The sequence below is a fragment of the Aulostomus chinensis genome, chromosome 13, assembly GCF_037954235.1.
Source record: "Aulostomus chinensis isolate RoL2024-O1b breed Wild chromosome 13, RoL_Achi_v1.0, whole genome shotgun sequence".
In the NCBI taxonomy this organism is placed as follows: Eukaryota; Metazoa; Chordata; class Actinopteri; order Syngnathiformes; family Aulostomidae; genus Aulostomus; species Aulostomus chinensis.
In genome coordinates this window covers 18125502-18408706 of record NC_141332.1, presented here as the reverse complement: position 1 = coordinate 18408706, position 283205 = coordinate 18125502, and the positions used below count along the sequence as shown (strand labels likewise).

Genomic DNA, 283205 nt, shown 5'->3' with positions numbered 1-283205 from the left:
AGCTCAGTGCTCGCAGCCAGCTAATGAGAGCATTCTTAATGAGACAGTCCAGGTGGTTTCATACATCATCCCTCTGCTCCTGAGCAACAACTGTTTTTATGCGCCTATGACAAATTGTTATGCATTCAAAATTGTTGGAGGTCTTCCCTTTTTTTAACCACACTAAAGAGCCCATGTTGTACTTCATTAATTTGTATAATCAATTATCTGATATGTGATATTACTGGATGTGTAAAGGAGATCTGAGATTAACCATCTGCTCCCAGGGTCATTAATCAAACCAAGGATTCACTGAATCATGGCACCACTAACTGAGATTTCCAGTTATTGTCTAGTGAAACAAGGGGACAGGCTCCAGTATCTTTTAGACTCCTTCTGCCAAAGGTTCAGTAGTATTTCCACCTTGACCTCTCAGGGCCCAGAAAGGATCAAGTATGGAAGTTATGACTGGTAATGGATATACTGGCAATCGGCTTTGTCCCAGTGATTTTATTTAGCTAATTCAGTTGTAGTTAACCTGTAAAAACACTTTTCGAAGCATGCAGGAATGAGAACTGGCTGTTTGAATTGGGCCTGATTGTGCAGATTCTACTATCAGTTCATACATCATATTTGAGAACTACCATAAACGTTTTTGCAGTTGTGCAGCTTGGTAATTTAATAGTGTAGTGTGTTGTCCCCACTCCTGTATTTATTTCTAAGCGGAGGCATTGTTCATTTTAATTTAATTCTCAATGCCTCCACATTGGTAGAAGCCATGATTGGGAGCTTTTTGTTATCAGGGTGTCTGTCTGTCTCATTGGCTTGACTGTGATACCTCAGGAATGATTTGATTAGATGTCAGAGGTCAAGCACTCCACCTGAATTAAACACCTTTGAGGTCGTTAACATACTATCTCTAACAAAATTCACATAAATTTCTAATAGCAGGGCACCATGTTGCAGTGATATTTGCTGTTCCATTTTGCTAAATTCTAACTTAAAACTGCTAGTATAAACATGCAGCAAATACAGTATTTATGGTCTTTTCCAAATGTTTTTGAAAAAATGTAAACATTTCTTTCAAATTCACATTTTTTCCATGTATTTTTCAGTTTGTATAAAATAAGGGTATCAGAAACTTGTTTCTATATGGGTAATATCAGCATCTGTAACTATTGATTATCCAGTAGCATTCCCCCTGGTTTCTTCTGTGTTTATTAAAGTGGCAAATCATTTCATTTAGGTCCTTTGACTTGTTGGTTGTGTTTTATGAAAATTTTCCCAAGTTTGAAAATTTATATTCTCTCATTCATGGGGAGCAGGGGTTCCCCTGCATGCCAGGCACTCTTTCCAAACAAACAACATATTGGTAATCGATGGTTGCTGAGCTGACAGTGGGTGGTTGGAAAATAAACATTAGCTAACCTGAGTGTATGCTTAAGATTTGTGTCCTTGTTTGTTTCAGAGTATAGTCGTTTTGAGTCCAAGATCCACGACCTGAGGGAGCAGATGATGAACAGCAGCATGAGCTCAGGGTCAGGCTCCCTGCGCACCAGTGAGAAACGCTCCCTCTATGTCAGGTAAAGCTCCGACACACACATATGCACCTCTTGTACTCATAACACCAACTTCTGTGTGTGTAGTCATAATAAACTCTTGCATAATAAGCTTTTACCTGCCTGTGGGGGAGAATAAAGCCTGGAAGCCGTCAGAGAGCACAACAGCATGACATGGATTAAGTGATAAAACATGACTCTACTCTCCAATCTGTTTGTAGGATAACATTCAATTCTGGACAATGGGTCGAAACATTTAAATTCTAGATGATGAATTATTTTAAATACAAAACAAGTGTTTTGTATGGTATTTATCAAGTAATTTTATTCCAAAACAGTTGAAATATTTGAGGATAGAAATAGTAATCAAAGAGCATGCTTGTTTTAGAGGTGCAGCATTTCAGCAAGCTGAAGGTTTGCTTTTTCGCTGTGATTTCTGGCTCACAATTTAAGCTAGGTTTGTCTGTCAAGAGGAAGAAAAACATCTTTCACAAATGACAAAAAAATGTAGAGACACACTGAGCTGAAATTAATAAATGAAAGAAAGGAATTATTTAAAAGTGGTTGCTACAGCATTTTTCTTTCATTTATAGGCCATTCCACTTGTGCTCTTGTCTTGGAACCGAAAAAAAAATTGTTGCTTGTCCTTTCAAATTGAACCTTGGCTTGTGTTGGGGTAAGAAAAGCAAGAGGACTTAAATGACAAATCAGTACCGTGGTCCCACTTTATATCTAACATAAAGGCTCTGAAGGCAGGTATCTTAAGCTTCTACTAGCACATAAGTGCTGCATACTTGTGGTGGGTAACCTGTCCAACTGAACCCGAGGACCCAAAATCTGACCCAGGACCTGTCTGGATCATGTTCTATTACCCCAGGTTCCAGTAGATCTGGAAAGACCCAGCCATGAATAGACAGCATGGATGCTGCTGCTCAGGAAGGTCATAGGTCAGACTCTGATGAAAACAGATTATAGCAGATTAGAAACGGTAATTTTTGCAGCCATAGCAATGAACAAGCAATCATTTAAGTTCAAAAGGTCAAGCAGGCAAAGTTTATCTATAGATTCAACAAAGCTGCTTCTAAATGAGTCACGTTTGTCATCACTCATGCATTCGTAGATCTTTTATTGTCTCTTCATACCTTTCATCACTATCAAAAAGTTGACATACAGGCATTACATGTTGTTTGGTTTCAGTCCATACACAATGAGACTGTGTAATGTAGATTGACACAGGAGCTTGTTGGAGTGACCTGTAGTGTGACATGCTTGGTAGGTTGCCAATAGGAATGGCGGCTCATTTAGGAATTAAAACAGGTGGTGTCTTTGTGTTCACATTATGTAGCGGGTCACAGGACAAGATCAAGGTTACAGTGTTGGGTGATGTAACAGCAGGCCAAGGGCTTCATCATATTTCTGCAACAGCCCTACTGTGGTTGACCACACCCAAGCTTAATGGCTACATTACTTGATTGGTGTGGCTTAAGTTCAACAGGAAGGACTGCACCAGGAAATATTGAAAGTATTAAGTTGTTAACTCATTGGGTGCCTGGTAGTGCGAACTCTTTGCCAGTCTGGATGCCTCTTTTTTACACCGCCCCCCTATGAGGCATGTAGAGCCTAGCCTGCTCCTGAGTGGATGACTAAGCCCGCAGTAATGTTGTAAAAGCTGTCTACTTTGACGGCTGATACAGCCGCCATGTCCTCCCAGCCCAGCCTCAGGAATGTGGAGGCGTTAAGCTTGGAAGGTGAGCTTAAAAAAACAGTGTCACATGTACTTTAACACTGTTTAGACTATGACTGTGATGATCACTTGTCAGCCCATGTCAAAAGAGAATTTATTTCCCAGTAAAGAGCTGTAGGAGATAAGCTTCCAACAGATTTCATCAAGAGTTACGCTTTCTTTCTTTACTTATTGCCAGCTGCAGTTTCAGTCAGCAGGGCCCTTTAGCCATTTTTTCCCTCTGTTTTTGTGGGTTGATGGCTGATTGGATAGCTGCTGCAAAGAGACGGGAGACATGGCTAGAGAGGGTTGAGCAGGCTGCAAGTAGAGCAGACGATGTTGCTGTTCAGTGTTTGAGCAGTACTTTTTTGTGTAGAGACCAGAGCAGCTATTTGACCAAAGCATCTGTGTCTGCTGCACCATGGTACAGAATACAACCTGTAGACATAGAGTTGTAGATTAAGTTTGCTTCAAACCTGAAAAGCAGGTACCTTAAGACATCACTGTGTTTTTCCTGTCTTACTAGATAGTGACAGACAGTAAATACTGTATGTTTGTGGTGAGAGAGTATGTGGTAATAACAATTAGAAATGCCAAGTGGCACACCATGGTACGGGAATAGTATTCATCTTTTTCCAGGATATGTTCTGACACATTTTCTCTTTTATTGAGCTGGTCTAATGTGATGCGTCTGTGTCAGGTTCATATTTGCATTTAAATGTTCACATATTCTGAGTAGAAGTTTAGTCACTTCCCTATATGACAGCAACTTTAAGTGTAACAAAAATAGATGACGTGATGCAGGAGAGCCATACCTGGCCTTCTCTGTAGCATGACCCAACCAAGCTAACTGCCTTAAGTAGCACACTTTAAGGCTGCGTTACGTTGAATGTGCTGCTCACCAATGGAAGTTCATTCAGTTCCTACAAGGAAATGCATTAGCACTCTGCCATCGCATTACCATTGTGGTGTCGATGCAATGGGCTATGATAGTGGTACCAGGAGGAGGAGAAGCAGTAGAGAGCAGTAAAACCTTGGTCGATATCAGCAAAGACAAGAATCATAAAATTGGAACAGGCTGGTACTGCAGTTATGATAGACTCCTCAATTTTTTTCATACGTGCATCGGTTAACTTCGAACATTGCCAGCTGTGGAGCCCCTGTATTGCATTGTGCCAAAGCAAAACAATGCATTCAACACAGCCAGTGCAACCACAGGTTAAGACCCACCACTGATGAGTATACACTGGTGTTACACAGTGGTGGATGAAGCCTATCAAACTATGACAGAGCATAGACCCTGTGATCAAGTTACACCATGACACTTGTGATCTTATAACCAGAGAAGTGATGGTCAGGGCTAGCTTGAAATTAGATGCTGCTAACTGATCTACTTACTCTTTCACCCAAATAGTATTTCACATTCACACAGACAGTTTTCACTTGTCTAGCCAGCTGTGATCTCCACTTGAAACAGAAGGCTGTCGGGGACACGCCACAGTAGAATAGTGCCAACTAAAGCATTGGACTTTGATCAGCTTTATTAGAGCTGATATCAACCTATGAACATGTACCAGGATCTGCCCAGAAACTGATCTGCAGGATCGTCTTCAAACATCTCTGTTTTTATTTGATGTCCTTGCATGTGGAACACACAAATCCAAGATTGTAACCAAAGCGCGCGCGCGTGTGTGTGTAGAGCTTTGTTTGACTACGACCGGACGAGGGACAGCTGCCTGCCCAGCCAAGGCCTGAGTTTCTCTTACGGGGATATCCTCCATGTCATCAATGCGTCTGACGATGAGTGGTGGCAGGCGAGGCTGGTTACGCCACATGGAGAGAGTGAGCAGATTGGGGTCATTCCAAGCAAGAAAAGGTACAATTGCTGTTCATTTATAGGCTAATGCCACTGTTAAGACACACAATCTTCTCTCTTGTGTAAACTCAATTAATTTTTGTTCCCTTTTCTTCAGAGTGGAGAAGAAGGAGCGGGCCAGGTTAAAAACAGTCAAGTTCCATGCCAGGACAGGCATGATTGAGTCTAATAGGGTAAGTGTAGAGGGCCAGCGGTGCTCTGCCCTGGTGCCAGAGAGGCTGTCTTCATAGCTGCTGCTGGGCTCCCAGGGAGACGGCCTACTTCCCCCTGAGTGTGGGAAAGGGTCCAGCACCTGCTCACTGAAGCGAGCACAAAAAGTGCTCATATTACTGTATAGATTACACAGAAGCTCCGTGGAGACGAGAGGTCTCTGTAGCCTCCACTCTTAGAGAATGTCCACACATTTGTCAGAGACGTATCTGTCTGAAGTATAAATCAGCTGTAATGTAATCTGTATCTATAATGCATCGAGATTCACTTTATTGAAAGCGGTGTATGTTTAAATTGGTTTCCTTCACATTGATACGCCATTCATTTTCACCCATTACATGCTTCTCATTTTCATTATTTAATGAGTATTGTTTGTTTACATTTCATTTGTTTTTTGCATGGGTGTAGAGTACCGTCATTGAAACCCATTATGTTTTTGTTTTCACCCTCTCATCCCCCCTCCCCCCCTCTCACCCACACATCAACAAGCAGCCAGTCAAAGTAAAGCGCAAAAAAAGCTTCAACCTCTCACGCAAGTTCCCGTTTTACAAGAGCAAGGAGAATATTGTGCAGGAGTTGGTGGAGTCTGAACGTGAGTACCAGCCGTGTGATTGTGGTTATGGTGGGGCGGGGGGTGTTAGGGTTAGTCCTTTCCCCTTCATGCTTCAGTTCTGTCTCTCAGCTCTCATCTCTCCATTCACCTCCAGGGATGGCGTGTGTGATGGCACCACTCTCATCCCTTTCTCACTGTCCCAGAGAAACTCCACATGCTGAGCCAGCACCAAGCTGGAGATGTGGGGGTCTCTCTGGTGTGTCTGTGCGCCTGTCTACGGGCTCCAGAGGAGTGTCCAGCTGTGTGTATGTGTGCTGCCAGCTGTGTGTGTTGTCTGCATTAACACACAGGCATTCTAACACTGTGATGCTCCTCCTTGTAGAAGTCCTGGTCAGTCAGGGCTTCAGTCAGGCATTGACCCACAAGAAGAAGAATCTGGTTGTCTGGACTCAACACTTCACAGGTCCAAATCCCACATAAATGGGATTGGGCCGGCGTCTTTAAAAGACTACGGCTTACTTTGAATGTTTGATGAGGACAGCACAGTGGGCCTGGCGAGCACTACACACCTCTCCTCTCCCTCTCTGCCCCAACTATCACTAACCTCTTCTTCTTCCTGTCTGCTCTCTTCTCTTGGTTTCTGCTCTCACCTGTCGGGACACCTAGGACTTCCCAGGGTTAAGCGATGACTTTTATGGATCAAAGAGTTTGAGTAAGTGTGTGGTTGTACTGTGTCAAGCAGCTGTCCCCTGACCTCAGAGAGAAAAAAAAATGCCTTGTCACTGCAGACCCAGCTGGGAATGTTAAGCCACACACATTTAAGGGACACATACACACACACACACACACACACACACACACACAGGCCTACCTAGATTCGCAGTACATAAATATACATTCCCAAGGGAGAGTGAGCCAGTTACTTAATTTTGTCTGTCTCAAGGGGTCATTACACAAAATGTTTGTAGAGTGTTGTCAGATAATGTGACAGAGCTGGAATATGCCTGTCACCAGACCCGGTTGTTGCTATGGTTGGTTGGAAACACTCTTTCCCTCCAGTTCCTCAGAGTCAGCCAGCACACGTCCCCCTCCTGTGGACCCTCTTGTGCCTGTATGTTTTCTTTGTCTTTTCCGATATGAGATCTAACCATAGGAAACATTAGAAAGGGAGTTGTGGGTCATTTGGGATGTTGCCGCAGGAAACACTTAATTTCCTATTGCTTGCACCTAAAACCACTTCCCTAATATTGTGAAAGCATGGCTGCTGCACAAAGCAGGAATTCTGCTTTCTCTCTGCTTCTTTTTCAGAGGCAGAGATTTTGAGAGATGGGGATCTTTTCCCTATGCCTCTTTGGGCAGAGGAAAATAATATCTGTCTATTAAAAAAAGTACAATCTTAATAGGACCTTAGCTGGGGTTATTTTTGAGATAATCTTTAACTTGTGCTCTTATCCTTTCCAGAATGCCTGACGTCCAACACAAGTGACAGCGAAAGCAGTTCGAGTGAGTCACCTTCATCACTTCTGTTCTTGTTTGGTTTGTTTTACACCTCGTTACAGTCAGGCAGAAGATAAATGCGGATGCTGCACACTTGGAATCAGGTGTAACATTGTGTAAGACCTTGACAGAGAAAACTGAAGTAAAACAAAAGCACACGAGTGCTGCGGATTTCGATACCAATGCTTGCAATAATTGATTCTGTTTCTGTTCAAAATATCATCGGTGCAGTTTGTCACTCAAAGATTTTCTTCATTTTGAAAAATTTAACTCACGTAAATTTTCCTTGTCATGTAGCTAATGTATCGATAGCCTTGTCGCAGCTACTGAGAGCTCACTATCTGTCAGTATTAACAGTAATCAGCTGTACCTCTGTCCTCGTGAGCTAAATTTCTAACAGCTTGTCTGTCACTTTACTGTTCTGACTTCAACAGGAACAGAAGCACATTAGCTGGGGGTCAACATGTTGGCTGTCTCTGTTGTGATGTGAAGCCTTTGCTGGGAAAGGGGAATGTTGCTAAATGGGATCCATCACAAGTCCGGTTCTCTGACAGCTCTTGTTTTTTGTTTTGTTTTTTTGTCTTACAGAGGGACAGGAAGATACGATTCTCTCCTATGAGCCTGTCATTCGACAAGAAAGTGAGTGATTTTTTTTTATAGAGGAGGGAATACAATCTAGAATCTCGACATAATCCTATCTGTGAGTGTGTACATGCAACCTGACCTGCTTCCCTCATCTCAACTCCAGTCCACTACACAAGACCTGTGATCATATTGGGCCCGATGAAAGACAGAGTAAATGATGACCTCATCTCCGAGTTTCCTCACAAGTTTGGCTCCTGTGTACCCCGTGAGTCGCCAGCACCACAGATCCAGACACGGCCGTAAATATAACAACGGTGACCAAAATAAACTTGTTCCGTTCCCCTCTCCAGATACGACTCGTCCGAGGCGAGAGAATGAGATGGATGGCCAGGACTACCACTTTGTGGCCTCGCGGGAGCAAATGGAGAAAGACATTCAAGATAATAAATTCATTGAGGCAGGCCAGTTCAATGAGAACCTCTATGGGACGAGCATCTTGTCTGTCAGAACTGTGGCCGAAAGGGTAAGAATGGCAGCATTTAACCTTCTTGGTCAGGTTGGGGGATTTCAGAGGTATATTGGTACAGCTGTTAATGGAAAGCAGATATTTGCCAAGTGTCTTAAGAAAAATCCTTAGGGAATCTTTCTGTGGTGTCAGCAGGGGAAACACTGCATCCTGGACGTTTCTGGGAATGCCATCAAACGACTGCAGCAAGCACAACTTTATCCGATCGCCATCTTTATTAAACCAAAATCCATTGAAGCCCTAATGTAAGTTCTATAAATATTGTTAACCAGATAACAGCAGTGTGTCAGATGATGTGTGATAGTAACCAAAACGTGTCTCTACCAGGGAAATGAATAAGAGGCAGACATACGAGCAGGCTAATAAGGTCTTTGACAAGGCGGTTAAGCTGGAGCAAGACTTTGGAGAGTATTTCACAGGTAGGTCCCACAGTGTAATGGTTATAACATGTATTAAGTGTTAAAACTGGAGTATGGCATGTTTGTCTCCATCTTCTGGCTGTGACGGTTATTACAAACAACCGTTAACAAAAAGAAACACACAGGGTGCAAAATTAACTATTGCCCACCAGCCAGATGATGAGTGAATGTTCAAATTTTAGCAGCTACTCGGTAGATGGGCACTGTTTGCACCAGTATTTGACTGGTGCCAATTGTGTGACCTGGCTGCACTGCTAGATGACTTATCCACATAGATGTTAGCCAGCAGAGGGCTAGCTAGAATAGTAATCCAGGTAGTATATCCATTTAAGTCTATGGCGCATTATGCAAGCGCAGGAATGTCCCCACATGCATGACTCCATGTACAGTGAGATGGAGAGATTTACCTGGCGGCGATGAGCTTAATGAGCACTGTGAGAACCTGTCTGGTGAGGGCTTGAATGGAAGAGGCAATGACGTAAAGGACAATATGATGCACTTTGACTACAATTCAGTTTAAAGTTGTCATCGAGTCTTGACAGCCCCAATTTTTTTTTTTGTTTGCCTTGTTTTTGCTAACAATCCACAATTATTTTGGATGTTAAATTGATGATAAAATGCTGAAAATCTGCTCGCATTTTGCTGCAACTGAGTCATCTGTGTGTGTGTGTGTGTGTGTCTTCAGCTATTGTACAGGGTGACTCACTAGAGGAGATCTACAACAAAATCAAGCTAATCATCGAGGAGCAGTCTGGCCCCTACATCTGGATCCCCTCCTCAGAGAAGCTCTGAGCTCCCTGCCAGCCCCTCTGCACCGGCGCAGAGCTCCCCTCCTGCCTCCCAGAGACCCCACCCATGCCTAAATAGCCCCCCCTCTTCACCTCCTTTTTGCAGATATGTTTCATATCAAGTTTTAGTGTCATCATTATGTTACTCTCTAAATGAAAAAGAAGTCTTATCACCATTACTGTGACTGTGCACACCCCTGCATGAGTTTCTCAACAAATCCATTCAAGACTGGAAATGCCATTCCGAAGGAATTCATTTGTCAATTGAAAACAAAAGGGAAAAGGAATAAATCCTTTTGTGAGCTGGGACTGACTGAAGATCAGAATGTTTCACAGAAACCCGGAGAGAGGAGTTGGGACTGGAACGAAGTTGCAGGGGAACAGGGACGAATCATACCAAGTTGGAGGAACACTTTGTAAATGTTCATCGAATCACATTTAAAAAGACACACAATGAGAAGTGAAGACCCATTCTGGATAATTTTTTTTTTCTAAAGTGACTGGATAAAATCGAGCCCTGCTGATGGTACTGTTCAAGGAGTCATCTCTCTTGTTTATAATGACTGCGGGAATTAGTGGATGAGTCTACAAACTGGTGATCTATTTATCACAAAGCAGCTTGCTGTTTGGTCGTCTGCCAGTTGTCTGTGCTGCAGCTGATAAAGACATCCCTGGAGGCCGATCAAGAGGAAGAAATGCATTGTGAATCTATACATTTATATTATGAAATCACAAGATAAATGATAAAATCCTACCGAGATTTTACTACATATTAAAAACTACAGTTTTACACTTCACTAGAGTTGTCCATTTGGAGGGCTGTTAGAGTTCACCTTTCTTTTAAATTTCTTTGTGGGATTTTTTGCTTGTGGTTTTTAGCTGCTCTGTGTAAAGGACGGGGGTAGAGAAGTGTAACTGGGCTCTCTGCAAAACACCAAACTGCCTTACATCAAATACAAATTCTGTTTTGTGACTACCTGTTGTCTGTGAGTGAGGCTGCACGCAATTAAGGTGAAGAGACAAAACATTCTCATATTTACTTCGTTTTTGTGTCCTCCAAATGCCAGGAGGCCTAATTTGAGTGCAATAGTTACAACAAAGTCTCACCTTTGTGGACGCCTTTCCTCCCCCCGTACTGATGAATTCAGCCATTGGATCGGTTTGAACACCCAAAGCCTCCAAACGCATGTTGAGCAGCAGACCACCCTATTACACTCTCTGCCTTCCAAGAGGATTTTCTTCTGATTGAATGGTCACATGGTACTGTCCTATCTGCCGCCACGATGGTGGCCTTATAACGGGTAGAACAAGACAATAATTGTATTGGATGTCGTAACAATTAAAGAGTCAATATAACCTGTTTTGGATTGTCCACCCCCCCCCCCCCCCCCACAAAAAACACTAAAATGGAGTTAAATTAAAGCGATATGCTTTGTGTATCTATAAATGTATGAATTATTCATCTGTTGTCGGCAGATGCTGGTCCACTGTGTTGCGCTGGTAGTGTGTCTGGGGTGAGCTCCGCCAGCTCAGGAATCTAAACGTACAGATACCATTTCCCCTGCGACTGAGAGGCAACGTTCGGGCGATGACACTTGATAGCAGTCAAATGTGAAAGAGCAAGTACTCATGGTACAGGTTCTCAGCTGAACAATGTGACCAGGTTGTATTCTCTGTTGTCTCTTTTTGTGAGGTGGGGAGCTTGTTGAAGGCCATCGGTGTGGTTAACCCTTGAGGTTTGGTGTCACCAGGACTGACATGACCTGCTCCGCTCTCCCATGCAGATCTCGCAGCTGTATGTCGATGCGTGCATGTCTGACGAAGGAGTTCTACGGCCCCCTGATCCTGTGAACGTTCTCGCTTTCTTCCTCAACTTTTTGTGTGTGCAAAGGGAGATCTTTTTTTTTTTTTTTAATCCCTTTCTTTCTCCTTCTCAGAGAGACAAACCCAACATGAAGTGATAACTCAGACCTCTGGGTCCCCTGCTCTCTCCCACCCACAGAGCACCTGTACCGGCAGGCATTTTCGAACAGGTGTGGCCACCTGCCATGCACCACTGCTAAACCAGCTGTCATTAAGTGTGTCAAAACCAGAGTTCAGGGAAAAAAACCGAAGGGAACAGAGCCATTTATAAACTGCTTGCAGACTGTTTCAAAGGGTGTGGTAGCTGTACAATGTAAATACGCCCCCAGCAGATCCCCCCTCACCTGTGCTTCATGCATGTGTGAATCAAACTGGGACAAATATGTTTTATAGACCACAAATGTCAGGTAAGTAAAGTTTGAGCTACTCTTGAGATATAATTTCCATACAAATGTGCTGTATTGTTGGTATTTCTCTTCAAATGCCTATTGGAACACTTAACTAGTCAGTTGGGGAAGTCAATTCCCTCAAGTAGGGCCTGTCTACATGTGATTTCTTGTGGAACGTGTCTGGGTGTATAGATTTAAAAATATATATTGTAAAATAATTGAAAAGAAATGCAGGCAGATAACCTACGCTATATCACAGAAACCAGGAGCGTTGATCAGTACGTCATTTAGAAGCTTAGAGTCGATCCTCTCTGGTGTTCAGTTGAAACACAGCTGACTGTTAATGATGTGTGCGGTATTCATACCTCGGTCAGCCATGTCAAAGCCCAAAGAACTTGATTTCATTTTACTCTTTCCATTGAGGTTGTGATACATAACAAGATGGAACCTGAATGCCTCTGTGTGTGTATACTTGAGGGTCTCTGTTCTGATGAGAGAAATGATGACATATATACTTTTTATTTTTTGGGTGGGAGGGGGCCAGGGTTCTTGTTTGTACTTTTGGGTGATGATGTTTATGTTCTAGCACATCTGTGCAGTAAGTGCTTGCAAACATGAACCCTTTGATTGTACAGTAGTTTCCTTCCTGTCACTGCAGGTGGTACAGCCTATCAGGACACTCGGCCTCATGGTCTTCCCTGTCCTAGTCATGAGGGAACACAGTCCTGATACTTTTGTTTGGGTTTTATTTTGGGACTTGACAAGAGTTTATTTGTTTGAAAATAAAATATGTGACTCAGTTATGATTTTGATGTGCTTGTTATTCCACTTGAGCTAATTGGCTTAGAAATTCAAACATTTGTAGTTAATTCTTTTTAAAGTTTATTTCGTAGGAGAAGACAGGGGATGCGGAATCCAACCAGAGTCCCTGATCAGAACCGAACTGGCGTACTCAACAGTCACAAAAGGCCAAAGCTATTAAGGTGTGAAATATGATGAACATTTAACAATGGAATGAGTCACGCCTGACTGAACTGAAGTGTGTCAGAGGCAAAGTGGGTTCACACTGAGAACATGTTACCAGGACTAGACTGAAAACTGGCCCAGCTCGGTTATTCCTCCATCATAAGGCTCCTCTTGGCTTTGTCCAGGCGGTCCAGGACTTCACTGTAGAGGCTGGACATCTGTGAGTAGACAAGTGTTGAGCTATAAATGTCCCCTTGCTTTGGCTATACTGTATATTGTTTGTCCAACCTGGGTACATCCTTGGCTGGAAGCCTGTGTCACGTTTACCTAACTTGCTGGACCGTCCCTGCTGTCACACTCTATTAGTAAAACCAAACCCATCTGTTCTCTTCCTCCCCTCCACCTGCCTGTGGCCCCCGTGTTCTACCTGCATCTTGTAGCTCTCTTGCAGTGATCCCAGGTGGCGGATGAAACTCATGGCGAGCCCGCACCACTTCTCAGCCTCCGGGTACTGAGCCAGGCTGTACAGCAGTATCCCTGTGTTCCACGCACGAGTCAGTAACCACAGGATCTCCATCTCTGGGAAGTCATTGGGCTACAAAAAAAGATTTCAAAAGGCGTTTTAATGGAGGCCACCTGGGTTACTCATTGGAGCCAAACACATTGAAGGAAATCTGATTTTTTTTTTTTTTTTTTTTTTTTTTTTAGGAAGAAACGGCTCCAACTAACAAGCTCACTTTCATCCAATCCTGTTCTGCTGCTGTGTTAACGCTTGGAGGGCTCAAACAAACTGGAAGGTCTATCATTTTGAACGTTTTATTTGTTTTTCTCTCTCCTTTAATGTTGGGCTTTCACTTGATTGACACAGAATTCCTCAGCTTTCGAGTAATCACTCATGAAATGAGAGGGGAAATAGGCAATGCCTCCAAAGCAGGAAAATGTCTCAATAATTTGATGCCTCTTTCAGAGCTGTAGCTCACCGGCAGTGTGATGACTTGTACAGCACATTGACATTCAAATTGGCAGGAAGGGGATGGTGAATGGAAGCATCTGCTAATTGAAGTGCGGCTGAAAGCCCATTGATAAAGAGAGGCTTCTAGAAAAGCAGGCTGGCATGGAGTGGAAGAGAGGGGGTTACTTGTATGTGGAGAGCAGTTGGTTGGAGGTGGCGATGGCAGAATGTGATTGGGGCTGACTCACTGCCACTGCGATGATGGACAGGGCCTCCTCATAGTAGTCCCACACCTCCTCCAGCACATGGGCCTCCACATCTGACACACCGCTCGGGAGGGACAGCTTGATCAGGCTGTGAACGCACTTGCTAAGACGGAGGCAGATAAACAGTTCCAGAATGAGAAAGCGGTTCATCCTAATAAGCGCTTTGTGGAGACGGATGAAATGCCTGGCGTGTTTTCATGCCTGCAGTGCGCCAGGTCATTCTGTGGTTGTTTCTTATGCAGGGAGAGAGCAACCCTCAAGGCCTTCTTGCACAGCAGAGGGAAGTGGGCTGGAGGCTCCATGGCTAAAGCTGCACGAGAAAACAAGCATCCTCCTCATATGGGGGTGACTTTGGGGATGTCAGCCCATGTGAGATCAACAACGCAGCGCTAACTTGTTTTGTTTTCTTATTTTACCTGCTATGGTTTCTAGCACTTTGCTCTCAACATGTTCAAGCTCCAGCACAGACTCCAGTACCGTCTCCACCCTGGAGTCATTCAGCTTAGCACGAGCCTCAAACTCGTACAGCAACAGAAGAGTGTCTGTCGGGTCCGTTGGAAAGTTTCCTGTCAATATGTTTGCAAAATATTTAAACTCCATCTAGAAACCTAGAAAGATAACCAAGTCCTGTAGTGTTGCTTCTTCTAAAGATGTTGATCACAATCTGTGCTTGCTTGGTTTTTTCAGTGTGCAAATGAATAAACAGCAGTTATTCACATAGCTAAGGTAGCTACTACGACTGCTAACACTACTAGATTAACAGGAAGGTACCTGATGCTTTTAGAGTTTTCCATATCTCCGAACACATCTGAATGTGCTCCAGAGCCTGGATAAGATCTTGACTCTGCAAATCAGAAGGAGTCACATAATCATTCTAGACTCATCGTCTCCATCTAGTGTTCACTTATTCTTAAAAAGTAGAAGGATTCATTCCAAATTCTACCATTGTTCTTTTGCTCTCCATCAACATTTCTATCCATTTGGATGGAGAGTGAGGTAAATGTAGGAGGAGTGGGTGGCAAACCTGGGAACAGTGAGGAGATTTCCTGCTGAGCTCCAGCGAGGCAGCAGCAGCCATTAGCAGACACGTCTTCTGGCCCATGAGTAGCGTGCGATCAGAACGGCACAGCTGGGAGAGCTTTACATGCATACACACACACACACACACACACACTAAAACTTGAGTGGTACTATAGCCTCTCATAAAGTGGCGCAAAAGGGGTGTTGGCTATGGGGAATTAAAAATTCTCCTCACGCAACAGCAATTTTCGATCAAGTTTCCGAAAGATAGCAACCTAACATTCAATAGCAAAGTGCTAATAGCACCGGGTTGTTTCAAAGAATGATGCTGTGTCAAAAGCACAAAGTACTGAAGTAATGAAGCTAATAAACATAACCATACAGATGAGGTTTGATGCCAGGTGTCCTGGTCAAGGTAGCTATCATGATAGGAGCGCTGTGTAACATACATCGATGTATGCCAACATACTGAATACACAGACTAATATGTGCACGTGCCTGGTAAGAGAGCACAAAGAAATCCCTCATCCTGTCAGGGCTGCTCTCACACTGCAGTGCTGAGTTCCAAGCTGAAAGAAACACACACACGACCCCGACGCACATTAAGGTGCTGCACGTTTTAAGTCCAATTTTAAGTGAAAAGCAGAGAAAGTTGTACCAATCTTCCTGAACCAGTTTGCTTCCTCGGTGCACTGCTCAACAGTCACGCACGACTGGTGTGAAATTTTCTGCAGAGCTGCGAAGGTGGTGAAGGAAACATTTGTGTGTTACAGACGTTATAGTTAAATCTCTTCTGCCGTAAACTCTTCATCCTCAGATGCACATACCCATTCTTAAATATGGCAGCAGGACATCCAGGTTTACGTTCCTGCACAGAATGATGCAGGCTTATTACAGGTCAAAGGTTATGAAAGAGGAGCGTGTCATGAAGTTACTGCCTCCTCACCTCATCTCATCACTTGATTTCTCTATTGTGGAGAGCACAAGTCGAACTAAGCACCTATAAAAAGATGAATGGAGAAACTGGTGTTGACCTCCTTTCTTTCACCTACTAACTGCATTATACAGAGACACACTTTCGGTGGGGAAGCGAGGGAATATAGGTCAGTGGATCATAGAGGTGTATGGAGAGCTAACAGACTTGCCACAGCCTCTTAGCACATAAGCCATATCTGCTAAATGTTGTCACTTCATGTGTGAAACCACCATCATGTTTTGTTATCACAGTGGCAACACATGAACACTGAATGAAATATTTCCTCCTCACCCAAACTGAATTGCACAGATAAAGAGGGGTGGTGTGTTAGAAAAACAAGCTTGATTAGGTTTGAGATAATCGGATGATTATGTGACATGACTCCCCGTAGCTTTAAAATGAACGCTGCCCATATATATCCAAGCCGGTGTGATGTTTTGAAGTCATGCAATGTTGTTTATTTTATTCTATATTCTCACAGACCTGAGCGAAGTCAGAACCAGGGCTTCGTCCTTGGAGTTCTCACACAAAGTCTCCAGTGCCTTCATGGCGGTGTCCTGCTGGCCATTCTATCACCGGGGAAGAGACGTCCTCATCAGCACTGACACCCCCACTTCCATCCTTTACCATCATGAACAGTCCCACAGCCCATTCTGACATGCAGTAGCAGGACAGAACCAGGGGGTCCCTGCTCCATTTAGGCAGGCCAGGGCTTTGGTAGCGTGCGCGCTGGCTCACACTAAATACAGCAGGACCGTTCACACCTGCTGCTATTCCATGTCAACACTGCTGCTAAGAAAAGGATCTATTGTTATAAACAGAGCAATTGCGCCCGTTGATAAGGGATTTGAGGTCATGCATCATCACCACCAGAGCCTGGTGTCTGTGGCTATGGATGGACAGAAGCTCACGAGCCCTGTGATCAATCTTACCTCCAAAGCAATCTGAGCAGCCAGACTGAGGAGGCTGGAGGCTGCGTTCTCAGACACCAGTAGCCTGTCCTCGCTGGTCGTCAGTCTCTTGGACAGAAGTCCCATTGCGTTCACTGCCTTTGCAGCTAGAAACACATAATGGTTGATAGGCTCATCGCCAGTGTGAGAGTGTGTGTGGACTGTATTAATGAACCACCCCCTTGATGTTTTTGAATACCTTTCTCCACATTGTTCTCCTGCATCGCAATCTTGTAAATACTGAACTGTGTGAAGATGCAGTCAGGATCACATCTCTCAGCTTCTTTAATTGCTTCCTTGGCCTGGTGAACACAAATAAAAATGTATCTGGAGTGCTCACCACTTCAGCTGGTGAGATGAGCAACTGCACGAGAAGTCAAACACTCCGACTTGCTGCGGAGGCTCAAGTTGATTTACCTTCTCCAGCTGCTTCAGATGCAGCAAACAGGAAGCTCTGTTCCTCTGCAGTTTGGCCAAGTCAGAGTCCATCTGTCCTGCCTTGAAGAAACTCAAGGAGTAGTTATACCACTGTAGAGCCTCCGTGTAGTTTTTGGCCTGGGGAAGAAGATAAATCGTGAAAAAAAAAATTTGGCTTGATGAATCCCTGTCTGCAAATCCATCTTTTTTGCATTTAACCTACACCAAGAACTTAGGCCAGGAGTGCTCAAAAAACTGAAATGTTACAGTGGGTAGCAGGTCAAAAGATAACACATAAAAAGTTGTTAAAATGGGGGAAAAAAATCCCACCTTCCCTTATAAAAGATGGATATTAAACATGAATAATTAAGTATTATTCATGCATTTAGCATAGGAGCTGAACACTACATGTTTCAGTGACAATAAAATGTATTTTTGAAAGGTGTATCCATTACTCTTAAACACACACACTTAAACATTCAGAACCATGAGAACTCGAACACAGTGCAACACAAGAAATGAATGCTTCACTTCAGGCATCCTGTGGATGAGCGTCTATTGGGGTCCTTTAAATATACGGAGCATTTTTACCTCACAAAACACAAGACAGCAATTTAGTTAAATTTGAAAAATTACGTCTATTTTTCTTTTTTTAATTATTAGGCCTGTTATGAGCAGGAGTTGTCTGCGGTGCAGTGATCAGGAACTAACTCTGGAACTGAGGATTTGTCAAGGAACAAGACAATGCTTGGAGCTTTCCTAACACCTGACCTGCTGACCTTTGACATGCAGGATATTAAAGCAGAGAACAAGGAGAACCTGCACACAGGGAAGTGTGCCAGGCAGCCTCGAGCTCATCCCTTACCTTTGACCCCCAAGTGTTCAAAACCAATGGATTTTAAAGTAAACAGCCCTACCTCAAAGTATTGAGATGCTTTATGCCACAGTATGACGTGCAGGGTTGTGAGGGCCTGTGGTGTCAGTTGTTTCCCTGCGTGCTGGCCTGAGTGTGTATCCAAAAAAAACAAAAAACATTTCATTTTATGAGGATATTTTCTTTAAAATGAGGCATGGAATTTGATTGCTAAACAATACAATACCGGTGATTATATCTTCTATCTTCTGTTTGCCCAACAGCTCCTTGCCTCTCTGTAACAGGAGCTCAATGTGCAACACAAGAGCAGTTCCCAGGTCAGGGGACGACTCAAAGTGCTGACCCACTCGTTTCAAATACTCAAACGCCAGCACTTCCCTAGAACAATCCAAACACATGTCACCGACAGCTAAATCCTGTATATCTTGTGTGAGCTTGAGCATTCCTACAAAGAAGACACGTCAGATTTTACCTGTCTTCACAAATGAGAAGTTTCACTGTGCTGAGACAAACTTCAAGAATAGCCTCAGAGTCCATCATCTCATTCAGTCCTGAAATCACATTTTTTTGAGTAACTTTAGTTCTGCTTTAGTCACCAACCAACAGACATTAGAATTTATGGCCAGGGTATTTGACTATAAGTCATCTTGGGAAGCCAACGTGACTTGTTCCAATCAAAGTTTAGGTTTCTGTAACTGCTTCAGAGATCCACAGAGATCCAGGTTGACTTCTTTAAACCCTCAGCCACTGAAGCCCTACCGCTGGCTGCTTATGTTAATCAAATCTGGTATAAATAATTAATCGAGGTCTGGTAATAATAACTGACCTGCTCTGACGTGATCATCCGAGGCGCCGCATTTCAAGAGTATTCGGATCTTTAAGTACAGCCCAGACGCGCTCACACATTCCTGTCAAATCACACAGTATTACAGAGCATCTGAGATATATTTTTGTCATGCTACTAAATAAATATATATGTCACTGCGAAAAATGATTTTTCAGATCCCACCTTGTTAGCTAAGCTGACAGCATTAAGAGCCTTCTCGTGATACCTCTGACAGTCCCACTCAAAATAAACAGTGGCAAGGAGCCGCAGAACCTTCGCCTGACGGGAGGAAAATTAATGACACTCAGTATAATATTGTACACTTAGAATGCACAGCTTTGTACTCGATATACTGCACCATCTGACCTGGACCCCAGACTCAGGAGAGTATTTTGCATTCATCTTCCCAATGTCATAGCTTTGGCTGAAATATACAGACATAAATTCAAAAAAAAAAAATCTTCCCTCAACATTGTTTCTCTGCACTCCACACCACTGAAATTAAACTATGTACCTCAGCCAGAATGAACTGTCCTCAAATTTTCTCAGCTTGTAAGTGTCGACTCCAAAGTTGTAGCACATGAGGGAAAGGTACAGGGTCTGCATGAAAGTATAACAGAATAGCATTCTTTTAAATAACAAAGTAAAAATAATAAAAGAAGGAGCTGTTAAAGAGAGAGAAGAGAATTTTCTTCACTTCTTTTGGGAGTCGCAGCAGCATGTCTTTACAGCGCTGCATACACACCACCGCCTCCTGGTTATTTCCTTGACTTATGGCCTGCAAAGAAGAAGACAACACTTTAACTTCTTAATGAAATGTTTTGATATTCCCCTCTCATTGTTTCTCAGATCACTTTTTTTTTTTTTTTTTGCCGTCTCACACATCAAGCCGCAAGTCTGTCAGAACAACACTTCCTCAGCTGCCAAATATCACAAGAACAAATATTCACGTGGAAGGTGTTGAGCATCACATGCTCACCGATTCTGCCCGGCAGGAGAGAATTCGAAAAAGATCCTTCTCCACATCCACTTTACTGATGTCAGCTGCCTCTTCGCTTCTGGAGGTTAGCAGGTTATAGAGGTCCTCCAGGCTCTAGAAATTAGGAGACGTATGAAACAACCAGATCATAGTTCTACTAGCTCTCTAAATCTGACTGGGTATTATTCTCTTCAACCTTGACAGCAAGCTTCAGAAAATGATCTGCCATCTGGGGATTTCTGCAGTCCAGCCAGGTTCTTCCTGTTCTGCTGGCCATCTGTTAAGAATAGAGATTGACAAATTGGCCTTAAAACTCTTGAAATGTTCAGCAGCACACACAGAGGACTCTCTCGTAGAGCTCACCAGGATCTGCATGCGGATGATGCCCTCTGTTGGATTCTCAGGCTCACAGCAGTACAGAAGCCTGCATGCGACATGGCGTACTGCGCAGACAGAAGGTTGATGAGACATGAGACAATCCCCACTTGTATTCCTTCAGCGTGTTAGTATACTGAACGATATAGTCAAGTATTTTCAAGACCATCAGTATTATTATGCTACCTTTGGCTTTCTGAATTTGACTTATGGTGGTGCCCACATTCTTAGTCACTGCCCAGTTCCACAGCTGGATGGCACACTCCTCGAGCTGTAAGGAATAAAAATTAAAATACCAGTTGATAATTTAGTCAGTTAGATGATATATTTCAGTATATTGGAAAGTTGCTTTGACTCTGAGGTAGCGGTGCAGAACACCAAGTGTATTTGCGAGAACATCCATCCAAATCCATTCACAAGACTGTAGGCTGATAAGTGAGTGGCACACTTGTGTCTACCTGTAAATCTCTGATTTTGGTGGTGTCCTCTAGGCCAGAGACCTCGGAGAAGATCCGCTCTATCAGTTCGCTGTAATCTGTCTGCTGTTTCTGGAGCAGGCTCTCCGTGATGCCTGCATGAGAGTAAACACTATTCAGGTAACAGCAAACATGATATCCTCCAAAGTATTGTGCCATCTCGAACATTACTGTGAGACACACAACTGCACATCAAAAAATATCACTGACATCAACATGGTTCACTATGGGAGACAAAGAACTCTTGCCCATTGCAGCTGTGACCTCTGCTTGAATGCACAACAGACACTGATCCAATTGTTTGTTTGTTTTTTAATACAAAATAATATGATCGCAACCTGATAAAGCAAATTAATCATGGAAGTCCTCTAATATAGGAGATAGTGTGTGCATGGCACAAATGCTCATACAACCCCCAGTTGAAACATACCAACCTCAGATGTCAATATTTTTAATGAGGACATTTTTAACACTAATAAGAGAACTGTAACTCCAAAAGGCTTTGAAACAGAAAGGAAAAACTAATTTGTATACATGAGAGCAAGAATAGAGAATAGCTGGTTTTTCACTTTTCCTAATTGATGTAATTAACAGGTATCCATGCTAGTTTGGAATATTTAAGTAGAATCTGATTGATTCCTGAAGCCTTAAAGGTAATTTGATAATTATATTGTTTGCTATGTGCATAAAACATGGAAAATGCTTACTGCTGCATTAGCGTATCACAATAGTTTAAATTAATTTGAATCTTGTCTGTGCTAAGGAGGAAAAATGATGAATCTGAGAAAGACAAAGTGATAAAGTTTAAGTTAGCCTATATAAACCTGCCAGCCTAGCTGGTTAGCGCTAAATACATACTAGCTAGACAGAAATGAAGCTACTAAGCATCACACAAATGTAATATGTTGCCAAAACCACCTTGGTTAAACAAACATACGTTTTTCCGAGTGAAATAGACATACTTTTCACAAGTGGAATAAAGTGTTCCATGCTCCAGGGCACCCCGCTGCAGAGATTTCCTCGGAAACAGACGACTTCAGCCGTAGTGTCTTCTTTGATTGACAGCTGTCACAAACAGCGTTAGCTTCGTCCAGGACGACTTCGAAGCCAAGAAAATCAAACTCTGCTGATGGGACTGGTTAAAACATTTAAGAATTCTGTTCATTACAACATCCTGCTTTTTTAAAAAAAAAAAAAAAAAAAAAAAAGCAACAGGTATGTGACAATCCGATATTTAGTTGATTTTATTGTTAGAGAGCATGAAACGCTCGTGCGTTAGCTACCAACAGCTAACAAAACAAAAGCTATGCTAATGCTAGAGACAAGAGAGTAGCTGCTGCTAATTCAGATGTCCTTTCAGGTGGCAAAGGCCAAATATGCTCACACACTAGAAAAGAACTGTTTTATTTTTTGTATTTTCAAGTGTTACAGTTTAGATATTAGACTTAATTTCTATATAAAAACAGAAGAATTTAGTGTTCAATTCTAATAAGTTACAACATCTTTGGCAGAGCAACATGAGGGTCACTTAACATTTCATTGGAGCACTCCAAACCTAAGCAAACCACTACTCCGTTATTATTGAACCGACATCAGCCCGTGATAACCAGATAGTTAGATCAGCGTGACTAAACCTCTCTAGAGTCATAAAACAAAGTAATTAGGGCATGACTGGAAATTTAAGAGAGAGAGAGCTGTGTTGTGTTAAAAAAAAAAAAAGCATCCCTAAACAGAACATCTTAAAACTTTTTACTGATTATAAAACTTGAGTAAATGAGGGAGTGTCCATCTTTTCAGGTGGACTATGCCTCATGTTTCAGGACATCAAACATAGACTGCAGATTGCAATATTCTCAGTAGTCTAGACGGCTTTGATCAGAGACTCTATTTTGTATCTTAGATCTGACTTTGGTGTTTAGTCAGAGGATCCAAAGCATGCTGTGAGTGACAAACCAGTTCAAGGTCCAAAATCAGAAACTAAAATAAAATACTTTAAAGCCACCCATCTCAGCTAGCAACTTCCAGCAATTGTTTGTCGTATGTCTTATCTGCTGCCCTCCTGGCTCACTGGGAATGTAAACGCACAGTAAGAAACTTGTTGAAGACATGAAATGTGCTTTTATTGGTTCAGTAACAGACAAAGTTGTACGTGTACCTTTTTTTTCCCTCCCGCTCTTTGACTGTATTGTTAAATAGCCCTGCGTAGACCATGTTGGCTTCATTCCTAAATATATCTAGTATTTTTTGATTCACCGACTCAGTGTGAGCAGTGACGACTCAAGCTTAGGCATTGTGCCAGATGAAAACACATTTTTGTGATTTCACGTGTTCATAATTTACAGTTACAGACAACTAAAATACTTGTAACACGCATGTGTTGGAAATGATTGAATTCCCGAAATGCGACTGTATTTGCGTATCATAAATCTCACGACTCTCCCACGCATGTTGTGTTGTAATCTCTTATCCCATCTTGTCGTGTGCTCTGTCTCCCTGCTACAGGAATGGAAGTTGCGCTCATGACATTTCACCACTTGTGCTGCCGAGCCTCACCCAGTACACCGAATCACATCCCCCCCGAGATGGCAGCTGTGGATTTGTGGCGGAAAGGTGAGGGCAGGATGTTCTTATTTACAGTACCTGCTACTGTGACCTACGGTAGCAAAGTAATTGTTGAGGTAATAAAAGAAAACAGTCTGCAGCACATCCACACACTGCAGGGTAGAGCTGGACAAAAGAGGGTTATTTACATTAATATAAAAAGCTGCGCATCCTGTTTCTGAAGTTAAAAATAAACTCAGAGGCAGATGGATTCTATCTGATCACAATGATTGTTTACATTTTATTCTTTTCCCTCTTTAGACAAGATAACTGCTGTTACCTTTAGCCTCAGTTAGGCTGATTTTATCAGCGCTAACGTGACACACAATGGCCAGTTAAAACAAATCTAGCAACACGAAGGCTAAAACTTTGGCGATGTTGATTAAACATATGTGACTCATTAGTTACAGTGAACGGCAACCAAAGGAAGGTCCGCGCACTGCGCCTCACTTATCAGAATTAGATTTGAGTGGCAATATTGATCCGTCAAGCTTCACACTCTTCCTCAGACTTCGGACTCTGAAAGGGGCGTTGTAGTGTACAGACCTTCCTGTTTTTGTTCTGTACTGCTTCTTTAGACGTTTTTAGGTGCGTGCACCCGCTGTCTTTTTTCTGTATGAATGAGCTTAATGTATGATTTTGGTTGGTTTGTTTCATTTAGGCACGTATTTAAAAAAAAAAAAAACTTTTCAAGGTTAATGGAATTTTGAAAATAGCAATTTCTAGCCCTGGAATAGTCTCAAAAAAGCATAAAAAATGGCAACTGGACTAATCTTGCGTGAGTAGAAGACGTTTCACCTCTCATCCAAGAGGCTTCTTCAGTTCTGAATCCTGGTGGGGAATATCAGCTATATATCTACCAGGAGGGTGGTGGCAAAAAACGAAAAACAACTGGTCGTACGACCCAAAACCAATGACTGGTTAGGTGTTAATGGGTGTCGTTGGCCTGACGACCAACGTGAAACCAATGTGAGAGTCGCTGGCCTGGCTGGGCTGTCGTTACCTCTCGGGAGGGTCGTTGGGGTCACCTGGCTGCAGGTGAGAACGACGGCTGCTCCTCCTTGGGAGGGATCTAAGCACAGCATTGTAAGTGGGAGACAAGTGATGTCTGAGGCCTCCTCCTCTATTCAAAGATGGCCGTTCTAGTTTGACATGAATGGCTTCCTTCACACCTCTCTCAAACCACCTGTCTTCTCTGGCAAGAACGCGTACCTTGTGGTCATCAAAGGAGTGCCCCTTCTCCTTGAGATGGAGGTGGACCGCTGAGTCCTGGCCTGTGGTGGTGGCCCTTCTGTGTTGTGCCATGCGTTTGTGTAGTGGCTGTTTAGTTTCCCCAATGTACAAGTCAGAGCATTCCTCATTGCACTGCACTGAGTACACTACGTTGCTTTGTTTCTCCCTCGGAATTTTGTCCTTGGGATGCACAGGCTTCTGCCTCTGAGTGTTGCTGGGCTTGAAATGTACTGGGATCTGGTGGGTGTTAAAGATCCTCCTGAGTTTCTCTGAGACTCCTGCCACATAGGGGATGACAATATTGTTTCTCTTCCTGTGGCCCTCGTCTTTCTTATCTCCCCTGGGCTTTCTAGCTGTTTTGATAAAAGCCCAGTTAGGATAACCACAAGTTTGAAGAGCAGAGTGAATATGTTTGTGTTCCCTTTGTTTCCCATTCGTCTCAGATGGGATGTTCTGCGCTCTGTGGTTTAGAGTACGGATGACCCCCAGTTTGTGTTCCAGCGGGTGGTGTGAATCAAACAGGAGGTACTGATCCGTGTGGGTGGGTTTCCTGTAGACACCAATGTTGGGTTCCCCATTAGTTTCAATGCTTACTGTGATTCACATCAGTCATCAGAACTGCTGATCACAGAGCTCTGTGGTTTAGAGTACTGATGACTGATGTGACACAAACTGGGGGCAGTTGCCATTTTTCATGCTTTTTTGAGACTTACCATGACCTGGATGGCTGAGAATATCCACAGATATAGCCCTGGAATACTTTTTTGAAAAATATATAAAGCCAGGAAAATTTGTCCTGGAAATCTGTTCTTCAACTACTTACATTATTATTTTGAAAATGTTGTTGTGTATTTAAGTGTGTGTGTGTAGTTTAGTTAACATCTCTTTTTGGCGACACCGATTGACATTGATACAAGTTTATGCTGTATCAAACTGTATCGCTTGTCAACAATTAAAATTAAACATACGCAGGTACATTTTGACGGGGGTTTACGGAAGGTCTGATCAGCATATCAAAATTTGATCAAAATCACAATGTGGCCTGGTGTAATATCCAAATCCAACGAAGTACCACGGTGGAGTAGAGAAGGGCGGCATGGCTCAGTGGCAGAGTGGCCGTTCAAACCCCACTCCCCCCAGTGACCGTGTCCAAGTGTCCTTGAGCAAGATACTGAACCCCTAATTGCTCCTGATGGCCCGGCGATGGACTGGTGATCCATCCAGGGTGAACCCTGCACTGAGGGTTTTTTAATTTTTTTTTATCAAAAACAAATCTTTATTGCCACTGCAGTCTGTTTGTTTTGGTGGTACGGCTCTGTTGTTGGACCTCTGTGGCCCCACATGTGGAAAGCCGAGAGCAGGGAGAGCAGCAGCAGAGACTCACCAACAGAGTCCACATCAGTGACAACAGAGGGAAGAGTGGGTGGAACAAATAGTTCTCCTTTTTCAGTATAGTTTTTCTTGTAAAACATGAGTCATGACACAATGATTATTCATTCTAATAATGTCACAAATCGCAATATATAAACATTTTCAATTTGATTTTTTTTTTCCCGGAAAGTTGTGAGAAAGTTATGTAATAGTAGAAATCTGGGGCGGAGAGATTTAGTAAAAAAAACCATCAAATTGACTGACACTGAAATTCACATATTACAAGGAATCAACACTCTTATGTCATTCTAAACTTTGTGAGACAAATCAAATTGAAACTGTATTTTTGCTGAGATCTGTACGAAACTAGGATGTTCTCTTTAGTCAGTAGAACACGGTCAGCAGGCTGGAATGTCCCAGCACCATAATACCTCATTTAGAATGGTGTTTTGACGCACATTTGGCCTGTAAATACTGCATTTCCTGGGATAAGGATATTAACACTGGCAAAGATCTCTCAGCCCTTATGAACCCTGTCTTACTCCTACTTACCCTGCACTTGTTGTCCAAAATGTGACGACAGAATTATAATAGTTAATCATTACTTCTCTAAGAATGATCTCAGTAGCCTGGAGGGAAGAGTTTGTCCCCCCTGAAGAAGTGACGTTGCGCGCTTCCTCCGTGTCTCCATAAAACGTGCCTCACTCGTGCACGGAGGCACAAGGAGGAGAACTTGTTCCAGGCGCGCACGAACGCGGAGGCTGATTGATCTCGCTTTTGAGCGCTTTACCACACAGTAGTAACTCATCCACCTCGCCGGGAGCGTGTTTTTTTTCCTCACCATTTCGTTTGAAAATCTCATTGATCAAACGTATATGTTTTAGAGCACCTGTCCCCGAGGATACAGCGGAACATCCGTCCCCTCATTGCGGGATCGGGAGTCGGACTATCCAGCTGCGCAGGAGAGCTCCCCTGCGAAACGCGTCATGGGATCCGAAGGAACCGTTGCTGCTTTCTGCACGTACACCTGAGGCTTTTGTTTAAAACCTTCGTGCTTTTTTTTTCCTTTTCAGAAAAGAAATCGTCGATTTACTAACAAACTTAAAGTTTTACACGATCATACGGATTTTCAAGATCTATCCAGGGACTCTATTCCTTCATTTCCCACCCACGGTGTTGAATTGGAAGACTGACAGGATGGTCCCGTTCTGCATCAAGCTGGCAATCATCTCTTATTGTGCCTCACTCTCTCAAGGTAAGCGCTCACTCATTTCTGTCGGGTTTTATTAGTTTTGCACACCAGACTTTTAACGCCGGATCTCTTTCATCTGTAGAAATGTTGTTTAAACGGACGTTTCACCACAGCGAGGAAAGTAATGAGTCTCTTGCAGAAAACACAATATTATATTGATAATGTACCATATTTTCCACGTGCTGAATAATATGTAAAGGCACGGTGAGAGCAGGGTAGTTTCTGTGGAGCTCTTGAAATTGTGTATAAATATGAGACAGTGGTTCGGGTGTTAGGAAAAATATGGGTTAACAGGTAAGCGACAATTTACCTGCAGTTCTTACTTAGTCCACCAGAGGTAGTCTTGTGCTGTTGCAGTTAGGCGCTTATTAAGTGAATAAAATGTGGTGACAGGTATGAGTAATTCTAATAAACCAACTTAATCGTTTAATATCAGAGTTATTTTATCAATGGAATAAATGATTTAAGCTGGCTTATTTGTTATGAATGTGTTCTAGATCCGCCTGTTTTCAAATATTTGGGGAAAAAAAATGTTTGCTCCAACAATTGTTATAAGCGGCTAAAGAAGATTAAACATCTTGAGTGACAAATGCGTGTTTCTGTCTGATGGCACAATCAAGGTCATTGTCTCAGTGTCACGCCACAAAAAAAAATTGGAGTGTAAAAGGTGGATGTCCCTCCACCTTGTGCCAGGTCTGGTGTGCCACTGAGGTACACCTTCCTCTCCACAGAAACAGCCTATCCAAACAAAGGAAATACTGGTCATGATCACACCCCCGCCCCCACCACAACACTCATACACACTCTCTGTAGCTTTGTCTACAATGTTTTTAAGTAGATTTCCTTCACTGTCCACACACAAAGCGTGGGAAAGACACAAGGAGGAAACGGATGTGGGGGCAAAAGGCAGCCTGGAATTGTTCTGGTTTGTAAAGGTCACAGATTTGTGACATGCTACCTGAGCAAAGAATTCCTCCTGAAGTTCCTTGTGCTACTATAGAGCCATGTTAAAATCATCGTCGAAACAATAGCAAGGAGGAAAGGAGAGCATTGTCTCACCAAAGTAGGCGCTGACTGTTAGAGCAATTAGTTTGTAATGGAGCATCAGTCTGGTTCCATTTATGCTGAGGTGCGTTACAGTTTTACCCATCCACCAATTTGAAAATCCAAACTGCTTCCTGTCATGATATTCAAATTATGATTCCATCCTATTTGCAGTTTTGGATAATTTAAATGGTATTTTTGCATTTTCATTCAAGGTTCTTTCATCAGTGAGTGGGAGTAAAAGGTAATTTCTCTGTCTAAAAAAGTGTGGCCTGTCCAATTAGTTAATATTTAACTCGGATCAGCTTTTGTTCTGAAATGAGCACGGGTCAAGTGTGTTGTTTTCATGGCCTTTTGACATTCGGCATCCTGAGGCAGACTGAGGGCGAGAACCTCTCTGGAGCTCTCGGCGCCATTATACCCACATTTCCATATTCTGTGTTAATGCCTGTCAAAAGCCACTTCCTTTGAAGTGGAACTGAATTTGTTCTGCTGAACTGCAACTGCGAACTCCAATGATTTCATTCTGTATCCAAGTAGCTCACGAAAATAATGTCTCTTGTTATACCAGTACATTTGTCATAGAATTATTATCCACAATCGAAAGAAGTTTATAGAAGCTAAGATGAGATAAGGTAATGGTTTATTTGTCTCATAAAGGAGGAGAGCACAAGTAGAGCACAGAAATGTAATAGATAGTAAATACTGGGAGATTAACAGTGGTGCTTTATGACGTAAAATTATAAATCAAAGAGATAAAAAGTTACTGTTGCAATTTGAAGACTTTTTGCCTGTTTGTTTTCCTTCAGTCATAGTGGTCACAGTTCTTTCATGCACAAATTTATCAAGAAATTTCCTTTCCTTTAATCACGCCTGCCGAGAAGAAGGATTTGATTCTGTGACCAATTTGTTTTGGAGCTATTTTGTCTTTCCTCCTTGGACACTTTAGATGGAGTGGAAAATGGGAGTAATGAGAGGTCAACTAAGTGCAGTAGGGTTCTTGTTTCTCTCTGGCGGGATGTCTAGAGTCCATACAGAAGAAAAAACACACCGGCTCACCTGGATTGGGAGACTTAACAGCAGTGCAGTGAAAGTCACATCCATACACGGGAATATTTAACTGAACAAATTGCTTTGAGTAGCTGTTCTTATGGGATATAGAAGCATCTGGTCCATACTTGGCATACCCACTCTGAGCCTGTAATATATTTTCTTTAAATCCTGCATGAGATTTTAATTTCAAGGAGCTTCTCGCTACCTATGAGCCTTAATTACACATTATGGAGCAGGAATCCTTTAGGGTTACCATGTAAGAATGTCATGCAGGGGATTCTTGTTTATTGGCTCTTCTCATCTTTATATAACCTAGAATGGCCACCCATCATGGCCAGATGTTCCTTTATTTTGCTTTTTTAAGGGGAGACTTGGGCATTTTGCCTGTAGACCTCTAACAGCTAATACACGGCTAATAAAAAAAGGCACTCTCTCTAACTGTTGTCTTAACCTTAGAGTTGGCAAAGTGGAGGGGTTTCAGAAGGGCTCCACAAGAGAGGAAAGTCCTAGACACATAGACAGTGCAGCAACAGGTAGCGACTCCTTATTTTGGCAGGTGGTCTGGCAGGCTTGTCAAAAATGTGCGCCTCATGTTATAAATCTGCCACCAGAGTTCAGGGAATTTTTTTTTCTGAGATAGTCTCTGTTTATCTTGAAAAATCTCAATCCAAACACAACTTGCCATCTCGTTGTTTTACGGCCGTGAAGCCGGGACACTGAGATTTTAGCAAGATTTTAACTTGCTAAGCTCCTCAAACTTTGTTTTCCAATCAGCTGCCTCATCCAGGAGCAGACTAGTGCTACATCCATTTTAAACTGTATAGCGATGCACAGCGTATTCCATGTCTTACGAGTCCTGCATGCTGTTACTATACAGACAAGAAGCTCTGTAGTTCCACGGTGCTACTGCCATGGTCAAAGTTTTGACTCTACACCACCTTTCACTCTTTTGTTCAGCAGGTCAGTTCAGTTGACTCTCCACCTCTTCTATCTCTTTTGTTGTCTCCAAACTACAAAAAAATGTTGAGCCGTCGTTAAAGCAAAGGAGTCATTAAACGACATTGTTACTTTTGACTGGAAAACACCAAAAAAGGTTCCTCTCCTAAATCTCTACACACGTGGCGTTGTTTCATGACTGGACGGGAAGCACGGTCAGATGAAGTGTACAGAAGAGATGGGAATTCCGCACATTATTCCTTGCACTTGAAGGGTTGTGACTAGGGGTTTCCTGTCCAGTTTAGTGAGTGTACAGTCATACAGCAATAGTGTTTTTTTATTATGCAACAGTAACCATGATTTCAAGTGATGCCGCTGACAAGTTGCCACTGGTTTATGCCAACTCAGTGTGTCCTTTCCTGTTGTTTTCTCTCAGCTTCCTGATTGTTCACTTATTATTCTCCTCATACATGTTAAGATACTTTGTGGCATCATAACTCCATGCAGTGGTTGTTATATTAAAATGGCTGCATATCAATCCAGAGTTAGTAGAAAGTATCCAACATTGAGGATATCATTAAAAACACATTCAGAAATGACAGAGGACATACTTGACGTGACCCATAAGCCTTAAAACAACAGTTGGTCAAATAAATTAGATTAGCGTTGCAACACTGAAACTCTCACTGTCGCTGACTTGGATTAATTGAAAAACTCTCTGTCATTGTTTGACTCATGTTTCAGACTAAATATTTTAATTGCATTGGGGCTGCAAACATTTCATAATAGTGTATAGTAGATCTTGAAATCCAACACTGTTTGACTTTTAAGCCTTTTTTCCCCCTCACTGGTAGTAAACCAACCACAAATATTTACATCCTGTGGTGCTTCTCTCAGTCAGTGCCATCTGAGGACAAAGATACACAGATCTGACTCTGCTCTAATCTAAGTTAAATTGTAATTTTGTCAATAATCTGTTTGATGCTGTGTGACTGAACCAAGAACCCATCAGCAGTAGACAGAAACTGAACTAGAGGTCAGTTCTCCCTCCCTCCCTCCGTACGTTGTTCCATGCCTGTCCTCTTGCTAATGGCTCCTAATGAGAACCAGCTTCAGGGCTCTGAACCAGCACAATAAGCACTATTTCTGGCATTTTTCAAGCGATCTGCTGGAGGAATGCAGCGCACAGCTGTTGCAGGGGGCTCAGGGTGTCTGGATGCTTGCTGAGGTCAGCGCTGGGCAGGTTCTCGTGCAGGTTGGAGTTTTGAGGGTGTGGGTGTTGAAAGACAAGGGTTTTTTTTTCTTTCTTTTTAAGTGGGCTGCTGGGGGCCCCTGCTGATTCATCCATCTGTACTGTGTTACTGAGGAGAATGGGTCAGTTTTAAGAAATGAGCTACCTGCCAGTGCAATTCAAGGTCAGAATAAAGTTTTTGGATTTGTTTTTTGTGTTAGGCCAACATTCATGCGCTTGTAACACAAACAACTGTCATGTTGCAGTTCTCAGTCTTATAGACAAACAGTACTACTTTAATTTTACTGCTACTTTTTTCTATGTCTAATTACCAGTCCCATATGTCAACTTATAATTGATTCACTATTGTAGAGTCATTTTCTAGTAATTCAAATTCATTAAATTGAAGGCAATGTGCAGATGTGAGTTAAGACACACTCACTCACTGGAAATTTATCTCACAGCAAAAGAGAAATCAACACCACAGTGTTATTAACCTGTCAACTGTATATTCTCTTGTGTGAAGGTCAAAAACCTTGATTCTTATGCTATTATCCAGCTGAAAGCCTGAGATATTGTAGCATAAAAGAGCTTGAGCCACATCCCTTCCCCTTTGTGTACCCTTGAACAATAAAATAATGATGTTATAATATTGCAAGAGGAAATCAGCATTGAGTTCCACCACAACCTCTGGCACTGTCAGCGCAGTCTTAGAGCAACATCTGTTTTGAATAACGGACGAGTACAAGCCAATCGTGTGTGTTTGCATTTGCAGGTGTGTGTCTGTGTTGCCTTCCATGTATGTGTGCAGGTGTATGCATCAGACACCTAACAGATCAGTCTGTTAGTGTGGCAGTCAGTCAGTCAGCAGCTATATTTTTTTTGTTTGATGCTTGATATGAAGCGTTTTTTTCTTCACGTTTTCATGTTTGGAGGGTCGGCTGACTTAATAATCTTGTTTTCTGACCGCAAAGAGGGAAATCACAGGCAGGAGCAGGACACCTCCTGGTCAACAGGGATGGTAGCAGGGTTCTCTTAGTTGAACGCTATAAAGCAGATCCAGCAAGATGGCAATTATGGCTTTAGAAGTGTTCCTTTATGGAGATCTAACCAGCACCACCTGTTGATAAATGCTTTTTTCTCTCTCTGATTTGTATAGAAGCACTTTAGCCGTGGGGTCACTTGTAACGTTCTGTTGCTATGTCACACAGCAGAAGTCCCCCAATTCCTCCCTAGCTCATCCATCGTCCAGCGACCCAATTGTCACGGTGCGGTGGGGGGGGGGCAAGATTGTGGTTGCCAAAAATTCAAAGGCCAGTATAGTTTGAAGTGGCGGGGTCTTTAGAGATAAAAAAAAGTCTTCAACTTTACCCTGCACGTCCCAGGCATCACGTCAAACCGGCTCTGTTTTTGTTGGTTGTAGCTGCAAAAGAGATTTCTGTGAGGTTTTTAGCCGAGAATACTCCATAGACTCCTGTTCTCAAGTATTTTTCTACAGACAATATCAGGTTCACTACGTGCATACTGATAATCTTAACCACAAGTGCATTGATACACAGGGACGGGACTTATTTATTTTAATGTGTAATGAAAAAAAACAAAAAAAAACAACCTGCAGTATTCTGCCGCTGCCTTGCATTCAACTCAGTTCAACTTTCTTTATTGGTCCCTGAAGGGCAATTGGGTTCTGCAGCAAGAGGAACAATACATGAATCCAAGAAGAACAAAGACATCCAGTATAGTAGGATGAGGGGCAATGGTGGAAGGGAGGCAAATGTACAACATCTGTACCACAAACTTGAAGTTAACATGAAACAAATACATGATAATTAGCAGCATATGCAATAGATAAGCAAATTCACCTCAAGGACATCAATATATCAACAATGTCTTATTACAGCACTGTTGCAAACCCCATGATACAAAAAGATCATCATGATGTGCTACACTCGGTCAAATGTGTAGCCCAATGACCGCAACTCACCAACTCGTCCTCTGGCCTGCACTCAGGAGAGGAACGGCTGAGGGGGTTTCTGTTCGTTGCCTCGTATACGTTGGGGTATTTATTTTAATCAGTAGTAAACACAATGGGCTCATTTTAACTCAGTCCTATGGAGGTTACATGCTTAGAGGGCTGCTCTCCCCCGTACACAAGCAAACAGCTCCCGTGGTCAATGTGGCAGCTTCAGTTGATTATAATTGAAGCATTCGGCTACCAAAGACTTGCCAACGTGCGTCATGTGAAATCACTTCAGTGTTTCATTCCAGATGATTGTACATCAATCCAAACATAGTTGTGAAAATTATTCTCCGTTTCTCCCGGCCGTTCATGTTAAATACTTTATGTCAGATCCTTGATAGAGACCTAAAAAGACAAAGTAATGACGATATTGTGTGTTTCTAATGTGTCTATGTTCACCAGGTTATTTGGAGGGAGAGAACCTGCCTAAAATTCTGCCTTCTGAAAATCCTGTCCTTCATCAGAAGGGGGATACTCTCAATCTCGTGTGCAGGTAAGTTACACAACAGCAGTCAATGGCAAGAAAAACCAAAAACACTTTTATAAGATATAATCAGTTATTGCAACACACAGCCATGAGTTTTAGTTTCTGGCAGAGTGACAAGGAGAAAGGGATTTGATTGTCATTTAGAAATTCCTCAGTGAAAGCTTTTTTTTTTTTTTTTCATTATTCAAACATGTTTACGATGCTTGTCACTCAGGAGTTGGGATCTACATATCCAGGCAGTGTGCTGTTTATTAACTGTCACAGCAACTAGAAAGTTTAGATTCCAGTGTCATTTCTTGACAGAAAGGCCAAAGGGAAAATATACAAAATGGGTGAGCCTTAGGACACTTGCTGGCCTCTATGATGCTGGGACTAATCGTGATAGGAGCCAATGGGGGTCCACAGTTGTCACTGCACTGCTATTTCCTTTTGGGATGCTGGGAATAAATGTGCACCATTCACATTCCCAACATTTGTTAAGAATTTAGCGTCATTTTCTTGGCCTGCATGGAATGTTCAAGAACTCACATCTATCTAATGCAGTGCTTCCCTATAAGGCTGTATGCTAAGACCCTGGCCCATATTGTCTGGTTTTCTGTCACCAGATGAGAGCTGGAGGTTATTTGACCCAAAATTCTGCAGGCTAAGGCCGTGGTATGCAAGACATGTTTGATGTTCCTCTGGGATGTCTTTAATGAGAGGTTCAAACTGAATACTGTGTGGAAAGAATGTGTTAGCTGAGCATATTTGAGAGACGCATGTTCCCATGTGAAGGTTCACATTATCAGATGACTCAAGATTAGCTCTACATAAACCCAAAAATGAACATTAAGTCAGAAAGGGCCCAAAGGGCCAAGCAGACAATATCATCCTGGAATAAAACTCGTTTGAGTTTACTGCCAGCCTTGACTCTTCTCCGATAGATCCAGGTTGTGCAGCAGTTCTTTTCCACAGACCAAGTCAGAGGTCATGTTGATGTGTCAAATCCCAAAAGACATGTTTATTTCCTTTGGACAAATTAGCCTCAGTAATCAAAACCTAAGCCAGGTGGATGTAGGAGATATTGTCTGCTAGTTTACCTTACCCCGTGTGTTTCTTTCTTCCATCAGAGGTCATGGCAAGCTGCAATGGACAGTTCCATTGCGAGTTGATCCACACCAATCTCTTTCATCAGAGGGGATGAAGGTGCAGACATGTGATTCCAGACGCAACTCCTACTCTCACTGCAGCAAACTGTCAATCACACATTTGATTGCCAACCACACGGGGATGTACCGTTGTACATCCATCAATTCCTTGAACCACACCACCAACACCACTACCACAGCTACTACCTATGTCTACGTCAAAGGTGAGAGCCACCAAACACTCCATGCTCCTCCTTCTACTGGGAGAGTAAAAGCTCAGTTAGTTAACCAGTTTTAAGAACCAAATAGAAACCCTGACATTATTTCCACATTCCACTAAATGTTAATTCATTTGCAAGCTGGAGAAGGAAAAAAACAAACAAAACCGAGCATAATGTTGTTTTGAAATCCAAGTCCAGTCCATAAACTGTGGCATAGATAAGAAACCGCTTTTGAATTTAATTGTTTTTTTCTTCGCTCTATGATTGCGCTGTTTGTTTTTGAGAAAGTCATATAAGACGCCTGATAAAAGAAAGGTTTTCACAAGATGATTGTTATCTGCTGACGCCAGCATAGCAGTGCAGGGTTGAACGGAGCCCTAAAAACTGTGTTGCTGGAATTAATTTGTCAATGAGCGGTCATATATTTGCGAGAAGGTATAGTATAAAGAGTGGGGAAAAAAAGAGGAAGCGAGCAAAATACTGCAATTGTTTGTAGGGTTACAGTTATCAATTAAATGAAGGAAGCGTACTATAATCTACAGAATTTAGTGAGCCGCTTTTCCTCTCAGAGAGATGGAGTGGTTCCTTTGATTCAGTGGTTTCTTCTGAAGGTGAAAGAGGGAGCGTGCTTGCACCGGAAGCCCTGCTCATTGTCTGTGGTTTCCTGCTCTGGCTACTGTTTTCCTTGAAATGTCACATGGCACCAGTTATAGTTAAAGTATTATTGAAATGAAACGTACGCTAGACAGAATAAGAAGAGCAAATATTGTCAGCCTCACCTCCCTTTTCTTGGATTTGTTTAGTTGTGACACAGAAAAAATTAAAAGTACAGTCATGTGATTAGAGTAAAGTTTTTAATTGTTGTAGACAATGCAGACTAAACAAACTAGATGCACTTTTTGTCTTCTCCTTCTGATCTTTGAATGTGGTTCCCAGTTCGCCTGGTGTGCCTGTGTTTAGTCTAACGCACTACTCTCACAGCCTTTCAGCTGTTTATTAGATCATTTTACATGCTTACTTTTCAAATAACCATTCTTTTATCACAGCGCTACTGCTTGACCTCACACCAATCGCACACTATTTGTATTGCCCTCAAGTTCCCACAGTGGTGTGATGCCTGAACACTGAATGATCTCCCTTTATTTGCTCTCCTCTGCTTATCTCTGTATTTGATCTCTGTGCTGGATACCTTGATGTTGTCCTTATTCAGTTGCACTGCTGCGCTCAGATTTTTCATTATCCCAAAGGAGAGGCCGCATCTGTGTTGAAATGTAGGTTTTTTTTTTGTTGTTGTTGTTTTTTTGTCTGACCTGTTTTTTACTTTTTTGTTATGTCTTTTTTTTTTTGTCCTTCAGATCCTGAGCAACCATTTGTGGAGCCCTATCCTCGTTCTCCTCATGGGCTGAGCATCTTTAGACATGAGACCAGCCTCATCATCCCCTGTTATACATCCTCTCCTGATTTTGTTGTATCAGTGAAAGCGGTAAGGCTTCGTGTAGTCTATAACATCAGGCTTCGTGTATATGCCTTTACACTCCATGGGTATATACCTTAGTTGGGGTCTTTAAAAAAAAAATCATGTGTTCTTCTCTCTGCTTAAGGCACTCACTTGTTCTCACACCCTTTGTTAAATCACTGTAGTTGAAACAGACTTGTGGCATGTCTGAGGGAAGCTCAGGCGGCGAAAGGGAGTCGTTCTGTCTGCTTCCTGTGAGAGCAGGAAGGTGCTCCAAGAGTCTGTTTACTGAGAATAGATTTCTCAAACTAAATTTAGCACCCCCACCCCCTTACAAACCTTTGGCAATGCGTACAAAAACCCAGGAAACAACAGGTAACTTATTCTCATCCTTATAACAACTGATACTTGAAGAGTTCACTTTGTGAAGGTGGTTTTCATCTTTCAGTCGAACTTATGAACCGAATTGTGGTCATAAAAAAACTGCAGCATGAAATTTTACCACTCAAGTCGCAACACTGTGTGCATTTTGTCATATTTATTGCACTGATATATGACTGTGTGACATGTAGCATCCACGATGGACAAACAGTCTGACTCAGATGGAACAGATAGTGGTTCTGTGACCTTCCTGCTATTGGTAAACCCATAGTGCTCCTCCTTCCTGCTCCCTTCCTTCCTTCCTTCGCTTGACTTGCCTCCTCTCCCATCCCAACCACTGCCTTGAGAACAAACAACAGCACGCATGTACATCCTTTTCCAAGTCCACTATGTTTTATGCTCCATTTCATAAACGAATGCAGGAGTCGCACTCCTCTAACAAAATGAATGAAACTGATTAGACCTCCACTCTAACAGATGTCTGTCCCCAGCTGTAGCCAGTAGAGCATAACTTACACGTGAAATGAAGTTGGGTTCATTACACTGCAGTTTGCCTGGTTTACTGATCTTTAGTGTCACTAATATATATCAGATAAAACATCTCTGCTTTTTCAATTGCAGAACCCAGCATTTTCAGAGAAGGTTCTTAAAGAAATTGAATGGAATCCAAAGGTGGGCTTCAAGATTCCCTACGGTCCCACCACTATGTACTACCTATTCCACTGTACCACCGTGGTCAATGGTAGTGAGTTCAGCTCGTTGTACATACCTAATAGACAGAGTGAGTGTATTGTATCTATGGCATACAAATTAAGGCCAGTAGTAATTAAGAGGTTTGGCAAGTATTTCACTGAATCTTTTTATCTGTCTCCTTTTTAAAGCTTTTGTTCTAAAAAATGTGAGGATCACCAAAGAGCGTGTCAATGTGTTGGTTAGAGACACCCTCAAAATCAACTGTACTGGAGAGACTACCTATAATGGAGGAATCGACTTCACTTGGGATTTTCCAAAGAAGAAAGTAAGTTCAAGAATTACTGTCCACACTAGCATACAAAAATTGTCCGTCATAGATTGTGGCAGAAGAATTTATATATCATTTGTCCTCAGGAAACTTACCATTATTCAGAAAAGACTAAGGAAAAGCCTGCTGCTCTTTTTGGGATGAGCGATACTTTGGTGTTGCCCAACGTTACGATGGAGCATAAGGGCATATATCACTGTAAAGCAGAGATTCAACCTACAAAACACAAAATTGCCTCAGTAAAAGTGTTTGTTTTTGGTGAGTATTCATTGACTGAACCGTTTGATGTAAACGTCTTGTCTGTTTTCATGAATTCTAATTCATTCATATTTTGTTCCAGACCATCCATTCCTCAACATCTCCTACAAGCACAACCGGTCTGGTACAGTGGTTGTCAAAGAAGGTAAGAAGAGGCTTGTGTTGGAGCCGAAGATCCATGCTCTGCCATCTACATACAGCATATCATGGTAAGGGAGGTTGCATGGTCATCATAACAACTGTAGATTATTCAGAGCGAAGATAGGAGTGGCTTCATCCTGAGAACTCTGAAAAGTGTCTTTGAAAGTCAACTGTTTTCTTTGCATTCATCAACATTGTTAGCATTTTGAAAAATTGTCCTTGCCTCCAATTTCCAGGTATAAAGATGGAGTTCTGATCCGTAAGGACTCCACCTGTTACAACATATCTGAGTCCAACTTGATCATCACAGACTTGCAGACAAAACACGCTGGGGTTTTCACCATAGGTGTTAAAAACCAAGAAAGGGGCCTGTACAAGAATCTGAGCTACACTCTGGTAGTCGAAGGTAAGCTGTAATGACCCCTGATCTTTGGGAAATAATGCACTGTCTTGGCTTTGGACCGAGGCTTCCCCAGCACCATGTTCTGCTTCAGTCCAGTTCACTGGACGGCAGGTAGCAGCTTTAGTATGAGAGGAATTTGGGGGCTTGTTGATTCCAGGGCTGGATTGACGTAGCAGGGGCAGCTGTTGTTGATTATTGGGGCTCTTTTGAAGGGGCTTGGCGCAGTGTGTAAATTGCCTGGGCTCTATTCTGCACGCAGACTCCAGCCGTTCCAGATCCCCCCTTGACCAGACCATTTATTTGCATCCTCACCATGTGTATTTACAGTGCAGCTCATATAAACAACATGTTCTGTACAATATGTATACAGCTTGATGAAGACAAGGGTTAACCATGTAAGGCAGTGTTGTGATGGCTTTGCAAAGAATACTGATAAATGGTAACACCATAGGCTTTTGTGTTTTGATAATGTGGGTGTAAGAGAAAACAGAGAAATACATGTTAGCCACTTCTAACAAGCCATGTTACAGATGGGGTGGGAAAGCCATAGCATGCTAGAAAGAGGAGAAGTCAGACCCCAACCACTTTATATAAGCTTTAGCCATGCTGCTTGACTGTCCCGTCATGTCACATAACTTACATTTATTGGGGTAACAAAAATAAAACACTCAGATACAAACAAATAAGAGAGATTCCTGGAATCAATTAGGGGGCTATTTTTGTTCATCTGTTGTTTAGAGCTTTCAGAGTGCTCCAGATCTGTGTGTGTGTGTGTGTGTGTGTGTGTGTGTGTGTGTGTGTGTGTGTGTGTGTGTGTGTGTGTGTGTGTGTGCGTGCGTGCGCGTAGTGGCATGCTGGTTTTGTGGTTTGCCAAGCAATGGTTTTGAGAAGCTCTAATTCAGCTGTTCAAGCTGTGAGAATGGCCTTCTGAGGTGGCACAGGGAACTTTGTCTGTTGTTGATTATAGACGGTGGTTCAATCACTGTCCTGGGCATGGGCCACAGTGGGGTCACGCTTTGACCTACAGCCCCAGGCTTGGCAATCATGCCACCATTCTTCACCTACACAGTGTCTTAAGGACAACTGGTGTCAATGGCACCTTTTTAATGGTTATCCATCATGAGTGTCACCCCTCATTATAAAGACATCATGAGATTCCACAGTTGAGATCCGTATGTTCTGTTGCCTGTCTTACTCTGTGTGTGTGTGTGTGTGTGTGTGTGTGTGTGTGCGTGCATGTGTGTGTGTGTGTGTTCTCTCTCACAGTGAAGCCAACTATCTCAGAGTCAGAGCTTGCTACCGTGGACATACAGCCCTACATGTTTGGCAAACAGCACCAGCTAACCTGCACTGCATATGGGTTTCCTTTGCCAAACATCACTTGGTCCTGGCAGCCCTGTCTCACCAACCCAATGTATAGAAAGTGAGTCTGCACTCATACTTAATCAACTTTTGGAAGCATTTCAAAGGGCAAATCTGTGTTATTCATGTTTTTTTTTCTTTTTTTTTGCATCTTCTCTTTGCTTTACATAATTTAACATGTAAAAGGACGGAAGTTATGAATCCATAGTGTAATGTGACTCAGTTTCAGCTAAATGCTACAAGCTACTCTACAGTAGTGCTGCATGTAAACTGGTGTTCTCCTCAGTCACTTGTTATGTGTGAGCTCAATTGTCACATTTACAGATGTGGAGATTATTTTCTGGTTTCTCGAGAAGCATGTAGTGACAAAGTTCCAGACTTAAGCCACCACTATTTGCCAATAAGAGTTAATAGTTCAGATGCCGACTTGAAAATATTATATTTAATTATATCTCAATACATCTATAATGAAATTATTTGCTTACTATTGTCCAAAATGATTCATTGTGTGTATCACTTCCAATAAGTTTTACATACAGAATTGAAATTAATTATTTCTGTCATGCAATGTTAAGATGAGTACAGTTAAGAACTGTTTGCCTCGAAACAATTGACAACACCTGTGCTTGTTGGCATGAACTTAGATATTCTCTGGCTAGCTTCAGCATTTACCATACACCCCCCTAGTGCTTGGAGGCATATTACTCAAACATAAATCAAAAACATGGCTCCCACGCAGCGTAAACAGATTTTATTATCTGTCAGGCTCAGCAGTTTGACATGTACGTTTGCATGCAAATGTGTCTACCGCTGTAAATATGAATACATCTTTTTAAAACGTGGACAGCTACGTAACTCAAGTGCCGCTACAGTTGTGAAACAGCATCACAGTCTTAACAATAGATACAGCATGTGTAGAGCCACCACTCCAGCCTGGGGATCCCACTGAAAAACAGCTCGACATGGATGGAATTGACTCTGGCCTGGGGCATGGCACATTAATCAAAGAGAGTCAGCCCCTGAGAACCATTCTTTCATATGTGGTCAGTGACTTTCTCTGCTGAAGCGAAAACAGAGAGGAGATATATTAATCTCGGATTCCCCGAGCTGCCTAATAGAACTGACTAAGAGTGAATGTGCGTGAATACCGGCCTGGTAGTGAACCCACAAACACGATGAACATTCCCCGGGATCCTGCCTTGTCAGTGACAGCAGGAGACATGCAAGTCGTAAGATCAAGAAAACAATGGGCCCATTACCCTTGGGTTATCAGGCCCTAGCACTGTTTAAAAAAAAAAAAAAAAACATTGTGAATTGCTGCACTTGAGACTAAATTATGTTACACGGTGATGCTTCAGTTATCCAGAGCATTGAATTATTTAAAAACACGCTTTTTATGCAGCATTCATGATGAATAATAGCAGAGGGTTAGTAGGGTCAAAATAACTCTTCCTGCTGGCCCAAAGATAATCAAGGCTGGCACTTGGAACAGTGGCTGAGCTGTGGCAGGCAGCTAATGAGCGGAAGGAGCAGTTATCGCCTGGTGAGAGGCCAGTCGTGCAAAATGTTTGTTTTATACAGACCTTACCCCGCACAAAAATTCAACCTACAGCCCTTCAGGATCGTGTCTCTCCTAAATCTTTGAGGGTTTGTGAATCAGGGCAAATGTTGGGTCTTAGGAGGGTTTGAGGTGAGGGAAAGTTGCCACAATGTCAAGTCAAGTCAATTTTATTTGTGGAGCTCCAAATCACAACAAAAGTTATCTCATGACACTTTACAAGTAGAGCAGGTCCAGCACTACACTCCTTCAATGAATTTACACCCAACAATTCTCCATGAGCAAGCACATCCTGCAACAGTGGCGACGAAAACCTACCTTTAACAGGTAGGAACGTAGAGCAGATCCAGGCTCAATGGGGACGGCCTTCTGCTTTGACCAGTTGGGGGAAAGAGAGCAGGAGAGCAGGGCAGAGACAAAGACCGGTAATGGAGGAAGACATATACAGTACAGGAGGAAAGAGAGGGACAGAGATCAAGAGGGAGAGAAAGGGAAGAGACTGATGGACAGACGGGGACGTGAGCAGGTGGAGCTACGGGTGGCCGCTTGAGCCTCTTCAGGTCTGTAGCCTCCTCCAGCAGCACCCGAGATCTGGGTTGTGGGGAAGCCCAAAGGCTCCAGAGAAGAAGCTGAGTTAGTAACACATATGAGTATGATTTATGTGTAACACATACAGGAGGACAGAGAGGGAAAAGAGGAGGAGAGAGAAGCCCAGTGCACCATGGGAGATCCCCCGGCAGTCTAAGCCTATAGCCGCATATCTAAGGGCTAGCCTAAGCCAGACCTAACCATAAGCTTCATCAAAAAGGAAGGTCTTAAGTCTGCTCTTAAACATAGAGAGAGTGTCTGCACCGCAGACTGAAACTGGGAGACGGTTCCACTGGAGAGTAGCCCGATAATAAACTCTCTGACTCCCATTCTACTTTTACAAATTCTAGGGACCACAAGGAACCCTGCATCCTGGGAGCGAAGGGTTCTAGCTGGATAGTAGGGGACTATGAGCTCTGTCAGATATGAAGGTGTCTGATTGTTGAGGACTTTGTATGTTTGAAGAAGAATTTTGAATTCTATTCTGAATTTGACAGGGAGCCAATTCAGAGAAGCCAGTACAGGAGAGACATGGTCTCCTGTGGCAGTGTTTTGGACCAGCTGGAGAGTCTTTAGGGACTTATTGGTGTAGCCTGATAGGAGTAGTGCAGCCTGAGGCGTACAAGTATGGTGGTGTCTTTATCACCAGGTTGAGAAGTTATCAGCTGTCACTTGTTGACCGCCAAGGTCTTAGGATCAACCTTATCTACTCTGGCCAGAACGTGTGGGAGTTTCCTGTACGAGGTGACACACCGCACAGCCCTTCCTGTCCCTGTTGCCTTTTCCTCCTCAGCCTCTCAACTCATCAGGCTGATTGTTCCCTACTACAGGCGGTGAAGGGTCTGGGGGTGGGGATCAAATCAAGGCTTTCTTTAGGTTCTGTTACTGACACAACCTGGTCTAGACCTGTCCTATCCAGATCAGCCATAATGGTCTTTCAAATCTATCAATATTTGTGCCATTAGAGTTAGATTAGAAACACGATTCACACATTCCAAATAAACAAAATAAGAGGTCCTAGACGTCAGTATTTGTTTGTGCCCTGGAAATATTAGGACACATTTTCTTACATTTTCTCTCTCCTGTAGTTGCATTGTGGACGTGGAGACATTTAAGGTCATCGTTGCTGACAAGGGAAATTCACACAACTGGACCATAAACGTCAAGCCTGAACTGGTTAAAGGAAAAAACAAGGTAAGCGGTCGAAACCAGTGCTTCAGGTTTCCATGTGTTTTAAAGGTATGCATTTGTAGCATGTCTTGTTCACAATGAAATGTGTTGGGGTATAGCAGTGACCGACCCAACAGCAGGATTATGAGAAGTGGACCTAGAGATCTGATGAAAAGCCAATAGGAAGGTTGGATTCAAGTGGAAATCAGGGCTTGAAAATCATATGCAACATCTGAGACCTATAAATGCCTGCAAGTTTTCTGCTATTGGCAGTGCAGTAGTACTTGTCTGCATTAGTTTGGACTTATGTAACTGTGACCAAATCCCATGAAAAGGCCCACAGCCATGCAGTTCGAAAAACAGTTCATTTTTCGTACCTGGACTCGGTAAGACACGATTTATAGTTTAAATAATTAGCCAGGAAAATATGAGGGACATTACACTAAACCTGAAAAGGAAGCTGCTTCTTTGCAACATGAATTTACAAACTAACATACCAACTCAAGTGCACTGGTTTTCCTCTTGTGCAAGAGACGTTTCTGCCCCTTGAGGCCCACATTTCTAAAGTGCTGGACCCGTTACACAGTTCATTTCCCTGGCTGGAGTGAAATGCTGCTTCCGTTTCACAGTTTCTTCAGTATGAGGCAGGTGTGTAAATGAAGTTGCTGTAACATCACCCTGGGCCATCTCTGATTTTAACATTAGCCTTCTCAGCTGTTGAGACACTCAAAGTTAAACTATATGGCAAGTGTAAAAGCTGCATGGTCAAGAACCTAAAACAACTTGTGATAAGTTTATTCTGTAACCTAATAAACCCCAAAACCAGAACTCACATGAGCCACTGTAGGACTGGAATTGGGATTTTGTTATGTAAGCACATATTGTATGTGTAATTATAGAAGCAAAGTTGGATCCTGCATCAAAGGCGATAGATATAAGCTGTCACTGCCACGCCATGAACCAGATTTAATTGTCTCACAAATAAAATATGAGTGTGTTCAACCTATACAAGAGCATCTGTATTTTAATCACTGTTGCAATTCCATCTGTTTTTCTCAGTAAAAATCAAACACATTTTGTCCATATAAAAAAAGTCCTACACGATGAGGAAACTGTAGACAACACCACGCGCGTCCTGTGGGATTCTGTTAGTAAGATTGTTGACCCCACACATAATTAAGAGCAGGCCTCAACTGCCTTGTTGGAGTTGGTCTATAAGATTAGGGTGAAGGAACCCCTTACAGCAGGCTGGGTCAGATTAGGCATAAATTCATTGGCATAGTATTAAATTCATTTAAACTTTAAATAAATCTAAGAAGATTTATTGTCTCGTGGTCACCAACTCAAGTTGTATTCATTTCAGAATAATTTCATTTTTTTGCTTACAATATCGTAAAGGAGTGATGCTGGAGGACTCATCTGCTGACTCCTAGACAAAGGTTTTAAAATCTCAGACTTTATGCGGTCCTGGGTTGGTACATAGATAACCCATCAGGACAGGGAACAGTACCGAATCAGCAGGAAAAAACTGCTGGACAAAGACGAAGCGACACAGACGTAAAGACACATCTTAAATACACTGAGGAGGGAGGACAACGAGACTGATGCAGCGTAATACTGCAGGGCCAGGTAATCACATAGGAGAGCAGGAAGCGGGGGATCCGAAATGAGACAGCAGGTGGGAACCAAAATAAAAGCAAAAGACAGGAAACATGAGGAATGAATGAAAAAAACAAAACATAACCTAAGCAGCAGAGTCAGATGTCAGACTTTGCATGATAAAGGCTTGAAAGTCATATTCATCATCTGAGATCTAAAAATGTGTGCACAAATTTGCTGGCGTACAAGTATAAAACAATCGTTGCCCATCGTTTTAACAAGTGTTCCCAAAACATAACAAGGAAGATTTATTGACCCTGGCACTTTCTTGGTATGAAGAAAAAATTCAGAATCCATCCATTTTTCCCCATGTAATTGTAAATTGTGTCATTTTCACAGTGAATCAGTTCGAATACATGTCTGTCATAAATAGGGAGGCACCACTTATTTACAAGTACTTGTGGCCAAACGCTGTTGCTTTATGAGGGTCAGGACTAAGGGTCAATGATAACAAGCAGCAGTAGAAGAGGGATTTGTTGGAGGTGAATTCCTCTCTGTCACCCCACATAAATCCTGTAGGCCCATGAATAAGAACATAGTGGAGGCCAGGCGTACGCGTTGCTCCCCAGAAGGCCCAGTAGAAAGAAACATAAGGGAAAAGACAGGGGCTAGACATTGGCACAGAGGTCACTGTGCGTCTGGTCAGGTCACCTCTCAGAGACTGAGCAGTCATTTAAATGATTGTTTTAGCTTGGGTTACATCATAGTGACTAATAGCTGTAACATAATACAATAAGGCCACTCCACTGTGTTTGGGTAAATGTGGGCAATATGATGTAGCCTTTTAACGTCGTCTATTCTTTTACTCTGGTGTGCAGTCAAACTGCAGGGATGCCGTGATTGTTTCACGGCTACAGCTGTTTCTCTGAGATTCAACACAATAGCTCCTACAAGCCCAGGAAGTTTTAGGCGAACACACACCCAATCACTTTGATGTGGCTGCCCCTAAAATTCAGATCTCACAATGGAAGAAAAACACAATGTCATGCAGTCTGGCCTTGTCACAAGTTTCACTTGTCACATTGTCTATTTAAACCATTAAAATCTGGTTTGATGGCAACACTGAGTGAGGCATTAGCGACACTATCCAGGAAATCACCTAGAATGTGTGCTCTAAATCTGCAGCGCTGGTCTGAAGGAGACTGAGTAGGTTTTAAAACTCCAGATGTATCCTTTCATTAATGTGAAGTACTGGAGAGTATAAAACAGACCAGGTTTGGTCCAGACCTCTTACTTGCTCGCCTGTAAACTGATGGTGATAGAAACCCCAGGAATAAACCAGGCTTCAAGTCCCAGTGATGATCAGTACGATAATATTTAAAAAGTGTCAACATGCCATGTTCTGCTTTGAATAATCTTTAATAATCACCATATTGATCCCATTTAGACTGTGAGCACTCTGGTGATAAGAGAAGCAAACATGTCGGGAAGGTTCTCCTGCGTGGCCCAGAATAAGGAAGGCATCAGCACAATGACTGTGCCGTTTTACGTTGACGGTAAGTGAATACAACATGAAAGGAAAATATAAGCATTTCAAATGTAACCACAGGGCTGGAGATTGTGTGCAGAAACATTCTATACTGTGCTCTGAATTCTTTAAAATGATCTTCACATACAGTACACACTGTAATGAATTGCAAGACCGAGGAAGGAATGTGCAGATTGTATTGTGCAATAAAGAGACCAGAAGGGGGCATTAATTGAAACCATGCTCCCCTGTCGCTGAACGGCTTCAGGGCGGAAGAGAGGCAAACATGTCCTGAGCCATATGGAGTGCTATAACGGCACACGTTTAAAAACAGCTATGAATAACTGCATTCCTTCCAGTGCCAGCAGGTCATCCCTCTTTCATTGCGAGCCTTCTGGTATGAGAATTGACTTTTTTTTTATGTGCATCTGAGAATTTCCAAATGCTCCCAAATTAAATATCCATTGACATAGTTATGTAATGTCACTTCACATAAGCAGAGTTCAATCACATTCCTTTAAAGGTTATTCGATTCACATCTGAAAAATCAAGGGGTGAATGATTACTTTTGGAGATGGATGGAAGTAGGGGAAGATATAAATTGATCAAAGCAATGTCGAGTTCCAAAAATTAGGCTCTCATGGTGGGAGAGGAATCTTACGCGCTTCCAGAGGTGGGCAAGACGTAGGATGATGGAATGCTGCTTAAAAAGAGGACAGAATTGTAATAACAGCTGTCTTCTCTTACGGAACACAGAATGCTTTCCAGCGATCTGAATAAACAAGCACAGTCTGGCTCCCCTGGGGCCCTGACTCAGCTTCACTCCAATTGGATGACTGCAGGAGCGCCATCAGCAATGCTGTCCACCAGCAACATGCTTCCAATTAACAGTGATGAAACAGGAAATAACTGCAAATTTGACATTCCTGGGCTTGCGACGAGCAGCTTTGTGTCCAAAACGATTGTAGAAAAATAGGATCTGTGTTCAAGAGGATACGTGTCTCCATTTTTAGATTTAAAAACAGATGAGTGCAGAGTCATATTCAGTTGATGACACCAGTCGTCATATACTTTTTTCTGCTTGTCACTGTAGATCACCCAGAGGCCATTGACATCTCACCTCAGTCTGCCATTGAGGGGTTTGACATCACTCTGTCCTGTCGGGCCTGTCGCTACCTCTACACAGACCTGCAGTGGCTGGATGCCAGGAATCAAACAATCACTACGAATGTATCCAGTCTTCAGATCACCAACTACTCGATTTCTCTATCCCTCCATGCTCATAATGTGTCCAGAAACAGCATCGCGGGTTACAAGTGCCTGGCATATAAACTCAACAATAAAGTTGAACTCAAGATGGCTACAGTTAATATACGGGGTAAGTAAGTGGTCTCTATCATCAGATGATTAGCTGATTAGTCACACTAATCCCCCTCTAGAGATTGTGCTCATATTGGCATGTCTCTGCAGGTTTGCACCACTGGGGAAAAAAAAAACCCTGTCTCAGCAGTAATAGAAGAAACCTCTTTGTATTCTTTGGTCTATGCAGTGAGAAAACGCCCCTGGCTGAGTCAAAATCTGACTAATCAGAATGTCAACAGTAGCAGCACCCTGATGCTGCCATGCTCTGCTGTGGGAGTTCCCCGTCCAGACATCACATGGTACAAAAATGGTGTTCCAGTAAAAGAAGGCCCAGGTAACTGATGAACATCTTCACTGTGTTGTGTAAGAGGAAGAAAACATAGTTAGCTGTGTAGAACTACATTATCAGCAGGTGGCTCTTTGGCACCAGCCAGGCCAGAATCTCCTCTGTTTTCCAGTGGGAGACCCATATCCTACGTGTGTCAGAATGCAGAAAGCATCCTGTCTTAAACTGAATTCATATTTTCACGAAGCTGAGGTCATTTTTTGTGTATTTTAAATGCAGAAGGCCAGTTTAGAAATCGATTTTGAAATGACATCACACCTGTATAGTGTGCAACTCTAGCTTACATCTGTACAAATATTTCAAACCTTCCAATGTGAACTTGTATCTCACAGGTATCACCCTCAGAGAGGACGGCCTCCTGACCATCGAGAGGGTGAAGAAAGACGATGAGGGTCTGTACGAGTGTGTAGCAAGCAACATTGATGGTTTTGCGAAATCCAGTGCTGTCGTCACTGTTATCGGTAAGTCGCTCCTTGCTGTGCCTTGACAAACCACCCAGCTCACTGTTCAGTTTGAACTGGAGTGGTTTCAGTCATTCTGGCAGCATATCACTCACATCCAATACACTAATTATTAGTTCATTGTGTAAAGCATGTCCAGTTAAAACGACTCAGCGGTCCTTTCGCTAATGTTTTCTTGTCACAACTACAAACAGCTCTGGTCTCACTTCAGTAAGAAAAGTCTCCCCTGACAGAAAATCTGTGGCTGCCCGGAATGCCAAGTGAATTCTTTCTTAAGTTTTACGACCAAGGCTCTGACTGAGGGTCCTTACACTGAGGACATGACCTCTGCAAAGTGTTAAGAGGTCCCCTAATGACTGCAATGAGCCTGGCTGCATTGACAGCTAAGGGACTGAAAACACTCAGGAGATTATCCGGGGAGATCTGTCCGTTTGTGTGCGTTGCATCAACGTATAAACTAAGTTACACATTGACATGTAAATGTTTCGATTTCGAAAGGGAAGTCATGCGACCACATTGTCCATCTGTAGGCAATAAATATATTGTATTCAGTTGTAATTCAATTTCAATTGAACGTCATTGAACATTCCATCATCTTCGCAAAGCAGAAATATGTGCACACGTTCTGCTTTCACTTTTTAGTGAAGAAAACCACAAGAAACTGCAGATTCAAGGTATACGAGCTGAGAGTGTCAACATGGATTATTGGAAAAACAGTTTGAAAGAAAACACAGCACTACAAGTGTGGAATGCATATCCCATACAAACCAGACACAAACACCAAAGTGTGTTTCCACTTGCTGTTTTTGTAAAATTTCTCTCAAAGAAAAGTTTAAAAAAAATATAAAACATGAAAGAAAAGTTTTCAGCACCTTAAGTCAAACACCAGACTCTGTACATTTGCAAATTGGTAACTAAATACTTTCTTGTGATTATAATTGTCCACTTATCCCTGATCATAACGAAATTAACATTTTTGAGACCAGGAAAGGTATCAATGGATGCTCTTCTCTTTTCAGGAGATGAAGGGAAGTCAAATATTGAGGTAATAATTCTGGTGTCCACGGGAGCTGCAGCTACGTTCCTCTGGCTCATGCTCATCCTCTTCATCCGCAAGCTCAGGAAGGTAAGACATCACTCTGCAAATGTTGCAGAACAAATTTGCTGAGATGAAATTGTCCTTTGTATTTTGTTTTTCATTAAGTTGATGTCAGCCAGTGAATTTATGAAAGTGACTCTTGTGAAATACGTTCCGGTGGAGGGATAAATTTACCCAGTGTTTATGATTCCCACATGTCCTGATTGTGATATTGATATTTATTACCTGTCCTCAAAAGAGAAGTTAAAGTGCTAAAAAAAAAAAAGAGAGAGAGAGAGAGAGATTTTGTCATTTTACCATTTACACAACTTGGTGTGAACTTGAAATTAAACAGAACCTTAAAACTCTTGCGTGTCAATTGTCAAAAACCCCTGGTGAAATCTACATTTTCCTTTCACCCCTGCAGCAGCCAGCGCACTTTAAGATGGGTCCATCTATCATCATTGACCCTGACGAGTGTCCCCTGGAGGAGCAGAACGACCTTCTCCAGTACGACAGCAGCAAGTGGGAGTTTCCCCGTGATCGCCTGCGACTAGGTACGTACTTCGTTATCCTATTATGGAGAATTTTACATTTTAAGTGTGAACCACATAAAATAACTTTTGACTCTAGTTTGTCGCTGGACCTCTAAATTTGGAGGATTAGAGTGCATTTAGCCAGGGGCAGCGATCCAGACAGAAAAGTGAAAAATGATGCCCTTTTTTGATATTGTTATGGAGAACAATTGCTCCTTAGATATGTCCCATCTCCTCTAGTCCAGTTGATGTGCATCAGGTAAGGTTCACAAACCCTTGAACTGTAAAGCTCACAGCCCCGTTGAGGAAAGGGAAATGTGTCACAATTTGTGCTGCTTGAACGTACGTATGTTACTTACCTAGAGTTTCAAGTAAGATCAACAACAAGTCAAATATGTCTTATTAAAAACAGCCTGTTGATCAGAACCCCAGTGTGTTGCTTAATTAAATGCTCACAGCCCCACTGACAGGGAAACCTGAATCCCACAATGCCACTAATTAAATATTTTCTTCCTTCACCAGGCAAAACTCTTGGCCACGGAGCTTTTGGAAAAGTGGTGGAGGCCTCTGCCTTCGGAATCGACAAGCTCTCAACCTGCAAGACTGTTGCTGTCAAAATGTTGAAAGGTACAGTTTGAAAACCCACATTCATTTGCATTCTATAACCATACTAGACAAAATAAGGCCAAAAAATGTAACTCTTATTGACATAACTGCCTCTCATGACCCAGCTGGTTCATCCTGAGTCCACCACTCTGGAAAAACTGGCTGCATCACTGCTGCGTGGGAAGCAGATGATTAACAGCTCTCTGTCATTGCAGCAGAACAGTTATTTCTTGTGCACAATACTCGCACCACATGTGACAGCAATTCCTTTTTGTACATAGTGTGAGTTCAAAGTGCTCAGAGTCTGTTCTGCAGAAAGTGCAGTTAGAGGTAACAGCAGAGAGTTCGAACCTTGTTCTTGATGGAGAGATTGAGAGTCTGCAGCTCTGACAGCTCAGGTTGGACTGTCCAAGAGCTGCAGGCCATGAAGGGTTCACAAGTGTAAGATAAGAATACAAAATGAGCAATAAAAATATATTCATACTCGGCGCATTGTAGAGGTTCTGTCACTTGGATACTATCCCCGATATCCAACCTTCATTTTGAAGGACTTGTTTAGAATCTCATTCCGACATCTTTCCAAATGTTCAGAAACAACAATAGAGTTGGATCACATCAAATTTTTAATCATTAAATCTTATTTCAGTTGTTCCTTCCCCCACTTAATTTGGGAATGACGTCTAACTTTTGGATAACTTTCCTCAGCAGCACAAGATATAGACTACCTACCCGTGACTGGTGATGAGGGGATGATGTATGAGCAAGGATGAAAAACAAGGCTGTTGGTTTGGCTATCTTGGTCACTGATGTAGCATTAATCCTGTTTAAGTATAAATCACTCACTTTCAGAGAGGAAAATCTCTCAGGCTGTTGTTGGTTGTAGGTCAAACTTAATGGAAAGCAGCAGGTCTCCTCCAGTTGACTGTGGTTGACTTTGAGACTCCCTTGCTACTTTAGCTTCTCGCTCATAAATATCTGGTGGGTCAAAGCAGCATAAAACAAACTCTAAATCTTGATTTTCACAGTCATCATAATTCAAGATGAGAACATTATTTCATTCGGAGATGTGAGCTCAACCATTTTTATTTCTCTAAATTTGTCATTTCTGACAAAAGCAGTCTCAGATCACTCGCGTTAACACAACAATGAATGAACCAATAAATGAAAAATGAACTCCGAAATTAAATTCCAAGGTATACATGAGAAGCACATGTGGAAGGTCGGCACAATATAAATCCTCTTTGATTTTTACAGTAGATTTAATATTTGAAAATGTTAGTCATATTGTATCATCTTCATCCGCTAAGGATGATTGACAGGTAGTGTAGTACTGTAGATGTGGAGTACTTTATGGATGTCTCACCCATGTTGAATTAAAAAACAACACAGCCATCCAGGACTGGCTTTAGCCTTCCTCAACCCATGAGGACTATTCAACATAGCAAAAGAAAGTTGTCTTCCATCTTTACTTCATAAAAATTTAAAACTCTTCCTTATTTTGCAGCATGGATTTCAAGCATACATTGTCGGAGAAAACAAAACAAAATTAAAGGACTTCAAGGCAAATCTGATCTGTTGTGAATATGTTGTGTTTTTGTGGGGATGTTTGATGTAACCAAAAAGTTCTACATGTGTCACGACAGGAGGCGCTACATCAAACGAAAGAAAAGCGCTGATGTCAGAGCTAAAGATCCTGATCCATATTGGGCATCACCTTAATGTGGTCAACCTACTGGGAGCTTGTACGAAGCCTGGAGGTGAGCTCCAGCAACCAGGGGGTTATACGATAAGAACAGGACACACGAATTGCCTTTTGAATAGCTGTCATATTTAATCCAGATTGTAGACTTTGATATGTTGCAGGAATGGAATAATCCTGTGTGTATACGTTATTAACAGGCCCACTGATGATGATCGTGGAGTTCTGCAAATACGGCAATCTGTCCAACTATTTGAGGAGCAAGCGGGAGGACTTTATCGTGTACAAGGTGAGCGCCGTGAAACAGCACATCATTCTAGCTACAAGCTTGTCAGCAGCGGCAGCTTTTAACATGATATGCTGAATGTGTTCTGATCAGAACCAGGACGGTAAGGTGGTGTCATCAGGGACCGGCTGCGAGCTGAGCGAGCTGATGAAGCGCCGCCTGGAGAGTGTGGCCAGCACCGGAAGCTCAGCTAGCTCCGGCTTCATCGAAGATAAGAGCTATTGCGACTCAGAGGAAGAGGAAGAAGGTAAAGGCCAAACTCTCCTCCAACCCCACAACCCCTCCCTTCTCTGTTTGCACCCCACCCCCACCCCCCCAACAGGGAACACAAGCTCCCCTCAGATTGTTCTCTGCTCTGAGAGTCTGATGGGACGTTTCCTCCTCCTGTTCAGCAGTACAATCAGTGCAGCAGGAGCCACTGTCACCCTACTGAGTCTGGGGAGGCGTCTGTTTATTTCCTGTCCTGACCTGCACATTGCTCTGCTCTCAGACTCTGGCTCGTCACGTCGGCCATGTTGTTCCTGATTGTTATTTCTGGTTTGATTAGTTGTTTACTCAGGTGGGCCAGTGGAAGGACTTCTCGAGTTCCTTTCTCAGACCCTCGACCTGCACCCCGGCCCACAACCATGCATTTCACCTGACATCTGAAAAATTGGAGGGATTGTAGTTTAACCCTTATCAGAAAAAGGATGTTTTTAAGGCAGCGTGTGTAGGAGGATACACAGTGTGAGGATGTGTTAGAGTCATGTGTTGCACTGTACTCATAAGAACCATATCTGACTCCTTATAAATCACCCTTAAACACAGCTAGATTAGTCAGTGAGGCCTTACACATCCAGAGGGAAAAATTATTTTCACTGGAAAGAGTTTGTGTTCTTTTGTTTCACAGAATCGGAGGATTTATACAAGCGGGTTCTGACATTGGAAGATTTAATCTGCTACAGTTTCCAAGTTGCTAAAGGCATGGAGTTCTTGGCCTCACGCAAGGTATTCTTCAAACAAGTCACTTTAAATAATGTATTTTTATGATTCAACTACGGTCTATAAATACAATTACATTCATGATGGATTTGTTGTCTTTTTTAGACAGGAGATGTTGTTTTGTGATTTATGCCACACTGCATACACTTGATCTCACTTCTCTAAACGACGAGAAGCATGATCCCATTCCCTAAATCCAGACTCATTCATAAGTCAGGGTAAAGCGGATGGGACTGATTAGAGAATGAAGCCATTGTTGTAAATAACCTGCTACGGAGACCATTTTTGAGACTGGATATGGAACACATCATCTCCCATTGTAATATCACTGATGACTTCACCATGTGTTCCTCTGCAAGCTGATATGCATCATGGCAAGCACCAAACTTGACCTTGCACATGAGACCTTGCATCCAATAAGATTTCTTTTGTTTCTGTCTTCCATCAGTGCATCCATCGCGATTTGGCTGCACGAAACATCCTTCTCTCCGAGAATAATGTTGTGAAGATTTGTGACTTCGGGCTTGCGAGAGACATCTACAAAGATCCAGATTATGTGCGCAAAGGAGATGTAAGTTTGTCACAGCAACATCTATCTATTAAGAATGTTTTTGCTCAGGAGCATTTTTATGAACTCTTTAACATGCTCGTCAGTCAGCTACTTGACAGAATAAAAGACTGTAAATGTCTACAAAAGCTTAGCAAAATCCAAAGCGGCACCTGCTCACACAATTTAAACATACTGATTCTCCACTGGATTATAAGGCACAAAATGATCTCTTATCTTAATATCTGTGTACAGGCTCGACTGCCACTCAAGTGGATGGCGCCTGAGGCCATTTTTGACAAGATCTACACCACCCAGAGTGATGTGTGGTCCTTTGGTGTTCTCATGTGGGAGATCTTCTCTCTGGGTAAGTGTCCCGACTCACTGCTGTTCTATGACAAGATGGAGAAACGGAACCTCACTAAAAAGAAAACAATCACGCACCTAAACAGGCCTTCTCATGTGTCTTCTGCAAACATTAAAAATGCAAAGCTAACCTGTACAAACACTTAATTACTTGATGCAAAAAGAGGTTTCGGGTACTTGTAGTTTGAGTATCTCCCCCCCGCAACCCCGAATGGGTAAGCGGTATAGAAAATGAATGGATGGGATGGGCTTCTTAATGCATTTGGACACAGTTGTCAAGTAACTTTCATTTTCATTGCCACCCGACGTCAAACAACAACAGTCCTTTGGTGTCTTCATCACAGTTCACTATCAAACTTCCTGTTCAGGTCGAACTGTGTTCTTGTTCCTTAGCACCACCTGCTCACGTCCCCGTCTGTCCATCAGTCTCCTCCCTTTCTCTCCCTCTTGATCTCTGTCCCTCTCTTTCCTTCTGTATATCTGTCCTCCTCCATTACCTGTCTTTGTCTCTGCCCTGCTCTCCTGCTCTCTTTCCCCCAACCAGTCAAAGCAGAAGGCCGTCCCCATTGAGCCTGGATCTGCTCCACGTTCCTGCCTCTTAAAGGAAGGTTTTCGTCGCCACTGTTGCAGGATGTGCTTGCTCATGGAGAATTGTTGGGTGTAAATTCATTGAAGGAGTGTAGTGCCGGACCTGCTCTACTTGTGAAGTGTCATGAGATAACTTTTGTTGTGATTTGGAGCTCCACAAATAAAATTGACCTGATTTGTGCTGATTGTGTAATAGAGTCATAATTTCCAACCAATCAGTGAAAATGGAGAATTAAAAAAGGTTGCAAGTAAATCAAAGGCAATCAAGTGAAAAAAGTCTCAGTGAAACATTGTGTTTGATATCAGCAACACTCCGTGACTCCTGACTGCACAGTCTGGCCAGATGTACAGGTTAATAGCTGTCCTCCTCCACTATGGGGCTGAGCTTTGGGAGAAAGGCTCTGGACTTGCCTTGTCAGCCTGAGAAAGTCATGCCAGTCACACGAAACCATTAGTGAAGTGGCTGTGACTTTTAGTGTAGGCATGGGACATTAAAACACCTTCCATTGAAGCGATCTGCTTCCCAGCCGGCAACACAAACTCCCAGTTACCAAGCAGCCAGCTGACAGAGTAAATGTGCGTCCCTGCTGTGAAACCGCTGCAGCCTTTAAGAGAGAATTGTGAGACAGTCCGTGACTGCCTACCCACCGTGGCACAGAGCTCACCTCACGTTTCTATAGCAAGACTGGGCTTGAAATGTTGTATGTTTAAATGTCACCGTGGGAACCAAGGGAAACGTGTACGAAAGCAGAGAGACTCAAATGAATGTATCGCTCCACTGTACTCAGGACGGTGCCGCTTTTGAAACACTGCCATACAGAGTTATTACCCAAAGTGTGTCAAATTGCATACTCTTTAAATGTAAAGCGCACTGACGTCACTGTGACACATTCACCTTTTCTTTTCTTTTTTCTGGGCAGTCTCTTTCTCCCTCTTTTGTCGTTATCTCACCATTTTTTTCTGTTTAAAAAAAAAAAACTCTTAAACATCTGGGGAGTGTTAGCAGGATCTCAGAAAAATAAATCTTTGAAACAATGATACAAAATGACCAAAAAAAAAGAAGATGACAAAGAAGTGAGCTTTGCAACCTGATAATGTTCAGAGGTCAAAGTGTGTTTTCTGAAGCCCTCTGGGAACCAGAAAGGGTTCAGCTGCCTTTTGTTTCTTTAAATTTCTGTTCCTCAAGCATTAATGGCAGATTATAAACCAGGTCAACATAGTGTTGGTCGTACTTGACGGATATCGTGAACAATATTAATGATGGAACCTTCAGTTTCACAATAAGATGACGTTAAAGCGTTGTGCAACTTCTATTTTTCCGTGGGACCTTCATACACAGATCATTATGTTCTTTTTTATGTATATTTATGGAATATATTGCTTTTAGTTCTCGTTATTTCGAAACTTCGGCTGCAGTGAGTTCCAAAGAAGATGAAATTCACTTCACTGTATGTGACAAGGATCATTTAAGGCTCAATTGGTGCTCAGCATGTTTATGCGGTAGGGTAACTGGAATATGAACTGTGACGGGAGAATAAAAGAGGCTATTTAAATGTTTGGATGGTGTCTTTTATTGTTTTGAAAGCCTTTTCTTCTTTCTTTAAGCTCACCGCTAAAATGAATCAGTGGTTTCCCAGTACACTGGCAAAGCCACAGAGATGGTGGTCTTTATTGTGTCTCAGGATTCAAGCAGGCATACAAAAATATTGTTTAATGAACCAGCAATTTTAGTTCATAGACTAGAGAGTGTTTCCAAAACCAACACAATGTGATATTTGATACTGAAGGATACTAGAGCGCTTCATGTGGAATTGCGAAAGAAGACGGGTTCAGGAATTACGTTTTAACAGCAAAGAAAACAAACACGGTGGTGATTCCCTCTCGGCTCGTGAGACATTCAACACATTCATCACTCAACAGTTGCATTGATGGATTGACACAGTTGATGTTATTCAGTCAACAAGATGTTTCACTGGGCTGACAAGGAAATCCTCCTTGGGGAATCAGTTCAACAGGTGGCTTTTAGTGGGTAATAATCTCACGATGCATTAATCGCTCCCAGTAAACGAAGCCATAAACGTAATTAGGGCCAAACTGAAGCAGATTTGAAACAGTGAGTCAACTGGTCCATCTCTGTCTGCTGTTTCGTGTTGGGATGTTGAACTTCGCTGCAGATCGTCAGTTTAATTCAGGATATTTTGCTGCATTTTATGTGAACATGAGCTGGACTTCCCTTTGTTTTCTTGTCATTTTAAGTCCTCTGATTTACTATAGAATTTTACAAAATGAATCCCTCACAATCGACTCCATTCTTTACCTTCTTTCAACTCTGCACACATTTGAGAAAAAAATATGGGTGGAAATATCAATCCTTTACCTCTCATGTTCCATATTAATGAAAATGTATGCATTTCAACCTCCACGTTGACCGTTTCTCTCCCTTCTCTCTCAGGTGCTTCACCCTACCCCGGTGTCCAAATTGACGAGGAATTTTTCTGCAGACTGAAAGAAGGGACCAGAATGAGAGCTCCAGAATACTCTTCCTCTGAAATGTGAGAATTAACAAGAACAATACTTTGAAAGGACATTTTTTCTTTGACATGTTCCTTGCCGCACTGTCCATATCCATTAAGTCAGTCGCAGTAGTAGCAGATAAAGACAGAGGACCCTTCTTTATCCAGCCAGTCTGCCGTATCAGCTGCCAGGAGGCAGAGTTTCTCTTTTTCTTTGTGGTTGCACCAGAAGGTCAGAGGTGACTGATAAGCATCATGGGTAATCCTGTTTTGAATGTTGAAGAAGGAAACATTAGCTGCTGATTAGCTTTGCGGCGGCGCGCTTGAAGCTCTGACAGTGGTGTGGTGGTAACTGAGCACCACTTTTAAAGTCAGTGTCTGTAGTGAGGACCCTGAGAAGGGTGGATATCTGTGAGAGAACAGTCTTTGGTATCAGCTCTGAGTGTGTGTGTGTCTGGTTTTCATTTCAAATGACTGATACAGTAAAACTCCTCAAATCCTATTTATTTTGAAAGCATAATGCACCACTTTTGCTTAATAATGATGTGGTATCAAAAGGTCTAGCAATCTTGTGCCAAGTAAAGCAAACTGAATGAATTTATCAGCAATACAAAGAAGAGAGTGGTTGGAAATGATACTTGAAATTTAATCCAGACCCAATGGTTTCATTCAGAACAGAAGATCTGTAGATGTAGACCCAACGGTGCCAAGAATCCCTTGTACATTCCTTCCTTATTCAGACAACCCGTTGACAAAAATAGATTACCAGATTATATATTTTGCAATCTTATGACTGTGGAGCCTCGAATATGAAGCCAAGATAAAAACCTACTGATGTTGGTTTAAGTGGGATGCAGAGTAATGCACTTAGAGTCAGTAGGGTAAATTCCACTGATCCCCTCAAGAGGTCTGCAGTTGATCACATGAGTCTGAAATCTAGGGTTTGACATCTTGACCCTGACCCCACAACACTCATCCCATATGAGGGTTGAAGCGAGGCGCTCCAGTCTGCACGGGGTGCTCGGCGTTTAATCTGTGCCACTGCAGCAGTGGCTACATTAACACGGACATGGACGTACTCCTTAATGGCACTATCCTGTGAGTCTGACTACCATATGACCTTTCGCAGCATTTTTTGTGACACGTACAGCAGACGAACCAGTTTTTAACGCATGGTCCAGCTTCTAGCGAGTGCAACAGACCCGACTCTAACCACAACGTTTTGAATTATTTGCAAGAAAATACTCAAAGTATACCACGGTCACAACATGGCGGAAATTCTTCAAGGAACACAGAAAACATATGGAAGTAATGTAGGCGTGCAACTTCAGTCATTAGTCGAACTTTGCTCTATATCATGAAAATAGGATTATAAATTGAATCGTCTATAAGAAACTGTTGTAAAGACTTTATTTGTAGTTTAGTCTTGTGTAGCCTGCGGTCAGTATTGGGATTTTTGTGGTCCGCAGTCACTGAATCATCAGGAACGTCTGTTTGTAAAATCCCCTGTGATGATGCATTGCTGAGGAATTTAGCGGATGCTTTCTTGAGAGTACAATAAAAAAGGATGCTCACTTCCCATCACTTCCCATCCTACAACACATGCCCAACCAGACCCAAAAACTTGCAGGGGCATACTATTCATTCTCATCAGGAACCAGGCAGGAAATGTGGTTTAAAAATTGTGTAGTCAATACAATGTTTCTACATCTTCCCTCAATAATACGCATTAAAGTTGAGATTCTAATCTCCACATCCTGTCACCATGAGGGGGGCTGCCACCTGTTAATACGCCTTCATTAACATTGGAATCATAACCTCTCGCTTGATTTTAGCGTGAGCACAGAAAAAGAGGAAGGGGGCTCTATTCAACGCACCAGGTCGCGTGCTTTTACAGCCAAACCTGAGATTGACTAAATAGGAAGCCAGAAGGGAATTATAATGGCTACATTTACATAAAACATACGATTTCTGTAAACTCCTCTGTGAAATGAGACAAGCCAGTGTGATGGAGACTCGCATTAAGGCTGTGAGTCTTCCCACATGGCCAGAGATGTTGACAGCTTGTCAGAGACCTGACAGAAGCTCTGTGCTCTCATCGGTCTTTACACCCAAGACCCAGAGAGAATCCGATACGGGCCTGCAGGGTTCGTATCACTTGAAAATAAAGAACAGGGTAATGATCAGGATGACAGCCCCGTGTGGTCCAAAGGTTGGGTCTATCTCAAGACAAAGGCGCCAAACGACAACCAGCTCTGTTTTTACTCTAAGGTGCAAAGTATTTTTGGCACAAATCAGGTTCCACTTTACATTACCTCAACCCAAATGCATGTTGTTCTTGGCATTGACATGAATTCAGTTTGTTGAAGGTTTATGTCGCAGCTTTGGCTCAGTGGTGTGTTCTTTGTCTGCAGATATCAGACCATGTTGGACTGCTGGCAGGGGCAGCCACAGCAGCGGCCGACCTTTACGGAGCTGGTGGAAAGGCTAGGAGACCTCCTTCAGGCCAGCGTGCAACAGGTATTACACAAACAATGGGCCACATATGAAAGTAATGACACCCCCCCCCCCGAAAATTCAGCCAGCGTCGTCGGCTTATCAGGGTGGTTATTATTAACAGCTGGTTAAAGTTTTATGGAAGATATTTTCCCACCAACTTACAAGCTGTGAAAATATGTTTGTACTCATCCCATGACATTCTGCCCATATTGTTGAATCACACAACATGATACAAAAGAATAAGTCACTGGCTCCTCAGAACAGGCCATCCAGTAAATGGCATCCCTGATCAACCCTAAAATAGACGTGGGGGGGGGCTCCACAGAGCTGGGAGGGGATGTAGCGCTCAATAATAAACAGTTGGCTTTGCTGGAAACGGCACCATAAGACTTGTAAAAAAAAAAAAAAAAAAAAAAACAAGCTTGAAAGAAGATGTTAGTTAATTAGCGTGACCACATCGTTGTCTGGTGTCTCGTGAATCTGCAACCCAAAACATTTACAGACATTGTACGAATTTTTACCAAACACCGGTTTGCTCCCATCAGGTAAACAAATGTGCAACAAATTCACTGGAAAAACTACAGTATTGAGGGCTCATCCAATCAGCTTTAACTGGAATATTTACATGTGTCCACCAGGCACAGTCCAATGGAGCGAGCCCACAAGGCACAGCTAACCAGGTCCTGATTTTGGCCAGGTCCAAATCACTGTTGATTCACTCTAATTGGATCTAAATGTCTTGCTCTATGTCTCTTGTGTCAAGAAACTCCTGTTTTCGACAAAACTGACATCTATGACTGCTCTTCCATCGCTCACACACCAGTGTATTGTCTCCATTGTGTCTGTTCAGGTCAGCATCATTATCTTCGAATTAATTTAATTGATTACAAAGCACTGCTGCCTGTCCAGCTCAGATTCTCTCTCTATTCCCCTCTTCTATTCACTTCACTTAGGAAACAAAGTCAGGACGCCAGTACTCGCCTACAATTGCAATTGATTTCATTTATTTAGCACTTTATCACTCACTGATGATAGAAATTTGACCTCAACATGACGAGAGCAGTTGGTTTTCAGTCGTGGGGATGGAGAAGATGCACAGAGTCAGCTTCTTCCTTCCACCCGGTGAAGAAGGGCAGCCCTCTCATCCAGAAATCACTGCCCACAGGAACCGATAAAGAAACAGAAATCCTTTTTACTGCCTTACTGGTTCTTGTCCAGTGAACTAAATGGACAAAAAGACAAACCCAGACTTCACTTCACATAAAAGCATGATGCGTTACAAATTAGTGTGTGACAGCAGTCCTCGTGAGAAATAAGAGTGGACGGACAGAACCGAGGGGGGCGCGGGCTCTCATTAATAAGGCTTTTGTTACAGCGCACGAAGGCCAGTCATGGGCTCTGCTGTCTCCACCAAAAAATCATGAACACTGTATTAGATTTATTAGGCATGACCTTAGTTTCTTTGGCTGCTCGCCACGACCTGTAGCCGTGGGTGTTTGTATAACATTCACACCGCATGGCTCATGAATCTGCTGAAGCCCTCATTGCTATGTATTTGCATCACGCATGTCAGAGGCTGTGCTGATAGATGTTTTGTATCTGTGTGGATGATTTAGGAGGGGAAGCACTACATACCCATCAACACAGCTCTGCTGGCAAAAGTTGGAGACCTGACTGCTACCAAGCTGCCGGAGGAGACGCCAACACGGCCCGTCTCACACCGCCAGTCAGGGGGCACCTGGTGAGCATGTGGATCTTTGTTCAGGATAGTTTACATGGAACAGACTCCTGAAACTGCTAAGTTAGCTCTGTGCAAACTGAAACATTTCAACACCTATCAGATGGATGCCTTCATACAGATACTCCTGACTAGATCCCCTGACTGTTCGTCATACATGTCTGACTGGTCCAGGTTTCACTTAGGAATATTACACGCATTTGTGCAATACTTGGTGAAGAAGGAAATAAATCCTTCTGACTTTTGGGGATCCCCTGACTACTCCTTTATTACCACCATCAGCTGGACAACTATTATATGCATCGCCTTGAAATTTTCTAAAGATTTTCCTGTTTTCCAGATACTTTGTCAGTAACACTTTGTGAACCTCCCGCATGTTCCTCAGCATCACTGACCGGTCAGAGTTTCAATTATTCAGTGAAATATTTCAACACTACATAGATAAGTTGTCCAAGAGACCTTCCTTATTCTCAGAAAATGGCCCATCCTCTGTTGACTCCATGGGCTTGACAACCCTTCTATGACATCCCATGAATTTTCGGGGCAATCTCAAATATGGGATGAGGCCACATCCTCTAAACACCACAGTGCAAGGTGATGGTGCGTCATGCAATCTGATTAGGAGGGTCTCTTTTCATGATGGCCCCGCCTTTCTGTTTCCTTATCACACATGATGTTTTGTGGTTACTGTGACTGTGACACAACAAATTCTGAATAAGGAGTTAGGTTGGGTTGGTGGTTGATAACGACGGACAGCAAGCAGCAGAAAAATTTTCATGTCACGACGTTAATGAACCACGATGTTTCCACTTAATCATGTCTTTTCCAGCTTCAGCCTAACCACAGAAAACATGAAATGACTACAGCGGATGTCCTCTCAACAGTCACTGCTGTCAATGAATACTGATAAAATCAAGTTTTCTGAACGACAGAATAGCATTAGTCATAGTCGGGAGTGCCATGTCGCTAAACCAGGGAATTAATATTTCCACCATTAAACAAGGATCCCAATTGACTGTACAACCGTGGTGCTGGCGTGTCATTTTAACAGCCGTTGTACCACCAAGTTATACTGTGTATTGTGTGATGTCGCTAATTTTAGCAGACCTACAACATAAACTGATATTAACTCGTTAACGCAAGCATTTTAACATCGTCATGGGGGGTCAGTTATCATACTGATAAGGCATTTTGTTCAAATATCCCCCCTTCAGTCACACATAGCTGCTAGCATGGCAAAGCTGTTGAACACTCAATGAAATTGTAAAGACAACTGAAGGAGAAAAATCACCTGATCATAAAACCACATAAAACTAACATCAGTTTGTCCAAGGTCCAACATGTTTTGCAAAGGAAACAGCTAAGTCATTGTCCTTCTTTGTTGTTGCTGCACTACTCAGACTAAACTTTACCGGAACATTCAGGTCTGAGCTGAAGACACTGACGGACCAGATTGGCACTTGATAACAAACATACACATGGCTGCTCGACGATCCCAAAGCTTTTTGCCGTTCACTGTTTTGGACATTTTTCCTCAAAACCAAAAATCCCACTTCTAGATTTATATCCAACTAAAAATAATGTTGGTTTGAGCACAGATCCTCCAAGTGGGTTTATTAGGGAGGTGTTGAAAAGCAATAATGACATTTGCCCCTTGAGTTAGTCATTTTAACTTCAGTGTTGAAAAGTAAAGTCAACACATCGTCTGTGCACTGTCGTAGATGCGGCACGCAGTTTATGAAAGGGGTTTCATTTCTGTGGTTTTGTTGCTTAACTCTGCTTGTTTGAGTCTAGCGTTTTCAAAGGAATCATTAAACAGACACTGAATATTTGAAGGTATTTTGGAGGCTTATTCCAGAAATATTCCTTTACCAGGAACGTTAAGATCCGTCCTGCGAGTGTGAAAACCTTCGATGAGGTCACCATGGAGAGCGGGACAAATGAGGGTCACGGGGTGAGTAATTCCTTCTGAAGATAAAACAGGACCAGACACACAAAATGTGCTTTTAATTTCCTGATTGAAGAGACATCAGACATTGAACAGGAAAATCCCTCTTGCACCATGAATCTTAAGTGTTACAGTAGCTTAATTGAACTCTATGAGAGGTTGCATTATTCATTTTAATGAGTTTTTGACAACATATTGGTCCTAACTGTAAGAAAGTGTTTAGAGGTGCTCCTGGAAGCTTTTCTTACTCTTGCTCCATCATCCATTCTTCCAAGACTACTTTGATTTTGTTTATGCGCTAACATTTTGTTTGCGCCTGCCTTATGATGGTGTCGCTTCAACACCATCCTGGCACTCTTTCATCTCAATAATCTGGGTTTCCTGCTGCCTCATTAGAGTCAAAGGTTAGTCTTCAGCTCTCTGCAGCTGAATTGTCATATATCTGAACTTTCAGTAATTGACTCTGATCTGATTTCAAACAGAACCGCTTCCCACCTTGCAAAGCTCCCAGTTAATTTAAAGAACCAGTGTGAAGTATCTAGTGACACCTAATGGTGAGGCTTAGTATTACAAACCTTCAACTCATACCTCCCTTTCCAAGCTTGCCGACACGAGCCAGAGTCCAGAAGCATTATGTTTTCGTGCTGTCCATTCATCCGTCCCATTCTCTCGGAAGTGATATCTGTGTAACATCCTGAGGGAATTTCTTCCAACTTCCCACAAACAGCCAGCGGAATTCAAGGATGACAATAAAATAAACATTTTGCTGGTCAGAGGTCAAGGTCACAGTTACAGGTACACATCTCGGAGTCATACAACCATGATGCAGCTACATTTACAGAAATAGATCGAAGCTAAGCGTCACACACAGTTACCAGATGAGCAGCAGATGTATCGTAAGAATGTAGCCTCATGGCTAACAGCTCTATGTTGGGGAGGCAAAAATACTCCAAGGAGGCACCAGCTGTTCGTACTCAAAGCAACAAGCCTGATGCCTGTTTTCCTTCCGCCCTCTGATTTATTCCTGTCCAGTCGTTGATGGTAGCGATGGAGTCCGGAGAATCTTCCTGTAGCAGCATCTCTGTTAAACACATAACGCTTCAGTCATGGAAGTCCCCCTAATTCCTTACAGACTCTTCCATCATCCAGTGATCTCACACTGACCATAATAATACAGACGAGACGCCGGATGAATCTTTTCTTCTCCATCAGTCTCAGTTGTTGGTTCCTGGTGTAAACCAGTACAGCCATGGAGCTGCTCTACAAAGACATTCAGCTGAGTGGAAAAAAGTAACATCACCATCCAAAAAACAGAGCACTCTCTTCTAGATGGTTTAGAGAGAGCACATTTCAAATAAGTTGCTCTTAAAACAAATAATAGAATCAGCTGAAGTTGTGGCGCTAAAAACGCCATTCTTGGGCTGCTGTAGATGCAACTGTGCAGAAGAGAGGCTGCGCCTACGTGGATATGAAGAGCTCATTCTTAGCTAATGAAATACTGTGAATCTTGGTTTCAGGTGATTATATACAGGTGAAAATATTATGAGTGTCATAGTGAATTTCTATCAATAACCTGTGCTAAATTCTGCACACTGGACATTTAAACGGTTAAACTAAAAGCAAGGAAGTGTTTTTGATCCATGATTTAACTTTAACAACCATATTTCAAGTCAAACCCGACACACTGCCAAACATCGTTACACAGAGGTGCAGCCTTCCCAGAAATGACTTCCTCTTGACTGAAGTGCTGCGCTTTGATTGCTATTTATCTCAGTGATGCAGAAAATTGTGTAAAATTGTTCAAGCCTTCACACACACACACACACACACACACACACACACACACACACACACACACACACACACACACACAAACACACACACCAGATACAGAAGTACTGTGGCTACCTGTTTGTTTTAGAATTTAGTTTAAGATTTTTTTGGGATTGCTTTTAAAGCCTGTCATGGTTTGGAACCGCCGTGTATTTCTGACCTTCTACTCTGTATCAAGAGGTTTCCTGGTTCAGGCTCCAGATACAGGGGGATCAGACTTTTGCTGTGATCGATACACATGCTCCGTATAAACCCAGAATCAGATCAGCATGTGTCACACTTCATGCTCATAAAAATAAACCTGCCATTTTCATTACTTGTGATTCATACACTCACAATTTTCTTCGTCTTTCGGTTACTCTTCTACCATTTCAAGGAATGACTTCATTTTCTCGTAGTCTGTTAACTTACTAACTTTTTGTCATGTTTCCACCTCAGATGGTATAAATGAGAGTAGCAGCTGGAGTTTTAACTGTCTCTCATGGTCGACAGGGTGGACAGTCAGACAGTGGGATGGGTCTCTCCTCCGACAACATGAAGGCTCTGCAGAGATTGGAGTCGCTCGCTGGCCGACCTCTCAGCATAATAGCTCTGGCGTACGTACCCTCAAGCAACCCTCCACATGTTCTGCCACACACACATACACACACACACACACACACACACTGGAAGACCCAATACCTGCCTGGAAACCTCCCTGATGTGCTGGAATGTAGATGCAGTAACTGTCGTATACACACACACACACACGTACAAAGAAGGCAATGGCTTGTTTTCTCTTTTGTATGAAGGAACCATGCATGAGGGACAGTGGCACAAAGGAGACCGGGGGGGGGTGAAGCTTGAACGTGACTTGCTGAAGGACTTGGCACAAGGGTGGAGTGGATGGGTCACTTGAGATTGGGCTGTTTAAAGACTCAACACTAAAACTTCTTTGTTTTTACCTCAAGAACCCTGAGCGAGGCCCCTCCCACAATGATTTAACACAGGAGTCATGGCTGTATGCTGTATTTCAATCAATGCAGGGTTACACATGATCTCAAAAACATGACATAGGACTAGACTATATTCTCTGAAACCCTGTAGATCATTTTGATGATTCTAAGATGTGGATCCTGCAAGGGCAAGTATGTAAAACTGTCAAAAAGAGAGAAAAACACGAAGTGAAACAATATGTTCTCACTTAGGAGGTTATTTGAGGATGAAGTCTAATCTGAGTACATTTATGTAAACCTTTTTTCTCATGAGAGCCGTACTTTGGAGGTTTCAGGCAGCCAGTTGTGGCTTATGTGAACAATCCAAGCAGGATGGCCACCATTAATAAGCCTCCATAGTTGTAGTTTTTACTTAAAAATGTAAGAATTAAGTCAACCAGTGAATTTTATTCATAAAGCCTGAACTCACAAGCTTGCCTCAAGGAGCTTTACTATCTTTACAAAGCCTTTTAAAATGGCAGAAACCTCAAGAAGAACCACGGGGGGCAGATAGTCAACAGACGCAGCGTGCAAACAGCAAATTTTAATAATAATCGAAGTCCCAAAGCAAATATCTGTTAAAGGATAATTCTGGTATTATTCCACCTGTTGTCACTTGTGTTGACGATTGAAGTGCCTGCTAAAAACTCACATGATTGAAATTCTACCAGTATTGAAGTCTAAAAACTGATGCTGCTAGCATGGAGTGCAGCCGTCTGCTAAAAGAGCACGTTTTCTTTTTCCAGCTGACAGATTGACACAGTTAGAGTCTGAGAACATCATTGAAGGGATCCCTCAGAGATACCCATGTTTCCAACTTGTAACTGATGTCTCATACTTGAAACATACTTGACTCGATTGATAGGTTCCCATCATTCCTCTCATCTCGGCTCTCTGTTCCCGTTTAATTTGGAAACATGAAAGAACGTCTGAGTACGTCGCAGAGGTTAAGGTCAGAGGAGTGAAATCGTCGGATGGGTCAGGTTCCAGCTCCCCCAACACCACCACCCGTTTCCTGAGCACCGCGGCTTCACATTTCAAACTCCCTCCTCGGTTTCTCCCCCGTCCCTGCTCAAGTAAACTCTGGCTCAAATCCCTACTGACAGCCATCACATTCAAATGCCTCAGACACATCAAAATCAGCTTAATATTTCACGAGTGTCTTTTAAATAATTTGTAGCAATTCCTCTATGTTGCGGGCACCTCACTTTTTCGGTGTGACGCTGTAACATGCATGTAGCAGTACAGAGCGTGAAAATGGAACCTAAACTATAGAGCACCGTCCCCAAGGTGACCTCAACCAAACCAAATGTGAAAAAGATTCATTTCTTTACTTTTTTTGACAGATATTTCCCAAAATGTCTTGGGTTCTTCCTTGGCCTGTGCTACACCCCTCCACCAGATTTGATGAAATTTGGCCTCATTGTTTTTGCGGATTCCTGCTGACAGATAAGCAAACGGCATCGACAGCATGAAGTGAAAGTAACAAACTAAGCTCGTCAATGGTAAAATAAGATAACGACCAAAAAAAGAAATCACATAGTTTGACAACAATACGCTGCAGCAGTTTTGATTGGAACAATTCCAGTCATCATGGTCCCTGGTGATCATTTCAACCCAAACCCACATGAGAAAACAGGGCGAAGGGTTGAGGGTTGAAAAATATCCCAGTACTCCTTTTAGAAATGGAATCACGTAAAGCAGCTCATCAAACTCCAACATTCTCACATTCTTTCATCGTGTCTGTTTGATTTCCAAACTTGGAGTCAGGCTGCTGGTGTCATCATGGTCTTGTCATTGAGCGTGGAATCAGTGCGTGCATGCTGGGGGGGTGGAGGGGGTGGGGGTGGACCTCCTCGCTGGGCAACCGCTCAATCTCTACCACCTTTGAACCGAGGAGCATTTATGAGGGCCCCTGTTAGCTGCGGCTCTTTTTTGTTTCCTCAGAGTCCACCTGTTGCTCACTCAGCCTCCTGCCTGCCCTCTCCGTCTCTACCTGCCAGCCTGACATTTTCTTGTGTGCCAGCGCTCTGTGCCTGGTTCTAATATCCACTATTTTGGACGCCTTGCTTACCAGGTAGTTAGAAAGCATTCCAGTACATGTACCCCTGCTGAGCTCTGACCCTTTGCCCTCCAGAGAGGAGCTCTGGAAAACCATAGCAACCTCCAAAGACAATGGTGGGCAATTACTCATATTCTGAGCATCAAATGAAGCAGAAAAGCTCAGGATGATTGATTATATAATATAAGAGTGGGGGGAGGCCCGTGTGATTGTAAAGCTTCACAAGGGGTCACTCTCAAAGCCGAGAATATTAAAGCAGCTCTCGGATAAAAATTGATGAAGTTGTTTTTGAAGAAAACCAACTCCGGCTTTTAGTTTGGACGGTTCCGACTGTCACCCTAAATCAGTCATTGCTGTTTTCTGTACGCGGAAAAGGGGCCGTGTCTCAGGAACGTTGGGTGCCGGCGTGAGAATACAAGAGCGTATTGTGAGAAAAGTCTTGCGGCACATTTGGCTTCAGGGTAAACTCTCAAGTCAGGATGTCGTCTGGTCATTCCGTTGCGCCACACTGATTTGTTGTGTCTGCTGAGCAGTGCTTGTTTTTCAAGCAGTGGTTTGTGTCATCGTATGTATTTTTTTTAACCCTCCTTACAATAGAGACACTTCCTTATTGGAGTGAGCTAATAGCGTGTTCGTCTCACTTTTACGCTGTCAGGACAAGCTGGGCTTTACTTTACTGGATATATTCTAAAACTGAGAGAACAACAAACATCTTTCTGCACCGGGAAACAAATATAATCCAATGGTTTTATATTTAAATACATCGATTTATGTTGTTATGTCTGTGTGCGTATTCCAGGATGAAGGCAGCCAGCAAGAGTAAAGAGTCGGTTCTGACTGACACAGAAAAGGAGAAATACCCACCGACCGTTCCCTCACTGGAGTTCAGTCTGGACGATTCGGCCCTGGACGCCGACCTGGAGTGTCACAGCCCGCCACCTGACTACAACTCAGTGGTGCGCTACTCTACTCCACCTGTGTAACCTCCCGCTCCATCACTGGAGAGTCTGACTGACAGCCTGGAGGCCTTTTGTTAAAATCTCCTCTGGTTTGACTCTAATCCTTGGACGCTTCAACAACATTTGAGAGAGTCTTATGAATCAACTTCCAACTTTGCAAGGCAGCCACCGTGCAACAAAAGGAAACCTGTAATCAGTTGGTTCTTTTCTGACGCGGGCCGCCGTTAACGCTGCTGGTCCATTCCACATTCACTGTGACAAGTCAAACAGCTGAAAGCAGGCTCAGGTATTCCAGTCAGGTATTTCTCTGATCTACTGTGAAAACAAACCACGAAGAGAACAACTTCACCAACATCCGGCAAGGAGAGGCCTTTTAAATTCATATATTTCTTTAAATGGTTTCATGACATTATAAACTTGGAGGAATTTTCTTGATGAAGTTAAGGAGATGTCATTCTGTGGGGGCATCCATCTGTAGGAGGACTGGCTGTGATGGATGACTTGATACCATTAATGATTCATGGTGACAGGTCTTTCGTTGGAGGTGTCATAGTGTGTTTCCAGTAACTCAGGTTGACCCAGGGAGACAGCGGCGAGGGTTACTTTGAAACAGGTCAGAGACGACCACACGTTAAAGTTGCGCCAGAGAAACTCCAGCTTTAACCTTTCAGCTCAACCATGAGGGCATTTAAAGGAACACAACAGCATTTAGGGAAATGAGTTTATTGTCCGTTCTCCCCAGAGCCATTCAAGAGGACAGAAACGGGCTAGTTAGCTTAGCACAATGAATGGGAGTGGATGGGAAGTGTTAGCATGACTCCATCATCAAGTCTTTAAATGCGCTTTTCTCCAAAACAGTCTTTGCCTCCATGAATAGAACTGGAATTGTGTATGAAGTTCATGATGAAATGAGACATTGTAATTTTTCAATCAGAAACATAGTCAGAATTACTTTCCGTAGCCTGCAGGGTGCCGTGATTGGGTGCAGCGCCTCAAGAGCTCCATCAACAAAACAAAATATTTGTTGACCACTTCTCCTCCAACATGGACCGTCCCTGTGAACGAGGATGAGGAGGATTATTTCTGGATGACTCAAGTTCCTGAACCTTATTTACTGGATGATGTTTGACTGAGTTGCGCTAACACCATCCAACCACTCCCATTCGTTGTGCTAAGTCATCTCACTCTCAGTGGGTCTCCTCAGCTCCCAGCACAAAGGAGATGGAGGGTGTCTGTCTTCCTATCTGGCGCTGGGAACGATGACAAATAATCGAACTTTCAAAAAAAAAGATGTTCCTAAAAATACATTCCAATTCCTCCTCTTGCCCCATCTGGTAATGAAGAACCTCAAATGTTGTGTATTTTTGTTTGGTCAAACTGAAAAGAACATGATAAGGAAACCAGAGAGCCTCATGAATATATGAAAACAATTTCTTCAAAAAGTAAACTATGTATTTATTTCCATTGTGAACACTGTCACCATATTTAAAAGTTAACTAAAAGATTTACCAGCTAAGTTGACAACACCCCATAAGTTCAGTCCAGATGTATATGCTGATTGTGCTGCTGTATTCACTGATATGACTCAGCTGAGGGACACACGTGCGCGTGTGTGTATGTTTGTGTGTGTGTGTGTGTGTTTATATGGGTTGGGGGGGGGGGGGTTCTCCGTCCATCATCTTGTGTTCAGAGTTAATAAAGCTTGCAGGGCAGGCTACAGAAACTCTACCTGTGTATGAAGTTAGCACCTGTGTGTTGCGTTCAGTCCGGACTCATTGAAAGTACCGTGGTCTGAACGCGCGTGCTAACGTATGCGTACCCTGTAGCATTGATGCTAGCTTGTTCTCTCTGACGTCTGAAAAACAAACCAGTATTTTAAAGGTAGCACAGTAAGAAGTGACTGTTTTGAACTCCTGTGTATTTCTCTATGATGTGTTGTCTGTGGACCCTTGGGAATTATTATGCACTGATACTTTATATCAAATGTAATGTTTTTGTATTCTGAAGGTATATTATTATTATTGTTATTATTATTATTATTATTATTATTATCCTTGGGCAGTGTTGAGGGTCACATGTATTTAACTCCAGTAGCTCCCATAGCAAACTAACGTTTACACTATATGTCATATTATTTCATTTCAGCCTAACATCCATTTCATATTTCACGTTTATCTTTCACACTTGTCAAGCTTCAGCTCTCACAATAGAATTTCAACATAAATACAAAGTTTATTTGATGGCATTTCTGGGAAGAACCATGATTATGACCTGTAGCAGTTCAGGCTTTTTGTTCATGAAGTCCACAAGTCAGTTGTAATGAAAATATTGTTCCCCAGCACTGTTAATTGAGCATATGAAGTAAAGAAATGAATAAAGATCTATATATTTATACATTACCTGCTGTCTTTCTCATAATTGCTTAATAATCTTAATGAAGAAATATATATATATATATATATATATATATATATATATACACATGTATATATACACACACACACACACACACACATATATATATATACATATATATATATATATATATATACATATATATACTCTAGTCACTATTAGACTGTATCAGGTTTACCAGGTAGTTAGTAGTACCGGTGTTGTTCCATGAAACTCCAAGCACCGGTCTGCTCATGTTTCTGGGAAATTTTTTGCTAAAACGACTCAAATGGAACTGCTAAAAGCTGTTATGTGAGAAAAAAAAAAAAAAAAAAAAAAGGTCCACATGAGCGATGGTGTCGATTCACATCGCGCTGATTCTTGGAAGCGTGGAAAGAAAGGGAAGTTCTGATTTTGCAACACTTACCGTATAATCACCACAAATCTCTTAGGATTCAGATGTGTGACATCCTCACTGCTCACTTGCCGTGTGGAGGGATCGGCGCGTCTCCCACTTCCTTCATGGGATTTTCGTGATGTGCTGCCAGTGTTTTTTTCAAATGCAGTTTTATTCACAATGTGACCCTGAGAAACGCTGCGTCACTGGCAGGTCAAACAAAGACAGAAATTCCCTTTTTCAACGTATTATTATTAAAAATAAAAAAAACAAGCATTGAGAAAAGGTGCATGAAAGGTGTATGAGGCTATGATATCACGTGACCTCTCGCCCGATCCTGACCCTCAGAGGCCTAAAACTCTCCTGTTGATTCACACAACCTAATTCTCCAGGCTTATTCCCATTTGAATAATTAAAACACTCATGAAAAGTATATTTAGTGTGGAATGTGCCATCGTTGTTGCTCCTTGGACAGTCAGAGACTCACTTCCTGGTTAGGACAAGTTGTCGGCAGCATGTCTGTTCACCGGGACAATGCTCCTCCGAGCGGAAAAGGAAGGAACTCTTAATCACTGGGCTCAGGACTGGAGGACGCCACACACAAGACTTCCTCTGGGAGCGTGGTACCTCCGGTGACTGGCACAGGGTGTGTCTGAGGGGAAAAACACCAGAGGACAGGTAGGACCCTTGACCATCCTCAAGGGCCCGATTGTCCTCCCAGGATTTACTGTTTACGAGGAGGTGCGCGCCCCCACCGTGACACTTAAACGCCGATCGGCGACCTCCAGCGTGGACTATTTCCAGAATATACAAACAAACAGGGGAAGGATGTTGGGGGTGGTGGTAGTGTTGGGGGAGGGGGTCCTGTACTGTCTTTTATTACGGTAACAAACATTTCTTAACACTTCTCAAAGTGTTTTTCCAGAGGCGTGAGTTGTGTCTTTTACTTGTCCTCTCTTTAATCACCTCAAGGCCTCACGTTACTAACTATTAGTCATTTCCAAAAGTCTACCGATGCCAGTCGGGACAACAACAACAACAAAAAAACCTCTTTGCATTATTAATATCTGCTCATGGACAACAACAGTTTCAATTCAGACGACAACACAACAGTCACTTTTCTCACATACTTTAATTTTATTTGATCAAATCTGAATTTTACTTGCATTGCCATTGTTAGTCAGTGGCAGAAACAAGCATGATTGGCCTATCAAACGCAGAACCACATTGGTCCTTCCTTTTGTCAATCAACCATCAAATTTATTACAAATGCAACGTGTGAAAGCATAAATCTGTCACCAGAACGAGAAAACAGGTGAAACTTTTCCATTCTCAAAACATCTCCTGATTTGCCCGCTCAGTTTTTAACCGTGTTGGACGAAATCCTAACATCGCATGTCGGCTCAACAGTCCCCAGACCCCCAGTGTGAGTGAAAAAACTCAACTTTAACAGGAAAGAGCCACTTCCACAGTCCCTTCCCAAAGCAAACAGAGTCGAAAAACACTCCATAGAAAAGGAGGCGTGAATCAAGTCGGGAACTTTTGAATCTCCACCTATAAAAACATCAATGATCCAACTGTGCACCTTGAAATCCCATCATACACCGGTTGGGGGCCGTCAACCCGACAGTACAATGTATTCCCAGACCCCTGCCCAAGAAGGTGAATGGAGGGCTGGCCACATCTGAGCCGCTCACCTAAATACGGAACAATAAGCCGGATAAGACTGAACTTCAGCCCACATTTTACAAGCTAAGAAAGAAAAAAACAAAACAGGTCAACAACAGCTAAATAAAGACGTTTCTGTCCACGTTCTCGAGATGAACTGCCGCGTTTAGGAGATGCGTAAATATCCAGATCATGAAGATGATAAATTGAATGATTCCAAAAATAAAAATCCTTTTAACATAAACAGGAAATATCAAGGCAAAAACATATCTACAAAGGTTTGTTTGTTTTTTGTTTTTTTTAGCGGCTCTGTGTAGCTGCTTTCAGGTGAAAGAAACATAAACATGTTAGCTTGCATGCTAACAATAGCATTCACCTCAAAGTTCAGCTGGGGCTGATGAAAAGGAAAGTTGTGTTGGGATTTGTTATCTTTGTTTTTACATTTTCAAAAGCTTCCATGTCATGTGATCCAGCAACCCCAAACAAATACCAGTTACTGGTACCAGCCAAGGAATATAAGACACATGTCTTTGTAGTGCATCTTTAATGCAACAAATCAAACAAATCAGTGACAGTTAAGAGAAAAAGAGAGGAAAACCTTGTTTTTTTTCCCCCCCATTTTTCACAGTTGTTCAAGGGCCTTTAGTCCCTTCAGCGATCAGCCTGGCTCCTGGGAGAGGTGGAAGCTGCCTCCATTAGGATCTCAAGCTGCACAGTTGGGTTAAACGGTCTGGATTACCATGCAGAACCATGTCACCAACAAGACTGCCAAACCAATACTAGAACAAAACAGGCGCAATGAAGTTAAAAGTTGAAAAGTCCCAATTTACTCTGAGGGCGCCAAGAATGTGTGGACCAAATTTCATGACAACCCATCCCATGATTTTAGGAACACCAAACCATGTATTTGAACCTCACATCTGGCAACATCTGTGGATAATCAGAGTCTACTAGACGATTTTGAAACAAACTATATTAGATGGAAGTTGATACAGACAACAGAAACCCCTTTCGTTCTGTGGGAAAAAACAAAAAAACATCAGATGTTTTTGATGTAGCTTTGACTACAAATGTTACTGAATCATCCGGCGGGATTGATTCATTCGTGCCTCCTTCATTTGTCCACCAGAGCAGCAGCAGCAAGCAACGGAGGCAGAAGACACGGACACATACGAAATAAAACATGCATCCAAGCTGTGAAGCAGTAATTACACCGATGTAGACACGGGTTTTTGTTTTGTTTTGGTTTTTTTTTCCCTAGGGCCTCCTGGAGTAGGAGCACTCTATACAGCCTTCACCTCCCCACCAGAGAGGAAAAACAATGAGGGCGAGCCACATGGTGTCCCTGCACTTCCACCTTTGAAGGGCGCTAATGGAAACAAAGGCTGCCACAAACTGCAGTCCAAAAAAAAAAATCTGATAGAAGTTCTTGGCATTACTTGATGAAACGAGGCGATCAGAAGCTGTCGGCTGCGGCGGAGGACGACAGTGAATAAAGCAACTCCTGGGAAATGTCTCTTTTTGTTTCTTTCTTCACATGAACCCCAGGCAAGGGTTTATTTTAATATCTTGAGAGGAGAGTCAGGATTTCGCAGCTCTTGAATTGATCGCACTAACGACCAGCACATGTTTATCACCCACAAAATGACACTTTATAAATTCCTGAAATCAGCCTTAACCATAAATTTGTGAATCATTTCCTCTTTTCCTTGAAGCACAGGTGGAGTCAGCAGATGTTAGTTTCTCATTCACTAAAAAAAAAAATTTTCGAGCCAGAAATAAAAAAAAAAATTCAAAAATCAGCTAGCAGAGAACAAGTTTAGCTACTATTACTCACAGTTTCTAATGATGTCTTGGAGAAAATGTTTTAGGTTTAAAGGTATTTGTCATTTTACAGTAACTTAAAATAAATGTAAATACATTGTACTGTTATAAATGTTGGTTTAAATGGTTTGTAAGTGGTTCATTCGGCCATTTTGGATCTTCGCACCCATTCGCTGGATCTTCGTTTTCCGCTCTTTTCTTTGACCATCTATCTGGATCTTTCTCAGTCTGAGGTTTACACCATGAGTGGGATTTTATTATTGGTTAAGATTAAAAAAAAAATTACTTTATAATTCAATTATAAATACAATCTGGCATCATGAGGGTAGAGATTTGTAATTCTGACATCAACTAGCAAGCTAGCACTTTTTTGTGCGCAAGGGTAGCTAGCTAACAGCAGCCCACAAAATATTTCAGCTTTAATTTCATGTAGTATTGTTACACACAATGACAAATATATTTGGGTGTGTTCTTTTTCATGTTCTTAATTTTGGTGGCTGTGAATTTCTGGTTTTGCTTCTTTTCATTCTACCTGAGAGAATTTAGGTGAACATAACACTTTCACGAGCTTACATAGCTAGTTAGCATAGCATTGCTAGCTGGGTACCCAGGGACAAAAACTGGACAAAACTGCACACAAATTTGGCGTTAAAAAGATTTATTGTACGGATATAGTTTAACAGTGTGATACATTAGCTGTGTGGTTCAGATTTATATGAGCGGTGACTTATGGTTTGAGTCCACGCGGCTTGGACCAGTTGGATTCAAATCTTGGAATAACAACCAGCTTAAAACACTGCAGGAAAATGAACACGGGTTCCATCATAATATTCTAACAAAACAAAACAAAAAAAACACCTGGGAAACTACCATGTCTGTTCAAATATTGACTAACATGAGCAAAGGACTCTGTCTGTGTAAACACTGCAGCAAATAAAAACTGAACTTCCTGTGTAAATGTCAAATCCAGGTGTTGAAGCATCAAATGACGACGATGCTCTCATCTTCCTCACATTCATGACTGAGTGAAAATTGACAAAAGGTCCCTGTGTTCTCCTCCAGGGTGTTTGGCCTCAGCCGTACCTCCCACAAGCAAACACAAACAACTCGCTAAGCAGAAACATCTCCATCTCTCCAAAACATCTATTTCTGTTGTACTCGGAATTGATTAATCATGATTTTGTTTTTGCAGATTCTTACATGTGCTTTATGTTACAGAAGACAACTAAGGTGGCTGCGTTGGAAGACATGCAGGCGGATTCTCTAAAAATAGCAGCAGATGGTACTGTTTTACCTCGTTCCTGCAGAGAAACGATGCAGCCACTTCAATAACACCGACGCAGTTATGCAACTAAATGAATTCCTGGGCTGCTTCACCGCTGACTGTCACTGATTGGAACTATCGACAGACCACCGGGGGCAATGGGGGGGGGGGGGGGGCAGAGGGGCTCATTTTAATGAGGAGCTGGTGTGAATTAGTGATTTCATTGTCCACATGAATGTGAATTTGTCCTCACATTTCCTAAAAAAATACAAGGTTTTCAATCGATTATTTGGCCTCTTTTGTGTTTTTCCTCTAATTTGTGCAAAAACTAAACTAAATAACGTTGAAACATACCTGATCCCTCTGGGTTGTAAAGGTCAGAGGTCACCGAGGGCCGTAGAACATAGCCCATTCTGTTAATAGGCTTTCATACATGTGTTAGCTCGTTTCACTGAATTAAGTCATGAACAGTAAATATTAATAAATTTGTAGAATAGAAAAAATGGGTGGCACGGTGGTGCAGTGGTCAGCACTGTCGCCTCACAGCAAGAAAGTTGTGGGTTCGAGTCCCGGTTTGGGCAGGGGATCTTTCTGTGTGAGTCTCCATGTTCTCCCTTTTCCTGTGTGGGTTCTCTCTGGTACTCCAGCTTCGTCCCATGGATGGACTGGTGACCTGTCCAGGGTGAAACCCGCCTCTTGCTCAAAGGCTGCTGAGATAGGCTCCAGACACCCTTAACAGGATAAGCGGTAGAAAATGGATGGATGGATGTTGTTGATGTGTAGTTATGTTCATTTGCTGCGACTTGGCTCATAAACATGAACATCCATGACACAAGAAATGTAAATTATGTCTTCCTCACAATCAGACACAGTAAAAACATCTGATCTTTTGTGTTTCTCCATTTTTCATCCTTTACGTTTAGTCAGGTCAGTTTTATTTGTGGAGCTCCAAATCACAACAAAAGTTATCTCATGACACTTCACAAGTAGAGCAGGTCCAGCACTACACTCCTTCAATGAATTTACACCCAACAAGTCTCCATGAGCAAGCACATCCTGCAACAGTGGCGACGAAAACCTTCCTTTAAGAGGTAGGAACGTAGAGCAGATCCAGGCTCAATGGGGACGGCCTTCTGCTTTGACCAGTTGGGGGAAAGAGAGCAGGAGAGCAGGGCAGAGACAAAGACAGGTAATGGAGGAAGACATATACAGTACAGGAGGAAAGAGAGGGACAGAGATCAAGAGGGAGAGAAAGGGAAGAGACTGATGGACAGACGGGGACGTGAGCAGGATGTTTTGAGGTGATGTTCTGAATTTTCATGAGCTGTGTGTAAAATATCCATCCATCCGTCGTCTTCCACTTGTTCCTATTAAGGGTCGTGGGGGGGCTGGAGACTATCTCAGCAGCCTTTGGGTGAGAGGCAGGGTTCACCCTGGACAGGTCACCAGCTCATCACAGGACCAACACATAGAGACAGACAACCATTCACACTCACACCTACGGTCAATTTAGAGTATCAATCAGCCTCGTCCCCTCTTACTGTCTTTGGACTGAGGGAGGAAGCTGGAGTACCAGAGAGAACCCACACAGGAACAGGGAGAACATGCAGACTCCACACAGCAAAATCCCTTGCCCAAGCCAGGAGTCAAACCCTGAACCTTCTTGCTGTGAGGCCACAGCGCTGACCACTGCACCACCGTGCCACGTGTGTGTAAAATAGATAATTATAATTTTCATTTGTGACCAGGATTCTTCCTGCTTGGGGGGTCAACAGCACAGGAAAGATTCCCTTTATGTGTTCAAACAAGCAAAGTGTGTGTGTGTGTGTGTGTGTGTGTGTGTGTGTGTGTGTGTGTGTGTGTGTGTGTGTGTGTGTGTGTGTGTGTGTTGCTGTTCCATAGTCTGTCACATCGACTGTCACACATCAGAAATATGAATCTGTCAACAAAAATGAACTTTTTCTGCACGTCCCGGTGAAGGCAGGAGACTTCGATCAGTAACTCAATGGCGCCACCTTGTGAGCAGACCTGTTGCCTTCTCAGGGATGTTACTGCTGTTGTAGTTTTATTACTGAATCAGATCCTGGGGAATTAATTCATGATTGCTCATTTCAGAAAAAATATTTATTGTCAACAACTTCCTATGTTAGTCTAAATATGAAAGATGAAACGGGATTCCACCGCCTACAAGAGTGATTAGCCCTCATTTACCATTTGGTTCTAAAAATGGTCTGAAAATACCACCTTGCTATGGTCTGGAAATGTTATTGCATTCATCTTGGAGGCAGAATAACATTCTTAAGACAACCTGGGGATATCTCATAATAACCTTCTTGGAAGGTCATTAAATGGTTTTTTTTTATTGTTATCATTATTTGGAGAGTATTTTAAGCCTTTATTTAATTCAAATTCTCGTTAAGAAAGGCTTAGAACTGCAGCTGTGACACATGTTTTTGAACCTATTAGAGCCCATCCCAGCTGACACTGGGTGAGAGGCGGGGTTCACCCTGGACGGGTCACCAGTCCGTCACAAAGCCATTGGGAGCAATTAGGTGTTCAGTATCTTGCTCAAGGACACTTGGACATGGTCACCCGGGGAAGTGAGGATCGAACCAGCAACCCTTTGGTTGCTTGACAGCCACTCTACCTCTCAGCCATGCCGCCCCTTGCACATAAAATTAATACCTTGAAATACTTGGGTGGCTGGAGGCTGCCCTCTTGAGGTCAATCTCCGGGTGAGAGGTCACTCTGGTTTTCTGAGTGAAGTCCACAAGAGGGCAGCAGTGAGTCGGTGTGAGGACAGTTGGCTACAGTAGAAAGACGTGTGTGTGTGTGTGTGTGTGTGTGTGTGTGTGTGTGTGTGTGTGTGTGTGTGTGTGTGTGTGTGTGTGTGTGTGTGTGTGTGTGTGGTGGGGGACGTTCTGGGAGGTATTTCATAAAAGATAGACTTGATAATAGGACACAGGGTCACTGTCCACGCTGAGAATAGAATCAGTCTCTGGAGTGTTTGATGCTTCTGTCTGAGTTTAACTGCTTTACATGGATGTGATACATCCAAGTGCAGCAGTTGCTAGTTTCTGGCTGACGCAGCATTTCCTCCTTCATGTTAGTGACCAACATGTCAGATAACCTCTCCCGATGTAGTTGGAACTTCAACCAAATGTAAATTCAGAGCCACTAAAATGGCTTAAAAAAAAAAGGTCTAAATGGGATTGTTTTAAAAGGCTCTTCTTCAAGCAGAAACAATCAGGACAGAGTGCACAAAACAAAGTCTTGCCACCTACGTTTGCCTCATTTATCATCAAACTCAGTCAGATACAGGAACAGACATCTTATTTCTAGAATAGTTTCAGGTGAATTTCTCTTCATCCAATGATAGTTTATTTTTTGTCATCACAATTTTTTTCTAATTTGTTTCATCTATTTTATGGGGGTGGGGGCTACAGAGACGCTTCATGTTAAGTAACTCTGCCTTATGAGTAACGAGATTCTTTATTTGAAACTGTAGTGAAATATCCTTGTGAAAACTTTGTCTTTTGCAGTCTGTGTTTACAATTCCTGGCTGTCAGAGGTCAGGGACAACTCGATGAGACAGTCTCATAAATATTTTGTGGTCAATAAACAGAGGCTTCAGAGGCACCATCAACATTCGTGACTGACTTTGCTAAATGGAGCCTCAGACACCTGCCGCATTACCGTTGAAAATATCAAGCAGTCAAAAATATGACGTCGCTACGAGAATAAGAAGAGAATAAGAAGAGTGAGCGGAGATAAATCGTCATCTCATCCGAGAAGCTCTTCGCACTTGCACAGAGTTGAATGGAGGAGAGGACATGGAAGAGGACGCTTTAACGTGGAATCTGACGTTCATATTTATTCGATAAAAGTGTCGATTGCGTCCTCTGCGTGCAAATGACTGAGAGGACAGTTGCGTGTCCAAATAAGCACTAAAACATTAGTGAAGCTCAGTCGAACGTCATGAGACTCGTGACCGCTAAACGACATCCAAACCAGGTCAAATCAGATTCATTCATTCGCGCATTCATTCATTCATTCATTCATTCACGGTATTTTCAGCGGATTGATGTGTCGAGGCTATTTGTCTCAGAGGGGGTTGTTAGAGTTTCCTTGTAACCGGAATTAGCTGTGAAGTGCGACCTTGAGGTGTGAACTAAAGCATGCTAAAGCTCCGGCTTGCTTCAGGAACAGGTCTCTCATACTTTGCACCTCGTTTGCAAGTGAATATCTTCAACAAATAAAAACCAGGTTTACGTGTGAAGCGTGGTTGGAAAGTGTAGAATTCCCACAAGCCAAAAAAGCTAAAGAATTTAAATATGATGGGAAAAGAAAGAGCGCGCGCGGAGAGGGGGAGGGGGCACAACTAATGCCAAAAACAGTGTAAGCATATTCTTTTAAAACCTGGCCGTCTGTAACGATGTTGCTAACTCAATAATCGTCAGCGTAAAGTGACTTCTTAAGACAATAATGATGTATTTCTGTGCGCAATTACGCACAGGCCTTTTTTTACGTGATGCGTTCGAGGACCCGTCGCTCGGGTTTATGACCGGTATGTGCCGCATGTGCAGCTGATAGGTCGAGATGTTAATGTATTCATCATGGGGTGGGGAACTCGTGTTCACGATAGGCCCGCTGTCAGCTGATGACGCGCTGCAGGCCAGGCGCTAGGGGACAGCTGGGCCCGCACCACCAACCTCTTTCATTTGGATGCAAATCTCCAAGAGTTGAGGAGTAGGGCTGACGTCAAGGAGGCCCTAGTATACGTTTACCATCTTGTCAACAGAGGCACATCATGTGAGACTGGAGAAAGGCTGGGACTACGTCGCATTTCTATCCGGGAGCCATTTGGACTACAAACAGCAGAGGGATTGTTTTTAACAGTTTCAGGGCAATGTCGCCTTAAAATAGGCCACATCACTCCCGGCTGCTGTTTTTATTCATTTGATTTTTGTAACAAATCATGTATGTGGGATATCTACTGGATAAAGAAAGCGGTATGTATCACCAGGGGCCAGTAAGAAGATCAAGCATCAATCTGCCTCCACAGAACTTTGTTTCAACGCCTCAGTACCCCGATTTTACTGGATACCATCATGTGCCAAACATGGATACGCACACACAATCTGCGGGGAGTTGGGGACCTTCATATGGAGCTCCACGAGAGGACTGGGGCGCATATAGTCTTGGACCCCCTAATACTATTCCTACACCCATGAACAACTCCTCTCCAGCACAGGTTCCTTACTGCTCATCTGAGTACAGTCATATGCATCCTCCCGGGTCCGCCGTGTTACAGCCGCCAGCGGAGAACGTGGCTGGTGCACAACTTTCTCCTGACAGAGAAAGACGCAACTCGTACCAGTGGATGAGCAAAACTGCGCAGTCGTCCTCCACAGGTGAGTCTCTCCTCAAATAAGTGGAAGTGTTGAAATATTTGCAAAGTGGACGTAAGAGTGTAAAACATTTTTCATCCTGATTTGTCTTTTTAGAAGAGAGAGAGAGGGAGCGAGGGAGAGAGGGAGAGGGAGAGAGAGAGAGAGAGAGAGAGAGAGAGAGAGAATCTGGCCGTAAATCAAACCTGATTCATGCGCGTGTATTTGGTTGTGAGCGTGAGGCAGAATGAAAGTAATAAAATACAGTTAATAAGCACGAAACGGACGTGTGATCTGGATGATGTTCGGCATGGGAACGCGAGTCCACTGTATTCACTCCTGTTGGGAAGCGCAGAGGTGTGAGGGACCGGCGCCAGGTCCGCTTGTGATGTTAATGTCAACACTCCTGTAGATGTGAGCTCGACTTCCCGGTGACATTGTTTCGTGTTTTGAGAGTCAGCCGTCATATCCAGGCGGTGGCCTTTGCTTTCAACACCTCTTCACTTTGATATGCACCAAACTCTCTTCCTCTCCGAGAGTTATATTGCCGGAAAGAGTGACGTTTTTCACAGCTGAGCTCTCAAAGGTGCAGACCATACTGTAGGCCTCTGCTGTAATAACATGTACTCACACAATTTCTTAATGGATTTATTTATACAAGACAGGATTAACAATAACAATTCTCCAGATTTATCTGATTGTTGTCATTAAGTAGCGTCTTCCCGCATGGAACTCGAGCTTTGAAAAGATTTTGCAAGCATGAAACAACCGCGGTCTCGAAGTGTTTTTGTTTGGTATCTGGCTGGTGGCTATTTGAAACTCGCTGAACATCAGTTAACATCAAAGAAAGATCATCATCAAAAAAACAAAAAGAGCTCAATTTGCGTATCTGTGGACGAAGCAGGGAGATGTGGATTTGAGACGCAGCTCATAAAGATGCTGTGTGCAGATAGGCCCGTCCTGGCATGCAGCCTCCTGGTCCAGTCCAACCACCTGGCTGATGCTGCTTCGGCTGCCGCTGCCGCTGCTCACTGGAGGGCATTGACCGGAGGATACCGCTGACATACAATGAAAAAAAAAATAGAAGCAAAAAATTGTATGTTGTATATGTTTGGTTTCTCCGCAGGTAAAACAAGAACGAAGGAGAAATACAGGGTAGTTTACACAGACCATCAGAGACTGGAGCTGGAGAAGGAGTTTCACTTCAACAGATACATCACCATCAGGAGGAAGTCTGAGCTGGCTGTCAACCTCGGCCTGTCGGAAAGACAGGTTAGTCCATCATAATCCGTCCTGAACTTGTAAACACACAGTTCGTCGTTCCAAAATAAAGCGGAGAGGACCTGAGTTGTGTGGCATCGTAACTGCTGTGAGGAAGCAGTTACAGGCAGTAACTTGCTTAACACGTCGGCTTTGTATTTGCAAAGTAGAAATATATAAACTTCGGTTGTGTTTGATAATCTGCATGTTTATTTTAATCAAAATACTGTGCTTGACGGTCACGGTTTTCCGTACAAAACATACCAAGAGTTAGTGTGCAAATTTTAAAAGCTGAAGACCGGAGAATACTACAGAAATAATATATAAATAAAGAAAAACCTTTATTAAATATATGTTGTTTTTTTTGTATTAATGGTATTGTGTATTTTTTTATTTATGTAATTCCTGAAATTCCCTATTACATGTAAATAATAAATGTATTACACTTAAAAAAAAGTTTGTCAACAACATTTTGGGGGGAAATAATTAAATTATACTTGTTTCTTTTTAACGTATTTTCAACCGAACTAACAAATTTCCTTCTCCACTTTTTTTTTTTAATTTTATTTTTTACCTCAGGTGAAAATCTGGTTTCAGAACCGCAGGGCCAAAGAGCGGAAGCTCATCAAGAAGAAGATGGGTCAGTCTGACGGCAGCGGGGGATCCGTGCACAGTGACCCGGGCTCGGTCAGCCCTCTGCCGGTGCCGGGCTCCCTCAGCCCCACAGACATCCACGGCGCTCTGTACCCTCCCCAGGGAATGAACACCTTGCCTTCGATCAGGAATATACAGCAAGTGACTGTGACCCAGTGATTCACCCTCCGGACCCTGTGACATAACCGAGCACTCCGACGAGCTGACGGGACCCACCAGAGGATGAACTCTCGTCCTGAAGCACAAAGCTGTGGGCAAAGTTTTCGCTTTAGGCTTGTAAGCGACGACATGCTGGAGGCTCTTCAAATATCGCTTTTTATAGCTAGAATAGTTCTAATAACGTGGGGGATTTAATTAAAAAAAAACGAAAAAAAATCGACGTGTTTCAAACTAAAAAAAAAAAAAAGCTTTAAATTGTTTGTGAGTTAATAAGATATAAATATCCTTTTTTTATGTGATGATGTGTTTGTGAATAAAATGAGAATTCAGGGATTTATGAGTGAAGGTTTTTTTTTTTTTAATCTATAGAGCTCATCTGACCCGGGACTCACTGGTTGACGGGTCGAATCATTTACACTGCACAACTTATCCGCCTTATAAAGCAGGAAAAGGTGAGAAGATGTTGATGATACGAGTGGCAAAGTTCACTATGTAAATAAAATTGCTTTTTTTTGCAGTAAATCTGTTGTTTTTCTCTTTTTTGTTGGCGGTATGTTGACTTTTTGTGAAAGATGGAGGGTTATCATCACATCACCTTTGGATTTGTTGCGTGGGTTGTTAAGCGAAGGCATGGATGCGTTTGTCAGGTGATGCAAGTTCAGACGCAGGTTGGTAGTTCTGGTCCTGTTGCCAATTTGAGAAATTTAGGAAATAAATGTCCTGAGAAAGAAAGAAAAAAAAAAAACCAGCCAGCATGCAGGTCTAAAAACATCTAAATAAATGGTATGTTAACTCATATTTTGTTATCAATGCCATTTGTGGGCTTCATTTGCATGTAAACTTATTTGGAAAAGAAGAAAAAACACTTCAGCATTTGGATTCTTTCATGGTCTTTTTTGGTCTTTTCTTAACTTCATTTAACTGTGACTTGAACCCATTGGGGGCTTTGCCATTTTTTGTGTTTTTTTCAAAACACCCTGTATACCCTGTACCATGGTGCGAGTGAAATCATCTCCATCATCTATTTGAACACAAAACTTTATTTTGTTCGCACAAGTCAACATAAGAAGTTCATCTTTGATAGAATTCTAAAGGATTGCACTCTTTTTAATTTCTTAACACACCTCTACTTAAATCTGAGACAGAAATATCAATCAAAGTCTGTCAGTAAAATGAGTGTGTGGGTCAAGAGGGGTCAAACCTATAATGCCCCCATGAGAGTATTTATGGGGGTCTTTTTTTTTGTTATTTGAAGACTTAACACTGTTCTTACTTGTTAAATAATCAATAGTCTTCGTTTTTTTGGCTTTACTTGATATCAGATACAGTACATTGTTTCTTTACATGCAATTTATTCTAAAATAGGTCAGCCCTATACGGTTTACAGGCCGCCTTGTTTGTTGGAGTTTACTAAATAGAGGACAGCTTCAGGTGAGTCACACCAACAGAGGTTCAGGGTCTTTGAGTTCAAAGTGTACGTCCTAATTAGTTAAAGTGAATGTGAATTACATGTAGCTTGACTGGCTAATTTGGGAAGAGGACTGTTCCTGCTGTGGACCTGAATCATCTCGCTTTCATGCCTGATTTAAGATAGGGTACATAGGTACATATATATTTATATTATGTGTGTGTATAGATAGATAGTTAGATAGATAGATGTTTTGTCCTGTCCCACTGATTCCTCATTGCATCACTATTTTAAGTTTCATCTCATCCTGTCAGACTCTGCGTGCTCGCTCCTGCTCGGCGTGCGCAGCCATGTTTGGGGGGGTGGGAGGACGTCATGAGCGTCCTACTGCCCAACATGGCGGACTTTGATACCATTTATGAGTTAGAAGACGAAGAGGATGAGCGCATAGTGAGCGAGGAAAACTTGCCCCGGTACTGTCCGGAGCCGGTGGTCATGCGAGGAGCTGGCCACATCACAGTGTAAGCCGAACCGTGCGTGTCGCTTCCGTCTGTCCGGGTCTCGGCGTCTTGTTTTGGCATGTAGCCTGTTTAGCTGCTACTACCATGCTAGCTAACCTAAATCACAACAACTAACACATAGGGCCAGTGTTTGCCTGAAAGGAGAATTGTTGCTTGGAGAAAATGTGACATAAAGTCACCATTAATAGTCATTTATCCCCAAAGCAACCACAAGCGTAGTCATTCCCCAAAAGATATTCAGTTGTCGGCAAGTTTACAAGAAATGTACCGTTAGCAGCTGAGTTTATTAGTACAATACATCGTCGTGGGGGCATTTAGTTAACTTGCGAAACAGGACAGTTTTATATTTGACCAAACCAAAATTTATTCTTTCAAGTTCCGTCACTTTTCGTCATGATATTGTCTTGGCTACTTGTTGTTCTACCGAGGCTGTGACGGTATCAGGTTGATAAATGAAGTGTACCACCCCCCCCTCCCCTTCTGATATCATGCAGTGGTTTCGTCAAAGCAAACTACAAAATCTGACTGTCACCATCATCAGAGCCTACCATTGTGTTTTATCTTGACTAAAGAGTCACATGCATTGATGAAGACTTCTCTGATTAAATGTGAAGTGACAGAAACAGTACCACTAAGTAAGAGTGGGCCTGGTAATATTGTTGTTCATGGGATGATGGCAGTTTGTCTGAATGACTTTGCCATGTGTTCCATGGTAGGTGTAACTTTAAAGGTAGTAATAGTAATAACATATGCAATCCAAAGACAGCGTAAAAGAAAATATTTCAAATATAAAAGCAAATAAGACCAGGAAAATATAAGCACTCAATGAACTGATCGTGTGGGAGGGTTATACAAGAAAAAAGCAGGTCAAACAATAAGAAACACAATATAAAACAAATGTGGAATCAGCAGTCACCGACAATTTCTCTGACGTTAAACTGGTAGTAAAGTTTCTTATTTGTGTTCAAGTCATTTTTTGAATGATATGTTTAATGTGTGTATCAATTAAAATCCAACATGCCTGTCTGATCACTTTCACCGCTAACACTGTCACACGTGCAGCAGTGGAAGGTTTTATTGATATTGTACCATCAACAAGAGACACGGCAAACAGCAGCAAACAGAAAATTGCAAAAATTGTAGAATGCCACCAAAAAAAAAAAACCAAAACCCTCAGTTGTAGGGCTTTGACTGCAGATTATTTTTCAGTAGTCTGCCATTTTATTTTCAGAATTCATTGCCATCTCTTAACACGTCAGTCAGCGGTTCATTTATCAGGATCTTAAACTGATCTGTTCTGTCTTTGGTCACATTTGCGATATAAAAGCTATATTCTATTTTACTCTTTTAAGATGCACTTTTTAATTCCCAATACTATTTTATTTTCCAGGTTTGGACTGAGCAACAGATTTGATACAGAGTTCCCTTCTGTTCTCACGGGAAAGGTACATTTGCTTTTTTTTACTCTTCTTGCACTTCAGTCTTGCAGGCTGTTTTCTGTTCAGTTCCAAGTGGGAAGAATTAAACAATTACAGCCACAGTGATTCTATTGTTCTGCTGGGCCTTTAACAGCCCTGACTTCCCCAAACTGCCCCATTCAGAGCTCTCCAAGTGGTTTTGATCGGATGGAGCTGCATTTCAAGCAGCGCACCGTGTTGCATAGAAAAGAGTGTGAATGTGCTGCTGTCCAGCTCTGTAAATGAGTAAGCCGTCTATGGGGCTGGGTTGGCGGGGACCCCAGTGTGTTGGAGGGTCCAACTCCAGGTGATAAAATAATGAAATGAAGACTCTGCTGTAGACAAGAAAGGAAAGCTTCCTGGGTCGGACGCAGAAACACAAAAAGGCTGCAGGGGTAAGAGCAGGCTGAGGGAAGTGTGGGGCAATAAAATGAACCTTCCGTATTGTGACCCAGGGTGACATGTGATGGATGAGGTCACAATTATGATGATTGAAGGGTGCAGATCAGGCCCTGCTGGGCTTTATTCTGAGGTCTTTGGCTGTTTGCAAAGAGACCTTTGCATCCTGTCATAAAAGATTACGACCCCTGTTTTATGGCGTACAGACTCAGCCAGGAATGAGCATCCATTCAAGTTGTTTGGCCGGCGCTGCCACAGGCACGGAGCTTATCTGTTCTTTGAGTCCCTCCTTGCCTTGAACAGACAAGAGCTTGGTTAGAAAGTCAGGGGCGCTGTATTGTAGAGATCTCATCTCATCTCTGGACAACATCTGCAAATATCAACATGTTGAAAATCATCAGGAATCTTTATGTCAGCAGCACATAAAACAAGCCATTTAGTTCTTGCTTTAACGCTTTGATAACTTTCCCCACCGTGTAGACCCACTGGGAACTATTTATACATCCGTGCTTTGTTGTGTTTTTCTAGGTCGCACCGGAGGAATTCAAAACCAGCATCAGCAGGGTGAACGCTTGTCTGAAGAAGAACTTGCCAGTGAATGTGAAGTGGCTCCTCTGCGGCTGCCTGTGTTGCTGCTGTACCGTGGGCTGCAGCCTATGGCCTGTTATCTGCCTCAACAAGAGAGTAAGCCGCGGACCTCCTCGGACAGTTTAACTCTCCCTGACACGCGTGCTGATTACTCTGAGGCTGCAATTCAACCGCAGTGCTCCGAGTGCGCAGGGTAATGAGGGCTGGAGTTCAATTAGTGGCTCTGTGTAGAAATGACGCATTGCGCCGCGCAGCTCCTCATCCGCCCTGCTCACGGTTGTGTCATTTAAAGGTTGTGTTAACACTCAGAATCACCGGCTACAAAGTGGAAATTACTAGCTGGTAAATTGCAAGTTGAGTCCATAAATCCCACATCACTGAAGCTGTTAACTCTCACCTGATAACGTGTAAAATTGAGTGATAAGTATTCTGTTGCCTTCATGTGTGTTTTACTCTCTGTTTTAACAGACAAGACGGTCAATTCAGAAGTTGTTAGAGTGGGAAAATAATCGATTATACCACAAGGTAAGAACCATATCTGATAGCATGTTGCCACCTGAGTGGAAGTGTTTACTTGTCTGTATCACCATGGCGCAGAACCTCCATTCATCTTTTTCGTCAAGATGCATCACAAGTTCCTCGAAGCTGCTTGTGTCCGACCTGACGCTCACCGTCTGAGAGGGCCGTGAGGTCAGCAGGGGAAAAAAATAAAACAAGAAAGAAGAAGAAGAGCCGCGTTAATTTTGTTTTGTCTCGCAGCAACAAATTAGGGCTAGTAGCAGTGCAAAGACATAAAGGAAGCTCTTCAGGGTGTCTGGCCACTTTTTGACCCCGGCCAGACCAGACAGCCCTTCTCTTAAATTCCCCTGACACTGAAGGGGAGATTTCAGACAGATTTTCCATTGTTTACTTGTGTGTGTGTCTTCTGTGTCTGTGTGTGTGCGTGCATGCATCTTTGTGTCTGTCTGAGAGAAAGGTTTTCCTTCATTGTGTCTTTTGTATTTTCTTCTTTCATTAGCTGGGGCTGCACTGGAAACTCAGTAAAAGAAAATGCGAAAGCAGTAACATGATGGAATATGTAAGTGGGATATTTCCTCATCATATCTGCATATTATTTTCTCTGTAAGCTCTGTAATCAAATAGAAAATTAACCAGAAATGATTGCAAATTGCAAAAACAATATATTTTAGGATCATTTTGTGACTGTGGTGTAATGTTAAGAACAAAATAATGCAAGTGCACCCTTTGAAAGAGTGATGACCTTGTATTTCTGAAGAATATTCAGTAAGACTCAATATTCAGTAGACTTCAAATGTGAAAAATGTTACAATACACACGCACGCGTACGCACGCACACACAAGCAAAATAATAAAAGTTCCTATTTTCCTGTTAAGCTGACACATCTTCTTCTGAAGGCCGTCTGTGTTTCCCTCCTCAGGTGATTCTTATAGAATTCTTACCCAAATATCCTATATTCCGACCAGACTGAAGAAGCTGTGGACAGACAAGAAGCGTGGCCCTTCACTCTTCTCCTTAGTGCCTTGTACATAACAGTATGTTGGAATAAGGGTCTGCACCGGCATCTTGTGACGCCCCCACCCAACCCCAACCCCCACCCTCACCCTAAACATCTCTCTTGTACATTGAAAAAAAAAAAATTGAAACACTGTCACTTTGCTTTAGAGCAGATTTTGCACATTTCTCTGCAGTACTAGACATGTCCCCTTGTTGCACTCTGACGTGTGTGTGTGTGTGTGTGTGTGTGTGTGTGTGTGTGTGTGTGTGTGTGTGTGTGTGTGTGTGTGAGTGACAAACAAATGAAAATTCTCAAAGTGCATTTACCCCAAAGAACCATCAGCCTGTGTCCCATCTTTGATATCCCTTGCAAAGACTGATTGCCTTATGTTAATCAACAGAGGACGGAGGCTAGCTCTTGTTGTGTTTCCTCTTTGAATCCAGTTCTTTGCGAGTAGATGGGATGATTGAAATTGCCTAAAGAGTGTATGTCGCCACCCTGTGTTTTTTTTCTTACATTTAACCCTCTGTACTTGGGAACTAGCTAGTAAAGGACTTGACCTGTAAATACTGTTAGCTGTACAGTGGTATACCATTGTTTACATAAAGTTACTTAGCTGTTTTGTTTGATTTTTCTTTTCTTTGCCAATATCTCGCTGTACCATAGTTTTGATTAATGATGAAAGATGTCTACGTACCGTTTCTAGTCAATACGGACCTGTTTACCTTGTAAGCCATATAGTTACACGATGCCAGAGTCAGAGCTGCTGGTTTCACTGGTGAAAGTCAGGACTTCAAACTGTGTTCATCCTCACCCAGTGTCAGCAGCGTTGCATGTTACCATGTGGTTTTTGCCAATCCGGGTGGTCTTGCCACCTGTTAAAGATGGAGATGTTTGCATCTCAGACGTGCAGTTGGAAGATAAAGACTCTGCACTTCCTCTCATTTATTTATTTATCTTTTCATTTTATTTCGACTTTGCATTCATTTTATAGTTTTGTACGTTCCCGTGTTGTTTGGTTGATCATACGTCTACTGAACATGGTTCCTGTGTTTTCAAGCTCTCGTTGGGTGTCAGTGTTATTTTCCTGCATCGCTTTGTATTAGAGTGCCTCTCAGATAGTTGGAGAACCACAGAAAAGTACAGGAGAACATCTGCTCTCTTGTACAAAGGAGATTTAAAATCCTCCTCGCAGTATTGTCCCTGTTACAATTCTTGTAAATGTTTGTCATGATGACCAAATCCCTATAAAGAGAGAAAATAAATTGTCAGTTTTGATTTTTCTTCACTGGTTTTTTTCTTTGTATTTGGACAACCTTTGTGAAAGTGTCTCATGAACGACTCCTGCTGCTGCTGCACTCAGACAACCGCCGCTATCGGTCATGTTTAACAAGGTGTTGAATCGTTAACTTTAACAAGACGGCCTGCAATTACTCAACACATTTGTACAACTCAGAAATACTGACGCGCCATGGGTCAGCGGTACTGGAGCAGGCCGTGTCCCTGCTCTCCGCACGGTCCCCCGAGCACCTCGCTGGTGGGCTTCACTCGGGTTGGTTTTATGGCCCTTTGTTTTATTGTTTTCACATTGTCTGCCCCCGTTTGGTGAGAGGTTTTCAGGGCACTAATCTTCACTCAACCGTTGCTTTTAATGGATGTCAAATAGTTGATCTTTTAAATAGTACGTAGTAGGATGTTGCACCACAACGACTTAAATAAAATACATCTAAATTTAAAGATACTAAGATATTTGCAACATATTTGGTAAAATCTCTTCACTTGGAAAGGATAAAGGACAATGTTTGTACTATTTATTGGTATGCAGGCGCAGAAACATGATGTATTCATTGTTATTTATTGGCCCTTGTCTTCAAGGACACTTGTGACTTACACTTTTGTACTGATGCAGAGTTGGGCAGGTCTGTGCGGTTACATTCACAAGCTGAAGTGTGTGATGGAGGGAAGAGGAAGAAAATTAAGAATTCATGTGTTTGAATGGGAGTCACTGTACCATCGGCGTGTACTCTGCAGTAGTTGCCATAGACACATTCAATCTGATTTAATCCAGAGCAGTTTGCACCAAGTCGCTGTTCACTCATATGTGAAGGTGTCGAAATGTGTAAATTAAGGTAAACAAGGAGAGAACACAGCCTGGATCAACTGTAGTGTAGGTTCTGCCCACTAGGGGTCAGGCTGAGCCACGGACGGACTGTGCAGTGTTTTGGACAGTCGAGAGTCATTTCAAGCATTTGTACTCTTGCAGTTATTTACTTTAATTATATTCTTTAAACCAACATGTTACAAAATCGAATTTTCTACCAGCCCAGCGTGAAATATGAACAAACAGGAGCCCGCAGGCTCAGTAAGACTGTAGGATTTTGGATTCAGCCCCATTTTAGACACTTTACATTTAAAATATATATTTGCTTCATCTTTGTTTTAAAGACTAATAAACAATCTGGTACTTCACTTGCTAAACTAACAACCCCACGCTGCAATTAAAAGAAAAACACCAACACCATAATCTTGTGATTTTATTGAAAGTGATGAAACAGTGAGTGAGCCAAAGGTCGAGCTACATTTCACAGCTGCTCTGACTTGAAACAGCAATGTCATCTTATCAATAATGCAGATCAGTAGGAATGTGTTGACTCCCCCCCCAAAAAAAAGAGGTAAATTATTTCAAGAAGGCCTTTAAAACTGTATTTGTGAAGAGCAGAAATAATGAGGGGGGGAGACATTTTGATACAACCACAATAAAAGGTAAATATACATTCTGGTTTGTCCTTCAATGACTACGAGGCACCCAGCGATCAAAGGAGTGAAAATAAATACAGAGTACTGGGAAATGCATATGTGTACATCGATGAACCAAAACCTACCAAAGTTTATTTGTGGATTATAAATCATTTTTTTAAAAAGGCAACAAAAAAAAAAATCCACAGTGGGATTGTGGTAAGTGTATTTTCTTCTGTAGGCCACCTGACCATTTGAAAAGTGTTTGCAACCGTCTAGTTCATTCATCCATTCATATCATGGCTTGTTGTTCTCTGTTGCAGGACTTGGAAAAAGTGCAGTAAAAGTAAAGTAGATAAAATCACACAAGTGGTACACGTAAAGGACAGGAGGATGTGACTGTCTTTGGCATCTCTTTCTGGAGACAGTTTGTTAAAGGTCTTTAATTCTTTATTACAGTCGTCTCCATGTGTGGGCTGTTTTTACTCTTCTCATGCTGTTGGTGTAAATCACTCAAATCAAGTCCTGGCTACATCGGGGAAGGCAAATATTAAGAGCTTCAGAAAAGAATCAAAACGAGACTTCCAGTTTGTCCTTAGCATATGTTTCACTGATTGTCATCATGTTTGCACCCTGATTCAACCCAAATGTTCAAAGAGTTTCACATTGTCGGCCCTTTGAGTGCAGCACGAGTTCAAGCACACGAGTACCGGCTGAGGTGCAGGCAGGCAGGCAGGTCGGGTCGTAATCCCACAGCTGCTGTCATAGATCAGAGGGTAAACTTACAGTGGGTGGAGGGCAAAGACGTGGGTGTTTGTGCTACACTGAGCTCCCGGGCCAGGACACCACAGTCAGCGTGACTTTATTTTTCTGCAGCTTGAGCATGGGGATGAGAGATGAGTTGTTCATTCCCACCGTGGTGGCGCCGTTCACCGCCACGATCTCATCGCCGCACCTGTAGGGGACCACAGCCCGTCAGAGGAGAAAATCGAAGAAAGGATCGATCCCATTGACGGGATCAAACTTACTTGAGGCGTCCATCGAAGTGAGCAGGTGTACCAGGCACGATGGTTTTGATGAAGAAAGGCTGCTGGCCGTGGCTCTCCTCGTAGCCTCCCACGATGCTGAAGCCCCAGCTCTCATTGTTGGTCTTGTGCAGGACGATGTCCCGGCACCAGTGCATGTGACTGAAATGACAAGAGTCGATTTTGAGCAACACTGGACAAACAACAGTTTACGATGATCAGGGTTTAGTCCCATGTGACCGCACCTGGGTAATCCCAGCCAACAGGTCCACAGCGGCGTCCAGTTGAGGCCGTCTTCTCGTGGGTCTTCCAGATTGTCCATTTCATCCTTGTTGGTGGCCTCGGGGTCCTCGTCTGAGTCCTCAGAGATGGTCTGGATGACACGGAGCGCCACCTGGGACTGAGCCGTCTGTGCCTTCAGTGCAGAGACAGCCTCGTTGTACGTCAGCTGGGTCAGATCGACGCTGTTGATACTCAGCAGAATGTCACCTTGAGTGGCACAGGTTACATTCACAACATTTTCAGTTGAACTTAGCAGTAGAAATCTTAATTGGTATCAATTCAAGCAGAAGAACAAACAGACCAGAAGAATGTTTAAAGACAAAATCATTCTTTCGAAAGCTAAAGTCTAAGCCTCAAGCTTCAGCTACCACAGAACCATATCTTTGCCAGATTCTGCTGTATACCTCTTTTGATGGTGCCATCTCGGTGCAGGCAGCCAACGGGCTGCACACTGGTGATGTAGACAGGCAGGCGGCTGCGACAGTCTCTCCCCCCGGCGATGGTAATGCCCAGGGAAAGCCGAGGTTCCTTCTTTAGGCTCACGGTCTTCTCCTGGCTTGAAAACCCTCCTGGAGGATCCTGTTTGACCAATAAAGCAGATTTAAAACATCATAATTAGAATAATATAATGGATGGTTAAAAACCCTCCACCATGCTTCCTTTCTGTCTGAATTAGCATACATGTAGGGTCCATTGACTTAATTGATTTCTCTTGCAAAACCACTCGTAGAAACAAATGTGAAACATTTGAGATGGAGCTGAGATGTGAGCGCAGAGGCCACGTGTGAGGATCAACACTAAGCTCTCGTAATGGAGAAGATGTGTGGAAAATGACAGCTTCAACCAGCCCACGTGTTGCTCTCTGGAGTCTGTAAACCATCAGAAGGGAAGCTTGGGGGAGGAGGGGAGGCTCTTCCTCCTCCTCAGCAGGGAATCCATCCCCCCCAGCAAGACGAAAAGGCTCGACTCTGCAGGCGAAAGCTAACTGTTACCAGCTTTGATCCTCAGCCACCCGAAGAAACAAGCAAAAAACAACAAGACAGTGGCCCCGTAGCGGCAGACTGAGCAGCACCCCAGGCCTTTTGATCAGGACAGAAGGAGGCCCTCCAGAAGGGCTTTCATCTCTGTTCACTGACGCAGGTGTCTGCTCTCAAAGCATTTCACCCCCAACCGGGGGGTTGCTATTCTTCCTGGTGACGGTGTATGGAACAACGGAGTGTGACTGACAAAGGAGTGAACGTCACAATTACACTATGTAAACAGAAACATGTCGTTTTTAGGGTACAACCAGCACTGTTAAAACTTCACAAGCCCTGAGAAATCAGGCCCAATACAATGTCTTCTATTACTTACAGAAGCCAGGTGCAGTCGACTTTAGTTTGATTTGCACGGAATGTTCAGTCTTACCTTCATGTAGGTGGAGCGCCGCCGGAAGTACTGCGGCTCAGGCACCCTCCTGGCTGCTCGGCTGCTTCCGCCTTCCTCCGTAGTCTCTGCAGGCCGCATTACCACAAAGTTCACTCGCACCTCGCTGGCCTACAAGGAGCGCACACAAAGTAACACAAGTGTTGTATGAGGACCGATCACAAATTTACATGACTTTAGTTGCAGCCATTTTCCTAGTTATGTATTATAACTTGCTTTGAATTAGTAGTCGGTTAATTAACATTCGTCTCTGTTAGCGGGACAGCCTTTAGTCATAGTTTCTCCTGATTTATTTGTCCATTATAATAACAATAACTATATAACAATAACCAGGACTGACATCTGAAAGACACCATTGCAGATGTCTGAAACGTTGTAGGGTTTTTGTGGTCGTCGGAGGTTGTGTCTTCATCTATTTCAGTCTTTCTCAACGCCGTTGTTGATGCTGCTGGAGCAGCCTTGTTTATTTGAACAGAGCCAAGGAATAGCATGCTCTTATTTCCGATATTTACTTCTGTTGCATTTTATCAGAGGCGGGGTTCACCCTGGACGGGTCACCAGTCCATCGCAGGGCCATCAGGAGCAATTAGGGACTCAGTATCTTGCTCAAGGATACTTCGACATGATCATCGGGGGAAGTGAGGATCGAACCAGCGACCCTTCAGTTGCTAGACGGCCACTCTACCGCTGAGCCATGCCACCCCTGACAAACATAGGAATGTTTATCAGTTTGAATATTTGAAACTTGTAGCGTATACGGACCGTTCATGAAGACGTGCAGCTAAATCTTTTTATCAGCCACACCTGCAGTGCACCCACAGACTTTTGGTGACTCAAAATAACAATGAATTTTGGTCACCTTTTTGTCTGAGCACAGCACTGTGAGCTAAAGAGTTTGAATGATGGGGTGAGTTAATATCTATGTAAGGGGATAAAGTTGCTATAGCAACCACCAGCTGCGTGTTACCACAGCATAGTGGTGAGCAAGCTGATTGTCATCAGTTTGACTTGAGGGGAGGTTAGTTATTTTCACTTATTTCCTTTTGCATGCTATCATTTTCCCTCCGCGCCTCCAGAACATTTCGAACTTCTGAGTGCAGCGTATCAGACCGACCTCCCGCTGCTTCATCTCAGCTGCTGTTTAATATCTGGTACCAGCAGCCTGCCCACGGTGCTGTGGGAAATGACTACAGGACAACGTCTGACAGAACCTGCTGTCATTATCACGAAGAAGGAAAGGTTTAATTCAATGAGCTCTGATTGCTGATCTTTTCTATTTTTACTTTCTATATTTACTCGTTTCTTTCATTCCATCTCCTATTTCTGTCTTTCATCAGCTTCTATCAAAAGATGTAGGTGGGGAGAATCAAATTAAAAACCTCTAAAACCAAACTGTCTGAGCCAGGCTCATTTCCTGTGTACAAACGCTTTAATTTAAAATAGACACTTTATGACCCATTTTAGTGTAAAAAGGACCATGAACAGCTTGCATAACAAATAAAAATAGACGACTGGTCTATTTTTACTCATACGAAGCAGATCTCAGACCTGCTGCAGGCAGATTTATTGATTACAGTGGAGGCCTTATTTTGCAGCACCCATCAGTAATATTGCCATTTTGCATTTTCGTGACCAGTACCTGTATGATCTGGGCCGCGCTCTCAGGTGTACCGTGTCTCAAGTCATGTCCATTGATAGCCAACACCTTGTCATTGTTCCTCAGTTTTCCATCTCTGGCTGCCAAACCCCCGGAGAGCAGATCCAGGATGAAGACCCCACTCTCGTCTGATTTGCGAATCAGCTTAATGCCGAGTGGTTCGGTACGCTGACTCTTCATTAGTGTCACCTGCAGGACTGTGCCGGGGTTGAGATTGGAGGTAGCGTTGCCATGGGGACTGTGAGAGGGCTGGGAGGCTGTGGACAGGGGAGGGTGATGGTCACACCGTGGATCCCTCGATTTGAATCCTTTCTCCTGCATAACAGTGAGCCTGAGGAGGGACGGCTGCCGCAGCGCCGCGATGGCCCGAGCGTGGGGGACGGAGGCCAAACTGATGTCATTCACCTGGAAACGAGACACCACAGATGGAGAGAACAACAGGCTTGGTGAGGCAGTCTCAACAAGGCTGTAATGACTCCACATGTATGCTGCTACTCCAGCCAGACATGACAAGTGTTGTTTAAAAAGAGGATTATTTTGATCATTAGGGTCTGAGCCTGAAGGTCCTTCGGGCGAAGACCCTATGATGTTTGCTCGTTTGAATGTCTTATTCTTCATCGTATTCTTAATGCTATTCAAACATGTGGCATCCATTTGTGTTATCGGACTTTTATTTAATTGCTCATCTTTTCCTTACATGAGAATGGCTACAACCAAAATATTTAACATCTACTTTAATTGTCAACTTATTAAACATAATTGCCCGCTGAGGTGCCAGTTGCTATACAAATCTGATGCAAGAATGGGACTTCACAAGAATCAATACATCGATTCAAATAAAGGAGAAAGATTGAGTTTCAAGAAAATTATGGACGCTATCATCATATCTTTTTACACCCATCAGCTTTCCACAAAGCCAGAAAAACTGCAGCTCATGTTTCAGATGCTGGAGGCGCTCTGCTGGCTCGGAGGATTTTGTTGTCAATCCCAGGTTTCAGAATGGTTGGGAATCCGTGTTTTGTGAGAAACGGGGGGAGGAGGGACACCAGAGCCCAACCGGGACTGGTTGGAAGAGATCAAACAACTTCGTCAAGTAATAAATACATGAGTGAAGCCACTAACCTACATAATATTTAAGAAATACACTCACAACGATCATACGCAGTTAGGAAAATCATGAACAACCTCTTCAACAGACATTGAATTTTTGCTGTCATGTTGACACATTGACCCGAAAAGAAAGGAGGTTTGGTAAATCAGTGACAGCAACTGGATGAAGCGTCGTGAGACTATCATGTCTGGTCGTATTAACCACACCTTGTTGCCACGGCGCTAAAACCAGTTTATCTTGAATGGCCACTTTCCCATTCTTAACTGCAAACCACCATATTTACAATAAGATGAGAATGTGATGCGAAGGTGCTCAAGCAAATCTATTCAAATAAGCTGTGTAATGCCGCCAGAATACTTTCAGCGAGTAGAAATATTTTATGAATTCTATATTTCATTGTAGCACATATTTCTATATAGAATTACTCACTGATGGGTCTACATAACTACTTGCTGATGGGTCTACATAACTTTTATTGTATTATTTTTAAATGTAGAAACTGTACTTTCGAAGAAACTACATTTACCAACTTACTTACCACATGACAACTGCTCTGAATATTACACGAGTATACCACTGTACACAGCAGTACTCCAATAGAAGTCATCATCTAAAGTGGCATTTTAATGTTGAAGCATTGGAGAGGTCCAAATGTTCTTTGAGAAGAACTTAAAATTTTTAGCTCACTTTGTGACAAGTAAACTACAGTACACTTCCACTGAAATGCACACGCCCTGCATTGCATCCACTTCTGATTACCAACCTTACGGATTTCAAAATCAAGGGTGAAGCAAACGCCCATCATTTGTAAATAATCTCTCTCACCTCTAAGATATGGTCTCCTGGCGCCAATCTGCCGTCGCGAGCTGCTGGCGAGTCCCGCACAATCTCCTGGATGACTATATTTCCTAGCGGCGTGTCTTTCCCCCCCACGATGCGCAGGCCGAGCTCCTCCTCAGGCTCCTCTCTGAAGAGCTCCACCACATTGGATTCAGCCACCAGACTGGACCTCAGGGGGGTGTTGTCTACTGGGACGGAGGACAAAGAACCAGGTGGAGTCGGTGTGGCCGTATGAAGCAAGCGCTGATGCACTAATAAAACGATAATCTATTAATAGTTCAGGTTTACTTTGATTAAGTATTTGCAACCAGTTCTGTCACTGCTAAAAACACATCGTGTTATCTAAGTTATCTGCTGGATCGCAACAAAAGGAAGGCAAAAGAGGCAAAACGCTGGAGCAGTAGCACATGGTTTTTTTTAACAAACTCCCAGTATAGACGGATTATTTGTATACTCGACAGCAAAAGTTGAAATCCAACACAGACTCCCAGCGCAATAATTACCAAATGGATTATTACCTCTGCATGTAAAAAATTACCACATTTGATCTGTTTATCACTTATGTATTTATTTATATTTGAACTGATTCTACATTAGAAATTGTTCAGGAACTAAGAAACATCAAAGTCTCACAAACTGTACATACTCCGAATTTAAAGAGCATCCTGCTACTTCATATTATGTTCTTTGGCTAAAAGACGCATACCAACTTGTGCCAAAGTTTTTACTGCAGAAAATTTGATTTTGATGTCGTCATCTAACTTCAGCTACAAGAGCTGGGACCTATTAATGTACCAGTGCAGCCGTCCATAAAATTACATAATACTACATCAATCAATATCGTGCTTCTGAACTTAAGGTGATGGCCAAGAGTTATTAATAGAGATAGAAGGGTAAGTGAAGCAGATAAAGCGCTACAATAGCGTTCGTCTTATCACACTGAACCAGCTCACATTTTGCTAACACTCTGTATTACTACTACCAATCGATTTACGGCCAAGTTTTTATGCTTGCATAAACAGTTAATGTGCTTAATGGGAGAAACACCGTTTTCAAAGAACTACAGACGTAGTGAGCATGTATCACCCGACAGATAAAAAATGGACTTCCACTCGCAAGAAGGACATTCTGAGCTGAGGCTGACTTGACACCAATATCTGAACCTGAGAGCAGCTGGGATTTAGACTGTAAACCTGCGTTGACTAATACGAATGGATGAAACAGCGTGGCTCACAGCCACTGTCAGGCTGAGGCAGCATTTAAATATTTGCCTGACGGTTGTGATGGAAACGTGCACACATTAGCATTTTCTTTGGCAAAATTTTGGTTTTTATCCGACTTATATACTGTATGTGGGACCCAAACTTGAGATAATAAGATGAGACAACCCTTTTGGATAAGTCATAAATATGTCCAGAAAATTTAATTCAAAAGATTGTTTTGTTCCACTTAGTTGTAAACAGATTTTAAGGGCAACAACATTTTAAAATAGAGACAACCTGGACACGCTTTACCACTTGCTGAGTTACTATGTTTTTGTGAACTCATTTAACTCCAGCAAGTTATTCAAAGTCTTTTTTTCCAGTAAATGAGGCAGTCTGGTTAAATCATCAGTGAGCTGGTTCATGTTTCTACACCTCTGCTGATGATTCACCTGCGACAGACCTAAGAATCAAACCTTGAGGCCAAAACACATCTGTTTTGATGAACAAGCCCACTGAACGAGCACGAGGATCAGAGCTTCGCTCAGCGGAGAAACTTTTTCCATTCAACCAAGGAAATTCTATAAACACTGAGTGTCATCACAGACTATGAGCATCGTGTCACTGTAAATCATTCCTGAGCGAGAAGTCCTTCTAATTAGCAGTCGGTGTGTAAAAGACAAGAAACAGGATAAATAAATGACTCCATACCATCCTCACTCTCTTCATAGGCAGGGTTGATCAGCCCAGGCTCAGGCTGGTCTCTAGTGGAATTTCGGGATAGCACTGCTGAATGTTTAGCATCCCCTGACAACTCTCCGTCACACTTGCGCCCCTTCAACTCATTCCACGAGGGCCTCTTCCGCTTCTCTGCTTCCTCTCTCAGTCTTCTAAAAGCAGGACATCTGAAGAAAGACAGGAACAGGAGCAAACTAGTAACAGGAGGACACGGGCGAGGATTTAACCCCTTTTAGAAACAACACGTCTCTCTCTAGTGCAATAACAGAAATTATGAGAAAACACATGGATGCTAACAAATTTTTTTGAGAAAGTGAAGAAGATAAAAAAGATGAGAGAAGACAGGCACCTAAGTACAGGATTCAGAAGGCACTATGCAGATGAGTGGACAATTTGACTGCATTGCAGGGTGTGTGGGGGAGATAGGCTGAGCCTGATTAAGTCAGTCAGAGTGCTGCTTGTTCCTCATGTCTGAACTTTGTCTCCTCACTGTTTGCACAGAGAGGCTGCAGCTGGACGAGCTGCCAACCACCATGCACTGCGTCATCACTGGCCACCAAACTGATAAGCGCCTCACTAACCATGTTTAAAATGCAGTGAATGATCTGCACCTCATCGTGATCAGTGAGGTTGTAGGTCTGAAGCTGATTAAGTCTGCTACCAAAAGTAAAGGCTTCATTTTTAAAGGAGGAAAACAAATGCGTTGAAAGGGCATATAGAGGAGAAAGACTTTAGATGAAAGTCACTGTACATTCCTGAGTAGCTGACAAGATTCCTTTGTTCAACCATAATAACCTTAAGATCATATGTTTACCTTCAAGAGGGGATCGCGGGAGGGGAGTGTGTAGTGTGTCTTACATGGTAGTGATTCAGCTAACCTCATTTAATGTATCCACTGAAATATTCCTGAAATGAGGAGGCTGTAACAGGCTACTGACTTTCACTCTCAGCAAATGGTAAGACTGATGTTGCTGACATTTTCGGATCTCTGACCTTATCTCAACCAGAAGAGTCTTACCTATTGTGCAGGTGAGGCTGTAGCTCACAGCGCTGCATCTGCTGCTGGCACTCCGCATGGTAAGGGCACATGACGGAGAGCTTGTCCAGCAGGTTCCTGACCAGCAGGCTTGAGGGACGACATTGGTGCAACTGCAGCCGCTGGCGGTCCACGGGGCAGAAGTCCTGCTCTTTCAAGAAGTTGCTCAGACAGTGAAAGCAATAGGTGTGGCCACAAGGCGTGTCCATGGGTCTGAGTAGGGGCTGCAGACAGATGTGACACACCAGCTCATCATCCACATCGTCTTGGTACTCGTACAGGTGACTCTCCTGCCCCTCATGCTGCTGTCCGCAATCCTTACACACCCTCGCCCATGACAGGCCTGCAGTGCTGCCGCTGCCAGCAATCTTGGTTTCTGTCATAGCCATCAATGCGAGGTGCTCAGTCCAAATTTCTGTTGCACAGGGAAAGTTTTTTGTCCTTTTTTAAGACCACTTAGTTCCTCAAAGACTGGATCTGGGATATGTCTTGAGGTTTATCATGAATCCATTCAATCAGTTAAAGGAATGATCCAAAGAAAACAATGTCATCTCCACGTCTTCATTTTCTGTTGAAAGAGAAAAACAGTAAGGTCCAATGCTGACGTTGAACTTTACCCACTGATACCGGCCTCAGGAAATGACAACTCCACAGAGCAACGGCAATATGGCAGCGAGCTGCAGCTGCTTCCTCTCAGCAAGCTTCCTCAGGGACAAAAGGAATTCTCATCTCAGCTAAAGAGTCACGGTATACTCAACTGAAAGAGCTAAACTGTGAAATGAGGCATAAGAAAACGGACTAAAGTCAAACCCCTGCTAATGGGAAGGAACAAAGGCACTGCACTACACCCGAGAATGAGGTCTGAATGAACTGGGCAGAAATGTAATTCCCATCACCAGTGGCCCCTTGCGCCCAACCAGCAGTGGCCTCCGTCCCTTTGTGCAGTGCCTAATCTCCTTTAATTCCTTCTCATAAGGAGGCTGCTGATTAGGAATACATTCTTATGAGTAACTTTAGCCACTCACTCCACATATGATTGAGTAAATGAAATAAAAGTCAGTTTCACCAGCTAAAACACCCTGAGTTTGTTTTCATAAAACTGGCACATAAACACTCACTAAAACAGCATGTGAGGGTCAACACTCAACTGTTAAACATCAATAGCAGGATCAAAAGTACTACTAAGTTGCAGTAATTAGCTTTAATAAAACATATGCTAGGCGCTTTAAGCTCAACACTTCCACCTGTACTATCTCAGTAGCAGTCTGAGAGGTTGAAGCTGCGCAGACATGCACTAACGCCAACTCCAAATTGTCTTTACTAGAAAAGAAAGCAATGGAAATTTTCTTTCATCGCAATGGAAAAGTGCTACCTCCGGTTTCCTGTCTTTATGGTTCTAGTCCAGATTTCATTACAAAATTGCCACTTTACCTTCAGCGTTATTACCTTCGTGGTACTCACCCGAAACGATATCTCTGTTGTCAAGCAGCCAGTAGCCACAGCAGTCACGCAAACACTGACTGTACACTCTCAGCTGCCTCTAGCCTGAATGAAACCAGAGCCCTGCCTCCCTCACACACCGTCAGGATAATGTCTATGTGTGTGTCACGCACACACACACACAAACACACGCGCGCTAGTGTGCACAAGTGTGGGTGTATATGAGCTCCGGTTGCACTGGTGTAAAGAATGCAGAGGGGAATTGGTTTAACTAGGGAGAGTGGAGAAGTATATATGTGAGTGTGTGTGTTTGCTGATGATGAACGATCACAGTTAAAGAACATTCAATAGTTCAATGACTGACGGCAAACACACACGCCTGATTACAGACATGTGTGTGTTTGCACCACCGTCCACAGACATGTGGTCACACAGGCCTTCACTTCTTTGCTCTGTACAAGTGATACCTGCTCTTGAAATGGATAGGACTCTTGGATACTGTCGCACACAGAGGGAGGTAGAGAAAACCAGGCTGTGTTCCATTTATTTCAAATAACCTGACCTAGTGCAAAAAGTGAAGCAACCAGGGAGGCTACGTGGAAGCAAAGTATAAATACATTATAATTACAATCTGTGAATAGAGTTTCTCCCCGACCACCAAAAACAGCTCTGTTGGACCACTGACACATTCCATCATTTGATGCTTCACTTCTTCTTGTAATATTTCCTGCTTTTGCATCACATTTAATCAAAATCCAGCCGTAACTTTTCAAGACATCCTGATAACAATCCAACAGGTGATCATATTACTTTGGCAGATAACAATACAAATGCCTCAGGTGGTTCCGCTGGAAGCAGCAGAGGTGGAGAGAAAAATACTCATAATGGTTATAAATGGGCATCACGTGAGATGTGAAAGGAATGAAAAGTGCATCAATATGTGTGTAATATGGAAAACTCACAAATATGTGTTCCAATCTGTTCTCAAAATTGAACACACAGAAAAAGAACATATAAAATAGAGATTTCGAAGGACATGGATAAAGCAGATGAACAGAGAAACCCTGTCACTTTTCATTACAACAAAGCAGATGCTGCTGAGGCGATGGCCACAAGGTTTGACAAATTTGCCTCTTAAGCTTTATTTATTCAGGTTTACTCTAAGTAATAATCTCCTTTGCAGGAACGCTTCCATCACATTCACACTTGGAAGCTAATAAATGCAACCACATCTGCAACAACTGCTTTTCTAATGGCCGTTTCATTTTTGTTTTGAAGGAGAAACGGTGCTCTGCTGCTACACCAGAGACTGGATACAGCAGGGCCAGTTCAGCCAGAGTTTAGAAGTAATTGAACATTTCTCAGAGGGACGTGATCACAAGTTGGCAAGACTTGATGACTGAGTTTTCCTGCTCTTGCAAGCACACACACACACACACACACACACACACACACACACACACACGCACACACACACACACTTCAAATCCTGCAGCATGTGCTCGTTCAGGGGCAAACCCTCAATGTTCTAATCTGTCAAAATGACGGACAACCCCTGAATACTCTTGTGTTAAAAGACCTATGCTGCATTACTGTAAAGGGTACGGCTGGTACCACTTCTGTTGCTATTACATTCTCTTCTTCCTACAAACTGTGATAAATTCACATGTTCCAGCTGCAAGTCACACATGGCTTTAGAGCACACCCGAAAATTTTCACTGAGGACAATGAGTGTGTCTTCATCAGAGCAGAGGTCACCTCACAGGAAGCAGCCGTGGAGATGATGGATGGCCTCCCGCCTATTGTGTCTGACTGGCTCTGAAGCTATACGTCACCAATGTGCACGACAGTTTATGAAATCAATAAAGGTTCTCATCTTCCTTGGGATGGTCCACATGAAAGTGACACTGTTCACTTGGTGCAGCATCATGTAGACGTACTGCAGACACACTACAGCTGATCAATGGATGCACTAGTCGGGTCGATACAGTTTTACAAGAGAGAGTTTTTCTTCTTTTCTATAACATTACCGCAACATAACCATTGCATTTCTGATTTTTGGTCAGCAAAAACCCTGCCTTAAAGTTGCTCTTGATCAAGCAGCAAGGATCATCTCAATAATAGATTAGTCAACTGAAAGAGAGCTGTTCAACAACAACGAGAAAATTACTTCTTATTTGGTGATAAATTTTTACGTGTTAGTTGTAGGTCTGACAATGGACAGACATCAGCTGTGTACATAAAGAGATTTGCTCATTGCCTGTTGTTTTGGTTTCTTGTGGACATTCCAGGCTCTAGTTACCTAGGTAACCCTCTTTCGTATTTCCCGTAATTCTTAAACGGCCGTTAAAAAAAAAATCCTTTGCTTCTACTTGTCATCACCTCAAATTGCATTGGTTTAAGTTGGAAATACAAGAGAAAACTAAAATTTGTCATCCGCAACCTAGCGAAACAGCCGATGTGTTCCCTCCAACCAGCCTTCTCGAGGGGGTGTCTTAGCAATGTTCAATGCCTGATAATCATGTGACAGTCTAAGCTTTCTAGGGGAAATATCTGTGGACTACCAGAGTCCCTCAGTCTAGCAGAGGATTAGTCGAGCTGGCGTTCAAAGCTGAACTGAATCACGGGCTTTGATGGTTGATTCGAGTGAGTCAGATGTGCTGCCACACCTTCAGTGAACACAGGTGAGGCAGCGGTGACGGCAGACTAGACAGGGGGTGTGTTAGGTCTACCTCAATTTAATGTTTGGGATTACCAGCAAGGACTTACGCATTAACACCTTTCAAGGAATGGAAGATGAATCAAACCACTCACTAGACATTCTTCATGAAATCAAGTGAAAACACGCATCGATAACAAAGCAGGAATTTCGTCTGTCTTCCAATGTAAAAAGAAAATCTATTGCTGAGTTTGAACATTATGCAACCGCAATAAAAAAACAACAACATGCAAAATCCACTGCTTTCAATACAGTGACCAACATTTGCATTGCATATCAATGCAGGAACTAAGAAGTTCTAACAGCCCAAACCATCGGAGCACCTTCAAAACATTCAAGGGAGTTTCCCACTGCACCGCTGCCATCCTTTAACATTTGTACACTGATTCTAGACTCCCTCTGAGAGTCCCCGTGTGTACCAGCCTGTAGCAAACTGTTCTCAGACTCCACCCATTACATAACTTATCAGTCGAGGATGTAGATATCTCCTTCATATTCAGAGGGTGCAGCTGACTGAACACAGGACTGATCAATATGTGCTTGTTCAAAACTGACAACTTGTTTTGTGACCTTCCCATTATATCTCATTGTAATATCTCGATTCAAAAGTATTTCAGCCTCTCTAACGTCAGGCTAAGTTGCAAGGGATCTTCTCTTACTGAATCATAAGTACACATGCTACTGCTAGACTAAATGGTACCCCAGGTTATGCTAAATTACTTCAAATTGACTTGGGTAAAGTAAAAAAAAAGCAGGAATAAAGCAAACTGAGAGCACATTCTGAGAACAAAGCCAACCACTCAGCCTCCACCGCTCCAGGCCTTTTCAACAAGGGTTGTTTGCTATGAGTTCCATGAGCGACTGTTACACCTCTACTGCATTCTTGAGTAAAACCAGACTAAAGGCATGTTGGAAAAAGTATTCCAATCCATATCAATAGCATAGGGCAAGAATCAGAAAACCAGAAACTGACTTAGCATTGTTAGACACCAAATTCCCTGTCTCAGAGAGAGTGAGCGTTCTAAATAAATTTTCAGTTAATTGCCATAAATGAGGTCCCTTGCTCACAATAGCATAAAATAATTGAAGGATTTGCGCTACGAAGTTAAACATATCGCTAAAAACAGCACCTGTGTGTGTCTTAAAAACATCGGCTGCTCACAAGATGTTAAACTACGGACAGAAGGAGCGCAAAGCTAGTTGTTACGCCACTGATGTCTTTTAGCATTATGGCTTCAAAAAAGCACTGCAGAGCAAAACCTGTCAGTCTCATAAACTTCAGTTTGCCACAAAGCTTATTTTCCTGCAATGCTTTGAAAATAATATATGCAAAACTTACTTTTTGTTTGAGGGAATATGGTGATGCACACTTCAAGTGTGGCCTACAAAAATACCTCATCCCTGAGGCACTCCATTATTATGCATAATAACTAACCTTCAGAAGCTACTGTACCTAACTATCAAGGCACTTGAGGTATACATTAAATGAATCTAATACATACTTTAGCAAATGCATCAGTTGTAAAAAAAAATAAACAAATAAGTAAATAAGTGACAGCAAAGTAACTTTGTCAGTCAAATAACTGTGGAAAATACTCAAGTACATTAGAGGACAACGATGTCAAAAGTGGACATGTCTGATGTCTCTCCACAGCTCATCTTACCTAGAGCAGTGTTAAGATGACCCAGAACAGTTCATCGTTGGATATGGGAAGGCTGGTTATTTGGGGGCATTTGGGATGACTTTGCCCTCTGCTCGTGTTGTCTGTGGGACCATAAATAACTCACTGTCCCCCCTCACGTCAGCTGTCGGTTTGCTCCTTATCACTACACCAATGTGACGGATCCTCATGACAGACGAGGTCGTAAAAGATGAACCGCATAGGTTGAGAGACGTGGGCAGCATCGGGATGGTTCCGCTCTGGTTCCACCCCGGTTCCACCGGGTTCACCTTCAGCAGGGAAACCTACACGCGCTAACTGCTACACGACGCTAACTCACCTTTCGCTTAACGGCTGGATTTGTCTCTAAAACACACATTTTCACCCTCAGCTCGGGGGTTTTTGTTACACCGCTCAAAGTGAGAAGCAGCTTGGTTTGATATTTGTTTACCCACACGAACACAAGTCGAGACCGAAACTCGTCTTACCTGTGCGAAGGGTGCTTTTTTTTCCCCTTCTTCTTTCCTCTCCCCGGAAGCAGCTAACCTATCGCTGGCTACAACAAAGCGATTCCTGTAAACTCACCGTATAACGACTTTAAAACGCATCAAAGACCAGCCACCTCTTATATCGCTGAGAATCTCTTCCCCACAAAATTTTTCCCCCCCGCATCGCCGTCGGTGGATGATCTCAGCTCGGTGTCCCAGGTGAAGTTCAACCTGGAGGGGAGGGCTGGGCGAGTTTCCCAGTTTCGAGCAAACACACTTGAGAGGCAGGAGAGCGAACACAGGAAGAAGTCCTGGCAGGTGCACGCTGCCCCGCTGGAACGTTACCGTCAACGTTCTGCTCACCGTCCTGTGTGTCGTAACCAATATTCGTCCGTTTCAACATTTTTTTTTTATGTGTGTGTGTTAGAAAGGAGAATTTCAATTTATTGTGTGGTTATAAAATTCGGAGTTATTCAGCGGTGTCCCTCCTCAGTAAAATGAGAACTGTGGTTGACCGATATTACTCCTTCAGGGGCTGGGAGCCGATATTTTATGCCGATAATGTCTTTTTTTAAAAATACATAAAATAATGATAGCAAATCAGACAAAATTTATCTGGTCTGAAGTTGATGTTTCTGTGACTTAATGGAGGATTCAGGGATTTTTTTTATTGTCTTTGTTTTGTTTTTTTCTATATTGTCTGTGTTTGAATATACACTAGGGTTGTGCTCTTGCATGGAAATATCAGTGTACATTAAAAAGTCAAGCTAAACTTTGCTTAAAAAACAAGTTTATGAATCTATTTTATTACTATTATTTTAATGCTCCTACAGTGACAGTTTTTTTTTTAGGTCTTGGAGGACTTCTCTCCACCAATACCAGGGGGCTTCCAGGGGGCCTCCAGGCATTTAAGTATCCACCTTGTTTCTGATAAGACCATTGGTGAGCTTACATAACGTTGTAACTCTGCCTTGTGAGCAGATCGGCTAATATCGAATACCTAAAAAAAAAAAAGCCATTAACTGGTCTGTCGCTTATAGACTCATTGACATTTCCTTATGTACACTTGCATCATCTGAAAAAAGCCAATGACTGGCCTGATTAGTCTATCGCTAATATAAACTCGCTGACATGTCAGTACGTACGCTTACACAATCTAATCTGATCCAGTACAACAGCTGTGCCATAAATCTATGCCTTCTCAAAGATAATAGTAACAGTTTGGCCTGATGCTGTTAATTTAACTGCGTCATTAATACTGAGGTTGCAGTACTGCAGCAGTGTCAAACTGGACGACATGATATTCAGTGTTTCCAATCATTTGGCCTCATCTCCTGTCACACGTTAGGGTCGGAATATTGCAAACACCTTTCAATATAATGCGCTCTATATCACAGCACCACCACTCACAACAACCTCTGTAATGAACATAAAGTAGAATTGTGACTTTTTCTTATTGTGAATAAAAACGGCCAAAGTGGAACTCATGTCAGTTCTATTGTTTCAAGTGTTACAAGTTCACCTAATCAAATGACCAGCGAGTGTTCACATGGGAGTGTTTGCCATGCACAAAGTAAATCACAACCAGATGCATAAAATCTGTATAGAATATTTATAAGGAAAAAAATATAGTTGTTGATGCGACTTCAAAACAAAACATAGCAGGTAAACTCCTCTCATAGTAATCCGAACATTATTTGCCGTGTTCGTTGATGAGTAGTGTGAAATAATACAATATTTTGAAATGATTTTTAGCTTGTAGGATTTATCAAGAGGAACAAAAGACATCTGACAAATTGTGTATATCTGCAAGTTTTCCTATTCTGGTTGTTAAACAGAATCCCTTTGGACTATGAGATAAAGCAGTCAATTTGAATGGGTTTAAGCCGGGGGAACTGTGGAGGTAATTTTCCCCATTTCCTGACACTTGACAATTGTTTATTAGATTAAAAAAAAATCCATCTAATTGAATGAAAATAATCAATTTTTGTAACTTTGCTCCCAGTCAATCTCTGCCAACATCCATTAATTATCACAACAAGTCACGGGGACACCTGAATCCATAGAAAGCTACTTTTTTTTGGGACTGTGCCAGTTAAAAGGGCCTCGACACAAGAACGGTGTTAAGCACCATACCCCCTGCAGGATGGAAGGGAAGTCTGTACCATAAAACTTCTCAGTGGAAGCCTGTTTCCCAGGATTTATAGCTGTGTGGAAGGAAACCTCAACAACAAAGTAGCATTTGCTGATGCGGCCTCAAAGAATCAGACACTCCATGGTGGCAATACACACGTCAGCAGCTCTATATTTCATAATCAACCAGGAAGTGACGCTACATTGGCTATTAGCTGAAATACAGGGTGCTGGGTTTGTAAGGTGTAATGATAACAACACATTTGCTGACATGGTCTGTAGCCTGAATAACACGGTAATAGATACACTCATTAGCTGTCACTGACTAAATAATTACCTATATAACTTTTTTTTTTACAACTATTTGCTTTTTAAAATGTTGGTCGTGAAAGATAAGCCATTTTTTCAATACAGTTGTCCCAAAATGGCTTTTTAATCGATAGAACATAAAGCCTTATTTCAGTTGACCTCATTGTTTTCTCATATTGACCATCTTATCAAACTAGATTTGAAAGACTGGAGATTTGTAGCTTCCAGACCGTTAAAGTATATCATTCAAAGTGCTTGGATGTCAAAGTGACACTTTTGCAGTGAGAATTGAGATATATTATTCTACAACCACTTTTTACTTGTCAGCAGGATGGTAGGAGGTATGGCTGCGCTGGGAGTGAGGCGTGAGGGGCCGACAGCATAGTTGAGAAAGAGTGACACCATGTGGTTAAAAGTGGTATTAAAGCTCTTAAATTGCATTTAAATGACCGGGTCTTTTACTCCTCATTTAAAATTGTCATTGTAAAGTTTGCACCCAGATCTCATTTTGTTATGGTCAAGTGTTTTAGTGTGCCTGACTGTGCTCCTGATGGGAAACTTGGAAGTGAGGTGAAAAGACAGAGACAAAATAAACACAGACCTAACAATATGACACATCCTGACGCTCTGTCCTGCTCACACACACACATACACACACACAAACACACACAAACACACACACACACACACATGCACACACACACAAAAACACACGAGGCCTGCATTTCTGTGTTTGAGTCACGCTACCTACAAACAAGAGAGAGGCTGTTTGTCTTTGCTGGGATCAGTAAACATCCTCAACACAAACAAGTTCCTCTGGAGTGAGAGAGGAGAAACTCACACCGGGGCAGCTGCACTCTCACTCCGCCGGGGCCTTTGATGTGCTTCAGAGAGAGCTAATAATGAGGGCCCCTTACATCTTAATTCTTTTAATAGGAGTGTGGATGTCACAGCTCACTGATACCCTTTTTCTCACTGTCTTGAACTGATGTGGGAAAGGCAATATTTTATAAAAACAAGAAAGTTAGATATGAGAGACCTGTGAACTTTTAGAATGAACAGAGAAAGTTGGCAAACAGCTGAAAAAATAGGGTGAAAAACAGAGATGTCTTTCATGGAAAATGCTGGTGGTGTTCTCTATTTTTCTGCAAGTTTTGTGAAAAGACCAACTGTACAACAATTTTCCATCTCTCTATACTTGTCCAACTTCCCAACCTCTATGTTTTGCTCCCAGGGGAGACATCTGTCTGACTAAATGGTTACATTCTTTCTGAAGCAAAGAAGAATTTGATTCAAAATCTGTTTGCTTCCATTTTTAGGCACAACTATGTCTTAAAGATTTTAACATTGGAGCTGGAGTGAGTATTTGAGGCATCGAACGGCTGTACACTTCCTATAATTATACTAACTATGTATATTTGTTTAATTTCAATTACAATTTAATACAGAATCATTTATCAAGTAGCATCTCAGTGAGATGAAGTTTTTTTTTTTAATACATTGGTCTACTTCATTTACAAAAAAAAAACTGCTCAACCCTTTCAGAGTCAGAAAACTTCAAACAGCTTTATCCCCTTGGGGGGCAAAGTTTGTCAGATAGTTTCACTTATTACAAGAAAAAACACCCTTTTTTCTGTTGTATAGAAAATTCCTTCTTGCATGGAAAAGACTGTAAATTTGTCTTTCATGCCCTTAAGACATAATCCAAAAAAAGATGTGTATGGTACACGATGACATGTGGCTCATTGTCTTTTTCTTCTTCTTCTGTCACTTGGATGTTTTAAGGCTCTCACATCCATCTGAGGAAAGAGGAAATTATTTTGGCCTTTAAAACGTGCATCTCTGAGACTGATTTGTGTCCTCATACGGGAGCAGATAGTAGTCCAGTATACAATTTACTCCACTTCACAAATATATTCTGAATGGGTTTTTTTGCTTTTTGTTTTTTTTTTCTCTAAATCATAGCATTGTAGCAAACATACCCATTAACTGATGCACCTCTTTAGGGCTTGTTTTGTAAATGAGAGACTTTCAACACAAGTGCAAAAGTATCAGCTGTTTTGGTTGATAGGGGGAAACCAAGGACACTCAAACATTTTAACACCCCCCCTCTGGTCACTCCAAGCCAAACACACAGACACACAGACACACACACACACACACACACACACACACACACACAGAAAAAGAAGAAGTCTCGCCCTGAGGAGGGACAGCGAGGCATTTGGTTCAGGCCACAGCTTGTAATGCAGCCCCAGGTTCTGTCTGGCCTCCACATGATGGCTTTTAATCAGTGACTTATGAGACAAACCCACCAAACCACAACTCGGCGAGTCTTCTGTCAGACTGTGGCTCACTGCAAGATGGTTTTATTCTTTCATATTATTAGATAAGAATTGGCTGATCATGGAACTTTTTTTCAGAAATTATGAAACTCTGATTGAAAATGTTAATACTGTTCTTCTTTTGGGTGAAATCCTGACAGTGATAAGCATTTGATAGGGGTGTGTGTGTGTGTGTGTGTGTGTGTGTGTGTGTGTGTGTGCGCGCGCGTGCGCGCGTATCAGACGTTCCAGTCCTCTCTGTGTAAATATGCTTAGCCCAGATAATCTTCAAGGGCCCGCTTGTTTGTACCTGCCGTGTCGTTCTGCTCGTCCACCCAGCATGACACCCCGTAGCCCAGGATCTGCCCCTCCGACATCAAAAGACCTTGGTGATTCTTATCTGATAATATTCTTGTCCCCTTTGAGTCCAGCCTCCTCACACTGTTGACCTGAACCATGCACACTGTTCCTTATGGCCCTTTGGCCTTTCCTCTTCTTATCACTGTGATGGCCAGGCCATGATAAGGCAGGTCCAGCCTCAGGACAGAAGGAGGGTGCTGTCCACTCTTCTAGACCTCTTCTGCTGCATAACTCAGACACTTCAAGGCAGTAAAGAGGTTATCTCAGCTTTATGTATGTATGTGCAAAAAGTGAGACATCTCTCACTATACCAATTATATCGATCATGAATTGCAGATGATTTTTCTGAACGAGCACCAGCTTTGTCTGTTTGCCATCATTCCTTAATTCTTAAGTGCTTCACCACAGCTTCTTTTTATGGAAGACGTGACCACAGTGCATCTGTCTGGATGTTACATGCATTTATGAGCATGCAGGTCAGGCAGACAGACAGGGAAGACTGGTGTCCAAAGTCATGACCCTGCCCTGACCTGGATGAAGGAAATGGTCACGCTGCTAGAGACAAAGCAGGGCAAAGGAGAGTCTGAAAGGGGCTGGCTGGTCAGCCTCTAACAATAGGTCCGTGCCCCAAGACCCCTAAGACCGCGGGCCACACAAAGGCCAGAGAAACCCCCTCCTTCCCGCTCCCACATTGCAATAGAGCTGGCATTTCACACTGGCCTGTGAACAGCCATTCAATCAAACTACTGTTTAACCTGACCCCTGGCCTACACAGAAATCAAGATGAGTCTGGCTGGATGTATTTAGGTAAGTGACCTAACTGACCTTGCTCCGAGCCAGCCACTAGTCACTCCGTGTTTTCTGTTATCAGTTCATATCAAATATGTTTAAATCTTACTACTCTCCTACTTTTAGTTGCTTCTGTGAATGTTCCTTACTGAGCATGCAATCAATAGGCTGCCTAATAAATAACGTGTCTAGTGATTGGTGTAAGAAGCAATAGCTCCCCGGGGAACAAGACACACCACCAGACCCTTCGTCTGGGTCAGCTACCCTCGAGCCAGGGCTGAGAGATGCAAACACATGACCCTCTCTCCCCTCTCAATGGACTGCTCCTCCCCTCCTACCTGTACATGGATCAAGGTGTGGGGGATGCATATCAAACAGACTGGGGTCTTTGATGTGGATGGAAACACAAACACTGATTTGAGCAGAGTCGTAATAGCTTATTTGTTCCCTTTAGTCACTCATTGAGCTGCTTGTTGAATGTGTATGTCTTCAAAGGATGGCTGCATGCACCAGTGGTACAGTAGCCGAGGAGGCCCTGAGAGCACCCCAGCCTGGTGGGTTGTGGGAAGGCCATCTGGCTTCCTGTTCCTTAGATTTGATATTGATTTATTGGCTGTACAAGGGAAGATAAGGGGACACCAGCTGCCAGATTTTGTTCCCTGCATCCTCACAGACAATGGGGCCTCATAGTTATCTACATCCTGGCTAAATAGGTGATGCATCATTCCTTGTTAAGGCATCAAGAGAAACAGAGATGAAAAACTTATTTGCACACATTTAAAACAAAAAAAATCAAACTACATGAAATGTTCATAAATGCATAATCACCGGTAACATAAATTTACAGAAGGCTACACATTTACTGCTGATTTTTTTTGTACTGATTAAAACACATTTATTGGCTTGCATGACTGAAAAAACAGTAATTTGAATGTTTGTATTAATAAAGCTTGTTCCCTGTAATGAGGTGCAAGATTGCATTTACTATTCATAACAAACACTGACGACCTTTCACAGTTCAACCCTTGATAGAGCCCATTTATGCAGAATTAGCCTCCTATGCATATCAAGTCTCCTGATCATGTGAAGTGAGCCGGAGAGTGCAGCAGCTTGGCCTGAGCTTTGTTGATCGAGGTGTCAACATGGTGCCTTAGTGAATTGTGCTTATGCCAGATTTTTCTCACCAATGCACCCCCACCCTTTAAAAAAAAAAAAAAAAAAAAAAAGGATCCACATACAGACAGACTCTGGTGTCACCCACCCAAGTCTGTTCCCCTTTCCTTCCCCCCACCCTTTCTTCTCTTTCCCCTCCCCTTCCAACACAAGCCTGTGATGTGACTGTCTCAGATAATGAGGTGAGAATTTTATGGCAGCAGTCTGTGGGCCTGGCACCAGTCTGTGAGGATGAGGAGCGACTGGGGTCCCACTCCGTGCCTCGTGGTGTCAGGCGCCCTCTTCTGACCAGATTTGCTCTCTCTCAGGTCTCCCAGCAATGCACTTCAAAGTGAGAGATCAAGGGTTGACTTGCGCATGACATCCAGAGCATGACAATGCCTCAGCCAGCCTACACCTACTGCTACGTGCCAGTCCACGAGACACAAAGGCATGCTCCCGCACTACTTTGCTCAGAGGAGGAAGTACTCATTCAGGAGTGGGATATACATACAGGAAGGAGGCAGCGGTCTGTCTGCATTCTATTAATACTGGTGGGAAAAGTGTGAGGGGCAGAGGAAGGACACCGCAGACTCTTGGTGCTGTTTGACTGGTGAAGCATGCGTTGATAAGATGCACCCAGGTTCACACCAGCCGCCTCATTATCAGGTGGATTACAAACCTGACTTGAATGTGTAAAACCACAATTACTGATTTTAAACAGGTTTTACTGAATCCGTGCATCTCTTTTTGTTGTAGTTTGGGAAATTTAATCTGGCCAAAAAGAACAGACTGGCTGGCTTGTTAGAGAAGCTCAACTCTCTGACCTTTATGATCGTGGGCTATCTGCCTGGACCACGCTGACCATCTCCTGCAAAGGGAGCGTCTGCCTTCAGAAAGAATAATAATTCCAACTAGCAATGGACCATTGGTGATGCTAAATGATAGCATAACACAGGAGGAACCGTTCATTTATCTCTAGACTGGATTTGCACCAGAGAAGGCATGAACCCACATTTTGCACACTTGAATTTTGATAATTTTGCTTTCCTGGTGCAGGGATCTTGAACTCTGCCCTGTCTGTTCCCGTATGTTCTGTTTCAGGGGGTTTGAAGGTATTTTTAAAACCTTGTAACATCACATTTACCCCAGGTGGGCAGCTAGAGGGAGAGTGAGGCAAACCTCTTGTGATCAACATGTCATTTCCTCCAGTTGACCCTTTAATTCCAGACGTTTTTTGTGAAGGAACCAAGTTGTTCAGCCGCAGATGGAAGGTGGGACGCTCAAATGCGTCTGAGGTTGTCGGCCTGTAAAGGGAGGGAGGTGCTCCCAGCTGGCGAAGACAAGGAGAAAACAAACACTCTGACTGAAACAGGACAATACATCCTTACTGATGAATACAAATATACAGAAAATATCTTCCAGAATCTTCCGCTGATTCATGCCGGAGCAACTTTCACACAATATAAAAACAAGAGACAGTCAAGAACAGTTTCATCTCCACGATGCTGAACACACTTGAATTTCACATCAATAGTTTTACATCAAGAAAAATGCTGAAGACTTAATTCAGAATATTCCATCTTTGACCTGAAGTTGTTTGGGTTTTTTTTCCCTGAGTACGGTGATGCAACATAATCATTTATTTTCTCCAAGATGTTTATTGAATAAATGACAACGATGCAAGACTATTTTGGCGAAATAAAGGAGACTTTTTATAAAATGATTTAAAAAAAACAGAAAATAACACTGGACATCACTGTGCCTGATCAGACGACTTCAAAACACTCAAGTTAAGCACAATAGTTTGAAATTTCATTTCATTAAAAAAAAAAAAAAACGTGAAAATATTTTTTGATAAACTAAATATTTTGATTACATTTTATTGAAACATAATTCAATTCAGCCAATTAATATTTGACAAATATTAATTTATATTAGCACTTCAGGTACAGAAAATATGTTTTTTTTTTGTTGCATACTCAAGTACTACTAAGTATTAGGTTTAGTAGAAATAGGTTTCCAAGAACACATTCATCTTCTGTATTTGATTATTTTAATTTCATGCAACGTAATTACACTGCCTTAATTTTGTACTTTATTACATTTTTTAACGCCGGTGTTTACAAGTTAAAATAATGATGTGATCTTAAATGAAAAGTGGTTACAATTTGCTGCACCTCAACCAGCAGCAGTTAAGACTGCGTCTAAACTCACCAGTAACATTGAGACAGTGCCACAATAGAATATATCGTGAAACACACTGGACTGAGTGTCTTGGCGTAAATACTTTTGATTGCAAAATGTTTTGCTGTTATTGCTCCTGTAGTCTGCAAGACTTTTATTTGCAGTGTTACAATGTGCAAATGTTTTTTTTTATTCTGATTTTTTTCAATATTTTCTTCTGTTTTTTTTTTTTTTGGAACAATTTAAGCTGGATAAAGCACCTTGTTTAGTTTAATAATTTTTCTCAAATAAAGGATATGAATACTTCTGAGTACCACCAAAGCAGGTACAAATCTGATCACGACTTGCAACAAATTTGTTTACTATGAAGACGATCTTGATGCCAAGTGAATAAAATCGGGTGCAGTGGCCTTTTGCATACTCATACTTGTTCTCAGGGGACCTCACAATATGATACGTAAGCCAAAATGGGAGTCACAATTCAGTTTAATCGGGATGTACTCTGATGGGACATCTATTGTGATATTCTACATCATTTACTGAAATTCTCAAAACTGAGCTGTAAAACAACTTGCTTATCACATAAAATGCCTATCAATATGTAGTTCATATTTTTGTTAACTTAGACAAATTACCATTTTGAGAATTTAGACAGATAGATAGATTTTACTGATCCCAAAACCAGGATACTCAAATGTAGCAGCAGCATGACATACAGTGAAGAGCACAGGATATAAAAATGCAAAGCACACTATGAAAGTAAATACACTTTGGAATAAAAATTAAAATGTATGTGCAAAAAAAGTTGCAAGGTGCAAGTGGTAAAAACTATCAGGTGATGATGATTATTATTATTATTATTTAATTATTGCACATATAATGTTTTAATTCTGGGGCCAGTAATAGAAATACTGTGACATGTAGCCGTCCTACTTGTTTTGTTACCTGGGTGGGTGGTGAAGCTCGGGGTGTGGCGCCCACTGACGATCTGCTGTTCTTCCGGGCTGCAGCCTCCCTCTCCTCTCATAACAAATTTGTTTTAAACCAGGCTACCGAGCGCCCCCTAGTGCTGCCTTGACGTCACTTCTATCTGTCACATGACACCGCTGGCCTGAGCAGCAGGCGGAGATAATTCCTCGGCATCTATAATTAGATGACTAAACTGTATAAACAAACAGCCCCGCATCCATCGGAGGGAACTGGATCGTCTCGATAAACTAAACTCTCGTGATTTAAAGCTAAACGGTTATGGCCACCGTTAAAAAGGACAACAGACTAACGCGCTCCCAAGGCTTTATGTGCGCCGGATTTGCTGGCGTTTTCAGTAAAACCCTCACGTCGCCTTTGGAGGTGGTGAAAATCAAAAGTCAGGTGGGCACTTTTCATTGCAAAAGGGGTTTTTGGCAAAGTTTTCCTCTCATCTACCGGAACGAGGGATTTCGAGGGTTTTGGAAGGGAAACCTCGTCTCTTGTCTCCGGTTGTTCCCCTACACTGCAGTCCACCTGACAACGTATAAAAAGTAAGTAAAACAAACGTCAACGTTTAAAGTAAACCCAAAACAATAGTCTAGCTGACACTTGTATTTTTTTCAAGAGGATTCTTTCGGTATTTATAAATGCTGTATTAGCTTGTTAGCCAACTCAGTTAGCTGACGTTGACTTAGCAGTTTTAGTGAGGAGTATTATCATTTACCGTGAGACACACACACACACACACACACACACACACACACACATCAAAAAAAATCAGAGAAAACAACTTTCATTGGTTTGGTTTTATGAGTTTTGTTAATAAAGGAAGTGGCTCATTCAAGTCATTTGTTTACTGTTGAGTTAAATATACACTTCCTCCTTTTCGAGCCGCAGCTTCTGCTTCCACCCAATCAGGGAGCTTTATTCCCTCGGTCGAGGTTTGTATCATCAGGGAGTAGTAACATCCTGAGTTTTGTCTCGCAGGTATTCTCTAGCCCTGGTTTATCTGGCTAAGAATTGTCCTGCAGTTACTGTTAAATCATAAATGCTTTGGGCGAGAAGCGGGGTTCACCCTGGACAGGTCACCAGTCCATCACAGGACCAACACATATAGACAGACAACCATTCACACTCACAGTCACACCTACGGTCAATTTAGAGTATCAATCAGCCTCGTCCCCTCTTGATGTCTTTGGACTGTGGGAGGAAGCTGGAGTACCAGAGAGAACCCACACAGGAACAGGGAGAACATGCAGACTCACACAGAAAGATCCTGTGCCCGAACCGGGACTCAAACCAGGAACGTTCTTGCTGTGAGGCGACAGTGCTGACCACTGCACCACCTGCCACCTGAATTATGAACATTTATTTAAAAAAAAGAAGAAGAAATAACCACAAAAGCCAGGTAAAAAAACCGTTAAACCCTTCTTATATACATTGTTCCAATTTATTAATTTCTTTGCAGTACCTCGATTTTTAAAAATTGTAGCTAAAAAGAAAATCGTTCTCATTTCGAATAGAGTCGATGCCTGCGAGGTTAGCATGTGGGCAAAAAGCCCTGGTGCTTGTGTCGGGTTACTGCAGGACAAAACGTCCCACAATATGGGAGAGAAATAAACATGCGGAGCGGCGTGGGGCCGTGCCAGCAGTAGGCCACTACGTCATAAATACATTATCTACTATCCGCACTACACTTGTCATGGTTCAGGACACGTGGGAATATAACCACCATCCCGACTGCCCTCCGGTACACGGTGTTCCAGGAAATAGAGCCCTCCTCTATTACATTCTGAGTCACTGTTTCGCTTTTTGACGTGGACAAGACATGATGATAATGTTATCATGTTTTAATTAATTTATCTATTTGGACACGTGTGAAGCAAAGCTCAGTCAATGAAAATAAAATCAGGAAAATGTTAAGAATAAGGTGTTTAGTTCAGCTGTTACTCCATAGCTACCATTGACATCTGGACCAGATGTGGGCTCTGCCCAGGTATTTCAGACCTGGTACAAAGATCCATCCTACTGGGTCGTACGGGACTCGGTGCAGAAACTCTTTACCAAAGCTGTTCAGAGCCATTCTTATGGTGAAAGGCTGATGCATCTGTTGAAACAATTCATGGTCTTTTACGGTACTACATTTCCTGCATTGACTGGTCCTCGCGCTCAGTGGCCTGGTAAACAGTTGCACTGTGATTGCTCATTTTCTTCTTTATATAGATGGAGGTATTTCTGTTCGCAGAGATACGTCTATCTACCAGTGCCGTGAGGTGCACAAAAAGTGAATTTTCCAATTTGTGAGTGTTTTTTTTTAATGCAGACAGACCATGTATGCCAACAGTGCAGACAGGAGCATTGTTGTTAAATAAATGCACTATGTAACACTAATTATATTACAATAGTGTCATACTGACATACGTCAGCCTTCCTGCTTTCTAAAAAAACAAAAACTGATTAACCCCTTCTGGTCAGTGACTGCTTTAAAGTCAGCAGTAAGATCTTAAAATCTTGTGATTACGGATTTTGGATCCGTCAGCTGAGTTCACTTCAGCTCATTCTTTGATTTTGTTAGAAGTGGAGAAGAAGCTTGAAGAATAGTCCGTGTGTGAGGAGCTGAAGACATGCGAAATGGTATTAGTCTTTGAAAGATAAAATAGGAGCTCTGGCTGTGTGCTTTTAATCACCGCCAAACCAAACATCAAGATTCTTTGCGACACGCCTGATGTGTTCTAACAAACAAGCAGAAGATGGCATGATTTGTTTGTAATGTGCTGTAAATACAACCAAACCATAATCATCTCTGCTTTGATTGAAAACAAAAACTGAAAGTGCACACGCTGTAAATCTCTTTCTTTCCACTTTCCACTTGGTGGACTTCTCTTGTTTTTAAGTTCTTTTCTCAGCGAGTTCAGTTTTTGGCGTTTTGATAAGACGCCATGAATTTTGGGGGGATGGAGCATCTGTGGGAGAGCATAAGCAATGGGTGTATTTGTCAGTCTTTCTCCAGAGTTGCTGATAACACTTTTTTAAATGACCAGTCTATTTTCTTCATTCTCTACAATTAAACCTTGATTTTGCCGCATTTTGTGTCCAGGATAATCCACCTCCACATGGATGAACTGGGTTTCGTCTCTCAGTGGAGGGCCATACTCGCCGGTGGACTGGCCGGTGTGGCTGCAGCCCTGGTCACATATCCTCTGGAGGTGGCAGAGACCAGACTCATTGCTCAGAACTGCAGGCAGCCCACGTACATTGGTGTTGTTTGCGCTCTCTCAAAGATCCATGGGAGTGAGGGGCTACTAGCTCTATATAGGGGATTTTCCCTCACAGTCTTAGGTGTGTGTGCTTACTCGTTCAAATTCTCTCATTTCCTTTGTGCATGTGAGTTTGTGAGAATATATTAAGCATTAATGCTGTTAAGTGTTTACAGAAAGGATTAGTGTGCAAGTCACCGTGGGTTTTGAAATTTAGTCTAATTTGTCCTGCCAAAATTTTAATGCAGCCTAATGATGTAGCCAGCCACTGAGCAGTCACACTGGCGTACGGTGGCCCCTAAGGACAAACCATGAACAAAAATACCACAAAAAACCCCAAAACCATAAAAATCATCACTGCAAAAAGAAAAAAAAATGCTGTACTGGTGGGATGGTGACTAAAATATTTAATCTCCAACTGTTTTTATGAGTCTTGTCTAGAGACATCCCATCACATCAGTTCCATATTTAATTGTAACTCACAGTGGACTGTTTTGGTTTTTAGGTGCAGTTCCCTTTTCTCTTGGGTGCTACGCTGTCTACTCGAACTTAGACAAACTCTGGCAGGAGCCTCCCTCTCGCTTCACCTCCCTCCAGAACTTCATCAATGGCTGTCTAGCGGCGGGCGTGGCTCAAACTCTCTCCTACCCTTTTGAAACTGTAAAACGGAAGATGCAGGTTAGTTCCTGGAACGTTTCAGTATAGGACTGCTACAGACCGAACACAGTAGATGGATTGTGTTGGAGTACATGCATGTGTTCATATTGAAGGTATCAGAGCTTGAACGAGCCAACCTTTTAGCTCTTGTTCTGATTCAGAAAGTCTTTGATTAATCTCACGGTGATTGCCATCAGTGTTGTATGAATAACGCTGGGGATCTTTCAGTTGAATGATTGACATTGAAATTTGGCTCATTGAGAATGTCTTTAATCTGCAACTACAATTTTGTGCACAAGAAAATTTCATGAGTGAAGCCTAACATTTATAACAGTAAATTATATTATATTATATTATATTATATTATATTATATTATATTATATTATATTATATTATATTATATTATATTATATTATATTATATTATTAATATATAATATAATTTATAACCTTTATTAACAGGTTTCACAGTGCCGTAGTTTATTGGGCTGCATTCCCACTTTTAATCCATAAGGGGGCAGTATAGACGTTGTTAAAGCTGGCCGTGCTTGGCGATCCAGGGGAAGTTTCATTTCTTTATTCTGAGTACTCTCAGTAGTAAGTCTTTCATGTTAACTTTAATAGAGTCAGAATATTGTCTCCATGTTAGAAAAATATGATGGTAGTAGAAAATATGCTTTCAGGTGTTTCATTCAGATGTGTTCTGTGTTTGGGAGGACACCAGGGGAACAATGGCGCTGCTAAGGGGAGACTACTACATCCTGCCTATTCTAAGCTACCCCGAGGTTCATGAGCAGCTGGGAATGTGAATGTGTCCCGGGTCTGCAGAAGCTATAGATAAGTTTTCTAAAGATAGCAGCAGTTACTATCAGCAGCAGGCCAGAGACAGAGAAAGAGCTTTATGTATCCAGTTCATTACACGATCACATCTGCATTATTTAAATTAGCGCTCCAGCTACAGTCTCAAAGACAGCTAGAAAAGAAATGCCAGAGAGAGAACAGATAGGGAAGCCAGTGAGGATGTTTGCTCAGGGTAATGATGAAGGCATAGTATTGTTTAAATCGCTAATTAAACAAAAGCTTGATGTTTTCTTTCTGATTACACTGTTTGAATTGTAGAAAAGCCTTGTGGACGCTGCTGCCTTTGTGAACCCTGAAACTTGGAGAGATGTATTTCCCTGTCATGCGCTCCTCAGACTATAGGCCAGTTGTGTGGTTAATAAAAAAACCACCGGGCGCATTTGACTTGTTCCACTCAGGAAGCATCTTGTCAGCTATATCGGCCTCTATCGCTTCTGAAAGCTTTCTCACTCTGCCTTTTACTGAGGTGCCATCAGTCCCCTGTGTGTCAGATTTTTGATTTTTCCACTTAATTCTTAAAGGGACATTGTTGCGTTTTTTTTTAAAACATAAAACACCCAGACTTCTTCCAATGGCAATGAGAAATAAGCAGTTTATATCCAGTTAAGAGAGAAAATAGTGAGAATCAAGTACATTTCAGAGTTTTGAAGGTGCATTTGTTTTTAAGGCCCAACAACGTTGTGGTGTCCTAAATATATTGATGACTTACTAGCCATCTGCCTGTATAAAAGAAGTGCTGAAATATGCCCTTTCTACACTGTGTGAAACAGTAGAATTTGGAAAATATTTCATTGGAGGAAGTCGTATATTTCATATTCATGGTGAGAAAAATGCAATTAATTAAGAAAGAAAGACCTTTATAATTCTTGGAAGTGTTCGTCTTTCCTTTCCAAAAAGTGCAAACAAAGTCAAGATGTCAAAGTGAACGTCAAAAGGCACTTGGATATCTGGCAGACCCCAAGCCGCGACACAATCACAAGACACGTTTCTGAGCATCAACAGCTGACAGGCAGCTCGCAGGACAACCGCTCCGAGTAGCTTAACAGCGTCAATGTCAGCAAGTATCAGTTTCAACTGTAAAGACTCGGGCAGGTTTGACAGGTTGAGCTGCAGTGAGAAAGGAAGGTGTTGATAAAATTTCAAAATAGGGACAGGAAGTTTCCCGGGGTCACTGATACTTTAAACTACTTCATGAATTAATAACAGAAAATACTCAGAGAGTATTGAGGCAAACTTTCGCCCCTGGCACTTTTATGCTCAGGCTCTTATTAAAACTCCAAGCAGCTATGAATGTGCCCTTCGAAGTGTGTGGATGAGAGGGAGGTGAAACCTGATACAGTTCAGATTTTGTAGGAGGAAAGGAGCAGACTAATGTATGCAATGTGGTGCAACTAGCACTTACTGTAATCACTAGGTGGCGCTGTGACTTAAATTCAGAGGGTAGAAGTCTTGAGGCCGGGGCTCTTATCTCATGATGTTTAGAGAAGCTTGATCTTTGGAGTCCAGTTACAATGATGCTTATTCAAGGTATTGGAATTGGCCGCCTCGCCATGGTAACACCGCTACGACCATCTGCCACAAATAGACAAACATAACTGAAATATTAGGATTTGGGTGAGGTGACAAATGGAAAAATCCAGTTGTTCGGATGCGTTTGAGGCGCTGCTTTGAGATAATTGTGATACTTAGTAGATTAGCACTGGTCAGCTGACAGGAGAAGTTGATAAAATCAGCAGAGACAAACATCTTAACCACACACTCGGTGCACAGCGATCATGTGACTGCTGCACATTCATTATGCATGTTGATGAAAGTCTTATTTCCTGTCACTGCTTGAGTTGTGTTTGCTGGATATCACTTCACTGTAACCAATCATTCGTTCATTTCACATTGGCCCTTTTGGCAGGCACAGAGCGCTCGCCTTCCTCATTTCGGAGGAGTTGATGTTCATTTCAGTGGAATGATTGACTGCTTCATCCAGGTGGTCAGGAATAAGGGGATCCTCTCACTCTGGACCGGCCTCGCTGCCAACACAATAAAGGTACTTTGTCGAAATTATCATGACATTTCTGTTTCTTTCTGACTTCAGCCACAGTTTGTAGGTTGTGTTACGGTCAAGAGAACAAATTGATACAGCAGCTCTGAGCATGCTCAGGGGCTGAAGTGTAGCCTCTGGCCTATATGGGAGGTGACTTGGGGGGGAGGTGGCAGAGAAAGCAATGCAGAGTGTGTAATTAATAGCAGAAAGATCACGAGCAAGGTGCGCAAAGTCTGTCTCTGGAACAGCATGCTCCACTCTCCAGTTTCACCAGCAAATGTCATGGTGGCTGCATGTTGGTTTACAGAGGAAAGCCTTCGTCACCAGCATTGTTACCAAAATCTGAATGAAAATGCAACTATACATAAATATTGAATAAAAAAAAAAGAAAGTAAATCAAGTTCCGTTCCACGTATCCTCTGGGACTCAATACAAACCAGGTTACACCCTTTAATGATCAAACCTTTCTGATGATTTTTTTCCTATCTTGTCATTGGTTGACAGATTGTTCCCTACTTTGGCCTTCTCTTTACCTGCTTTGAGATGTGTAAGCAGCTCTGCCTTTACCGTAACGGTTACATCGTGTCACCTTTGAGCTACAAACTTGCACCGGGGGTTGACCAGAGCCTCGGGCCGTACGAGCTGGAAGAGGTCAAGCGCTACTTGAAAAACAGGAACTTTGGGTCGGGAGAGTCGTCCTTTGGAAACCGCTGGTGAAACTTCACACGAGAAGATTCTTGTGACAACTGATCACACTTGACTAACAAATTATAGGAGATTGTTGTTCAGGTATCATGTTTTCATGAGATCAACTGTCCTGGCATCAAGTCTACCTCTTACAATACATTGTGTTATCTGTCAGTATTATTCTCTTCATCAAGGAGGTTCGTGTGTCAGTGATTTTTGCCACCGAGCAGGATTACACAAAATCTACATGGCCCACTTTGATGAAACATGGAGGAGGGGAGGCAAGTGGACCAAGGAGGAACTTTAAACATGAGGACAGATCCATTTAACAGTGACAAACAGTTTTTCACTAAATGGGCCTTGGCAGTGACATGAAGTCTCCTTCTAGCTTGACGTTTCTAGTAATCTCTCAGGAAATATCCCATGGAGCTTTTTTAAGGAAGAAACCTGGTATATTTCTAATAATAATGGAAATATATACAGGAATGTATCATGATCTCAGCTGTATAGAATGGGGAGTCTTGGCAGAGTTCTGCAATTTCAAAGTATTTTTTGTCAACGATAATGTGTTTCTAGGATCCTTTTTAATACCTGTGCCTTGAGTTGTATCTATTTATTTTGTTACTTATTTCCGTCGCAAAGTTGCAGCAAAGATGACATGTTTTCACATGAAGTAGGTTAAAATGCTCTTGTATCATAATATATTTTTGAAAGATTCTATTCTAATGTCTAATTATGAAAATGTGCTTAAAACAATAAACCTGAGCTTTTCATTTAGAATGGTGCATTGTTTTACGTTTTAGATCCTAAAGGTTAAGTTTTGAAATTGTGTCAATTTGTCTTTTTATATCTGTCTTTTTTTTCCCTCCAACTCTGGATTTTGACATTCACTTGAACTTTACTGTCATTGTATCCTAAAACAGATAGAAATTATTGATTTCATATTGATATTTTTTTACATCCAGCAACAACTTCAAATCCTTCCATTCACTTTTCTGTTGGGCCCAGTCAGCTGATTCAATCATGTCCTCCTCCACTGTGGGAAAGGAGTGACAGCAGAAGGACACTAACAGGTGGAATGACCTTTACCCACCACAGAAGAGGCCATTGAAGCCTCAGCTGCCTCAAACTGACATGTGACACGACCTTGAGTCATTCTGACCAAGAACTGAGTCTCTCAACGCTAAGCTCTCTCTGCAGCTGTGATGAGATGTGATTCACTATCATTTTCTAGATAAAATGCCATATTGAGGGTTAAAGGTCGTGCAGATATGGGACGATGTCGCTCCGATTAGAAGGATGAAGAGTGGTACCATATCTGAATCGCACATCACTTAGCCCCGCCCACTGCCAGCTCTGTCCACCAATCAAACGCGCCAACTTTTTTTCTCGCGTTCAGTCTCTTTAAATCCCTTCTCCTGTACTTTGGACTCGGCCATTTCAACTCAGCCGGGATAGAACTACCGACCGTGAACGGGACAGCGACTCGTAACCTCAGAAGATGAGTGAACAAGCTATTTCTTTTGCCAAAGACTTCTTGGCTGGCGGCATCGCCGCCGCCATCTCTAAAACAGCTGTTGCCCCCATCGAGAGAGTCAAGCTTCTGCTCCAGGTGGGTGTGACGCTTCCACATGTCGTTTCTGCTTCTGCTCAGTAACTTGCTGCTCCTCTGACACATGCACGGTCCTCTTGCTCGTCGTGTCTGTGTGCAGGGTTAATAGGAAGAAGTGAGTCTGTATGATTAGTCATGTGATGATGCTGTGCTGTTAAGAGTAGTATCTAGATTAAAATGAACCTGCTGAGGCAGATGAGGAATTAACATATTGGACCCATATTTAGACCTGTTACATAATAGACCAGGCAAAATAAAGTCTTTACAGACTCAATGGGATGAGTTTATAAGACAGGGATAACCATCTTTGGTGTCTCTGAATATTTAACTTACTCATCTGTCATGATAGTTTCTGGTTTGGCCTGAAAATAAACGGCCAAGGTCAGTGGAAGGTTTGCGCCATGGCCCCTCTGTGCTGCATTGGGCCTGAGCTCAGCAGCAGCAGGGGAGGGGGGGGGGGTGTGAATAGTTGAATTGATGCCGTCAGAGTTGTACTCTGGCACATGCATGCAAATGTGTTCCAGACAGAACCATCAGAATCATGGGACGGTCCTAAGTAATCCCAGTTTGGAACATTGAGAATATACTAACACTCACTGTCTTTCTTTTTGCTGTTTTAATGATGTTGGACTCTAAAGTGCTTCAATATTTGTGCTTCACTCGCAGGTTCAACATGCCAGCAAACAGATCGCAGTTGACAAGCAGTACAAGGGGATCATCGACTGTGTTGTCCGCATCCCCAAAGAACAGGGCTTCCTCTCATTCTGGAGAGGGAATCTGGCCAACGTTATCCGTTACTTCCCCACTCAGGCTCTCAACTTTGCTTTCAAGGACAAATATAAGAAGATTTTCCTCGACGGTGTAGACAAGCATACACAGTTCTGGAGATACTTCGCAGGGAACTTGGCTTCAGGTGGTGCCGCTGGAGCCACATCGCTCTGTTTTGTCTATCCTCTTGACTTCGCCAGAACTCGTCTAGCTGCTGATGTCGGCAAAGCTGGAGGGGAGCGTGAGTTTAAGGGCCTGGGCGACTGCTTGGTGAAGATCAGCAAGTCTGATGGCATCAAGGGTCTGTACCAGGGCTTCAGCGTTTCAGTACAGGGTATTATCATCTACAGAGCTGCTTACTTTGGCATCTACGACACAGCAAAGGGTGAGTTTTCCTGATCATTAAGAAAGTTCTCCTTTTCTGTTTCTCAGTGGATTTCTTTGCCTTGAGGCTGTTGCTAAAATTGCAATTAATATTTTCTTTTTAGGCATGCTTCCAGACCCAAAGAACACACACATCGTTGTGAGCTGGATGATCGCTCAGAGTGTGACTGCAGTAGCCGGCCTCGTATCCTACCCCTTCGATACTGTCCGTCGTCGTATGATGATGCAGTCTGGACGCAAAGGAGGTGATTAGAAATAAAATATCACCGTCAGCTTCTGCTAATGTGTTTTTCCAGAATGGAGATGTGATTTATTTTTGTTTGTCCTCCAGCCGACATCATGTACAGCGGCACCATTGACTGCTGGAGGAAGATCGCCCGTGATGAGGGCAGCAAGGCTTTCTTCAAGGGAGCGTGGTCTAACGTGCTCAGAGGCATGGGTGGCGCTTTTGTGCTCGTCTTGTACGACGAGCTTAAGAAAGTCCTGTAATGTATTTTTTTTATGCCCATTCTTCATGTGGTAAATTTAACTGTAACATATCTTGTACATTGGATGGACTGAAATGCTGCCATATATTTATAGGGACCAACTAGTATTTTGTTACTAGTTGTACTGGGGGAATCTGCTATGCACTCTTGACCTATGCTTTTATTTTTTTGTCTTGCCCCTCTCCAGAATGTCATTCGCTGAACACAGGAACCTTATCAGAAATAAAGACAACCTACTGAGTAAATTTACTACTGGTTTTGAAATCTAATGCCATGAAAGAGGGTACGATTGCAGGCGGGAGTGTGGCCCAGTGTCTTGGCTGCTCACGCCCGAAGTCACGCCGCCTTGGGAAGCTCTTTGGCACCCTCATGTGTGGAACTTGAAGTCGCGAAGGTCTCCCAGGTTGTAGTTGGTGTCGAGCCAAAATAAGCTGAGAAAGTCACCCTGCTGTCAATATTTCATCCAAGACACTTTAGGGAAATTGATACTCCAGCAAGTTTGCAAGGAAGCCAGACACCCAAAACAATTTATTTGACATAAAGATTTAGAATATTTGCAAAAGTGATTAGATGCTGAGAAAGGCCAAGATTACTCGGATTATTCCAACCTTCTAAATTTACTCTCATCTCCTGCCGAACTTCCTCTGATCCCCAACTGAAGAGTTTAACCTTGAGCTACCAGCCAGTATAAGGCAACTACTCCTGTTCTTATATTCCAACTGAGCAGCCATGTAACAGCGCAAAAAAAAAAAAAGTAGTTTCATATTCATAACTTTATTGCTGAAAGAGGTCGATGCTGACACTTCATCCGGTGTTGATTTATTGTCTTTTGAAGGACTCCCATGACTGGAATTGTTCCTGATACATGATCTTTGCAGCTATAAGGAGCCATGTGGTCATAGTGGCCTCTGGGCCAGGAGTTCTTAGCATGGGGGTCACAAGATGTGTGTGTGTGTGTGTGTGTGTGGGGGGGGGGGGGTTTGCTTTCCAGATCAAATGTGAAAATTATTTTGAAAGTCCTAAATTATTTCTATAGATGAATAGGTCTGTTTGAGTGTGTGTGAGTAATGTTGGGGTCACAAGTCTCTGGCACTTTTATTTTGGAGGTCCTGTGCTTTAAATTTTAAAACTCCCGCTGTAGTCTTAATGCTTCTGCCTGCCTTTTCGAATACGGGACAGTTGTAGCTTATTTTCCTCATTATCAAATGTTTGGCATCATCTTTATTTGACGGCTATCACGTCCGTTAAACCTTTCTGGACTCAGACACATAACTGAGCTACACCACATTCACTTTGCATGATTAACCACATGCTGACTAAAGAAAAAAAAAAAACCCACAGCCATTTTATGGTCCATTTTAAGAGCTGCTGCCACTTGGGAGCATTATTTAACCATTATCCATCCAAGGTTAGAAAAATGAAACTGACTCAATTAAGAGGGTTAACATGTGATCTGAATTTTTGATTAGCCATGATGTAATTGTCAGTAAACCTTCAGACTCATTAGAATATAGTCGGGCTCTCTGTCAACTGCAGCAAACCCTGCATGAAGTATTCATCTCTGCAGCTGTAATCCAGTTGAACCAAGTTACACTGAGGTTTACATAACCTAATTGCGCTTAATGTTTAATTCTGTCACTTCTCTCTGCCTCATAATTTTCTGATATGGCAATAAGACTCTTCACTGACTATAATGTGTATGTCTAAAGCTGATATATTCTGCGCAGAAAGATTAATGTGGACATCCATTGAACTTAAAAAGCACACAGTCTGGTAAGTAGCTTTCAGACACAATCACAGTACAGGACATTCACACAGGCTCTTTAATGGAGGACATGGCCTCATTTTTAGCAGCACTATCAGATTACATGATTTACTGGACTGGACATCTCATCCTTTGAGTACTCAAGAGTCTTGGACGTGACCCCTGACCCAGGAAAATCTGGTTCAATGCTGTGTTTTGACCATTGCATTCACAAAAGTCTCTCTCAGCAGGTAGTTAATCCTTCATTCAGCAGCAGCCCACACTTGTTAAACTACTTGAACGGGGATTAGCCTATCAGGCGCAACGTGGGTCACAATCATTTTCACACTGCCTGTCTGGGAAGCTGCAGATATGTCACGCCTCTATCAGGTCACATGGCTACAAATCAGACAAGCGCCACCCAAAAAGAGCTGGCAGACAATTCTCGTGGTGTTCATTCATGTTTCTCTTTGGCTTGAGATTGCTCTTAGAAAACGTTTTCTCTTCGTGCCCATTTCAGCCGAGCCTCTGTGGTTCTTCCATTGGTTGATAAAATCATAATTTTAAAAGGTGTGAAACAACAGCTGAGCAAATCCAAAGGGCACAGTAACTAAGATCTCCCAGAATTTTTCAGTCCCTAACAGTAAAAGGAGTTTGAGGTCAAGGTGCTGTGGCCTCCTCCTCAAATACACTTATTTTAAGTCTCCAGCCATGCATGCGCTTGTCCATGTGGAGGTGTGCGGGTCACTGATGCTTCCCTTCACTCTGGGCCACTGAAAGCCTCCCGTCAGACAGGCTGTTACATAATTCAGCTGCGAGACTGAATCATGTCATGGCTCAGCTGGGTCGTGACCTCGCCGCTTTGCACTCAGCCTGGAGAAGCTACTTGATGCATCGTAATGTTTTACTCTTCAGGCTTGAATATCATGACTCATACTTCGAGAGCTATTTCTTCACTAAATATTCATCGTGTCCTCCAGTGCAGATGTGATACTTGGCAGTGCTGTGCTGTGTGTTGTTTAACTTAGCAGCTGCAAGATGTATACATAAGGTCCAAACACTGCCATCATCATAAAAATAGAAACCCGTTCGGTCCTCTGATCGGATCTTTGAGGGAAGTGTTTGCGCCACCGTGTGGCTCTTACTGGTACATGTCAACCTTAAGCAAACTTAAGAAGTAGTTCTACAAACAGATAGGTGTTGTTATGAACACTGAAACTAATTTGATTTGTATGATATAGTGTGTTTAACGCGCTCTCAGTAATGGGAGACAAAATCTGCATTTAGATTTGTGTAGAACTGTGTTTTTAAGTTTAGGTTTATATGAGGTTTCTGCTGATTTTGATCTCGGCAGTCAAAAAAATTCCCTCTTTGGGTTTGTCTGTTAAATAGTACTGAGCAGTTATGTTTTTTTGTTTACAAAACCTCCCCCCCAAAAAACTTCTCATGTATCAAGTCACGAAGACATACATCAGCACTCTGTTCAATCGTATAATGTGTATCTGACATGTTAAATGCAGAAAATAAATATAATTTTACAATTAAATCCCTGAAATACCACCTACTTCTTCTTTCATCGAAAAAAAAATCCTAAAAATACAAATATTTTTCAGTCCATTCGTTCAGCTGTTGGACATGCAACATCTACTTCTCTTCATCAGTGTTTGTGCATCGGAGGCTTCGTAGAGAACATCCTCTGCTGAACATTGGACAAGGATTAGAATCCAAAATATTTGTGATCTCACATATCATGCCCAGAAACCCACCTCCCAAAATCAGATTTTCGATGAGCACAGAGGAGGATTTATAGAAAGCATGGGAAATCAGCCTGTTAATATCAAATTCAGCATGTATATACACACCTCATTCTACCCTAGGGATGCATAATATTTGCATTGGCATTGGTACTGACATATTTGGCCTTTTTTCCTTTTTGAATATACTGTACTCTCTTTGCTAATCACGTAAACAACAATGAATATATCCATTTATCGAGCAATATCTATTTTTTTCTAAACGTTTTGATAATAAAGAAAGATGACTTCTTTTTTCCGATTTACAATGTTTAAATGTCTTTTTCTGTAAATCATCCAAAATGTATTTTTTTAACAGACAATATCAAAATCAGTGAATTTAAGTTATCGGCCATAACCAGTTATTATATATAAATTAAATAATCCTATACACTTCCCCACAGTGAAGCATAACCACTCAATCAAACAATTAGAAGCAAACAACATATTGGTGACAAAGGGGGGACTTTAGGCATTTATTTTGTTTAACAAATCAACGAAATAAACAATAAGAAATTATTCATAAGTACCACAATAATATAACGAAGACTAAAGCCTGGAAATAAAGTACGACAGTGCTCAGCTAGCTAGCTTGCTAGCTCAAAGTGTACCTGTGGATTGCAGTTACAATCAACGGACCGTCATCAGCCAATCACAGCGTCGCTTTCACTCGCCCGACAAACGTTCGTGTGTTTCCGCTCTTTGACTTCGTGCATCGAAGGAAGACCCAGCGTCTCCTCCTCGCTGCTGAAGATGTGGCTGAGCACGCCAGCCTTGACTATGTTAATCTCTTTCCTTCTCAAAGTTGCTTGCGAGAGGAGTGTGTTGTAAGAGAGGAAGATGTGTCTATGGCGTGTCTCCATCGCCATAACCTTGGTCTTGGTCTGGTACTTTTCAGACTGCCGCACCGTGATACAATACTTTTTAGGTTTCTTTTGTTTTTCAACTCCTCTGTTATTCGGAAACGGCGGAAGAGAGAGCGGCACCCAAACGGACGAGGAGACGAGAGAAAATCCTCTTCAGGTACAAAATATCTCCACCGAGTTTTCTTTGTCGGGGTTAAACCAATACGAACGATTGACATTTGCGTCTGATGTGATGACATTTTACTCAGCCTTCGAGTCGTAAACACGCTTGCACGTTTACAAAGGTTGCATTGATGGCCTTAAAGTTCCTACTCAAGGATTAGTTATGGGTTGTCATGTTTACTAGCTTCAAAACTAGTCAAATATTGAAGTATCAGTCACAGCCTGAGGGGCTTTTTCGGTATTTTAAATACCAAAACTTGTTTTCACGCAGTCCCATTTGACCTAGTGTTCACTTCATGTCCTACATGTTTTGAATATGATCACTTCCTTGCTCATATTGGCTGTGTGTTTTCGTTGTTGTTGTTGTTGTTGTTGTTTTTTTTCCCCAGGAAGCTGCTGATGGACAGCTGCTGGGTGAGTGGACTGATGAAGAGAGTGGCAGCCAGGTTGAGACCCCTCAGTCCCAGTATCCATATGTAAAGAAGTCTCTACAGCAAGGTGAGGCATGTGGAAGTAGACGACAACATGTGCTCTTGTTTGGTTCTCTGTCCACTTTTAGAAGTGCACTGTGGTAAATGATAATTGTGGTTCTGCTTTTGACCTCGGTGCATTTTTTCCCCCCCTTCTCCTTGCTGTGTTTTGACTCGACACAGTTGAGGAGGACGGTTTTTTCATAGACACATCTGCAGCTGGAGCTCATGTTACATGAAGCGAGGAGGGGCTTTGAGGAAGGACAAGGGGGAAAACACCCTCTTTGTAGATGGGTTGTACAGTATGTACATGTTATATGTAAAACAGGAAATAGCAGGGGGTGTGATACATCATTGAAAGCTGTGTTTGCTTGTTTGCCTAACCTTGATTTAATCAGCTGGTATGTGGTTATGATTGATTTTGCAGCCGTGAATGAGAATGTTGAACATCTACATTCGTAATTTCCATTTAAATTACTCACAGATTCTGAAAACGGCGATAAGAATTTTGCCTTGAAAACATTTTTTTTCCCTCTCCTGCATCACTTGTGCGTGTGATTCCAGAATGCAGAAACAGCCTCCTGCCTATATTTAGCTTGAGGCTAATGGCCACTGACAGCTACAGCAACAAAACAATAGCGAAACTGTCCAAAAACATCAGTTTACAAGCTCTCAGGTGCATCATCTGGTATAATCCACATCATCTTAATCCCGCCATACGCTCAGTAAACCGCAAACACTTCTATTGAAGATTTTAAAAATAGAACCCAAGTGAAACACTCCGAGTTCATTACTACAGTGAGTTGGTTTAACTGGATGTGCCAGCTGGTCACGCTTGGCGCAACAGTGGACGAGCACAGAACCAGAGGTGTTATGGTTTCTTAGCTCAAATCAGAGTGTTGTGTTGAGCTTCCAGCGGGATAAAGAAGACGTGGATTATACAGGATGATGCACCTGAGAGTTTTATAGACAGACATTTGTTGGCTAGAAGCCTCTATAAGCTTCTAGTTAAATAAAGAAGTGATGCAGGAGAGAAACGAAATCCTCATGAGCTAAAAACACACACTTCTGAGTACCGGAGAGGCAATTGGCAACAGGAGCATCGGCCAAAATTCTCATATTGGTTTATCACTCGTAGCACTGAAATTCTGCGATGTTTATTCATCATTAAAAGAAAACGCTGAGGCAAAACCCTTTCGTGGATGTTTGTGTTGAAGCTTGAAATGAATAACATCCATAGGATTTCTGGAGCTGACAAGTGGAAGTGGAGTATAAAAAGCAACTTCAACTTTCACTGGCAAGTCCTTGAGTTTGATGTTCAGTAGGAGTTGGAATGTGGGAGTTCGGAGTTGATGTGAATTCTGGTGGTGTTGTGTGTTCACAGTGTTTGAGTGTGCCTACGCTCAGCTGGTCCTGCCGTGGTACTGTGTTCCTGAGCCGTGTGAGCGGCAGCCTCTGCATCAGGTGCTCAGCAGGGAGTTTGACTTCGTAATCGACCGGATCATTGAGCGAGCCAAAGGCTTTGATGTTTGCCAGGCTGTCGTGGGCTCAATCCGTATTTTGACCCAGCACTTGCATAATGCGAAGCAGCCTGACAGGTGAGACTTCACACCATATTTCTCGTGGAATGACTCAATATTCATATTGGTGCTGCTTCAGCTACGTTTTCCCCTCAGGAATGTTTCTGAACTCTATAAAAAGCTTCAGTAGCTTTTATTATCTATGAATAATTTACCTAACTTTATTGGATCACACCTGCAGTCACGTCCTGATGGCTTTTCTTCTTAGAAATGGTGTATCAGGAATGATGTGTTTCATTCAATCTCGAGATTTAGATCAGGTGATTTCCCCATCTGTGGTGAGGAACATTGTTGAACCAGATCGGTCTTATTAATTGTTGGGTTTGTTTCCGTCCCAGAGAGCTTTTGTTCAGCTGCAGAGCAGAGGAGATTGCACTTCTCAGGGAGTTGTCTGATGCTCTGGTACGTAACCTTTTTCCCGAACACCTCTGGGGACAAGATGTCAACCGCTGTGCCTTAAATGAGATTGTTGCCTTAAAGGGTAAGGTTGCATTCAATTCTCTAGACTTACATAAGGGCTAAGCCTCCAATGAGGTCTTGTACAAGTGTGATTTGTATGTAATCCATCATGGTCCGTAGCATCGTCAAGCCTAGAACATGAATTTTGGGGTTGCATGAAAGAACAGATTTGCTAATTCTTCTTAGGGGTTTCTTCTTCTAAAAAAAAGTTTTATTTGGTAGAAGTCTTGCTGTGCAATGTGTGTCCAGGCTGTTACAATAAATGATTTTATGGCTGTAGGTTTTGTATTTTGGTTTCTGATGAGTGTTTTCATCATTTGCAACTGATTGGGGTCATTTGGTTTCGTTTGGAACTGTCGCCAATATTATTTCTGTGAAAATAATTTTTCCTCTCATGATGTTTTTCGCAACCTTAACTAATCCCGATGATCTAAGGATTATATGTGATTACATGCATATTCTGCAGTTTTGTACTACTAATTTTCAACTAGATAAAACAGGAAGTTTCCTGCGAAGGGCCAGATGAGAAGAATGCTTGTTGTCATACATTCTAAGCATGATTATTTTGTTCAGTACTAAACTTTTCACATTGGATTTCTGTGAATTAATTCAGTTTAAAAAAAACAAAAGAACCTAATGAACAAAGTGGATTTAAAAAAGAAAATTAATCCACTAAGTGAGGACTTAAATCCAGCTTTTAATTGTCTTCAAGCTGGGACTCGCTTTGAACTGTACGAGGTTTGAACGAAATCTCACCTCGTGGGGATCGTTTTTTTTTTTTTAGCAAAATATCAGAGTTGGTGGCGTTTCCACGGTAACCCAGTATTACACAAACTCACAGTCTTCAAAGTTACCCCTCACCAAGTTCTTTAGGTGTTTTTTGACCATATTTGGAAATGCATACTGCTGTAAAGGATTCAAGTATTGTGGCTGTTTTGTCAGGTTTGGCGCAGCTGGTGTCATGGCTGTCGGACCCAGACAACCTTAACCAGCTGGTGGTGAACCAGCTTGACATCGTTTCTCCCAAAGATTCTGTGGCAGAGCTGTGTGGCTTAGACCCGGAACAAGCCTCTCTGGCTTCGCAGGAGGGGGACAGGGAGGGCAGTGAAGAGTGAGTGGCTGTCGTCCTCTGCACCCCGCTGGCTTGACTGGACCATCAAAGCAACTGTCAGTTATTCGTTGTGATGAAAGTAGAACTGACCTGTCTTCGTTTGGCTGTCCTTTGTTTTATACCAGGAGCTCAGAGGAAGCAGAAACCTCAGCCAGCAGCATGATCAAGGGCAAAAGGAAAGGTTTGTTTTTGTGAATGAATTCTCCAACTACAGGGCCTGTTTGATTTATAGCTCTGTGACAACGAAACCTGTAAGAACAGCACACACAGTTTTACCCTGGTTTTCTGTTTTTTTGAGTAAAAACAAAAAAACCCTTCCTGGATATTCTTTAGGAGGCAGATTGATGGTATTTGTATTAGAATAAAGAACTGTGCCTGCCTGAAGACTTGTACAACAGTTTAATTAATTTCATTGTGTTGTGATATTTCAATATTTTTTGTGTTACAGCTTTGCTTCCAGCACATAATTAGTCCCTTGTTTCCTCTGCCAACAGATATATTCACCGTCTTCAATCATCTCCGGTTTATTTGTCTCGCAATTTATCAGCATTGATGCCACGATAAAGAACCATCTGATATGCTACTTGCATATTTATTGTAATATTCACATTGCATGTTCTGGGGGGGGGGGGGGGCGCAACTCCTTAATTTGCTACTATTTGTCTACGTAATCTAACTCTGATCGAATGTTAATTGATTAGCCGTCACATACATCACGAGCTTTGAAAGTTTGATTACTCCTCATTTCTATGCCCGCATGCCAGAATAAATGTACATTTTACCCTCCTTTTCCCTGTCACAGTGACGCTCAGGCACATTTTTGCTTCCTCACAAAGTTGTGCAGATTTTCCGTCTAACTGCTGATTTCAAAGAACAGGGTTCATTTACTGTCCTCCCCTGAACCTGATCTGTTTAGTGACTCTCGATTGAGATACGCTCAGAATTCTCATTGACTACCGTTCATTGCTCTAAGCTAACTAGTGGTTAGCGAGTCTCTGTTGGTCTCAGCTCTCTCATACACAAAGAGGAGAGAAGGGCATCCATCTTCCTGTCCTCATCAGAAGAGGATGGCAAAAAGTTTTTTACCCAAAAAAGTCTATTCTTTTAAATCATCATGAAGATCAAAAAAGAATGTGATGTTATATTTTTCATATCCAACAGTCACAGGAGATTGGTGGTGTACAGACATCAAAATAAATTACAATGTGTATAGTGAAACAAACTGCGAAATGATCTAATCCGTGTCTGGTGTTCATTTTTAGGCAACAGATTAAAACAAGGGTGGTCTAAATTTGTGGACAAGATGAAAACCAAGAGAGCCAAGAAGAAGAAGATGAAGCAGATGGAGCAGGAGCTGGTGATGAGGATCATGGCTATCCAGGGAGATGTGTCCAATGAGGACGATGTCAGCAGCAGGGAGGGCTCCGTTCACAGCCTGCAGGACTCTGACAGGGTGATGCACACACTGCAGTATGTTACACTGGAGATGACAATTTGTGAAACATGACAGATTCATTGTTGTTTTTCGGCTAAAACACCATTAGGAGGACAGCGATCTGGAGAACTACTTGACAAGCGTCCAAGAGGATATGATGGAATTCAAGCTGTCTTATGAAATGTGGCGCGTTGGCTGCTGGGCTGTCAGCATCCCTCATGTGAGTTATAAATATCACTCATGGTGTGGAATGTCCCGGAGGCCTGTTATCTCTCTGCTGAGGCTCTGTAAAAGCTTGTCCTTGGATGGTATGTTAATGTTTGAGTCACCGTTATCTGCATTGTAGGCTGACTGGGAGAATGAGGAGCTAATCTTCACAGTTCACCTGGAGGAAAAGGACAGCCCTGAAAATCTACACTGGGACATTAAGAAGACGTACATTGATTTTATATATTTCCGGAACAGATGGCAGGTAAAGGGCAGCCAAAGAGCCTGCTTGGTCTGTTGAATGTGTTGAAAATCCTGCAGTAGAGACTGAGTAGGGGAGTTTAATTCAAACCCAGTCCAGGTGTTTTCTCTGCTGTGATGTTAAATTGCTAGCTTTCAAAATTATTTAAACATGGAAGGGGACGCAAGAGAATAGTACTGCTTGATCAAAAAAATCATCCATCAAAAATCAAAATAATCCCCCATCAAGTTGGTCAATATTTAGGTGTCATGATCATTAGCATTCCGCATCTTACACTGCACTAACAGTCAATGTCATATTAACTGCCCAGCCCTAGCGCAGAATATTTTTCAGGAGTCATTATTGTCTCAGCTTGTCTCTGCCTGCCTTGTTTTGTGAGGGCCAGAGGGATGATGAGAATTAGAAGTGGATCTAAATTAATAGTAAGAATCCGGGCCAGTGGGGACCAAACTGCAATACTACTGAAACTACAAGAGCTACAATATTTAAATGAAACTGTAGGTTTCTTTTTGCTTTGCCTGGCTTAGAAACACAAGGTATTTGCTCCAAACTCTTTGCCTATGATGAGCCAGAGGGAAGCACTGGTGAGAAACCAAATCACAAACTTTGTTTCACGAGACTGGAGTGTGACCTCTGTGCACCACAACGCTGAAACGCATTCACGCCGTAGTTTTTTTTAAAGACAAGTGCATCCTCAAGCACTTTTAAATCCTCATATTTATTTTTCCCGTGTTCCAGGACTCGATCAGTCTGCCCCCAATCTTGGCGCTGGAGGAGTTGCAGGTCAGTGATGAGTTCAAAGAGGAAGCAAAAGCATCAGTGGAGCACTTCCTGCAGGTGAGGAGAAGTAGAAAAAACCGGTGGACTGATGCATTGCAGCCGAGAAGCACAACATGACTCAATTTCTTATCTTTTCTTTTTTTCTCCCAGGAACTAATATCTGATAGTCTGATTGGTCGCACTCAACCGGTGTTTCAGTTCCTCTGCCCTCTCGATAAACTGCTGAATGAAGAGGAACATTATGGAGGCGTGTGGGGCCTTCTGAGCAGCTTGGCTTACTTCCTGACCCCAGCTCACGAGGAAGAAGAGGTGTGGGTTCATAAGAAATACCTAATATCTTCAAGGACTGCACAGGCACTGTTTTGTTTTAATTGTTGAATGAATGCAATGGCAAGATGACAGCCAAAACTAAATTGATTTGATGTACTAAAAAGCATGAACTTAATTGCCAGACTGCTACATGTACAGTATACCAGCTACATTGTTCTTCCGCGTGTCCTCTGGTGACGGGGGAGTGTTTTCCTGTTGCCACCCATCTGGTGACTCATGATTCCATCTATGTTGTGGAACGTCTCAAATCGCTTTATTATAATTGCGATGTTTTCACATGTTATTCACCTGTTGAAGTGGCTGGTAGACTGAGCACAACCGCCCCTTTGTCAAGCTGTAAATTTCCAACCCCTGTGATCTTCTCAGATCTCAGCAGTTATTTATGCAAAATATAAAGTTACAATTTCCAACTAGAATGATCCCTAAATCAAAACCAGCCATTTTCTAGAATCACATCTGTTTAAGAATATCAAATTTCAGTGGTATGCCACGCTGATATGTGACCGAGACCTCTGAGCATGAATATCTTTACCCTTCATCTTTGGGTCCCACTGGACATTTGTGGCTAATTTGAAGAAGTTCCTTTGAGGCAGTTGTTGTTGTGATTATGTGAGGTGACAGTCACCTTTAAGGGAAAAAAAAAGTTGTCTGTTCATCCTCGCGTTTGTTTGTGCCAAATTTAAAAGAATTAGGTGTCCCTGAAATGTCTCTAGCCTGCAGCTACCACTTGCACAGAGGCATAAAGATTGCCCGTAAACATGTCGTGTGCACCATTTGTAAATGGCTCTTCTTAAAACATTTTTTTATAGGTTTGCAAAGGTTCTGGTGCCCCATAAAGGACACGGGTCAGCTGTCACACCTTGATTGTTCTCTATTTTTATAGAACACCAACCCTCAGACAGAGACCCCAAATGAAACCATCCCACCATCTCCACCGCGACAATCTTTAGAAGAACCCCGCACGTGGACTGAGAAGGGCAGTGATGTCGCGAGCGCTTCCCTCCCAACTATTGTGATCTCCCAGTGTGAGTCTGATTCAGAATCGCCTGAGGAAGCTGAAGCTGAAAAGGAGCCTCTGCCTGCTGTCGGCTCAGACCCCTCTAGCCGGAGTTGCTCCCAAGACAAAACCGAGGACTCTGATAATCCTTTAACTTCACACTTTAAAATGATCATCAGGGGAATAACCCGATCGAGGTCACAGGAGTCTCTGTTGTCAACAAAAAACCCTAGTGAGGAAGACCAGCCTCATTCAGACTGCACACCACAGCGAAGCCAAAATGGAGGTTTACCTGGGGAGAGCTCAGAAGGCCTGTCGTGGCTTAATTTCGGTTCAAGGTCGAGCAAAAAGGAGAAAATATGTTTTCGAATATCAGGTGGATCTAACAAGTCGAGAGGCAAGGACCAGGGGACTGTACCACGAGTGGAGGACTCCCAGTGTCCCAAGACCCAAGTCAACTGGGAGCAGCTGGAGGCTACTAAAGCCATATTTGACCTGCTGAAAGAAATCTCTGGTTTGTTCACAGTTTAGTGGCTGAGTCGTTAATGTGTTCAGAATGTTTGAACATCTTTGTTGGATCCAAGAAAATCATGCTGAGACTTAAAGAGATTAGCGTCTTTATTAGTCATCACTTGGTATTTTGGGTTGAAAGCCTGAGATGTTTTGATGAAATCTTTGAGTGGTGCGTTCTTGCTCACAGCAAGCTCCAAACCAAACGGCATTGTAGTTACAAGCTAAAGATAAAAGTGAAATGATTGACACGAATAGAGCATCAGTGTGGCGTTAATGCTGCTCAGTTCATAACTTCATAGAATACTAAGCCATGGCTAACTGGATTTGATGTTGAGTAGCAAATGTTTCTTTAAAAATGCTCCATCAGAGACGCAACTTTGAACTTTTCAAGCAAACTTATTTGACAGCTTTTCACTTCATTTCCTAAACTGATGGGATTTGTTTGCTGGATAGTAGAAAGAGGCATTCAAACAACTGAGATCAGTTTAATGCTCAACCTGAAATTGTCTGTAGTTTTGTTTTTAAAGGAACAGGCCAATTTATTGGGAAAATAGTTTTGTCATCCTCCCCACAGCCGGACGAGAAGATCGGCTTCTCTCTTGTGTGTGCAGTCGGAAGCTGAGACCACGGACCTGACTGCTAGTTAGTTTTGAGCAATGAATTAGAAGGAAAGGGAAATAAAGGGATGTGTTAGCATACCCTTGACCAAAGATGTAATCATCCTCATCCTCTCTGGCAAAGACAGCCATGATTAGTAGTAGCAGTCGCTTTTTCTTTTTTTTTTTTTACTCTATAAAGGTTTTGTTTGCCAAAGTTTTAATGTGCAGCATCAAATCACAAAAGTAGTTCTGGCTATATGCCTTTATCTATGTCTAACAGTTTTAAATGATTTGATGACAAATGTTCAACAACCCTAGTTCAGGAATCTGATGGTTTTTATGCAGATATGCTAACACTTCCCATCCTGTACTGTTCATTGAGCTAAGCTAATCTCTCAGCTGGTCTCTGGATCTCTGCTCCTTCACCGTAGGCGCAGAGGGGAGAACAATGTCTGTCCCCTTGTCTAGTTGAGTGTATTTTCCACAAAGTTGAGATTGAGTTGAATGAGTAAATGTGTCCTATGAAAGGATGTGATAGGGTGTTGAAATTGCAGAAAATGAACGGTCAGCTTGAAAACATACGTTGCGCCGTTCAAGTCCAGTCAGCTGACAACAGCCCCAATTAATAGACACAAATCTTGAAAGTAGCTATGAGCGTTGATCTGCATCGAATGACTTTGACCTGTCTCCCAGAACGTTTTTGACTGAAAAACTGAAACTTGAACAACAGAATGGAACTTTCAAGATTCTCTTGTCTATAAAGGCTGATACTCTTTCCTGTCTTCATAGGGAACTCCATTCTTATAAACATTTTTGATGCCATCTTGAAACCTGTCTTACCCATCTTGAAAAAGTAAGTTTCGTCCATGCTTGATGATGTTTTTGTGTCTTGGACTGAATGTTTCTGACTGAAGTCTTCCTCTCCAGGAAAGTGAACTCTTTCTTAAACAAGATGAACCCAACAGAGGTGCAGATGGCTTCATACATTGACACGCTGCGGGACAAACAATGGCCGCAGGTTCCGGCAGCATCTCCTCCACCCGCTCGCACGGACGAGGAGAAAAATGAGACCAAGGATCGAGCGCACCACCTCATCAACGCTCGATGTAGGCAACTGATCATTCTAATCTTGACATGATTTTTTTTTATCCGTATGGCATGAAAACACAACAAACTGTGGGCCCTTTTCATACACCGAGGCTTCGTGCTGTCAGACTCACCAGCAGTGGTGCAGAAATGCTTGATCAGAATCAGAAAATGATGTGTTGATTGATTTTGTTCTCTCTGTAGATTCAAACTACCTTGTCCTCAAGAAAACAGATATGGAGTCTGTTTTTAATCTTTTCCAGGACAGTGACAAGAACAAAACTTTGATTTACGTAAGTGCCTTAACTTGTGCTTTCACCATCTTGTAGTGTGGTGTCCACGTCTTGTCCCCATGAAGTTACTGACTTTGTTTTCCCCACAGATGCTCTTGTCATTCCTCCTACGGGAATTTTTACCCAACGAGCATTCCCTAAATGTGAGCGCTGCCGCACTACAGAGAGTGACCAACCCCTCCACCTGATCTGTGAATCCATGCCTGTGTTTGTTTTGTTTTTTAACAATTGAAATTTTTTAGAAAAATCCCATTATTTATTAAATGCCTTAATCTATTTGCGACCGTTACTGTGTAGGTGTGAGTTAACCACTTCTCTCATGTTTTTACCTCAGAGTTATAAACATGGCGTTTATTTCTCAGTCCTGTGGTTTTTGTTTTGTATTGTTGAACTGTGCATTGACTCTTCTATCCATTGTGACTTTGTAAATCTGAATCTGTTGGAGCCATATTTGACACCTCGAATGTAAAAACTTAAAAAAAAAAAGAAAGAAAAAAAGAAATCTAGTAAATAACTTTTCCATTAGGGTTTGGTTTCCACCCTTCACCTTTCCACCTGAATCAAGTACAATTTCCTAAATGTTCTTGTGTCACTTGGAGCACTCGTGGAGGTGTTTTATGATGGCTGAAAGGACTTTTTAACACAATAGATTATTTCAGAATTACTGATGACATTCATTTGCCAAAGCTAGTACAGCAACAGCAAACTTGAAGAAATGTATTAATATATGGAATGAATTCTGAATAAAATATTTTATTTAAAACTTTCGGTTGTGTTACTCTCTTAATGTCCAATTTAGGTGCTGTGAAAGAAAATTGCCGTAAAGCAGCTTAATTGCTTAGAAGTAGCATTTAAACTAAATGAGTTAATCCACCCGGGGAAATCCTATAAGTAAAGTCTGAGATGAATTGGAATTGTTGTTGTAATAAACAGCTCCGTTAAAGTGGTTGTCTCATCACATTTTTATTGGATTAAGCTCTGAGCAAATTAATTTGTGTAAGCATCTGGATTTGAACCACCTAAATGTTTTCTTTTTCACGCTCAAAGGCAACCTATAGAGCTTATTACAGAGTGAAGCAGAGGAACAACAAATAACTCAATTAAAAATAAAAAAGGAAACGTCTCAGCTCTTCAAATTCCATAGTTGAGGGAGATGGAGGCTAAACGTAGCTTCACCATGATGAGTTTTGACTCGGAACAACCAGAAGTCCTGATCTGACAATTGAGGCCATTTTTTTTTTAAACAATCCATCCATCTTCTTCCTCTTATCCTGTTAAGGGTTGCGGGGGGATGGAGCCTATCCCAGCGGCTTTCAGGTGAGAGGCGGAGTTCACCCTGGACAGGTCACCAGTCCATCACGGGGCCAACACATAGAGAGACAGACAACCATTCACACTCACAGTCACTTTAGAGTATCAATCAGCCTCGTCCCCTCTTGATGTCTTTGGACTGTGGGAGGAAGCTGGAGTACCAGAGAGAACCCACACAGGAACAGGGAGAACATGCAGACTCCACACACAGAAAGATCCCATGTTGGAGCGGGACTTGAACCCTGAACCTTCTTGCTGTGAGGCGACAGTGCTAACCACTGCACCACCGTGCCGCTTTTTTTTTTTTTAATAACCCTTAATTGAAATTCTCTTGCTATTTCATTAGAGAAGTGTAATTACAGGATTATTCTGGTCCAGGGCACAGGAGGGGGATTATCTGGCAGCAACATTATTAATTTTTTTGCTAATTGCAGCCAATAAATGCACTTTTAATTTCGAAGAGGAAATTGAAGCACCACGACTCCAAGCCAGAGGTGATGACTTTGGATTATTTACATAGTTCAAACAACCGATGGTAATGTTTTTAATGTTTAATTGATTGTTGAAAGTTTGTTAAAACAAAAAAGGCTGCTTCCCCTGTGACTCGATCCCAGATAAGAGGAAGAAGATGGATGGATGGATGGATGGAAAAGAAAAGATCATTAGGCCCTTTAAATCTTTTAAGTGTTAAAGCTTTCTCACACAGAATAATTAAGATCAGAATATAGTTTGCAATCTGCTCAAGAGTAACATCTGAACTGATCTTGTACATGGGCGATTCTGTGGGCCCAAAACCTTTCCGGCCCTGAAAACAGTAGAACTTTAGGCGGAGTGACTCAACCACCAGCTACTTGTACTTCCAGGAGGTACAAACCTTGTACAGAGTCAGACTATTGATCCCTGGTGGGGACTTCTTCTTGTAACTGTAATAATTATTTTGTTACACAGAGAAAAGATGTGAGTGTTTGTTACGCGTACTTCCTGGTAATCAGAATCAGAGACTGTTCATCCCTGGTGGGAAATTCCTGTTACATAAAGCAATGAAACGATTGTTTCTCGACTTCTCGGCTTCTTTTTGTATCTGTCAGCACCTGATTTTTCCCAGAATTTTTTTTGGATCATACTAAATGTATATCTTTTGTCTAATATACACATTACACAATAAAACAGGATTGTTGTGGAACTCAAAATGTTAACTGTACTGTTATTAGTCTATGCAAATGAGATCATTATTAACAGCAAATGTAGCACAATAAAACCAAAGTGTATCAGGCGTTTCCTTAAGTCTTTCTGATATTTTTCTGCTGGCCTGTATACTATAACAGTATAATAAAATCCTGAAATCATGGCTTTTATAGTTTTGGTGCGCCACCCCAAGATAACAAGTGGCCCCATCTGGCCACCCCTATGAAAAATTTCTAGAGGCGCCCCTGTACTTCCTGAGAAATTCATGAAAATGTACAGTGAAAGTCAAAATGTGAACTTTCTTAGAGCCAAAAATCTCTCCAGGCACCTTTACTTGTAAGATTTGCTGTTTCCAGGTCAAGAGTTAAAATTAGCCTAAGCCTGCATAAACCTAATGTTCTTCAAGTGCACAGGCAGGAGGGAGGTTTAAGCATCTGCCAAAAATCACTGTATGTGATCCAAAACCTCAGAACTGCGATGAACAGGAACGGGAGAGAATGGACAAATGTGCATGTATTTTATTGGCAACTCTAACTACTTATGAAGATTGTATGATTGATTTTCAATGAAAGATCCAGAATAGAGTAGATTATTTTGATCGCTTTATGGATTTTATTGCCACTGTTTCACTATGGAACTAATGAGTGGTGTAAGAGTTTATTCTGGTGTAACGGGAAGCTAAAATGTGAAGTGAAATGAAACAATCGGGTAGATTTGAATAAAATAATCACCCAACCGTCTCTGCTGACCAAGCTCGGTGCTGTAGGATCCTGCTGTTCGTCCTCCACACCAGCAGGTGGCAGCTCTTAAATTATTACAGCAGAAAGACAGTTGTGCTGGTTAAAGCCAAGATGTCTGCGCCCTGAAGGGTACTGCTAACGGCGTGAAGGTATAGGAGTAAAGGTAGGTACATTCACATCATGTTCTGTGTCGGTTCTCTGGGGTGTGTTCCGACATTTTCACTGTGTAAAAGCCCCTTGTGTACCCGGGAGTCCGGCGGGTTTATGGAGCTAAGGCTAGCTTGTTATGTTGAATTTGATTTGAGCTGTCGGTGGTTTAGCAGCGAGGCGTCTTGGTTCAATTTCATTTTAAATATCTCATCAATACATTGTAGGCTTTCTCTGGGCTTTTATTTGTTCTGTTTCTGTTAGTTTGACGAGTTACACGACATCTTCGATTTGAATATAGAGGCAGGAAGTCTTGTAGCTCCCCCGCGTGTGGAGGTACATCTGATGAGATCGTTTTGTGTGTAAGTTGATGATTGATTTTGAAAAATGATCTGATAACTTTGAACACAGCTACTGATTGTATCTTGTAAGGTTTGAAAACTGAGTTCCAGTTGTGCAAGTGAATTTTGACGAAGTTTAGCAGAACAGAAGCAGTGAAATCTCTGTCATTAGCGCACGGTCATCCTTCATTAGGAAGGTATGATTTGGAAAGTCGGGTTCTATGACTCTGGGGGTCCGACCCGAGAAAATGATGCATGTAACAACATTTTGATTTCCTGAAATTCGTAACAGTATATTGTGAACTGCTTGAACCTTCTGGCCCCCAAATGATCAATCAGCCACTGTGTAGCACTGTTCTGTGTTCATTCAATATGTGGTTTCTGTCAGAAGGATGGGCTCAATAACAGACCATTAATTCACACTTTTGTCTGTTTGATACCCGTACGTGGACCTCCATGCAATAGGTGTTAAGCTCCTGGAGGAGAAACTGGTTTAAGACAATGGTCAAATCAGAGCAGTGTGCTCTTTGAGTGCAAAAATTCTTGCACTGAGCAAGAAGTCAAATAAAACATGTGTGTGTGTCTGATGCAACTTGTCACAAAAAACTACATGGAGTCATTGATGAACAGACTATGAATTTGGTGGTCAAAGGTCACCGTGACTGCACAAACCCCACTTTCGGCCACAACTCTAGAATTCGTACATAAATTCTAACAATATTTCAGTCAGATATCTACTAGCATGTCATGTTTTATTAAGATGGTCCAGGGTCAACTTCCTCCTTCCATCCTAATATCCTGCAGAAGTTTTTTTTGTCCCTTTATGTTATTCCATCTTGGGGGAATTTTGGTGATGATTGCTCTAACATTAGAAATGAAGGATGTTGATACACACGTGCTGTGTTAGCATAGACGGCTGCCCCCAGCTGTGCAGTGTGAGGTCACATGACACAGAGACCCTGCAGTATCTGTGGTGGATGGGAGTGAGTCAGAGAAATGCCGCTCGTGTACATCTAACCAACCTCACTGTAAGAAGTGCAGATGTTATCAGGCCCAGCGGCTTGAAACCCAGCACAAAATGGTGATGGGACTCTATTTATGTAGAGCTTTTCTATATTTACAGCACTCGAAGGGCTTTGCTATAGTGCCTCAACCACACACACTTTGAGGATAGAGGCTGGCATGGAAGGCATCAGCCTACTCATCAGGAGCAGTTAGGCTCAAGGTTTCCACACAGAATAAACCGTGTTTGAACCAGCAGCCCTTCAGTTCCTAGTCAGCCACTACAGAGTGCATCAGAACATGTTGAGCCAGAATAGATGAGACGAATCCACAAACGGGCCCGGAATGCATATTTTCTGTCTCAAAGTCAGCCAAGGCTTCTCCTTGTTCACTACAAAGCCCAAACCAACCATGTGTGCCAGCACCGCGCTCGTGCATCACCGCCTCCCTGTCTGAGCAGGCCGGCGACAGTCATCCAGGGAGTGTAAACGCTCCCTGAACACTCTCCGGTGGGACACTTATTATACAGTTCACAAGTCTAGTGGCTGATCTGCATGTTCACTCATCAACCCCATGATGCTCTCGTGCACAAATGATGCGTCCCCACCACTATGAGCTGTAGCCACGGTACAAGTCCGATCTCACCGGTGGAAATGAATCCAGAGTTCAGTGCATTTACTTACACTCCCAGGCCTCAGTCACACTTGGCTTGCAGTTTCTCAGCTGTAACTCTGTGGAGGGAATTTTATAATGTCAGAGCCTTGTGAAAACGCACGTCACCCAAAGCTGACTGTGAAGCTTCTCTGGAGGATTTAATCACTCAAATATGCCACTGCATTCTTCTCTTCTCCCTCTTGTCTCTCTTCACAATGATTAATTGTATGTCAAAGCTGAATATTATCCACACCACAGAGGCCTGATGATGCAATGAGCCGCATCACCTCCATATTTCATCTCCTGAAATGTGTTTTTTTGTTCATCTCCACCGAGGAACTACACGTTTCCGGCCGTATAACTTCATACATACCAGTGTGAATCAGACGATAGATTTGTCGATTCGCCTCTGATGTTACTGCAGCCTGTTTTTTTTGCCACTTCACTTGGTGGTTTGGCCTTTTGATATGCATTGCTTCCATACACCACAACCAAGTGCGCTATGCATATGCAACATATCAAACAAGCATGTCTATCTCAACTGAAAGAAGCTGCTCGTCCTACATGGTTGCTGTTTGTTGCTTTGTAGATTTATTCCAACTGCAGGCTGTTTGTAACTTATTCAGTCTCGCCATTCAGACATGACGGCGAGGAGGAAATGTGATTCAGAGGAGTCAGTAAAGAGAACGGCCTCCCTGGGATTTCACTGTAGACTGTAAAAGATGAATACGAGTTTGACTGAGATTCATCACCATTGAACTCCATGTCCTGTTGTGAACCACGGTCACACCGATGGGCACGTATGTTGTGCTGCTGTAGTTTCATGCACCAGCATTAAACTGATCCTGTGCACAAACAGCCCAGTGACCCACAGTAATATCACAACTAGGGCTGTAGTGATACACTAATTTAGTGATATGATACGATACACGATAGTCGTCTCACGATACGATATATATTGGATATACTTGAATCCTTTTCTGAAAGATTTGAAAGGGACAAAGTGATGCTTGTGACATCTTGTGAATGTTCCATTGACTTGGATTGAATTCATTAAACTGAAAGCATCAATTACACAATATATGGCTCTGACTGGCAGCTTGCAAATGCTGGACAAAATGAATCAAAGATGTGGTGAGAAAATTAGTTTCATTCATTGAAACTGAGTGCAAAGTGTGGCTTTCAAGCTTTTGAAAAGTAAAGTGAACAATGGAGAGTTGCAGTGCAGCAAGTGGCCTTCTTTGGCAGCTTTTTTTTTTTAGCTTGAAACTGAACATATGAGGTAGCTACTAGCCAGTCCAGCCACCAGGTTCACTAAAAATATAAATAAATAGATGTCTATTGGACGTCCATAAATAGACGTCTATTGGACGTCTATAAATAGAGGTCTGTTGGACATCCATAAATAGACGTCTATTGGATGTCTATAAATAGAGGTCTATTGGAGGTCTATTGGACATCCATAAGTAGACGTCTATAGGACAGACGTCTGTAGGACGTCCGTCAATAGACGTCTCTTGGACGTTCTTAAATAGACGTCTATTGGACGTCCGTCAGACGTCGATTGGACATCCGTAAATAGACGTCTATTGGAGGTCGATTATGTCTATAAATAGAGGTCTATTGGACATCTATAAGTAGACATCTATAGGACGTCCGTCAATGGACGTCTATAGGACGTCTATTTACCGACGTCCGACAGACGTCTATTTACCGACGTCCGACAGACCTCCAATAGACGTCTATTTACCGATGTCCGACAGACGTCTATTGGAGGTTGAGTGGACGTCCGTAACTAGACGTCGATTGGTTGGTTAGTTACCACTGGGATGCCACCAGGCGTCAATGTTGAGGATTTTTTTTTGTGTTGTTGTTTTGTTATTTTTTTTGCCTTGATGAGTGGAGAATAAAAGACAGGTGGTGTTGTCCAGAGAGCTCGAGTGGGAGTGATGAGTACGATTCTTGTCAAACGAGAGTTATCCATCTCCGCTGCAGGAGAATACAGCCTGCCAGCAGTTTATGGTCACAGGCTACGGCGGATAAAGAATTTTGCATGGAGTACATGTGTAGTGCAAGCGGGAAAGCAGTTAGCACAGTGAGCTAAAGTCGCACGCTAACATCAGTGAGCCCAGGAAACGGCCCGCTACACGGAGCTACTGAGATGGAGAACGAAAGGAAGAGCAAGTGGCTCACAGTCAATGGACAGGCAGATGAGGAATAAAGAATACACTTATATGAGTGGTTATTCAAATTATGATTATAAAACATGAACAAACTAACTATAAATAGACTTCTATACATATGTATGTTTGGTTATTTCTGTAGAATGTGATGTTTAGCTTCTCCATGGTATCGCATTTACAATGGTGTTATGGCACACAATTAGCCATTGACAAACATTGCTCCTTCCAGCTATTTTAAAACCACCACTGATTACTTGGGTAACCCGATCTGTGGCCAGAAAGCTAGGGAGAAGACTATCTGTTCAGCGTTCAGAAATGTTCAGTCAAAAACATATTCAGTGGTTCTGTATCAGAATTTTTGTTGTTGTTTTTTTTAATGTGATTTTTATAAAACTGCTGCTTTGAAAATCCATCATCACCTGAGCAGATGGCTGACAGCTGAGCGCTTGTTTGTGAAGATTGAAAAAAGAAAAGCTTGAGTCATTCCGACCGCAATAGAAATATCACAGAAGTTTGCAACAGACGACTTTATGATTGAAAGATGGCGAATAATCACATGATCGAAACTAAATGATTGAAAGCCTATTGCTGCCATCAGTGGGCCCGATGGTGGGTTTCTCTCGCACCATTTGTTTCTAACAGTGACAGCTGATGGTGTAGAAGCTGTTCTCCCTTGCTGAGAGGGAGGAGAGGATGGTTGAACTGGTGCGTGTCCTTCGTCTGCCAGCACTAGCTTGTTCTCCTCGCATCTATAAATCAGGATGTTGCAGAGAGACGCCCTTGAACTTGGTCATTATGTTGACAGCCCTCCTCTGAACCATGTCCATGGTGGCTCGTTGTTTCTCCGCAGACATGACAGTGTCTGTATGTTATGGATATCAAACAGATCTTCACGAGAGAGCAAATATTTTTTCTGAGGCAGTGAAGAGAAACTCGTAGGCTCAAGCAAGCTGGCTGCCGGAGATTAAAAGAGGGTGGTCTTTCCTCTTAGCTCCACTGACTTTGTGCCCTTTTGGTGGTGGTTTCCTGTATCCGAGCATCTAATGGAGCGGGACACCTCTGTATCATCAGCATTCTCTGCGTGGGGTGTTTATTTAATGTATGATGTTTTTGAATTAATGCAGAACACTGGAAGCCCCGTGTCGGCACGGCTCCATCTGCACAGCGAGGACATCAGCTAAATGTGATTGGAATACAAACAAATTTCAAGTTGCGACATCTTTTTTCTTTTTTTTTTAATGTTTTTCAATATAAATGTGATACAAAGCCAAGAAATAAAGACATTAGTCTCACCATGTCTGTTCATCCCTGGAAAGTTTGGAAGTGATGCTGCAGTTTCTGAAACTTAACCAGTGAGAGAAGAGCTCAAAGGACCAGACCTGCAGCTTCAGGTCCAGGTTAAAAAAGATCATTCAGGTCCCCCCTTTTTCAGTCTTTGGGGATCATTTACTCTTCTTGAGTTCTTGGTTTTATTTGACCGGGTCTTTAGCACTTGGCATTCAGCAATCAATAGCACCAGCACCAGCGTTTGATGGGATGAATACTAATGTGATGGAACAGCGATGGCATATGAGCGCCTCAATAAATCTGATGTTATTTCTTCTTCTGCGACTCAGTGATCACAACCTCGGTACAGCAGGGTCTGCTGGGTCACAGCGTGAGGTTCATCAACTGAAATTATTCTGTGTCTCCGTCTTTGCAACATGCTGACGTCCAAGCAGATTTGACACCCAAATTCCCTGAAGCCACTGAAGGTCCTTCCTGTGCTGTTGAGTGTTTTTTTTTCCCCCTCCGTTATCTTTTGTATTCAAGGACACCCGTCATTCAGCGCGGCTCTAATGGCATTCAAACTTTTCTGCAAAGATGAGCAGAAACAGGGAATTGCTTCTGTAATTTTGTTAGTTGTGCGCTGTTTTTATTATTATCCGCGGGACTGCAGCAGGTCTCAAGGGTCTTTTCTCCCTGTTTATCTTAAATTCATCCGGCGGCAAGAGAAGTTACAAATGCGTGTCCTCGCTTCACCAGCTAACATATTCACATGTGTGAATTCTTCTCTCATTCTAATGTCTGACATCAAATGTAAAGGTGAGCTCTACCACTAGATGGACTGCCAAACTAAGAGTTGAATAAAAGTGATTGTTAGAGGAGGTTTCAAGTGTGTTTTTCTTGCTTTTTTTTTTTTTTTTTCATTTTAAGGAGGGAGCTATAAGGGGGAGTTTCTGCCGTTTTTCTTGTCATTTCAGGAGGATTAATCTTGGTGTCTGTTTGGAAATGGGCTCTGACAGGTTTTATCTGTTTAAAGAGGTAGAGAAGAAATGGGTTTTATCGTTAATACTGAGCGATGAGACTGGAATGTGAATGTTTCAGCTGAGGAAGTGCCAGTATGAAATCCTCAGGATGAGAAATGTGCAATATTAAGTCATGCATCACATGGAATCAAAACATTTAACAGCTGGTTTGTTTTATTATATCAGCTGAAATCATCAGGGATTGAAATGTGATGCAAAAGATAAAAGGCAGGGAAAAGTGTTGAAAGATGAGTGTTGAAACGGGTTTTATATCTTTTTTTTTTCCCCCTTCAACTGGAAGGGTGCACCCATCAGCGTGGAGGTGGGGAGTGGCCGTATTAACTGCAGGGTACACACTAATATTTCTAAGCTGTGATCCCACAGGCCACCAAGCCTATAAATTTGGATGCCAAAGTAGTGGAGGCTCAAATGGAAGCTGAAGAAACACAGCGACTGGGATTTTATGACATCCAGAGTGATGCTGAAGATCATTTCCTTGCACTGTTTGTGCTCAATTTGATATATTTTCCCTCTCTGTGGGTCTATCAGGTGATGTAGCGGCAAAGTGTGCAGCCATACACCGAAAATGTTTTCCCATGGATTCATGTGGCGGTTCAGGCAAGAGCTCTCTGTCGGTTTAGGAATTTCATGGTCCGCTGAAGTACTTTACATCTTTACACTCCTGTATCCACTCTCTGAAAACTGTATTGCTGTTGCTTGTTTTGGTTCTGCATTAGCAGTTGGCTAGCTGGTAGCAAGTGTAGGACTGCTGTGCTCATGTAACTCCACGGTTTTTGCACCACGTTAAACTAGATGGTGCAAAGGAATTAAGATATTTGAAGAACTCAAGCGCCGCATCGACTAAAGCTGGCGACGCCGTGACCATACCAATCAGAAGTCCTGTTTAGAGACTCACTTCCCGTTGGGGTTGTGACACGCAGAAATTGTGTACCTGCAAATGCTGTCCTACCAGCAACATGCGCATCGGAGGATGACTCGGCCTAAGTCACGGAAGGAAACTTGGTCGCCTTTTCAGCAAAAAACATATTAATCATCAGCTCAAGAAAACAACAGTTTAACAATGTTCACAACATCTATTTTTCCTGTTTTAAAAACGTCTTTGTAAGGAAGTAGTTTTTCTATGTTTCACTGTTGAGGACGATGGCAGGTAATGTCATTTCCAGTCAGGTGTTTGTTTGACTTCCCAGGAATCCCCAGACTTTGACAGACGAAGATCTCCGATGCGGGTTAATGCAACTCTAGGGGCCCTGGTTAATGTCCAGGTCCTCGGTTAATGTTGAATCCTCAACTATGTCGGCTAACGCTTAATGGGAAATCGATGTTTAGCTTACAGGTTTCTTTTAATTGGAGTTTTACAACACAACAGGGGCAAACATCGAATTAAAGTTTGCTGTCTGATTAAAGTCTGAAGGATGAAGGAATATTAGGAAAAAAACAAGGTAAACCAGAACAGAAATCATTGGCTCTCTTTCCCTTTAACGGGATGCAACAACCCAATTTACACTCCCTCCTTTCTAATATCTCAGTTTCAAGATTGACAATGCAGAAAATGGGGTTGGTATTTTTAATTGAACTTTAAATTTACTTTAAATTGAGGACATGGCAGATTCACGTGGGATTCAAATCACAGACGACTGTCGCATTGAATACAAATGAGACTTTCCCAGGTGTGTGTGAGGCTAAATGGAGGTCTGCTCCTTCTTCCTGGGATATAAGCTTTTAAAAATACACTTGTATAATGGAATGTTAAGTTTCCTGAGAAGTTTTTCAGGTACAGATGTATAAACTTTCTCTTTTCCTTTTGTTTTTTGGTTGTTTTTTTTTGTAAACTTTTTTTTTTTTTTTTTTTCCAATTTCTGCCACCAGAGATGGGAAGTGAACAGGTACCTGTGTTGGTAATAAACAAGCTGAAGTCTGGAAGAAACCCTCCCAGGTACTAAAATGATGTGCCGGGGAATAGCTGAGGAGAAACACACCACCCACACAAAGGTGCTCTGAAATATACAAACTGGGGAAAAAAAGCCCTTACAACTGTGTTTACGCTCAGCGAGTCCCTCTATGAATGGATATTAATTTTGGATGCTTCATTTCATCTGGGAACACCAAATATTTCAGTCCAACTCGCTGGGTTTTAATTTAAGAGATATGAAGAAGACAAAAACAGGATGCGTCACGAAGGTTGTCGATCCCACTGAAAAAAATCAATTAGTGTTCCGATTGATGACTTCCTTTTGATTTCTTCAATGTCACCGTCATTAAAGAAACATTTATTCAGTTTTCAGATTTGGTATTAAGTGAGCTGCAATATCTTTAACCTTGACTTGTAAATAAACAGGTTTAGGCATCATTCATGTTGCATTTCGGAAGATGAAAGAGAACCTTTCAGTTTAGCTTTGACAAAGAAAAGAAAATGAAAAAAAAAGAACTGTCCAAACTCTTCAAGTTCAAGTGCTTGTTTCAACCAGTCTCTGATGTAAGTGAGGAAAACCAGTTAAAAAAGATAAGATCAGAAACCTCAGAGGGAGCCAAACCGGACGTGACGTCCTGGTTGACATCACACATGCGGTGGTGTTGCACATCAGCAAAAATACGGTGCCCGATACCATTTATACAGTTGAGTTCTGATCAATTCCTTTGATTGTGGGTTGATTTCAAGTTGTTGTCATCCCTTAACTTGATGAAGACGGAAAGAATCGGAGAACACAAACATGCGACTGCTCAGTCCAACTTCTACGGCACATTTGTGAAAAAATCCCGTGCTCACTGTCACTGAACTTAACACATTTGTGAGCAAAAGACACCATAGAACTTGAACTGGTAAAAATTGGTGGGGGGAAACAAGCATGGACATCTTCTACAGTGTTGTCGACAGGGCAGCCGGAGGGGGTAGCGCCGGTGTCTCTGCTTCCCGTGTTAACGTACAGTAAATGTCAAACAGCGTTGGACTTCACTAGTGCAGTTAAACATTCTTAATAACAACACTAATTCATCTCTGTAAAGCAAGACAGCTTTATCTGCCCCGTGATTTGAAGTGCAGTCATTTTTAATTATCCTGAATCGCCACAGAAATCACTGTTAACCATCCTGAGAACCCTCCGAAATCACATATTTTAATATAGTGAATAAAAGTATAATGAGGGAGTTTTAATTTCAGAGGTTCTTGCACATCAAGTTAAGGCAGGCTTGTATGTCATCATGACAGAAGCTATTTTTGTGTGTTTGTGTGTGTGTGTGTGCGTGCTGAGTTCCGTTGTTTACCTCTGTCAAAGATGTCATGTTTCCAGCCCTCATGGCTTGACAGCCAACTGGGGAGTCAAAAGTACTTCCTAGACAGTGAGGCCAGGAATAGTTTGAGGGAAGAATCCTCAACCGAAAACTGAGAATGACTTCCCTGAGTGAGTATCTGAGGGAAAAGGAGAGACATTATTGTGCGTAATAGCCGCCATTTGCTCTGAGCTGCCCTCCCTTTAATGAGGTAGTAATTTAAAATGTTGCCTTTGTGGCATTGATCAAACTTGTTTTAACAAAGTGCTTCTACGCAATAACCGAACTCAAACAAATGGCCTTTTCTGTGCACTCGTTGTTATCGGAGATGCCGTTGCCGTAGGAACGTAACACTCAGCCCTGAAGAGCGCCTCAAAATTGTGTCTCTTCCCTTTCAGATCAGCCGAGCTCTGATTTGATTATTCCCAGCCAGACGTTTACCCGGCGCTGATTGAAGCTCATTGTGCAGCCTTGAACAGCGTTCCTGCTCCGTTCCTGCTGCTGCTTCTGCTTTCTATCTTCAGTCTTAATGTAAATTCAGCCGCGTGAAACGTGCTGTGAGTGCAGTTGCGATGCCTTATGTAGGTCAATTCTTCTTCCCTGCTTGGCCTTGTGATGAGTAGTTTCATTTTGCGAACGAGAGGGAACTACGGTTTTATTATTCATACTCACAACAGAGTTGCGGTGCATTAAAGCGTGACACGGCCCTTTCCTTGTTCTCAGCGCTGTTATTCCCTTCGCCCCAAATTGGAATAAAACCCATCATTTGACGCTTGCAGTAATTTCATTTGCGTCTCGCAGTCAGTAAACCTGGTGTTGGTTGATTTTTTTTTTTTTTAATATATATTATTATTGGGGGGGGGGGGGGCTGAAGTGCTGCGATGTGTGTTTCTGCTTCCGTAACTGAAGAGGGTCTCAGTATTTTCCAAGTGGCTCCAGCATTGATCTGAAATGCAACACAATTTTTCTGCAAAGAAATAGCCGAAGACATTAGTGGAGAGGCGCGAAATTGACCCCTGAAAAGAAACAGATGATGGGATTTGAATTGTAAAGACAACTATTGAGGGAATTCAAACTCTGGGTTTTATTTGCAGAATGCATACCACCTTAATACCTTTACAAATGCTGCCTGGTGGTGGTTGCACTTTAACGGCTGCTGGATAATCAGCGGCCCTGATGGAATCACAACTTTTCTTAGGAGCAGTTTCTCTGTTTGTTGCTGTGGAGCAGCATGAGGTCCCATACATCTTGCTGGTCCTCTCTCCTCTGTTGATCTAATTGGATACCCTCTGCTGCCCACAATGAATCATCGCTAGAATGCCTCTCCACCCTCAACTACTTATTTTTATTGAATGCCGGATTCCCTAAAATCAGACGGCTCAACCTTAAAACTTCTATTTGTCCCTTGGCTCCAATAATTGATCTTTTTTTTCTTCCCTCTCCTCTTTTTACAGCATCAGTATCACTTCTATCCCAGTCCTGCTTTTATGTGTTGTGCCTCCCTAGAGAAAGGCGAAGAGTTCAGGCTGTTCTCCCCACTCCGCTGATTGACTCCTAATTCATCAAATGCATTTTAAGGTGGAATGAAAAAGCCGACCCCCTCTTTGCGTCCGTAGATGCTTCCGCCGCCTCCTCTTTGTATCCCCTCATCTGCCCTTGACCCCGGCCGATGCAGCTTCACCACAGGGAGTTGAGTAGTGACACACGGAGGGGAGGCGATGGAGACATTTTGACATGCGCTCCATCATTCTCTAAGAGAAGTGTAAATCCTGTTCTGGGGATTCTCGACATGTTGAGCATCACTGCTGATCCACGGCTCCAGGAAAAGTGTTCGATCGAAGGCAAAGATTTTTTTAATTACTCGCCCACTGCAGGATGGTTTAGCCTGTGGGTATCGGTATTGACTTGAGTGTATGATGTTTTAATGAGCCCAGCGTGTAAATGATTTACTGCTCTTGTTTATGCTTGGAAGGCTAATTTTGTTTGTTTTTGTTCTGCTGTTTCAGTGGATGGATTCTCTGTAGACTTCCTGGCAGATTTAAGACTCTCCAGACAGACCAAGATGTCAAAGATATCCAGGGCAGCCAAGGCTGTGAAGACATTGGACACGAACAATGTAATCCGGACTATAGTGAGGTCAGGACAAGCTGTCCCTGGACCCCCGCTGGGCCCCATCCTCGGGCAGGTAAAACTACTTATGATTCCACTTCTTCTAATCAGGAGTATTAACTTAATTGCAGGAGCAACGCTTCATTTTGTCAACTGACCTTCTACATTCAGCTCTCATTAACCACCAGACAGCCTGATCCTTCCCTTTTTTCACTTTGCCAATCACACAGTTGCCCCCCCCCAAACTCCTTTATCCCCCCCTCCCCCACCACCAACTCAATCTCCTCCTGTAGCTTTATTCATACGCCATTCTTATTCCACCCACATATTTCCATTGTGCAGGGGGGGGGGGGGGGGGACCTCAGTCTCCCACTATTTTCTCACAGTTTCCAGGCCAGAGACACGAACAACACCTGTCCATATGCATTAGTTTAACTTTTTACAAGCCTGCTGATGAAATGGAATTGAACCTGTGAAGGTTGTGTCTTAAATTCTTATATACTTGCTCCTGCTTCAATTGCTCCAGAGAGGCAGCTGAGCTTGTCTTGTTTGTTATCGCTCAGGGATACACCACATAACTTGTTCACCTCCAATTCCAACTAGAACAATTTATGTGTTTTCTGGCATGATAATAGAATAAAACAAGTCCGCAGTCCTGGCAGTAATGACGAATACCCAGCAAAAGCCGTTCTTTGAAGAGTGGATGAAAATAACTGAGGCTAATTCGTTTTTTGGGTTGTTGTTTTTTTTTTGTTGTCATGTATAAAATCACCCTTTTGTACTGGCTGGTGCTTCGTGCATTAATTGTGTTTTTAAACTGATCACATAAATGTACTGTTTTAAAGCTTTCCTGTAAAATGGAGATTTAAAACCAGTCTGCTGTTGCTCTACAAATAGACTCTTTAATGGACGTTGCTCATCAGCCTTGGATGCTGTTGCACGCTTGGAAACCGGATCAATTCTCACAGTTAATTCATCTCTGTGACTCGATGACGACAGCCTGAGAGAAGTGAACACAGGTGAAAGAAAAGGGAGCCAGGCTCTCTCATACTTAATGGTATCAGGGGAGGAAAAACAAATGTTGATGTCAGAAAAGAGAGAAGTTATTTTTCCTCACCTGACATTCAGAATAACGGCGCCATTATTTTAGGAGCCCGGTCGCAAGCTGCACAACATAAACTAAATATTTTCATGACTGGAAAGCTGATCAGATCAGCAGCCACGCAGCGACTGGGAGGTGTTCTATACACACCCCTCTGTGGTTTCTGCTCGATTTTAATATCAGTTTCTGTTTTATATCTGACTTTTTAATCCCGGTCAGTCTTTCAGCCATGTGCTCCATCATGTATACATACAACTCTAATTGGTCTCCATAAGTTTCAAGGGTTTGTTGTTGTTGTTGTTGTTCTTTTTTAAGATTTCACAAAATATACAGTCTCACTTCTGCAAAACATATGCGCACACACGCCACCTCAATGACAGGAGGAAACAACATAGAAGGAACAGTGCAACTACCAAAACATGCAAACAAAGCAACCTCTATATCTTCATATTTCATCCCCTCATCATGAAAATGATGGTTAGATAAACAAAACATACATCACATTTAACTTGAATTCCATTCGCCCCTACCGGGGGCTCTCATCTTTTATGTTGTAGTTACATTTATTAATCCCGATCCCAAAAAGCAGGAATGAATGAATCTCCACTTCCTCACTTATCATATTTATTATCTGGTATAATTATGTTCAATGTATCTCATGACTCGGTATGGAACTCTCATTTGGGAAACTCCTGTGAGATTCTCCGAGTCTTGCCGCTGTGCGTCTACCACGACTGTTTGTGTACGTTTTAAGTATCTTTTAAGCAGGAATTTAGGTGTGCAAACCTGTAATCCTTTGTAATTTGATCTAGATAAAAGCTAAAAGTTGCGACGCTAAGCTAAGTTGAGCCGTTGTGGACTCCATTTGAACTCTCCTGTTCCAACAGCCAGTCGACGAAGAAAATCCTAAATCAGGAAACATCCCTAATTTCCGTTGGATGCGATTGATATCATTTTTCTGAAAAACTTGATTTCACGAACTTATTGCAGTATCTACTGAGTCTGAGTCCCTGTAGGGTTCTTTGAACTTAGAACCATTCACTGTTTTGATCTGGAGTCTTCTAGATTGTTGTAATGGGAAATGACAGAATGACTCCTGAGATTGAATATACCTAAAAAATAAAAAATAAAATCTTTGGAATGTGAGCGTTCTCAACAACAGAAGAGTTAAAGCCGCTACAATAAATATTTTTATATTAATAATAGATCGATTCCCATAGAAACATCAGTCTCTTCCTCCTGGCTCTGTGGAGCTTTTAGCGTCTTTTAACTCATTTGTGTTTCACTCTCGCTGTTCTTCCAGACGCAGCAGGCAGCTAATTTCAGCCCAAAACCCTCTGAACCCCCCACCCTCCTCCCCAAAACACACACATGCACCCACACAAACACACACCCATCACAATTTGCCGAGCTCTCAAACAGCAGACTGACAAAGTTATCGACCAGCTGGTGAGCAGAGTGGAGCATTTAGGAGCTAAAGAGCCTGATACATTTCTCAGCAGTTGATGGAGACCAGTGAGCTGAAGCTCCAAAAATGTGGGGAAGGAAAAAAAAAAAAAAAAAGAATTGCAGGTTTAAGGATCTTGCAGACTCGCGACTGAGGTTTTAAAGTGACGGCACATTTGAAGGACAAATAAACCGAGTAGTGCTCAGCCATACAGAACACACACTAACGACGTGTGTTGTTGAGAAACATTTTTTTGGATCCACTAATTAAAAGTAGGAGCTCCACTTTAATTTCATGGTATTTCAGCATCTTTGATTTGCGCTAAAAATACAGCAGCCAAGAATGTAACTGAAGAGACCATTGTAACCTAATTTCACGAGCTCTGCATTGTTTACCAGCTACAAATTCTTCACACTGTATACTTCTGTATCTTCTGTTCAAAGATTTTTTTTGTTCTTGACTGGCAGAGATTGTTTTTTTTCTTCTCTGCAACAATAGAGGGATTAAATTGCCACAGAGAGATTGTCATTTTATTTTTATTCCACCAGCTATTTTGTTCAACATCCGGCGGCAGTTTCAGTCACACTGTGTCTAAAATGACAGTTTAGTCTGACAGTCAAACTTGTCTTCAGCCTCAACTGATCACTGGAGGCAATTACCTGATTTCATTCTTCCCAAAGATCGCAAATACTTTGATGTGTAAAACTTCCCTTCAGGATGCTTCCTGCTGGCACACAAACAATAGCAGTTATACATTTTTCAACACTCGCTTTCTCCCACATCATATGAAACCTGTCACAGTGACACCAATGCAGAAGTGACGGCATCAGCGGGTGCATAGGGGATTTTTACATGTTCTTTCCTCCCCAAAACACGGGTTCCCTTTCCCTAACACGCCACGAGTTGAATTTGATCATTTTGGAAAAATCTTGAATTTGTGACAGCTCCCGATGACACACGGGAAAGAAAAAAGAAAAAAAAAAGTCAAACTAGTGGTTTAGGTTCTTTGCAGCCTGTTTGCGAGGTCCTTGCTGCCTCCTGCCCCCATATTCTCTTTCAGCCAGAAGCATGATGAATTATGGATGCAAGGCAGAATTTAAATCACTTTTCATGTAATTAGTTTAGGTTTTCCCACTTGGTGTTCCACGTTTTCAGAGATCTTAATCTACTGCCACTTTCTCTTCTTCAGAACAATTTTCTTGCATATTTTTTTCCTTTTTTAATGTCTGTATTTTGTGCCCTACTGCGGTTATTTTTTTGATAATCCAGTTTATACCGAGAAAGATATTCTCTTTAAGGCTGCAACTAACAAAACATCTTCATTATTATTGAATAAATTGTCACATTTCTTTTTCAATTAAATGATAAAACGTCAGAAATGACAACAAGTGACCGAGCCCGTTTTTCAACACAAAGGTCTTGCCTTCGTATCGATTTTTCTGTCAAAACACAAACATTGTTCGAGTTATGTAAAAGAAAGAGAAACTGCAAAACTGAGACGCGCCGAATGTTTGGCATTTCGGTTTGAGAGATAACATTTTCCTAAATAGTCATTTTCCTGTCAAATCTAATTTACTAACCACAGATGTGACTCGCAGTTTCGACTGTTTGTGTCTGACTTTGCCATCCAGCAAACTGACCGACTGCTCTCCTGTGTTTTCAGAGACAGTATTTGTCTCCTGTTCTGCGTCGCGTATCTTAGCTGTCAGAATCTTTTGCATCATTTCTTTCTCATTGCGGACACTTTGAAGTTCTCTCTAAATGCTGCAGTGCTGATGGGGTGTGTGTGTGTGTGTGTGTGTGTGTGCACGCTCTATGATGAATGATTTAGACATCTGTCTGTTAAATGCAGCTCCCTCTCCCAGGCTAGGTGGGTGTGAGCTCGGAGGCATACTGTTGCTGTCATGGCGCTGGGGGGTAATGAGGTGAGATGGGTTGTAACCAAGTGCTCAGCCATACAGAACAAAGCCATATGTTTGTCTAAAGGTGATTCCTTTTGGACTGTTTGGGTTGTCATTGTTGTCGAGGCGACGTGTTGTGTGTATTTGTCTCTCCTGGCACCCATAGTCAATCATCCTCGCACTGTGTGTGTAGCAAACAGTAAATAAATGGTCGGCGGCGGCAGCTCTGCTTTAGGCGGTGGCCCGGCCCTTTAATCTTAGCCAGCCTCTCCTCCTCTGTGTTTTCCTCGGCTCTGACTAACCACCCTTGACAGGGAAGTGCAGAGAGGTAGGCTGCCTGTCTACAGCGGGGCAAATTTAAACAAACGAGAGAAATAAAAGAAGGAATGGGAGACGCAAAGGAGAAACTGACAGCTTTGGTGCAGGAGAGTAATTACAGGCTGGAGTGAAATTAGCACAGGCGAATGAATGTAGGAGACTTGCTTGTGTCCTTTTCTTCGGGAGCAGGCGATGAAAGTCTGTGGGTGCAGAGGGAAAATGCTGAACAGTGTATCTAGAGCTTAACAGGTGTAACAAATTCCAGGAGGAAGTCGTTTGCTGAGGCTGCTGCCTATGTAGCCTCCGCTTTTAGTATAATAGGAATATGAAAAGTTGCCCAACAGGGAGTGCATCCAGAATGCATGTGTTTGAAATGTAGAGTGAGCGAGGGAGAAGGAGATGAAAGGAGGATGGGTTGGCGAGAGCTGGATGCTGTCTACTACACTACTTATCCCTCTGTGTTTTTTCCTTAAAAGTCTCCCTGAACTAAAAATTCCCCGCAGAAACTTTAAATGAATTTCCTTTTGTGGCTGAGTGTGTACATTAGTAAATATGGCTGGTAAATCAAGCATAAAGCGGAGAGAATAAGCTCTTGCGTTTTGACAAATGGCCTCAATTTCAATTAATTTGACCATTAAAGCTCAGAGGAGAGGTTGAAGGGGGCTTTCAGAACCGCTGTGAGCAACAAGCTGGTTCACATCACGCACTTAGTATGACTGTAGACGTGCACGCACCACCGCAGCACAACAGCAGCACAGTTGAAGATTACTGCGAGAGGAGGCAGGCTGATGGGGCCGCGGGCGTAATTGTGATAAATGATGGGCTTTTCGTCAGTGCACCTCTCTGCAAAGCAACAAGCGTGTGTTTTTTGGTTTTTTTTTTTAGCTTGAATATGTGGGGGGTCTCCATTCACAACATAACAGCATCAGGAAAACATGCAATTTTCTCTGGCTGCATAATGGAAGCTGATTGACTTTAATGTAGTGGAAGACTTGCAGGAAGGGAAGCAGTTATTTGTCCCCAAGGCCACTTGGCCTTGAATAATTTGCAGTGGCTTCTCTTGCTTCTTTCCTGTGTGTGGATGACAGGATGCCAATAACATTCCAACATAATAGCCACTGAAGTGTCAACACCAGGCATGTATGAAACACTTTATTAGTTTGCACTCTGTCCCGGAGGTGGAGATGACAACAGCTGTGGGATAAACTTCACAGTTTACACGTGGCGAATGTCCAAGTCCCGCATGCTGCACGTAATGTGCTGCTTCATGGGGAAACAAGGCACTTGACTGTGCTGTACATCCTCCACAACCACGATCCCTCGTCGCAAACACGACAACAACCCGCTGTTGGAAAGGTTGTCTCTTTCATCCAAGTATAAAAAGGAATTATAGGGCTTGACAGGCATCTGGACATTTTTTTAAACAACTGACAGAAACAATTACAAACAACCGAAGACAGCCGAACATTAATTTTGAATGTGTAAAGGGATTACTTACAGGGGGGGGGTTCTTCCTTTGTAAACAACATAGTTGTAATTTGTGTTGCAGTAGGAGTAAAACGATACAAAAGGCTCCTTTCCCATCTCACTGGCTTCGATATTTTATGCAAACATGAACAGTTGGCAACTTGATATATGCATTTATGCACATTTTGTTGGATGTTAAATATTCAGTGTATTTCATAAAGTGGACCTGTTACGCTTTTATGAATTGTCAGCGTTGTAATGCTCACAATAAACGTGGCCAAAGTTTCAAATATGCAAAAATGATGTCTCTGAACATCCATGGTGAGCTGACGTCAGCTCATCACGGATTCGCCGGACGTAACACATCCAGGAAGTTCGAGGCTTTCAGAGAAGGAAATGGTCATTTCAGACACGAGGATGAACTCGGAGGCTGCATAAAGGCTGGGAAAGGATAAAAGATTGTTTAAAGTCTATGAAATCTCTGGTGAAGTCCCAGAATCCCCCCCCCCTCCCAAAAAATGGAGCTGAATGAGCATAATAGGTCCCCTTTAAGTACTGATGAATAATTGAATAGTTAGCTTGTGCTAAAGAAACCAAACAAGTCATATCCCAAAAAGAGTTTGTGTGTTGGTCGATCCCGAAGTCCAAAAGTCTGCAGGAATTTACTCCAAACAAACGTCACATGAACTGATTTCTGGAACACATGATATCAGCCCTAGTCGCCGTCGTCGGGGGTAGACGAGATTCTGCACTGAAGCACCGGAGCAGAGTGGTGTGTGGATTTTATTGGTAGACGCCTTTTGAATTATGAGTGTGTGGCGCTACAGGAAAAAATAAATCATCTCTCCTCTATATCTATAAAAGTTTTCTTCTTATAGAGTCCCATAAAGTAACAGACATAAAGGTCACCCTCAGGATTTTGGCATCCAGTACCAGTGCTGATCCAGTTTTCCCCACAAATGACACAAACTAAACTGTAATGCTAAGTTTTGTGGAAACGGCTTGTCCGGTGCAGGTTTAATGTACATCGACGTGTGCTTACATAGATGGAGACAACACTGTATTTGTGTCCAACCTATCAGATCTTTCACTGATAGCGCTCTGGAAGCTTGGAATTATGGTTGGTTTGTGTCATGTGATGACGCCCGTTTTCAAATGTGTGTTGTTAATTTGGGTTGTGTTGCGCACTGTAAAAAGCAACAAATGTGAAATATTTTTTGACAGTTTATTGGCAGCAGAAAAGTAGTGCTCTTTTTCGCAGGCGCAATAAGTGCTGTGGTCGGGGTGTCAACCTGATGACGTGATCGCGATCTCTGTGGTCCTCGCAGCTGCTGAATCTCGCCTGTAACTGACACAAACTCCACCGATGATGTATTCAACCTGTATTGATCCGAGCCACACAAGCAGAGCGGCTGTATGGGAAATGTTGCAAAAGCTTTATGTTTCATCACCAGACAGCCACGGATGCTAAACGACAACCCGCATTAGCTTTCTCGCAAAGTCTCCTTCTCATCTAAACATCTGAACCCGTTTCCATTTCTCGTCCTGCACCTGAGCTTGCATGAGGCAAATATTCACTGGGGAAAAGTGCTCCGCTAAAGTCAGTTTACAGGCTACAGATCTAATTAGCTGCTTAGCTGCAGCACATTAAACGGCGTCTGAACATAGCTGCAAATGTCACCTTAGATGCTGGTGTGGTCGTTCTTCAAAATCGCCATTAGCAACACGTCTGCCCTTCACTGGTTGCTACAGCAGTTTATCTCCCTCTTCTCCGTCCATAACTAGCTTTCTGCAAACCTCCCATCTGCTGTCAAACACAAACACTGTTGCGCCCTTCAAGTCCGCTGAGACAACAAGGAACATTACTGAGATTTCCCTAGAAACCTAGTTTTCTTCATTGTTATCATACAAGACTTTAAAATATGAGTCTTGTAGTATTAAAACAAGATGTCGCCATTATTTTTTCACTGTGAGGAAAGATAATTAAATGTGATTTGGGATGAAATTGAACAAATATGTGAACTGCAGCAGCTCACGAAGAAAATAACATACAGAACGGACACACGTGCTGGATGTACCTTTTTAAAATACATTTCTTAACTCTGCATTCACTTTTAAAAAATAAATACCCCAAAATCACAGCAATGCATTCAACATGGTTCATGGTCCAACAAAATGTGCACAAGTCCAAGCTTACCAGATGCATTTTCACAGCCCTGCGTTGCACATATCTCAGCTGGCTGCTGAGATGTGATGCTGGCTTGACTTGCTCAGTTCTGAGTGTGGGTGTGCATACATATACTAGTGTGCATGAAAGCCTTTAGAGTTCATGAGAGATGAAAGAGGGTCCTAAGGGCGTCTCTCTGGGCTCCAGGCTGACATGGGAGAGTGTGTGGCTTTGGGAGTGAGACAGTGTGTGATAATGCGAGGGAGGGGCTTTCCCCTGAGCCTGGCCCTCTCCCTGCTCCGAGCTCTGGCTCGGCACTGTTGAGTTTGCAGCTTCGGCTCCAAGTGCTGTCCCCCCTCCTGCAGAACTTCGCTCCTGCTTGTGTCTCTCCCAGGCTGAGCTCAGCTTCACTGCCAGAGCCAGCAAGTTCTTCCCCAGGAACACTGTGGAGACCCGGGGGTCCCTGTACCACAGCATGCCCGCGCCCCTGAGGGCCAAGGTGAAGATGTTGATAGTGACCAAGCTGAGCCAGGGGTACAAAGCCTCCTTACGGGGCCCTCTCTGTCCTGGCAGGCCAGTAGCTCCCAGTTCTGTGAGGGCCACACATGGCAGCAGCAGCAGGAGAGCATAACAATAAAAGAAAACCAAGCCTTCAGCCCACATAGGCAGCCTCTGCTCAGTAGCAGCCGAAGCCCCCCCTTGGGCTTCCCACAGCCCAGCCTGCAGGTCCAGCACATCCAGCAGGTCGACCACCACCCACAAGAGCCGACCCCGCACCTCCTGCTTCCTGCGTTGCGGGGTCATGTGATCCGCTCCTGTGAGAATCAGAAACAAGGACGGCAGGCAGATGGACAACAGTAGAGTCAGGGTCTTCCTGGCCAGTGGGTCGGGCGGCCGGCGCTCCTGCCTGTAGTTATGGCAGACAAAGAAGAGCTTGAGCTGGAGCAGGGACAGGAAGAGGAACCAGAGGGCATTGGCAAAGCCACGACGGGGCGACCGTGCCTCTGACACCACACCAGCTGACACGAACCGCAGCGCAAGCAGGAAGCCCACATCACCTAGCAACACTGCAGCACACTGCCACACACTGGGACCTGGAACACCACGAGCCCCTAGCATGCTCTGCTCCAGCAGATAGAGGTCCACCACTGCCATCGTGCTCACTGTGACCAGGGTTGATACGCACACCTGGGGCGTGGGCACCATGCCTGAAATACACACACATACACACACACACATACACACACACACATACACACACACACACACACAGTGAGAGATTGGCAGAATTCAAATCACTCACTTCAGTCAAGTCGCTGCCATCTGTCCTCAGTGAGACTGATGCATCTCAGGATAAGAACACGCTTTTAAATTCATAACATTTGCAAATTCAAAATATATCGTTGCTTGTTGCTATGGTTAAGGACAGTGGCTGTCTGGCGAGCAGTGAGCCCCCTTCATCTTTGGCCAGTTACATCTACCCTGGATGCTGAAGCTAAGCAGCCTGTTAAACAGTTTGTTTTTTTCCTCCTCACCTCTTTGAATTAAATCAATTAAATTTTTCCTCAAATGTCCTATCACTTTTCTAAGATATTCCCAAGAGCTCTGCTGTTTTGTTTATTGTTGTCCCCACTCGTGTGTGTACCCACCTTATTCATGAGTAATTAATGTCGCAGCTAGGTGCTCTGTCAAAGCCTCGTCTTTGCTGCTGTGTACGCTCACAATGAGCTGCAGCCTTTCATCATTTCTCTCCTTTCAGATGAATATTGATACGTCGCTATTTGTTTAGGCACATTTGACTACTGTCTTTGTGTACTCTCATCTGGATGGCTGCATGCTCGCAATGCCAACTTGTCTGAACAGAAGGGTTAATTTTTATTGTTGCAGCTCATTTCTCATCCAGGGACAGTATAAACCCCAGTATTGATCTTGGCATGAGAAATTATCATCGACTTTACAGTGGAATTGAACCAGCGTCTCTTTATTGTTTGGCGTGGCACAGACCACTGGACTGTCTGCGATCTGCTCAGCACCCCCCCTCAGGGGCGTAAAGCCTTCAGCTGGATCAATGGCATTATAATATAAAATCATTACCGGCTCGGATGTGTCGTAAGGACAACAGTTGAGCGTGATCAAGCGAGAGATTGCCGGCATGATTGCGGCCTCCGAGTAAAGTCTGCCTGTGAGGAATGTATGAAGGCGCATCCCTTCCCTCGCTGTATGACTAAAAGGAGCACTGCCACCTCCTCTGAGCTGTCTGAATCACTGAAGAGGGCTGGGGAGTGAAAAACGGCGGTTGAGATTGTTTGAGTGTGGGAGAGGGAGAGAAAATGAGCATATGAATGCAACTAAAAGATTAATAGGCCTTTTGGCTTTCTACATGCCTAATAAAGTGTTACTGCATGATGGTAATAGTTCATAAATAAGCTCAAGGGGAGGGGGTGAAAGTGATGGAAAGGAAAAGACTCAAACGCCGATAGAAAGTGACTTCCACCCACTTATATGAAGATATGCGTTTCATGAGCTCAGCGTGGATGATTCCCAATGTATTCATCACAGGCAGTATTGAAATATCACAGACATTCGAGTTTGTTCTGAAACCGATGAATCAAAGAGATGAGGGAGAGGACCGCGTGATTAATCCGCTCGGAGGCATGGTGGGAGGACAGGCGTGGATCACGCCAGCATTCAAATCTGATTGTCTCTGAAGCCTTTTGTCTCACCACACACTGCAGTTTATCATTCACTCAAAACTGAATAAAGATTGAGAGGATATTGGAATTTAAGTGGGGTTTTTTTTCTCCTGCAGGTTAGAAGGAGAAGGAGAAGGTTATGGTCGAGCTGCACAGAGATGATATTAATCAAATATTCCACTAACCGATTCATCGTTTCAGTCTGTTTTTCAAGCAGAAATGTTAAACATTTGCTGGTTCCAGACTCTTAAAAAGAAAAGATGTCGCTTTTTATCATTTTTACAGAAAATCAAGCGTCTGTTGGTTTTTTGGACAGTTGGATGAACAGTTTGAACTCCTCACTTTGGCCTCTGGGTCATTGTGATGAACATTTTCTTTTCAAGCTTCCTTGACATTTTTTTTTATGCAGATTAATCAGTGATACAGATTAGAGTTTGGGTATCAGATTGGGGATATGGGAATCAGGTACAGAATCGGACTTTGGAGTGAAGGTACTGATCCACGTTCTGATACAGACTCTGTTCTGTAGCTGGTGCTGGATCATGAATCCAACATCACTTGACATGTCTCTGATCCATACAGTTAAAGCAATAACATTAAAATAATTTTATGGGATATAGCAATATTATAATTCATGAAAAAATAGCTGAGATATTGGAATCGGTATTGATCGATCGGTGACCATCATTACTTGCAGCTCTTGTTTACAGCCGTTGTGGCAGCTGGTGTTGCCCTCTTGAGGTCGTGGCTCTAAAGTTATTCCACCTGCACCTCCTAAATTCAACTGGAAACCTCCCCCGTCAGCCCGTGTTTGTGCTTTGACTCCCTGTCAGCGCGGCCTAATTTATTCAGCTGTGACTGAGGGACAGGGATGACAGCCCGTGTGTCCACTCGCCTCATCAATAACGACCAGATTCATCATTCCCCGGTAGAGGAAGTGACACGACTACTGACAAGGCGAGGCAACCCATTTCACTGTAAGCATGAGTAATGGCGTGTAATAGCGTGCAGGAGGAATCAGTTCTCGCATATATCCAGAAAAATGCGTGTTGCAGAGAGAATTTTTTTTTGTTGCTTCCCACTCTTTGAGCTGATCATGTGTGAAAGAGGAGGGCTTCATCAAAATACCCCCCCCCCCCCCACACACACACACACAAAGATTGAGATGATTTCCAGCCAGATTGTAATCCATGTAAGATTAAATTTGTCTGCTCCAAATGATATCAAAGACCTCGCCTCTAAACAAGATTTTCCACAAGTTCTCCGAGGTGGAACACCAAGGGCACCGGGACGAGCTCTGCCATAATGTGCAAACTAATTAATTAATAGAAGCAGGCGGTTCAATCCCCCGTAAATCCTCCCTCCAGACCTGCAGCCACATGACTCAAACATCTGTTGATCTCTCAGGTAGAAGTGCTGCCTGAGGGGCTTGTTGCATTTTTACACACTTGCTTTGTTGGTGGTGGTTGTTGTTTTTTCTTTCTTTCTTCAAATGTGGCGATAAACTGGCCATCGTGCAGTGCGCGTCGTGTGGGAACGTCTCTGTAAAACCGCAACACCTGTTTCATAACTGCCCTATTAACAGCATCCGTGCATGGCTGCTAGTAAACTGAAGCTTTAGTTACCCGAACCATTCGTCTTGCACTCGGGCTCGATGCTCCTGTCGTGGTTTTACTCCAAGTGTTTCCCCCGGTAGATGGAAATAAAAGTCTCCTGGTGTAAAAGTCCGGGGGTACAGTCAGGCTCCATGAGGGGGCTGCGAGAGGGAAGTCACCGCCGCTGCTTCACCGAGCAAACCCGAGTTTACAGGAGCGAATTCATACTTTGTTCCCGTCCTCGGATCCAGCATGGCAGACTCCGCTGCCTCGCAGGATGGCTGATGCAGGGGCTCGATCCCGGATCTGTCACTCCCGCTGCAGTGCGTTGTTGTCGGTGTATGTCTTGACACAGCGGCGGCGGCGGCGGCTTCAGCAGGAGCAGCAACAGCAGCGGGGCACGCAGCCGTGCACAGCTGCTGCTCTTCAGCCGGGTTCCAGCTGGGAAGTCGCTCAGAAGTAGAACAGAAGAAGCGGCGGCGGCGACGATGCGGGGAAAGGAAAAAAAAAAAAGAAAGTGGTGTGGAGAGGCGAGGAGCGGGGGAGATGGCTCATGCGAGAGGTGGAAACTCACGCTGTCCGAGTTTGGTTGTGGTGGTGTTCATTTGTAAGCAGGTTGCGTGCTCCAGCACAGACCTCCCACCCTCCTCTCCTCCACCACCAGCAGCTGTGGGAAGTTTAGGTGGAAGATGCCATGAATATTTGAGAGCAGCCGGTTACAGTACACTCATTGGATATGATAATCAGCGCGACGCCACTTGCAGGTTATTGTTTGGGAGCTGCCTTATTATTTCTTTGCTTGAATTCAGAGTGGAGACACATTTGAAGCTCAGATCTTTAATTAATCCTCCTCTTTTATACTTAGTGGACATCATCCATGTGTTGTAGATTAAGTCAATTATGAATGGCTTAGAGGGACTTGGGAGTATCTGATAGGTTTTGGAAATCGCAGTTTAAAGGAGCGGTGAAGTTCTTTCTTTGGATTTGATCGCGTCACCTTGTCCTCAAGGTCCTAATCCTTCATCTGTAGGCGTTTGAGTCTGCACTTAAAGGCTCAACATTGGCTCTCAGTGTGCCGGCTTCATTTTAGAGTAAGGTTTAATCAGACTGGTGAGGAAGGGGATGGGGAGTCATCTTTCTTGTCAGATCCAGCTTTGCGCTCCACTGGTTTCCAAGAGAAGAGAGATTTTCAATTTTTCTCCCTCTCACTGGGATTTTTTTTGTTCTTCACCCTCGTCCACTTTCTCTCTCTCTCCATCACCACTCTCCTCATGTTTATCCCACTCTCTCCACCATGCAACCCCCCGCCCCTCCTTTTTTTTTTTTTGCTCCCTGTGGGTGTGGTTGAAGGTCACTCTGCACACTGGCTCACTTTCAGAATGGAGAGATGAGGCAGGGAGAGGGGAAAAAAAGAGGGGTAGAGGATAGAAGGCGAGGGGCAGCCAGGCGGACAGGCTGTCCTCACTTCTGTAAAGTCATCACTTTTTTTTTGCTTCAGAAATGTTTTGAGAAGTTTGGAAGGACACATGAGGTTATACCAGCATGTCCAAAAAAAAAAAAAAAAATGCTAAAGGCATCAACAGTGCTCCACCTGAGGATAACCTCCACAGGCACAGCAGACATGGAGGATTCAATCGCTTCACCTTCCTCCTCAGAGGCGTGAAATAAATCCCACCTCGAGTAGAATCCATCAGACTCAACCGCGCTTTGTTCTGCTATTAGAAGCCGGTCTGAATTGATTGTGTCAAGGCTGCTCAGATGCCCGACTCCCTCTCTTTGTCTCCAGTGTTTTGTGGTGTCTTTCAGTCGTCTCCAGCGTTGAGCCTCGGCTGCCTGCAGTTGGGGGGCTCCTGTGTCTCTGCTGCAGCCTCCACACGTGATTAATCATGTGAAGTGGTAAAAAGCACAACACTGTCAAGTCTGCAAGGAGGACCTAATGGAGCTGAAAATGGAATGTTTTGTCGTGATGCAATCCATTTTGTTCCACTGTCGCCCACCGTTGCTTTTCACCGTGCCGTCAAACAGGAAACGCTTCTTCTTCTGCCAGGTGTAAACAAAAAAGTGTCTATTCTGAGCAAACCTACTGGCAGAAACAAAGCGAGGAGAAGTTGTTGGCTTGTCTGGGTTGTTCTAAAGATGAGTTCCTGAATTTGGTTTGAGCAGCAGTTCCTTTGTGCCGGGTCTGTATATTGGCTGCAGCACAGTTCACTGGAGACTTGGGGGTGAAAATCATTTTCCACTTTTAAGACTAATCCACTGGCTCCAGGGTGGAAAATCAAGCGAAATGTGTGTCCATTGTGTGAACTCGATTTATTTTGTGTCCTTCGCTGTGCTTAAACTGGTTGTGTGTGTGTGTGTGTGTGTGTGTGTGTGTGGCAGTGCCAACTACCCTGCTACCCCCCCGGCGCAGGGCAGGTGGCCCAGCTGAGGGGTTCAACATGAAACCTAATCTGCTGCATGACACTACAATGAGGCTGAATGTGATAAAACGCCAACACTGGAGCAGATTAAATGAGCAAGGTAATGAAGGTAATGAATGAGAGTGTTTCACACTGAAGAGTTTAATTAACCTCGCCTCCCACCAGCCTCTCTCCACTGTAGCACCTTTGTCACCGTATCGCGGCGATCCTCCGAGGCAACTGCTCGGGGCAGTTTATCCTGTGCCGTTGTGTGCCAGGGGCAATTTATCCTGCCCCAAGGCCTCATCCTACATCTGTGTCCCTTTTTTTTTTTTCCACCCATGTTTGCCACGGTTCTATGAGCAACAACTCCTGACCTACTCTCTTGTTCTCTCTTTTTCATCTCCTTCCATTTCTTTTTTTTTTCTCCACCCCCCCCTCCCCTTGTTTGCTGAGATGCAGAAACACCTGCGACCACACACGGCGAACGTTTCCTCGCTGTCAGCAGTCCCCAGCAGCTTTAATATGCATCCACTCCTCTACCTGATAGTCTTGTCAGATTGAAATGAGATATTCATACATAAACATACACTCGCACATATTCATGAGGACCCCCCGCAGCCTCTCCTCCCCCCGTTGCTCACCTGGGTCAAACAAAGCCTTCTCTCCGGTTGTTCAAATATTGACCATGATCGCTGCCCACGTTCTGACAACTTCAGAACAATCCGGCTGTCGCTCTCTCTTTCCGGCTTGCTCTCTTTTTCTTATCACTCCTCTCCTCCCTGAGAGTTTCCTGCTCTCCGCACACATCCGCCACGGGGGCCACACCAGTGCTACATCTTGTTAAATAGAGTTAGTGAAGCTGAAAGGCCAATCACATTAACACGGAGGGAGTGTCAAAAAAGACTGCAGAGAATATGTTAGAAGGGTCAAATCAAATGGACACTTTTTGCATTTTAATTGCAAAACGCTTAATTGCTCCCATAATAATGAGTAATAAGACAGTGCTGATCTCAAATAGATCACATAGCAATTACTCACCGCTGTCGACGCTGGATTTGATGGCAAGAAATATCTTCATAGATTAGAGTTTAATCCCGGTGCCCAGGATCTCAGAGGTCTTTGAAGATGTCCGACAGAAGACGTGCGGCTGAATATCCTCATGTGGAAGGGCCCCACCTCGGGTGATGGGCTGCAGCCATTTTATACTGGAGAGCACCCGGCTCTAATCAGTCATGGTGGAGCGCAGAGGATTTATCCAGCAGCTCGGACTGGAGGATGATTAGATGCTCAGATGCGGCGAGCAGGGGTTAGCCATTTGGCCAGGGTGTGAATGTTAGCGTTCCAGTTCTCAGTGTGATAAATGTCATGGGATCACTGGAGGAGCCAATCTTGAATCTTGCTTTCATGGCCTGCCAAGCCTCTGTTACATTGAAACACTGTCATTGCAATTACCAACGCGGCTCAATTGCTGTAATTACCGCAGTTGAACTTTTAAATAGCCCAAGGGCAAAATAAAACTTGCTGTCATCTTTGAGATGCCTGGACTGCTTAATTAAAATATGATTACCTGCCTCTGGTGCATAGTTAATTGTGTGTGGTGCTCAGGACAATCTGTGCAGCTCCCAGGTGGGCCGTGTCTCCTCCCCTCAGCCTCGTCTCGCTTACATTTCCCAATTCTTACTCTTGTCGTCTTTTTATTTTATTTTTTTTTCCATGTTTGTTCAAACCCTGTCTGGTCAGGGAGGCCCTGCACAGTCTTTGTCTATCTTTAGCACAGTAGGTCCTGTCTGCGTAATGCCTCAATATCCATGCCTAAGCACATTTTAGAAGCATCAGGCATTATCTGTGGCTGGTCAGGGAGGCTCTTTTATGTCATTGTGTGGCATGAAAGGGCCGTCTGAGTCGGTGGGAGAGATCATTATCTCACATGGGCTAAATAAAAGGGAAAAGGAACAGGAGCTGAATGTGTGAGGCAAAGCCTGGGGGTTGCTTTGACTCATACCCAACATCACAGCCTTTATATTAATCCATATTTAATTAGACTTTCCTTCCCTCCCTTCTTGTTTACCCTTGTGATGTTGTTTTATGGGAGGCAGAGGGAGGGAAGGGCATGGTGAGAAGGTAGTGAGGTTGACATGGGATTACTATTAATAAGCATGGGAGGGGAGGTAGAGCCGAGCGAGGGCTCTGGGGATGCAACTGCATTTCATTTCTTTATTAGGATATTGTAATTCAAAAAGCACCCATCAGCTCTGAAACCATAATCTGCCTCAACTTGTGCGATGTGAAAAAATTTCGATCTGTTTGTTGTTATTGTGTTAGCGGACGCACAGCAAACCTCCCCCGAGAAGTAATGAGTTGTGCTTCCGACACGACGGAAGCGATAAGGTTGTGTAGATGGAATGATTATTAGCATTCATCAGGTGCTTTTGACGCCTTGAGAGGAGATGATGTTTAGAGAACTTTCTACTCCATTGAGCTCAAATGTCCGCCTCGTCCCGTCTTCGGAGGAACATCTCAGGATGACTGACTTCTCATTTGATTCATTATTAGAAGCAGAGGGCCGCGCTCTGCTCCGTGTGCTCCGTCATGAAGCAATAGTCTATTAAATTGTGTATAAAACCGCTGTTTTTTTCATTCCCACATTTCTGAAATGAACCTTTCAATCAGTTTGTTGCCTCTGGGAAGGATGGCGGGTGGAGGCCAGTTTAAATTTCAGCTGTAATAATTAGATTCTTTATTAGTCTTTGCCACTGAATTCAGCTCTGGAGAGGAATGGTGCAAAGGAGCAGCGCTGGCCGCATGTTGACTTAATGTCACCCATCCATTTTACTTTCGCTCTGGTTGGCCTCGCATGAGCTGGAAAATGGGAGGCTCATTCATCACTGGGTTGCTCTGGCTTTGTGCAGCAAGATACACGCACACACACACACACACACACACACACACACACACACACACACACACACACACAGTCACATACACACATTCATAAAGAAGCATTTCATTGTGTAAACAAAAACAAAGAACTATTATAAACATGTGTCCACCACATGAACCCCCCCCCCCACAAACACACACACACACACACACGCATACATGTGTCGTCAGATGGCCGATCCCTGAACTGCTCAAGTGTGCGAATGTAGTCAGAACTGTATGAAGCTTTGTGATTGATGGATGACAGCAGTGCAGGCATCTATATTCTGCCAGCGCAGCGTGACACGAGTGACATGCAGCCCGGTGTTTGTGAACTCGGCCTCCTCAAATGTGTTAATTCAACCCAAGCGTAATTTTTCTGTTTTTTTTCCCTTCCAGAAAGGAATCCCCATCAGTCTGTTCTGCAAGGACTTCAACGAGAGAACCAAGGAGATGAAGGAGGGCATCCCTCTGCCGGTAAAGATCCATGTGAAGGTGCGTCTGCCGCTTCCTCTAACCTAATCTTGACCCTTTACACTTAGTGCCCCTCCCTCCCATGACTGTGGTTAATTCCACTTGCTGAATATTATTACCAGAGCACTTCCATTATTCATACTCTACCACAGTAGTAAGCCTTTCCATTTGCATTCATTAATGAAGCAATACCCGCAGGAACCTGGAGTCAGAAAGCATTATATGCATGCAAGAGATCCGAATTACACAGATAAGAGCTTGTAGCTCTTCTTTTTCTTACACAACCACATATTATTTGACTCGACATGCACACCCCTCGCCCCCCCCCCCCCCCCCCACCCCACCTCGTTGTGTAAAATCCGGACTTGTGTCCTTTCAGCTGAATAAATGTGTCGGTGATGTAAGGAGGGGGAAGCCTAATCCTTTAAAAAGCGTGAATTTATTTTGACATGCAATATCCAGCAACAGCTCTCTCGTCCGTTTGTGGCTTCGGTGCTGCACACCAGCGCCATCTGCTGGTGTGCAGTCTAGTGCTCTTGTTTCACTATGTGTGTTTAAGTGCTGGAGGGCAACCAGATGTCGAATATGCGCGTTCAACAGTGCCTGAGTTGATTTTCACCACAGCACATTTCACACTGACCTTCATCTTACTTTGAAGAAACAGGTCAATATATAGGAAAAGCTCTTCTTCTTCTTCTTCTTCTTCTTCTTCTTCTTTTTTGCCAGGAGTTAGAAAAGATCAATACCATTATTGTGTTTGTACGTGGCACGGATGTCTAGAGCTGATTAGATGAGAGACCAGGTTATCTAACTAGCATATAGAGAGGAAATGGGAAATGCAAAAATATTTAAAAATGCCGTAAATGAGCTGCAAATCTTAGCGCATATTTTTGTGCTTTTGCAACAAGAGTGTGTGTTGTGGTGTCATCATCCGTACAAAAGGCCAGATGTGCTGTGTTAACTGCGCCTCCCAGAATTAACGTAGACGTTAACGTAGAACCAAAAAGATCTGAGTTTACGCGTTCATGAACAGAACCGCGTGTAGCTGCACGGCGTTTTCAGATGTGTAAAAGTGTATTTCCAGTCTGAGCATTTCAAGAGGTGCGTTTGTACAAAAATGTCGGTAAATGTGATGCTGTCTCTGCTGACGCGAGGCTGCTGGAGTCTGGCAATGATCAGAACGGAGCTGCTGACGTAATGTGGTGTCGATTTCAGAAGCATGACATCACACCCCTTTTGTTTGGGGGGTTTCAGGGGTTTTCACTGAATGTAACGTTGACCTTAAAGCTGCTAGCTTAGTGAACTGTGGATGGAGCCTGTGGATGTCATGAAACGTGGATGTAGACGCTGTGACATCACACAAATTCATCACACATCGCATTTGTGGTGCAGTGTCTAGTTTGGCGTATTGGCCGTTGCTATTCGTTTATCAGCCCCGTGTAGTCTTGCTTTTTCTTGCTTGTCTTTATGCTAAGCTAAGCTAATTGGCTCCCGAGCCAAGCACGCACCTTGCAACTTAATCCTTTCATCCAACTCTACAGGAAAGGAAATGAGCGAATCTCCCGACATATCAAACGATTCACTTGATACTTCAATTGAATATCCCGTAAATGTTTTGGGTCACTTTGTCTCGTTCCTTGTTTCTTCTTCATTTTCAATTTTTTTTCCTCCGGAAGGAAAAAAAAAAATGCTGCAATAACAGGAAGCAGCAGTGACTCATTGAACCTTGATAACAAAAAGCTTTTCCACGGATGGAGAAAAAAAAATCTGTTGCCTCTGTCGAAAGGTCATTTCTGTTAGATAACGCGACTCCGATGACAAATCACCTCCTCCGTGGTATCTTCTCAGCTCAGCCTAAACTTTATTGCCCTCTGTTTATTTTTTTTAATGTGGCAGGTAACAGATGATCCTAAGTAAACTCTCCACAGGTGATGTATCAGTGGGATCAATATGTCAGATTTTAGGCGATAAGGCCCTCGGTTAGGGAATGAATCTGAAGATAAAGGTCTCAAAATAACTCATTAAGAGGGGAGAGATTTATTTAGGCCCGCAGACGAGGGTGGAAAGGTTGAACGAGGCTGGAGAGCAAACACGCAGTTGATCACTGGGGATGTTTCACGGCGGCTCAGCTTCACATCTAAGTTTGTTTTTTTTTAAGTGATGTTCACGTTTTATTATCTATCGTCTGCAAAGTGGCATGAATCAATGTTACTACATGTGGTGGTGGAGGCCGCTCACGCCGATAAACCCGTTTCAGATTGATCTGTCTGCCGCTGATCCAGCCCACATCCGTCCCGCTCTTGTCAACCTGGTTTCTCGGGAACAGTTGCAGGGAATTTCTCCAAACTTTGCACCAACATCCACTCGGACTTGTGGATGAACTGAAAAGATTTTGGCGGTCGAAGGTCAAGGTCATTGTCACTTCACAAAAACGTGATGTCTCGACAAATTCATTCATATATAGAACAAACATTCGCTTACAGATGAGGAGTTTTTATTTTCCTGGTTAAAGGGCAAAGGTCACTGGGACTACACGAGTTCATGCGTTAATAACTGTGACAAAACTTCACTCTAACACCATGACTTGATGACTTTAAATATACAGGTCAGCTGTAGTGTAACCTTCTACGATTCACACTTTACTAACCACATTCATTGCCATATTAGTAACACTTGTTATTGGTTTTTTTGGATTGAATTCTCTTGAACTCTCCACCACATTCAGTATATTATGAGTCTGGAAAAAGCATGCATGTGAAGTATATGTGGAGGAATGAAACCTCAATGAAGAGTTTTCTTTCCCCTTTCCCCATTTTAACTCTTATTTTTTTCATGCAGGAAGCCAGTTTGAACAGAGTGAGAGCCGACCATATCGGCACATTCCTCACGACATTGTTTGTCATATAAAATACAGACGAAAATAAAGGCAAAAGTGTAATACTCCTTTATTAGTCGTCAGCGCCCACCTCTCATCCGTTCCACTTCTGTATCGCGAAATTCTCTTTTTTAGGGGGTCCATTTTGAGATGAAAGGAAGAAATCAGTTCTGGTGCTGCAACCATTGAGCGATTTATAAAAAGGTTGCCATTTCCCGAAGACGTTCTCAGAGCTGCCTGTCGTGTCACGTTCAGGGCCAGTTGGAGTTTCATCGATGTGGTGAACACTCTAGAGCGTTTCAGACCTCCGGATGGTCGGAGATCCTCTCACAATTCCCCAATTTCCGTCCCAAGTGTTTTAGAATTATTTTCAAAATGATGAAGCCTACAAAAAAAAAAAAAAAACGCATGATGGAAAAACAACTCGTTCTTTATCTGGCCGTCATAGATGTGACGGCACCAATGCCTGAGATGAAAGTGGTGAGGGATGGATGGAAGAGAAGATCTCTAAAATGCTTTAAAAGAGGACGAAGGGCAAGACTGCGCTTGTAGTCGACACCGTGGAGAATCAGGTGATCCGAGTGTTACTGCTGGGCAAGTGGAGGTGCTGGGAATCAAGCGATGAAAACGGAGGCCGTGAAACTGCGTGTGAATATAAAGGGTGAACAGCAGAAATGGATGAGAGCTGGAACACGCAGCAGTAAATCAGCCCACGATTTGATTAATTAAAGGCAATTTGATTCAATGTATAAAAATGAGAACGTTTTTCTCGCTGTGGATGTTAAATACCAGACGGATGTTTTGATGATGAAAGGTAGGTCGCGATTTTCTTAAAAAAAAAAAATTACCTTTTATTTTTCAAATCACATCATGTAATTCCTTCAACTTTTCATTTTGTGTTCAATCCACAACCGAGGCCACTTTTCCCAAACTGATAAAAGGTAATTTACCCTTGAGAATGATGAATTTAAGACAGAGAGGTTTAAAAAAAAAAAAAAGTGGCTTCATCTTCATCATATCGAACTTGTTTTAAATTAATCAAATCACTTGATAATTTAATGCCCTTTTTTCCCTTTTTTAGATCTTTTTTTTTTTTTACTGCTCCACTTTTCTTTTTTTTTTAATTCACATGCATTTTTTTATCACCTCCATTAACTTTTCTAAGTTCCAGGCCTCCTGTGTTATCAGATGAATATTTGCTGACCAGTCCTTCTAATGAAAATTAGTTTGAGCATAAAAAAAGCCAGTTACACTTCTCCCTTTATGATTTTACAGGGATTTAAAAAAAAAAAAAAACTTTATTCATTAAAAACAGACAGCAGTCAGGGTCCTCATGTGACTCCATCTAGGTCGATAATTCCATCTAGACCAAATTTGGAGGAAATAGGTTGGACCGACAAACCTGAACATGAATCCAGGGAATTCAGGAAAACTGCAGATTTCATGACTCCTGTTCAAAATGAAAATGTCGTTCATACAGCGCCAACTATTGGCCGGTCTCTGCAATTGTGTCTTCCTGTGTGAGGCTCAAGCTCACCGTGCCCTGCGGTTGCTTTAACCCTTACAGTTTCTGAACAGAAGAGCAGTTCAAAGTTGCTGCAGAGCTGGTAGGAAATGGGCTCGGGACAGATGCAGTGGTCACAGCGCCCCCTTCAGGTTGACTAACCTGAGTGAAATAATCAACACCGACTTAACCGAGCAACCGACTGCAGCGCAACTGACAAACATTATCTGAAAAACAAAGTGATAACTTCTGTGCGGCCTGGTTCAAACATGAAAGGGAGCAGATTCTTTAATTATTGAGCAGAATTTGAAATGGCAGAAAAAAGATTCCCAGTTTGAAATGATAGCGGTTAAACACATTTCTACCCAGGGACATAAAAAATAAAAAAGTTTGACATTCATGATGAATGCAGTGAGCCAAAATGTAAAAGTTGCTTGAGGGAACTCAGAGCGCGCACACGTTTCATCAAGTTGACTTCAGGCCGAATCTCAATGTGATGACGTGAGCGTCAGAGGAGGTTTTTGGATCTGCGCATTTGCAAGTTTTGTTGCTGTAGTTGTTTTTTTTATACTGTCTGAACTCCAGATTTATTTTTTTTTTAGCAGAGAATCTGAATTATAATAATCTGACATTACAATGTTCCTCGCACTTCCTGCCAGGAGCCGTTTCCTTTGCCACGTTCCTGCTCGGGCCATAAAAGTTTTTCTGACTTTTTTTCGACCTCGGTATTTTTCAAATTCAAGTTATGTCCCTGCTTCAGATAATTGCTCCATGGAATTCTCAAATGCTGACACCCACACCTTTAATCATAGGTTTTCATTTAAATTCTTCTTTGTCTCCCTAGCCTGACAGAACCTTCGACCTGCAGATCGGCCAGCCCACGGTGTCCTACTTCCTCAAGCAAGCGGCGGGCATCGAGAAGGGGGCTGCAAAGACAGGTGAGCTTTGTGGCAGCACTTATGTGTCTGCTTTCACACCAATTTTCCCCCACAGAGCGGATCCACATCTCTCTCCGTGGGCTCGGTTTGGAGCTTTGCTCTGATTGATGTTATATTCATTACATGCACGGGAATGAAGTGGAAAAGGTAGGGTATTAGGAAAAGAGAATTATGGATTTCCTCCTTTTATGCTGGAAGCTACAGTATCTGCAGCCTTTATGCAGATGTCGACTCCTAATACCACTGACACACACACACACACACACACACACACACCACTAACACACTGTGCCTCTTTTTATGCCAACCTTTTCTTTGTACATTTATTGCATTTTTCATTCACTTTATTCACACTCTTGTCATCTCTTTTATGTGTTTGAAGGCCATGAGACTGCGGGGCTGGTGTCTGTGAGAGCAATATATGAAATCGCCCAGGTGAAAATCCAGGATGAATGCTTCCAGAAGAGGAATACCTCCCTGGAGAAGGTCGTCAAAACCATCATCGGCTCAGCTCGCTCGATGGGCATCAAGATTGTCAACGAGTAAGTAGGCAACCCGGGACTCATTAATCTGAAGTGGGACCACTAGCTGCTCCTGGTGGCCCACAACAAGGGGAGTGTTGGATTCTCTTTAAAGGAACAACCACTCAAGGTTTCCTTCATGGAAAGCCGCATCTTGGTTCAGTGTGTCGATGTTGCTATGCCTCTCAGCAGCCACTAGAGGTCAGCTGGGAGGACATAAAAAGTGAGAGTTCTTTGTAAGCGCCACAGAATATTAGAACTGACTGGGTGTAAAAGCCCCACAATAGAATGTATCTGTAACAACTTTGAAAAGTGCAAAAAAAAAGAAGAAAAAAAAAGTTCTGCGCTAAAAATTGAACTTTAGATGGTACATTTAACACAAAAAACAGCAAAGAATTACCATAAATATATCAGGAAAAAGGCCGAGACAGACACCTTAACAAGCTGATAAAACATCATCTCTAAGCTTCTCAAATATTAAATATCTAAATAACAGGTGTGACATCCCTACCCCCTCCCATAAAACTACTGTCAAAGCGCCACCTATGTTTATGTCATCATCCACAGTAGTTTTGCTTGATTTATTTCATCATTTGAGCACAACCAAACCCCTTCACTCAGACTTTGTCCTCGGTTAATGACATTTTCTCCAGAATCCCTCACTCCGCCATACTTAAAAGTTAACATGTCCTGCGGCACATTATGATTTATTGAGACTTTTGTCTGTGGAGGAATGAGTATCTCTTCTTCTTCTGCAGTAGATTTCTCCTCACGCGGTTGAACGCTGCTGCGCTGCGGCCAGAAAGATTTGATCTGTTTGAGTCTGGGGGCAGTGACACCAAAAGAGGGATCTTCAAAGCGCTTGATGGTATTAAACATCCACCGGAAATATCCGAATGAAACCACGCAAATTAAAGTGGAGCTCTTTCACATCACAGTTGGGTAATAACATGATAGTAGGATATCAGGAGGTAATTAGCAGGTAAAAACTGGTTATTGACAAACGGGTGCCTCACCTGCAGTTTATATAATATGACAATAAGAAGCCAAAATCAAAGGGTGAAAATGTGGAAAAGCATTTGAAGATATTTACGATCCAAAGCTTTTTTAGTTCAGTAAAACTTTGGTAACAAACAAAATAAAATGTTTATATCAGTGTAATACTTTGATTCAAATGCTAATGTGGAGATATTAGTGGGTGATGCACTAATAATGGTTGTTTATTTTTCTCAGTGTTATACACTTCCACTGGCGTTGCGCCATCAAAGCCCCATTCAGTTCTCAAGTGTTCGTTATTCCTCCTTCCTGACGTTCTAATCATTCATCCGAGGTAAAACTGTAGAAATTACACGTTTATCGCTGCGACCTGGAAACACTTGTAGTTTCTGTGTCCCAGCTATCCTAAAAACAGGTATATTGACATTTTGCCACCGTGATTCATCGGTTATTCTTTTTTGTGCTTTTTTTTACTTTCCCCCTCTTCCTCTCCAGACTGTCAGCTGAGGAATGTGAAGCCTTCTTGATACAGAGAGAAGAGAAGTTGAAAGCTGACGAGGCCGCAGCCGCAGCCGCAGCCGAAGCAGCCTCGAAGAAATGAAGACACCCCCCCCCACCACCACTCGCTCACTCATTCCTCTTTCTGATCCTTTTATAACACTTGTACCCCAGTCAGAGCAACTACACTGTTTATGTTCGACACCTCAGATCTGAATAAACACCCAAATGCAGTAAATGCTTCCTTTGCATCCTTTTGTACGTCTCCAGTTCGGTTCCATTTTCAAACGTTATTAGATTTTTTCCCCCCTTCCTACACGTTCAAAATATTTATGATCCTGAGCCCTGTGTTTCCACTGAACCCAGCTAGTGAAAGTTTAATTGCTTTATCACGGAGGGATTTGTACATTCAAACTCTTTGATGTTAAATCTATTATTAACACTTCTTGAAGCAAGTTGGCTTTCTGTCAGATTCTGCAGATGTTTCCCTGCGTATCACGCTCACGTCACATCAATCTGTGGAGTTAATTATTGTAGACGTCAGCTGGAGTTCAACGGTAACTTTTAATTTGCCGTTAGATGTCATTGTTTGAGATAGCGCTGCGACTAAGATTACTTTTTAACCTGTGATGATTTCGCTGATTGCTTTCAGGATGAATCGATGAATTATATTTTCTTTTAAAGAAAATGTGAAATCTTTAGCACAGTTTCCCAGAGCACAAAGCATTAAAAAAAAAAAAAGCAATTCCTCTTTTTCTGTCATAAATAAGATTAAATGATTCATTATGACGGATGTAGTTTCTTATCGACTGATTGGTGAGGTCTCATGTTGTTCGTTAAAACGAAACTAGCGCTGAAGTTATTTTTCATCAATCTGTTTATCACCGAATATTGGATGTGTTTGTCAGACAGAAGTCTTTTGTAGCAGTCACCTTGCACTTGGTTTTTCACAGTTTACTAAAAATGATTTAATTGCCCAAACAGTCATTAATGAAAAGAATCGACTCTGAAGGGGTCACGGTTAATTATCTGAGATTGTTTCAAGATGGCGTATTAATCGCAGCGTTTAGATTTTGATCATTTCAGTCACATTCTCTGTGTCATGTAACTCTTAAACAGTCTGCGTCTTTATAATATGTCAGGCTAGCAATGTCCTTCCTGCCCTCTTCATAACCTTTCCTAAGAGGACCTCTTACGCAACTGATCCTTCCTTTTCTTCTCTCTACCAGAAGATGGCGGCAGTCAGCTGTTGAGCGTCCCTCCCCTGCTCGTCTCCTGCTGCAGAACAAAATGTGCAGAGACTGTAAACTATAATTTGTGGGGCTTCGCCGTGCAAGTTATATTGAATTATCTCCTCGATGGTACACAGTGGCCGTGCAGGAGTTCTTGAAAGAAAGTAAAAGAATGAAAGGCAATTCCACCCTCCATCTTCTCTTTTGTCTATTAAGATTTACAAAAGGATTCGTGTGTGTTTTGAGTTTGGTGCCATTCATCTTGTGGCAACAGCATCAATTTGTCCCACATCCCTTTTTACTGTACCTCTAATTTTAGCCTCCCCTCACTCTTTCTTTGCCCCCCTCTTTTTCTCTCTCTCTCTCTCTCTCTCTCTCTCTCTCTCTCTCTCTCCTTGTCTCTATCTCCCTCCAGCCCCCCTCCCTCCCCGAGCCTTGTGAATGGATGCTGAGAATAGACTGGAGGAGCTCTTGAGCAGGAATGCCTATATATGGAGTCTTACACCACTGTGAGCGCTGATAGTTGCAGGTACATCCAGTGAATGTGGGCAACTGTGATTTGTAAAGAGAAGTGGGGAGGAGGAGGAGGGGGTTATATACCTACTATTGTGTGCGTGTGTGCATCATCAAAAAGGTGGGAGGCCAATTTTGTATGCGCATGCTCATACGTAAAAACCTCGATGCCAAGTGTGTGCGTCAGTCTGAGTCAGATAGTGTCTCATTCTGTCTCGTCATGTGTGTGCGTCAGTGCTGTTGCTGAGCGAAACTCGCTCCAGGGGAAGAAATGGAGGAGAGTGTATGGGAGGGAGGAAAAGAGGCAGGATGGCGCTATGATGAGGAGGATGAGGGGGCCCGACTATGACGACACAAATGCATCAGCCGCATTAAGTGCACTTTAATATAAATGCATTTGTATGACAATCAAATACACTTATAAGCAACACAATAGAACACTGGTCCACAATGTCCATTCTGCAGTAAGATGTTTTGAATATACTCCATTTTATCCAATAAAAATCTCATATATACAGACCAATAACTGCTTCATAGAAATGTACAAATGTGTACAACCTTCCTGAAAAGAACATTTGCCCATATTTAAACCTAATGCATATGCATTAATCTTTTTCAAATACCACACGTACAATAGTATAATTTTACACATGTATATTATCTTAGCCGTTAATAGCTAGAACGTAGGAATCAATCCTTTACTTGACCGTAGACAACTCTACGTGAGCATGTCGACACCATGGGAATAGTACCATTCTCAACCCGTGTCGCTTGGTAACTTAATAGAAATAGCATCCCATCCCTATATTCATTTTTTAAAACAAAACTTTTGTATTGTAACCCCTCTCAAAAAAGAAGAATCGCTCATTCACATAGTCAATTGTGCCTCACTACACTGCACTCCAGCGGAGCACTGATGTAATCGTCCATGTTGAATGGACTTGGATAAAGAGTTCAGCAGGTCAGCACCGTTTCAGGCACACAGGAGCCGCTATAAGCTGCCAGCATTGCAAATATTGATGCTGCAGGAATATCCAGCCGACCGCCCTCAGGCCAGGAGCGACCTGGGGAGCCCACATTCAGAGTCTAATGTACAGTACAATGTAGCAGTGGCATGATCAGAGCAATCCGGCAAACTTCCAGACGATCACTTGTTTGGTGTTTACATCTTTAAAGCAAAGCAATGGACACCGGTAACATTCTGGAGATCTTCACATGCCAGGATCTCTTCACATGTTTTTTTTTTTTTGTTTTGTTTTGTTTTTGTTTTGCTTGAACACCACATCGATACACAAGATTTTAGATGGAGAGATAAATATGAAATGTTAAAGGTTTGAAGCCGCAAACTCAAAGCTCAAAGTATCTCAGGTTTAAAGTTGGATTGAGTTTTGATGTAGCCTTGAAGTGTGCCGTCCAATCAGAGCTCAAGACAAGTTAGGAAAGCAAGAAAACTCTCCTGTTTTATCTATTGATCATCCTAAAGATATGAAACACTGTAAACATTTGACTTCCAATACATTTGAGGTTTGGGTTTGCGTTGCTGCACGTCAGGCAAAAGTGCTATATTTCATCTCCCTATTGAAATAGCAATAAATGAATGTTGGTTTTTTTTTTTTTGTTCACAACAGATTTTTCACTACGAGTGAATACAAATGCGTGTCTGTAAGTAAAACATCGCTTACAAGTTCAGTAAGGATCAGTCTGTCTGATCATAGCTCGTGTTACAGAGAAGCTGAGGGACGCCACATGGACTCAAAACCCAGTCAGTCATGAGTCCATGCGGTCGTACCATCATGTAAATGTTGCACCAGGTTTGTAGTAGTATACAGATAAATGACTGAACAAAAATATAAAGCCAATCTTTGTTCTCAGGAGACACGTAGGAAGTAAAGTCCTTAAATTGTATATACATTATGTATATTTATACACTTAATTATTTTTTACTTTTCAGTAAAAGGGTCTCCACAAAATATGACAATATGCCATACTTAATGAAGTAAGTCACAGACTTATTTTAGAACGGAGGAACACTTCCACTCCCATCTGAAAGACACAAAAAGAGGGAAAGAAGTTAGTGATTAGTCTTAAATTTAACAATTATTGGTGGAAATGAGGAAAAAGGGGCCGACTGGTACCTTTGTGGAAGCACTGTGGCGATGGATGACACTGGAGTTGATACAACTCAGGTTGTTGCCCTAAACCAGGGGCGATCGAGGCACCTGCCCCAAACATGGGTTCCAGGACGGCCAGTTCCTCCAGGAGGGACTGAGTGCAAGACACGGCAGGCGTGGAGGTGGCAGGGCTCGGGGAGGCAGTGAGGATGAGCGGAGGGGAAGCTGGGATGGAGGAGCAAGAGGACACAGGAGATGACACCACCTCGATCTCCATTGCTTCCTCCGCCAGCCCCTCCGTCGTTGCCCCGGCCTCGGCAGCCACAGTCTCCCCGCAACCGGCCATGGAGTTAGATTGCGACGATTGGACGCTACAGAAATGGCCCGCTCCCTCAAACTGGGAGGGTTGGTGCCAGCACACTGGGGTCTGAGGAGAGATTGGGCTGGAGGGGTTGGGAAGAGGGGAGGTCAACGGGGAAGGAGAGGAGAGAGTAGGGGACTGGGGAGGAGCGTACTCGTCTTGGAGGAGGTTTTCTAGGATGTTCTCTTCAAACAGAGAGTCGTCATCATCAAGGAACATGGGAATGTCCAGACCTCTCCATGCTTTGATGGGATAAAACTCCCTAAGCATGTGGACTGAATCAGCATCAGTTGTTTCTATGGCAGGGGACAGGAAGGGGGAGGGAGGGGAGGATGAGGGTGACATGGACGGGGGAGAGAGTTTGGACAAGAGTGGATCAAGATAGAATCCCTCTGCCAGTGAGCTGATATGCTGGGCCAGGAGGGAGATTTCTGCCCTCTCCTTCTCCCTCTCTCTCTCCAGTGAGAAGAAGGAGAGGCAGGGCTGTTTACCAGGTGAGGCCTCAGGGGTGAGGAGGCCCTCAGGGGGACACTGAAGAGGCCCCAGTGGCACATCTACGTACAGTGGACCCCGTACCTCGGGAAGAGTCATCACTGTACAGTCGCCGTCTCCAGGGCTGTCAGGCGTGGGGGGCAGTTTCTCGTACAGAGAGCCACTGCAGGGCTCCACAGGGAAGAGGAGGTCTGTGGACAGGGCTGGTAGTGTGAGGGGGAGCTTGGTGGACAGAGTGGTGGGGGGAGCAGGGCTGGAGGCAGTAGTTGGTGGGGCTGAGGATGTCGAGGGGGCCAAGGAGGTGGTGGCGGAGGCAGTCGTAGCTGATGGAGGAGGTGTGGTAGTGCCGGTGGGGTCGAAGCTGAAGAGGGGTTCGCCGAATGGGAAGCTCGCCCCACAAACATGTGGCGTGTAGGGGGGTGTACACACAAACTCCTTTGTCTGCTGAGCTTGTGAGGTGGGCACAGGCGGGAGGGGCAGGGGGAGAGCCGGCAGAGGAGGATCGAGCTGGAATGAGGGCGGCAGAAGAATGTTCTGGGTTAAAAAGTCTAAGTCTGCTACTGTTTCAACGGTGACAGGGGTGGGAGAGGACGCAGCTGAGGGGCTTTCGATTGGATGCTGCTGGAACAGGCTTTCTTCCTCCAGAGAGGAGATACTGGAGCGAGGGTCACCCTCCAGCTGCATGGCCTCAGCTGCAGAGCTCCCCGGTTCATCAGAGGAACCCACGCTGCAGCCAGCAGTGCTGAAGTCGAAGGACTGGCCGGACAGGCCGCTGCTGCCCGGGGTGAAGACTTGGTCTGGGCTGGAAAGAGTTTCTGGGGACTGGAGGCTGAGACTCTCCTGCTGAGTGGCACCAGAACCTAGAACCAGGGTCAGCTGGGTCTGTTCTGAGCTGAGCTGCTGACGCACTGACCAAGCCTCAGACTCACTGAAAGGGAACAGAAGAAGGAGAGAGGAAGTGAAGCTGTGGTCCTTCATTGAATTACTCAGTCTTCTATCTACTAATGGATCAGTGACTTGGTTTAGAGGAGGTGGAGCCCACCTGATGATGTAGTTGTTGCTGCTGATGGGGAATTCTCCAGGCTGCAGCTGGAGCACCATGTAGAGCCAAACCCACGACTGGTCTTGAGCTTGTACACGCACCACCATTTCAGCTCTGCCTTCTCCTCCCTCTCTCACTGGTGAGAACAGTCACAGCACACGTTGGCATCAGTTTGTAATCCTATTAATCATCGTAGTGATTTTCACTGTGTGGATGTGCCAGTGGGCACGATGTGAGTGGGCACGCACGGTTGTAATGTGGCGTGTAGGTATGTGTGAGTACACTTACATAGGCTGCGATGCTGAGCGGAGGCATGTGACAGATCCTGTGGGTGGAGGAGGCTGTACCAGGAGCAGGAGCGTAAGGCTGTCACATCAAAGCCAAGATACGCGCTCACACTGCAGGGGAGAGTGGGCGGCGATGCGTTAGCAGAGTAATAGTTTGACACTTCGTTGATCACAAAAACATTTATACAAACAGGTGGGAGATATTTGTGTGAGCTCACCTGTCCTGGGCAGCTTGCAGCCTCATGTCCCGGCCGTGCTGGGAGTGGAAACAGGCCAGGAACAAGTTGGTGTCAGCCAGGGGAGAGGTAGACGTGGACTCGGGGCTGGGGCGGGTTGGGTGGGGCTCCAAAGGTGAGCAAAAACAAACCCAGACAGGATTTGAGGTCCAGTAGGATCCCGCAGCAGAAGAGGAAGGGGGAGAGAGGCAGCGAGCTCGGATCAGAACTAGCTTGTTCCCAGCACTCTGCCTCCGCACCGACTTGGAGGTGTTGAAACGGCAGCGGAAGAGACAATCTGTACAGATGGCGGAAGATTTATTACTCACCACACTGAGGCTAAACATTGTAAAGTGTGTGATTCCTCCACATCCCTGTTCTTACCTGTCTCGGCTGAGGTGGAGGATGACAGGTTGGTCCTCATGATGAAGTGATCAGAGGCATCGATTATATCATACACGCTGTCTCCCTGAGCCACCAGATCCACCTGACCCAAAACACCAAAACTACTATTAATGAGGCTCGACCCTTAACACATCTAGATGAGTAGAGACCGGTGGAGGCTCACCATGGAGTGTCCCAGGTGCTCAGAGACGCTCTCTGACAGGTACAGGAACTTCCCTTCCCCGGTCAGCAGCATCAGAAACCCCGGGAGCGCCTGCATCAACTCTGACAGCTCTTGGAAAGACAGAAATCTCTCCTCACTAGCAGCAGTTCCAGCTTCTAGGGGGGAAAAAAGAGAGAGAAGAGAAGCAGAAGAGGTTAATAAACTGATTTGACAAGTAAGAACATGATGCAGCAGAAGAGTCTGCAGTGTTTCAGCACCACGGACAGCGGTGCGGCTGATTGCATGATGCAGAACCGTTTCAGCACCACGGACAGCGACGTGTTACTCTAAAACGCCTCCATCAGCTGCTGAATCCAACATTAGACGCTAAATAATACCCCCCCCCCCAAGTGTTTGTCATTAAGAACTCGATTTAAATCGAGACATTTGCACGAGATGTCACATAACACTTGTTGATCACGCAGCTGCGAGGAATTCAAGTGCGTCTATGCAGCAAGATACATCAACAGGTCGTTCGATTGAGTAAATTACCTTGAGTGAAGAAGACGGATTTCCTGGTGTACATGCAGGCGAGTGACATGATGTGCAGGTACGAGAGCCGCGCTTTATCTGCATCAGAGATGGGCAACAAGTCCTTCAGGTTCCGGATCTCTGCGTTGATCTGGTCCCGTCGAGCCTTGGATGCTCCCTTGGTTGAGCGGTACATTGTGGCCGGTGGTTGAAATTCCTCCGGGTCTAAGTTGCGGTGTTGTGCGCGGAGTGTCGGTGAAGGTCGTGCCTCGGCTGGAGTGCCCTGCCTCCGAGGTGTGTGAGGAGACAGGTGGTAGAAGTGCTGAAGCTCTCAGGTGTGTTATTGGACTTTCATCTCAGCCATTTGTGTCCAGAGTAAGGTTGAGAAACCTTCTCTTGTCAGGTCTGCGTCTTGCTTTAGTTCCTCCACAGCGTCCAGCTCGGATGCTGGCCCGCTGGATGTCTGTCCCCCCCTTCGGAGTGCAGGTGAATCGGCGGCTGTGGTAGCCGTCTCTCGCGCACAAGTCCGGATCCCGTAAATCTGGTTGAGGGACTCTGCTCGCCGGTCACTTATATAGCCTGGGACTCCGCCGGAGTAGGGGGGCTCCCAACGCACCAACACCGACGTAAAAGGGAGGGAGGGGGGCAGAGAAGAAGGGGGGTGAGGGGGATGGATACGTCTCATATCAGTGCGAGCGATGCTGGAGCTCTCCCCCTCCCTCTCCCGTGCCCTCTCCTTTCGGTGACTCTAACTCGACGTCAGCTCTTCCCTTTACTCGGTGATGACGTAGGGCTGAAATCGGGAGCTCCGGCGACGCAAAAAGCCCGATTTGGACAAAACCGAGTAAGGGGCGGAGCAAGCGTAAAACGTAAACGGAGTCACCGGACTCCGGTGTATTGGAGGAGGAGGAGGAGGAGGAGGAGGGAGGGAGGGAGGGGGGTATTTGTGCATAGGAAAGAGGTCTCTGTGTTTGTATGTCTGGCACCAGAGGTAGGCTATCATTGTTTGCCTGAACCTGTCGGTAAACATGGCAGCTCGTTAGGCGGCATGAAGCGATTTATTTTGACCAGATTGTTGGAAGATGGATCATGAAAGTCCTCGGTGATCCCTGAGCTGCTGCTGCTGCTGCAGGAGGTGGACATGGGTGCTCAGGCTGTTCCACATCCATCCGTTGCCTTTTATGAATGAAAATCAGTCATGTATTAATGCGTAAACATAAACAGATGTTTGTTTTTAACCCTTTACAACCACGTTAAGCTTAATTTTTCATGATGTTCTTGGTGCTTCCACCATGTGGAAGATGTCTGTATTCCTAAATAGTCCAATAAATGCGAGTTATTAACGAATTCAATGTGGGTTTTTTTCGTCCTGAAAAAAAACAAAACAAAAATCCTGGATTAAAAACTGACGTGTCCTGCAGGTTACCGCCGTTTAAGATCAATAGTTATTAATTCATTTTTATTTCTTTTTACAGCGCAACTGTCCTTTAATAAATGACGTTTGTGAGTGAGTCAGAGTCTGGTCTGTGTTACAATCGTCTCAAAGACTTCTGAGGCAGAATGAGGAGCGTTGAAGTTTTTTTATGAAAAAGAAATGACATTCATAAATAATGTGACGCGCGCGGGCGCCTGTGGTGCAACCTGCAGACCCGTAGGTATACCAGCCTCTCACGTGAGGTGGTGGTGGCGGTGGTGGTGAGCCCCTCTGTTTCTAAAAATAGACTACATCGGTGACCGACAGAAGGTCTGCTAGCCCACCCCCCACCCCACCGCCGCCCACCTCCAATCGCCCTATTTATAGAGGAGGAGATTTCAATTTTCACCAGAAATAGTAGCATTGTGTACTTGACATTCGAAACCGGACACACAAACACACACACACACACACACACACACACACACACACACACACACACACACACACATTTTCAAGAAGGCTATTTTCACACTGATTTTATGTATTTATAGATACACACATACACAGATACATAGATATAGGTATAGATACGTTTTGCGCTTCCTCTCCTTTGAGGTCTGTGTTTGTTGTTGTTCTTGCTGGATGACTGCACCATCCCTCCGTCCTCCTCCCTGGCTGATTTTCTTTATTGTTTCCTACCAATTTGGCAGCAGAATGTTGAATTTGGCCCTTAAAGCTACAGAAGTATTATCAATATGTATAATTGTAATTTGCTGCATACTCAAGGTTGTGGAAAGAGAGAGAGAGAGAGAGAGAGAGAGAGATGTGAGTCTGTGGGCTCATCTGCACATCACATGGTGGAGCAGCGCCTCCAGAGTAGAGACATCACACAGCAGCTAAAGTGAGAACCTGCTGTGACAGCCCAGTGACATCAGTTTTCATTTTGACGGTCGTCACACTCACTCACTAGTGCAGCTCATTGACATAATTGTACAGGGTGTGCAAAATCTCCCTTTTAATCTGCCTCTGACTAACATTGAGTCGCTCTCTTTATTTCAGGTACATCACATAAGACTTGATCTGCTTGACGCGGCTCTGCTTCTTCAGAGTGATGCAATTCTCCTCCTTCTGGCTTTAATCTCAATTACGGCGAGAAAGTGCCATTTCAGGTGAGGATAACAGTTAGCGGGTGATGCCATGAGTTTGGTTCAATCTGCTATTCAGGATGATTCTCATCACTTTGACATTGAATATCTACTGTGCTTTAGTTGATAATTAATGCTACTGTTGTAATTACAAAGGCGGCACGGTGGTGCAGTGGTCAGCACTGTCGCCTCACAGCAAGAAGGTTGTGGGGTTGGAGCCCGGCTCGGGCAGGGGATCTTTCTGTGTGAGTCTCCATGTTCTCCCTGTTCCTGTGTGGGTTCTCTCAGGTACTCCAGCTTCCTCCCACAGTCCAAAGACATCAAGAGGGGACGAGGCTGATTGATACTCTAAATTGACCGTAGGTGTGACTGTGAGTGTGAATGGTTGTCTGTCTCTATGTGTTGGCCCTGTGATGGACTGGTGACCTGTCCAGGGTGAACCCTGCCTCTCGCCCGAAGGCTGCTGGGATAGACTCCAGCCCCCCCCCCCCCCCAACCCTTAACAAGATAAGCAGTAGAAAATGGATGGATGGATGTAATCACTAAATATTTACCTTTATCCATATCACAAAGATGGAACAGGGCTCCTTATAAATTAATTTTGCGGAGCACCCCAGGGCCATGTATTTAGTCTCACATGGGTTCCCTCGAACAGGATTGTAACATTTGGTGTGGATTATTACCATAAATAAACTGCTTAGGCAAACAAAATTTCATGAGGTTTAAAAGTTTTGTTTTGAAGGACAATTGTCACAAATTAACAGCATTTTTTTTTTATTTTTGAGTCTTAAATGCTGTCCTTCAAAGTGAAAGGCTAATGTTATGCTAACAAACTACCTCATGAACGGATGACTTCCGTGTTGCCGTTACTAGCTTCATGCTTCTGCTGTTCTCCCAGTTAAGTTGTTAAATATTTGCCAGAACCTCTGTTGTCTTGTTTAGCTACTTGTTAACAGACTTCATTTTTATTCACATTAAAAAGCAACAATTCACATACAAGGAATTTACTGATGTATTTTATGTCGTACAACAAAATATTAGATACAGTTGCATGAACCACAGACTTATTTCCTATTGTTTTGTACTTCAGAAAACTGTATTTTCTTCAAGTCCATCAGAGACAGCATTCAAAGCTGTAATAGAGACACTTTTCACACAATATTCTGACATTATAAAGACCAGTGGATCAATTAAACCATCAGCTGGATGGATGTGTTGTGCATGCATCCCCATCTCCACAGACATGAGGATGCATCCACAACACTTTGGATCTGGTCTGCTGAGGAGAATCTTTCATTGGCTATGCCAGTGTTCTCACTTTCCTAATCATGCAAACCTGCTTGAATGCATTTCTAGAATCAATCCTGAGACTTAATAATGTTGTCTGATGATGAAAATGTCTAAAAACAAATACTTGTGTTTAGTTTCATGTGTGCTCAGGCTGATATTGTTACACGCCTGCTACAAAATCTCCATCTCTGCTGTTAGCTGGTCAGCTGCAGTGTTTCTGTCTGACACGTGGACATGTTTAATTTACGTGTTAGATTCCTCACTTTGTGTCTAGTAAACGTTCTTTTCTTTACGTGTTTATTTTCTCATTCGGGGAACATGGCCTCCTATGCTATAGTTGTAACGGTTTCAATTGTTTGTACACTCTGATTTAATGTTTTAATCTATTTTTTATCCGTTCGTTAACTTTCTGCTAATGTGAATAAGCCGTCTGTTTCATGCAGCTGCATGGAAAACTTCCGACTGCGTTACGGTGCGTCATCTTCTCCAACATCTACATTTTCTTGTTCCCTCGGCTTCTGCACGACGTGAATTGTATACCACAAAACCTGCAAATTCCCAATTCTTTCCATGACTTCCCAAAGCCTCCGTTTCTTATTGACACGTACATTTTTCTTATCTTTCAGACACTCAGTTACGTGTGTTGATTGACATTGTACATAAATCCAGCAATGTTGCATTCAAATTATTTTGCGTCACTGTAACTGTCATCTTTGGAAACACACATTCGCACCAAAATATAATCACAATGCTGTTAGTTTAATAGCCATTTTCTTTTTAAGTGAAAAGGTTTAAGATTGATTATTTTCTTACTAATTTTGCCCAAAAACATTTTGGTCAGAACAAAAGAAAACTGAATTGCCATTGCGGTTAGTTTAATTTGGCGGAACGGTTCCGTTCTCGGACCTCGTGTCCGTCTATGAGCATAAATAGAAATTCCGAAGTCAGAAAGGGCGCCAGCAGTGGCCTCCGTAAGATCCAGGACTGAAGCTGCAGCTCTGACAGCAAAGGTGACATTGATTAGGTCAAGATATAAAAGAGGAGTTGGGATACAGAAGAAATGAAACAGCTTGAATTATGGCACCTGGAAAGAGAGAGTGTGGAAGGAGATAACTGGGTCTTCCGGCTTGGATCACCTGATCATCAGATGATACATCAGGGCTGAGCTGAGGCTGACTTTGTGGCCCTGAACGAGACCCATTCTCCATTTCTTCCTCTTTGCTAAGATAATCCATCTCTTGCACAGGTGAAAAATACCAAGATGACATTTAAAAGTCACAATCCCACGGGCTTTCCTCATAATTGGGTCAATAAAGACCAACCTAAATCCTGTAGAGCAGATTTAGACAATGAACATGAATTTTATTGTGGTGCTTATTTCATAAAAGTAGGGGTTCATAAATTTCAGTAAAGATTTTAAAATCTCTTAAAAAAAAAAAAAAAAGGCCTCATAACTGACTCCATTATTTTGGAATTCCTGAGCTGAGTGTTTTTGGAGCCGCTGCCTCAAAGGATAGATTCAACTACAGTCACGTCCCCGATGAACAAATCTGTTTTATTTACTTAGCACCAAATCATTACAAAGGTCATTTCATGTCACTTTACAAATAGAGCAGAACCAGAAGTGCGCAATTTAAATGAATTTAGTTGTAAGAGACCCAACAATTCCCCATGAGCAAGCACTTCTGCGACAGTGGTGATGATGAAAAGCGGAGCAGACCCGTGCGGTCCAAGTAAGGACAACATCCATAGTCCTGCTCTTTAAATAATGAATTTGAAAGTTCATCTGGTTACTTTGAGTTGAGGCTTCAGCTCTCTAAGTTACTCTAATTGAAGGAATTGCTGGTCAAATTTTCACTGAGTGTGATTTTAGTCGAAAATCCCTTCTTCGTTTCAGCAGAAGGATAAACTCAGGGAGGCAATTTAGTAGGAAAACCAACTGTTTCAAGTTAGTTGGATTTGCTTTATGATGAATGGCTGAATTTCAAAAGTTCCCCAGAGCACATGATGATTGTCACTGAATTGCGGTGTGTTTGTGACGATTTCTGCTGTTGGACAACAACACTGCACTCTACATATGTTACTCACATTATTTACAAAGATTTCCAACCAAATCAGCGTTGATCCCTCTGAAGTAGCGGCTTCTGTGTTCTCCCTGCTCCCGTCTCCTGCTGCACCTGTGAATCTCCTTGAATTTGTGACTAAGCACACATCATATTCTCAAGATGTTAAGAGAAGGCCTTAAAAAAAGCGCTGGCAGACATTCTGTGGACAAAAATAGCACGCATTTTTATGCAGGAGCTACCAGAAGAAAAACACTCATAGTTGTTTCACTGGCAGTCTCGGAGGTACTTAAGCTGTCCCCATGTCCCACACACTCGATCATCTGAAGCATCGCCATTGTTGTGGTTGTCATGATAATCTCCGCCATTATGTGGTGGTATCATGGGGGGTTTGGGGGTGGGGTGGGGTGGGGTGTACATAGATGAGTGTCTCATCTCCCTGACAGCAAATGGACACAAATGAGTCCAATTAGCGGTCCATCTTTGTGCCAGGAATTTATTCTCTGTTTTCATTTAGCCGTATAACCCTCTTTAGATCAGTCACTCGCTCACAAACACATCAGCACATGAGGGATGTGTCTTGCATGTTTTGAGGATGGGGAGGAAGTAAAGCCAACAGGAGACACTCATGGAACCTGTCATTGTGGTTAAAGCACCCCCCCCCCCCCATCCGACCCAACAATCATATGTGCCTTTACTCATTCACTCACTCATTCCAGTAAGTTTCTCACTCAATCACCTCTTTTCTCTGTAATTTTTGGTTATGGACTCTCACTCACATTTTCAGTCATGATCGAACCACCAAACCAAAACTGTCAATGGAACACCTTACTCACTCATTTACTTACTCAGTACATTCACACAAACACACACACACACACACACACTCACACTCATTCATCAACAATCTGACATATACACACACACAGATATATCGGGCTGCAGTGGCGGGCAGCAGCTGGGCCGCCAACAGGCTTGACTTTCACAGCTCAAACGGCGGATGAGGGCCGAGCTTCATGTTCCTCCACAGCCTGAGTCATCATCACAGGGAACGGCGAGGAATCATCATCATCATCATCATCATCATCATCATCATCATCAGGCTCCGCAGCGACTCCATCACAGTGTGAGTTATGAAACTTTATTACAGATGGAGAGAGAGAGAGAGAGAGATTGTGTTTATCTTGAATGTAAAACAGGATATAAATAAATGACTTATTTTTGGAGCACTTGAGTGTGAAGAGTGCCCGAGGGGAGGGGGCGTGTATAGAATATACTTTCAGGCCAAACAAAAAGTGTGGTTCTCATGCCAGAGGTGAATGATACTTGTCCTTTCTCTCCAAGACGGTCTTTTCTCTTTCTGTTTATTTTTATACCCAGAGAGTCCAGGTCTGCGCTCCTCTTCTTGAAAAGAAGGAGATAATCTGTCGCCTAGCAACACCTCCCACTCCTGCATGGGAGCAGGAGCGAGATCGAACGTGGAGTAAAGAAAAGGATGAGAAATTTAGGTATAACCAGAGACGCATGGACGTTAGCATGTGAGATCTGAACGATCATAATGTGAAAGCGCCGTTATACACACTCATGCACTCCCAACACACACACAACTCTTGTCAGACTTGAGTGTTTATTTTGTAAGGAGCAGGAGCCATTAGCTTCAGCTAATCCTCCTACATACTGCACATCACATCTGTTGCAGCTCCCTCCAGGTAACAGAGTTTATCTCTCGCTTTGTCTTTCTTATTCTCACGATGTGTCTGGATTGTATTTATACATCAGTCCTCAGGAGCTACAAGATTTTGGAAAATGTAATGTTTATTATTGTATAAACTGTGTAAAAATAACATATTGATCCTTTTTTGTTGTTGTTGCTGTTGCTTATTTCCACTTCAGTCCTCTTGTCACAAATGTTTTTTACACCCATACTTATAAAGATTTATATTTATGTCATGTTTTTGGTTTGTTTACCTTTGCCCATCCTGTTTTAGCTGTTTTGCTGTTTGAGCTGGAGTCTAATTCCTCCAAACTTGAGCGACAAAGTTGTTTCTTCTTCTGCAGGAATTCATGACTTTCTCCCTCTGTTTGTTGCTTTCAGTTGGGGTCCTGACCTCAGATTGGGAGTCACAGTGCACATAAAGGCCAACTCCAGCCCCCTTTTAGCTCCTAGCAAGATACCTGCATTGAAAAAAATAACTTGACTCTCTGAAGATAAACAAGCTATGAACAATTTCATTCACAATTGATGCTGAGAAGCTCATTCATGCTTTTATTCTCAGTAGGCTGGACTGAATGCTCCTGTTACTGGCCTTCCAAATTCAGAGCTCCGCTTCCAGACTTTTAGAAAAACAAGACAGGGTATTTATTTTTTTAACTCCAGTACCTTGGTTCACTGTATCTTTTAGAATAGATTTTAAACTGCTACTGATCCTGTAAACATCCCTGATGAACTCTTAGATCCTCAGGATGGAGATAATTATTATTATTATTAATAATAATAATAATAATAATAATAATAATAATAATAATGAATAGGATGGTAGGCTCCAGTCCCCCCGTGACCCTTAATATAGGAATAAGCGGAAGACGATGGATGGATAGATGAATAGGATGGCCCAGTGGTGCCGCTGTCACCTCACAGCAAGAAGGTTCCGGGTTCGAGTCCCGGTTCCAGCACGGGATCTTTCTGTGTGAGTCTCCATGTTCTCCCTGTTCCTGTGTGGGTTCTCTCTGGTACTCCAGCTTCCTCCCACAGTCCAAAGACATCAAGAGGGGACGAGGCTGATTGATACTCTAAATTGACCGTAGGTGTGACTGTGAGTGTGAATGGTTGTCTGTCTCTATGTGTTGGTCCTGTGATGAACTGGTGACCCGTCCAGGGTGAACCCGGAAAACCCAGAACCTTCTTGCTGTGAGGCGACAGTGCTGACCACTGCACCACCGTGCCGCCCTTTATCAATTCATATTTCAGTATTTAGGGATTAATGATAGCTTCTCTCTATTGCTGAAAATATGAAAGAGTTCTTTCCAGTTGGTTGGTATGTTTGACACCTGAACAAAAGCCATGAAATGAAGCCCTGGACAAGTTTATTCCCTGTTTATCAGCATAGTGATTATTGGTGTCAACTCAGAGTGCATGCAAACAGCGCTGCTGTGTTACACACACAATGCACAGATAGTTGTGTACATTATTCATCACCACGTACCCTCACGTCCTAGTTAAGAGCCCGACTGGACTTGAAAGCATTGTCTTTTCGTCTTAATCTGAACAGGCAGAATTTTAAGTTAGTTTTTAATTGATTTTATAGATTTTAAGCTTTATATTAGAGCAGCATCTTGTGTTTTAAAGGTGTGGCACAAATGCTAATAATAGTAGTATGATAATGACTATTATGATTATTGTTATCACCAAGGTAACTTCGTCTAACTACATACCGCTTTGCCTGATCGGATCCATCGACTGACAGACGCAACCAGTGAATATGAACAAACGCCCACGTTCCGGCTCTTCACCTCCTGCCTTTATCCATCAGTTCCTGCCTCCTTCTCTCCGTTTGGCTTTGTGAGCCAGTAGCCTTGTACCTTTCTCTTCATTTTTCAATACTCCGTTTATTTTTAGCAGCCACAAAACAGAACAGGGGGCAAAAGTGTTTCAGTATAGTTGTGTTTGTGTGTTCTCTGCCTCCCCAAGGTCCCTAGATTGTGGGCACAGGAGAACATAGGGAATAAAAACCTCGGCATACAGCGTTGATATTTCTATTTGCGAACGATTCTGATACAAAAGGCTTTGTCATAGTGATGAGATGTCATGAGATACGTGTCAGAATTGGCAGTTCATGTAGTTAGGTACATTTAAAGCATGTACAGGAAAAAGCCTTCCGCATTTTCATTTGGAAATATTTTCATGTCATATTTATATTTTCACGTTTGTTTCTTCATCGTAATAATGTACATCATTGCCCGTGTGTCTTTTTCTGTGGTGGACACATACAGAGTACTGTACTGCTACATGCCAGCACACACTGATTCTCTCCACAGTAAGTTGGTGCTGATGCAGGGTTGCCATGGTGACGTGATGTAGATGTGTTACATTATGAGAGACCTCCTAGCAGCAGCTCGTTCACTGAGACTCCCTCTCCACCTCCCTGTTTTTCTCTCCTCAATTAACTCTCTTTTTTAGACAAAAGGTCAAACAGATCAAATCAAGCAAAAGACAAAGGTGTGTGTGTGTGTGTGTGTGTGTGCGTGTGTGTGTGTGTGTGTGTGTGTGTGGTACTAGCTGAAGTACTGATCCTCATGTACTCCATCTGGACATATGTTCAAGAGGAGCTGCACTTCAGAGTTGCATAACTAATGCAGAGAGTGGGTTGATGTTCTGTCAGCGAGTGACGGAGGAACACGTGCTGAATCGGTTTTACATCAGCCAATAAACCCCATTTACACCTTCTTTTTCTTATACGCTATCCATTTCTCCCTCTCCCTCTCTTTCTGTTCTCCTCATGGCTCAAAATACAGCACGACTGACCATACAGTCACATGACAACCATCACATCGCTGCCATTATTTCTTCCTTTCTTTGTCTCCTGTCCTGAGCAATTTGCAGATTCATTCATTGCGGGGTGATTCATGAATGGATGGGGTCAATTACTCGTCCGCCGTGGCTTTTTCATCTTTTCCCATTGAGGCCTGTTTTCTACCTATAGATCTTCAAAAATCCATCCCCACACACAAGAGCAGTAAGGAGCTGAAAAACAAGTAACAGGTTATTAGCACGCGTCTCTCCAGGATAACAGCTTTCACTCATGTCACGTGTTTTAACTGAAACATGTTAAAAAAAAATGAGATCGTTATGTATTGCTGTTGGTTACATATTTATCTCCTTCAATGTTCACTCCACAGACAACGTCATAGAACAGGCTTTTTGAGTGACTGTCAGCGCGATTATTGTGACCACGGACGCCCGTGTGTGTCTGTCATGTGTTGTTTCGTCGGTACTTGGAGTGTGTTTCCACAGAGTTCCTGTGTTGGGTTGTGTGAGAATGCGGCACACTCTCTAAATTTTGCATGTTGTGTTTATTTGCATATATTCTCGTCAGTTGATCTCTCAGGGCCAATGCACGTTTGCCTTTTTAATTAAGCAATTAAACATTTATAGAAAGATAACAGGCTCACCGGCAACTTCAGCAGCAAATTTAAAGTTTCCCAATCAAACTGCAATCGGACCCTCTCACAGTACAACATGCAGTTTCTGCTCTTTAAAGCAGAGCTGTGCAGCAATTATACTGAACATGTACAATATATGTGTGTAATTAATATGAACTGGATTGAGCTGCTCTGACCTCCATGTTTCCCTGTTGTGGGATCAGTAAAGTTGATTTTATCTGTTCATAAAAATCATTTTAAAGACAAGAAGAGGAGCGTAAGCAAAGTAATTATGACCACGATAGCTGCCGCTCTGATAGTTTCTGACCAAAATATGTCAACAGTAGACACTTGAGGAAGAGGCTGCTACCTGAGGGCTCCTTGAACTCTTTGGCCCCGGTGCCAGAACCCAGCAGACCTGTTCAGTAACACCTGCATGGCTACTGAGCAGTTGTGACGCCTCCTGTATCACCAGAATGTGTTTGCAGGGTTTTCTAGTTATGCCTGCGTTCATAGATTGGTGAGCTCGTGCTACTGTTTTCAGCTTTACTGATTGCTGACATTTTGGGGAATAGATCACAATTCACACACACACACACACACACACACACACACACACACACACACACACACACACACACACAATATCTGTTTCATAAGTTTGTTTTCTGATTCATAAATCTCCTCCCAAGCTCTGGCTCTCCGGCATTAGCATACCTCCTTTCACTTTTTCATTCCTGTTATTTTTCTCAGGGCTGAATGTCTTTTCAGCATAGGTTCCCTTGCTGCTATACACCCACACACAACCCTAGCAACACATTGTCGTTTCTTGGTAACCACATTTATGCAATGAGTAAAGAAACTGAAGGTTGAGCAGGCATGGGAGAGGTCTGGCTGAGCTTATATAAATCTACCCAAGGACCTAGAAAAAAAAAAGTAATTTCAGCCGATCTCATGTAAAAGCTGCGAGTCAGTTTGTTCAAGTGAGTCTCAAGGTTGACGCCGTCTGAGAACACGCGTACGTGGCGCTACGTGTCGTCCTCTCAGACACCTGCACAGTCATATTTTAATTACATTGTTGTTAATTAATGAAATGTGAGCCAATATCCTGCTCGCTGCGCTACATTCCCAGGGCGTTGATAGAAGATTACACTGACCCGAGGTAATGAACGCAGCCAGCAATTGAACCTGTAATTGGACCAGACTGATAAGCTAATTATTTCCAAAGCCAACAAGAAATGACTCTTGCTTCATGGCAGAATTAGGAGAAGATCCTGAGGGATTTCACTTTCAGTCAGACAAATATTCGTAATAAAAAAAAAAGAAACTTTCTAAATAATCCAATCAAAACATCTGGAACTATGACGTAGATTCAAATGTGCAACTTTGTGTGTGTTTTTTACTGCATCTCTCCAGGCCATCAGACTGAAGCATCAACTATTTGATGAATTACTTTGAAACTCAGTTCAAACATTCATGATCCCCTGAGGATGATTCCCGATGGTCCCTGACTCTCCTCTGGTGCCACCACGAGGTTCATACTCATAGTAAAGAAACGAGAGCAACTGCATGATGGAATGCCTTGAATTTCTGCAACATCTCCAGGACGACTCCCCTGAATGGTGATGTTGACATTTTCTCCGGCACCATCATTAAGCCAAACCCTCTTTTTCTCCATTTTTTGATGATTCATTAACTACTGAGATTCCCATCAGGCTCAGCAGAGGTCTGTGCATAATTGTGGCACAAATTTTTGTTCGTCAGTATTCTAAAATAAGACGATGAAGGTGGTGGTAAATGTTTTACCTTCTGCTGATTTTAGAATTAATTGGAATTGGCATTAGTGTATCAGATATGACTGCAGGTAGATTCTCCTGTTGGTTTTTTAGAATAACAGATCTTAGGTCAGGGTTTGTGGAAACAGGTGGACTAAAATGCAAAAACTAAGTAGCAGGCAGAAAAACAATTTATTGCAAAATGACCAAACTGACACAACACAGGTTCAGAGCAGCTGCAGGTTTGTAAAAAAGAGACCAAGGATCAGAAAGTCCAGCAGAACTAAAATCATGGACTAAAAATCCATGATAATGCAAAATGAAAGCCCAAAACTCGGAGTCCAAGATAAGAACCACATGCACAAACTGAAAATGGTCCCAGTCCAGACAAAAGTGGTAAGTCTTCACCTTTTCTTCTTAGTTTACACACACACGTTCAGCTGCAACACATGATCTTGGAGGGTGGAAGAGTTGTTGGCGTCCAATGCCATTTGTTGAAACGTGTGGACTCCTTTTTCTCTCTCAACCACATGGCAACTCTATTCATTCTAATTAGCTGTCTGCTTCTCTCATGATTGTTTTGTTTTTAAATGACTCACTGATAGATGTTGTATACTGAAATTGTCCTCTGCCTCTGACCAACCTCTCTATATTTCGATAAACAAGGGGTCATTTCCTGCCTCGTGCCCTCTCCAATCTACTCTCCCTAATCACTCAACCCACTTCCTATTGTCAGGCCTGATGCCTCAAAGATTCCACTGCCACTCTTAATGAACTCATGTCAATGCTCCGGAGGTGTGGGTGGAGGGAAAAGACACTCCACCTCACTCTCTCATTCATAATACCTGTATTGTGGTGTTGTGGAGTGGGGGGTGGGGGTGTGTGTGGAGAGGTCTAGGAGTACACTCAGAGCAGATCAAAGCAGCTGTCCTAGGTAGTAGATTGCTCCTCCATCATGGCGACATTCACAAACACATCAGGGGGGACACATCAGGCTGAATGAGGTCTGAAAAAGAGCAGCCATATTTTTTCTACTGGTGTGAAGGCCTGTGGTGGTGTAATGGTTCTTCTCTTCCGGTCCCCATGCCCCCCCCCCCCCCCCCCCAAACCCCCACTGTGGCCCACAGGGCATGGCGTACCCAGAAATGAGCTCATACTTGGGCAGAGATGCCAAAAATGAGGCCCAGGCTTTCCAGCACCCCCCACCCAGCCACCCAAAACACTCCTCCCACTCGTCTGTGTGGGCACTGCCACTCTCAAACACACACTCTCCTATGTAAACACCCACACACAAACACAGATGCAAGAAGTTGGATGCAACACACACTTCTATTCTTTCTGGGCAGGTTCCAACAGGAAATGCCAGGGGACACGCACACACACACACGCACACACACACGCACACACACACACGCACACACACGCACACTCACACACACACACACACACACACACACACGCACACACACATGGACTCACACACACACACACACATATGCACACACAAACATACAGACCTCGTACCCTACTGCTCTCTTTAACACCATCACTGAGCTCTGTCACCTCTGATCTGCATCTGAATCTTTCCGGCAGGATGCCAAGTTATGCAAGGAAACAAATCAGCTCTTCAAGACATTTCTGAGCTCAGGAAACATTTCTACACTTTAGTTGCTGTATTGTACATAATTTGTGAAAAGCAACATTACTTTTTCCTCCCACAGGGGTATGAGTTCATGGAAAATGGAAGAAAATGTAGGCTCACTAGTCAATTAGGTTATAAAACCAACAGTCTCCTCAGGTTGTTGCTATTCTGGGACTGTTGAGGGAGGAGATGTGTGTGCTCTGCTGCCCCCTGCTGGACAAGTGCTGGATGCTGTGATTACGTAAAACAAGAGCCTTGTGTGAGTCATCACCCCCCAGTGAGGACAGATGGTGTGTGTGTGTGTGTGTGTGTGTGTGTGTGTGTATACCTGGTGGGACTACAAGTCTATTTACACAGTCACATTGGGGGAAGTTGCCTCTGTTGGGGACAAAAATCAAGTCCCTGCGATGTAAATAAGATGACTTGTTTTGGGGTTAATGTTTGTTACATCAGTTTGAGTGAAAGTGATGTCCTCTAAAGCGATAGAGACGTGTGCGTGCGTGCGTACGTGCGTGCGTGCGTGCGTGTGTGTAGGACTGGGTGGAGCGAACAGCAGTGGACTGTGAAAAAAGGGCTTCCCCCTCTTTTCCTCCCCCTCATTCTCTTTCTCCTCAGTTTTTGTGGGATGTGAGAATCAGTTAACACGCCAGTGAAATGCTGTTACATTAAAAATAGATCAGAAAGCAGCGGAGCTTCAGTTTTGTTTAATTTAAACTGCAGCCATTTGTTCACTCTGCTCCCTAAATTAAGGAAGTCAGGATACAGATTTAATCTGTTCCTTCTTCCTGCTGACATGGAACTTTAAATAAGGTTACAGCTAACAAGTAGTTACAGAGTTTGTTTGTAACATATAATATTTGCAAAAGTAAGGGCTCTATTTTTCAAAATGTGTACAGTAGATGATATCTGGCATGTTTAGACAAATAAATAATAGAAAGAATAAAGAATAAATAAACATCCAATATATAAAATATATCTAGTGGCTCAGAATTGGCTTTTTAAAATAGTTAATCCATTAATCCTGATCTCTATTATGTGTCACACTTGCTTGGTTTACACCACAACATCCAGAACCTAAAAATATTCTGCTTTCGATCACACAAGACAAAGAGAAGTAGCTCATCCGGATGTTTAAGAGGCTGAAAAGAGAAAAGTTTTAACTTTTTTTTTTCTTGAAGAATGGAAACTGTAAGTCAGGATTTGTACACATTTTTAGAGTAGGAAAGGAAAAGGAAAAACCATGTGACCGAACGTTCGATGTACACTTACAAAATACAGAGAAATCCAAGTCCCAGTTCAGCTGCATGTATTTAACTAAATTTACAGTATGAATCAAATTAAATCAAAATCAGCCACTGAGATTTTTCCGTCTACTGAACCACATAGACTTTAATATGTAGTGATTTGGTAAATGCATTTGTGCCTCTTCTAAATTGATCTAGCTTTTCTTATTTAAAAAAAAAAAATCCAGTTCTGTTATTTGCTATCTTCAAATTCCATGAATTTTCCTATTTTTTTTTTTATGACCGTATGAACATTGAGAATTGCATTTTTAATTATCAGCTATTGATAAAAGAAAATAATGTTTTAATGTTTTATTGTCACACTATGTTCAAATAGAAGTTCATTCAAGGTCACACTGTTATCATCATGAGAACGCACCTGCCTTGATATGAGCACCCATCCACACTCCCATGTATCTGTATTATCAGTATAATAAAGAAGCAAGGAACTGTCTCGGCGGACTCTCTCTCGGGAAGCCACTGAGACAGGGTGCCCTTTGTACAAAGCTGAATTAGTTTGTGTTGTGTCTTTCCTAATAACGGGAATTTAGGTTTCGACCTGTTTTCCCTTAACAGCTATCATTTCTTTCTCACGGCTAATTAGCTTCTGTCACTACAGAGGTTTTGTTCCGTGGTCGTGGGAGTAGAGTCGCACACACACAATGCCAACACTGAAACTGAAGCAACAAGTTGAAAAGGTATTATGTTTTATTTGGGTTCAAAATTTAGATAAAAAAAAAAACAAAACACAACACAATCAGCAATGTGACAAACCTACAAACGGCGATGGAGAGCGTGAACATAGGAATGGACAGTGAGGAAGAATGCTGAGGTCTGAACTGAGTGGTTAATGAATCACTTCTGTCGACAGGAAACAGAGTAAAGTGACAAACAAAGCGGAACCGAGAGAGAAGGACACAAAACTGGTGGAAACAGATTCACTGAGTGACGTCAGGGTGTGAATCACTCCACCTGAAGGCAGACAGAAAATATGTCACACAGATTTGTTTTCAGCCTGATCAGAAATGTGTCCCTTTTTATACAAATTGACCACAGAATGATGCTGTCAGATATGTGTAGCATAGAAATAAAAAAACAAAAACAAACACTAGTATTCATGATACAACAACTCAACTAATTGTTTCAAGGCTGCTACAGTGTGCTTTTGATTTCTTTGGCGTTACGTTCTTACACATTTTGGTGGGCTGACAGAAATGTGTGTCTTTTCAGAAAACTGCGTACAAAAAAAGTTAAGAGTGTTAACATCACAGTGACTGGTTGAACTGCATTGACCACTTTTGTTTTACAGCTTCTTTTTTCCTCCTCAGCTCTTCAACTTTCTCAGTGTCCCTCCACTCTTCTTCTTCTTCTTCTTCTTTTTCTTCTTTAAAAGGAGTACGGGCCGACATAGATGGAGAGTCTGAGGGCCGAGCTGGTCTGGTAGCTGCCCTGATAGCTGAGCAGTGGGTTAACTGACACCATCTCCAGGTCCAACGTGTACTCCCTTGGCCCGGACACGGCGCGGGCCAGCACCAGCATGGCACTGATGTTATTGATTTGCTGGGAAAGAAAAAACAAACAAACTCATGAGAATCAGCGAGCAGGAGACGAGAGACTTAAAAAGCCTGGCACGTCCACAAAGGTGTTTCTGTTCAGAGTTATCCAGTGAAAGACATTTCTTGTCTATAATAGGATGAGAAGGAGAAAATATCAGAAACAGCTCTCTAGTGACCCAGTCCAGTACAACAGCCCCCCCCCCCCCATTAGATTAAATCAACACCTCTCAAAGAGATTCAGAAAAACAGACCAGTCTGAACTCTAATTCCTAATTAATAGCAGGTCTTTTGAGAGGATCCTGACGGTCCCTTCACTGTTTTTTTATCCCTGTAATCTCCCTGAGCAATTGGGCTGTGCCATATTATGGTCGATATGTATATTATTCATTTATTTATTCATTTATTACACTGGCAGCTACATTCCACAGGTCAGCTCCTGAAGGGAGCCGGCGTTAGGGGCTGCCACATGGCTTTCATTACTCCGTCCTAAATCTCTTTCTCTTGGTCTGTTTATACTGTTGTACGTACTTATTGTAACACAATACCCATACATATTTATTGATGTTTTTACATACTGCATAATTGTTTACTATGGTTGATATACACTGTTGCATAGTGTACATATTTCACATACACTTCTTATTTTTCATATTTTTGTTTCATAGTATAGTGGAGTATATAGTGTACTTATATTTTTTACATATTTTACATCCTGTAACATATTTCTTTTCCCCTATTTTTACCTTCTTTAACATAGTTCTTTTTCTCTTCTATAGCTCTACATTGGGAGCAACTGCATCAGACAAAATTTCCCCACGAGGATCAATAAAGTATTCTGAAGCCAGACGGATCTTAAAAGTTCCCAGGCATTCTATGCCTGTGCTGGGGTCGCTACCACACACACACACACACACACACACACACACACACACACACACACACACACACACACACACACACACACACACACACACACACACACACACACACACACACACACACACACACACACACACACACACACACACACACACGACTACTCCCTTCACACCTAGTTTATTTTTAACCACATCAAAGAGCACCCAAACAACATTTCACTGCCCATTTGGACCCGCACAGAGGAGCGCGAGAGGCTGACATCTCATCAGAACAGGAGAATTCAACTGTAAAAGACCAACCAACAGCACCGATTTCCAAATGTACCACTCGTCATGTAAACTCAGGCTAGTTCTGTTTGTTTGGCGGGCAGAATTACATCTTTAACAAGCACTGATTTGATTGAAAGCTTTTTAAAGGTGTTTTAAATATATGTGATAAATTTAATGGTGTTAAAAGTTAAATACGCTGTATCTTGGACCAAAATCGTTCACATGAATCTTCTCACCCTGATGTAGAAGTCTCCGTTATCGTCGCCGGAGCGGATGCGGAAGGTGTTGTAAGCCCCCGGGAGACGCTGGTGGCCTGGATCTGGAAGATGTCAGAGGGGACGGAGCGTTCCGAGGTGATGCTCATGTAGCGGTGGACGATGGAGAAAGGCAGCTCTCGACAGGCGGGCTTGTTGACAGGACACACACAGCGACTGGACACACAAAAAGAGGAGGAGGTGAAATTCAGTGCAGAAAAACATCAAACTGATATGAACAACAGGGTTCGAATAGCAGTAATTACTTCATTACTTCATTATCATCCTCTCAGCAGTTCATAAAGAGCCCAGCAGAGGGGAGTAATGTGATTCCAACTAAAGCGCCTGTAAGACCTGGATACATATTGAACAGTAGTCATTCTTTCCTTCCCGGTTTTCTAAAACACATTTTACAATAGTAAATCATGTGGTGTGTGTTAAGAGCGATCCACACCTGTTACCAATCCAGCACTTGTTCACAGCTCTAATAGTTTTCTTATTGCACTGGACAACGTTCAAAAGAAAAGGTTGCTAAGTTGGACTCGAGTGTGGAAAAGCTAATTGGGGTAATCTTGCAGGTGATGATTATATTCTGAACTGATGGCCAGAACATATTTTCGAATCTGGAAGAAAGATGTGTGTTTGTGAATACTTTAAAGAGGTGCCGCTCACTTCTCAGATACTTGTACGTAAGGTTCTTGGCAGCGGTTGGTGTCAACACACTGGTAACGTCCGTGGATATTGACACACGTCTGCGTCTCAGTACACTGGTGGTCCCCTGTTTCACATTCATTTATATCTGCAGAGGACAAACAGCAGTGAGTAAGAAAAGGAGAAGGAAGAGAGCTGCTGTCACAGTATTGACTCAGTGCCGCATTTGCAACTCAGAGAGCACAGAGAGGAAGGTGTTAGTTGTGGGAGGAAGTAGAGGCCAGTGTGCTTACCCTGGCAGAGACGAGAGCCCAGCAGCTGGTATCCTTCTGGGCAAACACAGGAGAACTTCCCAGGTTCATTGACACACTGGTACTGGCACAGGTAACTGGAATAGCTGCACTCATCGATGTCTGTCAAAATACATGAAAAGGTTTTATTCATTTTCCATCATTAAAGAGAGAAAGTGGACAGAAAACAGCATATTAGCAGCAGAAACTATGTACTGGACAAACACATTGTGGACAGACTGGGTCTCTTACCGTTACAAGCAAAGCCGTCGGGCCCCAGCTCGTAGCCCTGGTCACAGCGACAGAGGAAGGTGCCGTATGTGTTGTAACACCTCTGAGAGCAGGGGGCCCCCATGTCACATTCATTTACATCTGGGAGACATGAAGGAAGACGTATTCAGAACCAGCCATGCAGTACCAATTCACATTCAAGTAGTGACAGTTAAAAGTACCTGCTAGCACTCAAAGTTAGATTAGATTGACCTTTTTTGTCCACTGTAGTGGAAATTTATCTTCTCCCAAGGTAAAAATAAATACATATATTACACACAACACAACACAACACAAACACACAATAGTAGCATACAATAGTGCAAGCTTACCCTACATGTTGTGCTAGTTTGGACTATCGGGATGTTTTTTTTAACCTGACATTTTTTGGCAGTTCTGCTGTCGTTAGCCATCAATCATCATTAGCTTGCAAACTAAATTTATGTGACTGAGTCTTTCTGCATTCTAGAGTTATAAAACAGGAATGCAGGATGGAAAAAACATCTCTGTGAGCTCAAGGCACCTATTGGTGAGTACCTGAAAGGCAAAATGCACTTTTTGGGTGAAGTATAACTTTAATAAACAACATATCCAAGCTACGGAATGAACAGTGGATTAAAATGAGCAGAATTTCCTTCAAACTTTATGTAGAAGTATAAAACGGGATTGCTTGGAGGTGCTGTAATGTAAACGTTAAATGTAAACTGGACTTTTTGTAACATTCGGGTAATCAGTTGCAGAAGCCGCCACTCACCGATGCAAGATCGGTTATTTCCTGCCAGCTGGAAACCAGGTTCACACTGACATGAGAAGGACCCGGGGACATTGACGCAGCGATGCTGGCAGTACCTGTACCGGCACTCATCGATGTCTGGGAGGAGAGGAGAGTCAGCAGGGAGAGACGTTCACATTCCTGACATTTCATTGAGTTCACTCTCCCTGCTATAAGCTCACCTCAGGCCAGGTTGAGAAACAAAGGAGATATATCTCAAGCTTGGCTGCTCTAAATCATAATGTGACTGAGCTCACCGATGCACTCTGTGCCAACTTTGCGGTAACCATCCGGGCACTGGCACGTGAAGGCACCCAGTGTGTTGATACACTGCTGGCTGGGCTGGCAGTCATGTTCGTCTCGCTCACACTCATCGACATCTGTGTTTGTGGGTAATGTGGCACAGGGAGAAAAAATAAAAAATAGTGAGCAAAGAGCGTCATAGAGGATGAACAAGCTCCAGTGATGACTCTGTTCCCCTCGTTTGCACCCAACAGCTGAGAAAATCACATCCTTTCGGATCATGAGACTTTGCTATCATCCAGCTCCAGGAGCTGTTTTTTGGGGGGGGGGGGGGGGGGGGGTTTGGTTTTGTTTTTTTGCTGCAAGTCTGGTTTTCAAACGCAGCAGCTGTCCTCGTGTGAAATCTATCAAATTCCTTCACTGTCTGCCTGCCCCCCGCGGACTCACACCCACGCAGACTACACCACATTGCGGCCTCCAACACCTGCTATGGCCACCTGTCTCTCACTGTAGCTGCTGACAACAAATTTACACAATCACACACAAACATCCTTAATGATCACTTATCTTGTGGCCACCTGTCTATGAATAAACACCCCCCCCCCCCCCCCCCCCCCCCCAGAAAAAAACCCCTACAGACCAGAGCAGTCACCCACCCACACAGCTGTTTCCCTGTGGCTCATAGCCCAGAAGGCAGGGGTTAAAGGCCTCGGTGGGCGTGATGGCGGGCTCCGGGGCCGGGATGACGGATGCGGAGCGGGGAAGGCACAGGTAGCCTCCATAGTGGTTGAAGCACTTCATCTCCCCCTTGCAGGCATCTGGAATGGTCTCACACTCATTTATGTCTGATGGGAGGGAACAACAACAAGAAATTCAGACTTAATAATGAAAGAACAACACAAGGAGATGATTCCTATTCAGAAGTGTTTTGGTTTTAATAGTTTTACCTTTGCAGTGTTCAGTCTGAGGGTCCCAGTGATACCCATCTGTGCATTCCTTAAAAGTACAGCAGAGAGAAAGAAAGTGTGAGAAAATGATGGCAAGAATGATGCGGACAGCCCTACAGCGCCAAGTCCTTACATAATACAAATTCATGATACATAATAAATCCCCAGTAGTGGGGCATGAAAAAAAAAAAACGAGCAGAGCAACTTGTTTCCTCTGTATTCATGTCGCCGTGCTGCAGTGCCAAAAACACAAACAGTCAGCCGCTGTTAAAGGATGTATGACATTTTAAACTACTTTCCTGAAGCCAAATGCCACTTTTAAAGTCAATGTTTGGAAAAAGGGTTATTATCACTGTGAAAAAAAAGATGTGATCTTCATGGAAAGACAAGCTCAGCCTAAAGAAACATGGTATTAAACCCAAAAATACCCCCCAACTACCAGTATAGAACACTGAAAGCTGCCGTGGAATATTAAACAAGACGTGGATGAGGGAAGACAGGGGATGTGAGGTCAGGTATAATATCTAGTCTGGAAGAAGAAGAAGAAAAAAAAGGAGAAAATAAAAAAGATGGCAGTAGGAGGAATAGAAATTGATGCATCCTTACCGTGTAGGTGTCACTTTCAGTAGGCGACTGTGAAATAGCACTGCGGAGGAACACAGACACACATATGCACACGCACAAGATTGACACACAAGCCCCCTGCATACTAATGTACTAATTGCTGGGAGATGAGAACACACGTAGAACATGCACACAGACACGCAGCTATCAGACAGGTGGAGCTGCAGAAGAGATGAGAGAGGCAGCCGACTTGTGATGGGCAGAGCAGCCGTGTGGCATCTGTATTTCAGAGAGAGACACAAGGAGATACGGAGGGGAAAGGGAGAAAAAAAAGAGGCATCATTAGGAATCAAAAAACAGTTTGAGTGCTTTCAGGTTTGGTGCTGTAAGAAGCTCCAAGTGTCTGCAATGTGATGCAGGCAGTTTTTAAGCAGTCAACCAGAAGACAAACAGTTAGCTGGTTGGACTCAGCTCACTGTTTATCAAGCCAACAGTCCTCCCTTGATTGCAGCGAGAATAAATTGAACCAACTTCTCTGCCAGGTAAAAACATAAACACTGTGACGTACTCCATCCTCCAGCTGAAAATAACAAAGTCAACGCCACAGATAAACTTTCATATTAGCTGCTCACAGAAAGGCCTCTGTGTCCTCTGACTGGCAGACAACAAGTCACTGGAATGACAGCCTCGCTGAGCACAGCCTCCAGAGCAGCGTCAGCAGCGGCACATAATTTCAAGCTGCTCCAGAGACAAACTTCACATTAATTTGTCTGTGTAATGAGGGAGCTTCTCTGAAGAAGCTGGAGATTCTTTATATCAGTGTTCTTGTGCTCCTCCTGAGGTAGATTTATGGTGTATGATGATGGCCTTGCATTCAGCAGAAAAAAGGGTTCTTCATTTAATGTTCCTGGAGGGAAACTATATATTTAAGCGGACTCTGAACATAAACAAATCACATATTCCAGCTCCCACAGACCAAAAAATGCAGAAAAGGCCAATTGAATTGAAGAAATACAAAAAAAAAGAAAGCAAGTTTTTGCAAAGTGAGTGAACTCCAGCTAAAGTTTGTGAGAGGGAAGATATCCTCTCTGTCTGTCTACGTGCAGACACACACGCGCTGATATGAGTCCACTAGCCACATTTCCAGGCACCTCTCATCGTTGAATTTCATGTCGAGAGAAACAGCAGGCCACAGACTGACGTGGACACCTTTAAAATACAAGAGAGTGACATCACATGCCATTTGTGACCCTTGCGTGGCGAAAAGCAGCAAACACAGCGTTATGCTGTAAGCACAGACGGTAACACATACCATCATCATGCAATCATACGGCCGCAGTACGTGACCTCACAGAACTGGCCGAGTGGACGAGCAAAAATGTGACCCAAAACCACCCAAAAAAAACCCCAAAAAACTGACCATCAGAGCAGGGTCCAGCCACTCACTGTGGGCAGCAGGGATGCATGGGTGTTGCCCTGCTGCCGCTGGAGATCGAGTAGCGGTGGACCTCTGGAATGCCCGTGGCGAGGATGTGGGCTCCAGTTCTCAGCTGGGATGCCCTGCCACGGCAGTGGTTCCCAGAGTATCAGTTTCTGGGAAACCCCCCATGGATCACATAAGGAGACAGCTGGTGCCAAAACCTGCTACTGCTCCTAACCTCTCATCTCATTGTGGAGTAGGAAGCCAGAAAATGTGGCCCGGGTGCAGAAGTTCATCGTGGACTACTGATGCAGAGAAACTTACAGTTATGCTGCCTCAGGCATAGCTGAGGCCTCAACATATCGTTGCACTAACACCTGTTCTTTATTGACATTGTGTCTGGTGATAAAATTATAATACAACTACTACTTGGAACCAGGCCCCAGCACCTACTGCTTCAACCGCTTTTAAATCCACAGTTAGCTCAATTTAACAAGCAGAATGTCAGGCAGCTTATAAAATGACCACACAGGGACCAGGAAAAACATACAGTTGGACCACACACACACACACACACACACACACACACACACACACACACACCCCATCATCATCATCTTCATCATCATATCTTGTAGTGTATATATAGCTAGCTTTGTGTTGTTCTGCTCGGTTGTGCGTGGAGCAGCCTGAGAACACGGTGGCCCAAAGCGCCCCTGCTGCGCTTTGGTACTGTTGGCGCAGTGAACCTGCAAATCCACAAGCAGCAGGTCTCCATCACACACAAACACACACACACAACTGAAGTTCTGAGAAACTCCGAAGTCAATGATGGATAGTGGCCCGCAGGAGAGATTCACACATCGTAACCGTAAAAATAACCCCCAGAGTTGTTTCATTCTCCCCAAGGTGAGGCTGCCCTGTCTGCTCCTGCCAAGTGTGTCACAGGCCTGTCCATGCTGGTACAAGATGTTGGGCCTCACTCGCAGTTGAGCTTTTATACCATATAAACTAATTTTAGAAAAGGCCCTCGTGGTCATCCAGGTTTCAAGGGTATCTACATGTGTTTTCATGTGTGAGGGAAGCTAACACCTGCTTCCCTTGTTTCGTACAGTAACTTTCCGTCAGGAACTCATCCTAGAATTCGACCGTGCTGTACTTTTCCTTGAATAGACTGTGATTGTGACACTGAGTTTTAATGTTGTACAAGAGGGATGGATCTTTCAAAACACTGTACAATAATCCAAATGCCCTGTGAGTCACTGCCTTTCCTCCTCTCAACCCTCCTATTACAGGCCTTGAAACTCAGAGCCAAGAGGCAAACTACACAGACCGTGGGCCAAATTATATTGGTTCTTCCAAGACGCCAAGTGTGGCTGGGCCAGCAGAAGCAAGCAGGAGAGCAGCGGCGCAGCTGTGACGTGTACGGCCTGTACCAGAAAAGTAGGAAAGAGATACATCTCAGCTCTCCTGACGCTCTGACCAGCAGGGTAATTCATCCACTAGAACTTATTTTAACAGAAATTTCTTTTTACAATGATGCCAGACATTTAAGAAAGTCAAGAGAACTCACAGACAAGTCTTTTCGGGCGGGTCTCCTGCCTCTCAGTGTCCCTCTGACCAGTGTGTCCGACTGCTGCCGTCCCAGCTGAGTTGTTGTACAGAAGTGGTCCCTTAAACTCCTGCTTGTGTGACCCTGAGAGAGTGAGTGGGAGACAGCTGGAGCAGCTGAACACATGCAAAGGGAGGGAAAGAGAGAGAGAGAGAGAGAGAGAGAGAGGCAGAAGAGGAAGAGGAAAGGAGGGAGGAGAAGAGGGACAGCCCATTCTTACCCCCCCTCGGGCCCCCTGCACTGCCATCTTCCACTCTCCAAACCCCCTTTCGCTGACCCCCCAGGATGCAAATTCCTGGTCTGCGGCCCAAATACCAAGATTCCAAATCCATCCAAATCGCAGGCGGAACAACAACTCACAGATTCACACACATGCACCCCCCCCCCCCCCCCCCACTACCACCACCTCAATCCTTGTCCCACAACACACCTGGTTTCATTTAAACTACCCCCCCCCCACCAAAAGCCCACAGCGCTCCCTCCCTTTTCCCATTTACCCCCCATCTATCTATACTTACCTCCCCCATCTTTTCCATAAACTGAGTAAAACCCTTGCTTTCGTCCAATCTGACATGCAGGCTATTTATAGACGCGGAGAGAAGTTAATGGAATGTGGACAAAAATTAAGAGAGTGTGTGGAAAATGTGTCTGCCTATTCAGCAGAATGAACTAGTGTTGCTTTCTGGAGATAAAACACTGAAAATAAAATACTATCATTATTCCCCACCAGCTTTCCTGCTGTGTCTGTACATGACTCATCCATTACTCCACTTGGAATCATTTCCGCCAGTATTTCGTCTTTTAGAGAATTTGAAATCTGTTATGTTGCAAACCGGTTAAGATGTTGCTTAATAACCCACATTTGTCTTTCCAGGTCTGAGTCAAGCAAGACGTCACAAGTTTAATGTCACAACAGCGTTCAAATACAAAATAAATCAGCCATTCTATATCTGAAATTTTACATCGAAGGTTCACAAGCGAAACTTTTTAATATTTTGAGAGTGATAAGTCACCTCCTGTTCTCTTTTGGAGTCCAACTTTACTTAACCAACTATTGTGTGTCTGGGTGGTGACAGCTGTCATTACAGGAGGACGTTGTTAAGAATCACACTGACGACGCCCTAGATGGACAAACTGTGCCCCCCCCCCCCCCGCTCCCTTATTCCCATGACCACACAGACACGCACCACACCTTCCAAAAAATTGACTAATTTCATGATGAAATCTAAAGGTTTAATCTTCACGGCGGGTGTAGACGACTGGACCTCCTTTTATTATCCCTTTTTTTTTTTTAATGGTGATTAATATTTATCTTTCAGGCTCGGCTCCCTTCAGTTCTCACAAGATCAATAAATCCGGCCTTCAGAACGACGTAATAATAATAATAATAACAGTTAAAAAAAAAAACATAAAAACAAGAGGGCCCTGATAATGATAACATCTCTTCCAAAGACAAAAAAAACCCCAATGTGATACACTAAATGATAACATAAAACAGAACGACATTTTAATACAAATATGGTCGTTTTATTTACAACCCAAATTTATACACACTGCGAGGACACTAGAAGTCCAAACAAAGAGAGTGGAAGCGGTGATGGGGCGTGAGAATAGGAATTCATCGCTGCTGAGAAATGACCAAGAGAAAGCATGAACCCTGAAAAGGCTTGGATAACAACTGCGTGGAGAGGAGAAAACCTTTCAGTCGTGATACATTTTGAAGATACAGCTTTTGATGACGCCCATGTATCTGTCCCACACAACCTGATGTCTGAGAAACAGAGGAGAGAAACAGAATAGAGAGTCAAATGTCAGTAAATGGAGAATAAATAGACAATAATTGTGAATTCTGTGTAAAGAGAGTCATCTTTGTTCACTCCGAGTAAAGGGCTGGGGTCTATTTTATGAATATGTCTTTGTTAAGCGTGTAGTGGTGCCGGGCTGTGTAAACCCTTAACTACATTCCAGAGTGTTTGCATGAGAGACAAGGTAACTACAGTTTAAGGAATCAGGGGCGAGATAGGGTGACACCCACTGGTTGAACAGGGACAACAATATCACATACAACTTTTAAGGTTGAGTGTTTTTCCTTATTTGGTTATTTTCCCCAAAGCTTTCTATATATATAATATCACGACTGTATTTTAACCATTACGTGGGATTAAATGACTCGGACAGGGCTGTGGGCTTATTTGACCCGTTTTCCAGAATAAAAGCACACAAACTCACTTGAATGTGTCAAGTATGTGCGCAGAGTTGGTGTAGTGTGTGAGGTAGAGTCTCATGTCCGCAGCTGTCCATCGGTCTGAGCGGCACGGCTCAATAAACTGAGGGAGACAAGGAGGGGAGGGGGCGTTACATCACACTGTCTCACTGGCAGACTGAGGCTGCGTCTGCCTACGGAAAATTGGGCTAATACGTCTGTTTGCTGCCTTTGTGTACACACACACACACACACACACACACACACACACACACACACCTTCTCCACAAGATCGATGAAGAAATCTCGGACATCTTTCGTGTTGGTTAATTTGGCGGCAATGTTGACGAGACCTCTGGAAAGATTCTTCAAAGGCAGAGATTTGCATTTTAAAGTGTCGATGATCAATATCACCTTTCACTGTAGTGGTTAGCAAGAGACACACACTGATGAGGGCTGCTCACCTTGAAATTGGCCTCCATCTCATTAAAGGCTTTAGTTTTTCCCCTGAGAGCTGTACAAACAAGACTGAACAGAAGGACAGAGCACACGTTATTCAGACGGTGTGATTATTCTCAAGAGGAGGTCACTTTTATTCACACAGTCAGCAGCAAATGTGCAGGTTTTTGGGTTTCAGTAACCTTTTGTGTTGATCCAGCAGATCCTTGTCAGAGATTAAAACCTTCAGCTCTTTCAGCTCTTGTAGAAACTCTTTATCTAGATCCACATCCATGTCTTCCACCATGTTATCTATAATGAAAACGCACGGCAGACACAGTCAGGATACATTTTCATACCGTTATAATTATTACAATTTACACCCCCCCCCCCCGCAATGCATTAAATTATTATATCGCCATTTTCATTCTGAAGAAGAAACACATCCCCTAATTAGCTGCTTACAAATGTGGAGTTCATCTTTATTCTTATGATGACCTTCAAACGCTGGAGGACCTCTGGTGGTCAGCGGACCTCAGTGACAGAGTCTGCAGGATTCAGCTCTCTAAAATACCGCTCAAACTTCTGGTCACTCCACATGTTGCATTCATCGGAGCAATACATAAACATAAGCTGCATATTACACAAAGTTGTCATCAAATTGTGTGTTATATATCAAAGGCCACCATCTTTGACGTTGTGAGTACTGTGTAATATGTTTTGAGCTTGCTTCTTCCCTGACTTCTGAGTTGCCTTGACTGAATGCAGCATAGTTTCCTGCTAAAGTCATCATCTTATCACGCTTTCAAACATGTGCTGCACCTCCACTTGTGGTTTGCAGGCCAGGTAGTCAATTACTGCAGCTGTGTAGGCGCAGGCGGTGTACCTGCTATTTGTTGCAGATACAGATGTGGACTACGCCACGATAACTCCCTGTACTTTTTTAAACTCATACTACACCAGCTACTATACCGTCATCTCTTTAGGTCACAAGTCACTGCAGTTTGTTTGTGACCTTCCAACCTGAACATCGATTGGCAATTAAATTTAGAATAATCATTCAGTGGAAACAGCAATGTTGACATGACTCATCATCCCCCCCAGGATGAATGACATGAAATGTTGTAAACAAAAAAAACAACAACAACAAAACTTTCTTCTCTTAAATTAAAAAAAAAAAATGTATTCAACATTTAAATAACCTTATAGTGAAGAGATATTGATGTTGTCATGGAGATATAATATGGCAGAGTCCTCCTACCTCCAAAAGCCTGACACTCCCTCTGACCTGAGACCCAAAGATGCATTTCTAATGTTTCCCTTCGAGTCAGTAACACCAAACTAATAATATGTTTATTATGTTCAGTGTAAGAGCCTTATGCCTTTGTTTTTTTCCCCCTCTAAAGTCGACACGTTTATTCTATCATTTTGTTTTTGTAACCCTCAAAGATAAACAAACTAAGAGAGACTGCCAGTTCTTAAATATGTTACTCGTGTCCTCATCTCATAAAAACAAAAGTCATTCACCGACTGCTCCAACCGTCCAGTTGCTGATAAGCTGCCCGGCACAGAAAGCGAAGTCCTGAAAAGTGAGATACTGCAGCTTTCTTTTTCCCGTCTCAAATCGATTGTTGGCAAAGAAGACAATAGCAGCGTAATCCCTGGGAGAAGCAGAGGAGGCAGAATTACAAGAAATAAAGCAAGGCAATCATGAGGGAAAAAATCCAGAAGAATGTGTTTTTCAGGAGCCGTTTGTTCCAAATTAACCAACATTAAAATGCTGTGTTGTAATTCATAAAGACATGAGACCGAGGAGGAAAATACTGCTAATAGCTGATATTCTGCCAACGGCCACAGTGCAGTCTGCAGGATACACAGTTTGATCGCCTCCAAAAGTTAATCACTGCTCCCATTTATCTTTCCACTACTTTTAATCTAAATCTGTCCATTAGTTTTGAGATGTCCTGCAGACGATGGAGGGAGGAAGTCTGTGATTACCTTGCGAGCTTGTCAGACAGAAGGAAATGCTGACGTATGTTCTCCACCAGGGGTCCTTTCAGCTCTTCCACAACTTTAAACACCCGCTTGAAGTTGTCAAACTGAAATGAATGAGAATGATGTAGCTATGATGTGACGAGTGTAACAGAATAATCTGCTTTGGGCTTATTCAGCTGTAACTTCCCTCTCACAGCTAATAAACCACTGCTAGAACATTTACAAACGAAAGAGGAACATCAGCTTGCTGACGACGGTTTTTGTCCGGAAACTAAATACGATGCTAATTATGTGACTGACTGTGAAGGTAAAATACGTAAGACCCGTTATGAAACTGACAGTCAGCTCATGACCAAATCAAAGTTTCAAAACCGAGACATGTTATATTTAGCACTGACAGTGCTGCAGACTCCGCTAGTAAATGCTGAACACTGAAAAAACAAAACAAAAAAAAAACAGCAAGGACTTGGGAGAATTTTTTTTCTGCTGATGCCCATGAAACTGAAAATTAAGGGTTGACTGATGTCTTTATTTCAGGGGTGAAATCGATACGGATTATTAATCCAGTAGATCGATAACAGGTATTTACTATTGCGTATTTATTGCGCTAAAAATTAAAATTTTTGTATTAACATTCAAAAGGAAACAAACTCCAAAGCAAAATGCAGTTAAAAAGCTTATAAGCTGATACACTGAACTACTAAACTAAATGTATTTTATGATCAGAGAACTTTTCAATGTCATCTGAAAAAGTACTCTTAGATCCCAGGAGTATTTCTAAAAGAAATCTCATGGAACATTTTCATAAATAGATATATAAATAAATGAACAAAATACTTCAACCAATCAGACAAGGCTGTGGCAGCTGCAGCAGAGCCAAAAAAGAGCAGTTTTAAATGGTTTTGATCAGCCAACATATTTGACCGTCGTAAAAAATGCTGAATACTGGAGCCAATAATCATTCCAGCCATACCAAAAGAATAATTCACGATTGTCAATCCTGGAATGCATTTCACCTGCCGTCTGCAGCTTTTCAGGGTCACACTTGTCTTGGCACTGATATCATCCAAGTCTTTCTTGGTTCCTTTGGAGAGTTTCTTTCCCAGGACTTCACGAACGAATGCATCATCGAAGGCATAATATCTAAATTTGGAAATAGAGGCACAAGACTGTGGTTACACTCTTATCTTCTACAGAGAACAAAAACAAAGAGCTGGTGTTGAATACGTAGAAAAACACAAGTCACAGTAGCAGCTGTTTTGAGCAGAATAACACAGTGAACAGCAGAGGAAATGGTAAAAAAAAAAGAACAGAAAAAAAGATAACGACAAAGCAAATCCTCATTTTGCAGGTCAGACAGATAATGATGCGAGACAGTGATTGATGATTATCATTATTGCACCTTTCTATGAGGATGGATTGCCAGTGTGGCGTGATCTGGAAAAGCAGTTGGTTGGCGAGTTTGGCTGGAATGTGTAGCAGCCGCTCACACATCTGGAAAGTCCTGTACTGGTCCATGGTGTCACTCAGCAGAACATCAGCGCTGGCCTCAATCTCCTCCAGCACACCACCTTCCATTCGCACCTTCACTGCATCGTTCACTGTTAGTATGAATAAATTAGATGATGAATGACCCAATCATGGCTGAAATGTTATTCAAGTCCCCCTCTGGTCAGATATGTGTTTTTCATCCTCTTCTTCCCACAACTGAATGTTTGAAATTGAAATCCAGTCTTTGAGAGGTGGTCACTAGCATCATTTATAGCATGACCAATGTTTTACATGCTGAATCTTGGTTTACAATTCAGCAGACACAAGTATAAAATTAAACTTTGAAGACTACCGGTAACAAACAGTGAAACACCCTGTGACCAGACGTTATCCATGTAAAATGAAAAATTTCCACTTCATGTAAACTAGAAATTTTAAAGGGGGGGGGGGGGTAGTTTTAAAGACTATGATGGAGTCAACAGTTTTAATTAAACACAACATCCATAATAAAATGATAATACTCTGATTTACTTGCTATGAACTTATCCAAACAATGCCAAAATATATTATGATGCCAATTTAAACAAAGTATACTTTCATACATCTTTCTACGTGATGACAGGCATAGAACTTTTAAAATGATGGTTTCATTCATGGAATTTGGATTTCATCTACCAACGGCTTTATTGTATTAAATAGGTCGCCCCAGCCAGGACACAAATCCAACCTTTATCTCAAATATCTAACAACTTTCAAATAATAACCTTTGAAAAATGTATAAAGCCGTTTCTCTCTCTGACATCATTGATGATCTTCAGTTACAGAAGGCTGGATACAGGTGTAACTAATACAGTAGCCTGATAGTGTGCATACAGAGACGTGCAACTCTTTTCAATCCAAGTCAAACTACAGTACCTGTGTATCCATCCAACCAGAGCTGGTACACCTCCTCATCCATGATGGTGGTGTTACCTACGAATACATCCAGCTCGACTGCCATCTCTATTGAGGCAAAACAATCGAATATCAGAGGGTCAGCAGATGTAAAATATGAGTTGTGTATCTTGGATATTCACTTTCAATCTGAGAGTTTCAAGTATATAGATGTGTGTGTATATATATATATATGTATGTGTGTGTGTGTGTGAGAGAGAGTGTGTGTGTGGGGGGGGGGGGGCAAAGAGTGACTTCACCTTGAATTTACCTTGTTTTAGAATCCAATAAAAACTTGAGCAGCAGAAAAGCACAATATAGATTGACTTTCACAGCAGACTGTTAAATAAATATAGGCTAACCATAAATATTAATTTCCATGGCTGACTAGCTATCCCTGTCCTTCACATGCTAGCATCTAATGCTAGCTACGTCGCACAGTAACCCGCGTAACAGAAGAACAAGTAATTAACCGGAAACAAAAGGCTCAGTGGCGACCAGACACCGTCTGTATTCAGGTAAATGTCGTCCTTAAAGCACAAACATCTTCCAAAAAGCAGCGGAAAGTATTGTTATGGACCCGCAGTGTCAACCACAGCAATCGCCCAACTTGGACTTCCTGTTTTCTGACGTCAGCGGAAATATTTTTGGTTGGTTAAAAAAATAAAATCGATATAATGTGTCAGACACACGCTTTAAAATAGCGATTTAAAATAAAGTGAAACCATGTGAATAGAGTCGTAAATGAAAACATATATTAAGACATCAATTATTTTTATACACGAAAAAATCCTGGCTTTATGGAGCTTTTAGTAAGGAATACTGATGTGATATTCCTGCCAGTATTAGAATTTGTAGTTAGTTTTTATAATCCCTTGTGACATAAATGCGATTTAAAAATATTGAACCTTTCAGAAATCCAGAAATTGACCTTGGAAAAGTCTATGTTTTTATTGAGTAGCCAGAACCGGAAGTTCAGAATTTAGTAACAATTTAGACAACCATTTGGCAGAGTATGCAAGTATGAGAACACGTTTTCTATTAATGGCAGCCTATGCACAAGTGATAAGTCTAGACTAAACAATTGGGGATTTTTGTTTGTTTGTTTGTTTATTTGTGTGTTTGCTTTTGTCCTTTTTACATTTAGAAAAAAAAAACAGACTCACCTTTCAGGCAAGCAAAAATATAGGATACACTTACATTTACTTTTGCATTTTATAATGATTTTCGTTTGTGGTCTTTCATGTGCGTATTTCTCTAGTACCTGAATTTGAGTCTTATCTCGTCTTACCTTATTTTATCTTGTATCTCATCCTATCTCTAAATCCAAATAATCTCAACTGTCCTTATTATAGCTAATAGGATAAGAGTCATTAAGGAAAACAACAGCCTCTCCAAAGCCCATTGCTGTTACTATGTGACAGTTAATTTATGCCCCTATTTATTTTTTAAAGGCTATCGGATATACGCCTGTAAGCACCGGGACTTGTGAGGGCTTTGCTTGCTTGCTGCGTGTACACAATCTGCTCTCTTTTCCTGCGGCGATTAATCTGAATAAATCCCTGCAAATCCCTGTCCTCGCCCTCCCTTTCTGTGTTTCTGCATGTGTCCTTCAAAATAACAACACGGGGGGGAAACGAGTCAGCAGCTGCACATCAATACTCTCATTTCTAACCTCGCATGACACCGTGATCCGTCCCCAGCTCCCCCAAACCCTCCACGGTTAACACCCTACATTGTCGTGGCCTCAGTGAAACAATGGAGGTGGGACAGAGGGCGGAAGGATGTGGCTGAATGCCTCAGCATATCCCCATTGAAAAAAAAGAAAGCATGCAGTCACACTTTCCACCAGAGTTGAAAAGAAAATGAGCAGCTTAACCAGAAGTCTGTCATTTTCTAACTGGCCTACGGTGTATTTTTCCCTGCAGTTTTAACCACCAGAAGCACAAACCTGTGACTGCGTTTCCCCAAAGATTTTGGTGACAAGAAATCCCCTGAGGAAATGGCTTCAAAGACATTCCATTTCCTTCATATCCTGCTCATCCCTTTTTTTTTTTGTCATTCTTTCATTGCGTAGTAACGGTAAAAAAAAAAAAAATGTTTTGGAATCAAATCGGGTACACGTGATCGCCAGTGAGAGAGCCCATGCCGAGCAGACCATCTTCCAACATCTGGGGGTTTGTCACATCAAGGCAGGAGTCAAACTGGCTGTCGTGATTGTGTTTGTCAAACGCCTGCGTTACATGTCTCATAAGAGAGAGAGCTACTGGAAACCACGAAGCAAACCACAAACATTTGTGATTACAATCTGGCAAAAGGTGTCAAGACACGAGACTTGTCAGTGAATAGCAGAAGTTCCGGTGAAATCCTTCACATTCATTTCGAAAATCCCTTTGAGCGGCATGATTTTTTACAATTATGACTGTAATTGTAATGTGACAAGAAGGCTTTGGTAGGAAGAAAGAATGTTAGATAGATAATGCAAAGATAAGAATAACTGTCTCAATGTAAATGTGAATCATTGAGATTTGAGGTAAGTTGATCATAGGGCATTTCTGGAGAGCACAAACTGATTAAAGTAAATATGGTAATGCAATTAACACATAAATGGACTGAAACGAACCAGCACACCTCGATTAATAAAGCCGCTCCACCTCTTGAGCCAAATATGGATGAACCTTGAAAAAAATGATACAGCAAAAAACAAACAGCAAGTACAGCAAAACATGATGACAAGCAATTCTAGATCTCTTGTCAAACATGTCAACCCTTAAACTTTTGCTTTCCAATAGTTTACATTTAATGCTTTTATTTTGAAGGGTGCAGAGGTGTGTTTCCGGTAAGGCTCACAGCTTGAGGCACTGCTTGCTCCGCAACTCAGCGGAATCGCAGCCGTGGATTGGAAGTGGCGTAGGCGGACATTGTTGTGTTAACAGTCCAGCCCTACATGATGAGCAGGAACGATGCGCTCATCCTGAGCAGACGCAGGCAGGCACCGGAGCGAGCTTGATTTCTCTATTTATTTTACAAAATAAGAATCGCTGCTGCACCGACTGTTTCTCCAGCAGCAACCAGTTCATTCAGCCGAGACGAGCGGAGCCCAGCCTGATGAGACGATGCCAGCGGTGTAAAAACACGCCTGCTGCTGGATTGAAGCTCAGCGGATCGATCGGGCCCTCGGTTATATTCTCTACGGTGCAGCTGCATCCAGAACACCGCGAGAGGAGGTGAAATAAGGCCGGTTGTATTCCTGGCGGCCTGCGAACGCAGCTTGCTGAGAGGATGACAGGCTGACATTAATGGAGTTCAGTGAGGCATTTTCCTACACGACCTCATTAAGGCGTTTTTCCGCGGAGAACGGACGCTCTTTTTAGCGCGAAATAGCCACCGTGCTCCTCGGGATAAATATTTCATGTTTCTGCCTCGGTTTGAAAGGACTGGAGAGGCTGCATGACATCTGGAAGACACGGGACGAAGAGGATGACTCTGTGTTGAACACATCTGTTGTGATTAGACTTTCTCTCAGGGACCCTCTAGCGGTAGTTGTTGTTTTTTGTTGTCGTTGTTTGTTGGGTTTTTTTTTGTAAAAAGAAGAAGAAAATGGGTAGCGAAGGTGAGATATTAAATCGAGAGCTGTCAAAGATGTCTGACGAGGACCTGCTGGCGTGCTCCAAAGAGGAGCTTGTGAATCGGCTGCGTAAAGAAGAGTCAGAGAAAATAGCAGCTCTCATCCAGCGCGGTCGACTGATAAAGGAGGTCAATAAACAGCTGCAGGGACACCTCCTCGAAATCAGGGAACTGAAAGTCATCAATCAGCGCCTGCAGGAGGAGAATGTGGAGCTGCGAGACTTATGCTGCTTCCTGGACGACGACCGGCTCAAAGTGAAAAAGCTGGCCAGGGAATGGCAGCTGTTCGGCCACCACGCAGCCAAAGTGATGCGAGAGGACCTGGGTGGGTATTTGAAAAAGCTGGCCGACCTGGAGCGCATGCAGGACGGGCTGGTGAAGGAGAATTTGGACCTGAAAGAGCTGTGCCTGGTTCTGGAGGAGGAGTGCGTCAGCAGGAGTGACTCCAGCCCTGGAGGGTCTACCGAGCTCACCCTGCCCTGCATGGTGGCCAGGGACCTGGGGGACGGGAGCTCTAGCACAGGCAGCGTGGGGAGCCCAGACCAGCTGCACCTAGTGTGCTCACCTGATGACTGATGGCTTGGTGGGTGGTGGTGGGGTTCCTGGATATGGAAGACTGGAGGACTGACATGAACAGAGTAGCTTTCTGGTGCAAAGGCATCAGAGCCTTTTGAATGCTGCAAGATTTGTGTGCCACTATGTTTTGACTTGACAAATGTTCACCACTACAGACATTTTTAGGACTCACAGTCATTTAATAGATGTTTGCAATTGCCACTTGATAATAGGCCTATGAATATTTTACAGTGTTTTCTAATGAGTCTGTTTTTTCCAGGGGTTCTTCTCTGTTGTTGAAAAATGGGACCAAACAATTGGGTCACATAAATTTATCTCATGCACTGGACTAGCCTACACTGGTAGAAAAAAAAAAAAAACGCCTTTTTTCTATTGCACTGGACAGCGTTACCGTGAATCTTTAAATCACAGATCTGAAGATTCATTTCAATCCAGTTTTGAGCCATATTTAGTCCATTGAAATAGCACTGAAATAGACAAGTTGTGATAAAAGAAAAAAGAAACTCTTTGATATGTGCTTTTGCTAGATGCTAGAATATTTTATGCACTCTTTTCCTCAGGACAGGATCGGAGTGCCATATGTGCATGATGATTGTCCCCGTTAACCAGTCTGATGTGAAGACCCTTCAGGTTTACTGTGGGTGGGGCTGCTGGGCATTACGAGCTATAGAGCCACGGCAGAGCCGGCACACACACGCTACAGTGTCACATCAGACAAGATAGATGTCCTCACTCAGAGCTCACTTTTTTAATCGACTGGAATCTCTTTGTATCAAACTAGAAGGTCTACAAGTTCCAATGATTTCTATTCAAGATGTTTCGATTCTCTGGTGTTACATTTTTATGACATAGTTGTTGTAGGTGTTTGATTAGCATATCACAGAGTCTAAGTTGGCGCTGCTCAGCTCTCTTCTGTAACTCTTGCTTTGTATTTACCCTGTAGGGATAATTTGACCCTTCTTTATCTTGATTTATCTGTATTAACTGGCATTACTAACCGTTTTTAGTTGAAATCATAGATGATGCACATGAATTTGTGAAGGTCTTTAGCTGTTTATTGGTGGGCTATGCCTGTAGTGCATTGAAGAGCTTTAAATACAGTGGGAATGACACTCGGTGATGCTCTGACCTTTTCTTTGCGTGCTCATCAAACAGTTACATTTACATGACACGGAATGATTGATTTCTGTACTTTTGACCTTCATGTACCAACCAGCCGTGTGTGATTGATGCACTTCTTCTGTCATACAGGCTGACTTTACGGATGTTCTTGCGGTTTATTTTTGGATCCCTATTTGCACAGTCTGGGGAGCCGAGAAGGGTTATGCTTTTACCCACTTCTGCACAGACGTCCTTTGACAGCAGCGTACACTGTTTTTTTTTTTTTTTCGCCCTCTAGCTCTCAATCTGACTGTCTCTCACTAACCCCATTTTAGCAGAGCGATCCAACGTCCTCTGAGCCATATATGTATTAGCCAGAGATTCACTTCATCTCTGGGAAGTGGAGGAACAGAGAACACAGTGTTCACGGGCATGAAAGGTATGTATTGGAGGCACCAAGCCCTTTTATTGACCCTTAAAACTAATTCATGTCATGATCAGTTATTCTGCAGATTTTCTACTTCAGTAGATTAATCGTTTAGTCCAGGGGTGCCAAAACATTCCCCCTAAGGTGGCCAGAACTGAAACCTAGTGGTTGGCCGCAAGGCAAAACACACACGTCGTTAAAATGCAAAATGGTACAAAGTTGTCGTTTTTTTAAGTATTGGCATTGTTGAATAACAATCTAACACCATGTTTGTCTGAATTTTTTTGTAAGGCGTGTCTGTTACATCAGGCCACAGGTCCGTTTTTTCCATTGGCCGAGAGATCATGAAGTTAGGGAGTGACTGAGAGGGATTTACAGTGTAATTTTCCATCCATCCAGCCATCCATCCATTTTCTATACTGCTTATCCCTTCAGGGTCGTGGGGGGTGGAACATTGGGCGGGAGGCTGGGTAAACTCTGGATGGGTCACCAGTAACAGTGTAATTTTTTAAAATGTAAGTTTTTATTATTAGACCTATTTTTTTTTCTAACTGTATAGTGGGGCAATTTACGACCTTATCATGACTTGCAACTTGTTTTTTCCAACAATCTCAAAGATATATGGTTTTTAATACAGAACAGAAACTAGCACCACTTCACATCGGGGAGGTTCATACTTTGACGCCTTTCCTTAGTTAAAACAAATAATTGATTACCAACATAGATCGATCATCTGATGTTCATCTAATCAATGAATTGACATCCTGTCCTTGCCCCCTGCGTCAAGTGGGGTAACTGTGGTGTCTCTCTGTAAGTAATGTAAATGATGAATTCTCCCTCGAGTCCGTCGCTTCTGCACTGCATTTCAGCCTCATCTTACCTTTCATTTAACGCAAGAATAATATATGACACCACCACACTCAGATATGAATCTTTGTTCTTTATTGTCTCTGAAACAACACAGATAAGAGACAAAAGTAAGGCACTGCCCACAGAAATTGTTCATCCGTCAGAGAAAATAAAAACATTATGAAAAATATATTACACTCTCAAAATAAATATGTGATGATCTCACCTATATATTCCTCCTACGGCCCAGCCTTAGTGGTCTATAATCTCTGTAGACAATATTAGAAATGCTCTCCATCTATTTCCCCTCAGTGAGGACATTTATAAAGTGTTCCATAAGGATATATCTAAATTCTATATAACATACCGTCAACTTGTGACCATTATATTATTGATATAAAGGCTTTCATTCATTTCAGTTATTCATATAATATATTCTGCATGCTTTTATTACAATTGTCTCAGACGTTCTCCTTTTGCTACGTTAAAATGAGAAATATAAAATCTATATGTTTATATCAAAAAATTTAGAAAGAGTGTAACATTTGTGTCCTGATAATGCCACTTATTTGCATTTAGTACATTTTCTTAACAAAGAAACAAGAAAAAGATGTAAAGTAGCAGATGCGAATAGCTTGATTTGAGTACAATCTATCATGTATTCCAGAGATCCTTTCTGTCACATTTCTGAACTGTAGTGTTGTCAGGTGAAGATCAGGTGATGGGTCACAGTGTGAGGATGGTCGGGGAGTGCAGGGAGTGGTCCGACTGGTCACCGCTGCTACTGCTGCGGCGGTGAGCGATCCCGCAAGGCTGGGGGGCTTGAGACACCTGGACATTTCCCTGATTTGATGTAGCTTGAGATGAGGTGGAGGCACTGGTGTCTGTGGGGGCAGAGGGATAAGTGAAGACCATGGCAGCTGTGAAAGGGGTGAGAGACGGTGTAGATGCGAGGACGGGGGTGTGGAGGGACTCTGAGTCGTAGGGAGCGGCAGATGACGTCGTAGGCTTGGTAGGGAGAGTTATCTTCGGTTTGGGCTTCACCATCTTGGATGGTAGTTTTCTTGAGGGTCCGGGTCTGCTGCAGTCCTCAGGTTCTCTTTTGATGCCCTCAATGGATGAAGTTGCTGGGTTTGGGTCGGAATCAGAATCAGAGTCCCCGATTTTACAAATGGGTCGATGGGCTTCCAGGACCAGCTCAAGTTTTTCTTTCTGTTTTTGTAATTCAGCGATTTCCTTTTGTAGACGGGACTTTTCATCCTCGAGTTGGTCGGTCTCCTGCAGCAGGGAAATGAAGATAAAAACAAACTCAGTCTGAGAATTCTCTCAGGCCAAATTGAGTACCTCATACTTCATCGATGTACAATGTTCACTCACATTTTGAAGAGAATCTGTCAGCTCCCGACGGCGATTGCGGCATTTTGCTGCTGCCAGTTTATTTCGCTCTCTTCTTATCCTCCGTCTCTCCAACTCCTCTTGAGATAACTTTGATGAGACAGAAGAAAAGCCTTTTTTTTAATGATTTCTAATGCAAGTTTGGAGCGTGTTGCACATTCAAAGTTGGGTTGTGTTGCCACATTGCCTTGGGCAACCACCTAAATTAAAAACATCAAATGAACCGGGAGACTGAGGGAGAAATACTACCACCATGTGTGCGCTATTAGTCATCACAGGCATGGCGGCTGAACAGTTTTGAAATGCCTAAGCTTTTGTCCCTTTGTAACACCCAATCTCTGATTCCATCCAGCGCGAATGTGAACAACTGCTGTTGATCCAATATTTCCCGCCCTTTCAAGCTGATGAGTCACCCTCAGACCCCAGCAGTGACTCGGCTATGAGTCATACAACATGACTTGCCCTGGTGAGTCACAGAACAGTCCACTTCCTGTACCGTAAGACGAAAACTCATGGAGCACAAGTGTGACGGAGGTGCGGGCCCAGAAATTATACCGTGATGAAAAGCACACTGGTTCTTTAGGTTAAAGTTTAGTTGAATAGGCTCATTGTAACACGTAATGCTGTTCAGCTAAAAGAAAAAGCAGATCTTTGTGTCATGTGTGATCATTTCACTGAGTCAACATTTACTCCAAGTAAACACATTCAAAGAACATCAACAGTGGGAATTTGGCTCTCAAAGATCACTTAATTTCTGTCGATTATCTAAAAAAAAAGGCAGATGTAACAAATAAGATTTATAACAATAGTCTTTTTCCAAAACAGATCAGTTTGGTATGCAGGTTCAAACCAAACAGCACGGATGTGTCAGTGACCATTACAGGATATTACACACCCCTGACAGACGTGATACAGTTGCCGTCTACACCTCTCTTTCTGCACTTCCTAAAGTTACACATCATTCCCAAGAGAACTCACTCTCCAAACAAGACAAAATGCAAAAAGTGCACGTTTTCACACATTTAAGGATTCTCTTACATGTTCATCGTTCCTGCGCCTTGTTGAACCTGCAGCGTTGGCAGCTGCTCTTATAACCCCTGGTCTGAGAAAATGGGAGTGGGAAGGTGGTGGACCCTGAGGACGTGCCCCTGAGAGGGATGGGTAAGGAGGGATTGGGGATCGTGAAGGACCTGGTGCATGTATGAGGGAGGGCTGGACCAACCACTGGAGGTCCTGGTTGGTTGTGATAGCATTGAGGCTGGGTACGAATTGGCTGCTGCCAGCCATGGTAAACTTCTGTTAAAACATTGGGAAAGAGAAAAAAAAAAACAGAACACAAAAAGAACATAGAGATAAAATTAGAGAGCATGTTAAAAAAAACACTTTAACAAAAGAGCTATATCTATAACTATCAGTGAGAAAGCACATGGCTTCTACAAACTACCTATGAAAGTAGATTATTATAATGTAGAATATCAAGTAAGAGAGTTGTTTTTTGTTTCTTGATGATACACATACTGCATATAATAACAAACAAAACATTTTGTGGAATATTTCTATGAATTACTTATTTTTTAATCCTATTATTCATTCCATTAAATTGCCAAAATTGCAAAAAATAAAAATAAAAAAATATATAAATATATACACTCGTTAAAAAACATTATTTAACTACACACAGTAATAACATATGATGTGGCAGAGGTTGTGTAACTGGTGATAGCGTTTATTGTGAAGTTTACATTTTAGCATAGAAATACCAGAATGACGGTAATATCACCTACCTGTTCCTGATGTGTAGTTGAAGTGCTGGTGCTTTCAATGGATGTCGGGTTTGACCCAGACGCGCTGCCTGTGTACGCCGGGTTGTCTCTTCCCTGACTCCCAAAGTTTCGGTACATCCTCACTGTTTAAATAAAATAAGAAATGTTTCCAGCTGGGGCTATAAAACCAGGTCTCTCAAAATCAGTCTCGTATTTCAGTTCAAATTCAGGGTAAGCCCACCTTATTGCGACACAGCGGTAGAGTCCAAACGCGTACGTTTGAAGGGGAATAAGGAAGGAAAGAACGCCTCGCTTTTTTTTTGGAATCTCCTTCAAACTTCCTAAACGAATCTCAGCACATCGTGAGGTGTTTAGTCATACATCCAGAAGTCAACGTCTGGAAATGATCTTGCGGTTGTAAACTATTAAAGCAGTACTATAGACTTGCCACGCCCCTCTGGAGTTACGGGAAATAATGCTGTCTGGAATCACTCACCAATCTAAGCACGTGAACTGACGTCATTTACCATATATGGTGAGAGTTTCCTACCGAGAGTAAAAACCAGGGATCCCTGGCGGAGCAGCACCTTACTTTGCGATACTAATATTGCTACTACGACCTCTTCTTTTTTCCATAGTGAGTGTTTACTGGTGGAAACTTCACATGATATGCTTCTGAACTGCCATTTCTATTCCGTTCAAACTAAAATGTCAATTTGAAAATCTTCATGAGAAAAAGTAACACAAAAAGGTATTACAGTATTAGCGGGTATTACAGTTTTAGCTATGTTCAATAAAGGAGTCTTCTTGCATGCGACAGTTCAAAGAGCTTAGAGGAACGTTTTATAAAGCTGACAGTTTTCAAGTGTGACTTCTTTGACATTAAAAACGCTATTCTACATGTCTCTTTATGACAGGATGACCACAATATATCAAATTTCAATGGCAGTGTTTCTAGACTGATATAGTATGTAGTATTTCGAAGTATACTATTTCGTGAAACCATGAGTGACTTTACACAGACATCACTATCATGCAGTAAGATTCACCAAAGGTGCTTCATTGTGTAAAGACTTTATTTCCTTACAAGGTAGGTCAACTTTGCCAAATTCACCTGTATATCACAGAACTTGCCAACAATCAAATATCATTGTGATGAAAATATGCCAGATAGACACCAGATTGTCATATAGATTTGAAGAGGAAAAGAATTATCCCCCACCCCCCACCTGCCCCCCCCCCAAAAAAAAACAGGCAAATCATCGTCACATGGTTTCAATCTTTGATTCTCAAATTTGTTTCAGGCCTGCAATAATGAATATCATTTCCAAATACTTGAAAGTAAAATAATACCGAAAAAAAAATAATTCCACAAAGTAAATCTCCATCCATTATCTGCATGTCCTGAACTGGATGTGAGGGAGCTGGAGCCTGTCCCGTCTGTCGTTGGAGAAGAGGCGGGGTACACCCTGCTCGGGTCCAAGATGAATTTACAAGATTTAAAAGCAGAACGGAATTTTTAAACACTTCCATAACAAGAACGACCCTTTCATTGCCTTCATTCAGCAGCTACCTGGATTATCATTTAGGAAATTCAGCACTGTTGCTATACTAATAATGAGAAAAGCACACAAAAATAGAGTAAGATGATATTGTTATACGGCTAAAGACGTCGTATTACATTTGACTATAATGACCACAATTCCGAGATTATAATATTCAGAGGTAATTATGAAATACAAGGCAAAGGGTGGGGAAGGCTCGGTTGCGAGTGGTTGTGTGCCTGATTGTGCTGAGGTCTCTGGCATTCACTCTCTCTTTACAAACCACATCGGCTTGTACGCATGCTTGTGGAGATGAGTCAGTTGATTGCCACAAAGCCGCTGAATTATTTCACCATCCATGTCAATGATAGTTTTTTTTTTTTTTTTACTTGCAGGCAAAACAAGGCACCTAGGAAAGATTTTTTAAAAACGCATGGTGTAGAGTCAGTATAAGCTTAGGCTGTCACAACAGCTGCTGACCTTGCAGTCCCGAAGGACACAGTTCCCGGCAAAGGCTGATTTCTCCTGCTGACTGTTGCACCCATGTCTCATGTTACTGCCAATACTCGTCCTGGGAATCAGAGTTTCCAGGTTAAATGCAAAGATTGTAAATGGTGAACTGAAAAGGAAACAGAAGAAGAAGAAGAAGAAGAAGAAGAAGAAAACGTGACTGTAGACAAATCCTTCTCATAAAAACTGAGACACAAAGTTCTGTCTCTTCATAATTCATGAATGAGAAGAGTGACAGTGAATGCAAAGTGAAACTGCGAGGGGGCATAACATGAAGTCTCATTACTGTTGTTCATTTTAGTGCTGAGCTTCGGGTTTCGGATTGCAGCAATATTGTATCCTATAATAATGAGGACACGCACACGGTATTTTATTCTTTGTTGTAAGTGTCAGATGAAGAGAATAGAAGGTAAAGGTGAGACACTGGATGACTAGAGCTTCAGGAATGTGATGATGACACGTGCTGTCTTTAACTGTGATGTGCCAGGACATGTTGGCCGCTCTCTCTCTCTCTCTCTCTCTCTCTCTCGCTCTCTAAATTATACTTCCATTCATTCCCTTGTTGTTTTTCCCGGTGTGGACAGAAATGGGCACACGTGAGTGTGTTTCAGTTGTGTTTCTATTTTCTTGCAGTTTCCCTCCAAAAGTTAACTGTTTTTGGGCGGTTTGAAGGAAGTCAAGATTCCTTTTCAATCTACTCACCCTAAAAATCTCCACATGTAATTGCATTACTCATCCACTCAACCACCCACCCACCCACACACATCCCACACACACATTTCACAGAGCATAATAGCATCCTCATGCCACAAGCTTAAATCTATTTGGTTTAATGAGCGTATTAATTCACAACTTGTTAGTTCTCGCTTGAGTAACATTAGTTAGATTATCCTTCTATGAGTGTTCAGTGCAGTTTTAAACAAACCTGTGCAAAGATAACACTGATTGTGCCAGTCAGGTGCTGGAGAAACAGTGTTTATAAGTTTGTCACAGTTGCTCTGCCTGATAATCAGAGGAGGCATAAGCACAGTTATTCTTAACTTAAGTAAAAACACAGATGCCTGTGGGAAAAAAAAGCAGCTCTTGATCTTCTTTACTCATGGAGTTTGGAAATGTACTCAAATGAGAGAAGTATCCCCTTGAAAAATAATTCTAATTCTGTTCAATATGTTCTAGATTTTTTTATCGACTCAGATAAGGAGAAGTTATCCAGAACGCGAGAAAGCAGACAGAGAGTACATACCTCCACCAAGGAGAACGCAGCCAAACAGTGCAAAAGATGCTCAATATTCGAAAATACAATTAAGCAATAATTCTGCTAAAAAGCACCAAAAATAAAATAATGAGCCTTTTTTGAAGATGTAACGAGTAGAAAGTACAGTCTGCAATGTTGGTTAATTTACTGAGAAAGCAGTTGGCCCAGAGAGGATGGAAATTAAATGATTTGAACTTTTGATGGCTCCTGTTTGGTAGTTCATTAAGTTCATAATGAGCCAATGTTTTGTCTGCAACATATTAAACAGCACGGCGTTCATGGAATAACTGCACAGTTTTCAGTTTTATATTATGTTCATTGGTCTCCTGGTGGTTTAATTTTGGAATATCTACGTTTGCTCTAGTTTGTGATGTATAATCTATAAATCTATGACATCTTGTGTGCACAGTAAAACCTTCCTCACGTGTTGCTAAGGGGAGGTGAGTGTAGTTCCAGCCTTAGTTTACCGGCTTAGTTCACCTGAATACACCGCAATAAATGTGTATCGTTGAAGTAAATTTGTAACTTGTGTCTTGTTTCGTTGCTCATGGCTCTGACGAGGTGGAGTAAGTGATGTGCTGTCTGCCACGCAGGCACAGTGAAGTCAACCAACCGCAGTGGATGGGTGGGATCAGCCAAGCAGTCTGATAGCCACGTAGCTAGCTAGTAACGTTAGCAGTGGAGGTAAGTGATTTCTCCCCATCATTTCCATCACGATTGTAACATTGCCTGTCATGCAAGTCGCGTAGATACTTATAATTCTGTCGTTGAAAGGGTTTTGTAACCGCTGCCTCGTGACTGTCAGAGGAAGCCACGCTGTCATTAAGTGAGCCCGTCTGGTTCGTCAGCTAGCATAACTGTTAGCAGAAGCGGCCGAGGCTAAATAAGTTCATACGTAGTTGGGATTAGCTCGGTGGCTAACATCGAAGTTACTAACTCACTTTACGAAACCCGTTATAGCTAAACAATGTTCTGTGGAAGAACATGTGTTTTTCCTTATAATTAAGCTAGCTAAGCACGACGTAAGTTATTTACCTGAGCAAGCTAATGTGTCATTGTTTTTATCCTTACAGCTAACGTCAGCGAATGTTAGAATGGATTTGCCTCGACATGGATACCGAGCAAGTAAGTGGGAAATGAATCACCTCGTATCCATAAGCCATCAGCAATTTTGCAAAATTTTGCAAAATACCCACTCACTGTTCATACTTCCTTTTTTTTTCATTGTGAGGCAAGACTCACAGGGTGAACTGGTTGGTGATGACGCTCATTGAATTGCCAATTTATCAAGTAGTCTGCATTACTAATATTTTTGCTGTCCTGCACAAATGTCACTACACAAACACTAACTTCATGTTGGTTATAATTATAATCACCCTGACCCCACTGATGTACATGAGGTGGACTAATAAAGTCTTCAGCACCTCTCTAAGACAGCTGGAACCATGACAATACTAGCATATTATTTGACCCATGAAATTTTTGTTAAAGTAAAAAAAAAAAAAGCACTTCCCAAAACATGGTTTGAACAAGAATATTACAACTTAAAATCAAGAAAAGTCGACAAAGTTTGGCTCCCCTCCTGTGCAATTTATTGGCACAGCTACATGAGGGATGCTAGAAGGCCAATGGTCCTCTTCAGGCTGAGGGGGAGTCTGGTCCAGCTCCTGCCTTAAATGGTTTTTGGATGCGTTCCAGTGCTGTTTTGTTTTGCACAAGAATATTGAACAGAAATTAATAAAGGAGAGAATTATCATATGAAGAGAAATTGAAGTAAAAGACTGATTCACATTCGTGCTACTTAAAAACATAACAGTTGGTGATAAAGTTTTTTGTAGATCAGGCCATCCAGCACAAGTGTTTACCTTAAAATTGTGAATCAGAGCTTTCTTGGAAGAAGTAGTGATGGAAGTAGGAATTTCCGGCCTGTTGTATCACCCTGCATTAGTTTTTATCTGGGTTTACCTGATAAATTGGCCTAAGAGGTTTTTGAGATTACACTGATAGGAGTTTACCAAGAGTTGTTTTTACTCGTGGGAATGGACCCACTGTTAAGGAGGCTGGGTTAACATGAAATAAAATTCTTGCAAAAGTTATGCAGATAAAGTGGCACGGTGGTGCAGTGGTCAGCACTGTCGCCTCACAGCAAGAAGGTTCCAGGTTTTAAGTCCTGGCTCCATCACAGGATCTTTCTGTGTGAGTCTGCATGTTCTCCCTGTTCCTGTGTGGGTTCTCTCTGGTACTCCAGCTTCCTCCCTCAGTCCAAAGACATCAAGAGAGGACGAGGCTGATTGATACTCTAAATTGACCGTAGGTGTGACTATGAGTGTGAATGGTTGTCTGTCTCTATGTGTTGGCCCTGTGATGGACTGGTGACTCGTCCAGGGTGAACCCCGCCTCTCACCTGAAGGTAGCTGGCTGTGACCCTTAACAGGATAAGCGGTAGAAAATGGATGGATGGGTTGAAGTTCTGAAAATAGCATTAATGTTTTTCATTATCGCTAAAAAGGTTTGTGTCTGTCTTGCTTTTTGGAACAAGCTAATATTGTTGCCCCTCATCTATCCTCTCATGTGCACCTCTTCCTAGCTAAATCAAGAGCTCGTGCAGCTCCCCCCGGTGCAGAATCTGTTTTGTTTGACGATACCAGCTCATCGGCAGCACCAGCGATGAACAGTCAGGGATACTACACTCCAGGTTACAACATGGCGGGGCCCTCAAATGACCTGCAAGGAGGTGCTGGGGTGAACAACTTGTTCACTGACCCGATGGCCAATGCTGCAATGATGTACGGCTCAACCTTAGCCAACCAAGGAAAGGACATGATGAACAAAGAGGTGAGTGTCCTGAGGGTTTTCTGATATGACATCCAGGACATACAGCATGAGTTTGAATTGAGGGAGTGGGTTGTTAATCCAGTAATCCATAAGTAAGGTCAGCATTTGGTGTTTGGCACAACTTTGTGTTTATCACAAAAATGTTGGTTTGCTGAATCGCATGTGGAGATCTTTGATCACAGCTGCCAAAATGCATACTGGAAATGCCCTGGGCTGTTTTTCAATTTCTTTGTTGCTGCTTGATTAAGCGTACTGATCTCAACTGATTCTTTCACTTTTTTTGTCCCTTTTTTATTTATAATAGTTTCATTACATGTTTACAGATGCATGATAAGCACTTGGTCATGTAAAATAGTGATTTTGTTTAAAAATGTTGTTTGTGGAAAAAATAAAGGGACTTGTTCTCCATTTTAGATGTTTTTGAGGAGGTCAAGGTCAAACATTTTTGAATACACACACACACACACACACACACACACACACAAAACCAGATGCGTGATTACACTGACACACTCAAGATGAGCTAAATCCTCCTTTCAGTGTGTATTGTGGAAGGAACCCCAGTGGGGAACACATGCAGACTAGTTGGGCGCACTCCCCTGACCAACCCAGAACTCCTGGTCCACTGTTAGTTTGTAATCACCATTTTAGACACGTGATTCCTCTTGCCAGACTCCCTTGGAAAAATTTGAGATTTTATCCCATCAGTGTCCACCAGTCCATCTGGTCTGAAAAAAGAATGAAAGGACTACCAGCGAAACCCCCACGTTTTGTGATTCTTTTAAGTAATATTTGATTTGATTGAGTAATGATTTTAGTTTGGAATTATTATTTTTCATTTAATTTTCCCCAGAAACACTATGAAAAATGATGGTAAGGTTTTTTTTCAAGTCTTAATAAAACAACCATATTCCCTTACATCGGAAGAATCTGATTTATAGGTGGGGGCTGCTCTGTAGCGCCGCAGTGTTTCACTTCAATTGGTATGTTATGACACATTTTACATGAATCATAAGAATTGCTGCACCCATGCACTTGGCCATATTACTGTTTCCATCATATTTTTGATTAATTCTGTAGCTCCACTTACAACCGAGTCAACCAGCCGTGTTGCTTTGGCTCTGGCTCCCAGGAACCGGGCACTGAGAAAGCTGGTCACAGTGGTAATGTAGCTATTTGTCACAACAGGGTCACAGCACAGCCAACCCCACAAATTTAGTACATAAAACTGTGGGTGGTACATTAAGGCAGATGTCAAATCAGAGGGAAGAAAATTTGAACGCGTGGTGAATCTGACCGACAATACATCCAACCATACATCACCAGGGCTCACTAAAGCCATTTCTGTTAACTTGTCTGTTTTGTTTTTCTCCCTTTTAATTATTCACCTGTTTTACTACTTAAAATCGTCGCAGCTCTACTGGTTTGGAAAATTTGACACCTTGGTGGTGCTAAGTACGTTTTCCGGGCTTCAGTCCAAGATGATGCATCATCCTGAGGGCAGACTCGGCCTACTTAAGAAATAACTGATGCATCTTAATTTATTGACTTCTGTGGACATACACTCCTGAAAATGTTGCCTCCTTTCACCTTTCAGATCGGCAGATTCATGTCTGTGAACAAGCTGAAATACTTCTTTGCTGTGGACACCAGATATGTGCTGAAGAAACTCCTGATCCTCATGTTCCCGTACACACATCAGGTAATCAGAGCGTCTCAGCTTCAAAAGCGTTTCAAAAACACAAAACATTTTAATGGTTGCAAGTATTTGTGATAATTTCCCCTGGTATCATATTCTCAAGCACTTATCCCATTCAAATTATGTAAACAAGATAATCAGACACTTAATCGCTGCTCCAGCCAGCGTCAGCGCTTTATTTATTGTCACTGATGTTCAGATAACCAGTCACAGCACACTGGGTTCTGCTAATTCCCACACTCTTTAACTCACTTAGATACTCCAGACCATCTTTGCCCAGATAATGTTCAAACGACAGAGTACAAACTCTCCTTAGAACACTTTGGTCACACTGCCATCATACAACATTTGTAAAGTTACTTTAACCTGCGCAGGATCACGGAACACATTGCTCTGTTTCAGCTGCTATTGTCAGGAGTCAAGGTGGGAAATCCTTGCTGCCATCTTGTGTTTTGGTGATGTAATTGCAGCTTGACACAGCCAGATCTAGAGCAGAGGTCATGAGCTTATGCTGTAGCATTGGGTCCACGTGGACCCGAATCACTCTATGAATCACTGTAGTACCCTGTAAGGCCATTGACACTACATTTGTGGTTTCATGGTAGGATTGGGAAGTTCGCTACCATCGGGACACTCCTTTGACTCCAAGACAGGATGTGAACGCACCTGACCTTTACATACCAAGTAAGCAGGACATTTGTATCAGGATGACCCTGAATCAGAAGAAGTTTATACTCCTGTGTAATACATTAAACACTTTTTGTCTTTTTTTGTCTTTTTTTTTTAGCAATGGCTTTCATTACCTACATTCTACTCGCTGGAATGGCCCTCGGTATTCAAAAACGGTGACATTTTTTTCTTCAAGTAACATAATACAGCTTACATGAGATCATTTGACATCGTATTCATTAGATTGAATTGTGGGGTTTTTTGTGTGAAGGTTCAGTCCAGAGGTACTTGGACTGTGCGCCAGCACCGCCCTCGTGTGGCTCATCATTGAGGTCCTGGTGATGTTGCTGAGTTTGTACCTGTTGACAGTACACAGCGACCTGTCAACCTTTGACCTCATTGCCTACAGTGGATACAAATATGTTGGGTAAATATTATCAATATTTCCACCTGAAATGCGCCCAGTGTAAACTATACCCAGGTGTGTGTGAACTGATGTGGAGGTGTTTCCTCCAGGATGATCTTCACGCTGCTGTGTGGCCTGCTCTTTGGCAGTGATGGTTATTTTGTGGCTCTTGCCTGGTCCTCATGTGCCCTTATGTTCTTCATTGTAAGTATTTTTAGTTTTCAAGTGAACACCACATTTATACACCAGGAGTTTATATCATGGGGAGATCTTCTTTAAACATGAAGCCAAATTACTTGTGTGACTAATAACTCATGGATTTATTGTTAGATGGTGGGCCAATATTTCTCAACCAATTTGGCCCATATTTACAGGTGTTGATGTCATCTCTATAAAAGCTAGGTTTATGTGACACTCACATTTTGCACATATGGAGCGACGCATGTAAACTTTGTGATTTTGAAAATTTAACAGTTTTCTTTATTTCCATAACATTTGGGAAATACGATGAATCGTGTTTACTGTCGATTCCAATGACATGCCGATTACACAGTCCAACCCTATTTTCAGCCAAACATTCATAAAAAAGAAAAAAAAAACTTCTTGGAATAATCTTGTAGAATTCATTGAAATTTCTGTCTTACAACCTGGCAACTTTCTAAATGAGGAACACCTCACAAACGTAATTCCCAGTTGACGAACAGTGAATCTCTTAGAAGTTTTCATGCTTCTTGAATTCAACCCATTTTTGGTTTAAAAAGGGTCAATGCTGGGTTTTTTCCCCCCACTTAATTTATTTCCTATGCCTTTAAAAAAAAAAAAAAGATAATACTTTTAGGAAACAGCACGAACAGTTTCACAGGTAACAAGAAATGAATATCTCAAAGTTCAACTGTCAAATTCTTATCAGTATGATGAATTTACGTGTTTCTTATTTATTTTTCAGAGTTTGATATTTGTTCACAACAGGCGGAAATTGAGATTAAAAGATGTTCAAATCTCTACAGGTTCGTTCTCTGAAGATGAAGATCCTCACCTCACTCTCCTCAGACTCCATGGCCACTGGATCCAGTGCCAAACCCCAGCTCCGCCTTTATATCACTGTGGCAACTGCTGTCTTTCAGCCAATCATTATATACTGGTTAACGTCTCACTTGGTCAGGTGACCGCGAGGCATTTCACAACATCATGTCCAAACGTATTGGAGCCCAAAAATTTGGTGTTTGAGTGTTACTGTCTGTACACCTGCCTTTTATACGTGCGTTTGTCAGTAAACTCAGAACGTGTGTAAACCGTGTTGCGATGCAGCGTGTGTTGAGCTTGTCAGATGGACTTTTATAAATAGTTTCACTGATTTCACCAGAGTTTGAAATGGAGAATGTCTCACTGGAAGAATTGTTTTCTACAGTAAGTGCACAGTGATTCTGACAAATGCTTGTTCTCTGCCACCTAATGTTGATGACAAGAAGGGCTTTCATAGTAAGATTTATTCATTCATAACTAATTCAGTTCAAAATTCTTTTTTTTTTATAGAATGTTATTGAACATACTTTACAGGATTTAAACCCCCCGACCACACAGTAGACACACCATGCTCAGACAACATGACTAATACCTTTTGTCTGGTATGGAAATGTTGCTGCATAATCTCATTTTGTGATTCCTGCGTTTTATTTATCTAAAGTTGACAAAGCATGACAATGTTTGGATTTTTTTGAGGAAAAAATAAATATATTTAGCTTTGTGTATTCATTTTCAATGATTCTCTTTTTTTAATACTCCAAGCCAGTGCATGACAAAACTTCCTTTAAGTTCTGTATCTGATATCCAGGGTTCGTAGGAAAATCCAAGTGGAATCTTGTAATCTGAAGACAGTGTTTTCCAATGCTGGAAAATTTGGAAATTACTGAAGTGGTAAGTACTAAAAATGGGCAGTTTGGGTAAAATCAACTGACTAGTTCGTTAATACTGAATTTATTACATGATTACGCTGTTGGAAACCGTGCAGGTTGTTTGTTCTAGTTGGGTATGTTTCAGCAAAATTTAGATCAGTTTCTTGGCTTTTTGTCAGAGTGAATGTTTCACAGAATGTAGGGTCATGGAAATGTTCTCTGAAAGGCTTGAAAGATCCACAGATATGTATTTCTAAAAATGTGTATGAACCTGTATATTTCATTTAAAACACCAACTAGTCAGTAAGATGTCTGCCTGTATTTCAACTGTAGTTTATGACTGAGACCTATACATTTTTCAAATGTGTTTGGTAACTTTTAAATTCTTGTTACTGACAGCTGTTTTTAAATATAATGTGTATCTTCTGGCACTTGACATGGAAACAATCGTTTTGAGCAATTTCATGTTTGCTCAATTATATCAAAGGTTGTTGTTTTTTTTAAAATATACTTTACTACATCTAACGTAAAGGCGATACGTGCAGTTTGTATGCCTGACAATAATAATTTAACGTCATGAACTTTGGGAGAGAAATTAAAACCCCGGGTAGCCGGTGCTTTTACCGGACACTAAAGTGTCGTTCCCGCTGGTTCGCCACTGCTCTTAGCACGGGAGCGCGCCCGCGAACGCGCGGGGCTGCAAAGCGTCCTTTTCGTTTCCATGGAAACCTCGGCAACAGACCACGAAGGGAGAGGAGTCTAGTTTCCGATTCTAGATTTGGAGATAAAAAGAAATTCCTCTTTTGACATATTTTGGACCTTTTTTTTTTTTTTTTTTTTTAAAGAAAGACTAAATCGTGGGCAGCGTCGTCAGGTACTGAGGTGAGTAACCGTTCAGTTTTTGTAAGGTTTTCGTCCCGAAGCCATTGTTAATGTCTTCGAGTGGGTTACCTGAGAGAGAGGAAAAGGCGGTTTCTTTACCTAGGTGAAACTTTATATTGTTCCGCCATTTGCCCATTGGACTGCTTCGTAGAGCCATGTGGCATCAAAACCAAACCTTCAGAGCACTCTGCTGGGTTTTACCTGTAATAATTAACTCAAGATGCATTAATATGAATTAAGTCCGCCCACTCTGTGAGCTACATGAGCTACCTTGACTTACAAAGAAGCCTGCACCTGCTACGTTTTGGTGCACTTGAGGAGGTACGACTGCACACATTACGGACTTCGATCTCTGTAGTGGATGCTTGATCACAGGGGGAGGGGGTGGCTAACAATTAACTACATTAAGCTGCTGTATTCTACATTATTTCTGTATTTTCGGTAACACTTTTTCAGCATGAATCTGCAAGTTGGCCACATTTTTTGGAAATGTTGAAAGATAGCTTTTCAGGTTTCCTTTCCAGTTCCAAAAAAATTGAACAGTAGTCTATTGCAACTTCACTGAGGTTGTAAAAGTGTCAAATTGGACACATTGTAAAGTTTTTGACTTTTGACATAGAAAATACTGACTTCATCACACTTTTTTGTTGTTGTTGTTGCAGTGACCAGTTTTCGAAGTCTGAGACAGCGGGCCCTTCTCCAAAGCTTGGAGCAAAGCAAATTACCTGTAGTTCTGTTATTTGAGGCCCACATATAATCACTATTATATTATTTGATTATGTAGGCTGTCAACTATTTAGCCAAGCCTAATATTGCACAATTGTAATTAACACCATCATACACCAAATTGAAAACTGTCTGTGCTGAGTCATTTCATAGGTTCTGTCTCAAGGAAAGTAGGAAAACAGCCCCCCCCCCCCTCCCCAACGGTATTACATAATTTGTATCTCAGAGAAGCATATTTGTCTTATTTTTCAGCAGAGGTACAGCTGAATGACTGAAGTCTCCTGCTCGGAGTGAGATGGAGAATAGCTTTCACACACTGCCATCCTCATCTCTATGTCCCACCACTTCCGGAGGGTCTCTGCTTCTGCCCTGCTCACCACAGCAGACCTTTTCAAATGGTCACATCTCACTGCCACTTTCCCCCATTTCCTTCCCTCCATCCCCTTCCTCGCTGTCCCCAGCAACAGCTGAATCTGTTCAGTCCTCCTCCCCTCTTTCATGCTGCACAGCAACTCAGTGCTTGAGTCCAGCAAACATATCTGACCAGGACGACCTGACCTGCCTCAGCTGGCTGCATCAGAGGGGAAACCTGCTTCCGCTCCAGCCTCTTCACAAAGCGCCACCAGTACCTCAGCTAGTGTCCTCCACATCTACCCAGCCCCCTGCTGCTGCTGCTGCCTCCTCGTCCAAGCCCCCTTACTCTTTCAGTAGTTTGATTTTTATGGCCATAGAAGATTCAAAAAACAAGCAGCTTCCAGTGAAGGACATCTACGGATGGATTGTGAACAATTTCCCCTACTACAGGACGGCGGCTGGAGGCTGGAGGAACTCTGTCCGACACAATCTGTCCCTGAGCAAGAGCTTCCGTCGGATTCAGAGGGACAAGACCCAGGTGAAGACACGATTTGTACTGGCTCACACTAGTATACAGCCAGTTAGGAATATTGTACTTAAATGAGAGGAAATCCCAAAACAATTATCAGGCCATCCTAAATGCAAACCATACCTTTACATTAATCAACACTTTTGAATTGTTTCATGTTCTGCTGATTCTTGGTTTCAGAAAGTGGGGAAGGGATCTCTGTGGTGTGTGTGTCCAGAGTATCGATCGGCACTGCTGGAGGTGCTAAGAAAGACCCACAGTTATCACAGCACCAACAGCAATCTGATCAACTGTGCACTGTGAGTAGGACCTTCAAGTTTCATGTCCAGTTGTGTCTCAGTTTCAGTCTTTCAGTCCTTAAAATAACAAAAAAGTGACATAAAAAGCAGAACCTCTATTTGATTTCAAAAGTCTTTGATGGGGCCAAAAATCCACAAACTGAGACTGGCAGCTTTAATGACTTGATAAACATCTGAAACTTCTTCATCCACCATTGGAGCCCTGCTGGGTTCTCCCAGGTCACAACTGCTCACTAAGGGTGACCTGACATTTGCTACTTGAGTTCCCAAACTATGGAACTCTCTTGACCTCAAAAACTACGACTCTAAGTCTCTTCTTAAAACTTTCTGTTTGTACAGGCAAATGGAAATATTTGATACGTGCTTTTAGGATTTCATTATGTTTAACTTTGGATGCTCCTCTTTAAGTCTTTTTTGTTGTAACTCACTTTAAAAAGTATTACATTATTATTATTATTATTATTACAACTGATGCATGGTGGTGCAAGGCAAGGCAATTTTATTTGTAGAGCCTGTTTTCACAAACAGTTTGTCTCAAAGGGCTTTACATGGCATCATAACAACATCCTCTGCCCTTAGACCCTCACATCGACTGAGGAAAAACTCCATAGAGAACCCTTTTAATAGGGAAAAATCTGAGAAACCTCAGGGTGAGCAACAGAGGAGGTATCCTCACCCAGGATGGACAGACGTGCAGTCGATGTTGTTACAGACAAGAAAACGGTTTACAATACAAAATGTGGGAAACATGGAAATGTTAATAACAGCTGAAGAAGGAAGCTTCTGGTAGGGGAGGCAGGGAGAGCAAACCAGGTTGATGGGGGACTGGATGGCAGACTGGTTCATGGGAGGGGAGTGCAGGCCGGTGTAACAGCAGGGGGAAAAAAAGGGGGGGGGGGCAATGCAGGTGGCGGTTGGTGCAGACAGATGGAGCTCCGGTAGATCTGTGGAAACACAGAGAGACTGTGAGACACCAAGGCCAAACTACGAAGTGCAGTGGTCAGCACTGTCACCTCACAGCAAGAAGGTTCCGGGTTTGAGCCCCGGCTCCGGCACAGGATCTTTCTGTGTGAGTCTCCATGTTCTCCCTGTTCCTGTGTGGGTTCTCTCTGGTTCTCTCAGCTTCCTCCCTCAGTCCAAAGACATCAAGAGGGGACGAGGCTGATTGATACTCTAAATTGACCGTAGGTGTGACTGTGAGTGTGAATGGTTGTCTGTCGCTATGGGTTTGCCCTGTGATGGACTGGCGACCCGTCCAGGGTGAACCCCGCCTCTCACCCAAAGGCTGCTGGGATAGGCTCCAGCCCCCCCATGACCCTTAACAGGATAAGCAGTAGAAAATGGATGGATGGATCAGAGGTGGAGAAGGCCCTATTGTGTTTATTGACCTGTTTCACATTAAGAGACTGATAGCTGTCATTATTATTATACTAATAGTGATACATTGGTTGGTTGGTTTGTAAAGTTTTCATTGATTAACAGAAAAGGATTCAATTGTACATTTGAAAATGCAGACTGTGAGAATGAATGGCTTCACTATTTTCACATCTCTTTGAATGAAATAAGAGTAAATAAACTCTTCTAATTATTAATTCAGTGAACCTCCCATGGTGTCGATTTTTGGATTGGATTGGTCATTTCCCTTCAAATGGATGAAGAATATTTTCTGGACAGGACACATTAATTAAAATTGAATAATGTAACTACATTTGCCAGTAGATTTTGTGTGTGTGTGTGTGTGCATGCGTGTGTGTGCGTGCATGCTCAAAGTGAATAATTTTACATTTTAATGACACCCTGTTACTGAGGTGCAATTAAAAGAAAAAACCAAAGCTCATTATTGAGTGCCTGTGTCTGGATGTCATGTGCAGGTTGGAGGGAGCCGACTATGGAGAGACTGTGCTGTGTAACGATATGGAAATCTCAGGTTAGTGTTTCGTACGACTATGTGCTTTAAGTAGCTCAAAAACCCGCATTTGACCCTTTATGAATTTATTGTAGCCTAAATAATTTGTCAGTGCTGTAGCAGCTCTCGGTGACACTTTTATTACCTGCAGCCATTCTCTTTCTCAGCATGCAACATTGTTCCTGTGTTTGTGTTCGGTTGTCATAGCAACTGCTGTCTATTACCTTGGCAACCCTGCAATAGCCTCCTTTAAATCCCCTCATTTTATATCCGAGCCTTTTTGCAATATGTACCCACATGGCTGACTGAGATGTTAAACCTGTGTGCTGGAGGAAAGTCTATGATTTAAAACTTTCATTATATCAAATTTGAGCCTTGTTTTCTGATCAAACATCTTCATTTCTACTTTTTCCCTCCCAGATCCTCTTTCACATGCCTTCCTGCTGTCCACACCGTCATCCCAAACCCTGACCGCTGATAATCCAGCTTTTGCAGATCACCCACCTTGTCTTTTGACCCCAGATCATGAGGAACTCATCACCATGGAGTCGGTTGAATATCAGCAAGAGGAGGTCAGTGATGAGATGGAGAAAGACCCTCTGTCAGATAGCGGGTACATTGAGTTACATTACTACCAGTCTCAGCAGTACCAGTACCTGGTGCTGCCGGGTGATGCTGAGCTGGACCTGGAAACTGTGGAGATCCTTCAGCTGGATGCTGAGGCCCAAGAGGCTGCTGGATCCCTGCTGGACCTGGCAGGAGGTGGATATTAAGATTAAAGTGATCCACCATTTTGTCAAATGAGATCAGTTATTCTAACAGACATTTACGTTTGACGTTCTCAAACTGGTATGTTTCGACACTGCCCTAAGGCTTGTGCATTGTTGTCTAGTTAGCCATTCTTTTTTGTTAGACTAATAATATCACAGATATATGTTCAAGCACTTTCAATGCTGAAGGAGATTTGCCTCCCTACCATACACTAATGGATCTACATCCATATTGTAACTTGAACAAAGACTCACAAGTGTAACATTAAAAATATCAAAATTATACTCTAAGGGGTCAGTATTAATAGAGTATAGTCCACTTTTAAGGGTTTTCACTGTGATTTTTGTTGTTAGGCAATTCTCAGGGGTGGGAGGCAGCCTCCCAACTCAAGCAGAAGCACTGTTTCTGAATACAGTTCTCAAACGTTTTGCATTAAACCCATTCAATACAAGTAGCTATTTTGAGGAGTACTCTCAGTGTCACACTGAGTCACATGCAAACTGTTACTATTTCGATTTGAAAAGCCCCGACCAACCAGGCCCAGTGACGGCGGTCTCCTCCTTATATGACCTTTAAAGGTACTTAAAACAAATATGTCTATGTTAATGTCCTTACACTGTAACTTTAGTTAAGTCCTTCCAAACAATAGTTGACTATAACATTTTTAAAAAAAAATCTGATTAAATCTTAATTATGATTTTACTTTTTATCCAAAAGTGTATCTGAAAGCTGTGGATTTCAAAGACATAACCACTTCCAGTTCGAATTCCAGTTCTTGACATTTCTTCATTCTCTTGATTATATGGAGCCTTGGAGTGGCCCAGGCAAAAAATCAATTAAAATTTTTATATCTTTATGCCCACAATTGTTTTTTTTTTCCCTGTGGCCACTCCAGAGCTCTGTATAATCATGTTTGATTGAGTCAAATTTAGTTTCACAATGCGATGCTAATGAATTGCTGTATATCATTTTTGTCTGTGTATTTTCTTAAACTTGGATATAAGCTTGTCACCTAACATGACTTAAATCAGGTAACATTTGATTTGAGTTTTCACAACAATCTAAGACGAACACACTGCCATTTAAACCACTTTACATTTCAGGGTATACCGACTTTTACATCTGAATATATGTTTGTAAATTGTTTGTATTTTCTGGGACACTTCCGATTTTGTAATCCTGCAAATAAAATCTGTCATTCTGTTTTTATGAGCTTTGTTTCTGTTTATTATATTTAGGTCTCTTTTTAAGTTCGGACGTAATGGCGCTTAAATTTTGCTGCAACGCAAATAGAAATGTATACGTAGGAAGTATCTAACAGCTGGGGAATGTGTTTGTTCGAGGCCCCAGCAGCTCTACCACATATATTGTATATAATTATAATGCCAGCGTTATTTAACTGTCCAGTTAAAGGTGATGTGTTGCTTGACAGTTCCCACATACCCGTATGTTGAAATACACAATTGCTGTTACTGTGGGGAGTTCGAGTGATGAATCAAGCCCTCTCTGATGTTTAAAAGCAAGGTTTTCCCAGATTGGAAGAAAGGAGGAGGGGAGGTGAAAAAGAAAGGATGAATAATTGCAGGGAGAAGTGGACTTCAAAAACTGGCTTTCAAGAATTACAGAAAATTTTTAAACAGGAAAGAAAAACAGGAATAGCTTAGGAGTCAGGTGAAAGAGAAATACAAATTCAAATAAGGTAGGTTGATAAATGGGTACAATTTATTCTTGCTTCTTCTATTTATTATTATTCTGGTGATTAAAACACAAATCTACCCGGTAACAAAATTCACCGAATGAGACTGAAATCTGCTCTGAACACTGAGTTAGTATCATGTTTGTATGAATCACTGCTGTTCTGTAATCATTGTAAACATCTCTAGTGCTGACATTTTCTGTTACTATTAGACACTAAAGTTCAAAGTTTCAAATCAAACAAGTGATTTGAATTAAAATTGAAGCAAATTAATTTCCCACAGACCTATTTGATATTGTATTATTGTATGCACTTACAAATAGTAAAAGTTGTAAACATTCAGTATAGGGATACTGATAATATGAATCAAAATTGGTTTTTGAAGCTGAAATAAGGTAATATTTACCCAATTCTGAATTCAGATTATACTCTGTACTTTGTCTTCTTAATAATTTTGAAAAAATGCCAAGCTGTTTATCCCCCAGAAATATTCAATATATTCCATTCTGTTGTCGAGCATAAATGTCAAATACCAAATTGTTGCACTCATTACAAACTATATATAACAGAGTAGAACAAACCAGATACAATAAATTAGCACACAAGGTTAAGACTCATGTTGTTTGTTTGTTTGTTTGTTTGTTTGCTTGCTTATTTGTTTAATTACATAAAATAAAACACGTCACCTGTTCCAGTTGACTTCGTGGTTCCGTATTCGTAACTTAGATGAAAAACTACAATTCCCAAGGCGCGGTGGGTAACGTAGTTCTTAAATTCACTTGTGCGCCAGGAAGGAAAATGCCATTTAAACCTCATTTACCATGAGGCATTGCGTATACTGAAGGCGGAAGTGTGTCCCTTCCTTGCATGGAAAAAGTTGTCATGGTTGTTTTCATGCCAGTGTAGAAAAAAAAGTTAAGTTTCAGTCTCTTTTCGACTCTCATGAGCGCGTGTTGAAACCGTTTGAAGACATCTAAGGTAACACACCGATTTATAACTGTAACTGAATACGTCATTGTTGAGCTAATTTTGGTTATAAACACTGAAAAATTGTTGCAACGATGTGGGCAGTGAGCAACACTCATGCCCTGCTAAAAACGGCTACATGTTAGCTTTTTACTGTTTTTGTGTGAGTGCATGCAAACATACAGTTACTTGCTATAGCTAGCTTATTCGGTTGAGGCTTCAGTTGGCAGACAGGCTCGCTATCAACGTTAACATTAGATGTTTAGCTAGCTTTGTTTACGAGAAAGTCACCTTTTACCAGTGTAACCAACATCAGTAACATGCGTAGCAAAGCCAGATTAGGCGATTGCGATTAACCCAAAGTGGCACGGCAAGTGTAGTTTAGCTAAAGAGATCCCGAGAGGGACTTTATCACAAGAAAAATGCGGACGGATTACAAATTAAGGTTTTATGACGAATGTGAAGAAAGCTAAATTTCATCATCTCGGTGCTGCACAGTCAGTGCATAGAAATGTCTGGCATGCTGCCTCTGATTGCCACACCTTTGACGTGTTGAGTTTGTGGTTAAAGTCGAGGGTGATCTTTTTGTAATAACCACCGATAATGGGAGCATCTCCCTGCCTTACTCATCGTGGGAGAGTGCATCCTCCTCAGAAAGCAACAACAATGAAGCCCAGTCATAGAGATCAAATAAACAGTGTGCTGGAGAGCATGCTGAATCTACTAGCTGGGGGCGAAGCAGCATGACACCCATAAGAGCAGCCACCATCATAAAGTCATACAGAGCCAAACATTGTGAAGGGTGCATGTCTGATTCCTCAGCTAGATGAACAGAAATGTCATTTACTATGAGACTGAACAGAATATGAATAGAATAAATAAAATCAAGGCTGAAGACGCAGTCATTAATTCCAAGCTGAAATGTGGCCATTACTCTGGTGTTTTGTTTGTGATGTCCACAGGGACCAGAACCTGCCGAACGATGAGAAGCGAACCAGGCCCTGTTCAGATTGTCACCGTGTGTAAGGAGGAGCACTCCTTTGCGTTGGACACAGAAGCATTGGCAGAGGTTCTGTTGGCCCCAGAAATCCGGGACAAACATGTGGTGGTGGTGTCGGTAGCTGGAGCCTTCAGAAAGGGGAAGAGCTTCCTGCTTGATTTCATGCTCCGCTACATGTACAGAAAGGTGAGTCGTGCTGTTATATGACTGCAAGGTGCTATTACTTTACAGGGATAATGTTTAGGATGCAGGGGGATTTATGGACAAATACTGGGTTTAGCATACCTTCAGGCACGAGAAGCACACACAGCAGGCCTATACAGGGGGATTCATCAGCAGAAATGAGATGTAATACTCATAATTATGTCTCCTTTGGCATATAATCACCTGATTTCTGTTCATGGCCCTCATGGTGTCCTGCTTGGAGCGTGCCATGTTACACTGCCTGTTCTACTGTGGCCCTAATGGGACAAATCAATCAACCAAAGGTGGAGACAAACAGAATCCACCGACACTCATTGGACCCTGTGCATTTTCTCTGGAAGCAAAGTGGTGTGATACGGCACGTACTCTAAAGTTGTTTGAGCTTTTGAGGCACTGAAAATGGACAATCACGAGCGAAGCTCTACTTCATACCCATGAGAGCTGTCCAGTGGACGGTGGCCGGCTCAAGATCTCCAGATTAAACTGTCAAACTAGGCAGTGCTGGTCAAATATGCAGCAAGACTCTGTTGCTGCATCGCTAATGTCTCAGCTCAAATGTATTCAGAAATATACTAAAGAGCTCTGTTGGGCCGTAAAATGAGACTGTTTGTGTTCAGCCGCCATGTTGAACGCAGCCGAGACAAAACCCATCAGCACTCAAATTCACTAAGCGTCTCCAAGGATCAGACTGAGTGTACGGCCTGTAGCACCTGAAGGCCACCACAGGCTCACAGTTACTATTCACCAGTTAACAAATTTAATCCCACAGATTGGTCCTTTTAATGACAGTCATGTAGTTTACCAGTTGGATGTCAATAGCTCACACAGGTACAAAGTGTTAATCAGGTGTCACATGTTGCCAGTCAGAAACAGCAGAAAGCAGCCGCTGCTGCTACTCCTCCTGAGGCTGCTGCATGGGTTCTTGCCAAATATTCAAGAGCCAATGATAAATTTATCACAAAGTCTTTTGAAGACATGTGTGGATACTTAAATTCACCGCAGACGTGTCACTTTCCCTTCAGTCTCAATTCTCTTTGAGCTTTGATTGTCTATGTCTGTCTGCGGTACTCCGATCACTAACATCAGCTGGATTTATTTGATGTTGGGTAATTTTCATGTTAACAAATGAGTGCTTTGTAGCAGTAGGTTGGTAACAGGTTAGCCTTCTTTGTTTGAAGGCATGCTAAGCATGGAAATCCCTAAAAGGCAGTTCTTAGAATGAGCATTTGCAGTTAATGCCCCTCCCTACTGCAGCATGTGAACAGGCAAGTTACTGAACAGGAATTATGGAGGAGGGCAGTTCTTCTCAGTGCCTCCTCTTCCTCTTCCTCCGGACACATCGTGTATGTGCCAGTGGATTTCAGCAGCTCCATTACTGTCGCTGTACTGCCACCAGCAGGCCGGATGTGGGCTGCCTTTAAACTTTCTTAACACAGTGCAGTGACGGTAAACTGTCTAAATAGTGAAAGGTGCTCAACAAACCAGAAGATGTGAATTTACAGAGTTTTAAGTCCCCGTCTGTACTTGAATGACGTCGCTTCTTGGGTTTCTGCAGGATGATGAAAACTGGCTGGGTGAGGATGATGAACCGCTAACAGGTTTTTCCTGGAGAGGAGGCTCAGAACCAGAAACGACTGGCATCCAGCTGTGGAGTGAGGTTTTCCCCGTCCAGAAGAGTGATGGAACAGAGGTGTTTTTATTGATTTTATATGATTCATGATATCTGAAAATATCTGTCAAATATAACTACAACGCTCAAATAATCTGACTGTTAAAAATGAAGCTAACCATGGAACGAGCTTTATACTTGTGATGAATATTAATCCGCCTGCTGTCGTAGGTGGCCGTGGTGTTGATGGACACTCAGGGAGCTTTTGATAACCAGTCGACAGTGAAAGACTGCGCCACCATCTTCGCCCTCAGCACCATGACCAGCTCCATACAGGTAACGAGTCGCTCTCGAATATCAGCAAGTTCATCCTCTGTAATGTTATATATGCCCACGTCATCTCTGTCTTTTAGCTCTACAACCTGTCACAGAACATTCAAGAGGACGATCTGCAGCAGCTGCAGGTGTGTTTGATCATCCTGATGATGTCAGAGTTTGTCTTGGTGCAGAAATCCAGCGCATTGGCACATCTCAGCAGGAGATTTTCCAGTTTTATTGTTATGACAATAAAGGTATAACAACTTGCTTCTCTCGTCCTGACGGAAGGGTGTTCCCAAGTCATTTCAAAACATGTTTGTCCATATGGAACACGAGCTGCTTTTCAGCTATACTTTATTATGTTTATAATGGCTGCTTCCTTCTCACAGCTGTTCACGGAGTACGGACGTCTGGCCATGGATGAAATCTTTCTCAAGCCCTTTCAAGTAAGATGAACCACAGGATTTTGTTCAGTGTTGGCGACCTTGCATGTGCACCTTGTTTTCATTATCATATTTTATGCAAACATTTTAATTTCTGTTCTTCTCTTTCATTCTACAGTCTCTGATGTTCCTCATCAGGGATTGGAGTTTTCCCTACGAGTACGGCTATGGGTTTGAGGGAGGCAAGGAATTCCTGGAAAAACGGTTACAGGTACGTCAGAGGTGACCCTGTTTAGGCCTGGTACAAAGATCCATCCTGAGTGATCCGATCACAAGTGGACGGCTGTAAACGATGGACAGTTTAGTCAACTTAAAGTCCGTTTAACTCGCCCATCAGCTCAGCTCTGTCACACCCACTCTGTCCCCACTCAGATAACAAACCACAGCAAATAAAATCCACAGCAAAAAAAAAACAACAACTTTATATGGATACTGTATTTAATTTCCGTGTGATTTAAGCGACATATTTGCACTTGTTGTGTTCAATGGACACAAACTACGGTGGGAAAATACACAAATTTAAAACCTTGCAAATATAAGAAATGTGAGTGCATGTAGAGTGAGGAGGTGAGATCCAATCATGCGTGGCTACTTGTGGAGAGGCCCTCGAAAGCCCAGTGTTAACACACCAGGATGTTTCAGGACCAGTCTAATACCAGGTGTGAACAGTCTGTTTTTGGAATTTGTGCCTTTATGTTTCTTAAATTGTGAATTGTGTGTTTGTGTGTGTGAATTAATATCAGCTTTATTGACTTTAAAGGTTAAGGAGGCCCAACATGAGGAGTTACAAACAGTGAGGGAACACATCCATTCATGCTTCACCAACATCTCCTGCTTCTTGCTACCTCACCCTGGCTTGAAGGTTGCCACCAGCCCTGCTTTTGAGGGTCAACTTAGCGGTGAGAACTACAGTTTTCCACACAGTTCCCCCCCCCCAGGCTAGAAGTTCACACAAGCATATAGAATGTCGTCCCTATTCTTCTTCTTTTGTCAGATGTGGCACCTGAGTTCAAAAAACAGCTGAAGAGTTTGATTCCTACGATGCTGCATCCTGACAGTCTGGCAGAGAAAGAAATTAATGGCAACAAAGTGACCTGCAGGGGCCTGTTGGAGTTCTTCAAGGTAGCATCATCTCACTCTTGAGTGTTCCTAGTCCAGGGGTGAAAGTGAGCCGGAACGGAGTTCCGTTTAAAAAAAGGAGGAGAAGGGAGCTGTCAAAATCCCATATTAAATAAAGAAAACAACGTCTGAAGGCGGTTTCACACTGAACGCGGCAGACGCGGCGCCCTGCGCGGGGTGGGGCACAAGCACGCACAGCGATACCGAGTTGCTTGGCTTAGTTTGCGCTCATGTGATGTCACAGCGCGCCCACATACACAATGAATGGACTCCCCCCGCGCAGCCTGCGCCTTGTGCGTTCAGTGTGAAACCGCCTTGACACGGAGTCGTGCCCATGAGCGCATCTCCGCATGCGAGGCGTTTCTGGTTGGCTGACAGACGGACACGTGGGTCACGTTACCAGCATTGTTAGTTTTGATTGGTTAAAACCACACATGTTCTGTTTTCACCAAACGGAAAAAAAAGAAAGAAAACAAAACAGAGGGCAAAATCAAATTAGTAATTGTTGTTGAAATTTTCCACGTTTTGTGTTGTGTCATTCACTGTAAAGTGTAAACTGCTAAATAAGTCATTGAGTGATATTGATGATCTGTGTTTTCATGGATGCATGTCTGCCTGTTCCCTGTTGTTAGCACTGTAGTGGGCAGTTACTGTAAAAAGCAGTAGTCAAAGCATTTTGAGGGGTAGCATGGGAAGGGTGGGGCTATGGGGGCTGCAGTTGTGTGGAATAGACACCCAAAAACTGTCATAAAAATCACCCAAAACTGATCAAAAACCATACAAATTCGGGCATGCGCTTTTTTTAACGCACAAAGGGCGTGTGTACAGTTCCAGCAAGACTTTTAAGCCACTTTCATCCCTGTCCTAGTCCACTTAAAGACTATCCACGTGCAGGTTTGTGTGTCTGACATTGTGAGATGTGTGTCTACAGGCTTACATCAAGATTTACCAGGGAGAAGACCTGCCACAGCCAAAGACCATGCTCATGGTACGCAGAGGGCTAACATCAGAGACACATGACTTCTATGTAGTCGTTTGGCCTCTTGTTCTCTTCAGTATGTTGATATTTATGTTTGTTTCTCAAGGCTACAGCAGAGGCCAATAATCTGGCAGCTGTGGCAACCGCCAAAGACCAGTATTACAAGAACATGGAGAAGGTACACACGTAAACGCTGTAAAACGGCATCTTTTCTTTGCTTTCTGAAGTCCTCTTCACGGCGTAGCACAGGAGTACATGGAGTCAATTCTGATGTCTTTGGCAGGTGTGTGGGGGGGAACTGCCCTATGTGAATCCTGAGTCTCTGGAGGAGAAACATCACTTTTACTTCAAAGAGGCTCTTCACACCTTCTCCTCTACCAAGAAGATGGGAGGACAGGATTTTTGTGACCGTTACCGAGCACAACTGGAGAAGGAGCTGGAGGAGATGTGGCTGTCCTTCAGCAAGCACAACGAGGTAATAAGCAGGACACGTGTCCATTTTTGTGTCCCTTCTACTTTATTTTAGCAATAGATTTCTTATGTTATGCAGCAAAATAACATTTCTGAATCGTAGACAGACCACAACCTGACCAAACGAATGCACAATGCAGCTACAAAGGGTTGAATGGTGCATGAATGTTACTCTCAAAAGCAGTAGGAACCCAAATAAGGAGGGAGACAGATCTCATTCAAATCCATCCATTTGAAAATTTCTGGTAACTGTAACAAAACTTTCCTGATACCAGATCTTAATTTGTGTAGCTACAGTTTCCTGTACTTCCATGTACAACTGTATGTAAACAGATATGGTATTACTTTAACAAGTGTGTATGCCACCAGCCCTGCATGGATGCTGGTGGCATACACACGCCATACAACTATGTTTTATCATCTACTTTAACACTCACCCCTCCAGACCGCTGCCTCGTTACACGTTGTTTATCTATTTATTTATTTTTGTTCATTTTTCTAGCTCAGTTCAGGCTCATGTAACATATCAATTACCCAGTCGTTGCCAGTGAAAGAACAGCGCAACTTTCCGTGTAAGAGTAGCTTCTGTTTAAGAAGAACTGAATTTACATCTAAGAAGAGGTGATTTCCTGTATGAGGTGTTGGTCAGAGATAATGAAAGGAATTGGGAAGTAGCAGGGTCCCATTTCAGGGCTACTCAACTTTGATATATTTGACTGTCATTTTGAATTTGATCCGATTTCTGGAAGGAATCAGTCTCAACTAATCGAGACAGGGCCTGAGTCATGAGGGAATCCCAGATCTTCATGAAATTATCGGACTCAGTTTTTTTTTCCCCACTACATTTATTATTTTTAAATGTTAGCAATGCCAGGACTTGAAAATGGTTCTCCATCTGTTTTTCTCATTGTTCTGAAAGTCAAAGAATCTCTTCAGCGCCTTCCGGACACCTGCGGTGCTCTTCGTCCTGGTATGCCTCCTCTACGTGCTGTCAGGCGTGTTGCTCTTCGTCGGCCTCAACACTTTCGCCCTGGTGTGTGATTGTACTCTGGGCCTGGTCATGATGGCCATGCTGATGTGGGCCTTCATCCGTTACTCTGGTCGTTATCGACCTGTAGGTGGCGCCATTGACCAGGCTGCTGGGGTGGTTTTGGAGCAGGTGAGATTAAGATGTTTGATGTTCGTCTGTTTTTCTCAGCTTTTAATTTCATTGCAGTCACAATTTTCAGCGGTTTGTTTTTGGAAACCACTAGAGGGAGCTATTGATGCTTGCAAAAAGGGGAAAAAAAGCCATTTTGCAATACTTAAATGAAAAAAGGATCCAGCCTAGTATTTGAAACATCATGTATAAGTAAATGTCCGTTTTTGTGCATCTTCCTTCCCCATGTCATGCTACTTCTTACATTGTGACAGCAGCTAAGAATGCTGTGTCATCAGAAAGGGCCAGGAGTCATGTGATTAAATGGAATCACAAGTTAAACGTGTGCTGTGCCCACAGTTGAAGTGTTTGAGTTTTGCCTGGAGCTTCAGACAAGTTTTCTAAAGCTTTCTTTATATTAATGTGCAGACTTGGTTGTCTTTGAAAATGAGTAAATTTAAAGTTGTCAATAGGAACATGATTTAGATGTTAGACGTTTATGGAAAACAGTTTGATTAGAGCAGTAAGAGAAGGGGACTCTGTAGAGCACTGACCTCCACAAAGACCTTTATAAGTCTCCAACAACTCTCATCCAGGTTTTTGTTCACATCAGCCAGGTAAATTTTAGGAATCCTGCAGACACATGCACAGGAAAAATGAGCTCCTTGGCAGATGAGCTCATGTGTTCTCACAACAGCAGCCCTGCTACATCAATAAAACCTGAAGATTTTGAATTAATATCCGGTTCGTGTCGTGGCTTTCATCTTAGTTTTGAGTAGTGGATGACACTTGATTTCATCGCGCTTCAAAATGTGTCATTCAATCATTTACATGTTTAGTTGGTAGATTTGACTTGGGGTTCATGCAGGACTGGATTAACAGCTTGACGATGCATCACGAGGATTCAGTGAAGCTTGACTGTTGTCTTAACGTACAAAAACACTGTAACAAACAATAATGGCCTCCACAGGACTCTTACCAGAAGTTTTTAAAAAACTCAGTAGGCCTTATTCCTGAAACTCTCTTTCACAATCATGTGGTCTTACACACAGCAACATTTTAACTCTTAATTTAGTCTCACAGACAAGAACCAAACCCTGACTGCCTATTTGTAACTCCTCATTATTGACATCTATTTTGTCTCTCTTGAAATTGTCCATCACCCTGAGGGCTTGCAAAGACTTTGTTTCTAGAGCTTCACAATAGATATCAGGAGCAATGAGTTACAAATGACCATCAGGCTTTGTTTCCTTGGCCTGGTGAGACTGTCTCATGAGTGAAGCCCTGTGGCCATGTCTGGAACCCCTCCTACCTAAAAGTGGACCAATCACGATTGTGTACCAGCTTCCATCTGTCTGAGAGTTTGACTCAAATTAACCACAGCACAGAATCCTGGAATGTTGCATGAAGCACTTCATGTGTCTTCTTTTTTTCCCCTCTGTTTTCAGGCCACTGTGGCGTTGAACAAGTCCAGAGGGACGAGCATGGTCAAGAAAACCAGTTAGAGGACCCCCGAACCTTCATGATATCTATGCAATGCAACCGGTGCACAACACAAACCCACATTTGGCACTAAGGCCTTATCACACACCCTCCCACTCAAATAAAAATGCAGCTAAACTTTAGTGGCACAGAGAGAAACTGCACAATTGAGACAAAATGTTACTAAACGCCGATTCACCAGCATGTTCTTACTGTTACAGGCTGGAGTAGAGGATTCACTGAGGCTGGAGTGAAACCGTCACAGGCCCTCTGACACTTGATACTGCCATGATCTTACACATTCACAATAAGTCTTAACAAACATGTGGTCTTACGATAACACACTTTCATTTATACATCAGTTGGCTTTATCTCTTTCTGACGGGGGTATTCAGGGTGCCTCTTAAACAAGCTTCTGCAGTGTAGCTTACTTTAAACTGCTGCCTTTAAAGCTCATCCATTTATATACGTTTCTTTGTGGCCTTAAACATTCCATTCTTTTTGTAGAGTTACTTGATCTTTGGTATAAACTTGCATTTCTAGGACGGCGGATCATCACTGCTTTCACGGGAAAAGAAAATATGCACTTTCTATATGATGGGAGTTCCGTTAAAACTCGTCTCAAATTCTTTGCTCATTTCTTGATGGAAATATGTTAATCTTTTATAGATTTTGATATTAAACACTAGGCTCTCTTAGAGAAATATATATATAGGAACTATATAGGAAATTCTGTACAAGTTTCCAACTCCAAAGCATCATTGGTGTTCCGCACCAATCTTAACAAAATGGTGACCAAACAGCCAAAGATTTAACTTCACACATTGTAACATATTTGAAATATACTTTTGAATTTTTTGGAAATAGTTGTTAATAGAAGCAGTGTAACAGGAGTGTTTTATTTATTTGTTATTCTCAAAAAGGCAGTAAAATTAAATCGAAGTGCACCATAACGTCACGTCATAGTTGTTGAAGAATGTTCATATTAGTGAAACCAGAGAAGCTGCAAAAACACAGGAGTGTGTGTGTGTGTGTGTGTAGTTTTGTTGATTAGTCAGGTATTGAGGCAACACAGGAACATTTGGATATTTCACTGTTGCTCATTCATTCCGGTGCGGGCGTCGTCATACAGCTGCCTCTTGAATATGAGCTTAGACAGAGTCTTGTTACATGCAGCAATTTCAATCCCGCTCGAAGCGTTGCATGCTGGGGTCAGAGCTTTGTTACTTGTAAGATTAGCAGAGTTCCATAACCTAAAACCATATTACAGATAAGTTTTCGATGACTTTAGTCTTCATTCCTCGTTTACACGCTGTATTAAAAAGATAGACAGTGGATTTGTTGTTGTAGGGTTGTGGGGCCAAGCGAGGGCTTCCTGGACACTGGATTAAAGAGCTGATTATTTGCAGCTATCTCTGGAAATGATAAAAATTTAAGATTCCGGATTGGAAAAGTGGAATGAAAAGTACTTAGTGAGGTATAACCTTTTGTGGTGGACAAAATTCTAGAATCCTACACTCTAATGTATTGTGCTCTTCAAAAACTAACCGTGTATTGAAACCTGAGTGGATACAAAAAGATGATTGACAGTGCTTTAATCCCCCAGTAATTCCATTACTCTGGAGTACCAGTAGTAAGAATATCGGGCCAAAGTGACCAAACAAATACTGTATGAAGGATGCGAGAGTTCCATGTTCTTGTCCAGGATTCGTGACCATCCTTTACACATTCCTTGTCTATCTCTTTCCAATGGAGTAAACTTCGAGATGTTTCACAGCATTTACTGTTGCACTTCCTCTCCTTGGTGCTGTTTGGGCACAGCTTCTTCCAAAACTGAATAAATGCATGCAATATTGTAGTAATGGCTATTGTAATCAGCTCTTTCACGGATATGCGGATATGGTGGCCTTGACTTGAGAAATGCTGTTTTACAAAGAATAAAAAGAGCTTGAAACTGTTATTGTCTTTCAGATTGTTTTTATTTTCAAAAGTATAATCTGGTTTAAAAAAAATACTCTCTGTAAGTGGAATAAAACTGAGATGAGGATTGGAGGTATAAACAGGGTTTTTAGTCATGAAAGCGCCCTTTTATAGGCCTGGAAAGGGTTTTGAAAAATAGATTTAAACATTTTTGGAATACCGGAAATGGAAACTTGCTTCACATCTACCTGCATATTGAATTATTCTGTGTGGTTCACTTGAGATTACGGAGAAAATCTCAATACTGAATTACTTTCACATATTTACTGATACTTTCACATAAATGCAGACAAACGTTATGCTAAATCAAACCATGTAGCTTGACATTAATTTTAGTTAAATGTATAGTGGTAAATTTTACATATATTCAGAAAATCTATAGCCATCAAAATGTATTGATGAAAAATTACATGGACTGTATTCAGCCTGTGGACACCAATTATGAGGGGTGTAATTACAGACTCATAAAATTATGGACATCTTCATGCAGTGTACGAAATAAACTATCTTTATTTACTTATTTTATTTCAAATCAAATTAAGTGTATTTCATTATATCAAGGTAAACTTGGTCTTTGTACAGAGTCAGCACTCAGACAGAATTATTTCATTTTTCAGATTGAGCAAAATAGGCCGTTAGGTGTGCAAAATATGGTGAAACTAAGTTATGATTCAAATGTATGATACAAGCAGTACTATCGATAAGCTGGTGCACAGCACTGTATGAATGAATTTATTTTGGGGTTTTAAATCCAATACAGTATGAGTGCATTCATCTATATACCATTTACAAATGGAAGAGAACCTGGTGAGATAAACCAGTTGACCCACCCCCTGCTTTTAGGCAGCTACAAACTAGAGCCTTTGTTAAATTTAGGGCCCAAAAGTTCAACATGATCTCCAATGTGATTGTTTGATTCTACATATGTTTAATATCAGTATTTAGTGATGGGTGTAAACCCATAGAGGGTCCAACTGACACTGACCTCATGATCAGTTTACCCTCACCTTGGGTCAATTTATTCCACAGCACCATTGTTTTAAAGCCATTGTGAGTAGGTAACCTGTTTTAATTTAATCTGCTACACAATAACTATTATTCTTAACAAATATAATTCAATTGTGTTGTAAAATCATAAAATGAAAGCACTTGGCTCATGTTATCCGAGCCTCCCCTACATGTATGAGTGGAAATGTCATGTTAGTGCAGTATGGTGTCTCCTATGCTTCAGCAGAGGTTTGGATTATTTTGGAGCAGATAAAATTGCTAACATATGCGTTCACGTCGGGTATTTAATTATTAAGGCTCTGTATTTTAGAGGGGGGATGGTTGTTTTGCTCTCTCGTGAATGTAGGTCGTAGTATGTTTACAACCGCCATGACGTTGCTGCTAGCTGCATGTCCCCGACTGACATTAGCTGTAACTTCGCACTATTTTCTCTCTTGAGAAATGTCGAGTCATCGCGGTCTCTCGTCTACACACAGGCCCTCTCTGTACTTCTCTCCGTCTTTTTCTCTCTCTTTTCAGCGCGACGCCGGACTAAAATCTGCCATAGCGAATTTCGTGTCCCTTGTTTCCTTATATGGTGATCAGCGTCGCGGCACGGCCCGTCCTCGCGCCGGGAGCGAGGCGCGCGCACCGACCGCCGCCGCTCACCGTTCGCTTCCATATTTGGAAGTGAGTTCAACAAAAACCCGCGCGGATGGGGAAGGGAGGGGTGGAGGCAGTGTGATGGAGGGAGAGGAGGAGGAGGAGGAGGAGGAGGAAGAGGAGGATGATGATGATGATGATGATGATGGCGAATATCCTACCCTCCGCTATACACGTCTGGCTTGTTGCTGGTGCGGGTGAAAGCTGCGGCGCAGTGCTACGGTTATAACTGCCTCCTCGCGCCGCGGCACGGATGATCTCACCATCTCTTACTAACATCTGAAACGTTAGTCGGCGTGCAAGATGGCGGACACTTTAGTGCCAGTGTTTCCTTAAAAAGAACAGGTGATAAACACAAAAAAATACAGGTGCAATATAACAGCCACATAAGCTTTGCCTCTTTGGCGGCCATAGTCGGAATTATAGGCTACACCAGACACCAATGTAGTATTCCTGAACAGATTTTTATTTGGTGTAATGAAAATAATGGATTCATTTTATTTTCCTCCTGATATTAAAATTCTGCAAACAACTTCCCATACCGCTCAGCACTTCCTATTTAGTACGCTTGACTTGGTCACGATTTGCAGCACCAAATAAAATAAAACTACCAACAAATGGGTAAAAGAGGAGACATTTCTCTCTCTTTCCCTCTCTCTCACTCTAAAAGAAGCATAGAGATAAAATGTTGAACTGGAATAGCGAGGCTAAATTAGTGCCACTCAACAAAATGTCAAAATATTTTCATGTGTGCCTGCGTCAATTAGGATATTGCCACTGAATTGCTATTTTTTTAAATTTCTGCGAATAAGTATTCCAAGTGTTGTGATTAGACTCTTTGCGCTCATCATATTCTCATTAAGACTAAATAAATTGATTGCACACACCAGCGAGCAAAACAGCCGGGCAAGTCACACGCTGCCGCTCGTGCACGCTGATCGTGTCAGGGCCGCGCTTATAGGCGCGTTCATGTTGTGTATCCAGTGTGAACGAGACCGACAATTCATCATCAGCGCCCATTCAATTTCTGTTCTGACGCTGACCAACTCACAGCTACAACAATGGTAGGTTTCACGTCGTTTTTGTTAGACTTTATATTGTCTGTGTAGTATAGAAACGACACTAAACCAGTTGTGATGTTTGGAGTTAATTTGTCATATCTGGTAGGATTAATGGAAAGTATTGGTTTTAGCATTAAACATAGCCAGCCGGTTAGTGCTCTCAGTCTGCCGCAGGAGCCGCTGCTAGCACCGGGGCCGGACTGAGAGGTGCTCTTGTTGGCTGTGAGCCTGGACAAGTCGCAGTGTCCACTCTGCATCCAACGAATTTGCCATGACGTCGTGTTTTACTAGATTTTGATAAATTGGTAATGGTTACAAGCAGCTGGCGCCATTTCACCCATATCTGTGTTTCGCCCTCAAAAAGCCGCATAATAAGAGAGGGCCTGCCTTTGTGACTGTTCACGCCGTTGTGTTGGTGCGGCCCCTGTGTGATCCTCTCAGCATCGTGTATGCTATTACACCTCGGAACCTCTCTTGTATTCAGTCAGAGCGGGTGGCTGGCAGGTGCAGCAGCCCCTCGGGGCCAACTAGCTAACGGTTTTGTTAGCTATGCTAGCTATGTTAGCAGAGGGGGAAAATGACATCCATTATGGCTGGCGCTAGCTGTGATTTTCCTGTTCTTTGTCTGACTTCCCCCGCTAACAGATGATTAAGAAAACAAATGGCTACGTGTCTCAAGTCACGTTAAATTTTATTGACAGTCGAACTAAATGAACAATTTGTCGTGTTACAGCCGAGCCGCCTCGCGTCAAGAAATGAGTGTATTGACAGACAATCGGTCTGTTTGAGCAGTTTTGCCTTATATAGCAAGCTAGCGCACCACACGTGCGTGTGCTGCATTCATGGCCCCACCCTGAATTTGGTGCAAAGATTTTTTTTTGAGGTGCGGTATCACAACGGATCCATCATTAAATCAAATATTTCTGTTATTTGACACGTGGACATATACCATGCATTTTTTTTTTAGTAGGATATTGGAAATATTTGACAGAATTGTCAACATTATGTAACGTTGGTTTGGCAGTGCTGGATCTGCTAGCTGAAGCTAAAGGGCCGCTGTGTCCAGCTCTGCATCTACGGTGCTGCGCATCTACTTTTTAGTTACGTTTCACACGTCATTGTATGACTGCACAATACCAAACGGAGTACACCACCGATGGCTACTCATTCATGTACTTATCAAACAGAAGTGTTGCATAGATGGCCGGAAACGGCCACATATGAGTTTTATCCATCACGGAAAAATACAAACTAAGTTCTATACATAATTTTGAAATATTTTTTGCTATTTCCAGTAGTTTTGATTTTATTTCCGAGCCTGCGCCATTAAACTCGACACCATCTAAATCTGTCTGCTCCCCTTCCTCTTCCGTTTTCGTGACTAAAACCCTGCTAGGCTTGCAGTGAAACCGGCCTGCGAGGCCATGCTGAGAGGCCTGGAACCTTGACTCTCAAATGAATTAAGACTTGGACTGTGACTAGATTTGTAATGAGTCACCTGAACCTTGACTTGTGTAAAGAAAAGCGTCTTTGAGTAAGATTAGATAAGGCGGCAGTGTAGCTGTCACCATGGTGATTCAGATTGCTGCTACAACAATAATAACGGCTCATAACCTAAAAGCAGAGCGGTGAGCAGGAAGTGTACAGAGACAAGACAACTTTATTCAGATATAGCTATGAATTCATTTTTCATTGTGGAGGGTCTATAAGTGTGTTTGTGTATTTTAGATGGATATTGATATAAAGATGGATATTTAGATATATAGATATCTGAGCACTTGGGCGGACACCAAACTACAGTGCTTAGTGGATTGTATAATTGGGGAAGTAAAGAAAGTAAAGAGTGGTTACCAGTTAATTATTCTTGGCCTCACTGCTAATTCACACCCGCAAAAATCCTGTCGAGTTGCTTCTCAGTTGGGTTCCATGTCTGTTTCCTGCTCTATTATTTCCTTCTCATTGTTGTAGTTTTTCCATTGCCAGTCACATTGCTGGTAGATAGCTGTTTTCTTCCATCCTGTCCTGAGACTGCATTTTCCTGTGATGAATCGCTTAAACAAAGTCAGAAGACCTGACTGAGTTAGTTTACAGAGCTGCTGTGACTTGTATGCTATACTGGCTTAATTCAACAGAAGCTCCATTGTGTGTCACTGAACCCTGTACTGCATTGCTTAAATCCTGACCACACCCTTGCCCACATAGTCATCTTTATGGCGGAGATAGTGTGTAAGGCTTGACCTTTTGACAAACTTCCATAATGTTTGTGTCACATTTGCATGTGGCACCATACCTGTTCTTAGACAAACCGGCTCGCTGAGTTTATTTTTAATATTATATTGCAGGTGGACTTTGGAAAAGCAGGAAGTGCAACATATCTACTGTCTGCTCTTATGTATTCGTCTTTTCTTTTATAACCGAAACACAATTAAGCAACTCTACTGTTGCTGTTTTTCATTTGGTCCTTGTGCGTTGACGATATATGATTTTTGGTAATTACCTCTTCCACCACCAAAGCTAACAGCTTTTCAATGCCACGCCTCTGCATTTCAGTCTGTTCTAGCAGTTGTCCTCCCTTGCAGTGTGTGTGACTATCTCACACACACAGTCACATGCAGCCCTCCCAGGCCTCACGATACTTCCACTGTTCTTGAGTTGTCACTTGTGGCTTGTACAACACTGACAGCTGTAGCTTCTTTATTACTGTGGGATAGTGCCACAAATCATATTTATTATTGATCAGTCTGGAAGATGCCAATCATGTCGGATGAATCTATTCACCTTGCTTGAGATGATCTTGACTCCAAGGTGTTGTCAACTGTCACTTGAGCTTGACTCATTTTGGTCAACCAATTGTCTAAATACAATAAGTATCATATTGACAGAATAAATTCCTGACAAAAGCTGTGCTGTCATCAGTGCCAGATTATGTGTATCATTTCAGATCTATTGTTCGTTTTAACTTGATTATAGCTCTTAAAGTGCTAAAAAAAAAACAATGCGTCAGTGAATTTCCTGCTTGATGTTGGGAGTTTGATGCCGTCTTTCACACACTGACTACTGGTTGTGTAATGTACCCAGGGTGGTTGAGTTAACACATGGTTCTCTACACAGGCTTCCGGTGTGAAAGTCACAGATGAAGTTATTGCAGTCTTCAATGACATGAAGGTGCGTAAGGCCCAGGCAAACGAGGACGAGAAGAGGAAGAGGAAGAAGGCCATTCTGTTTTGCTTGAGCAAGGACCTCAAGAACATTGTTCTGGATGATGGGAAAGAAATCCTGCTGGGTGACTTGGGAACCACCGTCCAGGATCCGTACCAGCACTTTGTCAAGATGCTGCCCCCGGATGACTGCCGCTATGCCCTGTATGATGCCACTTATGAGACCAAAGAAACAAAGAAGGAGGACCTGGTCTTTATCTTCTGGTGAGCACTGCCATTTCCAAACATTACTGTGTGTTGACGTGTCATTAATACGCCTGGTTTTAAGTATTTGTCTTGTCCATTCACAGGGCTCCTGACAGTGCCCCCCTGAAGAGCAAGATGATCTATGCCAGCTCAAAAGATGCTATCAAGAGAAAATTTGAAGGTGAGTATTGTCATTTAGTTTAGAATTAACAGTTAACCTGAAACCTGAACCACACTTTCACTGAATGCTGTGTAAGGCAACATTTTTACTTCTGATGACTAAAGGGGTGACACAAAGACCATTATTTCACCTCTTTGGAGATACTGGCACCTTTTCAAGCTCCTTTTTGTTTCTGAGCCTCCAAATTCTTTGTTTTGATTCACTCTTGCTGCATCTGAACCACATTTCCAGATGTGTGTGGCTTTCCCAGCAACAGACGATTATTGGAAAACAGCTCGCGAACACAGAATTCCTGATCTAAAGTGTCAAACATTTCTCTTGGGAGTTAGTGAGCAAAGCAGAGCTAACAGTGAATACTGGACTAAGGGCAGAGGATGTTGTTATGATGCCATGTAAAGCCCTTTGAGACAAACTGTTTGTGAAAACGGGCTCTACAAATAGAATTGCCTTGCCTTGGACTGACATTAATCTGTTGTCCACAATTACTTGGCAGTTTATGGATAGACTGAATGTGGCCTCTCATCTTGTGCTTTTTAAGCGACTCGTGATATTTTCACTGTCTTGTTCAGCGCTAAAAAGCAAATAGTTGGTCAGGTTAGTTATTTTCCATATCTAGGGTGATATTGTGGTATTTGTCTTTACTGTAGAAAAGGGCTCATAAATATCATCCAGCCCGAGACTGAAGTGTTGGTTTTGCTTACCTTTACTGGAACTGTAGACGGGTAATAGTTAGCCAACATGTCCACCTATCTTAGTAATGGCGATGCCACCAAATGGATAAAAACTGAACTGCTTTGAGATCTCAAAACACTCAGTCAGTGTACTGCATAACATCAGCTCCCACATCACCAAAGGCTGTAAGTCAATGAGCTTAATAGGTGTTATAATTTCCCACCAGACTGTCGAGTCATGTGCTGAATGTAAAGAAGTAACAATAACACACTTATTTCCATAATTTTTGAAACATGTCTGATTCTGACGGCTGTCTTTATCCTCCTTAATCTCAGGAATCAAGCATGAGTGGCAGGTGAACGGTTTGGAAGACCTCAAAGACCGGCACACCCTCGCGGAAAAGCTCGGTGGCTCGTCAGTAGTCAGCCTGGAAGGAGCCCCTATATAAATATTGCCCCCCCCCCTCCCTTCCGGCTTCGTTCGAGGCCTTTCAGACACATCTGTTGGGTTTAGCTGTTCATTCCAGTGTGGTTTGGAGAAGGGCAAAAGCAGAACCAGCACCATTTGCGGGACTCTCGGGGAGGGATATTGTGGGTGGGTGTGGGGTCAAGTGACAGTTAAAAAGAAGAAAAAAAAAATTCCACAATGCAGACTGTCATTCCAGTTAATGCATAAAGATTATGAACAAAACACACACAAAAGGAAAAATGTAAAGATGCAACTGAAGGAAGGATGATGATATTAAAAACTAATTACGTGTTTAAAGACTGGGTTTTGTTCTTTCCGGTTCCATTTGATCACAGTGAAAGGGATAAGCAACAGCTGTTAATATTTCCAACCATTGAAATCCCAAGAGAAACGTTCCAACTTTTTTTTTTTTGTTTTTTTTTTTTTTTTGCCAAACTTCTAGTTAAGTTTTGTAAGTGTGTGTAGTTGAGACTAGGTGTAGTATGAACTAATTCACTCTTGATTGCACAGATGTATCAAAACCTTCTCTGGGGGAACACGGTTAAATATATATTTTGATTTTTTTTTTTTTTTTTGTCATTGTTTTGGGTTTTTTTTTTTTAATTTAATTTTATTTTTTCATTTTGAACAAATTCCAAAACTTGAGTGATTCCTTTTTATTTCCAGTTCAGGCATTTGATGGCATTGATGTAGTTAACACACATTCCTATACTTGTTCAAACCAGGATCTCCTTGATTTAAAATCTTTGGTGTCATGAAGGTCTGATGGGGAGAGATGTGTAAATGAGAGACCAGTGGTCAGAGTTTAGACTGAATATTGAATGGTGGATGTTTTGTATCGTCTCCTTATCTGTAATAAAAAGCACTAAACGACTGATTGACTCTGGGTTTTTTTGTTTTTTTCACTTGTACTTTTGAAAATAGGTCAGAAGATTCGGTTTTGGTCGTCAGACGCTGAAACTCATCAGAACACTTGTCTGCGGCTACGTAACGACGACGCTGTTGCGGCAGGTGGTCAGAATGATTAAATCTGACTGTATGAATTTAAAATGATAGCCTGTGTTATCTGATTCATTTTTGAGCCGCAGATATTTTTTTTTGGCAGCTGAATGTGTGGCCACCTGGCAAATTTAAAACAAAAAAAAAAAGCAGGAAGGTGCAAAGTGAAAGGTTGTGAATGATTTGCCTAACGCTATTTTAATTAAAACATTGTAGCTGCAGAGATGTCCAGCCCACACGCAGCCTTCCATCATCGCATAATTTTCATTTAGGCTTTTACAGCCAATGAGAACCATGCAAGTAACATTTTCTCTTGACAACACGTCATAATTGGTGGACCCTTAAATCTTTGTTGAAAACCTTGAGTTATTTGAAAAGTATTTCGTAAAGAGAATGCCGTCATTCATGAGTGGCCTTTCTCCTATCATGGCAGACAAAACTAGAAAATTCCTCACCGGGACCGGTTACAGCTGGGCGTTTTAACCTCAATTTCCTCTGTAACTGGTCTTCAATTTTGTTTGTGAGGGCTGTTTGATGTTGTGTTTGTTAAACTCGTTTTAGTTTGTTGCATCTTTTATGTTTGGAGGTATTAAATCTTTAATCAATCAAAGCTCCACTCTCGTTCTTTATCCAAACTTAAACCAAAGAGTCAGTGCAAGACCTGTGATCCAAGCTAGTTCATCCCTGGTGTTCTTCTACGGTTGTGACCACAGGAGGGCGCCGCAGCACCACTCCCCCATCCCAGTAATCACTCCCAACACTGTCGTAGATCTCTGTTTATTAAAATATATCAAACATTTATCAAAAAATAAAATTACCAAACTCTGTCTCTCCAGATTGACAAGAGCAGCAACAGTGTCAACAACCTTTTTATTCTGTGACCTCGAGGAAGCTGAACGACCCTCCCAGAGCTCTCAAAACACCCCCGACCGTGTCAGAAAAGAGAGCGAGAAAGACGTTAAAAATGTCCTCAGTTCAGTTGCACTCATCTACAGAAGGAAAATACAATAATGACACACACAACGTAACGTGTGTTTTCCCTCTTGTAAAAAGTGGCTTATGATACTGTGGAAACAGTGACTGTTATGGATCTGATGGTGGGTAAATACGCCGCCATGGCGATGATCTCAGGGGCTGGTTTGTTTAAAAGGCCCCAAGGTTACAGAGAAAAGGACTCAGCGAGGGAAATGTCGGTTTGTGCGCTACTGAAGGATGTTTTTCTGCTATGAATATAAACATTTTTCAAGAGAAATAAGTTCTGAAGTCTTTCAGACACTTTCCATTGCCAGACTTCCTCTTAGTCCTGGACACAGTCTAGTCGGTTGCCGTGCACCCAGTAACAGATCTGAGCAAACTTCAAAGGAGTGATGCGCACCGCCACATTGTAGTCCCGGTTTTCTCCGTCTATCTCCAGCCACTGGTGTCCAGAGAAAATACCGATGACCTTTCTCTCCCAGCGCTCTCCAGAATTGTCCCACACTCGCCCGTACACCCCTGAACCGCTGGCTCCAGGTCGGGCATCGCAGTGCTGGTAAATCAGGTCACTGGACTCTTCTTCTACAGGACAAAATCTGTAGACCAGCTGCCCGGGTCGGTCACTGTCAAACCCAGAGAAGTGAATACGCTTCCCTGCGAGGTCATCCAAGTCAGGAGCCACCGCGAGGCGCATGAAGGGCCGGCGGTGAGGCCAGCGCAGCTCCAGCAGGGCGTAATCAAAGTCCATGCTGGCTTCCTGAGGGCCCTGGATCCAGCCCTTTGGCACACGAGTGCGCTTCACCCTGACCCAGCGGACCAGGGGCTTCTTGGAAGAAGTGAGGCCAGCGATGGTGCCGTTGATGGAAGGAGGAATCAGGAAGCCCACCCTGAGTTTACGTGCTCCTTTGACATAATCCTTCCCATCGTGTACACAGTGGGCGGCTGTCAGGACGTGCAGCTGAGACACGAGAACGCCGGTGCAGCCGGTGGAGATCCGCACTGCCGTGGAGAAAGGATAATCCAGCAGGAAGTTGTCTCCTTGGATGTTAAAACGTCCGTCTGCTCCATAAATCTGCCGCCTCACACGCTTGTGTCTGGGTTTCACTCTCCTCGCTGACACGAGAAAAGAGAGGCCATTATCCGCCTCCACCTCTTCATCATCATCACCCAACACATCCACAGTAGTAAGTGTGCGAGAGCCGTCAGAGTACAGCGTCTCGAAGGCCAGCTTGTCAGTGAGCTGCTCCCTCTGGGCCTCCTGCTCTCCTCTCTCAAGGCAGCTGGAGTTACAGTGAGTGGTGAAGTCAAGCTGAGCATGGGCGCTGAAGCGGGAGCGGCTGAGCGGCGTCGGTGTGTGCGGGACCAGCGTGGGGACGTGGACCCGTGGGGGGTGGGGAGGAGGGTGCAGGGAGGACAGCGCAAGAGGCAGGAGGAGGTGGAGGAGCAGGTGAGTCAAGAGGGAGTTCTCACGTGGCTTCATTGTGGTGACTTAAAACACTGGAAAAGACGCAAAATAATCATCACTTTTACCTGTTTGTCATGAAAACAAGTGTTGAAGAAACGAATCCCCAGTAAATCTTTCACACTTGCACTGAAACATCTACACAAGAAAGGTCAGATTACAATCATGTTGCAACACAACGAACCATTTGTTCCTGTAATATAGATTAACGGGAAAATAGGATTTCAGCCTGGCGAGGAACAAACAAGCAGTTTAATGTCTGTTTGGTAGAAAAGTTCCAGACAAATTCCAAAGAAAGAAAAGAGTAAAAGAGGAAGTGAAGTTGCCTCAGAGAAAACAGAGTAAAGCTGCACGGTCACGGCTCTAAAACACACAGAAATGAAGCGTGCAAGTTATTTTAATGTGAAGATATTGTTTGCTAGACAAGACGTTTACAATAAAATACTTGTTGCAGCCGAGAGTTGAGGCAGTGTTTTCCATCCAAACCACTTCACTGTGGACTCTCAGGACCTGGAGGCACTCGTGACACCAAGAGAGAGCAGGTGTGTTTAAAAAGTGAAGCGGGACAAGTTGAAACAGAGCATTATTTCTAACAAAGAGCAGGGTGTGGTCTGCACACGCACGCACACACACACACACACACACACACACACACACACACACACACACACACACACCCCTCTCTGCTGTCTGGGATTAAACTACAAAGGAGAAAGAGCTACAAAGACACGTACTGCTGAGAAGCCAAGAGTTAAGAACAATTTTCCTTCTATGTTGACGTGTCAGAAACATGACAGCTGTGGCAGACTTGAGCCAGCAGTGCTCAAGTGGTAAATTGTCTGGTAAAGAAGCTGCGAAACGACCTGACAACTCATGGAAAGGTTGATAGATGAGGGAAGATGTGATTCCGGGAGGGAAAAATCACAGTAGATTAGAGCAGAGGTGTGACTCAGCTATCATGCACTGGTAATAATCTCCTCATGAAAACCAAAGTAAGCACATTAACTGCATTGCTGGAACAATCGTGTCTTTGACGGAACTTTCTTGAAATGTAAGTACAGAACTTTACTTTTCTCCATTTTTGTGTGCGTATGACAATAAATCTACTATAAAACAATGACCAGTGCTGGGTTCAGGGGTTCTGGGAGCTGCATTACTTTCTCCTTTCAATAAAATACCATACACACGCTAGAGATATGACTTCAAATCATTATCTCAATAACTCCAACTTCTTTTTTTTTTTTTACCTTAGTTTTGATAAAAGAAGGATTGTTTTACATGTTTTTCTGCCCTCGTAGTTCTCTGCACATTTCTTTGATCAAATGAACCTTGGAAACTCCCTGAAGTGACAATTTACACCTGGAGGCTGTGGATTTTGGAGCAGTTGCATATTATTGATGTAGATATTGTAGATAAATAGAAAATGATGTATCAGCGATGTCAAAACCTGTTCTTTCAGAAGATAAAATACACCGATGTGTGTGTAACTCTCCCTGCCTCCTCTGACACATTCCTCGTCTCCTCTCACACCGACGTTTGTCCTAACACACCTTACATCAGTCTTAACAACTCCTTCAGCGACCTATGAACGCAACACTGCTGCTCTGTCCCAAATTGGGAATGTCAGGCATTCCAGTTAATAAGCTGGGATGCCTTACAGGACAACCCCACCACCACAACGCCAATAAACCGTGCGGCCCCTCTGGTACTTTACCTGCTGGGTGTAAGATCCGTGTTCACATCCCGCTCAGGTTCTCCTCCCCATCAGAGGAATCGGTCCGGATACAGTCCCAGGTTTTCCTCCTCCTCATCATCATCATCCTCAGGCAGGTAGGTGCTCCCGCCCTTCTGTCTCCTTTACCTGCTCGATGAAGAACTTAACGTTTCCCGCGTGTAGGAGTCAAGAGCCAGATGCTGCGGAGTCTCCGCTCACTCTCACACACACTCACACCCACCGAGAGAGGGAGAGAGACAAGGGGGGGGGGATGCATATAAAAGCCTCCACTCTCTCTCTCTCTCTCTCTCTCTCTCTCTCTCTCTCTCTCTCTCTCTCTCTCTCTCTCTCTCTCTCTGCAGCGTCCTCCCTCCCGGTGCTAACGCCCCGCCCCCCAGCCAGGACCCACGACCTGCCCGGGTGCGATCATCTGACAAGTGCTTGTGCGGTTTGTTTGTGCTACCAAATGCAACTTTATTGAAATAAAAGCGTGGTTTTAAATTAATATGACAACTAATTGCAGTTTTCTTAAAAGTGCACTGAATAAAACAGTGAATGTAAATGAAATGAAATGAATGGTGATATGGTTCAATGAAAAGAATCGAATTTTTACACCTTGATAATTTATTGTTTTCTTTTAGTGTGATCAGGCAGCAGAGTGACACTTGGCACAGCACATGAGTGGCCTTGGTTAGAAGTTTTGATAAGAACTGTAATTTTGTCATGATTAAAATTTCTCTCACAGTATCTCGTTTTTATTTATTTATTTAATAAACGGTCACTAGTTGAAGATGCTGCAGTATCGTAATCTCAATCAATCTCAATTAATCTCAATCAATCTCCACTTCCATTGTTACGCTGAATGATTGCTCCGCCCTTCATACCCTGTACAAGTAGGGTTTGCTTTCGCCTTTGTTCTGCTGAAGGTACGCGTAGGTAGGAACTGGTATTTTGTTCAGATTGAAGAAGATAGAAAGTTACACCACAGCCAAAGCTGAAAGGAATGAAGATGTGGCAGCAGCAGAAGCAGCAGCAGTGATCACCTCCTCCTCCTCCTCCTCCTCCTCCGCTGCTCCTCTGGCCTTGATCTCCAACAGGTCTTTTCATCTCTCGCTCAGGATCTCGGGAAACCTGTGGAATTTGGGATTCCGCGCTCCCATGGTGTCATCCCAACTTCAGGGTTGCTGAAACAGAGCTCCCAGTCACAGCGACAGTGCCTTCAGGAATGTTGAGGAATCTCCCAACAAGGACACAAGTCAGGCGCCTGGTACAATGTGAGCGCTGTTGTCCTCAGTGTTCAAGAGGCACCAGCCGAACCTGCTCCCAACACCCGGACCCTCCTGTAATAAAATCCCTACTATTCACCACGACTGCCTCAGTGTTGACAGATGAGGGGTCAAACATTGGAGGGAACCTCTGCAAGCTTCTGCTCTTTTTCTTTTTGGGATTAGCATTTTACGCCTGTGAACCTGTAATATATTTGATTAAATGAATGCACATCTTTCTCAGTAGGTAAACTAATGAAAATTGTTGTGTCTGATCTTCGGACGTCATGCTAAGAGGAGGAAACCCTGCAGTGTCTCACCTGTCTCCTGCAGTTCCATGTCTCACACGTGTTCAAGGTTCAATCCCGGTGCAGTTTTTCAGAGGAGACACCTGCAGTTTGTTTGACAGTCAAAAGTACAACCTGCTTCACAGCATAGGCAGCAGCTGTTGCTAATACATCCTGCATTTCTAAAACCATTTGTCTTATTTGACAGCGTTCACTCATTGTTATGGTTCTGTGTTCCTTCCAGGGTCATAAGTGGTGAAAAAGTCCCAGCATGCATTGGGATGTTGGGGATGTGTAAATAAACACTCTGGATGTATTATTGGTCGATCACAGGACGAAGACAGACAGATTTTAGCCTGTAAACCCGTAGAGTACTGCAGCGTTTGGAGCTCATCCAGATGAAAGAAAATTCCTGGACTGGGAATCGACCCCGTGACGCTGACACACTGCTGCCTCTGTGTGTGTTTTACTGCTGCAGTAGAGAACATGAGGTCCGCGTCACACATTGCAATTATTCATAACGGGACAGCAGGTGGGGACGGCAGTTGTTAACCATGAAGCCTCAGTGAGTGAGCTGATCTGAGAACAGATGTGAACAACAAACGCTCCAGTACTCGAAAACACGAATGTGATTAAATAGCAAACAACTTCGATGATCTGGTAGACAGTCTCTGACAGTCAGGTAATAGATTATAAATAGTAAAGTTCAGCTCATAGCCAGCAGCCCACCTGCATCATTGCTGAGCGTATTATTATTATTATTAATATTTTTTTAATCTTTAACTACATTGCGCAACCCTCTCAGGCAGGTTTTCTGCCCGAAAGACGATCTGGCAGAAAACCACAGAGGCAAACGTCTCCCGTGTCATGTTCCCTGACGTCTCTCGGCTCCAGCCCCCGACGGAGGAAACTCATTTATGGCTGCTTTTCTCTATAGTCTCAAACTTTAAACAAAAAAATCAGGACTGTAGATTAACATAGTTCTTAGAGTAGAGATTGACACTCCAAATTTCTGGTGAATGCGCTGTCCTGTATTGGACTGAGCTGTGAGATGAGATGCATTAACTGTGTCAGATTCTTAGAAGCTGTAACTCAGAAACTCGGCAAAACAATCCTGATGACAACATACATGCATAATAAAAGATTTACACATCGGGAGGGTTCATATTCTTGGCCAGCAGGTCTTATAACACACAGGTTTTCATCCAAGATAAATGATGAAATCAAAAATAAATGAAATGAAATCTATTTTTTTTTTATTATTTGTCTTGTCAAACATCAGCTTGTGCTGACTCGAGGGGAATTGTAACGACTCTTGACCTGCTCAAACAAAGTGTCCTGAGATAACATCTAACATCATGATGTGGCTCTGTACACATAAACATTTTGAATGTTTTATATCATGAAATACTAGACCTTTTCACTTAATTTGGCCTTTAAACCTTCAAAAGAAGCTATGAAATGGCTCTCCGGTTCTCACAATAACCACAGTGAGGCTGAGAGATGAGGGGCCACAAGTAATTCATTGTTAATTTTATGGGGTCACAAGCCAAAAGAGGAAGAAATCCTGGGCCAAACCACATGTGCCATGTGGGAGTGAATGGTTTCTCTCGGTCTTTGTGTTAATGGCCAAACATAAATTACATGATGTTATGTTTACTTACAGTGTGTAGATGCTTTTAATGAAGCGCAGACATCTAGAGTTGCGTGATAGTTTAAACTGAAGCTGGATCCGTATGACTGTGATATTTGTGGATTTGTCCTGAGCTTTAACACTCAAACCTGAAGGTCACGCCACCGGCCCCTCAGTCCCCAGATCTATCAGTCATGCTCACGTTTCCTGACCCGTGCTGGTACTCTCACACTTTCCTAGATGGTTCATTTAAGAAAGCCAAAAGGGTGACCCTTGGCCCTCCTCTGGAGAAACAACTGCTGTGTTCATCAGCATCTAACCGCTCTTCAGGGAAGCATCTTACAAGTCTACATCATATGTAGGGGAGAGAAGACAATCAATGATGTATCGTGACACTGACAGTCGTCTTGTCACCTGTGATTATTCAACTCTATCAAGTCTCTAATATTCTAATCGCTGGTAGCTGTCAGAGCTGAGCTTGTTCAGCCTGGAGGAAAGCGGGAGATTCCAGATGAGTGAGTTCACACTGGGTATGTGCGGACAGACATACCTTAAATTTCCATGGAAATGGTGCTGTGCCGTTGAGCGCAAGTCAAAGCCTGTAATCACTCCAAACTGTACAAACAGACTTCCGCCTTTATACGTTTGCTGGTGGGAGAAGTAGACTGTATAAATTTGCACCATGAGGTCTCCTCTACCCATTAATGCCAACACGGTGGGCCGGGGGATCAAGACTTGTGTCCAGCTGACATGCTGTGAAGGCCCTGTGACAGTTTCACTAAGCAAACAGGGATTTATTAACGGGATCACAGGGTTCTCTGCAGACTCTTTAATCTGATAATTGGCTTCAGATTCAAAAAGCCACCTGAGCCCTAAAACAGTAGAAGAGACCTTTCATAACAATCCTGTAGCTCCTGACCTGCGCTTGGCCGGACCCGCTGTCACTTAGGAACCAAAGAAACAGGGGCCTTTTAGACAGCAGCTCTTTTTAAAAAAAAAAAAAAGGGAGGTTGAAAGAATGTCTCTTTTCTCCTCTCAAGCCTGTGCCACAGTATTTTATGTCTTCTTTTTTCCATTCCAATTTATTTACTGCTTCTTCGCCTGGTCCCTTCTCATCAAAGCCCTCCCACCCCATCTGTCTGTCCTCTATCTCTCCTCATCAGGTCGAAACAGAGCAGATATTTTCCACAGTTCAGCCCATGTGTTGTTGCAGCATTTGACTAAGGGCCACAGAGGGAATCACCCCATGTGAGGTTCTATCTCTTCCTGTGCAGCAGGTTCCCCTCCTGCCTCTGGTCCCTGGTTCTCCTGCAGGGCCTTATGGGTACGCATATATTCGAGATGTCTCCACGGCATGATGTCATTTCAGTTTGGCTGCATGAGCTGCATGAGGAAGAGGAAAAAAAAAAAAAGTTTGCAAAAACAGAACTCAGGAATGCAAACTGTCTGACGGCAATGAAATCCATCAGGAACAAGCTGGAGAGAGCCTCATCATATCTCCAACCAGTCGGGGTGGCGGGAGGACTGGAGGAGGGAATCTGCTACACCAGAAAGCTCCCAAAACAGCATCCAGTCATTGCAACCACTTATAACCTCAAAACACGTCTCAAATGGCATCTATTAGCTCTGGCATGAGACAGAGCGGTTCAAATCTTCAACTATCAATATTAAACCACAGACTGTTTTCAAGT

At 42.7% G+C, this 283205-nt stretch overlaps 21 protein-coding genes and 1 long non-coding RNA gene across 36 annotated transcripts in view; 13 read left to right on the top strand and 9 right to left on the bottom strand.

Annotated features, from left to right (window-relative positions):
- Positions 1-12773, top strand: part of dlg3 (discs, large homolog 3 (Drosophila)) — a 79309-nt gene extending 66536 nt beyond the window's left edge. For 2 of the 5 annotated variants that reach the window (XM_086221835.1, XM_086221837.1), the window contains 11 exons: positions 1448-1562; positions 4961-5137; positions 5235-5310; positions 5840-5939; positions 7362-7403; positions 7986-8036; positions 8146-8247; positions 8333-8505; positions 8644-8753; positions 8836-8927; positions 9613-12773. In XM_086221835.1, coding sequence (XP_086077961.1) covers positions 1448-1562; positions 4961-5137; positions 5235-5310; positions 5840-5939; positions 7362-7403; positions 7986-8036; positions 8146-8247; positions 8333-8505; positions 8644-8753; positions 8836-8927; positions 9613-9719 — 1145 coding nt within the window. In that variant the 3' untranslated portion in view covers positions 9720-12773. Of the gene's footprint in view, positions 1-1447; positions 1563-4960; positions 5138-5234; positions 5311-5839; positions 5940-6566; positions 6613-7361; positions 7404-7985; positions 8037-8145; positions 8248-8332; positions 8506-8640; positions 8754-8835; positions 8928-9612 lie in introns of all 5 variants that reach the window. The other 3 variants (XM_086221838.1, XM_086221834.1, XM_086221836.1) reach the window with 2 other exon arrangements.
- tex11 (testis expressed 11) lies at positions 12604-22230 on the bottom strand. Its single transcript, XM_086221832.1, is given in 29 exon segments — positions 12604-13151; positions 13361-13528; positions 14134-14254; positions 14353-14461; positions 14568-14717; positions 14923-14995; positions 15176-15289; positions 15670-15740; positions 15830-15907; positions 15999-16039; positions 16118-16171; positions 16631-16716; positions 17080-17204; positions 17297-17399; positions 17515-17652; positions 18432-18517; positions 18615-18766; positions 18861-18939; positions 19215-19296; positions 19398-19493; positions 19581-19638; positions 19729-19814; positions 19912-19992; positions 20194-20307; positions 20390-20475; positions 20478-20636; positions 20755-20839; positions 21027-21139; positions 22007-22230. Coding segments are annotated over 29 exon segments (2808 nt in total). The 5' UTR covers positions 22035-22230; the 3' UTR covers positions 12604-13079.
- A 1315-nt stretch (positions 22231-23545) lies between these two features.
- kdrl (kinase insert domain receptor like) lies at positions 23546-72125 on the top strand. Its single transcript, XM_086221831.1, has 31 exons — positions 23546-23654; positions 27323-27504; positions 34188-34278; positions 35382-35623; positions 36976-37103; positions 38079-38238; positions 38339-38475; positions 38565-38736; positions 38819-38945; positions 39114-39283; positions 40547-40703; positions 43877-43982; positions 47005-47113; positions 48179-48463; positions 48635-48781; positions 49126-49254; positions 50274-50380; positions 50760-50889; positions 51391-51495; positions 53118-53231; positions 53374-53462; positions 53553-53706; positions 54349-54446; positions 54889-55011; positions 55243-55354; positions 58394-58493; positions 60869-60974; positions 62570-62694; positions 64567-64645; positions 66965-67068; positions 70308-72125. The coding sequence occupies exons 2-31, from the start codon at positions 27447-27449 to the stop codon at positions 70489-70491; spliced, it is 3948 nt and encodes a 1315-aa protein (XP_086077957.1). The 5' UTR covers positions 23546-23654; positions 27323-27446; the 3' UTR covers positions 70492-72125.
- Positions 72126-82865: 10740 nt separating this feature from the next.
- cdx4 (caudal type homeobox 4) lies at positions 82866-85659 on the top strand. Its single transcript, XM_086221829.1, has 3 exons — positions 82866-83428; positions 84531-84676; positions 85244-85659. The coding sequence occupies exons 1-3, from the start codon at positions 82993-82995 to the stop codon at positions 85475-85477; spliced, it is 816 nt and encodes a 271-aa protein (XP_086077955.1). The 5' UTR covers positions 82866-82992; the 3' UTR covers positions 85478-85659.
- On the bottom strand, positions 84053-87664 carry LOC147251288 (uncharacterized). Its single transcript, XR_015118892.1, has 4 exons — positions 87355-87664; positions 86073-86161; positions 84575-84661; positions 84053-84462 (listed from the first exon to the last, which is right to left on the bottom strand). It is a non-coding gene; the product is annotated as an uncharacterized LOC147251288 (long non-coding RNA).
- chic1 (cysteine-rich hydrophobic domain 1) lies at positions 87225-91689 on the top strand. Its single transcript, XM_086221830.1, has 6 exons — positions 87225-87406; positions 88797-88851; positions 89791-89946; positions 90319-90375; positions 90869-90928; positions 91290-91689. Exons 1-6 carry the CDS (start codon positions 87261-87263, stop codon positions 91338-91340), a joined length of 525 nt encoding a protein of 174 aa, XP_086077956.1. The 5' UTR covers positions 87225-87260; the 3' UTR covers positions 91341-91689.
- A 2199-nt stretch (positions 91690-93888) lies between these two features.
- lnx2b (ligand of numb-protein X 2b) lies at positions 93889-110083 on the bottom strand. 5 transcript variants are annotated; one of them, XM_086221823.1, is made up of 10 exons: positions 109728-110083; positions 103402-103987; positions 102357-102550; positions 100429-100631; positions 98475-98897; positions 96818-96946; positions 95815-95989; positions 95374-95617; positions 95132-95290; positions 93889-95058 (listed from the first exon to the last, which is right to left on the bottom strand). In XM_086221823.1, the coding sequence occupies exons 2-10, from the start codon at positions 103806-103808 to the stop codon at positions 94923-94925; spliced, it is 2070 nt and encodes a 689-aa protein (XP_086077949.1). In that variant the 5' UTR covers positions 103809-103987; positions 109728-110083; the 3' UTR covers positions 93889-94922. The 5 variants fall into 5 exon arrangements, with proteins under 5 accessions (XP_086077949.1, XP_086077950.1, XP_086077954.1 ...); XM_086221824.1 differs by having other exon boundaries at positions 109825-110083; XM_086221828.1 differs by having other exon boundaries at positions 100429-100628; positions 109728-110082.
- Positions 110084-120049: 9966 nt separating this feature from the next.
- Positions 120050-128224, top strand: slc25a43 (solute carrier family 25 member 43). 2 transcript variants are annotated; one of them, XR_015119053.1, is made up of 6 exons: positions 120050-120501; positions 123048-123289; positions 123713-123885; positions 126632-126766; positions 127268-127552; positions 127645-128224. XR_015119053.1 is itself a non-coding variant. In XM_086222686.1 (5 exons), exons 1-5 carry the CDS (start codon positions 120230-120232, stop codon positions 127478-127480), a joined length of 1035 nt encoding a protein of 344 aa, XP_086078812.1. In that variant the 5' UTR covers positions 120050-120229; the 3' UTR covers positions 127481-128224. The 2 variants fall into 2 exon arrangements, 1 of the variants encoding a protein (XP_086078812.1); XM_086222686.1 differs by having other exon boundaries at positions 127268-128224.
- Positions 128225-128858: 634 nt separating this feature from the next.
- slc25a5 (solute carrier family 25 member 5) lies at positions 128859-131018 on the top strand. The gene is made up of 4 exons (XM_086222685.1): positions 128859-129062; positions 129729-130215; positions 130319-130459; positions 130546-131018. The coding sequence occupies exons 1-4, from the start codon at positions 128952-128954 to the stop codon at positions 130701-130703; spliced, it is 897 nt and encodes a 298-aa protein (XP_086078811.1). The 5' UTR covers positions 128859-128951; the 3' UTR covers positions 130704-131018.
- A 3888-nt stretch (positions 131019-134906) lies between these two features.
- Positions 134907-146156, top strand: LOC147251283 (uncharacterized). Its single transcript, XM_086221822.1, has 16 exons — positions 134907-135262; positions 135657-135765; positions 137122-137335; positions 137656-137798; positions 138719-138887; positions 139013-139068; positions 140150-140340; positions 140432-140542; positions 140669-140794; positions 141530-141628; positions 141722-141880; positions 142785-143412; positions 144800-144863; positions 144938-145116; positions 145301-145389; positions 145479-146156. Exons 1-16 carry the CDS (start codon positions 135080-135082, stop codon positions 145575-145577), a joined length of 2619 nt encoding a protein of 872 aa, XP_086077948.1. The 5' UTR covers positions 134907-135079; the 3' UTR covers positions 145578-146156.
- A 2501-nt stretch (positions 146157-148657) lies between these two features.
- mrpl11 (mitochondrial ribosomal protein L11) lies at positions 148658-186709 on the top strand. 2 transcript variants are annotated; one of them, XM_086222684.1, is made up of 7 exons: positions 148658-148788; positions 160532-160710; positions 179045-179140; positions 184343-184436; positions 184819-184978; positions 186191-186287; positions 186449-186607. In XM_086222684.1, exons 2-6 carry the CDS (start codon positions 160588-160590, stop codon positions 186264-186266), a joined length of 549 nt encoding a protein of 182 aa, XP_086078810.1. In that variant the 5' UTR covers positions 148658-148788; positions 160532-160587; the 3' UTR covers positions 186267-186287; positions 186449-186607. The 2 variants fall into 2 exon arrangements, with proteins under 2 accessions (XP_086078810.1, XP_086078809.1); XM_086222683.1 differs by lacking the exon at positions 186191-186287 and having other exon boundaries at positions 186449-186709.
- tmem265 (transmembrane protein 265) lies at positions 166541-176966 on the bottom strand. Of its 4 annotated transcripts, none has more exons than XM_086221818.1 (2): positions 176765-176966; positions 166541-170244 (listed from the first exon to the last, which is right to left on the bottom strand). In XM_086221818.1, exons 1-2 carry the CDS (start codon positions 176802-176804, stop codon positions 169190-169192), a joined length of 1095 nt encoding a protein of 364 aa, XP_086077944.1. In that variant the 5' UTR covers positions 176805-176966; the 3' UTR covers positions 166541-169189. The 4 variants fall into 4 exon arrangements, with proteins under 4 accessions (XP_086077944.1, XP_086077945.1, XP_086077946.1 ...); XM_086221819.1 differs by lacking the exon at positions 176765-176966 and adding an exon at positions 173355-173969; XM_086221820.1 differs by lacking the exon at positions 176765-176966 and adding an exon at positions 173361-173969.
- Positions 186710-188577: 1868 nt separating the features above from the next.
- Positions 188578-194312, bottom strand: npas4a (neuronal PAS domain protein 4a). The gene is made up of 8 exons (XM_086222682.1): positions 193804-194312; positions 193273-193427; positions 193089-193191; positions 192708-193002; positions 192491-192600; positions 192203-192338; positions 190332-192088; positions 188578-190239 (listed from the first exon to the last, which is right to left on the bottom strand). The coding sequence occupies exons 1-8, from the start codon at positions 193976-193978 to the stop codon at positions 190211-190213; spliced, it is 2760 nt and encodes a 919-aa protein (XP_086078808.1). The 5' UTR covers positions 193979-194312; the 3' UTR covers positions 188578-190210.
- A 15914-nt stretch (positions 194313-210226) lies between these two features.
- Positions 210227-219385, bottom strand: efemp2a (EGF-like fibulin extracellular matrix protein 2a). Its single transcript, XM_086222681.1, is given in 12 exon segments — positions 210227-211096; positions 212477-212541; positions 212544-212671; positions 213167-213293; positions 213439-213558; positions 213688-213807; positions 214460-214576; positions 214735-214857; positions 215377-215565; positions 215668-215716; positions 216274-216510; positions 219225-219385. Coding segments are annotated over 11 exon segments (1314 nt in total). The 5' UTR covers positions 216376-216510; positions 219225-219385; the 3' UTR covers positions 210227-210922.
- A 1138-nt stretch (positions 219386-220523) lies between these two features.
- Positions 220524-226650, bottom strand: fibpa (fibroblast growth factor (acidic) intracellular binding protein a). Its single transcript, XM_086222679.1, has 11 exons — positions 226595-226650; positions 226306-226392; positions 225302-225500; positions 224916-225042; positions 223903-224003; positions 223432-223565; positions 222108-222216; positions 221931-221994; positions 221746-221832; positions 221493-221590; positions 220524-221034 (listed from the first exon to the last, which is right to left on the bottom strand). Exons 2-11 carry the CDS (start codon positions 226388-226390, stop codon positions 220965-220967), a joined length of 1074 nt encoding a protein of 357 aa, XP_086078805.1. The 5' UTR covers positions 226391-226392; positions 226595-226650; the 3' UTR covers positions 220524-220964.
- Positions 226651-229184: 2534 nt separating this feature from the next.
- ccdc85b (coiled-coil domain containing 85B) lies at positions 229185-233041 on the top strand. The gene has a single exon (XM_086221817.1). It carries the CDS (start codon positions 229924-229926, stop codon positions 230524-230526), a length of 603 nt encoding a protein of 200 aa, XP_086077943.1. The 5' UTR covers positions 229185-229923; the 3' UTR covers positions 230527-233041.
- On the bottom strand, positions 232973-236474 carry fosl1a (FOS like 1, AP-1 transcription factor subunit a). The gene is made up of 5 exons (XM_086221815.1): positions 236303-236474; positions 236083-236204; positions 235337-235594; positions 234281-234388; positions 232973-234181 (listed from the first exon to the last, which is right to left on the bottom strand). Exons 2-5 carry the CDS (start codon positions 236197-236199, stop codon positions 233630-233632), a joined length of 1035 nt encoding a protein of 344 aa, XP_086077941.1. The 5' UTR covers positions 236200-236204; positions 236303-236474; the 3' UTR covers positions 232973-233629.
- Positions 236475-239862: 3388 nt separating this feature from the next.
- Positions 239863-247113, top strand: yif1a (Yip1 interacting factor homolog A (S. cerevisiae)). Its single transcript, XM_086221814.1, has 9 exons — positions 239863-240054; positions 240444-240495; positions 241958-242205; positions 243803-243907; positions 244510-244588; positions 244692-244749; positions 244845-245000; positions 245090-245183; positions 245987-247113. Exons 2-9 carry the CDS (start codon positions 240465-240467, stop codon positions 246143-246145), a joined length of 930 nt encoding a protein of 309 aa, XP_086077940.1. The 5' UTR covers positions 239863-240054; positions 240444-240464; the 3' UTR covers positions 246146-247113.
- A 479-nt stretch (positions 247114-247592) lies between these two features.
- On the top strand, positions 247593-253719 carry LOC147251274 (uncharacterized). 2 transcript variants are annotated; one of them, XM_086222678.1, is made up of 5 exons: positions 247593-247753; positions 248732-249371; positions 249543-249661; positions 251533-251588; positions 251988-253719. In XM_086222678.1, exons 2-5 carry the CDS (start codon positions 248775-248777, stop codon positions 252338-252340), a joined length of 1125 nt encoding a protein of 374 aa, XP_086078804.1. In that variant the 5' UTR covers positions 247593-247753; positions 248732-248774; the 3' UTR covers positions 252341-253719. The 2 variants fall into 2 exon arrangements, with proteins under 2 accessions (XP_086078804.1, XP_086078803.1); XM_086222677.1 differs by having other exon boundaries at positions 247594-247753; positions 248735-249371.
- A 1088-nt stretch (positions 253720-254807) lies between these two features.
- LOC147251273 (atlastin-3-like) lies at positions 254808-265723 on the top strand. The gene is made up of 14 exons (XM_086221812.1): positions 254808-255012; positions 255963-256186; positions 257760-257894; positions 258045-258149; positions 258227-258277; positions 258521-258577; positions 258693-258785; positions 259335-259473; positions 259569-259696; positions 260625-260681; positions 260779-260850; positions 260956-261147; positions 262063-262302; positions 263730-265723. The coding sequence occupies exons 2-14, from the start codon at positions 255983-255985 to the stop codon at positions 263784-263786; spliced, it is 1530 nt and encodes a 509-aa protein (XP_086077938.1). The 5' UTR covers positions 254808-255012; positions 255963-255982; the 3' UTR covers positions 263787-265723.
- A 2575-nt stretch (positions 265724-268298) lies between these two features.
- Positions 268299-274053, top strand: cfl1 (cofilin 1). The gene is made up of 4 exons (XM_086221813.1): positions 268299-268457; positions 271566-271876; positions 271963-272039; positions 273047-274053. The coding sequence occupies exons 1-4, from the start codon at positions 268455-268457 to the stop codon at positions 273157-273159; spliced, it is 504 nt and encodes a 167-aa protein (XP_086077939.1). The 5' UTR covers positions 268299-268454; the 3' UTR covers positions 273160-274053.
- Positions 274054-274921: 868 nt separating this feature from the next.
- Positions 274922-278604, bottom strand: prss23 (serine protease 23). Its single transcript, XM_086222676.1, has 2 exons — positions 278330-278604; positions 274922-276650 (listed from the first exon to the last, which is right to left on the bottom strand). Exon 2 carries the CDS (start codon positions 276631-276633, stop codon positions 275476-275478), a length of 1158 nt encoding a protein of 385 aa, XP_086078802.1. The 5' UTR covers positions 276634-276650; positions 278330-278604; the 3' UTR covers positions 274922-275475.
- Positions 278605-283205: the final 4601 nt, after the last annotated feature.

Bases quoted from the DNA above. Each gene is read 5' to 3' on its own strand.
- ccdc85b (XM_086221817.1), top strand. From the start codon at position 229,924: ATGGGTAGCGAAGGTGAGATATTAAATCGAGAGCTGTCAAAGATGTCT.
- cfl1 (XM_086221813.1), top strand. The intron at 271,877-271,962 runs GTGAGCACTGCC...GTCCATTCACAG, and splicing joins GACCTGGTCTTTATCTTCTG to GGCTCCTGACAGTGCCCCCC. The intron at 272,040-273,046 runs GTGAGTATTGTC...CCTTAATCTCAG, and splicing joins TATCAAGAGAAAATTTGAAG to GAATCAAGCATGAGTGGCAG.
- LOC147251273 (XM_086221812.1), top strand. From the start codon at position 255,983: ATGAGAAGCGAACCAGGCCCTGTTCAGATTGTCACCGTGTGTAAGGAG. The intron at 257,895-258,044 runs GTGTTTTTATTG...CTGCTGTCGTAG, and splicing joins AGAAGAGTGATGGAACAGAG to GTGGCCGTGGTGTTGATGGA. The intron at 259,474-259,568 runs GTGAGAACTACA...TTCTTTTGTCAG, and splicing joins TTTTGAGGGTCAACTTAGCG to ATGTGGCACCTGAGTTCAAA.
- tmem265 (XM_086221818.1), bottom strand. From the start codon at position 176,804: ATGAAGATATTTCTTGCCATCAAATCCAGCGTCGACAGCG. The intron at 170,245-176,764 runs GTGAGTAATTGC...TGTGTATTTCAG, and splicing joins CAAATCCAGCGTCGACAGCG to GCATGGTGCCCACGCCCCAG.
- mrpl11 (XM_086222683.1), top strand. From the start codon at position 160,588: ATGTCAAAGATATCCAGGGCAGCCAAGGCTGTGAAGACATTGGACACG. The intron at 160,711-179,044 runs GTAAAACTACTT...TTTCCCTTCCAG, and splicing joins TGGGCCCCATCCTCGGGCAG to AAAGGAATCCCCATCAGTCT. The intron at 184,437-184,818 runs GTGAGCTTTGTG...ATGTGTTTGAAG, and splicing joins GAAGGGGGCTGCAAAGACAG to GCCATGAGACTGCGGGGCTG.
- chic1 (XM_086221830.1), top strand. From the start codon at position 87,261: ATGAGCGTCCTACTGCCCAACATGGCGGACTTTGATACCATTTATGAG. The intron at 89,947-90,318 runs GTAAGCCGCGGA...CTGTTTTAACAG, and splicing joins TTATCTGCCTCAACAAGAGA to ACAAGACGGTCAATTCAGAA. The intron at 90,929-91,289 runs GTAAGTGGGATA...TTCCCTCCTCAG, and splicing joins GCAGTAACATGATGGAATAT to GTGATTCTTATAGAATTCTT.
- slc25a43 (XM_086222686.1), top strand. From the start codon at position 120,230: ATGGCCACCGTTAAAAAGGACAACAGACTAACGCGCTCCCAAGGCTTT. The intron at 123,290-123,712 runs GTGTGTGTGCTT...TTTGGTTTTTAG, and splicing joins ATTTTCCCTCACAGTCTTAG to GTGCAGTTCCCTTTTCTCTT. The intron at 126,767-127,267 runs GTACTTTGTCGA...ATTGGTTGACAG, and splicing joins TCGCTGCCAACACAATAAAG to ATTGTTCCCTACTTTGGCCT.
- prss23 (XM_086222676.1), bottom strand. From the start codon at position 276,633: ATGAAGCCACGTGAGAACTCCCTCTTGACTCACCTGCTCCTCCACCTC.
- npas4a (XM_086222682.1), bottom strand. From the start codon at position 193,978: ATGTACCGCTCAACCAAGGGAGCATCCAAGGCTCGACGGGACCAGATC. The intron at 193,192-193,272 runs GTGAGCCTCCAC...GTTTTGGGTCAG, and splicing joins AGCACCTGGGACACTCCATG to GTGGATCTGGTGGCTCAGGG. The intron at 192,089-192,202 runs GTGGGCTCCACC...GTTCCCTTTCAG, and splicing joins AGCAACAACTACATCATCAG to TGAGTCTGAGGCTTGGTCAG.
- yif1a (XM_086221814.1), top strand. From the start codon at position 240,465: ATGGATTTGCCTCGACATGGATACCGAGCAA. The intron at 244,750-244,844 runs GTGACATTTTTT...TTTTGTGTGAAG, and splicing joins GCCCTCGGTATTCAAAAACG to GTTCAGTCCAGAGGTACTTG. The intron at 245,001-245,089 runs GTAAATATTATC...TGTTTCCTCCAG, and splicing joins AGTGGATACAAATATGTTGG to GATGATCTTCACGCTGCTGT.
- cdx4 (XM_086221829.1), top strand. From the start codon at position 82,993: ATGTATGTGGGATATCTACTGGATAAAGAAAGCGGTATGTATCACCAG. The intron at 83,429-84,530 runs GTGAGTCTCTCC...GTTTCTCCGCAG, and splicing joins TGCGCAGTCGTCCTCCACAG to GTAAAACAAGAACGAAGGAG. The intron at 84,677-85,243 runs GTTAGTCCATCA...TTTTTACCTCAG, and splicing joins TCGGCCTGTCGGAAAGACAG to GTGAAAATCTGGTTTCAGAA.
- fosl1a (XM_086221815.1), bottom strand. From the start codon at position 236,199: ATGTACCGAAACTTTGGGAGTCAGGGAAGAGACAACCCGGCGTACACA. The intron at 235,595-236,082 runs GTAGGTGATATT...ATGTTTTAACAG, and splicing joins CAACTACACATCAGGAACAG to AAGTTTACCATGGCTGGCAG. The intron at 234,182-234,280 runs GTGAGTGAACAT...TCCCTGCTGCAG, and splicing joins TGACAGATTCTCTTCAAAAT to GAGACCGACCAACTCGAGGA.
- kdrl (XM_086221831.1), top strand. From the start codon at position 27,447: ATGGTCCCGTTCTGCATCAAGCTGGCAATCATCTCTTATTGTGCCTCA. The intron at 49,255-50,273 runs GTAAGTCGCTCC...TTCTCTTTTCAG, and splicing joins TGCTGTCGTCACTGTTATCG to GAGATGAAGGGAAGTCAAAT. The intron at 50,381-50,759 runs GTAAGACATCAC...TCACCCCTGCAG, and splicing joins TCATCCGCAAGCTCAGGAAG to CAGCCAGCGCACTTTAAGAT.
- LOC147251274 (XM_086222678.1), top strand. From the start codon at position 248,775: ATGGAGAATAGCTTTCACACACTGCCATCCTCATCTCTATGTCCCACC. The intron at 249,372-249,542 runs GTGAAGACACGA...TCTTGGTTTCAG, and splicing joins TTCAGAGGGACAAGACCCAG to AAAGTGGGGAAGGGATCTCT. The intron at 249,662-251,532 runs GTGAGTAGGACC...TGTCATGTGCAG, and splicing joins AATCTGATCAACTGTGCACT to GTTGGAGGGAGCCGACTATG.
- lnx2b (XM_086221823.1), bottom strand. From the start codon at position 103,808: ATGGCTATGACAGAAACCAAGATTGCTGGCAGCGGCAGCACTGCAGGC. The intron at 98,898-100,428 runs GTGAGAGAGATT...TCTCGTTTCCAG, and splicing joins CAGGAGACCATATCTTAGAG to GTGAATGACATCAGTTTGGC. The intron at 95,291-95,373 runs GTGCGGTCACAT...TTGTCATTTCAG, and splicing joins TGTTGGCTGGGATTACCCAG to TCACATGCACTGGTGCCGGG.
- LOC147251283 (XM_086221822.1), top strand. From the start codon at position 135,080: ATGTGTCTATGGCGTGTCTCCATCGCCATAACCTTGGTCTTGGTCTGG. The intron at 140,543-140,668 runs GTGAGTTATAAA...TCTGCATTGTAG, and splicing joins GGGCTGTCAGCATCCCTCAT to GCTGACTGGGAGAATGAGGA. The intron at 141,629-141,721 runs GTGAGGAGAAGT...TTTTTCTCCCAG, and splicing joins CAGTGGAGCACTTCCTGCAG to GAACTAATATCTGATAGTCT.
- fibpa (XM_086222679.1), bottom strand. From the start codon at position 226,390: ATGGCAGTCGAGCTGGATGTATTCGTAGGTAACACCACCATCATGGAT. The intron at 222,217-223,431 runs GTGAATGACTTT...TTTTCATTATAG, and splicing joins CTGGACGGTTGGAGCAGTCG to ATAACATGGTGGAAGACATG. The intron at 221,833-221,930 runs GTGAGCAGCCCT...CTGCCTTTGAAG, and splicing joins AGATGGAGGCCAATTTCAAG to AATCTTTCCAGAGGTCTCGT.
- slc25a5 (XM_086222685.1), top strand. From the start codon at position 128,952: ATGAGTGAACAAGCTATTTCTTTTGCCAAAGACTTCTTGGCTGGCGGC. The intron at 129,063-129,728 runs GTGGGTGTGACG...CTTCACTCGCAG, and splicing joins GAGTCAAGCTTCTGCTCCAG to GTTCAACATGCCAGCAAACA. The intron at 130,216-130,318 runs GTGAGTTTTCCT...TTTTCTTTTTAG, and splicing joins CATCTACGACACAGCAAAGG to GCATGCTTCCAGACCCAAAG.